Genomic DNA, 288358 nt, shown 5'->3' on the forward strand with positions numbered 1-288358 from the left:
CTCTGGATGCCAAAGCTTCACAATGTATAAAACAATGATTCCACACAGCACCATTATTAGTAACTTCTAGCAATTTTTTAATGACTCTGCTATGTTTTCCAGTTGTGTTTGCTGTTCGTCACTTGTAATTCCTCTGCAGTTTTTCCAGTTTCATTTATATTGACCAACAATGCACATTTCTAATTCTGTAAAAATGTCTAATCCACTTAGATCTGAGGTAACATGTAATCCACACAAAAAATCCTCCAGGAATCACCTTGCCACTCATATCTGACATAATCTAAGTGTTATGCAACTCCCAACATCAGTGCTCTAACCAAGCTGGCCTGCAAAATCTACACCAGAGTGCATCCGAGACATAAGCATGTTTCTAAATGTTCTGCAATAGCACAAATTCAAAGAAATGTTGTATCATCACTAGAAATAGTTTTGTTTGTTTGTTTGTTTTTTAATATATTTTATTGTTTTTTACAGAGAGGAAGGGAGAGAGAGCGAGCTAGAAACATCGATGAGAGAGAAACATCGATGAGAGAGAAACATCGACCAGCTGCCTCTTGCACACCCCCTACCGGGGATGTGCCCACAACCAACGTACATGCCCTTGACCTGAATCGAACCTGAGACCTTTCAGTCTGCAGACCAACGTTCTACCAATGAGCCAAACCGGTTTTGGCTAGAAATATATCAGCTGATTTCTCATAAAAAATTGTACATACCAAGGATTAAGATGGAGACTGGCAAGAAGGTAAGGAGGGAGAGAGTGTGAGAGTGTGAGGGAGCGATAGAGGAGTGTATGGACTTGTGTGGTGTGTGTGTGTGTGTGTGTGTGTATGAGCTAGGGACAGTTAGATCCTGCAGGTCTTCCAAGCGGCTGCCAAACTGGGCAGTCTTAGATGGCAAAACCCTGCTGCCACTGTAGACACTCTGAGGGCAGCCAGTGTGGGCACAGCGACCACACCATCTTGAAAAACAGAACTGCTTGAGACTAGGATCCTGGCCTCAGCACCATACAATCTGGTCTCAGACGCAAACCGAGACCCTACAGCCATTAGCTGCAGAAGAACAGACACCAAGAATTCAGTCATCCCTGGCGCAGATTTCTGAGTCACAGAGCCCACCCCCTCACCGCAGGCTCCCTGCGGCGCCATAGGAACCGCTAGACCGCCCTTCACACAGGGCTGCAACTCTGCTAGGGGAATTTGCGCTCAGGCCCTGGGAATCTGTTCCCCATAACGCAATCCGGCGACCAAACCCCATGCCCACACAGGGCGGCAGTGCCACCTGGCTTCGAATCTGGGCAAGTGCACATGGAAGTCTGATTTACGCAGCACAGGAGTGGACCTCCTGCCCACGCTGACTGGTACAGAACTTGCTTAAAGTGGTAGATCTATATGTTAAGGTAGTCATTCCTGATACTTTTTGATGGGAGAGACTTTAAGAGTGCCAGTTATGGTCAATTTAGTGAGGCTCCAATGAGGTTTTCTTTTTTTTTCTTTTTTTTTCAAAATATATTTTATTGATTTTGTACAGAGAGGAAGGGAGAGAGACAGAGAGTTAGAAACATCAATGAGAGAGAGTCATCGATCAGCTGCCTCTTGCACACCCCCTACTGGGGATATGCCCGCAACCAAGGTACATGCCCTTGACCAGAATCGAACCCGGGACCCTTCAGTCCCCAAGCCGACGCTCTATCCATTGAGCCAAACCGGTCTTGGCTCCAATGAGGTTTTCCATGATAAGGTCAACTGTCAGGTTGGAGCTGGTGATATATTTTTTAGTACTTTCTTCGAATGCATCCTTGATCTAGGAATAAGAACAGAGACAGGCATTAGAGTATTACAACACAGAACAATATTATTGTCAGCTCTGGGGACCTTTACAAAATCCAAGGTTGTGGGTGCCAAAGCAAAAAGCCTATAGTTCTCTTCATCACTCTGTTATATAGGCTTAAGCCTACTTCTGGAGGGCAAACCTCCTCAGCACAGATTAGTAAATAGAAAAATTATGTAAGCCTGGCTGGTATGGCTCAGTGGTTGAGCATCGACCTATGAACCAGGAAGTCGAGATTCAATTCCTGGCTGGGGCACATGCCAATTCCTGGTTGCAGGCTTGATGCCCAGTGGGGAATGTGCAGGAGGCAGCTGATCAATGATTCTCTCTCATCATTGATACTACTATCTCTCTTTCCCTCTCCCTTCCTCTAACTGAAATCAATGAAAACATATTTAAGCCGAAACCGGTTTGGCTCAGTGGATAGAGCGTCAGCCTGCAGACTAAAGGGTCCCAGGTTCAATTCCGGTCAAGGGCATGTACCTTAGCTGCGGGGCACAGCCCCAGTAGGGGGTGTGCAAGAGGCAGCTGGTGGATGTCTCTCTCTCATCGATGTTTCTAGCTTTCTATCCCTCTTCCTTCCTCTCTGTAAAAATCAATAAAATATATTTTTTAAAAAGGAAAAAAAAGAAAACATATTTAAAAAGAAAAATGTCAGTAAAACCTGCAAGTTGGCATCAGGAATTGCAAAGTTCACTGAAAAAGCTGAATACAGCAAGCCATGATGAAGTAGTACTCATTCACCACATAAAGTTGTCCTGCAGTATTCATGTGGGATTGGTTCTTGGTCCCCCAGAGCCACCAAAATCTATGGATGCTCAAGGCTCTTAAATAAAATGGCATGGTATTTACATATAACCCATATTTGCATTATAGGCCACAGCAGGAAATGGCATGGTATTTGCATATAACCCATATTTGCATTATAGGCCATCTGCATTATACATCACTTCATACACATAAATTGAGTGTAGTGTACTAATGTTTAAGATGTGTGCATATAACTCTACTTCAGAGCAATGATGCTGTGCAGCTAGCTTAGGCATCCTTTAGGAAATAATTCTAATTAAGGTGACCAAACGCATTAATACAATCAGGTGATATGGTTTCAGGCTAGTGATTTTCCACTAATGAATCTTTTTATCTACCTACAGTAATGTTTATTATATGGTAGATACTCAATAAATACATTTGAAAGGATGAGAGAATAAATAATACCTGTACTAAGTCATACAATGTGCGTTCTATTTTTATCAGTCAGTGAAAATTATGTTGCTGAACATACAATTTGGTAATATGTAAGACAAAGACTAATATGTTATTTAATATAGGATCATTAAACATGTCTATTTCAAAATAAACTATAATGTTACATAGTAGAAACAATGGTCTTAAAAAACATAAATATCAATTATATTTAGACTTAGCATATAAAGCTCAATACCTAATCTACCTGAAAATAAGAAACTCACATTAAAAAACTAACATCTCATGTATATTACTATAGGTTTGGGTTCTTTGTCTTCTAATCATTCTGTTCTTTTATATTTTACTGTTCTCATTTCAATCCAGTAATATAAGTTTATAATTGGCTATGCTTCAGAATGTAGTGCCCTGTTTCCCCGAAAATAAGACAGTGTCTTATATTAATTTTTGCTCCCAAAGATGCGCTAGGTCTTATTTTCAGGGGATGTCTTATTTTTCCATGAAGAATATGGTACACATTTATTGTTAAATGAAAATAAAGGAAATTTATTACCTGTATACGGTACGGTAGTACAGTAGTTGTCAACACAAACCAGACAAACTGTGAATCTTACAGTATCAAGAATTTACTCATTTATTCAATGACAATCATGTCATCATCTTCTGGAACATCATCATAACAATCCAATTCCTGAATTTCCTGGTGAATTTCTTGTGACTCCATTTCTTTGAGAATCAGTGGACCAAATCTCTTGTTTAGCCTAGAGGGACCTTATTTTCGGGGGATGCCTTATATTTCACTCAGAAGAAAAACTGTAAGTAGGCCTTATTTTCAGAGGATGTCTTATTTTCGGGGAAACACGGTATTAAAAAGTATTCTTAAAGGGCTTTCTCTCCTCAGACAACTTACTTACAGTAATAGCACAGGTAGTGTGTTAGAGTATAGACTTTGTAGATGTGGGGATGAAAGCATGGGAAAGTCCTTTTCTGGATTAGGATGTAAGGTATCAGCTAAATGGGAGGCAGGGGAAAATGTTGCAAGTTTCACAGAAGGTATGACATTTGTCTAGGAAAGGGATGCCATGAACTAGGAAATAATTTCATAATTTCAGTGAGTCTGCATGATTGACTTACATGTTTAATGTAATGATCATTATTGTTATGAGTTCTAATTAACTGCCACCAATTTTTACCTCTTATGCATATCTTCATGGTGCTATGAATATTATTCTCCAAAAATACAGCTTTGATTAGTTTCCTCATAATTCAAAAATGGTTCTGAGCTAGTGTAATTTCAGATAATATTCTTTAAATCTAAACTTCATCCTATCTTTCTAAATTTCTCTTTCATCACATATATCCATACAATTCTACATTTTAAGTTCTAAGACTATGGACGTTCTAGAAATACCTCATGCACTTTCACATTTTTGCTTTTGTTCAGATTAATGTTCCCTTTGCCTGGAATGCTTTTCTTCCTTAAGTTATTTGGAATCCTATTAATTGTTTAGGATTTAGCTCAAATGCTACAGCATTCATCTATTCAACCAACAGTTATACACTTACAATGTGTCAGGTACTGGGGATACAAAGCAAGAAAACAAATATGATTTATTCCTATAAGGGAATACCTGTGTCCAGCTGTTGCAATGAATGAAGGAAAGTTACATAACACTGACAAATCTTAAAAAGCATTAAGTAAAAGAAAGCTGTAAAAGGATATAAACATCACTGATTGCTAAACATATGCAAAACAATGCTGCATATGTAATTAAAAATTAAAACATAAATTTGCTTGGGAAAGTGGGTCATTTTGGACAAAAGGGACCAGAATGTGATTGTTGGAGCAAAGGACTTCCATTACTTACATAATTGATTTCTCCAGTTGAACGGCAAGTACACATATAGTATAGTTTTATTTCTACCTGTGTCAATCTAAAATATTCTATTTTTTTAAAAAGTATGCATAAGGCTTGATTCCCTCCGGAAGGCACTGCAAACCTTCCTCATAACCAATCACTGAAAATTATTTCCATCCTTGTTCTCCCCTTTATTTCCCACATTGTCATCTGGCACACATCAGTACACAGGCTGCTGAGTGGGAGCTTCCAGGTAGATGCTTTAATGGATTAGAAAGTAGCCCTCTCCCTAGGACCTTGGTTAGCAAACTGCGGCTCTTGAGCCACATGCGGCTCTCTGGCCCCTTGAGTGTGGCTCTTCCACAAAATACCACGGCCTGGGCAAGAATATTTTGAATAAGTGGCGTTAGAAGAAGTTTAAGTTTAAAAAATTTGGCTCTCAAAAGAAATTTCAATCGCTGTGCTGTTGATATTTGCATCTGTTGACTAATGAGTTTGCCAACCACGGAGATCCCGGACTGGTCCCTCCAATCCTGTGGGGAGCCAACAATGCCTTTGAGGAGCTTCAGCCTGACCCTTCTAGCCAACCCTGGAATGCCTCTCCCCAGATCCTGTATTGCTGCCCTCCCCCAGGCAGACATCAAGGCATCCTTGGAGCAAAACCTAGATGTGTCTCCCCCGCAACGAACTCTGGGATGTCTCCCATGGGCGGCCCCCGGCCCGTGCCCATCAGCGGTTGCCTCTCTTCCTCCTCGCCTCCGGCCCAGCTCCGCGAACCGCTCCTCTAGAACCTAGGACCCGCGATTCTGCTCGCCCCACAGTCCCTGGGCAACTCCATTGGCGCCTACCCTCCGCATCCGCAGATATCCCGCTTTGAGCCGGAAGAGGGCAGTCTCGGTTTCTGCGCAAGCGCGGAACCTGGGGCCGGTTCCGCTTTCTCGCCTTCCCGACACTCTCGCGGCAGTCTAGCGAGATTTCCTACTCTCGCGTGAGGTCTTTGACGGCTCGGGCGGGAACCACAGCCGGCTGCCCGGAGTCGGAGAGTAGGATGTTCGTTGTGCAGTCGGTGGATCGAGCTGCAGCCGAGCCCGCCTGCGCTGGGTCGCACCGGCCTGGGGACGGAGGAGAGGCCTCCCAGCCGCACCCGGAACCGGGCGAAGCTGGCGGTGGCACCGAGCCCCACCGACCGCAGCCCCGGAGCTAGGCACCGCCCAGCTTCTGCCTCCCTCCTCCTCCTCCCGCTCCAGCTACTGCAGCTGCGAGCGCATTCGGAAGTTTAAAGTATAGTTTAAGACAGAGAACAAAGTTAGATACAGCACTTTTCACTTCACATGACTTTGTCAGCATTTCTTCAAGTTACCACTTCTTTTACTAACAAGATTACACAAAGAGCCAAAACCGGTTTGGCTCAGTGGATAGAGCATCGGCCTGCGGACTGAAAGGTCCCATGTTCCATTCAGGTCAAGGGCATGTGCGGGCGCATCCCCAGTAGGGGGTGTGCTAGAGGCCGCTGATCGATGATTCTCTCATCGATGTTTCTAACTCTCTATCCCTCTCTCTTCCTCTCTGTAAAAAATCAATAAAATATATTTAAAAATATATATTAAAAAAAAGATTACACAAAGAGGTTTTTACAACATATTTGATTAGCAAATATTTATTTTACATGGCTCAGTCCAACACATAGATTTGAGGATGTCTGGCTGTCCAGTCCAATTAGCATATTATGCTTTTATTACGCTTTTATTATTATAGATTATTGTTATAGATTATAGTTTTTAAAACTACATAAAAAGAATCACATACAGCCGAAACCGGTTTGGCTCAGTCGGTGTACGGACTGAAAGGTCCCGGGTTCAATTCCGGTCAAGGGCATGTACGTTGGCTTCGGGCACATCTCCGGTGGGGGATGTGCAGAAGGCGGCTGGTCGATGTTTCTCTTTCATTGACATTTCTGGCTCTCTCTCTCTCCCTCTCTGTAAAAAATCAATAAAATATATTTTTTAAAAATCACATACAAAGTACATGAAAAGCCATACACTGAGAAACTCTCGCTGGGTCCCTAGTCACCGTCCAGTGCAGTTCTTTGTAGTTTCCTACCGATAGCCACGTTTAATGAGTTTCCTGCTTATCCTTCTAGTTCTTCTGTAAATGTAAGCAAATGCAAATACATGTGCTTATTTCCCTCTATTCCACCTTCACTGTTCTCTGCATTTATTCCTGTTATTTCTTCATTTTCCATCCCCACGCTACCTGCACTTCTACCCAGCTGAATACAGGTTCAGGGATTTCTACAGCTACCCACCCTCTTCCACAGGGATGATTTTTTTGTTTTACTTGATTGAAGAGAGGAAAAGAGGAAGAGAGAGATTGAAATATCAGTGATGAGAGAGAATCATTGATTGGTTGCCTCCTGCTCACCCCCTACCAGGGATTGAACCTGAAACCCATTTATGTGCCCTCACTGGGTATTGAACCATAACCTCCTAGTTCATGGTTCATAGGTTGACACTCAACCACTGAACCACACCAGCTGGGTGACAGGAGTGATAAATCTTTAGAATGACGGACTATTCAAGAAAGTGCTATACTTACTATTATAATCTATAATAATAATCCTACCTAATAAAAAAAAGTAATATGCAAATTAACCACCACTCTGCTCAAGTCACGCCCACCAGCCAATCAGAGTGAGTATGCAAATTAACCCCAACCAAGATGGTTGCAGCCATAGAGAACAGTTGAGAGGCTTGGGTTTCCCTGGCACGGAAGCCACACTTTCTGCCTGCCCTAGTTGGCCTAGGCCTCCACTCAAGGATACAAAGTTTCAATTATAGAATATACATAAAACCAAACAGAAATGGTGTCAGCCAGAGTGAGCAGGGGGCTTGGCTCCGCTCCAGGCTACAAAGTTTCCATTGTAAAAGGAAATAAATTACAGATACCAGGGCCTCCATTTGGGTCGCCAAGTGGGGTGGGGGCACGCAGTTGGCCTGCAAACCACCAAAGGCCCCTCACCCAGGCTGCCCCATGCCCCAAGCAGTGTTTCCCAAAGTGTAGTACAGGTACCCCCAGGGGTACGGGAAGAGTTTGGTGAGGGTATGCGTTGCACCCGAGTTTGGTGGGGATATGCACTGCACTGTGCTTAGCTGTGCCTAATTCTACGTTCTCATGAGTACGAGGGGTACTCAGCGTTACGAAAATTATAGAAGGGGTACACATATGTCAAAAGTTTGGGAAACACTGCCCCAAGGGAATACCCACCCTGATCCAGGACACCCTTCAGGGCAAACCAGCTGGCCCTCATCCATGCACCAGGCCTCTATCCTATCTATTAAAAGAGTAATATGCAGATTGACCATCACTCAAACACACAAGATAACTGCCCCCATGTGGTCAAAGATCCTGCCCCTATGTGGACAAAAGATGGCCAGCAGTGGAGGGCAGTTGGGAGGCACCAGGCCTGCAAGGGAGGGCAATTGAGAGGGACCAGGTCTGCAAGGGAGGGCAGTTGGAGGCGATCAACCCTGTAGGGGAGCAGTTAGACATCAACCAGGCTGGCATGGGAGTGGTTAGGGGGTGATCAGGCTGGCAGGCAGAAGCGGTTAAGGGCAATGAGGAAAGCAGGCAGGCGAGCAGTTAGGAGCCAGAAGTCCTGGATTGTGACAGGGATATCTGACAGCTTGGTGGGTGCGATTGGGTCTAAACAGGCAGTTTAACATCCCTTAAGGGGTCCCAGATTGGAGAGGGTGCAGGCGGGGCTGAGGGACAACCCCCCACCCTGTACACAAACTTTGTGCACCTGGCCTCTAGTCTATAATAATAAAAGCATAATATGCTAATTGGGCCTGACAGCCAGACATCCTTCTGGACGATGGTGCAGTGGCAGGGGCTGAGGCAAAGGCAGCTAGGGGCAATCAGGCAGGCATGTAGAGTTGTTAGGGGCGATCAGGAAGGCAGAGTGGTTAGGGCCAATTAGGCAAGCAGGTGAGTGGTTAGGGATGATCAGGCAGGCAGGCGAGTGGTTAGGGCAGTCAGGTAGACAGGCAGGTTAGTGGTTATGAGCCAGTGGTCCTGAATTGCAAAATGGATGTCCGACTTCCAGTTAAGGCCCGATCCCAGCAGTTGAACATCCCCCGAGGGGTCCTGGATTGTGATAGGGTGCCAGCTGGACTGAGGAGATCCCCTCCTCCCCTGCTCCCCCATGCAGAATTTTGTGCACTGGGCTTCTAGTTTTATTATAAAGGGTACAACTAGAAACAGTCAAATGGAAGAGATACATAAAGCAAGTATAGGAGTGCAGATCTGGGTGTGCCAGCACCTTGGTGTATTCACCATTTTGGAAGCCTTTGAGCCTGGTTGTTAGGGTTTTTTATGAGATTTCATTGAGTTGGCATGATTGATTAAGTCACTGGCTATTTGAACTCAGCTCTCTAGTCCCTCTCCGCTTTCTGGGAATCAGTGGATAGGCCTGCGAGTCCCTTCCTATAATCATCAAGCTGGTTTTTCTGGTGACCACCCTGTATCTTCAAGCTATATAGGATCTCCCAACCATGCCAAGACTCAGCTCTAGTGGAAAGGAACTCATGAATAATAGAATACACTGCTACTAGTTCAGGAGTTATGAACCAGAATTATTTTTAAAGAATCTTGGTCATCATAACATTTCATCTAATAACTAGTATTTGGATTTTTAATTTTTTTTTCCAAAAAAATGCTTTTTACACTTGTTTGTTTCTTTGAATTAGGATCTATATCGTGTCTATACATTTCATTTGGTTGATTTTTGTGCGTTTTTTTTAAATATATATCTTTTAATATATAACAGGCTCTCCCTTTAAGAGTAGATGACTAAGTTAAAGTTTGACTTTTTTTGGGGGGGAGAAAAAATTGTTCTTATGTGGTAGCTTATAAACACTACTACATATATTATATATCAGGAGGTGAAAGGCTTCAACAATATTTTGAAATGGTGTCCTAATATATATGAATTAAGAATCATAAAGCAATAATATGATTCCTGTAAGCTATATTCCTCTGTATCTTTATCACCTCCAACCTCTCTGTTTTTACAGATGGGGAAATAAGCCCCAGAGAGTTAACTATCTGCCAAAGGCCAAAGCAGCTAATTTAATGGAAGGTTGGGTTCTTTATCACCTTGAACTACTTTAAAAATGTGCCTCACTTGCATATGCCATAATCTGAAGGTATTTGTGCTCCAAAAAGAAGAGGCAGTCAGGATGGCATTTCGCCTGTCCAGCTAGCTTTTCTGACTGAAAAGGTAAGGCATTATACATTGTACATTGAATCTGATTGGGTATATTGATTTTACAGGTTTTGGTGGTTTATTTTTTTTAATACATGCAGGTTACATCACTTGGATAATTGGGCCTTGGATAAATGTGCCCTCACCTGGACTCCAATGGTGACGCCCTGGTTTATAGGTTGACACTCAACCTCTGAGTCACGGCAGCCAGGCTATCACAAATTATTTTAAAAGCTTTTACCTTGATCATTTTCTAACAATAGAAATGAGTTAGCTGATGGGAGAAGGGAAAGTTTTATAACTGAAGTAAAAGTTTCATGAAAACTATACCTTTGAAACTTTCGACACCCTTCGAGTAGTCCTGTGTTTTGCATTGCCAGTGTGAGAGCTAAGACTTGAGTTTGGAAGTCAGAGAGAGAGAGGCCTTAGGTAGGACTAAGCCTGAAGCCTGGCAAATCCAGGATGGGAAGAATGCAAAGAAATATTTATAGGCTACAGTAGCAGTCAGTTATTTAGTCCTAAATAATTTTTATTTGTGGCATTTGTTCACCCATTTATTTTTATGCTGGTATGCTTTGTTTCCAATTTAGTCCCTGCTTGTCTTCTAAATAACCGAGTTAATGTTGATTTGAAGAAAATAAATTATGTAACAAAATGTAGACAGTGAACACTAGAGGGAAGTTGCATTGCTCTACTGATTACATAACTGAGCAGATGCTGTAAAATCAGTGATGCGTAAAAGTCATCCACAGCCTGGTTGCACTTCGCTGAGACATCTCGGCGTTGCTTTATCTGTGTGATGTATAAACACAGAGCTTTCTTTTTCAGAGACTCTCACTGCACTGATGAGAATTTGCAAAAACAATGATGGTCAGCATATGACAAATTACCTTAAAAAATCTTTTTAAAAATATACTTTTTATTGATTTTAGAGAGGAGGGGGAGAGAGATAGAAACATTAATGATGAAAGAGAATCATTGATCAGCTACATCTCCTGCATGCCCCCTACTGGGGATGTGGCCTGCATGTGCCCTCACCTGGAATTCAATGGTGACTTCCTGGTTTATAGGTTGATCAGCTGCCTCCTACTGGGGATTGAGCCCACACGCCAGGCATGTGCTCTGACTGGGAATCGAATTGGCGACTTCCCAGTGCATGGGACAACGCTCAACCATCTGAGCCACATCAGTGAGGGCTCTAGTAATTTCTTCTGAAATGAAGCTTATTTACTACCAGTGAACTGATACAATGCCAATGCTTAAAACATTCATTTATTTAGCAATTGGATGAATTCTCTCCATGAATAAATACTACATTCCGCTGCAGGCTGAGTTTCATTAAAACAGCAACAAACATGTATTACAAATTTGAAAAGTCAAACCAGCCGAAAAGATTTGCATTACATAAACAAGATAACTAAATGGTGTGTGTGTGTGTGTGTGTGTGTGTGTGTGTGTGTTAAAGAATGTGCCAATAACATACAAGAGAGACAGGCCAGATGCCATATCAGATCCTCTCTCAGGTTCTCGGGTTCTCGCTTCTAAGATGACTAAGAAAAGACAGAACAACATGCCAAAACAAAGCCGTGGCCATGTGCAGCCCGTTCACTGCAGCAACTGTGCCTGATGTGCACCCAAGGATAAGTCCATTAAAAGTTTGTCATTCAGCCGAAACCAGTTTGGCTCAGTGGGTGGAGCTTTGGTCTGCGGACTGAGGGGTCCCGGGTTCGATTCCAGTCAAGGGCCCACACCTTGGTTGCACGCACATCCCCAGTACGAGGTGTGCAGGAGGCAGCTGATTGATGTTTCTCTCTCATCGATATTTCTAGCTCTCTATCCCTCTCCCTTCCTCTCTGTAAAAAATAAATAATATATATATATTTTTTAAAAGTTTGTCATTCGAAACATAGGAGAGACTGTAGCCGTTAGAAATATTTCCAAAGTGTCTTCCAAGCCTGTGTGCTTGCCAAGCTGTATGGGAAACCCCACTGCTGTGTGAATTGTGCCAGTCACAGCAAGGTGATCAGGAATCATTCTGGGAAAGCAGGAAGGACTGAACACCCAACCCTGATTTAGACCTCAGGGGCTGCCCCACGACCTCCACCAAAGCCCATGTCATGAGCTAAGTCCTTAAGGACTGAGAAAAGGTCTCCAGAAAAACAAGAAATAGAAATTGCCCTTAGAAAAACAACAACAAATGTGTCAATAGAACTTGAGGCAATCTGCCTGCAGTTGACCGTAAGGAAAGTGATTCAGCTTCCTCTTGCTTCATTCCAAGGGTGTGGCACATGGCCTTCAAATGTTCCCTGTGACTCAGATTCTTTGGAGAACACAGGTGTGTGTGACTAATCTTCAGGGTCCTAGCAGCATCGACATCCATCTCCACTGAGAGCCCATGGGGGTGGGGTTGTTTCATGTATTTGTTTTTTTCTTCAAATGTCAGGATTTTTGTATAGTTTTGAACTGAGGGCCAGGTAGTTTCATCCTAAGTTTGTCTTTCTTTCCTCAGGTAAACTGTAAATCTGCTCACATGGCATAAAGTGTTATTTTTTTTTTATGACATGTTTAAAACCATTCATTAAGCCTCCATTGTACACAAAGCTCCACGTAGGCAGTGGAGTTGGTGAGGGGAGCGGGAAGAGGAGACAAATAGCCTGGAGTTATACCTGGTTATTACCCATGGGCACTCTGGAGTTCGGATCATTTCAGATGCATCTGATATCCTTGTAGCATGGCCCATGCACGTTTTACCTGATTTACTGAGGTAGCTTGCAAAGACAGGTCATCCTGAGGGGAAGAGGAATGAGCTGGACCAGCACAAATACCCTGGTTGGAGTGAAGGCGGGATTCTGAACATGATGGCGTGGCTGTTCAGAATCCTAACCTTTGCCCTGGCTCCCACCCCTGAGAGCATACCCGCTGCTACAGGGCTTAAGTGACTACGTTTGGAAGCTACTTTCTAGGGCACATGAGGCTGAAACAACTCTCCTTTGAGACTCCTTAACGTGTCACAAAGAAGAAAGCCGTTCTTTGCTACCTTTGCACCTAAGCTCATGATCTGAAAATGCAGAGCCCAGAGAGGAATGGGAGAGACCCAGCGGCTCACTTGTCACCTGGAGTAGCAGTAGTTATAATGAATTTATAACTGAGAATGTGAGAAACACCCCTGGGAACTCCCAAGTGCTTCATAGTAATGCTTGGGAAGATGTGCTGAGGACTCGGGTTCTATGTTTGCTGGGGGACCAATCACTAAGGTTCACACATTAATGCTATTGTGACTTCATTTGTATCTGGGGGCTGGTGGGACCTGGAGAAATAGCCTATATAATAAAAAGATACTATGTAAATTGACCTTACCTTTGCCATGACCAAGCCACACCCACCAGCCAATCAGGGCGAGTATGCAAATCAACCCAACCAAAATTGTGGTTAATTTGCATATCAAGACAGTGTAGAAAGAAGCCAAGTGCTACAGAAGGGAGCAAAACTGCAGAGAAGCAAGCAACCTGGGCGGGGGAGAAGGGAGGGAAGCAGGCAGAGAGGGAGGAAAGCAGGAGGAGTGATGGAGACAGCAGGAAGCCCTATTGCAGGAATCTTCCTGCAATGGGCCTCTAGTGGGTTCTATAAAAATGAACCAAGAGTGTCCCTACTTTCCAAAGGGGCCCACGTTAGTGAGGAAAAGGCCATGTTCATATCAAAGAAAAGAAAATGCAACACATTCATTGTGAGCTGATGTGCTGCACTAGCTGCCTCATTGAATGACACATAAGAGAGTTAGGGTCCCATTCTGGAGGAATTGGGGCACCATTAAATATGGTTGTTTGTTAATCCTTACCTGAGGATATTTTTTCCCATTGATTTTTAGAGAGTGGAAGGGAGGGGAAGAGACAGAGAGAGAAACATCAATGTGAGAGAGACACATAAATTGGTTGCCTCCTGCACATGCCACAACCAGGGCCAGGGATTGAGCCTGTAACCGAGGTACATGCCCTTGACCTGGAATCAAACCTGGGACCCTTCAGTCCATAGAGCCGATGCTCTACCCACTAAGCCAAACTGACCAGGGCCCATTAAATGTTTGTAACTAAAGGAGAGTCATTTATCAGATCTCTGTCTTAGGAACATGTCTGACCAGTTGGTCTGGTAGAGGACCGAAGGGAAAGTTAAAATCAGGGAGACCAAGCAGGAGTTAAGTAGGGCCTACACTGGGTCGACAACAGCATGAGCAGCGAAGAGGGGATGGACTAGAGATACTTAAGAGGACTGTGTATCTTATTAAATATTGAAGTGATGGAGAGTGAAAGCTTTTAAAATAACTCCAAAATCTCTAGAGGCAGTATCATGCCCACTAGAAGTTACAGACTCTGGGGGTGGCCTGCCCAGATTGGAATCCTGGCTCTGTTATTCAGGGGCTAGCCTATCTTCTCCTTCTCAGTTTGTTCATCTGTAAAGTAGGGATGATGATCATATCTACGCTTTATACAGTTTTCCTGTGAATAGATATAACTTAGTACCAAAAAGTGCTTAGCACAGTGTCTTGTACTCAAGTTTGTTTGCTATCATTGTTCCACCAAGGGTAATTTGATGGACAGTGATAAAGATTAGGTGAGGATACAAAGACTTGGCAAATGCCATCGACTGAGAAAATAGTGAATTTACTTTTAGAAACACTGACTTTGGAATTTCTGATACACGGTAGTCCCACAGAGTTTGCTAAATAATAATAGAAATAAGCCCTAACTGGTTTGGCTCAGTGGATAGAGCATTGGCCTGCGGACTCAAGGGTCCCAGGTTCGATTCTGATCAAAGGCATGTACCTTGGTTGCAGGCACATTCCCGGTAGGGGGTGTACAGGAGGCAGCTGATTGATGTTTCTCTCTCATAGATGTTTCTAACTTTCTCTCTCTCTCCCTTCCTCTCTGTAAAAAATTAAAATATATATTTTTAAAAATAGAAAACGGGCAGGTTCTTTTTTAAAGCACTTCGATCACCTCCCAGGCACTGTCATATATCATTTAAACTTCATATAACCCCCAAAACCGGTTTGGCTCAGTGGATAGAGCATCAGACGGAGGACTGAAGGATCCCAGGTTTGGTTCCGGTCAGGGGCTTGTACACCTTGGTTGCGGGCACATCCCCAGTAGGGGGTGTGCAGAAGGCAGCTGATAGATGATTCTCTCTCATCGATGTTTCTAACTCTCTATCCCTCTCCCTTTCTCTCTGTAAACAATCAATAAAATATATTTTAAAAAAAATAAAATAAACTTCATATAACTCTGTCAGATAGGTAGTACTATTTCCATTCCACAGTTTCTTTAGCAAAATAGTGAACAGGTTTGTGGCTTAACAATACTGACAATGGCTTCACTCCTATCTAGAAGGTGAATGAAGTTCTGATTTACTCTGCTGGTGGAAAGTAAGAAAGTAGGCCAGCTGGAATTTGAACCCAGATAATGAAGTGTTTTGAAACCTCTGTCCCCTAATATTTCTTAATACCATATTTGTAAGATATGGTGCCCCATTTTATAGTGCTTGATATTTAATAATTAAAAAAATGATCACTTATTGAATGGCTACTATGTACCAAACATTATACATATTTTATCTTCAGTCTTCACAAAAACCCATCAGGGTATCATCATCAATATTTTACAGCAGTGGAAACCAAGGCTCAGAGTCATTCAAAGAACTTCTCCATAGTAGCATAATGACTAAGCAGCAGAGAATGATTTTAGTACGGGTCTGTTTATTTCCAAAGTTTATACACTTTCTACAGTAATCTAGCTTCCAAATTTAGCTGTATTACATTTAGTGTATTGTGTCATTGTGTTTTGTAAGTAATACCATGAGTTCCATGAATTCTACAATCAACTTACCACGTTAGTAACCAGAATAGCACTTGCCAAACATTAGTTTCATATGAATCATGAGACCTTGCCCCAAGTGTACTGAATGAAATTTCCAAGAGTGGGTCTCAGAAAGCAGCTTATCTTTAAAAGGACCTGCTGGGACATTAATCTGGTTCCCTAAGGACTATTTTTGAAGAACACTGTCAGGGATGGGACTAGTTCAGGTACTTTGGGCCTATGTACTCTCTGGTTGAAGTAACTGCATTTGTATTGTCAGTATATTTGTATTGCTTCTTGATGATTATTTCTGATCTATCATTAATGTAGCTGAGAGAAGCACTTAGCTAAGCACCTTGAAGTAGTGTGTCCTCTCCTCCTGTTTGCCCACATCCTGTTTCCCGCTCTGCAGCCCTTTGCATTGATAGAGCTCCTAGCAAGGCTACCTGGTAGGACAGGTGTTTAGTGGAAAGTCAGGTGTGATAGACATACAGGAGAGAGAGAGAGCATTGCAGGGCAGTGAAAACAAGATATCTGGCTTCAAATCCTGCTTTGTTTCTTGAAGCTTTGTTTGTTCATTCATCTGTGAAACCGGGTTGACAGCACCTGCTTCACAACGTTGGGAGATAATGTATATAGTTAGTCTATGAGTTGCGGTCATTGAAGACTATCATCAACCCATAATTCACCCTTCCATTCGGAGAGGAAGATCACAGAAGTATTTTGCTGCATGTAAAAGGAGGCATAGCATTTCTTAGGAATGTTCCGTTAGAGACTGGCAAGATTAAACATGTGTAAATATGTAATTCCGTATGAATAATAACACTTCCCTTATTTCAACCGATCCTAAACTCCAATTGGACGTTTCCATTCGGTACATATTTCACAACCATCTCACTCACCACCCATCCTGCAGACTAGCTCAACATGACTAACTTTTCCACTCAACGGGCTAGAAGACCAGCTTGACTGCACCCTCAGGAAAGAACCTGAGCTAGACAGACTCAGCTAAGACACTTCAGAATTCCTGATCCTCAGGAACTGTGAAACAGTGAACACTTTAAGACACTATGTTTTGGGGGAATTTATTATGCAACACTAGATACATAATGTTATGAGAAGAAAAAAAAATTTTCTTCCTTCAGCCAGTGACATTTTGTGTTTCCTGTCACATAACAGCCAAACCTAACTCTGTGACCCGCCCTTCTCCAGTTAATGTGTAGGATTAACAACACACACACACACACACACACACACACACCACAACAAAACAGTTTTCAAGGAGCTGTGTGTAGGTTCAAGAAACTGAGAACCAGAGGAGACCAGAGAGAGAATCTTACCCAATCGGCTCATTTCACAGGCAGAAAGAAGTGAAAGCAGATATTTAAGAGCTTCCTATGCCGGGATTTACTATGTTCCATAAAAACATGTAATTCTCAGGACATCCTGTGAGGTAGATACTAATTCATTTTATGATGAGTAAGCCGGGTCAACACTCCAATCACTTTTCTTTTCTTTTCTACTGTTACCGAATACTTTCCAAGCAGTCCCATTAGAAGCCTATGTCAATGTTTTAATACAGTCTTGCACGTAAGGGAAAAGACCTGTAGTAGCCAAATAATCACCACGGTAGAGACATTTGAGGAAAAGTGAGTGGATCAAATCACAGTTAAATAGTTACACAAAGAGAATAATGTTTGGTTGAAGGGCAAGTAGCCCTTGATGGCCTTATCTAGATGGTTGGTGACTAACTTCCCGTAAGCTCTTGCCTGGGACAGTCTTACATGTGCTTTAGATTAATTAACATGTATTGGTCATCACTCTCAGAGGCCCCCTGACCTCACCTAGTGCACAAATGAGGAAACTGAAGCTCTAGAAAGTACAAGAGACTTGCCCACGGCCCCTTGGGTAGGTGGTAGTGGCAGAGGTAGAATCAGCACTCAGGTCAATGTTTTCTGTAATCAGGCTGTTCCCTCCTCCTGTCCCCTCCCCAAAATGCTATTGGTCAATGAATGGGAATCAAAGGTGTGTAAGACATTCCTGTTTCTTTCTGTCTACGTAGCTCTCAGCATTTTATAATTTTCTGGAAGTAACCTTATGGAATCAGGGATATTTTTTTGTACTGTGTTTGGGTTTCTGAGGGTGTTTTTGTTTTGTTTTGTTTTGTTTTGTTTAATGTCAGGGGTTGGGAGGAAGGAAACAGCTGATACTTCCCTGAACACTTCTTTTCCCTTTCTGTAGGCAAGAATGAAGCAACCACCCGCCAGATTTCATCATTGCGGGAAATGCAAGCCGACACTTTGCAGGAAGCTTATCGCTCATTTCTGTTCCAGCTGGTGATAGTTTTCCTTGATACATGGCTTGAACAGCTCAGGCAAGTTGCCTTGGGAATAGTCACCTTCCCCTCAGGCCAGCTCCACGGACACCGTACCATCTGGTTCCATGCAAGTCAGCCCATAATAGAGCCTTTGATGGCAAGTCAGAAGTTAGTATAGACTTGCCAATATTTATTAAAAACAAGATAAGCGACACGCTGGCACATTTAGGAAGTAAAAGGTTCTCTTCTGTTTGGGATTTTTGCACAGTAACTTGGCACATTATAGCTCCGTATTTGTATTGAGGTAAACTATGGCCTTAGCATTATCTAAACTACTTCTCTTCAAAGAGTAATCTAAGGAATGGGACTATGTATGTGGACCCTTATGTAGCTTGTGGTGTGACCTATATTCTTCCCAGTCACCTTTGCCTGCAGCTCAGCGGTTAGTGGCACATATTAGGTATATAGTTGGTTGATAAAAATTAATGACAGAGAATTGTCTTTCAGTGTAGGGTTAAGTATCTGTTCTAGGCTGAGAAAGACAGATTTTATCTCCCTGATTTTCCATTAACTAGCTCTAGACCTTGGACAAATCAATAATTCTGTCTAAACATCATTTCACTTTTTGCCAAGTGAAAAGAATAGAACCTTCCACATACAGTAATTGTGAGACTTACCATGATACTCCACATAAAGCATTTATAGTGCCTGGTGCATGGCAATACCTTAATACATTATAATTATTATGTTCTTCTCTCTATTTCCACCTATATCTTTTTTTCCCCTTTATTCCTCTCCCCACTCTGCTTTTTCTCATCTTTTTATTTCTGTCCTATCTGTTCCCTTTTTCTTTTATGCTTCTTCCTTGCCCTGGCTTTCTGTTATCCTCCGCCATCATATGTCCAAGCATTTCTTCTTTTCCTGTGTGAGGCATCAATGAGCCACATGTATGGGTTTCACCCCTTGCAAAAAGGCCCAGTAAGTAGCAGCTGTACTCCAATCTGATGACCTAGCCTGTTCGTCACAAATGGGAAGCATGTGCTTCAAAAATGCCACCTTAGGAAGGGGCACTGAGACTCATTGTGAATACATAGGGACACTGAGCAGGGAAACGCCCAATGCGATAGATACCCCTCCCCCAACTTTCTAGCAACTGCGTGGACTTCTTTTATTTATTTAAAATATATATTTTATTGATATTTTACAGAAAGGAAGGGAGAGGGATAGAGAGTTAGAAACATCAATGAGAGAGAAACATAAACCAGCTGCCTCCTGCACACCCCCTATTGGAGATGTGCCCGGAACCAAGGTACATGCTCTTGACTGGAATCGAACCTAAGACCCTCCAGTCCACAGGCTGATGCTCTACCCATTAAGCCAACTGGTTAAGGCTATGTGGACTTTTAAAAGAGGTGGTGGCAAACTTGGCAGGAGATAGAGGCCCAGCCACGATGAAGGGTCCTGTATATGTCATGTAGGAAGTGCCCTGGGGGGTTTGGTGGTCTCAGGAACAGAACTCAGCTAGAACTTGCTGGAATGGCCTCCTAGTGACAAGCTGAGAAAGTGCCATGCCAGAAGGATGGGGCCATGTGGCAAGAGACGAAGTCAAAGGCCTCAAGGCACAGCCACAAGAAGCCTCCAAGGACTCTCTTTATATGGCTGTGAGGTAGAATGGCCTCCACAGGGCTGGAGAGAGTACCTGTAGTACAGATCTTATGGTGGTTAATGTCAATAAAACTGAAATCTTTTTTAAAAAATTAGAACTTTTTTTTCTTTCTTTTTTTTTAATCCTCACCCGAGGACATTTTTTCCCATTGATTTTTAGAGAGAGTGGAAGAGAGAGGGAAAGACAGAAATATCAATGTGAGAGAAACACATTGATTGGTTGCCTCCTGCACATGCCCTGACCGGACAGAGCCTGGGCCCGGGAGGAGCCTGCAACCGAGGTACAAGCCCTTGACTGGCATCAAACCCAGGATTCTTTTGGTTCACAGGCCAATGCTCTATCAATTGAGCCAAACTGGCTAGGGCTAGACTCTTTCTTTTTAAAAAAAAAAAATAAAAAATAATAATAATGTATTTTTATTGATTTCAAAGAGGAAGGGAGAGGGAGAGAGATAGAAACATTAATGGCGAGAGAGAAACATTGATGGGCAGCCTCCTCACCCCCCCTACCAAGGATCCAGTCTTGATTGGGAATTGAACTATAACCTTCTGGTTCATAGGTCAATGCTCAACCACTGAGCACACCTGCTGGGCATAACACTGAAATCTTTAAAACATTTTTTTTTGTTGTTTTTCAACTACAGAATTTTGGGAAATTTTTTGTTAAAAATTTGAGAAATGAAAAGAAAAAAGTAGCATCTGGCATGGCATTTTAACTCAGTGCCTATCTTTTATTTTAATAATGCCATCATCCCTACCAAAAGCTTTCCTGCTAATTCTGTAACCCTTGTTGATTGGCTATTTTGACTGACAGGGAGGATTAACTCTGGTAGGAGTTAGGAATGGAATTCCAGCTGTTTTACAATAGCAACATTCTTTCATTGCTTGTTTTCACAACTAACCCCCTATTGGGGAAAGTGCTGAGTCACACACTCAAATAAACAGAGTTCAATGTCTTGGAGATGACTTTCCCCGACCAGTAACCCTTTCCACTGCCCTCTAGCTAGGATTAAAAAACATTAAAGAAGTGACCTAGTGTCATATTTTTAGGTCACCAGGGAATGACTGGGCATCTTTTGTTTTCCTGGTAGCAAGCAGTTTTTCTGAGAGAATGAGAAAGAAGAAACCACTTGTCCTCTAAGCACTCATTATAATAGTGCAGATTTTCACTGCTCCGTTCATATGCTTTATCCAGTCTCCTTGGCCAGTAACTAGGTGGTCAATTAGTATTTCTTTGCTCTCCTAAACCAGAAAGAATCCTAGGGAGGTGATTAAACCAACAACCTTGGCCTCAGTAAGAGTTCCTGATCTGCTGTAGTTGCAATAACCTACAATAATGACACTAAATTGATCAATGTCTTTTTTTTTCTGGGGCTAAAGTTTAATGTAAATCAATCATTTGTCTGGATGTATCAGGTTATTAATTGCTACATTACTCAGCATATGGAAGTGATGTTAATAGCTTCTTGCATAGGGAAGAATGACCCATAGGACTTATAATTTATTACTTTATTATTATTTTTTCATTTTGTCATCTTAAACTAATTCCCTGAAATGGCCAGAGTCCAAAGTGGCTGTTTTTATTATTCCGCTGACTACACAGCTTCAAATTCTGGATTACAGGGAAACTGCGTTCATGGATATTTGGTTGTTCAATGCCTATCTCATGTGCCTAGTTCTGGGGGGTACACAGACAAACAACACAGACACAGACAGGCATTGGGAAATAAAACACGGTCTATTAAAAGTTAGTTAGCCCTGGCCAGTGTGGCTCAGTGGTTGGGCTGGTTTGATTCCTGGTCAGGGCACATGCCTGGGTTGTGGGCTCAATCTCAGGTAGGGAGAGTACAGGAGGCAGCTGCTGATGTCGTGCTCTGAAACTGACATTTCTCTCTCTCCCTCCCTCTCTAAAAATCAATAAAATAAAGTAAAAATAAATAATGAGAGCAGACAGACAGTACTTACCATGTCCCAGGTACTAGTATAAGTAGTACACTGGTCTGGAGGGCTCGGTAGGGACCAGGTGACCTGTGGGGGACAGATATAAATGCACTCTCTTAATCCCCACCACAATCCTATAAGGTAAGTATTTGTCTGAGCCAGCTTAGACTGGGGCGCTCATAAACAACTGACATTTATTTCTTACAGTTTTGGATGTTTGAAGTCCAAGATCAGGATGCAGCATGGTTGAGGGCCCGCTTCAGGGTTAGTCCATAGTAATTATTTTATGCATGAGGAACCTGAGGCCCAGAGAAATCACGTAGCTTATCAAAGGTCATACAAGTAGTACCTGGCAAAACCAGAATACTGATCAAACCCCTATGGTGTCATGGAACTGTGATGGGTAACAGGCATAAAAGAGGTGAACAGAACATGTCTGGTTCTTGCCCTCCTCAAGTTTATGGCCACTGTCAACCAAACACACAGAGTCCCACTTCAATATAGGGACTCCATTTTATTTCTTCACTCTTTACTCACCATGAAGCAAGTAACATAACCCTTCCCAGGCTCCCAGCCTTTCCTGCTTTCTCCCCCCACCCCCTTGTGTGTGTGTGTGTGTGTGTGTGTGTGTACATTGGTCCTCCAGCCAACCAGTGGAGAGTTGATCAGGGTAAATGTGAGGCAGGATAGTAAGAAGCTAGAAAAATTCCTTGGCAAGCAATATGGGGAAACAGACAGCTGAACACATGGCTGAAGAATTTACAGCCAGATACAGAAGGTCACGTCCCTAGAGATAACATCTAGGCCTCAGTTATATTTCAGCTCCAGGCCCAGAAAAGCAGCCAAACCAGGTGGACGGTGCCAGGACCGGCTGCAATGGTGCTGACCAATCAGGGGAGACCGCAACCCTAAAGGTCACCTCTGGAAAACGGATGAATATTCTGCTGAAACCCTCTGCTGAGACCTCCCCTAGAATTCCCACTACCCTGCAAAAGAGAGATAAAAGCCCTCAAGACAAAGGGCTCTAACCTTTCCCACCCCCCTCATCCTCTCCCACAAGTGTGTATCTCTCTTTTTTAAAATTTTCTTTATTAAGGTATTACATATGTGTCCTTATGCCCCTTCCCCAAGTGTGCATCTCTTACACTTTAAGGGACCCCTTTTACAACTAGAACAATGGGCAGTGGCAGCTGGTCCCTAGCGAACCCCTAAAACCTGCCCCCAACGTCCCTTTTCTGACTTCCCAGTGAGCTAAAGCAGCCCCTCCTCTGCTCATTTTCTTCGCTGTAACGTTTCTAGACAAAGCAGCCCCACCTCGCCACTCCTCTGTTGCTTCTTCTATCCTACACCCTTCCTTGTTTCACTCTCCCCAACTTCAATAAACTTCCTCTCAGCATCACCAGGTCTCGTGTTGTGAAATTTTCCCTCAGGAAGTCGAGAACCCACACGCTACCAGCAGCACTAGCACCCCTTGTCTGGGCCAGGTCCCCTTTCAGGTAAGAAATGGTGCCCATAAACGGGGTTTCCTGGTCTGGGGGCTGGGGTAGGGACAGGTGACCCGTGGGAGACAGGCATAGAGGTTTCTTTCAGCAATGTGGGCGAGAATAGGCCCCTTGCTAACCTGACCAGCTCGGGGAAGACTGCATGGCAGGCTCACAGACTCAGACCTAAGGGAAACCCAAAGGGTGGTCTGAAATTAAAACTTCTTAATACTAAAAGCAGCTTATGGTGGGTAGTCATGTCCTAGGCTGGTATCTTCCCTGGCAAAGGCCAATCTTTACCTTAACTGAGTCTGTCTACAGCCTTTTTGCATCTACACTAGCATATTTCTGGATTGTGAAAGTACTTTTCCTTTTCTCCAGACCCCTCAACGCGCAGGCACTACTCTTGCCGAGACCACAAATCCCCTCATGGCTACTGAGTTAATTATTGACTTAACTATCCCAAAGCCGCCTAGTGAAAGAAGTGTGTGCCTATCATTATACTTTTTATCCACTCCCAGAGGTCCCCCGGCTTTGCTTTCTTCCACCTCCCTAATCCATGGCCAACGGATTCCATGTCACCCACTTACATCTTCTCTTTTGGCTGTACTGTGTGCCACAGGTGCAAACCTGCCACTCTCCAGCATTACCTCCATCTGCTGATATCTTGCTTTCCAGCATTTGTCTGCAGCTTGACTCAAATAAACTCACAAAACTTCAGTGATTTGAACTTTGCTTAGGTTGACAACAGGAAATCTCCCTAAGGCTCCTGGCTCTCTGAGCTGCCTTTTAAAATGGACATGCCTCAAGGTTCTCAACTGCACTGCTCTCCTGTGACCCTTCCCGTCCCCCACCGCCCAAGGCCGCTCTGACATCCCTGACCTGCCATTCCAGTGCTTGAGGCGCCTTCCCGCCTCCTCAGTGCCCTGAAATTTTCCCTTTCTTGTAGCCTCCAGAATTCCAAGGCCTTTCCCTCCCTCCTGCCCCAGAGATGTAATGCTGATGCCCAGCGCCTTGAACCCTGCCCTGACCCCAGACCCACGCACGTGCCCTGAGCTGCCAGCTGGAGTCACTAGGGTCTGTGACTGGCCACTGGGAGGTCAGCCCCGGCTGGAGGAGACCCACACTTGGGAATGGCAGGAGGCAAAGGGTGGCTCAGGAGGGCCTGGCCCCGCACAGCACGGTCCCCCTGGCACACAGGAGGCCTGGGCCCGCAAAGCACGGTCCCCCTGGCACACAGGAGGGCCTGGCCCCGCACAGCACGGTCCCCCTGGCGCACAGGAGGGCCTGGCCCCGCACAGCACGGTCCCCCTGGCGCACAGGAGGGCCTGGCCCCGCACAGCACAGTCCCCCTGGCGCACAGGAGGGCCTGGCCCCGCACAGCACGATCCCCTGGCACACAGGAGGCCTGGGCCCGCAAAGCAAGGTCCCCCTGGCACACAGGAGGCCCGGGCCCCACACAGCACGGTCCCCTGGCACACAGGAGGGCTGGGCCCCGCACAGCACGGTCCCCTGGCACACAGGAGGGCTGGGCCCCGCACAGCACGGTCCCCCTGGCACACAGGAGGGCTGGGCCCCGCACAGCAGGGTCCCCTGGCACACAGGAGGGCTGGGCCCCGCACAGCAATCACCCTCGCACACAGGAGGCCTGGCCCCGCACAGCACGGTCCCCCTGGCGCACAGGAGGGCCTGGCCCCGCACAGCACAGTCCCCCTGGCGCACAGGAGGGCCTGGCCCCGCACAGCACGATCCCCTGGCACACAGGAGGCCTGGGCCCGCAAAGCAAGGTCCCCCTGGCACACAGGAGGCCCGGGCCCCACACAGCACGGTCCCCTGGCACACAGGAGGGCTGGGCCCCGCACAGCACGGTCCCCTGGCACACAGGAGGGCTGGGCCCCGCACAGCAGGGTCCCCTGGCACACAGGAGGGCTGGGCCCCGCACAGCAATCACCCTCGCACACAGGAGGCCTGGCCCCGCACAGCAATCACCCTCGCATACGGGCACCAGGGCCCAGGCGGGCGGGCAGCGCTCCCTGTCCTGCGGCCACCATGGTGCGTGGCTGCCTTGGCCTCAGGGTCTGCTGGGCGCCTTATGGGTGAGAGATGCGCCGAGAGCGCCCCTAAAAACAACACCCCGTCTCCCCAGAGGATGCGTCTTCCTTTGCAAAACAATCAGGGACGAGCCTGGGTTCCCTTCGGAGACCCGCGAAGCGGGTACGGACCGCACAGAACGAAGGAGGGAGGTGAGGTGGGCGCTCGGCCCGCGCCATGCGCCGGTCACGTGGGCGTGGGGGGGGGGGGGAGGCCCCGCATGGCGCCGGCCCGCGCGCCCCCGCCGCCCGGCCTCCCGGGCGCGCGCGCCGACGGGGCGGGCGCATGCGCAGGGGGGCGCGCCGCCTCTGCCCGCGGCGAGGGAGTCTATGGCGAGGCGGCCGCCGCGGCTGCTGAGGCGGAGGCTGGGGCTGAGGCGGCAGCGGCGATGGCGCCCTTTCCCGAGGAGGTGGACGTGTTCACCGCCCCGCACTGGCGGATGAAGCAGCTGGTGGGGCTGTACTGCGACAAGGTAACGGCGCGCGCGCGCGGGGCCGCGGCTCCGGCGGCGGGAGGAGCGGCCGGTCCCCGGCGGCCTGGCCTGCGCCGCGCCCGCCGCGCCCGCCGCCCCGGGCCGCCCGCCGCCCGCCGCCCGCGGAGCTGTCAGCGCCCGCCCGCCGCCCGCAGCCTCCGACGCGCCCGCGGGGATGGCGGGCGGCGGGGTCCTCCCGGCGGGGGGCGACTTCCCGCGGCCGCGCCCGCCTCCCGCGCCGCCGCCCGGAGGGAGCGGGGCCCGGACTCCGGGGACCCCGGCGCGGCCCGCAGCGGGGGGCTCCGCACCAGCCCGGGGGGCGGCCGCGTCCGCCGCCGTCCCGCCCGCCCCGGCGCCGCCGCCCCCGCCGTCCCCGCGGCGGGTTTGGGGGGCCCCCCGGCGCCCCTGTGCAAACCCCCGTCCATCCATCCATCTTCCGAACCCCGCGCTGGCTTCCTGGCCCCGGGGGGAGCGTCTCCCGCACACCCCGGCTCCTGGGAGCCGAGCTTCTCGCTGGTTTGGTTACATTTGGGAGGAACCCCGGGGCTCCCGGCTCAGCAGCTCCTCGTTTGTGGTTATTTTTATTTTTATTTTTATTTTTCGTGGCAACTTTCTATCGTCCCCAGGTCTTACGCCTGTAGGTTTTGGAATTCTTGGATAAAAAAAAAAGGGGGGGGGGCGCCTCGGAAAAAGTTGCTTTGCCCCGGGACCTCGTTGGACTCCTTTGGTGGGTGCAGCCCAGGCTGAGCGGGCGCTTTGGTGGGGGCGGTTCGGGGCCTTCGGCTGACGATCTGAAAACAATAGTAAGAGCCCTCTTTTTTTGTCAGTGTACATCGGGCAGAGTCCATGTGGATGCCCTGGAAACTTGGGGCAAGCGGTGTGTCTTGTAGAAAGGCATCAAATTGAAAACAAACAACATTTAAAGTATGGCTTCAGCCAAAACCGGTTTGGCTCAGCGGTAGAGCATCGGTCTAAGGACTGAAAGGTCCCAGGTTCGATTCCTGTCAAGGGCACCTACCTTGGTTGCTGGGCACATCCCTGGTACGGGGTGTGCAAGAGGCAGCTGGTCGATGTTTCTCTCTCATCGACGTTTCTAGCTCTCTATCTCTCTCCCTTCCTCTCTGTAAAAAATCAATAAAATATATTTAAAAAAAATTAAAGAAGTATGGCTTCAGCACAGAAACCAACGCTTGGGAGTTGTCAGACGTTCCATGGCATTCACAGAACCAACCGTGCAGAGGGGTCCTTCCTCACAGCCCGGCGAAATGGTTGGAGGACGCCAGGGTGCTCATTGCTAGGCCACACTCAAAACCAGCCGCCGAAAGGGCACCCACCACCATCCTTCCCTTCCCTTCATTTTGAAAATTTTTTTAAAAAAAAAGCAAAACAGCTCTAGCCGGTTTGGCTCAGTGGGCAGAGCGTCAGCCTGCGGTCTGGAGGGTCCCGGGTTTGATTGCGGTCAAGGGCACATGCCTGGGTTGTGGGCTCCATCCTCAGTTGGGGGGCGTGCAGGAGGCAGGCTATCATGATTCTCTCTCATCATGGATGTTTCCCTCTCTCCTCCCTTGTTCTCTAAAATCACTAAAAATATATTAAAAAAAAGAAAAAGACAAAACCAAAAAAAAAAAAAAAAAAAAAAAAGACAAAACCAAAAAGCCTGACTCAGACATAGGTTTAAACACCAAGGTATTCCAGGGCCGTGCTGTCAGCCTTGGCTGCTTGTGAGGGCCGCCCCAAAAGCTGTTGGACATCCTGATGCCTACACCGGTAAAATCAGGATCTGGGAGGGTGGGACCCAGGCACCAGATGCACAGTCATGTGCACGGCATGACTTCCGTGTAGGAGGAACCGCATCTCCTACCTTGGCCCCGTAAGATTATAACGTAACTGAGACATTCCCGGGGCCCAGTGACTTTGCAGTCTTTGTCCCCAGCGCGTTACTCACGCGGTTGTGGGGATGCTGCCACGGACAGACCTAGTGCCCTGCCAGTTAGTGAAAGTATAGCACGTGAAATTCTGCACAGGACATAGGACCTGATGATAATAAACGACTCTGTTGCTGGTTACTGAATTTATTATACTATACTTTTTATCAGTATTTTTTTTTTTTTTTTTTTGAGTGTACCTTTTCTGCTTATAAAACAAGTTTGCTGTACATCATGTCATGGCACATCTCTCGACTGCATTATTGTCTCTTGTGCTTGATTTAATCTTCTGTTTTGTACAGTAACAGGTTTGTAGCCTAGGAGCAATAGGCTATATACCTTGGTGTCTAGTTGGCTATATTAGATTGTATCTAGCTTGATGTTCCCACAACAATGAAGCCGCCGCTTAACGATGAAGTTCTCGGGATGTAGCCCAGCCATTTTGGGGCACGTGACTGTATAATTTTAAGCTCCTAGGTGAGTCCAATGTGCAGCCAAGGGTGAGAATTACTGCTTGTCTGGGAGAAGCATTAAGCATGGGTTAGCCGTTAGTTAAGCTGAGTAACCCCTGAGTTTTTGAGTTAGCTTAGTGTTTTTTAGCTTCTCTGACAGTATCTTTTAATTGCAGCAAAGATAAAAATGGGGAGGTGTTTTATTTTCTCAAAATCAAAAAGGAAAAGTTAGTGAGGACTGATGGATTCTGAAGTGTTCTCCATTTTAGATTTGGGGAGATGTAGTCCAGGGATCGCAGAAATGGTTATGAAAATTTTTGTGCCCGTGTACATTTCCCTAGGAGGTTTGTGGCCTTCATTGGATTTCTAAATGCTTTATACTCTACTAAAATAATCAGGAATCCCAAATTTATTTAATTATTCACTAGACTAACCAACCTTATTTAAAAACTAGAGGCCCGGTGCATGAAATTCATGCATGGGGTGGGGGTTGTCCCTCAGCCCAGCCTGCACCCTCTCCAATCTGGGACCCCTCGAGGGATGTCTCATAATCCCTCTCACAATCCAGGACTGTTGGCTCCCAACTGCTCGCCTGCCTGTCTGCCTGCCTGCCTGCCTGCCTGATTGCCCCTAACTGCTTCTGCCCGCCAGCCTAGCCTGTTCACTCCCTAACCACTCCCATGCCAGCCTGATTGATATCTCACTGCTCCCCTGCCAGCCTGTTTGCCCCCAACTTCCCTCCTCTGCTGGCCTGGCCACCCCTAACTGCCCCCCCCTACAGGGTTGATCACCTCCAATTGCCCTTCCTTGCAGGCCTGGTCCCTCTCAACTGCCCTCCCTTGCAGGCCTGGTGCCTCCCAACTGCTCTCCCCTGCTGGCCATTTTTTGGTGGCCATCTTATGTCCACATAGGGATAGGATCTTTGACCACATGGGGACAGCTATTGTGTGTTGTTGTGATGGTCAATCTGCATATTACTCTTTCATTAGATAGGATAGAGGCCTGGTACATGGGTGAGGGCCGGCTGGTTTGCCCTGAAGGGTGTCCCAGATCAGGGTGAGGGTTCATTGGGGTGTGGGGTGGCCTGTGGTGGTTTGCAGGCCACCCACTCCCCCCCACTCCCCAACACAAGTGGAGGCTCTGTATCTGGAATTTATTTACCTTCTACAATTGAAACTTTGTAGCCTGGAGTGGAGCCAAGCCCCCTGTTCACTCCAGCTGCTGCCATTTCTGTTTGGTTTTGTGTATCTTCTATAATTGAAACTTTGTAGCCTTGAGTGGAGGCCTAGGCCAGCCAGGATGTGGTGAAAGCTTGACTTCCGTTGCTGGAGAAACCCAAGCCTTTCAACTACTCTTTGTGGCTGCAGCCATCTTGGTTGGGTTAATATGCATACTTGCTCTGATTGACAGGCGGGTGGCTTGAGTGGAGTGATGGTTAATTTGCATATTACTCTTTTATAAGGTAGGATTTTAAAAAGTAAATCACTAGTTTTGTATGTCATTATCTGGTGATTGAGAACACTAGAACAAATTTGGAAAACACAGTGCCATTTCTAAAAACAATATTTGAGTCAAATAAGATTCTTTTAAATTAAATGTTTCTCTTGCAATAACTAAAAAGCATTTTTTTGTTGTTTTTGTTTTGTTAATTCTGACCCAAGGGTATTATTTCCATTGATTTATTTTATTTTATTTTATATATATTTATTTATTTATTTTTTATTGATTTTTTCTCAGAGAGGAAGAGAGAGGGATAGAGAGTTAGAAACATCAATGAGAGAGAATCATCGATCAGCTGCCTCTTGCATACCCCCTACTGAGGATGTGCCCCCAACCAAGGTACATGCCCTTGACCGGAATCGAACCCGGGACCTTTCAGTCCGCAGGCCAATGCTCTATCCACTGAGCCAAACTGGTGCCGGCTATTTCCATTGATTTTTAGAGAGAGTGGAAGGGAGAGGGAGTCACAAAGATTGGTTGTGACTCCTGCACAAGCCAGACCAGGGATCAAGCCTGTAACTGAGGTACAAGGGATGTGCTCTTTACCAGAATCAAACCTGCGACCCTTCATTCTTCAGGCCAATGCTCTATCTACTGAGCCAAACTGGCTACGGTGGAATAATTTTCAATTTGATATATCATAAGTGAAAATCATCACCAATTCCAAACTAATTATAGGTAGTTAATGAGATTTAGTCATCAAGAAGATTTGTAGTCCAATTTTCTGACCTGTGGATCATAGACCAAGGTGATTTGGGGATGGAAAGGGAGGCTACATAAGAATTCTACATCGGATTTTTTCTTGATGCTAATAGTTAATGGAACTCTCCTAGGATGTTTTTTGGGAACTATTGGGTCGGCAACTAAGTAATTGCGGATTTTAAAAAAATCAAAGACATTTTTTTCATGGAACTAAACAACTTTATTCTGTAATGTATTGCCCATTTTGATCAATGACCTTTTGCCATCTTTCAGGCAGCATCATAATCCCACGTTCAAAAAACTTCTGGTTTTTATTAGCAAAAAACTGAATCAGGTACGATTTGACATCATCATCATTATTGAAATTTTTACCATTCAAGGAGTTTTGTAAAGATCGAAACAAAAAGTAATCAGATGGTGCAAGGTCAGGACTATATGGTGGATGTGGCAAAACATCCCAACCAAGCTCCATTAATTTTTGCCGAGTGACCAAAGATGTGTGTGGCCTTGCATTGTCATGATGGAATACAACACCTTTTCGATTTGTCAATTTGGGCCGCTTTTCTTCAACTGCATTGTTTAATTTCGTTAGTTGTTCAATGTAGACATCAGAATTGATCGTTCGGTTGGGTGGTAAGAGTTCAAAGTAGACAATTCCTTTGTAATCCCACCAAACTGATAACAAAACCTTCTTTTGATGAATATCAGCTTTTGATGTTGTTTGAGTTGGTTCACCTGGCCTGCTCCATGACCTTTTCCGCTTGATATTGTTGTAAACAACCCATTTTTCATCGCCAGTTATCAGTCGTTTTAAAAATGGATAATTTTCATTACGTTTCTTTAGCAAATTGCAGCTGCTAATGCATTGCGTTAACTGTGATTCTTTCAGTTCGTGAGGAACCCATGTATCGAGTTTTTGAACATAGCCAAGTTGTTTTAAGTGATTTTCAATGCATGTATGTGATACATGAAGCTTCTCTGCAATCTCACGTGTTGTACTGTGACAGTCTGAATTGATTATTGCTTTGATTAGGGCGTCATCAACTTCAACTGGACGACCAGAGCGTTTTTCATCTTTGAGTGAAAAATCACCAGAACGAAATTTGGCAAACCAATTTTGACACTGCTGTTCTTTTAAGGCTTCGTCACCATAAACAGCACATAACTTTTTATGAGCTTGCGATGCGTTTTCCCTTTGCGGAAATAAAAAAGCAAAATATGACGAAAATGTTCCTTTTGATTTTCCATTTTTCAACGCACGCCAAACGAAAACTACAAAACAGATCAAAAAACTTTTTTTACTGGTTAACAGCTGAATAGCCAACTATCAAATAACAAAATGTGTTTTACATTTGTACTACGTCTGCAAACCTAAAAATTCAACTGAAGCCATATATGTGTGAAACCCGCAATTACTTAGCTGCCGACCCAATATTTTGGAAAAAAGTGTTTTTTTATAATGGCTGAATAGACTATTTGTTTTTACTCATTTGCAAACCCAAGTTTTGCCTTCACCATCTTTTGGTTTTATAGACCAGGGCTATCCAATCCAAACAGCCTACATTAAAACTTAACAAAATGAGAACTAGTTTTTATACTCAAACTAAAAAGATACAAAGCATGTTATTTCACTGTATTCTAAACGTTGACTCTGCCCAGTAATTATAAAGAAGCAGCTGGGACTTGTAGGCCTAGGTTAGCTAGACCAAGTTTACATAAGCACCTAGTAATAGATCCAAATGAAAACTCAAGTCAGGATCATGATTCCTAGTATAATTTTCTGTGTATGAAATCAGAGTAGTTTCTGGAAAAAATTTTGGTAGCAGTTTTTATGAAATCTTTTTGCCAATTTACTGACCTTCCCAGTTGGGATAATTTTAGTGAACATTGTCATCAACTGACATTCTTTTTCCAGTTTACTCCAGTTCTTCAGTCTTTTCTCTAATCCTCAGAGTTTAATAACATTAATTCTGCCAGTGAGCATTGATTTTCTTGTGTTGGTGATGTGAGATGAGGTCCCAATTCTTAAGGAATTTACACTCAGACCCTAATGGTAGGATGGAAATCCAAATGCACCATAGTGGAAGCCAAGAGGTGTATGGTCAGCTGTACATTAAAGTGTTGGGTCTGGTCTTCGAGTCTCTTCAGACTGGTTTCTGAGAACAGAGTAGGAGATGACTGTAGGTTGTGCATGGTACAGAGGTTCCCAGACTTACACATAAGCCAGTTATAAAAAAAAATCAAGTGGTGGAGGCTTTATGGAATGCCCAAATTTTTCAGTTATGAACATTAAAAATGTCATCTACTTTATCACTTTATAAAGAAAGGACATTTTGTGACCAAAGAAACTAGAGGAAGTAAGCTCAGAATAATTTGAACAGATTATTTTTTTTTAATTAAACGTATATAGCTTTATGAAGAATTCCTTTAGTTTTCCTTGTTTTTCTATTTCTTTGCATACCTGTAAAAACTGTTATTGACTGGCATTGAGAGGATTGGTTCATTTGAGAGAATGTTGAATTGAGAGCTAGGAGAGGAAGGAAAAGGGTATTCAGTGAGTTCTTACTACATGCTTATGTTATTTCCTTAAATCCTCACAAGAGCTCAGTGAGACAAGTATTACCCCTCATTTAAAGATGAAGAAATGGATTTAGTGGTTAAGTAACTTGCCCAACTCACTCAACTAGTAATTAGGGGAGCCTGAATTTTAATCTTAGGATTTTTTCCCCTTCTAAAGCATTACCTTACTGGTTCTGCTGTTTATTACTAGCGGTATGGTTTTATGCAAAACATTTTCCTAGTGAAACACAGTATTGTTTTGCTTTTCTATTTGTAGAGTTAGTTTGACCAGAAATAGCTGGGTTTCTTCATTATGTGTAAAACTCCCTTGACTAAAACAGCATTGTTTGGTAATAGTGTTTGGGTTTTGCTATGCTGTTTTCATAGATATTTTTGAACTTATTACCTAGATTTTAAGTGACACACAACTTTTCAAATCAATTTGAAGCCAGGCTCTTAAGATTTTAGGTTGTAGAGTGCCTGAAACAGAGTCAGCTCTCAATTTTTAAAATATGGGAGATATCATGTTACTGGTTATTACTATTTGTTGATTTAGGTTAGGTGTATTGTGTTCTACATAGGTTTCTTTGTTGAATTTGCTAGGCATCATAGTATACAAGTGTATAGGTTACTTAGGAACTTTTATAGCCTACGATAGAACATTGTTTTTCAGAGTGTATCCTATGACCCATTTGTAGGTCATTAAATCAATTTTGGGGTCAGAAACAGCATTACAAAAAAAAATGGAAAAGTAAATATTAGAGTACATCACAAGTTTGGGAATATTATTGTTTGCTGAAATTTTTTTGAAATGTTTGTGATGTGTGTGTGTCTTGATTGCAGTGTATTTCATACTAAGGATAAAAATTAAACATATTTTAAAAACACTACTTTAGAGCGGCATTTCTCAACTGTAGTATTACGACATTTTGGGACAGATGATTCTTTGTTGTGGGGGCTGTCCTGAAGGATGTTTAGCCCCGTCCCAGACTTTTACCCACGAGAGGTCAGTATCATTTCTGCAGGGGTGACAATTCACAAATGTCGCTGGACTTTGCCTGTTAGCTCCTGGGAGGCAAAGTCAACTCCCTAGGGAGAACTTTTGCTTTACAGCTGGCATTCTTTTTAACTATTGGATCTAAAAAGATAACTTTATGATTGGGACTAACATTGTATCTTGTGGAAAGAACATAGATTTTAGAGTAATAGAGATTTATCTGTTTTGATGTCTACTACCTGTCTGGTTTGGGTTATTTTCTCCGAGCCTCTTTCACTTATAAAATAAGAAATATAACTTTCTATGATTGTTGTAAGATAATATCTAAAAATACTTTGTATAATATTTAGCACAGCATAGGCCTCAATATGTCCCAGATATTATTAGCGTATGGGTTATTTTTTCTCAATCAAACATATATGTTGGAATAACTTTACAGAGGCAAACAAAATTTTAAAAAAACACCTCATAAACAGATTTTATAAAAGTTAAATAGTTTATGTTCTGGTTATTTTTTTAAGTGCTAAATTTATTGACTTTAGTACCAGTTTTTAAAACAGTTATTTTCAAGTGGAGAAAACTAACTTGGGTAGTTTCAATAATAGTTTTGAACTAACTATAGAAATAACAGAAAAACCCAAGTCTTTGTTCTTTAAATATATTATTATATTTATTAAATATATTATTAGATTTTACAAGAACCCTATATGGTAGTTAATATTATTAGCCTTATTTTGCAGATGAAGAAATCAAGGCGCAGAGCAATTTGATGGCTTTTGCTGACAGAGATGGATTCATACCTAAGCAATCTTGCTCCAGAGTCAGCACTTTTAACCACTGTGCTGGATTGACTCCACATATAACATAGAGTCCTTTTATATATGTGATTTGGTTTCGATCTGGATCCTGCACCTGGGCAGTTGGTCTTTAAATTTGAAAGCTTTTCTAATAGGTGAATGAGAATATATGCAGAATTCCTGCATGTCTTTTAAGATATTACTTTCCTTAACTCATATGAGGGCATTTTCCCCCCTTAATTGAGTTGAGAGGGGAATGCTGTGGGGAGTAGAGGAGCGAAAGAGAAACATTGACTTGTTGTTTCACTTATTTATGCTTTCTTTGGTTGATTCTTGTATGTGCCCTGACCTGGGATCGAACCCACAACCTTGGCATATTAGGATGACACTAACCAACAGAACTACCTGGCCAGGCCTAGGACATTTTTAACCTTTTTTTTAATTTTTTTTTTTTTTTTTTTTAAGAAAGATATTTTTATTGCTTTTAGAGAGGAAGAGAGAGGGAGAGATAGAAACTCAACAGTGAGAATCATTGATTGGCTGCCTTCTGCATGCCCCTCACTGGGGATCAAGCAGGCAACCCAAGAATTGAACTGTGACCTCCTGGTTCATAGGCTCAACCACCGAACCACACCAGTGGGGCATTTTTTACTATTTTTTTTTGCCATGCTTTTGTTTTTGTTTTTAAAAAATTTATAGCCATTTTTAATGCATTGTTTTGATTTATCTCTTATTTCTACTAATTTGTTTTAAATTAAAAAAAAATAAAGTGACACATGATAGTATTTGCTGAAATTAGACACTAGTGAATTTTGTTGTCATCTTATGCAACATTTCCTGGGATAAAAGTTTGTATTTGTTTTTGTGTGGCTCAGTAGGTAACATTTGAAAAAATTAAAAGAATATTTTAGGATGTGAAAATTATATGAAAATCAAATTAAGTCCATAAATAAAGTTCTTTTGGAATACAGCCACACTCATTTGTATGACTGTTTTTGTGTAACAACAGCTGAATTGCTTTGCAAAACTTTAAATATTTACTGCTTGGCTCTTCACACACACACAAAAAAAGTTGCCAACCCCCTTTTTAGATAATTTACTTACTTATTGTGGTTACTATTCATTGTCTTATTTCCCTTCACTTACATTATAGAATGTAATCCTTATTACGGCAGAGATGTCTTTTTGTGTTAACTGAGGTATCCCAAGTATCAGAAATAGTAGCTGGCTCACGGTAGCTGCTCATTAAATGTCTGAACAGAGTAAAAAAAAAAATGCATGAATTTATAAAGTTGAATGATTAACTTTCAAAATGATGATAGCTAACATTTACTGAGCACTAATTCATTTTAGTCTTACAGGGACCTTACGAAGTATACATGTCATTATTATTATTACCATTTAACACCAAAAAGACACGAAGACATGGAGGGAGAAAATTAACTTACGTACAGTTACACAGCTAAATAAATGATAGAACTGGGATCCGATCTTAGATCTGGTTTTCTATAAATGACTCTTAATACCTAATCCATACTTCCTTTTACAGAAGCTAAATTAATTCTCGTGTATAGGAGTATCTGTATTTAGCATATGTATAGACTAATAGAATTTGTGGTTTGGTGGGAATCTAGTCTAATCCCTTTTATTTAAAGAAACTGTAAGTTAATCAAGTAAGCTAACCAAGTATAATATAAGATAGCTATTTTGCTATGTATAAACTAAATAATGCATTTCAATATTTATTGGTGCATATTTATGTGTATTTATTATGCCTTTCTTTTTAAATTTTTCAGCTTTCTAAAACCAACTTTTCCAACAACAATGATTTCCGTGCTCTTCTGCAGTCTCTGTATGCTACTTTTAAGGAGTTCAAAATGCATGAGCAGATTGAAAATGAATACATTATTGGTTTGCTTCAACAACGCAGCCAGACCATTTATAATGTACATTCTGACAATAAACTCTCTGAGATGCTTAGCCTCTTTGAAAAGGGACTGAAGAATGTTAAGGTGAGTGGTAAAAATGGCTATTTTACTACCACAACTTGTGTCATCTTCTGCTATGTCATCGGTAAAACTTGTTAGTGAATGATGTTATGTTACAGAATAAAAATTTTGACACTTGTTAATAACTGTAAGGAAGACTTTACTCAGGATTATTGTAGTGGGTTTCAACTCTGAATATAAAAGGAACAAGTGGGCATTCATAGCTAAAAGCAGAGTTGGGGCAGGAAAATGTATAAAGTTTTAAGAGAATAATACACTAGTGGAAAAAAGAAGAGATTAGTGAGCACTCCAAAGGGATAAAATATGCCCACATTTTGAAAGTTCGTTATTTTATATATTTTCCACATTTTAAGATATAGAAGTGACAGATAAGTTACAGGGAAATATTATCTTAATTCATATGAGGAAGAACTTTCTAGCAATTGTCTGGACTTACAATGATTTACTGTAGTGAAAAATATAGTGAACTCTCCTTGCCTTTAGAAGTTGATACCTTGTCTTTGGAACTGTATATGGTCTTCTGTAGGATAATGTAACATGTATTTTGAATTGCTTAGTGGAAGATACACTAAATGACTTTATTCAACCGTTTCATCTCCTGGAACACATAATTACTAAAATTCTGTGGGACACCAAAAAATATAAAATAGGTATAAGTTTGATTCATTCATACTGGATGGCTCTTATTTGTGTTGGCTATTGCTATTTTTTATTTTATAATCTAAGGAAAAAGAGGTCAGTGGCCTCTGACTAGTCAAGTATTACATCCTTTAAAAATTCTTGGGGCATACCAGTTTAAAATTACTGTCTTAAAGGGATTCTGTAATGGCAAGAGTCCCGTAGGCTTCTATGGACTACTTGGAGATATATTAAGAAAACTGACACAGAAATTATATAAATATGTGTATTAGAAATTAATAGAAGTTTTGAACAAATACTTGCTATTTTTAGACCTTTTATGACATTAAAAATAAATTTGAGATCCCATTATTAAAGGAATTCAAGGTTCAAGATGGCTTTAAGACATCTTTTATACTAAGAAAGTACAGAGATCATTTTGCTATTTGTTTGTGCTTTTTTTTTTTTTTTTTTTTTTTTTTTTTTTTTTTTTAGGTTTTATGTTGCATTTTAAACTGACTTCTTAGGACCAGGAAATAATGAAGCAGAGTTTTTACAGAATACTTATTTTGTTTGTTTCTAGAATGAATATGAGCAGTTAAATTATGAGAAACAGCTGAAAGAGAGATTGGAGGCATTTACAAGAGATTTTCTTCCTCATATGAAAGAGGAAGAGGAGGTAAGCATAATTTTTCCTCCTTGTGATTTTGATTTACAAATTTTTTAAAAAGTTATTTTGGGCTTGTTCTACCTCTCAGAGCATGCGCATGGCTTTTCTCCCCCCTTTTCTTCTCCCAGGAGTGTTACCTTCGCCTTTCCCTCTCCTAAGCTCCTAGGACCCTTATTCTGCCTCTATAACTTGTTTCCTGAGCCTACGCACTCCTGCTGGCTCACTTCTGTTACTTCTGTGACTTTCCACGTAAACTTTTTTTTTTTTTTTAAACAAGTAAATAAATAAATAAATATGTAAATAAGTAAATAAATAAAATGTTATTTTGCCTTTGATTCTTCAAAATAATACCTAGGAAGATAAGCCTCCAGTTTATTTTCACAAATGAAGAAAAACCCTAGAGAAAAAGGCAATCTTTTTTTTTTTAAAACCCCAGAAAGATTGTTGCTTTTCATTGAATGAGTTATTTAATTCATTTTCTTATTATGAAGATGGCACTATATTGAATGTTCATTACTTTTTTTTGTCACCCTAATGCATTTTCAGAACCTTTAGACTAGGAGTGTCGAACTCAATCAGAGAAGGGGCCAAAATCTAAAATCCAGCCTAAATCGCGGGCCGAATGGTTTACTGAACAGTCATAAACTGACAATGTCATAAACTGACAGCGGAGTGCAGTGATGACAGCGCGGTGCGGGCCACATTGCAAGGCCTGGCGGGCTGGATTTGGCCCGCGGGCCTTGTGTTTGACACATGTGCTTTAGAGGGTGCTTTAAACTTTCCTGTATTTCCAGGCTAATAAAGAATTTTTAGTGTTCTTTTTTTAGTAGTGTATTTTAGTAATTAAAAGATGGTGTTAAACTTCAATCTTATGCCTGGTATACATGTATTAGGATATCACTGAACGGAAGAGCAAACTATTTTCTCATTCTCTTCTTTCTCTGAAGTGGGATGGGCACACTCTCCTCTGAGCACACCCTTGCCCCCTGTCCTTAGGCGTGCGCTTGGCTTCTTCTAGCCTAAGGTGGAAGGGGCCCGAGAGCCTGCACCCAGGGAAGCACTGGGCTTACCCTTGATCCTGTCTCCAGGGCCCTTCCTTTGCCTCTCTGTTTCAAGCTTTGATAAGCTTACTCTCATTTAAAAAAATGAAAACAAAACAATAAAAAACTAAAGTGGGATGAACATAAGGGTAAGGAATAGAGAAAATATTTGATAAAGAACTGCAGTAAATCAGTTATTATGGTAATTCCCAACTATAGCTTCAGGTGGGATGCCGGTATGATTATATTTAAAAGGTTCCCAAAGTTACCATCATAAGCAACCAGCATTTGAAACCACAGAGTTACTAGAGCAGTGCTTTGTAATCTATGATACACATCAAAATTATCTGTAGAACTATAAAAATAACACTCCATCTCTAAAGTTTCTAACTGTATAAGTGAGCAGTTGGTACTAAGCATCTATTTTGAAGAAGAAATCTATGTAATGTTGAATGGTTGAAAGTCTCAATAGAGCTTGGCCCCATTCTCCTAGGTTTAGAGCCCTGTTTGGGTGGGTAGAGGCCAGTTACTGTATTAGCAGAAGGCAGTTAACTGACCTAACTGTCTAACTCCAGAGAAGAGTGAAGAGTGTTGGATAAGCTCTGTACAAGAAGACCTCATTCTGATGCTTTGAAATTGTTTAGGGATTGACTTAGCTAGAGAATTCATAGAGAGAAAGATCTTTTTGCTAATATTCTTCTCTATAATTTTTGGATAAACTAACTTGGTGGTAACAACTAAAATTTTTATCTCTTTGAAATAGATACTCATAATACTATAGCCATTAATAATTTAAAAGTTGTAGAGTAAAATAAAATAAGCATCTTTCCTTATGACTGTTTTGTTTAATTTAGGTTTTTCAGCCCATGTTAATGGAATATTTTACCTATGAAGAGCTTAAGGATATTAAAAAGAAAGTGATTGCACAACATTGCTCTCAAAAGGATACCGCAGAACTTCTTAGAGGTCTTAGCTTATGGAATCAAGCTGAGGAGCGACAGAAGTTTTTCAAATATTCTGTGGATGAAAAGTCAGATAAAGGTGAGATTCATCTGTAGATGGCAAGTGATTTTTTAGTCTCAAGGCTATTTGCTTTTGTTGATATGAACCTTAGATTTTGTTTGAGGAATAACTTAAGACATTTAATTTAATTTCAAGTATAAATTTAATAAAGACATTAGTTTTTATCTTAGAACTTAGTGTTGTTTGATAATTTAGCATCTCATATAGTTGGACCACACAAATGTTGTATTTTTTTTTTTTTTTTAATATATTTTTATTGATTTTTTACAGTTAAGAAGGTAGAGAGACGGAGAGTTAGAAACATCGATGAGAGAGAAACATCGACCAGCTGCCTCCTACACACCCCCTACCAGGGATGTGCCCGCAACCAATGTACATGCCCTTGACCGGAATCGAACCTGGGACCTTTCAGTCCGCAGGCCGATGCTCTATCCACTGAGCAAAACTGGTTTTGGCAAATGTTGTATTTCTTAAAGGGATTGATATATACATAAACTAATAATAATTGGCCTATCAAAATTACTGAAAACTATATTATGACACTTTTGCAGTATCATCCAAAGATTTGTTTTGATTTCAGAGAGGAAGGAAGAGGGGGAGAGGCAGATAGAAATATCAAACCTCAGAGGGAAGTAAGGGGGTAAGGAGGAGAGATCAACCAAAGGACTTGTGTGCATGCAAATAAGCCTAACCAGTGGCCATGGACAACAGGGGTTTGGGGCATATGTGGGAAGGGGTTTGGGATGAGGACAATTACATGATACCATAATCAATAATAAAAATTATATAAAATATAAATGGACAACTCATAGTAGGAGAAACACACAGTGCTAATAAATATTTTAAAATGTAAAAAAAAAACATCAATGATGAGAGAGAATCATTGATTGGCTGCCTCGTGCCCCACACCAGGGATCGAGCCTGCAGCCTGGGCATGTGTCCTGACTGGGTTCGAGGCAACCTTTCAGTGCACAGGATAACACCCAACTCACTAAGCCACACCAGCCAGGGCAAAATATGCCTACTTGTTGCTTAGACTACTTCCTCCTTTTTATTTTTATTTGTCTTTGATAGTTTTGCCATTTAAAACATCGTTTTAAAAAATTGGCATCCTTAGGTTAGTAAAAATTCCTTTGATTATTCTAGATGGACAGTAGCAATGACATTTCTGTTAAAATAGCATAAAAAGTTTTTTGAAATGGTTCCTTTTCTGTTATTTTTATTTTACAAAGTAGGTGAGATGCATGTTGAAACAAAAATGTTTTTGTAGGTTAAGCTATAATTAAATCTATAAAGCTTGTGTGCTTCACTCTGAAATTCAACTTGGGCCTTAAACACCAAGCCAAGACCTGCTGTGTCTGGTTTAATTGTAGCATATAACATGGGATTTAAAAGCATCACACTTATTACATTTAATTTTCCCACTCCTTCAAAGCAAATTATAGCTGCATTCTTTTAAAAATATTTGTTACTTAAAAAGAGTTGGTATAAGTAATTTGTTCATAGCATTACAATATTTTTGTGAAGACAAATTATACGAAGTCCTCAAATTCTTCCTAGTACTTCAACAATGAATCTTTTATATTTTATATTCCTTATTGTATACCTCATTTGCTCTCCCCCCCCGAAAATTGCTACTGAATTAATATTATAGGAAATTAGACATCCAATGACTAATTTCTACAATAGTTGCTGACAAATGATTCTTGATAAATGTATGTCAGCATTAGAAATACTTTCTATATTGTCTCAACTGGCTCATAAATATAAACATAAGTAGATTAGGGTGTTATTTATAGGTTAAAAAATTCAGATTTCGCAGACTCTCATATGAAATGTGAAAAGAGGGGAAACTTGGAGGACACTCACAGGTGTCATAATGTATGAATGGGAAATGTTATGAGATTTGTGTGTGTCATTACCAATGCCTAGGAGATCTCATAATCTAGTCGACTCCACACTTGTTGACTTAAAGCGGTATAACCTGTTGGATTTCTTTTTCAAACGATGCTGCTTATGCTACAAAGTGAGTATTGTTTTTTCTGTGACGCGTTTGTAAGAGGAAGTCGATTCTGTGTTTGCTATTGTAGCTCCTACTGATGAAGTATGATTTGAGCCATGATAGTTTAACCCTACGGATTCTTAACAAGTTTAACATCCCTATGTTACCTCTAATCCATGTTACTTCCTTTTCACGTCTTGCAAGCAGGAAGGAGTGGACTTTAGGCACTTGATTTTATTTATAGAAATGTGATTGTAATTTCTTATTGCATTTGCTCTTATAGCATCTAATGGTAAAGTTTTCTTTTTTATTTCAGAAGCAGAGGTGTCGGAACGATCCACAGGGATAAACCAGCTTCCTCCTGAGGTAATGCTGTCAATTTTCAGTTATCTTAATCCTCAAGAATTATGTCGATGCAGTCAAGTAAGCACCAAATGGTCCCAGCTGGCGAAGACTGGATCGCTTTGGAAGCATCTTTACCCTGTTCATTGGGCCAGAGGTGAGTAAATGGGACTTTTAGTTTGTTTAAAAATATTCCAGTCTGGTGTTTGGGTTTTTGTGTTTTTTTTTTGTTTGTTTTTTTAAAGGAATACTCATAAACATTAATAAGTAAGGCCAGCGAGGTTAATATTCATCTAGAAATTATTGGGAAACTGAGAGGTTAAGAAAAAGTAGATGTCATAGATTGTATTCTTTGTATGCATTTTGGAGTGAGTTATGTGATGTGTGCCATTTCCTTTAAAATAATCAGGAGAAAATTGTTGGGGAGAGAATGCAAAATAATTGGCAAAATGTTGGTCATTGTTGAAGATAGGTGACGAATACTACCTATTGTGCTACTTTTTTTAATGCAATTTCTTCCAATTTTTAAATTATTTTTGGAATTTTCCATAATAAAAAGTTAGAAATCAAATTGATAGGATGTCAGACAGCTTTAAATAATTAGATTGTTTGTGTATTTAAGAAATACAGAATAAATTAAATAGAAAGATGAGATGTTATTATGGCTGCCTTTTGGTAGAAGTTCAAAATAACTGAATTTATTTTTGTCTCCAGCATATTTTTTTATTTTTTGTGTAATTAGTAATGCCTCATTTAGAAAATAAAAATTTATATTAATTCATGTGTTAAGTTACTTTTTTACATGTAAACAATTAAAAAAAATTTCTTTTCATGAGCATATAATGCAGTCAAGGGATAAATACAGCTACTATTGCATGTAATTTTTTTGTCACTGAATTAAAATAATTTCTAGATGAATATTAACCTTAAAATTCATATTAAATTATTCTTAGTTTCCTATAATTTGTCACTTTGACATGGAAATACATATTTCGCATATAATTAAATTATGAATATGACTAATAAATTTTATATTTAACATTTTTTGAGTAGTGGTTAGGCTTGTATGATCCAAATGATCTAGAATTACTATTTTTTAAGTGGAATAATTTTTTCTATTAGTTGTAGTATAATGAAAGTCAAGCAAGACAAATATGAGTGTTTTAAATGCTTTTTTTGTTTAGCTATGTTTTTAATTATGAGTAATTATTAGGAATTAATATATAATGTAGGTACTGTTTAATAAAAAGATGAAATTGATGATGCTATGTTAGATTTCTGTGAAGTTAAGTGGATATTAATGTTTGTTTTTTTTTCTGTTTCATTGTGCTTAAAAAGTTCCAATAAAAATAGTTTTTATGCATTTAGAGTATTTGTTTCCAGTAGTCCTCACTCAGAATTGATTTTATCCTCCTTGAGGTGCATTTTGGTATGTCTGTGGAGACATTTTTGCTTGTCCAGTCTGGGGGAATTTACATACTGGTCTTCAGTGGATGGAGGCCAGGGTTGCTGCTAAACACCATAAAATGTGTAGAACAGACCCCCACAATCAAGAATTCCCTAGCCCAGAATATCAGTAGTGTCAAACGTTGAGAAACCCTAAATTAGATATAATGTGGGGAGTTCAGTAAATTAATTATGCATGATCTCTCACTTCACAATCATGTAATTTAAATGCAGTATATTCTCCAGAATCTTTAAATTTATGACTTACTTTACCTTAATCTGATCCATTTACTTCTGTTCCTACCTTCTTCTGAATTGCTGACTAATCCACTACTCACAGAAAGTCTTGCTTCCTTTTGTTTATTAGCTGTCGTTATAATGAAGATATTGTCAGAGCCAGTGTGAAGCCTCTTTAGGGGAAAAAGTTATGTGGTTTTCGATGATTTCTAAAATCCAGTAAGATTATTGATAATTGTTTTTCATTGTTCTTTTTAGCATGTCTGAAATGAAATTCTTATTTAAGTGTAATTTTTTAAACCATAACTGAATATTTCTAACAATAGCTGGCCCATTGCCTAGGACTCATGTGTGTGCAGAGATTTTTATTATAAATAGGTTATTCTTTTGTAACGGTAGTCAGTCTAATCTTATTTTGTTCTTGTTTATTTGTTGAATAGGTGACTGGTATAGTGGCCCTGCAACTGAACTTGATACTGAACCTGATGAGGAATGGGTGAAAAGTAGGAAGGATGAAAGTCGTGCTTTTCAGGAATGGGACGAAGATGCCGATATAGATGAATCTGGTAAGCTCTGCTTGGAAATAAAATTATTACATGGTGCTTTAATAATTAATATTATATTAAATGAGTAAATACATGGTAATGTTTATATATTTTGTGTTTTCTAAAGAAACTTATTTTTAAGCCTACTACTTTTTAAAATTTGAAGGAATAATCAGCAAATTTTAAAAGTATTCTGTTTGAAGTAATTTTTTTAGTGTGTATAAATTGTGTTTTATATGTTTTTATATTTAAATACCTTAATCAGAAAATGTTGGTTATTCTTATTGAAATAATTTACATTTATGATAATGTTTTGAAGTTTACAATGTGTGTTTTTAAATGTGCTCATTTGATCATTCAGTAGTATTTATTGAGTCCTCTGTGGCCCAGAGGAAGGAGCATGAAGCTGTTGAATCTATTTTTACTTGACTTTATCGGGGTGACATTGGTTAACATAACTATATTATTAGTTCTACAATACATCATCTGTATATTGTATGTTTTCCACCTCAAGCCAAGTCTCCTTCCATCACCATTTATCCCACCTATATGAACCTGTTTTTGCATTTGCAAATAGTTATACTGCTTGCCTCACATGGTTGTAGAATTGTAAAGTAATCTGTAAAAATTCTTTACAATTCTAAGGGACTAGTGAATCATTTATTAAGCACTGGAAGAATTCATGGGTGAATAAGACTTTATTTTCTATCCTTAAAGTACTCACAGGTGAAAACTTAGAATTCATGATTCTTAATTCAATGTAAATAATGAAAACTGCATTTTAATAGAGATGCAGAAATATGCTATTTGGAAAAGGAGAAAAACTTAAAGTTTATCTTAGATATTATTCAGATAATAATTACTAAAAGATGATGAAGTAGTAAAAAAATAACAGATAAAAAACTGTTCTACTTGGTAAAACTGAATCCGTAGGAAATTTTTATTTGTAAGTTGTCAACTTAAAAAATAGAAAGCTGGTCTGGCAAAAGAACTAAATGTGGAAAGTAAGGACTATAAAGTTAAAGGTTATTCTTTTAGCAGCCAGTTTATTTTTATGAAATGAAGGTGCCACATGTTGGTATAGTTTTGAGCATTTACAAGGTACAACATAAGGAACAAGGGAGAAAGGTCTATTCCAGTTAGATTTGGTGATATGCTTACCCTGTTGCAGGTAGTTTCTTAGCATGGGGTTAATAGTGAACAAAATGGGGGTGGGGACTCTCTGGCCTTGTTTAGGATAACATTTGGAGAGGGTAGGCAGATAATAAATGCAGGCAAAAATATATACTATATTAGATAGTGTTGAATGCTGTGGAGAAAAATAAAAAAGGCAAGAGTGCCAGGAAGAGAGAGAAGAAGTTATGACTTTAGAGTGATTAATTAAGGTCCCCTGAGAAGTTTGAGCAAAGACCTCAAGCAGGTAAGATCTTCACACAGATGTCACCTTAGGGAAAACTTGATTGATCTGTCCTAGAAAATTAATTCATAATACCTATGTTTAGTTTTAAAGGCTTTATCAAAATGTTAGCTCTTCAACCTTTGAAGATAGCTAAAGTGAAGCCTGTTGTTTTCCTATGTATTGAAAGGGAAAAATTAAGGCTATCAGGTCAAGCCCTTTTTAAGATAATACGTCTGTTCAGTTACTTAGTGGATATAAGATTAAACTACCATTTATATTAGTACTTTTTCAGCTTAGCTGTCCTTACCAGTCTTGTATAAGAAGTAAGTTAATGTTCTTTGTAAGATGTTTAAATTTTTTTTTTTTTTTAAAGATTTCATAGTAAACAATACACATTTAGGGGAGGACAACAGAAAGAAGACTCATTTGTGAATAAAAGTATAGCAGAATAAACAGGTTTAATTAAAAGTCATTTTTATCTATACATTATGTCTGGCTAAAGAAAGAATTTAGGGTAATATCTGTAAACATGGAACCATTAGTTATAAATTCAGACTTATTCTTTCTACTTAATATTTATTTTGTCAGCTACATTTTTTTTTAATGATACTTCCTTAACTTATTCGGTACACACACACACACACACACACACACACACACACACGTATATGTATATATATAAATCAGTTTATATTATATTTAGAGACATTTAAGTTAGATCTTTGAGTAAGCATAATAACAGTAGGACCTGGAGAAAGGCGATAAAATTATTAGTTCATTCTTTTTATTGTAGTGTTTTTTTTCTTATATCAAATTGAAGTTTGCAGTTTTTTTGTTGTTTTGTTTGTTGTTACAGTAGTGCATCCTGTTGTAAACATCCAAGTTCTGCAGAAATTATTAAGCAAAAAGCAAAAGCCATGCTCATTTTTAACTTCTTAAAAACCCTAAGGTACTTTACTTTGCTTGATTTATTATAACCAGGCTAACTTAATTGTTTCAAATTTCTTCCAGCTCTATATCCCTTTTATTTGGGTAAAATAACTAATGTTACTTTTATTATGGTTCTTTTTTCTTTTGGTGTCCTATATTCTCTTAAAGAACTCCTAATATTCTTCAAGTATTCAAAGTTTTTTTTAAAAAAACTGTTTTCAGTGCGTGAAACTGGAGTTATTTTTTTTTCCTTTGCTGCCTACCTTGATATCAAAATTACCTTCAATTTTGAAATACCGTATATGAAAAAAAACTCACCTTCCCTTCATTCTCATTATAAACCTTTTATTTTTCTTCTTTCACCTCTTTTTAATTGAAGTCAGACCAGTTAAACATTTAAGTCCCGGGGAGCGAGACTTTGTCCATTTAAATTGCTTTGCATACATAAGGGAGTTTAAGGATAGCAAAGAGTATTTCATATTTAATGTTGGTGATTCCATGAGTAGCCTAATTATAATTAGTATATCAAGTTCTTAGACTTTTGAATTCATTTTACAGAAGAGTCTGCAGAGGAATCGATTGCTATCAGCATTGCACAAATGGAAAAACGTTTACTCCATGGCTTAATTCACAATGTTCTGCCATATGTTGGTACTTCTGTAAAAACTCTAGTATTAGCATACAGCTCTGCAGTTTCCAGCAAAATGGTATGTATAAATTAGCATTAGTTGGGTATTAACAAAAACTAGCAATGATCTATTTTTTAAAATATATTTTTATTGATTTTTACAGAGAGGAAAAGAGAGGGATAGAGAGTTAGAAACATCAATGAGAGAGAATCATCGATATGCTGCCTCCTGCACACCCCCTACTGGGGATATGCGCGCAACGAAGATATATGCCCTTGACTGGAATCGAACCTGGGACTTTTCAGTCCGCAGGCGGACGCTCTATACACTGAGCCAAACTGCTTTCCGGCAAAAACTAGTAATGATCTAAATTTGGTTTGCTTATTCCTGAATTTAATTAAGGAAAAAATACACTTTACCCATGAGAGTTCCTTCCCATGAGTAGGCATATACTGCTGATGTTTACATGATTTCATTTCAGTTCTCACATTAATCTTTACATATAGATATCATTGTCTACACATTCTACAAAAGGATTCAGAGACTAGGAGAGGTTAAACAGTTTATTTAGTTTTACAAATGTTAAGTGATGAAGTCCAATTTTATATGATTATAGTATGTGAGGCATGGTCAAGTGGCCAGTGAGATTAAATCTGTTTTATAAAAGTTGTATCTTGTGACATTCTACATCAGAATCTCCTTGGGTATTCCTTAAAAATGTAAATTTTCTGGGTCTAAACTCACAGCTACTAAAACAGATTTTCTGGGGTTTGAGCCAACATATATATTGGCAATGCAGATTTAAAAAAATATTTATGTATTAAATTGATTGGGGTGACACTGGTCACCATGAACAGGCAATGCAGATTTGAAGTGATTGTTCTATGCACAAATGTTTGAGAACCTTTGGATTATGTCACTTACTAAGTCACCGGCCTCTTGTCTAATGAAAAGTCTGGAGATCTTCATAGTGACTTTTTCCCCTCTAGGTGAGGCAGATTTTAGAGCTCTGTCCTAATCTGGAGCATCTCGATCTTACCCAAACTGACATTTCAGATGCTGCATTTGACAGGTTAGTTGTTTTTAAATATTTAAATATGATTTATGACTATGAATTTATTGAATTATTCTGTAGTTCCTTATTTGCATAATTGTAGTTTAATCATACTATTAATTTTATTGTCAACTCTGAGTGATGAATGGTTGTAATTTGATAGCACCTCCAGTTCTTCGCTTTTTTGTCAGGTCCCAGTTGATCCAAAACTCCAGTCTGCATCATCCTGTCATTTTTATAAACTTGAACTTTGTCTAGACCTCTGAGCTTTGCAGTGCTCTATTGTTTTTTTTTTTTTTTTTTTTTTTTAATATATGTCTTTATTGGTTTCAGAGAGGAAGGGAGAGGGATAGAGAGATAGAATCATCAATGATGGGAGAGAATCATTGATCGGCTGCATCCTGCACACCCCTCACTGGGGATCAAGCCTACAACTCAGGCATGTGCCCTTGGCCGGAATCGAACCTGGGACCCCTCAGTCTGCAGGGTGACGCTCTATCCATTGAGCCAAACTGGCTAGGGCTGTGCTCTATTGTTTTTAAGATGTTTTCTATTGTAGTTGGTTCCTAGTAACATTTGGCAAGGCTCCCTTGTACAATTCTTCATATTTATTCTGAAATTGTAACATTTCCTTCAAAGTACACTTTTCACAGATTTTAATTCTTTGGATGCTACCAGTTTCCTTTTCCCTCTACTTCACTCTCCTGTTTTGTTTTTTTTATTAAATTATCTTTGTACATATACCATTGCCCCCTCTCCCCTCCCATACGTGCCCTCCCTCCCCAGAGTTTTGTGCCCATTGATTGTACTTATATGCATGTATACAAGTCCTTCGGTTGATCTCTTATCTCCCCCAGATCTCCCTAATCTCCCCGCTGTAATTTGACAGTCTGCTTGTTGCTTTACTGTCTCTGTATCTATCTTTTGGTTCTTCAGTTTATAATGTTCTCTATCATCCATAAATAAGTGAGGTCATGTGGTGTTTCTCTTTCATTGACTGGCTTATTTCACTCAGCATGATGTTCTCCAATTCCATCCAGGTTGCTGCAAATGATCACTTTCCTGTTCTTTATCTTAGCATTTATATCAGCACCTCTCTTCCCATTCAGAGGAAAAGATATATTCTTCTCTGGCTAAAGCTAATGCTCTACCATTTCCTAGAGCTTGTTTCTTCTGGATCTTCCTGCTTAATCATTCGTTCCTCTCTCTCTCTCTTTCTCTCTCTCTCTCTCTCTCTCTCTCTCTCTCTCTCTCTCTCTCTCTCTCTCTCTCACCAGGCTTTCATTTACTGGTTACTTTTCAGTAAAATAAACTAGGTTTTTTTTCCTTTCCTTACCTTCTACTAGGTTAAGTACTCTTATTTCCCTTATTGTATTTTTTTTCTCTCTAGTATCTAAAATAGTGCCTAACAATATATATTCAGTAAATGTTTGATTATATTAAAGTTTTTCTTTTTTTTATACTCACATATAGTCAAATGCTTTTGAAGAATTTAACAATATCCACTAATAGTCTTGTAACTTCTTAATTATAGTTGGTCTTGGCTTGGATGCTGCCAGAGTCTTCGGCATCTTGATCTGTCTGGATGTGAAAAAATCACAGATGTGGCTCTAGAGAAAATTTCTAGAGCTCTTGGAATTCTGACATCTCATCGGAGTGGCCTTTTGTCTACAAGCAAAATCACTTCGACTACATGGAAAAATAAAGACATTAACATGCAGTCCACCAAACAGTATGCTTGTTTGCAAGATTTAACCAACAAGGCTATTGGAGAAGAAATAGATAATGAAAACCCCTGGACTGAGCCTGTTTCTTCTGAGAATTTCACTTCTCCTTACGTGTGGATGTTAGATGCTGAAGACCTGGCCGATATTGAGGATGCTGTTGAATGGAGACATAGAAATGTGGAAAGCCTTTGTGTCATGGAAACAGCATCCAACTTGAGTTGTTCCTCCTCCGGCTGTTACAGTAAAGATATTGTTGGACTAAGGACTAGTGTCTGTTGGCAGCAGCATTGTGCTTCTCCGGCCTTTGCATATTGTGGTCATTCATTCTGTTGTACAGGAACAGCTCTAAGGACTATGTCAGCACTCCCAGAGTCTTCCGCATTGTGTGGAAAGGCATCAAGGACTAGCTTGCTTAGGGAAAAGGACTTAATTTACTCTGGGAGTGAAAAATCTGATCAAGAGACTGGACGTGTACTTCTGTTTCTCAGTCTGTCCGGGTGTTACCAGATCACAGACCATGGTCTCAGGTAAATAATCAGTTGCTAAGTATTAGGAAATGGACATGTTCTCATTCTCAAATGGAATATAAATTTCGAATCTAAGTGTCATGCCTTTTCGCTGATTTATCAAAAAAGTTAATCACACACACAAAAAAAAGTTAATCAAGATTTGTCTTACTTTAAAGTGTTGGAACATTATAACTTTAGCATGAAGTTCCATTTCAGTCAGTTCAAATACTTTGTGATATACTGGAAGCACATAAATTTAAAGTTTTATAAATACTTAGCAAATGCCTACCACACATTTTCTGAGATGTTTTAAAGGATATAAACATGAATAAAATAAGAATTTTTATTTGTAATAGGGAAGAAAATATATCTACCATATTCAGTCTCCTTGTTATATAGGTCTGTTCTGATTTTCTTTTTTTAGCTCAGTTTGCTACTTTTTGTGTTTTTAGGGAATTTGTCTATTTTCTCCAGGTTATACAATTTGTTGGCATATAATTTTTTATGGTGCTATTTTATAACCTTTTCTATTTCTGTAAAATTGGTAGTAATGTCCCAGTTCTCATTTCTGACTGATAATTTGAGCCCTCTTTCTTTTTATCTTAGTCAGTCTTACAAAATGTCAATTTTATTGACCTTTTTAAAGAACCAATTTTTGGTCTCACTGACTTTTTAAAATTATTTTTGTACTAGAGGCCCCATGCACAAATTCATGTACAAGTGGGTCCCGTGGCCTATCCAGCCATCTGGGCTGATTTGGCCAGAAGGGGGAGGGACCTTGGGAGGTAGGCTGGCCGCAGGAGGTTGGCTGTGGGAGCTCACTGACAACCAGGGGGCAGCTCCTGCGTTGAGCATATGCTCCCTGCTGGTCAGTATGCATCATAGTGACCAGTCGTTTGGTTGCTTAGGCTTTTATATATATAGATTATCTATTTTAAAAAATTATTTTGCAGTAGGCTTTATTATTTCTTTCCTTTACTAGCTTATGTTTGCTCTTTTTCTAATTCATTAAGGTGTTCAGTTAGGCTCAAGATCTTCATGTTTAATATTGGTGTTTACAATCGTAAATTTGCTCTTGGTCCTCTTTTTGCTGCATCCCAGCAGCTTTGGTTTGTTGTGTTTTTGTTTTTATTCATCTCAGTTTTGTGTGTGTGTGTGTGTGTGTGTGTGTGTGGTTTATAATTGTTCTATCTTCTTGGATTAGTGAACCTTATATCAATATATAATACTAGGAGCCTGTTGCAGGAAGATTCCTGCAAGCGGCCACTGGGGCCGCCTGCCCCGCCCATGCTTTTCCTCTGGCAGCGCCTTGCTTTCCGCTTTTCCTCCCTCTTCCTTCTCTATTGTCTTCAGTCTTCATACCTCCCTCCCTCCACGTATGCAAATTAACCACCATCTTTGTTGGCTTAACTTGCATACTCGCTCTGATTGGCTGTGGGTGTAGCAAAGGTACGGTCAATTAGCATTTTTCTCTTTTATTACTGTTGATTTTTCTTTGTCTCTTGTAACGTTTTTTAAAAATTTAAGGTCTGTGTTGCTTCACAATAGGATAGCCTCCTGGCTCTCTCTTGGTTACTTTTTGTATGGATTGTGTTTTTTCATGCTTCTACATTTTAGCCTCTTTTTGTGTTTTTGCATTTAAAGTGAGGTCTCTTATAGATAGCATATAGATGCATCATATTTTTTTTAATCCAGTCTGCTAATCTCTGCATTTTAATAGGAGTGTTTGATTTACATTTAAAATTATGTATGTAATGTACCATTTGATTCCCTTTTTCCCCCCTTCTCTGTATTTTTTTAATAGTTATTTTCTTAGTTGTTACGTTGGAGATATATAGTTAACAGAATTTAAAACAGCCTACTTTGACAACCAACTTAATTTCAGTTATATACAAACACACAGTTCAGTGTATCCCTGCCTAAGGAATGAGGTTAGTTGTGTTTTATGGAAATTTTTAGTTTTTCTCATTATCAAATGGAAAAGTCTGTTGATAGAGGCCCAGTGTGCCATTGGGAATGGGATATTTGTTTATATAGATTAACATATTCTAATAGCCGGATTGCTTCTCTTGCAGGGTTTTGACTCTGGGAGGAGGGCTGCCTTATTTGGAGCACCTCAATCTCTCTGGTTGTCTTACTGTAACTGGTGCAGGCCTGCAGGATTTGGTTTCAGCATGTCCTTCTCTAAATGATGAATACTTTTACTACTGTGACAACATTAACGGTAATGCCTTTTATTAATGTGATAATTTTGAAGGAGTTGATTTAAAAATTTTTAATGATTTGGATCTTTCTTAGGATTTCTGTGTAGTTTTCTAGATTCTAATTACCAAACTGTTTTATTTTCAGATTTAGTCCTTTATATTTGATAAGAATATTAACAAATCACATGTTTTCCTTAATTAGCTTCTCTAAAAGTCATTTGTTTTACAGATATTTCAAATATCCATTCTGGCATATTTTTGAGTTTGTGGTAGTTTAGTCATATAAAGTTTTGGGTACTTCCTCTAGAATGATATAGCACTCATTAACAATTTGGATGTATTGATGTTCTAGTTACACTGATTTCTTAGGCATGATATATAGTTTCCTAGTGGGACAAGTTTATAAAATTAGCAGAAGAAAAAGGACATTGGTAAAGTGAATTCCTCAGGGATCCTGGGTTGGTTCCAAACAGATCATATGGAAGACTGAGGAAGTAGTGAGTGTGTCTGAGGTGCTTTAGACCTCGCTAAAATTCTCATAGTGTTTTGAAGATTGATTCCTAAACCTACTTTTAACAATCATCAGGTACAACTTCTGAATTTTTGTTTTGATTTTTAAGCCTAACTCTACTTGCAGTGGGCTTGTTCCATATGCTTTTGCAAAGTATAGTCAGTGCCCTTTTGAGCATTTGATGATTTTCACTCATAGAGACTGAAATTCCCAGAAGCATACAAAGCTGCTCTTTAATTATTAGTAGACATTTTAGCTTTCTGTATTTATAACTGGAAAAAATTTAGTGGGCTCAAATTCTCCTATGCACCTGCCTTTTTGCACCATCTACTGTTGTCTGAGCCTGATTCATCTTAAGATGATGGGAAAATCAACTGAGTTTCTCTCAGGCAGAAGGATGGACAGGAGCTAGGAAGGTTAGAGTAGTGGTCTCTTCTTTAATTACATACCAGTAGGCAGAGAAGTTAGCAAATCTGCTATTTTCCTTAAAATATATATGAAGAGACAGGAGATAGCAGCTCTCTTATTTCTGGGATCACATTGGTGATGCAGGAGATGACCTTTTATGTCTTGAAATAGCAACACTAAGTTGGAGCATTTCTTGGCTCTTTGTTGCCTTGGTGTATCATCAAGGAATGGTGAAAATTTTAGTTGCAACCTGCCAAGTGTACAAAAACGTAGTATGTATGATGGCTATAGTGAAGGACTTGCCTCTTGCATGGATGCAGTGAGTTTGAGAAGGGAGATATTTTTTAAATGTACAGTTATGTTATTGTAGGTACAGTATTGTACTTCCTAAGGTACATAGTATAGGACATACTGTGAAATATAATACAAACAATTATTTTTATAAGAAAAACATATGTATGTTGCACTGGAATTGTCCATAATGATTTCAGCATAGGTTATGCTTGTGGTAATGAATCTCACAACCTAATTTATTTGGGCATATAGAAGTTATGGGGTGGGGTAGATTGGTCTCAGTTCATTTTTATGATCTGCCTACTTGCTTTTTGTGTCTAATTTTATAAACTTTTTGAAATAATTTACATGATTGGTTAAATTATTTAAAGTCTTTTGCTCTTTGTTAGGATGTTAAAATTCCTTTAATCTCAACTGGTTTTGAATATATACATTTTAAAATGTTCAGAAGGAACTGCTACATTTCTTGGTTGAGTTTTAGATTTTTTTTTTTTAATAAGTGAGCGGTAATTTTCAATAAATGAAACTTAATGAAGGCATCTGACTTTGAAGGATGTAAAAGGAAATTAACAGTGCTTATATAATTTAATATTAAGTATCTTTTTACAGCTTCTTAAAAGGAGCATGATGTGGGGAAATTGAAACCTTTTAAAGATAATAGGGTGACTTGTCATGTTAACTTGTATTTCAGAATTCCAGCCAGCTATTCTGATGTAATCTTTTTCTTAAAAATTAGACAGGGACAACCCAGAAAGTGTTAGAATAAAGTTACATTGCATCTAGTATTGCAGGATGACAGATGGTCCAGTATCCAACTTGTACAGTAAATAGTGATTGTTTAGGGGGCCCCTTTTTATTATTATTTTTCAAAGTAGCTAATATGCTTATACATAATCTTAGAACAATAAGGAGCATACTTAGATTACAGATGTTTTAAATATTTGAGAGAAACATTTAATTATAATATATTTTGTCAAAAGAAAGTTTACATAAGTACCATTAAAAGAAGTAAATACTAATAAACAATATTCATTATCTAAATAATAAGTGATGAATAAAAGAGAATGATCTGTTTCATAAGCACAGGCAGAGATTTGCAGAAGGTAATTTAGTAATCAAATATTTAAACAATACATACTGGGAGACAGATACTGTACTAAACATTGCTATAAAATGCCTTTTTTATTCTTCTGAATGATTCTTCACATTTAAGTTTATTTGATTGATAAAGTTAAGATTTAAATATAAAAGAAGGCTTCTTAGCCATAATATATAAAAGATGTCATTTAAGAAGTGTTAAGGGGAATTGCATAGTTTTAGAACTCTGAACAATGATAGTAAATAAACTTTTTGTACTGATTTGCATTTCAATATATGTCTAATTTATGAATTAAGATAGATTAGATTATACTTTTGGAGGTGACAGTCTCAGATGATTTGCTCTCTTATGTTTCTAATTTAAGTTAAAGAGGAATTAAAGGTAAGTGAAGGTAAGTGCAGATATACAGTATAAGTAAGATGTTTAATATCAGGGAAAAACAAATCACTCAATAAAAAGTTTGGGTAAATAACTACAGCTAACATAACATATCTTAGTCATATTTTTTTTCAGTGCTGCTTCACTTTTTCTGTTGTCTATTTATTCTCTTTCTGAACAGTCCTTCTGTGATGCTTAAAAGTCTTACTGTTAACATTGCTTACTATTTCCAGGCTTTGGAAATTGTCACTCTCCCATTTTCCTACAATATGAGACTAACCCAAGTTAAAGATGGTGGTTGTCTTCAATTTTGCTTTGCCCTAGGCCAGTGGTCGGCAAACTCATTAGTCAACAGAGCCAAATATCAACAGTACAACGATTGAAATTTCTTGTGAGAATCAAATTTTTAAAACTTAAACTTCTTCTAACTCCACTTCTTCAAAATAGACTCGCCCAGGCTGTGGTATTTTGTGGAAGAGCCACACTCTAGGGGCCAAAGAGCTGCATGTGACTTGAGAGCCGTAGTTTGCCGACCACAGCCCTAGGCCATCAACAGCGTACAGTCTCTTCATGGATGGCATCGCTTTGATGGATTGTTAGGACCAGACACCTGCTCTGCCATTGACCTTATGGTGGGATTGCAATTACTTTTACAGTTATTGTTTACGTTCCCATACGCTTCCTTCCTTAACATTGAAAACACTGACATATTAATTCCCTCTATTTACTTAGAATCCCACTAGATATTCTAGTGAAAATATTTGAGGGAGGGGCACATTTTACACCAGTGTGAGAACTTTGTTTTGTGATGAATAAGGAGAAGTTGACAATAGGATTGGGTTACTGTCTAGCAAATATCTTCTCTCACTACTATTCCTACACCAGTCCCTTAGCCTTTAAGAGCAAAGAGTGACCCCGTGTGGAGACTGAGGCTGCTGAGCCCCTCTGTCTTTGGGGTGGATGGTAAAAGCCTGTGTGGTATTTGGAAAGGTAGGGATCTTTAGAATAGCTTCCTCAGACCAGTTAGCTCCTTTGAAGGCTCCCCTTTATTTTCTCCCTTGAAAACCTATAGCAGACCTCACTTTTCATTGCTTTCAGTCATTGTTTATGATGCTTTTTTTCTAGGTCACTGTTGAATTCACAATAAAGGCATTGTGGTGAAGTATTTTAGGAAGGATTTTAGTTTGGAGAATTATATGAAGTTTCCATGTCTCTTTCCTTTTATTTCTCCTTTTTTAGAAATTTAGAATAGAATTACATATTGAGAAAATGATAATCAGATACTCTTGCAAAACCCACCAGTTCAAGCTTTTCATCACAGGTACTAAGTGTCAGAGCAGGTTGTTGGATCTTTTTCTTTTTCTTTTTTTTTTTTTTAAATAAAATATGTTTTTATTGATTTCAGAGAGAGAGGGAAGGGAAAGAGAGAGATAGAAACATTGATGAGGGAGAAACTTTAATTGATTGTCTTCAGCCCCCTACCAGGGATCAAGCCTGCAATCCAGGCATATGCCCTAATCAATGATTGGGTTTGAAGAAAGGCACTGGGTGATTGGTAGGTAGGAGAATAATAACCAGAGGAGGGTGAGGATAGTGAGGCAAGACAAGAAGGGGTGGCATGGAGAGTTGGGTGGTGTTATAATGTAGAAGCTGAAAATGTATCAGCTTCTGGAAAACCAGGTGAAAGATTGACAGTGGGAGAAGGATTTCAAACTATAGGATTCCTTATCTGGGCATTTCTAATACTTGATAATATGTACTAAGAAATTTGATTTTGATTTTGGTTAAGATGACTAACCTTGTGTCTTATTTTAAGGAAAACTAATCCTAACAAAAATCCTACTTTGTAAATTTTAAATACTTGATACATTCAACTTCTCATTTTAAAAATAGAAGAGATTCTAATTTTGGTTAAATGAAAATGGGCATGTGGTAATTCAGTTTTATATTTGAAATAATTTTAGATTAAAAAATTTAGATTTAGAAAAATTTAAACCTATGAATATGGACTGATATAATGAGCATTTGTGTATCACTGACTTCAGCAATTATAAACCTGTGCCCAATATCTTTCATATACCGTCGCCCATTTTTATACTTGCACCAGGCACCACATCTATTCTAAAGTTAAACATAAGTGAAAGTAAATGAAATGACAAACTATTGCAGTTCCACATGTTTGTGAAGTTCATTATTTGCTTTTTTTTACTTAAAGATACATTATCATTTCAATAGTGAAATATATGAACATTATGCTTCATTGATTACATATCTTAAGAAATTTGCCCTTTTTATTTTGTATATGCCATTTCAGGGATACGAGGAAAAGTTAGATTCTGGGAAATAAGTGTGTGCTGCTTGTCCAGTTGCATGTAGTTATTTTCTTAGGTTGGTAATAGCATACTATGGCCTTTCACAATAGGTCACTATTTTAAAAAACAAAACAAAGCTAATTTAAAATATGTTTCTGGTTAAGCTAGATGTCAATCCAGAGCACTGAAATATTTCAATTATAACCCTTTGACAAAGTCTATAATAAAATCACACTTCATGTACTTTTCCTATGATCCTTACATATCACAATTGCAAATATTTTGGTTTTGATTGATTATTAAAGAACTATTAACTACTCTTTATTTGTTCATAGTGCAGATATACTGACAGGCTTCTTAACTAAGACATCCTTTTCCGAATTTTCCTGCCTTTATGAAACTGATTCATTCAAAGTAATTAACATTTGGATATGTTCTATGATACCTCTTTTTGACATTCCCTAATTCACAGCTATATTTCCTAATGGTCTTTTTATCTAGTGTTTGGGTAGCATAATGTGGCTGTGATAAAATGTCAGCTATTCCACAAGTGTTTTTACTGTTCTTTGTAATTGAATCCCATTTTTTATGTGTTAATGTGTTTATTTAGTTAACCACTCATTATGTACTTAATTCTGGAAGATAATTTCACTTAAACCAAGCATATGATTTATTTTGGCTGCAGATGTTAGATAAAAATATGACAAACATGTTAAACCTATATTTACACAGTTTTTAAAATTTTTGGATATAATGTTTATTATAATTGTTTAATATTAGATACTTTAGCTGATCTATTACAGATAAGGCTGTGTTTGCCTTTATTATATTTCCCAGAAGGATGTTCAGAGTATAAGAAAACTGTTAAGCTAGCCTGTCAGCCTTGTCTGTGGGTTATCTCTTTTTCTTCTTACATTTTTATTTTGTAAGAATATTGCCAAAATATTATTTCCCTTCTTTCCTTTAGCTTTTGGACCACGAAGGATGGATTCATTAGTTAAAGTCAAACTATTGGCAATGTTTGTGTCAGAATAAATTTTTGTAGACTCGTGAGATTTTACTTTTATATTATAAATGCATTTCTTGCTGGTAAAAAAAAAAAATGTGTTAAGCTCTTTTATAAAAGCTAGATTATTTTTATGTGGTCCTTAAGAAATTCCTCTTTTCACACTTCTCTGTTTTTATACAGGTCCTCATGCTGATACTGCCAGCGGATGCCAGAATTTGCAGTGTGGTTTTCGAGCCTGCTGCCGCTCTGGCGAATGACCCTTGACTTCTGACCTTTGTCTACTTAATTTAGCTGAGCAGGCTTCCTTTCATGCACTTTACTTGTAGCACATTTCTTGTGTTAACCATCCTTTTTGAGTGTGACTTGTTTTGGCCTTATCCTGACAGCCTCAGAAATCTTAAAATTTACCTGTGAATCGTACAGTGTTGTATCGCTTGCAGATCACATTTTTGTTTTAGAAAGGGATTCAGTCTTTTCATGAGGATGAGAACAGTTTTATCAGATTTCTTTTAAATCGAATGCTTTGAAAATAATGTCACTAATGCCTTGCCATTCAAAGTATTTTTTAGATTGTTTTGAGTTTTAAAGTCAGTGGGGCCTATTGGTTCTCCGTCTATATAAACACTGTACCAAGCTTTGCAGATCTTTCAAACATACACTTCTGAAGTTTTATTTTCAAAGAGAGCAAGCACACTTTGGAAACCAGCCTGCTTTCCATAATGTTTCCTTTATTTGAACAATTCTCAGAGGGCCAATTCAAACATACCCACATACAAGTTCTTTCAGATTAGAGAATAAATTGGCTTCTTGGCAGTTGCTCAGTGAGCTAGCAAAGCACCAATTTATTTGTATTTGCTTTCTTCAAAAAGCCCTAGTTCCCACCACTGTTCCTAAATTGTCAAATTTGGGAGGGATTTTTAAAAATTCTACAATCATTTGAAGAAATGTATAAATAAAATCTACTTTGAGGACTTTACTAAGTGTCTTTTGTGTTTTGATTTCATTATAAATCTCATTTCAGGTTTTCTTGGGGGCAAAATAGGACTAAATATTTTAGCTCCCATGAAATCCTGACCTTGATAAGCAGTTTTGGACAGATACCTAATTTTGTTGAGCTGAATTGGTGTTTTTATTTTTAATTAATCATGCAGTAGTCAAAATTTGAATTGCTATGTGAAAATGTAATGGGAGTGGAGATCTACAATTCAGAAAGGTGCATGCTGAGTCAATTTTATATAACTCTATATGAAATTCTATGCCAATAAATCTTCCAAACGCTGTGGAAGAGGAAGTAGTCTTGTAGTCCTGTTTGTATTGTTTGTTTTATTGGGGGATAGGAGATGTAGGAGAGAAACTTTAGGCTAAGAGAAAACTTTATCTTAGACAATGTTTTCTAAAGGTGAAAGAAGAATCACTTGATGGGCATATAAATAAGGAGAATTTACACATGCTTGTAAATTTCACTAACATTTGAATTAAATACCCCGAGGGAAGATCAGCTTTAAAGGATGGATATCAAAGACTTCGAAATTCCATTCCTGTTAACAATTGCAAAATAAATGATGGACCCACCACAAGTTACTTGCAAGGCAGCTTAGTGTAAGGTGACCATCTTTCTTTTTGAGTTTGTAGCTCTTAAACTTAAGCAGTTATGCTATACTGCTTAAGCCTTGCTTTGTCCTTTAGTCTGGCCTAAGCTGCTACTTCTTGATTCCCTTAGAGGACTTGAAAGGAAATCTGAGCTTATTGGACAGTTACAGGGTCAGAAGTTTTATTTTGTAAGGTTGACTGTTTCATAGTATATGTTTTTTTCTCTAAATGTTTAATAAAATTTATTTGAATAGTTGACTTCGGGGATTATTTCAAGAAAACAAACTACAAGAATTTTTCTTCAGTGAGTGCCATCCCAACCTGTCCTTAGTCTTATCTGTAGTTATGTGAACTGTGTGTAACATTACTCATCTATAACCATGCCCTGGGTTACCAAGGCAGCGCTAAAGTTTCTCTTCCTTATATGCAGGAGACAGTATACTGTTTTGTTTTTGTTTTTGCTTTTGTTTTTTTTTTGGGGGGGGGGTTTTTGAGGGGTTTATGATAAATACTTTAAAAAATCATGATTAAATGGTGTTTCAGGACTTGGCTCTAATTATTATCCTTTTAAATTAATTAATCTGAGCAGCTAATTTCCCCAGGGGTTCCAGGTAATTGCTTTGTCGTATGTTGCTTGATGTTAGCAAACCATTCAGTAGGACTGGGCAAGCTTGAACCAAACTGACTTCAAGTCGGCACTGGTCACGTGGGAACTTTTTCTACTGTCCACCTTCCCTCCAGTTGCATGGGGAGATAGCAGTGTGCATTTCAGTTTTATACATTGTTGCTGTTCCATAGTTAACTTAAGGGGATGGTTAATAATGATATACTATATACACTTGGTTTGAATTGATCTTGGGTTTTCTGAATGATTTCATGAACTATTGAAACTTCATTCTTAGAATATAATGTAAAGTACCTTGTGGTTTCTGACAGACATCAGGCTCAGTGCTGGGCAGTGCCCTAAGGACAGTTGAATCTTGAACATCTTGGGTTTCAACTGCACGGGTCCACTTTTACATGGATTTTTTTTTCTTTTTAATATATTTTATTGATTTTTTACAGAAAGGAAGGGGGAGAGATAGAGAAACATCGACCAGCTGCCTCCTGCACACCCCCCACCGGGGATGCGCCTGCAACCAAGGTACATGCCCTTGACCGGAATCGAACCCAGGACCTTTCAGTCCGCAGGCTGACGCTCTACCACTGAGCCAAACCGGTTTCGGCTACATGGATTGTTTTCAATAAATTCCTGGAAATTTTGATCCCCATTTGGGAGTCTATAAATGCCAGTTGTGCAATGATATACCCCATTTTATATAGGGAATTTGAACATTTGGACTTAGGTATCTGTGGAGTTGCCCTCAAACCAATCCCCCAGGAATACCGAGGGACAACTAAGTTTTTGGAAATCAAACGTTGCATGTGAATTTTTTTTTTGGGGGGGGAGAATTTTCTTTTGGTGGCCCAATCATTGTGTTGTTTGAGGGTCAGCTACTATCTACTTTTCTATGTACCGAATTATGTGTTACAGCAGCGTGATGAAGCAGGTAATGTAATTACCACCATCTTTTATGTGGGGAAAGTAAGTAACAAGTTAAATAACTTGTCCACAGATTTCCTGCCAGCAGTGGCAGAACTAGGATTTCTCTAGAGTTCATGCTCTTCACCACTATGCCATTCTGTCTATGTTGTTACACTGATAGTGACTGTTAAGGGTCAGTCCTTGAACTCTCCCTTGAAGAGGTCACAGTATCAGAGGCATGTAAACACATCACTGTAACATAATTTGACAGAGGAATATAGCTAAAGGTGAAAGATTTTCCTGAATAGGGTCCCTCTGTCTTTGTTTTGAAGTGAGATCCTATTCCAGGTACATCAGTTGTTCACAACTGGAGCCCATTTATATCGTAAAGAACATTCCGGCAACGTCTGGAAACGTTCTTGGTTATCACCATTTGGCAGAGGGGGAGGGTTGCACCTGGAATCTAGTGGGTCAAGGCAGGCATGGACGCTGCTCAACATTCCTACAGTGCACAGGACAGCTCCCCGCAAATAACATGGCCCAAACCGTCAACAGTGCTGCTGTTGAGAAGTCTGCTTTATGGGTTTCTATTGTGGGTACATTTCTGATACTCTTCAGTGGCTTAGTATAGTATCTGTATTGTCTGTCTTAGTCAATTTGGGCTGCTATAACAGAATGCCATAGACTGACGGACTTCAGTGACATTTCTCAGTTCTGGAGGCTGGGAAGTCCATGGTCAAGGTGCTGGCTTGGCTGACCTGGTTTCTGGTGAGGGCTCTCGTTATGGTTTGCAGACAGCCATCTTCAACTGTATCCACACACAGCCTTGAGAGTGGAGCAAGCTCTCCACTGTCTGACAAAGGCACTAATCCCTTCTTAAGGGCTCCACTCATGACCAGGTATCTCCCAAAGGCCTCATCTCCAAATACCATTCACAGGGGTACCGAAATACCACTTCAGAATAGGAACTGGGGGGTGGAGGAGACCAACTTAGTCAGTGACTGGAATTAAATGTCCAGCTTCACCCTGTGTGTCCAGCAAGGCATACTGCCTCCGTTTGAGATTGCTTGCTAGGTTTTCTTACTCACCTGTGAACACTCAGTACTACCAACAGGCAGTAAGAGAAGATGTATTGTCTATTAACGAGGATTTTTTAGCAATGAAAAACAATTAGGATAAAATCATACCCTTTTAAAAAACCACTGCAAGTCTTAATTTTTATAACTACCCTTTTGTTAAATATTTAAAAACATTCCCCTTTCTCCTGTAAAATACTATATCCAATGGGTGTACATGTGTTTATATATGTAAGTGCATGGGTATGCATATGTCTAGTTGCTCAGTATTTTTGTAGAGTATGGTCTTAGGACGTATTCAGTGTTAAAAAGAATATATTGCAATGTTGTTCCTCCTTCTGTGAGAAAAGTTGTGTTGTTTTACTGGGTCTTAAAAGTATGATTTATAGTCTGCTGGACAGGCAAAGAAGGGCAGGTAGGTGAGCAAACACAAAAGCATGATGGTATGAAGCTCACAGTGTGAGGGAGAACTGTGAGGGCCACTGAATTTTGAGTCAGAGTGGCAGAGACAAGGCCGACTAATGAATAACACTTTTTTGAGGTACAGTTTGAAATTTTTATTTCATTTGAAAATTATATCTTCTTCTGATGTAATTTATCAATATCACTTAAAAATATTCTCATGTCCTAATTACAATTTTACATGATATAAAAAGTATACAATAAAAAAATTACCTGTTACGTATAAGGGAGGCAACATAGATCCAAACAGACAAAACATTTTTGGGATATGGGTGGATATATACAGCTAAAGCAAATTCAACGTTAGGAACATCAATATTATGCACTCCCGTGCTATACACAGCTTCAATTAGAGGCTTCAGCTCAGAGTAGGGCATGTGGAGGGGAAATCCAGAGAACTGAAGGGAAAAAACAAGGTTTGTAGACATTAGTGAAGTTTAAAGATTTTATTTTTCTCTTAATATGCAATTCTTTTAAAAAAATATTTTATTGATTTTTTACAGAGAGGAAGGTAGAGGGATAGAGAGTTAGAAACATCGATGAGAGAGAGAGACATCCATCAGCCGCCTCATACACACCCCCTACCGAGGATGTGCCCGCAACCAAGGCACATTCCCTTGACCGTAATCGAACCCAGGACCTTTCAGACCGCAGGCCAACACTTTATCCACTGAGCCAAACCAGTTTTGGCTTAATAAGCAATTCTTAATATTTTTAATAAGAAGTCTTCCTCTGGATCGCAAAGTCATTTATTTAGTGCCGTCTTTCTGTTCAGCAACACAGAAAATGGAGCGGGGCTAAATGTCCTCTTTGCTGTTGCTAGCGCGTTGACTTGGTATATAAGACACCTGTCAGTCACCCTCTGCTGTTCCCTCCCTCTTCCTGCTTGCCCCTGGTTTGCCCAGGAACCCATGCAATTCCAGGGGCCCAGAGTAAGCTAATCGTTGCATTCCATCCTCTGGACACATGGTTTTATCAGTGAGTCTCAACATGAGTTTCAGGAAATGTGCTAGGAATACTGGCCGACAGAGGCACTCTGCTGTTTTGTCAGTATGTGTGCATGTTGTCAGTAGGTGTGAGCCCTGCCTGGAACTTTCCAACCACGAGCTACCCTGAGAAAAGCCAGCTTGAGGATGATGCCATCACAGGGCGGACTCAGCTCTTCTACTCAAATAAGCCAATAACTTATTTTTATTGCCCCAGGGTGCTTGACCTAAGTTTTCTGTTGCTTGAGAAAACTGGCCTTAGAAGTTAAAGAATATGCTTAAGTCGGTGATTAGAATTCAATGCCCAGCTTCACCCTGCGTGTCCAGCAAGGTGTGCTGCCTCTGTTTGAGACTGCTTGCTAGGTTTTCTTACTCAGCTGTGCACACTCAGCACTACTGAAGATATATTGTCTATTAATGAGGCAGTAAGAGAAGATATATTGTCTATTAATGAGGACTTTTCCTAGCAATGAAAAACAATTAGTATAAAATCATACCCTTTTAAGAAACCTGATTGAGAGTGGTTGGTTTCACCTTTATGCATAGTTGAGTCTAACATGAACTAGCCAGATGATTTCATTTTATTTTACTGGCAATGTATTTTGTAAGTTATTTTTTTATAGGGTCATCTTATAAAATGGTATTTTTATTTGAAAAGTATTCTGCTACTTAATGATAGGTTACTGAGACTTGAACTGCTAACGATATTTTTTTAGTCTGTGCTACTTCATATACTTTGTAGAGCAATGGAGGATTTTTTTCTTTTTCCTTTTCTAGTTTAAATTTAATACCATTCTGTACCAGCTCCAGATGCAAAGTAAAGTGGTCAGAAAACCACACTCCCCACAGGGACCCCCACTACCTTAAGCACCCACCTGGCCCCATGCTCATTTATCTTTATATTATTGCCTATATTCCCACACTGTAGTCCCTATCTCTGTGACTATTCGGCAAACACCAATTTGTACCGCTTAATCCCTTCACCTTTTCCACCCATCTCCCAACTCCCCTTTCCTCTGACAGCTGTCAGTCTTTTCTCTGTCTCTATGAGTCAGTTTCTATTTTGCGTTTTAGTTTATTCTGTTAATTAGATTCTACATATAAGTGAAATTTTATGATATTATTTTTATCTGCCTGGCTTATTTCACTTAGCATAATACCTTGTAGGTCCATGCTGTTACAAAAGGTAAGATTTCCTTTTTTTTTTTTTTTTTTTTTTTGTGGCCAAGTGTTATTCCATTGTATAAATGTCTCACAGCCTATTCTGCAGGTGTGGCTCAGTGGTTGAGCACTGACCTATGAACCAGGAGGTCACTGTTAATTCCAGGCCAGGGCACATGCCCCAGTAGTAGTCATGGTCCCAGTAGGGGGCATGCTGGAGGCAGCCATCAATGATTCTCATCATTAATGCTTGTATCTCTCCCTCTCCTTCTCCCTTCCTCCCTGAAATTAAAAAAAAAAAAAAAAAAAAAAAAAAAAAAAAAAAAAGTCCCACAGCTGTTTGTCCACTCATCTGATGGGCCGTTGTAGGAATTTTGATGACAAAAACCCATTAAGAAGCCATTTCCCATTTGAAATGGGGGAGTCAGTTGAGAGCCGTGTGCTTACCCTGTAGTCCCCCAGCTGCCTCAGCAGCTCCGCTCTGTGGTCCTCTTCTACTTCCTCCCCTCGGCTGCTCTCCAACAGGGGCAGGAAGTGGCGCAGCGTGGAGGTGCAGTACCTGTTCCACCGCGTCAGGTGCCGTGGCCTCCAGTCCATGACTTTTTCCTTTAGTATTTTTTCAATCCTGTTGATAAACATAACCTTTTTTTAAATTTTTTTGCTGATTTGACTTTTCCCTTGTAGACAAAAACCCGGTTTGCATGCAGTGGGGATTCAGGTGATTACAGAACCACATTTTTATAGGGGAGTTGTTCGCTGGGAGTAGTTGGCGCCTGATGGGGGCTAATCCCTGAGGATTCAGAAATGAATACCGGTGATCCTTGACCTTGGGGTCATACAGGGTTGGGATGTGAAGTAGACATTGGGACAATATTCTAAGGGCCATGACAGATGCTTGAACCGGAACACAACCGAGGGAGCACTGAATAGGGGGACAGCTAAACTCAGTACAGTCAGCAAGACTTGCCATACAGTGTTCTGTCACTTTGTTCATTGGTAACATAAGTGCAGACAAATGAGAGCCAGGCATAAGGGGTGGGGTTTATGCTGAGAGCTTCAAGTGGGCTGTAAATGCCCCAAATTGATTGCTTCCCAGTGCCTTCTAGTCATGAGGCTTATTTTCCTAAATTGCCTTAAAATTGCCTTTAAAATATCCATAATCATTGCAACTTGAGTTTTGATGCCCTTCTTATAGTTAGTGTAATGGGTACAGGGTCCAAAGCATGTGAAGCTTAAACACAGAATGAAAGAAATCAGCTACCATGTGTTGACCCCTTATTCACTAGATACTGTGCTAGTGCGTTTCATACATTTGTATGTAATCCTAGCAATAACTCTATGAGGCAGGGCAGTACTGTTACAGTTTTACCTGTGAGGGATCAGTGCGATCGGATAAAGGAGGACGATGGCAGGGGAGTTGGGATTTGAGTGGAAGCTCCCCAGTTCTCAAGCCCCTTGTGCACCCCTGACCAGACACACCGGCTGTAGAACCTCCCTGGCTTTCTACTGCTCAGAGCTCTGGGGTCCCTTTCTCTTTTGGCACAAAACACGACCTCTGTGCTGGGTTGCAAGGTGGTCTGAGCAAGAACTGCCTTGCACTTCCCATCAGTCCTGCAGAAACGTGACGGGAGGCTAATCCACAGCGCCCTGGGCCGATTAGAAGAGATAAGGAGCTTCTTGGCAGTTAGCTGTCCTACGTGGTGATCTCTAACAAGATGATCTAAATTTGAACTTGAGAGTGAACTGGTGTTTCCTACTAGTAATACCTGAAACCGGGCCACATTTAGTCTTGTGTGATTTGACATGCTGCTGCTCAGAGCTCGATACACAGAAAGGACAAACAGGGACAACTGGCAGAGCTCTAGCCCCCTGAACCCTTACCAGCATGTGGACCTCTCTGAGCCTCAGTTTCCACATTTCGAAATGGGGAGAGCGTGTTCTATGTTGCGGGATTATAAGGGTTATCGGGACTCCAATAGGTTCTCGCGGGCCACGTTTTAGGTTTATAAATTGGTTGCAGTTTAGTAAGCCACTAATTGGACAAAAGAGGCATGTAAGCTGGGAATTATGATCTGTCTGAACAAGACCCATCACGACATGATGTTGAACTCTAAGCTGAGGCTGAATTCTGGAGGCCTGCCTAGCGTCCCAGAGTTCACTTCTGTTTGCCCCACACCAGGCTGAGGCTAAAGCCTCCTTCTGAGCCAGGGGATTTAGAGATCACGTCTGTACTTGGGGGCCATAAGCAGGGATTACAATGTAATTGCCCAAATGATTTCTCATGGCTCCAGGCTGAGAATCATCTGGTTTGGGATTACATGCCCAGGGACAGTGCATGTGCATGTACGGTACCACGTGACCTGTCCTGGAGCTCGGCTGCGGCCGCCTTGTCTGTGCGCTGGTACACAAGCTCTTCTGGCTGTAAAAGAAGTTCAGAAATTCTAGAAATCTTGTATACCTAATTTGAATACTCCCCATCCTTTTCTAACTCCTTTTTTGTTTAAAAAATATATGAAATCTTAGACAATCAATCAGAGAATAACTGATGCCAATGTACGCGTGGCCCATCGTAAGTAAAGCATTACCAATAAATGATAGTTTGTCCTCAGTTTCCTTTCTCTCTCGTCACAGAAGTAACAATGACCTGAAATTTGTTTTCTAGCACTTTCATTGCATATACTTAAAGTACCTACTGTGTGTCAAGCACTTTTGCAGGTGAAGGGCATATAGCTGTGAATAAACATTTCTGCCCCCATGATATTTACATTATAGTAGAGATAGGCAAGTTAATAAAATGTGTGCATGATTTTACTACAGACATACGGATCCCTAAATGATATATTGTATTGTTTTGCATGTTTTCTAAACTAAGTGATCATTTTATACTGTGAGTATGCAACTTGCTTTTTCTCACTTAACATTATATTTAGAAATAATAGCAAACACACATTTTTAGAATGCTTGCTGAAATTAATATTGATTCATTTGTGTAACTATACACTACTCCACCGTGTACCATAATTTATCCTTATGCTGTTCCAATTCTTAGGCTATTGCAAACATTGCTTCTATAAAAAGTCTTGTGTATGTCACTTTGTACACATGGGAGAATTTCTCTAGGGCAGGGTTTATTAAGTCTTTTTTTTTAAGGTTTGATCACAGTTAAAAATACATTTTATATTTTACACCCAGGATACACATACATATCTAGCTATCAAACCAAAGTGGTAGTAAACAACTCTCATGCTTACTACTTGCAATCTATTACTAGGACCCGTCTATATTAATTATATGAGTGGATCATGCTATGAAATTAATTTAGTGCATTGACACCAGAATATTAAAAATTACACAGAATAACTTTTGTGATACTCCCTTATGTCACAGGACTCCTTACGTCACAATGTTTTTTTTTACATGTGTGTATACTGGTTCATTACATGATGATATATATCTTATTGTGAGTTGGGCTCAACTAAGTTTGTAAAACAAATATTATTTTAGAAAAAAATATCTAGGGGTCGAATTAAGGGTCAAAAAGTATCTGGCTACCCAGTACAATGACTTCAAATTCTTCACTTTCGTGGTCCACATGTAATTGTTATTAAAAAAATTTACCTGAACACTGGAAAGGCCAGGGTATGGAAGGCTTCTGGAAAAGAAAGATTTCCATAGCTTGGGCTTGGTGACATCAAAATTTATCCTCAGTGGGGAATCATATCGTTGAATATTAAACCAAATCTAAAAAAGACAATATCACCATTAACACACACACACACACACACACACAATGTGCATGTATGTACAGAGAGGCAGATACCTGCTTTATACAGTACCCTCCAAAATTAAATGGCCCTCACTTAAATGGTGTACAGCCAGAAACACCTGGTAGTTCCTAGAAATCCCTCTTAAAAAAAGAAAGAGACTCAATTTTCTCAGATGATAAATCAAAGCACTATGAGTTAGGCGTTGTGAACTCTGTTTTGGAAGAATAAACAGGACAGAGTGGGGATATGAACTTGGCTCCTCTGAATAGAATCCTATATTATTTCTTTAGCATTCTGCTTCTTTGCAGGACAGGTGACTAATTCAACCAAAATAAAGACAGTTTTGTAACTGTGCTTGATGTTACATTTCTTTTTTTTTTCTTTTTTTAATATATATTTTATTGATTTTTTACAGAGAGGAAGGGAGAGAGATAGAGAGTTGAAACATCAATGAGAGAGAGTCATCGATCAGCTGCCTCTTGCACACTCCCTACTGGGGATATGCCCACAACCAAGGTACATGCCCTTGACCGGAATCGAACCCGGGACCCTTCAGTCCCCAAGCCGACGCTCTATCCATTGAGCCAAACCGGTTTCGGCATTTCTTTAAATGGTATATATATAGCCCTGGCTGGGTGGTTCAGCTAGTTGTAGCAATATCCTGTACACTGAAAGGTTATGGGTTTAATCCCCTATTGGGGTGAATATGGGAGGCAACTGATCATTATCTCTGTCTCTCTCCCTCTCTCTCTCTTTCTCTCCCACCCTCTCTCTCTAAAATCAATAAACATATCCTCAGATGAGGATTTAAATAAAGGTATATGTGTATGTGTATATACATTTGGATACATAATTATTTAAGTAAGTAGGCCAGTTAAAAAAATAAAGCAACAGTCAACCAACTGTGTTTAAGAAGAGACGTTAATACTTACATTATCAGGACCTATTAAGCAGCCCACACTTTTTAGGGGACAGAATGTATCAAATTGCCCATAAAAGTGTCCGCTGCAGGGGTTCCAGATTAAGTAGTGGCTTTGCTCCCGAGTCAGCACATAGGCAGTTGGGCCCTGAAGGAAAACAGCCATTAGAAAAGTGCAACTAATGATGCAATTAAGGTCGAGAGTACTCCCTACAAATAACTTATTATATCTAAAATCCATGGCTAATGGTAAAAATTAGTTTTGAAGTTCTAGGTTTCATTGGATTTAAGAAATAAGATGAATGCCTATTTTTCCCCCCCCCAGAATTCTCACATCTGTAGCTAGTGTAATTTAGTGAATAGAGTATTAGTTGTGTTGCTCAACCAATATGGCTTCAGATTGGCTGAATAACTGTTATTAATGGAAATAAGCACTCACAGCATTTTCCTTTTAGTCAATAAGATTGCCTGTCAAGTATTTAGAAGACTGATCATTCTGAATACTACTTCTATTTCTCATACATTAAGTAACATTAGATACACATTTATAATTATACTAGAGGCCCGGTGTATGAAATTTGTGCACGGTGAGGCGGGTGGGGTGGTGGTCACTCAGCCCCGCCTGCACTCTCTTCCAATCCAGGACCCCTTGGGGGATGTCCAACTGCTGGTGTAGGCCCGATCCTGCAGTCAGACATCCCTCTCACAGTCTGGGACCACTGGCTCCTAACTGCTTGCCTACCTGCTTGATCACCCCTAAACGTTCTTCCTGACTGCCTGATCGCTCCTAACTACTCTGCCTGCCAGCCTGATTGCTCCTAACCACCTTTGCCTGCTGATCTGATTGCCCCTGACTGCCCTCCCCTGCCAGCCTGATTGCCCCCAACTGCCCCCCCCTCCCCCCCGCCAGCCTGATTGCCCCCAACTGCCCTCCCCTGCCGGCCTGATCTCCCCTAACTGCCTCTGCCTCAGCCACACCACCATGACTTTGTCCGGAAGGTCTCCTAGTCTAATTAGCATATTATTCTTTTATTAGTATAGATAAATAGAATAAGGTAATTTGAAAAGTAACAGTGACTATACCTGAGGAAGGTGTGGGATTGGGGGTTGGAGCCTGGAATACATCTATATTATTGAATTCATTTTTTTACAATGAGCACTTATTCATTTTTAGCTCATGCTCACAGTTTCCTTATACAGCTCAGGGTTGTGAAGTGACTTGCTGACAGTCACACAGCCAGGAGTGCAGAACCTCGAAGCCAGGCCCTGTGACTTCCCAGCCGGGGACCAGGCTATTTTATGTGGAGGATACTGATGGGGAATGATTAGGATTCAGACACGATGCTACCTGCCCAGCAGCAACCTGTGCTGTCCAATTCCGAGAGGACTCCCAAGACCTCAGAGCCTCTTTTTGAAACATGTTTTGGACGAACTGCTTCAGTCTCTGTGAATTGTCTAAACTCGTACCCAGAATGACCTCAATGTGCTCTGAGTGTAGGGATATTCGCAGTGGGCTGGGGAAACGAATTGCAATCCCTAAGTCTCCAGTCTAATAAAAACAATAGGAATATCAAAATATAGCTGCTCACGCTCTTTGCTCCTGTGGTCCCTGCCTTGCTCCGTTTGCCTGTGGTTAGCAGCAGGTGCCTGTAGAAGCAGCAAGAGTGGAAGGAGAGGTCTCTAGCCTGGCCACACTGAGCCCCTTCCCTCCTCAGTGTGGATAACACCAGGCCGCCTAGGGAGTCAGAATTCTCAGTAACAAGGGCAGGAGAGGCTCGTACTCAAAGGGCAGAGCTTGGTGGGGCTTTGCGTGGGAACGGATGCAGATTTGCCAAAAAACCTGAAGCCTTGTGCAGGGCCTGGTAGTTGGCACTGCTGCAAACCATTTTGTGTTATCACTGGTTCTCTCTGCCGATTAGGGAATCTCTGGGCCACTTTCCGTACAACTCAAAGGACAGTTATGAGAATCAGCCTGCTTTTGATCTGGAACACAGCAACTGTTAGACACGCCGCACCTGTCAGAGCCAGCCCCCGGTCTTACCTCGGGAATGGCATTGCCCATCACGAGCCAGGCCTTCTTCCCCAGGGACAGAAAATAGTTGCAGAGTAACACTGCATGTTCTTCTTCATCGCCTGCCAGGAGATCCAGGAATTGCTGGGAAAAAGAAAAAAAAAAAGAAAAGAAATTATATTGCCTTGACTGACTGCTTTATTCTGGATTGGCTATGCAGGGTTTTAAAACATTATTGTTAAAATTAGTGTCCTGCAGTATATGACCTATTTTTAAAAATCTGTTCTTAAATTTTGGTGTCATGTTTTAATTCTTCTTCTTCTTCTTCTTTTTTTTTTTTAAGCACTTTTCGTGGACAGGATGCTTTCTTAAGACATTAACGACATGAATTTTTAGAACCTATTAGCACTATGGGGCAAAGGAGACAGATCTCAATGTTTCCCATTTTGTTTTGAATTTATATGTGACAACTCAATGTGTACCAAACACTTTAAAAAAATATATTTTTATTGATTTCAGAAAGGAAGGGAGAGAGAGATAGAAACATCAATGATGAGAGAGAATCACTGATTGGCTGCCTCCTGCATGCCCCCCACTGGGGATTGAGCCGGTAATCCGGGCAAGTCCCCTTGACCGATGCTCTGTCCACTGAGCCAAACCAGCTAAGGCCCAAACTTTTTTTTTTAAAGTCTGTTTTTTAGAGCAGTTTTAGTTTCACAGCGAAGTCGGAAGGAAGATATAGAGATTGTCGGAAGGAAGATATAGAGATTCCCCATATGACCCCTGACCCCCTCATACACAGTCTCCCCATTAACATGCCCCCAGCGGAGAGGTACATTTGTTACAACAGATGCTCCTGCATCAACACCTGTAGTCACCCAGAGTCTGTCGTTTATTTTAGGATGCACGCTTGGTGTTGTACGGTCTGTGGGTTTGGACAAATGCATGATGATATGCATCCGCATTATAATGTCACACAGAGTGTTTTTGCTGTCCTATAAATCCTCTGTGCTCCACTAACTCATCCATGTCTCCCCACTGCCCCCCAGAGTGTTAAACAGATGGCATTAATCCCAGAGTAAGCCTCTGAGGGGAAGTGGAGACAGAGAGAGGTGGGGTAAGACCTAGGAGGCGGGAAAGCAGTCTGGCTCTGGGGCAGACAAAGTTTCTGCATATCTTCTTATCTTTGTCTCCAGGTTGTGGACGTTTTTCTCTCCAAAGTTGTCAGCATTATGTTGCCAAAATGCAGTGGGGAACAAAACATTTTAAGTGCAATTCCATTTCTTCGGCTTAGAGCTATCCTTCAAAGGGCATTCATTGTATACCGTATTTTCCGGCGTATAAGATGACTTTTGAAATGAAAAAAAGCCTGCTCAGATTGGCCAGAGTCAGGGAGGTGGCCTATTAAAAAAAGAACTGGTGTTGCCTTGGAAGTGGGGGGTAGTCTTATACAGCGAATATAGGCCTAAACCTATGTTTTAACTGTAAAATTAGGGGGTCGTCTTATAAGCCGGAAAATACGATAATATAATTTTATGCAAACACAATACAACCCGGAATGTAGAAATAGAACGAATACCAGCGGCACATGTTTGTTTGCCCTACAGCAGATCCGTGGGAAGTCAGTGGCACACGGACTGTAAGCTCAGGAGAGCAGAGGCCATGCTTCTTTCGCTTGTAGCCAGGGCCTACTACAGTGTCTGACACCTGGCAGGTGGCCTGGAAATACAAGCTGAACGAATAATGACATGGCATGCCTTCAGAAGCCCACGGGTGAAGGAACATACGATTCCATCTGTAACAGAGGCTGTAGCTGTTTTTTTAAAAAATTATTTTATTAATTTTTATACAGAGAGAAAGGAAGAGGGATAGAGAGTTAGAAACATCTATCAGCTGCCTCCTGCACACCCCCTACTGGGTATATGCCCGAATCCAAGGTACATGCCCTTGAGCAGAATCGAACCTGGGACACCCTCGAGTCCACAGGCCAATGCTCTATTCACTGAGCCAAACTGGTTAGGGCAGTCGTTGTTTTTAAAATGACTAAAACTGGGATGTTGATAAGGCAATACTCGGAGGATACATCAGAGTTAAGGCGTCTGAAGTGTTTTTTGTCTTTTTAATTTCTTTGTGCAAATAAAAAAAAAAAATTAAACTTTTGATCTTTGGGCAGATTAATCCAGAAAGAAAAAATGCTTCAGAATTCAGCCCATCCTGGAAACAGTTGACAGGAGGTTTGGATAGTGACTGATGAGTGCTGCCACTGGACGTCATGCCAGTCACGCGGCGAGGAGAACCACTTACATCAGACGTGCTCCACAGGTCACACACGCCCGCAAATGACACGGCGTCCGGCAGGAAGGGAATCAGCGACACGTACCGGGCCACCAGCTCCTGTTCAAACAAAGCTGGCTTTCAGAAAGTCATTTCTACCAAACAGAAGGCTGGATCCTGTGCCCCACTGCCTGCAAGGAAGTTCCATACATCACAAATGTCCGTGTGCACCAAATGCAACGGATGCTCATGCTCCCCCTTTCCAAACATCCCACGAAGAAGGTCGCTGCTATCATCCATGTGTTACTGAAAAAGAAACTGGCTCCTCTGTCTCTCTGAAATGTCTTTGTCGTCCCCCACTCGCCCTCCCCCCTCCCTCTTCCACCCCCACTTCCTCACTCTCTGCTAAAAAGAGACTTTCTGGGATCATCTTGTAGCATTTAGCAACCAAGGTCAGGGCACCTTTGTTATAACTCAGATTTATGTAATTTTTAAGAAGCTTGAGCATCTTTTCATATGGTCTCTCATGTTTTCACTTCTTTTTAAAAAATAGATATATGTTATTGATTTTTTACAGAGGGGAAGGGAGAGTGAGGAATAGAGAGCTAGAAACATCAATGAGAGAGAAACATCAACTAGCTGCCTCCTTCACACCCCCCTACCGGGAATGTGCCCGCATCCAAGGTACATGCCCTTGACCAGAATCAAACCTGGGATCTTTCAGTCCTCAGACAGACTCTCTATCCACTAAACCAAACCGGTTTCTGCTCATGTTTTCACTTCCACATATTTCCGTTGCTGTTTTGTTAATCCTCACCCGGGATATTTGTTCATTAATTTTTAGAGGAAGGAGAGAGAAAGAGAGAAACATTGATGTGAGAGAGACACATCAATTGGTTGCCTCCCACATGCACCCTGCCCAGGGCTGGGGATCAAGCTGCAACCGGTACGTGTCCTTGACTGGAATCGAACCCGGGACCCTTCAATCCACAGGCTGACACTCTATCCACTGAGCCAAACCAGCTAGGGCCACTTCTGCATATTTTAAATTGATTTGTATGTTTGTTTGTTTTCAACACATTGTAGCTACTATTCCTTTGTCTGTTATAACATGTTGCAAATATCCCCTTCTGATTTGTGTCTTGTCCTTTCAATTTTTTATGGTACCTTTTCATAAACTCAGGTTCTCAGTTTTAATGTGGTCAAATTTATCATTCTTTTTATAGTTTGTACTTTTCTGTCTTGTTGAAGGAAAACTTTCTACCTCTGCTCATATTTGAGTCCTCAATCTATGTGCAATTGAATGATGTGAAGCAGGAATCTGTTTCTATTTTTTTCATATGAGAAATCAGTGATTTTGGTACCATTGATATAACAGTCCATTTTCTCTTTATTCCTCTCCAATGCCAGTTTGATCACATATCAGGTGTGAGTGGGACATATTTGAGTGGATCTAGTCTGAAGTTTTTATTCTCTTTTATTTTTCTCTTTGTTCTAAATATGTCAATACCATTTTCCCTTAGTCACTCTGGTCTCATCAGCAGTCTGGATGTACGAGATAACAAATCTTTCTTATCTTTTTCCTCTTAAGACCATAAGTTTTTTTTTTGTCATTACATTCATTTAAATGAAGATGCAAATCTTCCCACTGAGTTCTTCCTCTGTAGGGTTGTCTTGGCTATTTTGACACTTTGTACTCCATAGAAATATAGAATCAGCTGGCCAAGTTCCATTAGAAACTGGAAATCTATTTTAACAGCCTTTGTCTTTTAACTGGAAGGTTAATCTCTTAGCTTTGATTGTGATTATTGGTAAATATTTAGACTATGTTTACTTCCTTATTCTGTGCTTTTTATTTCTTATAGTTTTTCTATATATTTTCTCTCCCCATTCTCCTCATGCTATTGCATTATTCTTTTTCCTACTGCTATTTTGAAAGTTATAGAATTCACTTTATTCTTTTAAGTGCTTAATATAGAAATTTCAACATGAAAATTTCACTTAAATTAAAAAATTAATAAATACATTTGTCCTCATCTTGGAAAATATAAGGGTGTTACTTTTGTGACAGCTTGGATGGTCTGGGAGAGTATTGTGCTAAGTGAAATAAACCAGTCAGAGAAAGACAAGTACCATATGATCCCACTTATATGTTGAATCTAATGAACAAAATACACTGACAAACAAAATAGAACCAGAAGCATGAATACATGAAACAGACTGACAGCTGTCAGAGGGGAGGGACGTTGGGGGCTGCATGAAAAAGCTCGAAGCATTAAGAAAACAAACAATAGACATTAAGAAATAAGCATTAAGAAAACAAACAGTAAGGTGATGGCTAGAAGGAAAGAGAGGTAGATGAGGGTGAAGGGGGGATAAATTGAAAGAAGAAAATATTTTTACCAATCCTGTCCTGACATATATGCATTATTTTCAGGATTTTTGTTCTATCCTGATTTTCACCCACATTGCTATTATGATTGCTATGAAAACAATGTTTGTTGTTTTTTTTTTAATGTTGTTGTTTTTTAAAATTCCTTTCTTTTTTCTTATCTAGCATTATGTGGTTCATCTAGAATTTCTAAGAACCTTTGTTCTCTTTGAAGTATATATTTTAAGGAATTCCCTAAGTGAGAGTTTTTGGATGTAAATTCTCCCAATGTATGTGTGAAAGATAGTTTCACTGGCTATAAATTATTAGTTTGATGGCTATTTTTTCAGTTTTTTGAAGATATTTGTGCATCTCAGAAGTCTAGTGGTCTAACCACTTACTTTTGTAGATTATGTTTTCTCTTGAGCTGCTTTTAAGATCTTCCTTGTCTTTGTAGTTCCCTCTGATATGACCAGATTTTCATCTCTTTTTATTTATCTTACTCAAGATTCACTGGGTTCCCTGAATTAGGTGGTTGTCTTTCATCATATTTTGACAATTTTCAGCTCTTTTTCTTTGAATATTGCTTTTGTTCTTTTATACATAATTTAGTCCTGCTCCCTCCACCATCTATGTCTCCTAACCTTTAGATTTTCCATTTAAAAATATCTCTGTGCTATATACTCTATAATTTCTTTGCATATGTATTCTTTTATATATATATATATATATATATATATATATATATATATATATATATTTATTGATTTTACACAGAGAGGAATTGAGAGGGACAGAGAGTTAGAAACGTCGATGAGAGAGAAACATCGACCAGCTGCCTCTTGCACACCCCCCACTGGGGATGTGCCTGCAACCAAGGTACATGCCCTTGACCGGAATCGAACCCGGGACCTTTCAGTCCGCAGGCCGACGCTCTAGCCGTTGAGCCAAACCGGTCCCGGCTGCATATGCATTCTAATTCACCAATTCTCTCTGTATTTAGTTATATGTTACTTTACTCTGTATTTAACTCCATTTAATGTTTTGTTTAACCTGTTTAATTTCTAATGTTAACTATACAGTCTTTTATTTCTACAAGTGTACTTTTAACATCTGATTGACAATTCTGATAGTCTATTATTCTTTACAAAAGTATTTTTTATTGATTTTTAGAGAAAGAGAAAGAGAGAGGGGGAGAGAGAGAGAGAGAAAAGAAATCTCAATGTGAGAATGTAGTATTGATTGGCCGCCTCCTTCATGTCCCCTACTGGGGATCAAGCCCACAACAGGGGCATGTGTCCCAACTGAGAATCAAACTGGCAACCTTTCAATGCACAGGATGTCAGCCAACAAATTGAGCCACACCTGCCAGGGCAATAGTCTATTGTTCTCTTGTTATGTACTCAATTCCCTAGACTTCTGAAACTTATAAAACATACCCATTTCATATTCTGAATTTGATCATTACAATCTCTTCAGTGCTTGTGACCCAATTCTACAGTCTGTTGTTTCTGTTAACTCTTCCCTTTTCATGGTGACTTATTTCTCCACTGAGGCTCTTTTTTATATGTTTATGTTGCTTGGAACTTTTTCTGTGGAAATTTATTTAGGCTGAGCTTAAAGGGTGATTTTCTAGAAGGATTTGTGTTGCTTCTGACAGAGATCTACACTAACAAGGAGTACTTCATTAGATTTTCAGTTGGAGTTTTTCTGGGTCTTACTGGTTGTGTAAATTCCAGCACTGAATGTGAATAAATACAGCTTTGTGATTAGGAATTCCTAAGGGGTCTGAGAGGCTCCTTGTTTTCTCTTCTGTCCAGAGTCAAGGCTGAGTCAGGCAGGCTTTCTCCTGCAGGGCAGGGGAGCTCCTAGTTCACACTGGTGTCACCAATCAGAGTTCTAATTGTAGTGGAGCCTCTCCTTCAGCCTTCGGCCTGTTCAGCACCCCCTCCCACCCCCTTCCCCTAGCTGCCTTGTGGCCAAGAAAACCCAGCTCTAGGCATGGAGAATTATTCAATGCCTTCAGGGCAAACACTATTTCAAGCCCTCGCCCTTGTGGAATCTTGCACACTTGCTGTTTCCTGTCTCTTCCAATTTCAGCTATGATTTAAAAAATGTCTTCAATGTGTAATTCATCACTCTTAAATGTTCTGTGCTGGGAGAAGTTTTCTTCCTGCTCTACTATGCCAGAGACAATAGAAGTCCCTTTATGGTTTTCAATAAAAGCCGATTAATAAAAAAAGTAAATGAAATGTGGAATACAAGGTGTTTTGTTTTTTTTAATGTACTTATATCTTCAAATAGATATCTCATTATCCTGTTCCTAAATGACTATATTACTAAATTACTAATGAATAACTTATTCGCAGAAATTATTCCCAACACCACCCCCTCCCTAAAGACAGTCAGGGGAGAGCCTGCTGACCTCACGGGCTATGTCCCTGGGAGCCAGGCTGAGTAGCCGTGTGCCGAGGAAGGCGTGTGTGTTTTCAATGGGCCACTGTGGACGTGCTTGGTGTTGATGGCACACGTGCTGTATGTACTCAAAGACTGGAAGGCATTTTTGCTTAATTGGAATTCAGGGATGCTTGTCACGTTAGGTATAACAACACTGACGTGGTACAGTGGGAAGTGCCAGATTCTGAAGTCAGGGCCTGGAAGTCAGGGCCTAGGAAGCTACCCAGAATACATGATGAGGGCATTTATGAAAGACACTGAAAATGTAGAGCCGTGGTCAGCAAACTGCGGCTGGAGAGCCACATGTGGCTCTTTGGCCCTTTGATTGTGGCTCTTCTGCAAAATACCATGGCCTGGGTGTGTCTATTTTGAAGAAGTGGCATTAGAAGAAGTTTAAGTTTAAAAAATTTGGATCTCCAAAGAAATTTAAATTGTTGTACTGTTGCTCTTTGGCTCTGTTGACTAATGAGTTTGCCAACCACTGGTGTAGAGCATCTCCCAAATATCCATTTCCCAGCACCAGTATCCTGTCAGGGATCCAGTAAACACTCAATACATGTTGAAAGAATGAGTCAAGGGTTATTATCCTCTCTGGAACCTTCAAACTTTTCTAAAGAACACAAGCCTCATGGTCCTAAAAATGTTTTAATCACTATTTAAGCACTAATGATCTGAAATTAGTTACTTTCTTAAAAATTGTTTTTTGAGAGAGGAAAGGAGAGGGAGAGAGAGAAGCATCGATGGGAGAGAGAAGCATTGATGGGCTGCCTCCCACACATACCCAGTCCTGGGATCACGCCCACAACCTGGTCATGTGCCCTAATTGGGAATCAAACCTGTGACCTTTCGGTGCACAGGACAATGCTCAACTAAGGAGCCATGCCAGCCAGGGCTATGGTTACTTTCTTAATTGCTATGAAATATGATAGCCAAGATGATAACATATTGAAACTTCAGCACACTTTTAGCCCCAGGCTTGATTGGTCATGACATACTTACTGCGGTGGCCTGTGGGTTGTTGGGATAAGCATTGAGAAGCTCCTGAGGAGGGTTTAAAGGCTTGAGATAACGAGTAACAAAAACCGTCTTCCCACTGATGTCGATCACTGTGGTAAGGCACTGCCGGTTTGGGAACTTGAAGGCACATTCAGCGTGAAACTTCTCTGTTGCTTGGAGCAATTTCTCATCTTCCTGAGAATCAAACTTCAAAGAGAAAGACTCCATGGAGTTTGTATATGATTAGTAGAACTTGCTAAGATCTCGCAGTCAGCCCAAACTAAATGTGAGCTCCAGGAATTACGATTCAGTGATCCCTTCCAACACCACCATGCCCCGGTTCCCTGACGCTTCATAATCTTCAAATTAGATGGATTCATTACATACTTTAAATATACTTAACAGGGTTGAAAGAAAGTAGTTCACCAACCAGCATCCCTATGGGATTAATAAAACAACCTCTAAAATGTAAATGATGAGGTACTAATTCTGATTGATGAGATCAAGAAATAGTTAGATGTGTATTTTAAAAAAAATATTTTTAAATATATTTTTTATTGATTTTTTTTTTACAGAGAGGAAGGGAGAGGGATAGAGAGATAGAAACATTGACCAGCTGCCTCCTGCACACCCCCTTCCAGCTGCCTCCTGCTCACCCACTACTGGTAGTGTGCCCGCAACCAATGTACATGCTCTTGACTGGAATCGAATCTGGGACCTTTCAGTCCACAGACCGACGCTCTATCCACTGAGCCAAACCGGTTTTGGCATTTGATGTGTATTTTGATGTCGGTGTTAGAGGCAAAAAAGGTTCACAAGTCTGAAATATCAAATGCAAAGCTTAAGCAACTTATATTAAATGGACAACAAATTTACAGAAGTGTATGGCTGTACTAAAGAGTTCAAATCCATAACCAATATAATAATAGTAATGTCCTCAGGAAAAGAAAGCAGAACTGGAAACATCACATGTAGTCATTTTAGTGGTTTTCTGATCCAAGATGGCTACCATTTCCCAGACTTCTGACAATAACTCAAAGCAGATGAAACAGAACAAATTTCAATTGCCTTTTCCCCTCAAGCCATTGCTAAAAAGAGCACAAAAAGCAGCTTTTTAAATGTTTTTATACAAAAAATTATTGCTTAGTCTAAAAATATATGCATTGTTGCTTACACTTCAAAGAATTTTGAGTCAAACTCAAATATAGTTTTAGTAAGGAAATTAATTTTTAAGTTCAATTTAGATTCTAGGCAGTGCATGAAGCTTTTCATTTTGTTTTTATGGTTTTCTTTTTTGAGGATGAAAATGCATCTACCTTTTCCTCTTATTCACTGCTATCCCCCTCATCTCTTTATATATTAATATATATATATATATATATATATATATATATATATATTTTAGCATTTAAAATCACTGTTACATGAGAAGCTTATTTACTCTGTCTCCTCTATAGTGTAAGTTTTCTGAAGTCAGGGATTTGGTTTTGATCTTGGTTTTTATCTCCGGTACTGAATGCTACCCAGCACATAGTAAATGCTTAACAAATATTACTCAGTGAATGAATGAGTGAATGGAAACTCCCACATTACTATTTATGACTTAAACTAGAATCGAGTATTCTGATTATTCTTGACTCTCGTATATTGGAGCTAGGCCATGGCTTCTGATTCTAGTTTGGTCTCTGTACCCTGAGAAATTGGGGTAGCGGTTATGGGGGTTCATAGGACAGAGGAATCTCCAAAGGCCCCCTATATATTCCCACAGGATATTCCCCGGCCATCGGAATCTTGACATCATCATCATCATCATCATCACCACCACCTACAACTCAGCACAGTGCCAAAGCATGGCGGCTATCTAATAGGTGCTATGGTGAATACATAAATAAATGGTAAAAGTGAGTTCCTAAGGCTTTGATATAGGTGTGTCATGGGCTCCTACGGTAGAACTGCCAGGCCAGAAAGAATTACAATTTTAGAAAGATGGAGAATTATAAAACAAGGGTGGTGTGGATAAAAACACCCAGTTTGCCTGGCCAGTGTTGCTCAATGGTTGAGCATCAACCTATGAACCAGGAGGTCGCAGTTTGATTCCTGGTCAGGGCACATGCCCGGGTTGTGGGTTTGATCCCCAGTGGAGGGCATGCAGGAAGCAACCAGTTGCTGATTCTCTCTCATCATTGATGCTTCTCTCCCTTCCTTCCCCTCTGAAATAATTAAAAACAAATTTTTAAAAAGCACCTAGTCAAATTCCATCCGTTTCGACTCATTCATTTATTCATTCATCCATCTGGTTATTTGAAACATGTTGCTGAGAGTCTGCGAGGTTACAAGCACTCTGGGTGAATGAGTTTGAAACCGTCCCCTCAAGGAGCTTCTAGTCCAGGGGAGAACACTGGTGAGCAATCAGGTACTTAGGGTACTTGAGCAGCACTTGCGTGGGGATAATGCCCTTGGGGAGCACTGAAGAAGAAGACATAGGCACTGCCCAGAAGGGACAATAGCAATCTTAAATTAAGACTAAGGGCTTCCAAGTTGAAAAAATATTTTCTGCCTGGATGTTCCGTGTTCTATTTTGGTTCTGTAACGAGTGCTTCCTGACGGTAGGGCCCATGTTTAAGCCATTCTTTGTTTGCTTCTGCATCAAGCATGTGCAAGGTAAACACTTAATAAGTATCAATGGCCATTAATACTTATTTAGGCCACTGGGATGCCATTTCATGGCGTGAAACAGTAATTTAAGGAGTGAGCCGGATGCTATGTTGGTAATCTAAGAAGTGCCCAGCCAAAGCTCCATGCTGGAAGAATTCGGGTCATTTGTCATGAAACTAATTAAGGTAGAGCTGCCAGCTTCACCATTTGATTCAACATGAAACTTGGAAGATCCTGAAGTGGCTCAATTCTTTAGCCTCGAGGTTAATATAAACATTTACAGGAAGCTGAAGGGGCTTTTCCCCCCCTTTGAATACCTACAGTTTGACAGCTCCACTGCTCAGAAATAGCTGTCACGGACACTCTGCCTCTGTAAGAAGCAGCTCTGGGGTTTTGTAGCCATGGAAACACTGGAAGGAGGAAGCGCTCAGCAGCAGGTGACATTAAGACCCATGACTTCCTAGATTCAGAGCTAAATAAGAATCCTGACAACATGAAACGGGCCACAAGACAAAGCTGGACATTCACCGTGGAGCTGCAGGCATCTGAAGGTCACAGCTAAAGACACACACACAGACACACACACACACACACACACACACACACACACACACACATACACGTCAGGACCCAGTAAACGCCATAAGGTAGGCAGGGGCCAAAGCAGCGAATGGAAGCGAAAGAGGAACTGTTGACGGATGAAGGGTAAACACAAAAGACGTGGTACCTTTTTAAGCATCTCACTCATCTCCCAGAGGCAAGAAAGAGAGAAGGAAAGAGACAAGAGAAAGACTTCATTAACAGAAACCATCTATTTTCAAAAACCTGTTTTTACCAAGACAATGTTGGAATAAGAGTTTCAGGATTTGCTACTGATCTTTTAGAAAATTCCCTAAGTAAATAACTTTAAAAAAAATCCCATGGAATGGCTCGGAATGGAATGATGGTGGAGGGGAGATTGATCCCCGAATCCTGGCAGTGGCAGGCAGTGGGGAAAAGATTCCAGGTGTGGGTCCTTAGTGTTTCAGGGAGAGCTGCTCTTTCCTGAATAAAGTACAGGACAGCCCTGTGGGACATCGAGGGTGCTGTCAGTGCCTTTAGGACCACGAGGGTGCTGTCAGCCGAGGGACCTTCCTTCTCCAGATGCATCAGGGCACCTGAGCTCCCGGGGGCTTCTCAGAGAAATGCTGCCTGCGGCCACAGAGGGGCAGTGAAATGCTACCAGAGTCAGGAGGACTGCCTGGTTATCTGCTTGGAGGAAGGAAGGCTGCAGGAGGTGGGAACTCCGTCTCAGAGCCCCGGAGGCCTGGAACATTCTCTGATAGGAGGCCAGTGCCTTTGAATGCGCCACGTGCCAGGGGGGTCTCTGATGTCTTTTTTCTAGCCACAGTCACAGATGGACAGCGGTTACAGGGTTTGGAGCTCACCTACGGGGTGGGGTGGGAGAGTGGGGTGGGGACAGGGAGGGGCGGGGAGACTAGCTGCCTATGTTCTCTCCTCATAGAATACACAGATGCTAGAATACACAGATACTGTGAAACCATCCTGACCGGGAGCATCCTGCGGTGTAAACGTGCCTTCTGGCATTCTCTGTAGGTGACCCATTCTGAATATGCTTCCTTTTCTAAACTCTTGAAATGCATGTGTATTCTCACATGCATCCTTGTTACAACTTTGGTGATACAGGTCAGCCTATAAGAGGAATTTGAATTTCGGTAGATTTGTTTTCCCAATCATCCTATATGTCTTCTGCAAATGCCTTACAAATGGGGAGTAACAAGAGTACATTCCCCTGTGAACCACATTGTGGTGCTGAAAAGGAGAGAGAACACATACTCGCGGAGGAAAACCTCCATCTGAGTCTGATGACAGTGGGTACAGAGTTGGCATAGTGATAAGCGCCAAGGAGCTTTTATCTGCTTTTCCAGGCTGATGGTTGTATCCCTGGTGCCCAGAAAGCACCTGCTACATAGAAGATTCTCTACAAATGGAGAGGAGATCAGGTTGCCAGTTGGACAGATGTTTTGTGGCCAGCTGTGCCCTCACTCCCTGGGTGAACCAGGATAAGAGGAGCTTTACTGCCTCACCTCCCACTGGAGACCCACCTCACAAGACAGCGGGACTATCAAAGGGGAAAGCCTAAGTCAAATGCCTGACTTAGTGCTCTGGACAGAGGAGGAACGCAGGCCCTGCTTGTGTGGTGCTTATTACTGTTCGTTCACAATGATAAGAGGTCACGGTCAATATCTTCTCCCCAATCCAATAAGGTGGCACGCCTCAAGGCCGCTACATGAACACAGTACCCGCTCCCCCTCTTCTCCACCCCCATCCCCCCCACTAGGAAGGGTGGGAAACAGCTGCTAACAAAAATACAAGTTCTGGAAGCTCTTTTTTTTTTTTAGAGATGTGCAAAATGAGAGTGCCTGTGCACATATCTATTGTATTTCTCTCCGGAGGCCCTGGAATGAATGGAGGTCAGCCCTGGAGGTCACCTGGCCTTAGAATCGTATGCATCAACTCAGTGCACAGCACAGCCAGGGATGCATGCGAGGTCATGCAGATGCATGTCGGCGTGCTTGCCAAAACACTTCCAGAGGAAGAGTCCTGTTTCGTCTCCCTCCCGCTGAGAAAATTCTGAGAGGGGAGCATGTTTATATTCATCTTGCTCTGCCTAAAAGCTGCCATCGTTGATGGACCTAATTGCTGGCCGGGTGGAAATGCAGACCCACACAGTGGACCTGGAGAAGGGAAACCTCTGCTTGTGCCCCGAGGTCCCAGTTCACCCCAGCATGGCCCAGCGAGCATCTCTCCTGTGCTGCCCACATCAGACATGACCTACATGTGGCCAGACTTACCTTTTCTCGCACCGACTCCCCAGGCACCAGCTGAGGCTCAATGGTGACGAACAGGGTGATGTAGGAGCCCTCACTGAGGCTGCGCACAGGCTCAAAGCCCCGCTCGGCCAGCACGCTCCGCTCCTTGCTGTAGCCCAGGAGGACAGGGGGGATGTCTATTTTAAACGTGCCGTCGATCTGTGAAGAAAATGGTTTGGTTAACATCCTGGTCATTTGTCTGATGAATTCAGCAAGGACTGCCCAGACTGGCATTCGGGGTCGCCCATCTTTCCAGCCAGCCTTTCTCTCCTTTTAATCCTCACCTGAGGATATTTCCCATGGATTTTTAGGGAGAGTGGAAGAGAGAGGGGAAGACAGAGAGAAACACTGATCTGTTGTACCACCAGGGCCCAGGTTGGGGAAGACCTGCAACCAAGGTATGTGCCCTTGACCAGAATCAAACCTCCGACCCATCCCTCCGCAGGCTGATGCTCTAGCAGCTGGCTTCCCTAAGCACTCACAGAAAGGGCTCCCTTTTTTAATAGCAAGCTAGTTAATACTTTGTTCCAGCCAGATAACTTTTCTGAACCTGTTATCAAGACTATGATGTGCCCTTTCTTACACTCAATCAATAAATATAAAAATATTTAATTTTTATTAGTGGCATAGTATTGCCAAATTTATTTACGAGTACATTTACTAGCCCTGGCTGGTGTGGCTCAGTGGTAGAGTTTAGGCCTGAATTTAGGTTCGATTCCCAGTCAAGGGCATGTACCTGGGTTGCAGGTTCATTCCCTAACCCTGGGAAGCAACCAATCGATGGATGTGTCTTTCTCACATGGATGTGTTTCTCTCTCTTAGTAGAAAACAATGTCCTTAGGTGAAGGTTAACCAAATAAATAAATAAATAAATATTAAAAAAAAGAAAAAGAAAAAAAGAAAGGGCTTCATTTTTCACCTTTTCTTGGTCCAGCTGAGTGTGGACTAGTTATGCATGTTGATACGAACACAAGGAGTCCTGGGCTCACATCCTGAATTATACTCTGCGTCTCAACACGCACATTTGTAAAAGGGTGAGGGTAGCAGTACCTCATCTGCAGGCACTGTTAATGATGTACAACACTGACAGGAACGCCTGGTGGGTGGTGCGCTGCTCAGGAGGTGCTGGTTAGGAGCCACCCCCCCTTTCCAGGTGCCCCAGCCTCCCATCTCCACCGTGTAAAACCGTAACGATTTCATGTGATCGCCTTCTATCATCTCCACTATTTCATCTGAACTATTCTATCATCTCCACCAGCCTCACACATGGTTTGTTTTCTTCATCTGCCACACGGGCACATTCTGTCCGACTTTATAGGTGTGTGCATGTTTACGATGTCCTTACCGATGATTGTTCTTGGCGAACAGAATCCGTCATCCGCTCCCCATGTCTCACCCTTCTCCGATAGACAGCGGGGTTCTGTGTACACAGCAGGTACCCAGCAAATGTGGGCTGAATGGATTACAAGCCACTTTCATGACATGATCTAACCACGCAGAGATTCAGAAGGGCAGGGCTTTTACCTCTTGCTGAGTCAAAGCGACAGTATATTTATTAGACTATCTAGCGCTACAAACCAGTTCAGGGCTGGAATGTGAAGACATACCGGTAGAATTCAAATTTTGGTTTCACTCTTCAGTGGCATTTGTGTCTCTGAGCAATAGGGAAGGGTCTTCTTAAATTAGAAGTGGACATGCCTTCCGGAGAGGAAGGGACATTACCTGGGTATAGCCAAGGAGATTCATCCATCCAGAAGGAGTTAGCATATGCTCTTCTGAGTGCTCTTCCCGGTGTGAAATTCAGCAGTGGCCAATCACATGGGCAATTTTGGTTGCAAAATGATGAGCTTAAAATTTTTTTTGTCATTTAAAATATATTTGAAGAAGGACATGTGAATTCTTTTGGCAAGCATGTCACGGCAGTGTCACCGATAGACTGTCCCTTTTTCTGGGGAGGTCTGCACTTCCAAATGACCTATGAGATGCAACCAGCCCGGGCCTCTCAGGGTTGAGGCTTGGTCTTGGCCCTGCTGGATTCTGTGGCCCAGGCAGTACTGCTCTGCTACCCAGTCGCCTGGGGAATTAAAGCCTCCTTCCTCAGCTGTGTGAGATTGGCCACTGTCTCGTGGCTCCATGCCTCTTGTTGCCATGGACTCAGGGCTGGGGCGTTACAGCCACTTCAGAGTCTTTAACTGTCCCAGACTGGAGGCAATAGGTCATGGAAGAGTTGTTAACATAAAGTACCGCTTTCGAAAAATTGCTAAACTCTGAAGAAGGATGTCTTAGTTGAGCGAATTGCTACTAAGAAATGGCAAGGACTCTAGAAACATTCATGAGATGCACTTGAGTCAGTGGGCCGTCCGGTGTGCTGACTGATTTCTTCTTCTTTTTTTTAATATATATATTTTATTGACTTTTTACAGAGAGGAAGAGAGGGATAGAGAGCTAGAAACATAGATCAGCTGCCTCTTGCACACCCCCTGCTGGGGATGTGCCCACAATCAATGTACATGCCCTTGACCGGAATCGAACCTGGGACCATTCAGTCCACAGACCAACGCTCTATCCACTGAGCCAAACTGGTTTCGGCCTGACTGATTTCTTCAAGTTAATTCCCGGCATCTGTCCATTCCACTTTGTCATTTTTACAAGTTTCCACCTTGTTCCACCTCCTCCAGACACTTTCTAGAGTGGTTTTTACGTTCCCCAGGGGGCATGGCACACAGGCTGTCTCAGAGAAAGTTTAACCAGAAAACGGGTAGAGCAGTTCCCCATTCCCATGGCATGCCAACGCCAGATGCTTACCCTCGCTTGGCAATATATTGTGCTAAATGGAATTTTCACACATCCCAGCCAGTGTCTCTCAATGCGTGTGTGGATTCCACTTCCTCTTTCCCGGTCATCCTAAAGGAGGGAAATGATCAGTTAGGAACTCCAGACGCTCACTGGGTGAATTCTGCAGCAGGATTTGGACCGAACGGACGTGGGCTTCGGTCAGACTGACCTAAGTCCCATTCTGGCTCAGATGCTTAATGGTTTTAAGACCCAAAGGAAGCCTGAACCTCACTTTCCTCACTAATAAGTTGGAGATTGAACAGTCTATGCCACAGCATTATTTTAGAGTTAAATAAGTAAAGATGTGTGAAGAGCACCTGGTACAATTCCTGGCACACAATGGACAATAGGAAAGCTGGCGCCCTTTCTCTCTTTCCCCAGGTCTAATGTCAAGCTTCAGACGTTCAAAACACAAGCAGGATGGACAATGGGCTCGGGTCTTCTGTGGTGGACGGAGGGTGTGAGGATGAGTGCGGACATCTTCCTGGAATGGTGAACTCACCTCTAAGACATCGAACAGCACTTCATCAAAAATGTTAATGAACACGTCATCTTTCACGGACTGCAGGCTGGTCATGCTGTAGTCCCCATTGGGCGCCCTGCAGGTGGGCACACGTGACCCGGGACAGGGGAACGGGAAGAATAGAAATGATGAGCACGCAAACGTCAACATTTAAAAAGTGCTCAAACATGAGCGCAGCTGTGAGGACGAGGAGCTGTGCTTTCAGTTAAAGGATTTGTCTGCATAGGGTGGACACCATCACATGTTGCCCGTACACAGCCACACAGAAAGGGCACCAAACCCTCTGTCTGTTGGCAATTACCATACTGTTGTCTGTATATGTTTTTTTTTGTTGTTGTTGTTTGTTTTTTGCTTAATTTCTTCACCTTTTTCACCCAGCTTCCCCCCAACCTCACCCCCTCTCCTCTAGCTGTCAGTCTGTTCTCTGTATCTATGAGTATGTTTCTCTTTTCTTTGTTTGTCCATTTTGTTTATTAGATTCCACATAGGAGTGCAATCAAATGGAATTTGTCTGTCTCTGACTGGCTTATTTCTCTTAGCACAATGCTCTCCAGGTCCATCCATGGTGTTGCAAAGGGTAAGATTTCCTTCTTTTTAAAATGCCTATGTATTTTTGGTACGAGAAAAGCATAATTTCAGAAAACGAGAGAGGCTCAAATTTACTTAAAGCTTCCAGAGTTGGGGAGACAAGAAGAAAGGAGAAGCAGTGCAGGGGTCGTGGGTGGAGGGGAGGGGAGGCTTGGGCGATACGTAGGCAGAGCCAGGAGAGTGGCGTCCTGCAGTGAACCTGAGTCTCACAAGTTGGACATTTTCCCTCTTTATTCTTTTTTAACATCCTCACCCAAGGATATCTGTTCCATTGATTTCTAGAGAGAGTGGAAGGGAGGGAGGAGGGAGGAGAAAGAGAGAGAGAGAGAGGTCGATTGGTTGCCTTCTGTAGGTACCCCTCCTAGGGCTGGGGAACCCACAACCTCGGTATGTGACCTTGACTAGTAATTAAATCCCTGACCCTTCTTTGCTTTACAGTCTGACTCTCTAACTACTGAGCAAACTGGCCAGGGTCCCACTTTATTCTTGACGGGAGTCAGTTGTGGCACATGAGGGAAACCAAGGGGCTTAGTACCAGGACTCCCGATTCTTGTTTCAGCTCATTAGCTGCACAAACTTTCACCTCAGCCATTTCCTTCTGAGCCTCTGTTTCCTTCCCATCTCTTCAAAACATCCTCTAGCTCTTTAAAGAGTACCACGTGCTTACCTAAACGGAAGTTCAAGTTCTTCATTCCAGCTGGGGTTTGGTCCTTCAGCGGTCGTGGTATGGCAAATGGTTCGTTGAAAAGAGACTTCTACAAAAGGACGTACTAAAACCTTAAAATCAAAAGCAAATTGTAAGAGTCCATGCAGCTAGTTGAATTTTTCGCTCTTGGTGGAGGTGGAATATGTTTGCTAAATAGTATACACCCCCCCCCCCCAAAAAAAAAAAAAAAAAAAAAGAGTAAACAGGCCAGGAAGTTTCCAGGCAATTCTTAAACACATAAGGGGTGAGATTCTAAGCAGAGACCCAGTACTGGGGCATCTCACCTGGCCGAGGGGGTAGTCGGCACTGTGCGTCGGGCTGTGTGTGGTTGGGGAAGCAGCGTGCCTTTCCCTGAAAGTCCTTGAAGACCTTGATGGCTGCTGGAATTTGCTAGAGGGGAAAATATTTGAAAAAAATAAATGATAGGGAAAGACTAGCTCTATACTGAACAGATGGTTATTCCAAAGATGTATGGCTGATAACAGACATTCTCTCTAAGCTTGCTGACCCTTTTGGAAGGCTCTGGTCATCCCCGTCACCCGGTGATCACTACAGACTCCCCAGCTTCTATCCCTAGACCCACCTGGATAGCTACGGACAGAGGACAGAGCCCGCTTCTCTCTCCTCTGCGAGGGGGTGCCTGAGGGAGAACTTGCCCTTTCCCCATAAATGAACCTCAACCCCGCTTAGGTAGCAGCATCTGAAACTTCCTCACCAGCCTTCTTTGTGTACATCTAATTCCTCTCCTACTGCATTTTCTTTGAACCTGCCTTCTCCAGGAACCTTGAGCTACAAATTCTAAGTAAACACTTCTCTGGACCTCCCAAGCCTCATTGGCAAAGAGGTGGGGTCAGGGGTTCCTAGTTTGAGTTAGGAACCATGGATCTTGTTGTCTTTCTCTTTTAAAAAGCTGCTATTCATATATATATATATATATATATATATATATATATATATATTTAATTGATTTCAGAGAGGAAGGGAGAGGGAGAGAGAGAGATACAAGCATCAAGGATGAGAGAGAATCATTGATTAGCCCCCTCTTGTGTATGCTCCACTGGGGATCAAGCCCGCAACTGGGCATGTGCCCTGACTGGTAATCAAAACATGACCTCCTGGTTAATAGGTTGATGTTCAACTGGGCCACACCAGCTGGGAAAGAGCTGATATTCTTAAAGAAATGAAACTCATCTCCAGAGAGCTCACCTAGGTACCTTTCCCTTCCTCTTCATTGAGAAGCTGATGCTTGGTGGGTGGTACCCTGGCTGGCTGAACCACTTCCATCACATGGCAAAGAAGGAAGCAAACCCAAAGAGGGAAGCAAGCAAGGGAAACGATGGGGCCTCAGAAGAACCATCCTAATCTTTACAGTCTACCCTTAGTTCAGCCGCACCTCTTGTCCCTGAGTTCCATGAGTCAGTATCATGGTCACTTCTTTAGCCTAAATTGACCAAGTTGGTTCTATTACTTGCAACTACTGACTTTGGCCCCCACAGAATAACACTATGTTAAAAGCAGGAGCACGCGTGCTATAGAGAAGTGATGGGCTTGGCCAGGGCCCCACACGGTCCATCCAGGGCTGCCCGAGGGCTCTCACCTTGCGGTGGGTCTCCTCACAGGAATGTCATAGGCCCGGATGATGTTCACAAGCAGCTTGATGTCTCCATCAGACAGGTTTTGGGCTGTCACTTTCTTCCGACCTTTTCTCCTTGGCCTCAGGGGTCGCTTTTGTTCTGCCAGCTTGAAAAGGCTTAGGCCCAAAATGCTAATGATTACAGAATAGAATTAGTACTCCAAGGAAAAGAAAGATCTGGAAAGTCACCAGACAACTCAAGCTCTGCCCCAAGGCCCCAGAAAACTGTCTTTCTAAATATTTTGGAAGTCATCAGGAAATTCTCCTTAGATGAGAGCGATCCTACTGTATGGATTATTAACATTTATCGTAGCTGTTGCTGATCAGAGGAAGAATGGGTATTCTGGCCCTCCCTGAGTTTCCTGACTTGTTTTCCTTCTTGCTTACCCTGCAGCCTCTCAAACCATCCCTTCTCTCCTACCCTCTGCCTTTGCCTGCCCCTGGTCCCCGCACAGGAGGACCTCCCCCCCGCCTTCCTCCTCAAGGCAGGGTCTCCCCTTTAGGCACATCAGCTAGAAAGGCCTCCTGCTCCTGAGCCCCCTGAGCCCTTTCTTGATGCCCCATCTTCCTGGCAGCTGACTTTACTGTCCTTCCAGGCACTTCCTGGGATACCTCACTCTCTGGCGTTAGATAAGACTGGGTATGAATCCGGGCTCCACTGGCTCTTTGACCTTGAGCAAATGACTTCACCATTTTAAGCCTCTGTTTTGTCGTCTGTAAAATGGGGTTCCACGCTAGCTCCCGAGTTGTTGAGAGGATTAGGTAAGGAGGTGCCTGCAGAGCACCAGGACTCTGAGGTGAAGTGCTAGGTGTGGGGTGATGACAGTAGGTATGGCGCCAGCGACTCTGCTGGAGGAGGAAGGGTGTCTGAAACCGATCACTGTCACTAATAGAGAAATGTGAAAAGGGAATCTGTAAGGCTGGTCAACCTTAATTGCTCTGAATGGTTGGAGCTAATCACTCACAGTTTAGTTGAGACAGTTAATTAAAGCAGCCTCCACCTGTGAATCATATGTAAATTCTTGCTGAGTGTCTATTCCTGGAATTTCCCGCCTAAAGGATATGGGTGTATCTCATAACCTTAATAAAAGGGATACCAAAGGCAGAGCGGTGGTAGTCCTCCCCCTAGAGGTGGACTCCTGCATGGCCCCCCTTTCCCCCAAATTAATTCTTTTCTAGTCTCTTCATTTTGTGTGCGGCCTTCTCCAGAACTCGAACCCTGAACCATGTGGGACGTGGTAGGGGCTCCCACAGAAGGGAGATGCCAGAGGGAGCTCGAGGATCTCACACCTCCCTCCCTCTCCCTGAGATGATGTCACACAAACACCTCCTGGAAGATGAAAGCAACGTGCTCACTGACTCATGGGAGAAAGGGCCTGGAACCAATCATTAAGTTGGGGCTCAGAGACTAAACAGAAGCCCAGCTGTGGCTCTGTATCTGGCAGCTGACATGGCTGAGGACACCAGATGGCACAGAACAAAGGCTGTGAGGAGCTGGCCTCTGGCTGCAACACCTGCTCTTCTGCTGCTCTCTCCCTCTGAGCGGGGCTGGAGCCCTCTGCCCCGGAGGCCCACGCCAGCTGGGGAGGGGCGACTCCCAAGGGCTCTGTAGCTGCTGTTCCATCCTTCCCAGGGTCTGTCCCACGGAACAGCCACCCTTCATCAGCGCCTTCGTGAGTCAGGCACAGTGCTAGGCACCTTACACAGAATATTTCTAATCCTCACAGGCACAACGTTTACCCCATTTTCCATATGAAGAATCCGGAGGCTCTGAGCGGTGAGAGGATTTGCCAAAGCTCCTCGCTAGGGACAGGGAGCTGGGGTTCCACCTGGGGTCACTCTGGCTCACAGCCACCTTCTTCCTTTTGAACATTTACATCTATTGTTTATTAACTCACGTAAAACAAGAACAAGCCCATCCATCCCAGGTTAACACGATGTATGACTCTGAAGGCTCGCTCTCCTCCCCAAAATAAAATGTGAGAAGAGGGAACATATTGAACATGTTCTCCCATCTCTCTGTGTGTGCGCGATTATGTACTTTTCATTATTCCAAATTTATTTTTACGGAGATGCGATTGGATGTGCGTTGTGTAAGTGTAAGGCCTACCATCTGTTGGGTTGACGGGTTCCTATATTTAAGTCTGATTCCCACCATGACATCAGCTGACATCTCTATCACGTCACATAATTGTCATGTCTTTTGTGTGTGTGGTGAGAACAATTAAGATCCAGTCTCTTAGCAACTTTGAGGTTTATAACACAGTACTGTCATCTATATTCACGTTGTTGGGCATTAGATGGCCAGGACCTGCTTAGCTACTAATTATACATTTGTACCCTGAAATAACATCTCCTACACCCAATTCTCTGACACCTCAACCCTTATTTTGATTCCACCTGTAAGTGAAATCATTTGGTATTTTTCTCTCCGTCTGGTTTAGTTCCCTTTGCACAGTGCCCTCTAGGCTAAGGTGACCAGACATCCCAATTTTTAACAAATTGTCCCGCGTCCCGCGGCGTTTTAATAAAGGCCCGATTTTTTTCAAAGAATCGGGACTTTTTTAAAACGCCGCGGGACGCGGGACAAATTGTTAAAAATCGGTACTGTCCCGCCAAAAGCGGGACGTCTGGTCACCTTACTCGAGGCCCACCCCTGTGGTCACAAATGACAGCCCATCTTCTTCAGCGCTTGCTCTCCCAGAACCGACCTAACCCACACCTGGGCCCTGAGAGGGATCCCTATGCCAGGGGCCCTAATGGGACCCCTCCCCGCCTCTGTGAATACCGCCTCCCTCCCCTAGAGGGCGCTTCCCAGGGTCTCCATGGCAGTCAGCAAGGGTGCATCTTGGTGGCTGGCACCACAACATACAGAAACATCTTAGTTTAAAGCCAAGAACAAATCAAAATGAAAAGAAGAAAGAACATACCCCGAGCCTTCAGAACTTAATGCAGAAAGTAAAGCAGATAAAAAAGAAAAAGAAATGGAAAAAGAGCATGAAAAAAAAATCATCATCTAATCTAAGTGTAATTTTCATGACTGAATAAAACATGCAATGACGAGGCTGTGGGCCTAGAGCACAGAGAATAATGGGTTTGCATGGATCCATATGGCCACAGCCTCTCTTCTGAGGCAAGGTCAATGTCAGGGGTGGCCATGGACAGCACAAGGTTTTGTCTCCTTCCCACCTTGGCGTTGGAGAGGAAACACACACACAAGAAATAACCCTTTTAGGAGGCCAAGAGATTCAGTCCCAGGAAGGGTCGCGGGGTTAATGGACTGCCCAAGATCACCAGTGGAGAAAGTTATCTTCTATCTTTTGTGCATCCACCCCAAGTTGAGACAATTTGAAATGATTTTTTTAAATGACAGTAAGACAATCAGACATCTACAGTCAATGTCCAGCTCCTGTGTAAACACCCATTTCCCACTGCCCTTGGCCTCACCAAACACAGCAGCTCTCTCCTCCAGCTGCAGTGCTGGGACCAGACCTCCCAGCCTCCCTGCCTCCTGGCTTCCCAGACCTCTGTGGCTGGTTCTCAGCTACCCCACTGCCCCGTGATGGGAGAGTCAGGGAAGCTGGCATTGGGAGGAGTGTGTGCAGGAGGGAAATGCTGCCAGATTTGGACTGCAATAGCAAAGGCTCGGCCTGGCTGGTGTGGCTCAATTGGTTGAGCATCATTCCATGCATCGAAAGGTCACCGGTTTGATTCCCGTTGGTTCCAGGTGGGTATGCTTAAGGGAGGCAACTCATCTAGGTTCTTCTCTCTCTCTCTCTCTCTCTCTCTCTCTCTCTCTCTCTCTCTCTCTCTCTCTCTCCTTCTCTCTCTCTCTCTCTCCTTCTCCCTCCCTTGATCTCTAAAAATCAATAAAAACATATTTAAAAATAAAGGCAAAGACTGGCGAAGCTGATGTGGCAGCAGTGGGAAGGGAGACAGGGTTCTGGGGCCTGTGATAGAGAGGATCTGTGTCACTAACAGAGACCCCTCACCTAATGCAATTGTAAGGCATTAATCAAGCTTTATCCGTTTCTAGCATTATTCTTGGCCCAAGTACACACTAAACAATGACAAGCATCTTAGATCTACATGAAATTTTTAATACAAAGCAATAAAAATAATTTTTAGGAGGAACAAAAGTTTGCTTTTACCTGATATTGGGAACTTCTTCTTCAACTACCAAATCCGTAAGAAGAAAATGGTGTTTTGCAACTAGGAAACGATTTAACACAGACTCCCTAACCTGGGGAAAGAAAGCAGTTTTATTTAAAATGTTCTCATTCGAAGACCTTCACAGGTCCTTCTGAGACTTCTCTGAGTCTTCACCCCAATGTCAGCCTCACCCGGCACCCTCACTTTCTCCGCAGCATAACTTCCCACTGCACACCGCCCGCTTTGCTCACAGTCAAGCTCCTAAGGCCTCTGCTCTGCTCCCCGCCTGATTCCCAGGACCTGGAGAAGTCTGGAACATGGGGGTGAAAGCGTGCTGAACGGAGGAACCAACAAAAACCAGACCCTGTCTGGGAGCACATGTAATTCTGATGTGATTCTTGAGGTCCTCCCCTGTTCAGACTGGTTTACTTCCTAATGCTCCTTTAAATGAAGGACCTCTTAAATGTTGTAAACTGTTGTTGTTGTTGTTTTATACATGAGCTATAAGGCAGAGCAATTGAATGGGAAAAATGTATTATAGTCACAGTAGCCTTTCTTATACATTAAACTTATTGAAGAAAGGAAAAGTGAGAGAGAGAGAGAGAGAGAAAGAGAGAGAGAGAGAGAGAACACAAAGACACTTCAAGTTTCTAGTGCCTAGGGCAGAAAGTATGTTATTCATTCATTCATTCATTCCTTCATTCAATTAGTTATTTATTTTAAATATATTTTTATTGATTTCTGAGAGGAAGGGAGAGGAAGAGAGAGAAAGAAACATCAGTGATGAGAGAGAATCATTGATTGGTTGCCTCCTGCATGCTCCCCACTGGGGATCAAGCCCATAACCTAGGCATGTGCCCTTGACTAGAATAGAATCTGAGATCCTTCAGTCTGCAGGCTGATTCTTTATCCACTGAGCTAAACCAGCTAGGGGGAAAGTATGTTATTTATAAACCTTCCATTTTATTGCAAAGATAGTATGATGCAAACATTCAAATACCGTCAAATACTGTTCTTTGTCATCCTGCCCCACTTAAGAGAATCACGGACAACAAGCTGAGATACATCCTAATGTTTTCATATGTTCACAACATGAAGAAAGCTATTAATCAGTTTCATATCTGTGACTACAAGACAATCAGCATTGAGGGGTTAAGCACCACATAGACATTGAAAAGAAGGGGATGTCCTCCCTCCCACCTCAGGGAGCTGGCCATTTCCCTGTAAGGCCGTCCACAGTGGATTCCTTACCTGCTGGAGGTACTTGGCTACTACAGCCCGGTGGCTATCTATGTGGTCCTTGGTCTCAATGACATTCCTGTCTCGTAACCGCTTCTCATAGTCCTAAAAATTAAAAAGAAATAATCTTATGATTTTATTGATTTTTCACAGAGAGGAAGGGAGAGGGATAGAAAGTTAGAAACATTGATGAGAGAGAAACATTGATCAGCAGCCTCCTGCACAATCCCTACTTGGGATGTGCCCGCAACCAAGGTACATACCCTTGACTGGAATCGAACTTGGGACCTTTCAGTCCATAGGCCGATGCTCTATCCATTGAGCCAAACCGGTTTCTGCTAATCTTATGATTTTAAAGGATTAGTCCTTTCTCATGCCCTCCTGAGATTAGAGAATTTATCACGTGTGGTTCAAGTTCCTAAATTACAGTTCTAATTGTTTCTTCTGCCTTCCTCTGAATGTTTGGCTCAGAATTAGCCTTTGATGTGGGAGCCAGAATTCGGAGACAGTGGGTTGATGCCTTGGAAGCAGAAGAGCACCCTGTGATTATAATCTGAAATGTTCCTGAGGGGAGAAATAGAGGCCACACAGGAACAGTGGCTGTGGTTCAAGGCACTAAGCTCCCCCAGCAACTTTGCCAAAGCCAAAGCCTCTGCTTAGTATTTTTTTGTTGTTGCTCTTAATCCTCACCTGAGGATATCTTTTCCTTTTTTTTTTTTTTTTTTTTTTTTTAAGAGATCGAGGATGGGGCACAGAGAGAAAAAGAAAGGAACATCAATATCAGAGACACATCGATTGGCTGCTGCGATTGAACTTGCCATCCAGGCCCCGGGAGTCAAACCCTTAGGGGTGAAGGCCAATGCTCTCATCATTTAGAAACACCAGCCAGGCCCCCCTGCTTACTATTTGCCTTTTTCTAATTTAAGCAAAGCATTACAAAGCAGCAGTTAGCATCAGCGTGCAGCCGACTTGGTCACCAACTTAGAGTGGGTACTGTCGGCTGAGGCCGCTGCATTTTCTTTTCCACTAATGAAATTCCACGTGGGCCCAGGAGCAGCCATGCCTCCTTCAGTCCTCTCCCGGTCACACTGCACACTCAGGGCCTCTGCCCCACGCTGTGGATCTCAAGCTGGTCCCAAGGTTTTTAGACTTGGGGCAAGGGGACACACCTCTCCTTTCGGGCTGAACTTGGTAGATGTGAACTTGAGTGAAGGGGCCCATGTGGCCAGGCAGAGAGAGTCCATCCACAATGGGAGGAAGTGAAGCCACCACAGCAAGGGGAGCCCAGGCAGGACGGGGAGGGGCCCTGGTGGCATTCAGACCCGGTATCCAGGCATCACCAAGGCACGGATGACCTCCTGCCGTTCACACAGCTTTACACATTTAGCCCCATTTGGGATTTCACCTTTCAGTAAACTCCCCATGAAGCCTGAGCTAGTTCAAGTTGTTTTTTCTTTTAATATATTTTTATTGATTTCAGAGAGGAATGGAGAGGGAGAGAGAGATAGAAACATCAATGATGAGAGAGAATCCTGGATTGGCTGTCCTGTGTGCCCCACACTGTGCCCTGACTAGGAATCAAACCATGACCTCCAGGTTCATGGGTCAATGCTTAACCACTGAGCCATCAAGTTGGGTTCAAGTTGGGTTTTTATCACAATCACAAGTCCAGACACTGCAGACAAGAACCAAGTGACTGAAAATATTCTCCCAGAACAGCTTTTGCATGAAAAGTCCTACTGGTATCAGTTTCTAATGGCTGTCCATTTACCTCATCAAATACAACTGCCCCTGTCTGGATTCATTGGCCTGCCCCATCTACACAGGCCAACGACCTGTGAGCCCTCAAAGGTCCCGCCCTCATGGCCTCAGATGGCTCCCGCTACCCACTCCCCCAAACCCCTATTCTGTGCATCCTGCCACCCTTGCCCAGGATGCTAGCCCTGCTCCCCACTTCCTTTGTGCCCCTCCCAGCCCAAGGCTGCTCTACTCCTACCCATCTGTTTCCCCATGGTGCTCACCACTGGGTATTGCACTTAACTGGTTGGATTAAAATGGTCTTGAGCCAAAACAGTTTGGCTCAGTGGATAGAGAGTCAGCCTGTGGACTGAAAGGTTCCAGGTTCAATTCTGATCAAGGGCATGTGTCTTGGTTGTGGGCACATCCAAGTAGGGGTGTGAATGAGTCAGCAGGTCAATGTTTCTCTCTCATCGATGTTTCTATCTCTCTGTCCCTCTCCCTTCCTCTCTGTAAAAAAAAAAAAAAAAAAATATATATATATATATATATATATATATATATATATATATATATATATATATTTATTTAAAATGGCCTTGAACTCCTAAGGCAAGATAATTTGCCACATTAACATGTAAGATATTCCTCAACCCTACAATTCTAATTTTTCTTTGTTATGTCACTCACTGTATTGAGATAAGAGTTATGATTGGGTTCAAGAAAAATAAATAATGGAAAGGCTATGTCAAGTGCTGCAGAAGAGAAACCAGTATTGCTGCTGAGAACATATCAACAGCAAGACTCATGGAGAAAGGTTTGCCAAGCAGCACAGCGATATCTTATTACCGCCATTTCTTACCTGGAATACCTTGTCCATGATTTCTCGGTCATATGCTGGGATTGGCTTGTAGTTTCGGAATTCTGGCACCTCTTGGCTCCGGAGACACAGGAGCCTGAATCGTTTGGCTCTATTCAGCTCCTCATCTGAAACGAAGTCAAACTCCAGCTGCAGCTGTTCCAGGCGGAAGAACTCAGGGACGTAGGATTTGCCGCTGGTGGCCACCTGCGAAGAAGAGAGAATGCAGAATTCCAGACACCGGGTGGGTTCCAGTGAGGAGAGCCAGCACGGAGTGTTTGTGATGGGAGCCTAACTGGTATAGACGGTGAGACCGGGTATGTCCCGCCTTTCACTGAAACACAAAGCACATCAACATGTGATGGTAATCAGGAAGATGCTATTAAATCACTTAGTAGCTATAAAAAGTACCACCAATACTTTGCCAAAGAAATAGAAATGATAAGGTGCATTTTTGGTATGTATGTTCCCTAATAGGTGTTATGAAAATATACAGACTGAACATGAGAGGTTTATAAATTATTGTATTACTAGGTACCAACTGCAAATAAGGTTACTCATATGCATAGTCTATTTAAAGTCATATATATGTGCTTTAAATATCTACATATTTTTAATTAAATGTATTGGGGTGCCATCGGTCAATAACATTATGTAGGTTTCAAGTGTACAATTCTATAATTCATTATTTGTACTATACTGCCTTATGTGCTCACCAACCACAGTCTTGGCATCACCATATATTTGGCCCCCTTTACTCTCCTCATATTTTAAATTTATTTTGAAACTTTTTTCCTAGTCTTATGCCCATCTGTAGATACAAGCACAGAGGCAGCTGATCACCTTTGCTTAGCCCCAGGGACAGGCCCTCCTGTCCCTGAACCTAGATCATTGGGGAGAGTGAGCCAGGGATGGGTCTGGGCGCCAACCTCCGGTATGTCTGTACAGTGGCTCAGAAAGCTGGCTTCCTGCCTAAACCGGTTTGGCTCAGTGGATAGAGGGTCGGTCTGTGGACTGAAGGGTCCAGGTTTGATTCCGGTCAAGGGCACATGTCCAACTTGTGGGCTCAATCCCCAGTGGGGGACATGTAGGAGGCAGCTGGTCGATGTTTCTCTCTCATCAATGTTTCTAGCTTGCTATCCCTCTCCCTTCCTCTCTGTAAAAAGTCGATAAAATATATTTTAAAAAAATAAAAGAAAGAAAGTTGGCTTCCACACCTCTGCAGGCTGAGCAGGTGTGGGCTGATGATGCCCAGCTGTCCCCGAGCCCCTCTGCTGGGCCTTTGCCAGCTGTGACCTCCTCTGGGCCAGGAGAGCCAGGCGAGGGGGTTGTGCTGGGCTTTGTGATGGGGAGGTGACCCTGCCGTGCAAATACTGGTTCTTGAAGAGACCAGTCAGGAACACGCCCCCGTGTTTGTGGTTCTGAAGGCAAATAGGTATAAAGGGAAAATGGAGGTGACACATGTCCTATATTGCTTCTGTTTGAAAGATCGTAATTGAGCCATGATTTGAAAAGTTTACATGGACTAGACTATCCTTTAGGTGATATGACCTGTGCTTTCAACACTTCTCATATCCACACTAAAAGTGCCACGCTGCAAGGAGAGTTTATAAAAACAGAAGTCACAAGCTTGCTTTCGGACTTAGAAATATCAGGAAAGAAATGAACATTTTCATCTTAGTTATAGTTACCCTACTTATCAACTATACTCATAAACATAATCATAGGATGTGTTGCTATCGTCACTTTCTGGATCATCTACTCGCTTATGATGTTTTTGTGAGAATTAAGATCTTGTGAGTAAAAACATTTATATCTGATACCAAGAAAATCATTTACTAATGACCCATTTTCTTTCTTTTCTTTTTTTTTTTTTTAATATATTTTATTGATTTTTTACAGAGAGGAAGGGAGAGAGATAGAGAGCCAGAAACGTCGATGAGAGAGAAACATCGACCAGCTGCCTCTTGCACACACCCTACCGGGGATGTGCCCACAACCAATGTACATACCCTTGCCCGGAATCGAACCTGGGACCCTTCAGTCCGCAGACCGACGCTCTACCACTGAGCCAAACCGGCTTCGGCATGACCCGTTTTCTTTATAAAGTCACTGAAGAATTCTGAATGTTATGACAGATACAAGCAGCTTATCCCATAAATACTAAAATGAAACCTAAATAATAATCAAATTAATCTTCACACAAGAATACAAACAAAACCACCATTTTAAAAAAATGGCTCGTCAGTCCATCAAGGTGAGATGGGAAGGGCACAAGCTCTGAAACCAGATGAACTTGGATCTGAGTCCTCACTAGCTGTGTGACCTTGAGCAAGGAACTAAGGGTGAAATCTAAACTTTCTTTTGGGTTTTACAGAGGTTTGAGGTCAGAGTATCGACAGCAGCTAATATTGGCCCATTGTGTGCCCAGTGAAGTATTGATACGCGGCAGCTCATTGATTCTTACAGCACAGCACCGTGAGGGCATCTCAAGGCTCAGACACAGGAGTGCAGCCAGGATTGCACAGCCACGTGGGTGCAGAGCTGGAGTTTATTTATCTTTTAATAAATTTTATTGATTTCAGAGAGGAAAAGAGAGGGAGAGAGAAACATCAATGATGAGAGAGAATCATGGGTTGACCGCTTCCTGCACACTCCCTCCTGGGGATTGAGCCCATGAGCTGGACATATGCCCTGACCTGGAATCGAACTGTGACCTCCTCCTTTATAGGTTGATGCTCAACCACTGAGCCACACCGGACTGGCCAGAGCTGGAATTTAAATCTGCCATTATCTCAGCATTCACTCTCTTAAGCACCACCGCAGAGAACATGCCACGAGAGCCCGTGTGTGAGAAGGGCTGAGCCCTGTCTATTCCTCTCACACCAAGTCCAGGCACAGTGTGGTGCATAGCTCTGCGGCCACTTTACCGAGATCAGCTGCATCAGAGGGGCATTGCTGGGGTCGTTTGGATCCAGCTTGGACTCTGCTGCCCAGGTGGCCAACTTTTTCATGTCCGTCAGTCCTGAGGTGCCGATAGATGAGATCGCATCTGCTCTTTTCAAAGCGCTGGGGAAAAAAGTTTATTCCATGAGGTGGACTTCACCACAGAGCAGTTTGCATCAGGACCACAAAATCCCAGGATGCACGGCATAGGACGTTGCTATGCTGCACCACAGGAAGTCTGATAATAAGAACAGACTTCTGCCACTTTTCTTTACTTGAAGATTATCATTAAATATGGTATAAAGCAGTAAATAAGTATGAATGGTGGGAGGAAATATTTACAAACACACATCCGATAAGGGGTTAGTATCCAAAACATATAAGAAACTCAAACAACTAAGTAGCAAAAAAAAAACAAAAAAAACCCCAAATAATAAAAAAATGGACAAAGAAACTAAATAGACATTTTCCCAAAGTAGATATTCAAATGGCTGGCAGGTACATGAAAAAGTACTCACCATCACTAATTATCAGGGAAACGCAAATCAAAACCACAGTGGTATATCACCTCACATCTATTAGGATGACTAATCAACAAGAGAAGAAACATTGATGGGAATGTAAACTGGTGCAGCCACCGTGGTAAACAGTATGGAAGGTCCTCAGGAAATTAAAAGTAGAACTATCATGTGATCCAGCAATCCCACTTCTGGATATATAGCTGAAGAAAATGAAATCACTACCCCTAAGAGGTACCTGCATCCCCCATTGTCATTATTTATAACAAGAGGCCTAGTGCATGAAATTAGTGCACAGGTAGGGAGGGTCCCTAGTGGCTGCTGGCTGTTGCCATCACCTCCCTTCTCCTGCTGACAGCTGCTAGCTATCAGCTACCAGCTAGGGCCTTCCTTTGTTCTGCACTGTCCCCTGGTGGTCAGTGCATGTCATAGTGAGTGATAGAACTCCCAGTCACTTGAACTCTTGAGGAGACACTTAGCATATTAGGTTTTTATATATATAGATAGCCAAAGTATGGAAACAATCTAAATGTCCAGTGACAGATAGATAGATAAACCAGGCACACGTTACCTCCTGAATCCTGTGTTCTGCTGCGACAGTGGAGGGATTAAAGGTGTCCCATTCTCCCCAGCGGCCCAGGCCACACTGTGGGACACTTTCCCCGAGGTCATCAGGATCAGCTGATTACTGCCGTCAGCTTCAAACGACAAGGGCACACCTAGGGAAACACCACATCAGACAGGGTGTTGTTTAGAACAAGGGAGTGAGCCCACGTGAGAAAGCAGGCAGTAGAGAGTGGAAGGAGTGGGCGGGGTAGCAGGGGTGAAACACATAATTCAACTTCTTCAAGGGACAGGTGACGACGCTCAGAATCGCCGAGTGGCTCTGTCTCTGACAACAGAGTGCAGACTTTGTAATGAATGATGCATCCAGAGCGGAGCCATCAGCATGCACTTTCTGGTTCTGACACTCAGCAGCTGTGTGACCACAGACAAATGACTTAACCTCTTTATGTATAAAACAAGATAAGAATGGCATCTCCTTCCAAGGGTTATTGGGAAGACATTCATTCACTCACTCACCCACTCAGAAGACACTTATTTGAGCTCCTACCTCAGGCTAGGTGCTACTTTACAACAGTAAAGAAACCAAACTGATAAGAATCCCTGATATCAGGCTGTTTATATTTGAATAGGAGAGATGGACAATAAGTTCAATGCAATGCACCGTATGTTTCAGTGAGTGAGTTTGGGCCTCGGAGTTCTTACAGATCTCAAGCTGTGACTTCACAATAAAAAGACACCTTGAGCCCTAGCCGGCTTGGCTCAGTGGATAGAATGTCAGATTGTGGACGAAGGGTCCCAGGTTTGATTCTGGTCAGGGCACATGCCTGGGTTGCAGGCTTGATCCCCAGTGTGGGGTGTGCAGGAGGCAGTCAATCAATGATTCTCTCTCATCATTGATGTTTCTGTCTCTCTCTCCCTCTCCCTTTCTGAAATCAATAAAATACATTTTTTTTAAAACCACCTTTAACAAATGGCAACAGAATCAGACCAATAAGCAGGTAAGTATTAGAATGATCAGATACAGTATATTAATAATATTTTAATATGTTTAAAAAATAAAGTAGTAAATGAATAAAAAAATGACTGAGTCTGAAAAAAAAGACAAAAATTATCAAACCTAGCCAGACTTATTAGAAAAAAACTAGATAGAATATCTAGAGGTAAAAAATACTACAATAATTGAAATAATAAATGCAATGAGTTGCATTGATTAGGCACTGCCAGTGTGAATTTATGACTCAGAAAACAGATATAAAGAAATTACATGAATGTACCAGTGAAAGAAAAAAGACATCAAGTGTAAGAAACACAATGGAAAGAGTGAAATGGCCCATCATTTATCTAACCAGAAGGCAGGAAAAGATGAGAGAGAATATTAATTAATAATCTCTATATTATAGGCATGTAAGTTATTTTAAACCTTACAGCTTTCAAAGAATACCACAATGTTCTTTTTTTTTTAATGCACAAAACTTTGTTCCCATTTAAAATTATTTTCTTAGGAGAGATTCCTAGAAGGAGAATTAAGGTATCAAAGGTATTCTAACTGCCCTTAATTCATTCTGCCAAACTGCTTTATACATGCAGAGCTCTGTGAATTTACTGGCTACCAGTAGCATATCAAAAATAACTTTGCAAAAAGTTTTATGTAATTATTTTTTCAATTTGAATTTCTGATAGCAATTTTAAAATTATTGGATTGATCAGGAAAAAAGAAAAAGAAAAAGAAAGATATGTTCACATCTGACAGTGGAACTGTGAGCCCCTGAGGACAGTCCGCAGTCCATACCACTTCCAACTCCCTCATGGTCCAGGGCCACATGCTGGTTACTGCTGAACTCCACTTCCTCGATGGGAGCCCTTCCAGTGACAATGGTGGTTTCAGGAATAGGCAGAAACACTTCTGCCAGCAAGGTGGTGCCACTGTGCCCCACCGTCTCATACACCTGAAACCAAGAAAGAGGAACAGCTGCATAAAAACATCAACAGGTCACCTGCTGCACGGGATGCTACTCACAAATGTTCTATCTTTTATGGGGTTGATATCCAAAATATATAAGAAATTCATACACCTTAACATCAAAACTCCCCCCCACCCCCTCCGTAAAACAATCCAATTAAAAAAAGCACCTGGGTAGACATTTTTTCCAAAGAGGACCTACAGATGGCCAACTGACATGAAAAGATGGTTGGTCCATGTCACTAACCATCAGAGAAATGCAAATGAAAGCCACAATGAGATACACCTCACACCTGTCAGAATGGCCATCATCAATAAATCAACACGTACATGACGATGGGCAGGTGGAGAAAAGGGAACCCTCGTGCACTGTGGCTGGGAATGTAAATCAGTGCAGCCTCTATGGAAACCAGTACGGCAATTCCTCAAAAAATTAACAATACAGCTGAGCCCAGCTGGCATACCTATGAGCGTCAACCTATGAACCAGGAGGTGATGGTTCGATTCCTGGTCAGGGTTTATGACCCAGTTGTGGGCTCCATCCTCAGCATGGGGTGTGCAGGAGGCAGCCAATCGCTGATTCTCTTTCATCATTGATGTTTCTCTCTCTTCCTCTCCCTTTCTCTCTGAAATCAATAAAAATACATCTAAAAAATACAGCTGAGATCAGGGTACACCCTAAGGCCAACATGAGTATTTGTCTCTGTAAGAGACAAAAGAACACTCAGAGCTACAGAGAAGGTCATGTGAAGACGGAAGCTGAGACTGGACTTAGGCCATCATAATCTGAGGACCTCCCAGAGCCACCAGAAGCTGGAAGGGGCCAGGAAAGACCTCCCTCCCCACCCAAACCCCCTCTCCCGGAGCTCCTGGAGGGAGCATGGCCTTGGGTGTCAGACTTCAGGGCTTCCAGGATTGAGAGAGTAAACATCAGCCATTCTAAGCCACCACATTTGCATTGCTTAGTATGGGAGCCCTAGGAAACTACAACAGACAGAAATAAACATACTGCTGATGGTGGGATTTAAATTAGGAGGGAGATTTATTTTTTTGGGGGGGCCCTAATACCTGTATCTCCTCTCCCAACCTCCCTCCTAACCACCTGTGACTACAGCATAACTGATTTCTCTGGTACATTATGCCAGGGTCCTGGTAGAGGGGGAGTCTGAGGCACTCCTCTGATGAATGAGGCAGAGGTTCTCCCTTCCTCCACCCTCCCTCCACGCCTCTGGTTTATCAAAGAACACCCTTGAACAGTGTGGCCAGCATTACTCTGTCCACATTTTGAGGAGGTTAGTTGGGGTAAGAGACCTCCTTCTGCCAAACCTTTCACAGAGACATGTCCAGGAGGCTGACCCTTGAGAACCTACCAGGAGGCTGGCATAGCCAATCGGTGACTTCCAACCGCCTTGCTCCTGCGATGACCAAGATATTCCTAAGACATGACTATCATTACAACGCATACCTGAAGTGTTAAACTCTCTGGCCAGTTGACTATTTGCAAACTGAAAATCTGTCCAAAGTGAACTCGGAAGTCTGCCCCGAGTGGTCGCCCTTCGGTCCTGGACACCTCCTTGTCATTGAAGATCACCTTCAAATACACCGAGCGCCTCTTGACGTCTTCCCTTCGTAAGACCTCCGCCCTGCAAAGGGAGACCGTTGGCAGGTGAGGCTGGCGTTCATTGGCTGAAGATAACTGGAGAGCGTGGCAGATGGACACTGAACAGGACAAGATACTCTGGAGGCGTCACTGCCAGTCATGTTAGCTCTCACTGAACCCAAAGGTCAATTTGCATATTAGCCTTTTATTATATAGAACATACACTGAGTGGACAGATTATTATGCGTTCAGAGATCATAATAATCATAGGTCTTACTGAGCATCTATAATAAAGATTGTGATAGGGAGGAGGAGGCCGGAAAGGCCATCGGGATTTAAGAACTGAGTCCAAGCATCCCTGTACAACAGTTTCCTTAATGTTTTCAAGCAAGCCTTACATTTCTGTCCCACAGCTTTAAGTGAACAGACACATCAATTCCTAAATGGAGAGAATTCAAACCATAAGGGGCAGTAGTGATTTATATTTGGTTGGGACATTTTATTCTAAAAATATACCGAGTGGCCAGATTATTATGACCTCTATAATTATTATTAACATAATAATCTGGCCACTCTGTGTGTGTGTGTGTGTGTGTATTAGAGGCCCAATGCATGAATTCATGCATGGGTGGGATCTGGCCAGCCTGGCTGAGGGACAGGACATGGGTGGTTGGCCAGCCTGCGTACTGGTGGAACTCCTGGTTGAGGGGACAATTTGCATATTAGCCTTTTATTATATAGAATATACACTGAGTGGCCAGATTATTATGTGTTCAGAGATCATAATAATCTGGCCACTCAGTGTATAACAGCATATTGTAGCAATTAGGCCACATTGGCTTCTCTGAGATTCTGTTTTGTTTTAGTTTGCTTTGTTTCTTAACACTCTCCAATAGTGAGTGGCGGCTCTCTGCATGCAGGGGATTGAGAAATGTCCCCTATTTTTAAAGGTCGTTTGAATCTCCAAAAAAGGTATCCTTGGGAAGTGTATTATTCTTAAAGCCAGGAAGTTAAAAAATATATCAAAACCAATAAGAGTGGCCATTAATTTTACTATGTGTATGTACAAAGATGCCCACCCAAAACTCCGATTGTTGGTTAAGTCAATGGCAACTCAAGCTTGTTAAGGAAAGGGTAAGCTTCAGATGCCTGACACAGGGAGGCTCTGGAGGTTCAGCAAAGGGCAAAGCTGGCCTCTGGAGTGGCTGAAATCAAGGGCTGAGGGTAGACCTGGGTGTCTGTGCCCAGGAGAGGGGTACTACGGTGGACAGAAAACATAGTGAAGTTATAGATAAAAGCTCATGCAGGCAGCAACTGTGAAGAGTGCCCTCTAGAAGCAGATTCATGTACTGGGCTCCTGGGAAGCCAGGAGGGATGCATTAACTAGGGAGGTGAACCACAGGGAGTCACTAAACTATGAACAAATATGGGCAATTTCATGTGATTAAATCACATATATGTCTGCAGAGTTAACGATTCTCCTGATTGCATGGTGTCAGTCAGGGGGTGTACAGGAGATGCACATTCCACAACGGGTGTATGCGTGTGCATGTTCACGGGTATGTTTGTGGGTCTCCTGTCAACCTCACCTGGGACACTGGTCGTTGGGTGTCACGTTCCCAGCCAGGCTCAGCTCTGGGACCAGCATGGGCTCGCCGGGCCTCCTCCTGCTCCGGGCTGCTCTCTCCCTCACCTCCTGCTCCAGAACTGCCTGCTGGATGGGCTCTGGGGGGATGGGTTTCACGGGACCCTCCCCAGGAGATGGCTCCTCTGCCTCCTCATCATGGTGTTCTTCGGCTGCTTGTTTCTTCTTCTTTTTCTTGGCCCTCTGTTGGGTGAGAGGCAACCTTAGGTCAGACGGAAATGTTGGGATTTCGTTGAGGAACACGGCCTTCAGAATCAGATAGACTTGGATGCATACCCAGCTCCTCCTCAGATAACTGTGTGCACTCAGGCAGGTTACAGAGCTACCTGGCCTCTCTGTGCCTCAGTTTTCTCTCCCACAAAATGGGGACAATCATGGGAAACTCTGTCAGGGCTTATGAAATGGGATAATTAATACCTGTAAAGCACTCATCACAGCACTTGGCCCCTAGAAAGAGCTTAAGAAAGTTAGCTATTTAAATGATTATTAACATAGAGTCTCAAGGACAAGGACACATCTTGAAATTAAAGGGAGGCTGTGGCCCAGCTGGCATGGCTCAGTGGTTGAGCGTGGACCTATCAACCGGGAGGTCATAGTTCTATTCCCAGTAGGGAAATCTGCTATAAGTTTCAGGCTCCCTCCCTGGTGTACGCTGTGCAGGACAGCTTGTCAATGATTCTCTCTTATCACTGGTGTTTCTATCTCTCTCTCCCTCTCTGAAATCAATAAAAAAAATTTATTTTTTTAAAAAATGTAAGGCTGTGAGCAGGACTGGCACTGCATGTCCCCTTCATCTATTACTTATTGCCCTTGAATTTAAGTTTGCAGCTCATGTGCACAAAGTTATGTAGTTTTCTGAGAGAGACCCCAAAGAATCAATGCCCTCCATTCAATGGGATGATGCATGTAACATGCCTGACACATACATGAGCCAGTACTGTTATGACTTGTTTGTTCACTCAGATAGCCACAGCGTGGTAACAGAGAGCTAACAGTGATAGCAAGAGTAACTTGCCCAAGAACACACAGTTGGGAAATCCTGGCTCTCTGGCTTCACCCAGCTCTGCAGCTTTTTAAAGAAGTGCATTCATTAGCCAGTTCATTCACTCATTCTTTTGTTGTTCCCTGGCAAGGGGGCAAGGAGAGAGACAGAGCAGAGCCAGCATGGAACCCCAGTCTGGCTTACCCAGTTTCCCTCCTTCTGTCTCTTGGGGTGCCCTCCAGACCCTTCCTCCCCCAGGTCAGCCCAGTTCAGGGCCGAGGCCCTGTGTGCGGACCTGGGCTTTCTTCCAGGCTTTCCACTGCTGATACTCGGTTCGGTATTCTTCCATCTTCTGCTCGTACTCTTCCGAGTGTTCTTCCAGCAATTCGCTAATTTCAGTCTGAATTTCTGCTTCGTATGCTTCTTCGTCTGCTTTCTGGTCCACTTTTTCCCTTTAAAACAATTGACAGTACCTTGGTTAGTTCTTGAAATGAAGTCATGGAGTAATAATAGCAGCAACCACCTGCATCAGGCTTAATCTGTGGCAGGAACTCTTCTAAAAGTTCTGCACATGCCAGCTCACATCCCTGCAATGCAGAGACTGATCATCCATGTTTTATATATGAGAAGACAGGTGCAGAGAGGGTAAGTAACTTGCCCAAGAACACCAGTTGGTGGTGGAAGAGCTGGAATATTTACTGCTAAACAACAATGTCATTCTGAGTTAAGTGACCCAGATGGCATACTGACATGGTGCCGGTAAAACTCTCCACCTGTAGCAGTAGGAGGTCACTATAGTTATCTTATTAACCCTTCAAGTCTCTGAGGACTCACTTGGTCATGTTGCTACCCAGTCCCTAAAACCACTTTGTAACTTGGGATTGACAATTTGAGTGTTTCTTGGAGGATTCTGCGGACATTCCATCAGGAGCTCGGCACAACGTAAGGCCGTGCTTCCCAAGGTATGTTCTGTAGAACACTAACTAGTTCTGTGAATGCCCAAGTCAACCTGAGGTTAAACAAATGGGATCAGTCCCTGGCTCATCTTTGCAGAGCCCTTTATATATTAACGGGCAGTGTGACTCTTTAGGAGAGGGATGGCCAACATGCCTACCCAGTGCGTCCCACCCAGCACTTGCTGTCACTCATCACCTGTACTTATCTCTTTAATGTGGTCAGGTCAGGGCAATGCTGTCTGGTCTCTTTAAGCTTCTATCCCTTTTAGATAAACTTAGTCAAGTGCCCAGAGCTGACAAATGTTTGCTATGTACATGTTTAGCCTGGTACTTTAGCAATTAGAATCCCCTAAGGCCATGGTCAGCAAACTGCAGCTCTCGAGCCACATGCGGCTCTTTGGCCCCTTGAGTATGGCTCTTCCACAAAAATACCACGGCCTGGGCGAGTCTCTTTTGAAGAAGTAGCATTAGAAGAAGTTTACGTTTAAAAAATTTGGCTCTCAAAAGAAATTTCAATCCTTGTGCTGTTGATATTTGGCTCTGTTAACTAATGAGTTTGCTGACCACTGCCCTAAGGCACAAACGTGTACAGATTTGTAGGATTCTACCTAAGAAATCCATTTGGAAGCACAGTGACACCTCAAATTTATAAACATTGAGGAAGTCTGGCTCAAAAATGTAGTTCTGTTTCTGATATATAAGGAAGCATTCACTTCCTCCTTGTTATTCGGAAACATGAGTGGGCTGGTGGGAATTGGGGAATGTGTGCAGGAAAAAAATTATGGGGTATTATAGGTGGCTAGAGGAACCACGAAGGGCACTCTAGAAGAAGTTAGGAAACTGGGCCTAAGTTTTATGAAAGTGACAACCTAGAGGTGACCTGAAGGGTAAATCACCTATAAATTTCAGTTTATCCTAAACTTAGGAAGGAAGCAAGGGAGAAGAAAACAATCTTATAAACATTCATGTTCTCCATTGAGGCTAGAAGGGTAGCCTAGGACGGAATTTAGAAGTAGAAACACCAAGTTTCTGGGAGAATCCACGGTTTCTGTGGGAGAAACTCTTTGAATTTGTTTTTCATGAACTAACATTCAACCAGCACACCCCCAGTGGCAGGTGCTCTGCTGGGGACCAGAGGTCCAGTGGCGACAAGGTCCCTGACCTCACAGAGAGTTTATATTGGGAGGATGTCTTCTCAGCCTCTGATAGTTACAACCCCCCAAAATCACCATCCACAGCTCTATTTGGCTAAAACGTGGCTGATTTCAAAGCCAAGCACTAGCAGATTGCCCACACTTGTCATTTCCGTGTTGGTATACGGACATAACACTCATTCAGAAGAAGGGGACTTCTTCTGCTGTGTTAACTGTGCTCTTGCTCATGGGTCAAAGCCTAGTGCATGAGGCCTCCTTAGCATAAGTGCTATCAAAGCACACCTTCCCCACACCATGCCCTGGTCAGCTCCAAGTGTGTTGGAGATGGATGTGAAAGATAAAGCTGTAAAGACTGCAGGAGACAACACACAGACCACATGGACTCTCCCATGACTCAGAGGTTTTCTTCAGCAGATATGAAAAGCACCAATCAAAAAGAAAAGTCTAGCCCTAACCAGTTTGGTTCAGTGGATAGAGCATCAGCCTGCGGACTGAAAGGTCCCAGGTTTGATTCCGGTCAAGGGCATGTACCTTGGTTGCGGGCACATCCCCAGTAGAGGGTATGCAGGAGGCAGCTGATTGATGTTTGGCTCTCATCGATGTTTCTAACTCTCTATCCCTTTCCTTTCCTCTCTGTGAAAAAACAATAAAAAATAATTAAAAAAAAGAAAAGTCTAAAATATTATTTTTTTTTAAAGTTAAGAACTATTCATCAAAAGCAGCAGGAAGAGAGTAAAAAGACAGGTTCAGATAGGAGAGGCCACCGTGGCAGGCACCCCCCACAGAGGTCTCTTGAGCAGAGTGTGTGCCGAACTCCTACGAATTATGAAAACGGCAAAAGGACAATCAATCTAGGTAAAAAACCAACAAAAGCCTTGAACAGACACCCCAGAGAAGAGGAAACCAAAGTGGCCAACTCATGTATAGAAAATAAAAATTAAAACATGCTTTCATTAGATTAGCACAGTGTTCTTGATCAGGCGAGATGGATGTGGGTGACCTGGACCTATGGGGACACTGGTCAGAGAACAAATCAGCTCAATCACTCTGCAAAAATGTCTGGATTCAGCATGTAAATGTAAATTCTTGTCAAAATGCCCCCCTTAAGAATCAACAATTTCACTTCCAGGTATACTTCTGGAAGGTGTAGACACATAAACTGTCTACAAAAGACATGTCTACAAAACTGTCCACAGAAGTGCTGTTTTTAACAATTGAAAAATGGGATCAACTCAATGTCCACCAACAATAAAATGGAGAAATCCTATGACATTCATATAATGAAGAGTTATAAAGCAAAGACATAAAATAGATGGATCTCACATAGTATTAAAGAAACCAGCGTGTGTTCACTAAAGAATACACACAAAATACTTTTATTTACGGAAAAGTAAAAAACTATATGTTCCCAGGGATTATGGCAAACCTATAAATAAAATAAAAAAAACACTGATCATAAAAGTCCAGAAAAGGGTTACTTTTGGGACGAGGGAGGTTGAGTTGGGGTTAGGAACTTGGGGGCTGCCAGGTTATGTTCTATTTCTGAACCTGGGGAATGGTTATGGTTATTCATTTGTAAGTATTTTTTGTGACATTTTTAAAACTGTACCTATGTTTTATACATTTTTCTCTATGATATAACCCAATAAAACAATTTTTAAAAAAACCTACTTTCTCAAAACAAGTTTCAAGGGCGTGTTTGTAAACCTCTGGAACTCCCTCAGGGACTTCATTTCTTTCCAGACTTTTATGATGGTCTTAAGCAACGTTCGATCTTTTTCTTGTTCAGCGTCACGGAGTTTTCTTGTTTCCCTACAAGATATAATACACACACACACACACACACACACACACACACACACATATAAATAAAGTTATCTAGCTGTGTGCAAATTAAAAAGAACTAATAATGCTATAGTGATTGCATATTTAAGAGCTATAATATAGAAAACCAAAACCATGAATGCAAATTTGAATACAATGGGATGTTGATATATTTTGAGAGGGTCTTTTCTTGTTAGGTGAATCTGACTTCAACTTAACTAAATTAACTTTTAAAATTATTATTAATATAATGTACCTTTAACAAATCACCACCATTGACACTATACAAATAAAGAGCCCAATATGTGCAGTTTTCATGGACTGAATTATTGTTAACATAAGGGGGGGGGTGTTGCTGTCCCAGTGAACAACAAATATATTCAAGTCTGTGTTAGCACAAATCACAGTTCTCCCTTTAGGAGACGAAGTAATGTTAGTGGTGCGAAGAGGTATCCTTGGAAAATGCTTCCATTTTCATTTCCATTATTTAAAGTGTTTGCCAATTATATAGTGCCTTACTTTAAGCTCTCTATGACTGATAGCCTAATCCAGAAGTACTCTATTATGCCATTAATTAATTAGACACGTTTTTTTCTTGAGCAAGTACCAGGTGCCATGTCAGGGAATTCAGAAGTGTCTGTGAGATAGGTGGTGTCCCTATCATCAGAACGTTTAGCTCAGGAGACAGGCACATAGATAAATGACTGTAACATCCAGTGTGAACTTGGCCTAAGAGAGCTTGACCCCCAGAAGGCAGGCCTGAGCCTGGAGTTGTCCTGGTGATAACTAAGCCTGGGTAGAAGGTAGAGAGAAGCACGGAGGGATGATTTTCTAATCATTCAACTGGTGGCCGTGGAAAAGGAAGATGACAGCCAGTTAGTTGTCGGATGGCCAGGAGTTCAGACTCTCTGCAGAAGGTGGAAAAGCAAGAATGCAGTGAACGAGAATAGAAGCATTCTTCTGGAGGAGCAGCAAGGCATTACAGTTAAGGACACGAATGTGGTAACCACTCCCCAGATGTAAACCTGCTTCTATCGTTTATAAGCTGGCATGTGTATTTTCTGTCCATGTGTCCCACACGTGTGTGCCTAGCACAAATGAGTAATGTGTCAGGTGTTCTGTAGGGTTTGTAAATGGTATCACACAGCAAGCATCCTCTTATGCCTAGATTTTCAAATTTAACATTATTTTATACATATTGATACATGCAGCGCTAATTCAGTCATTTTGATCGTGGTACAGATGCTTCATTTAGCTCTAGCAGATGTGTTCAGTGCTATGGGATCATTTCTAGTCTCTCATTTGTAAGTGATGCTCTGAAATTCTTGCAGGCGCCTGCAGGTGCACTTGTGCATGGCTCTTTGGAGGGCACACGTCTGAAGCAGAATTTCTGGGTCTTAGCCAGGCTGTTCCCTGCAGGGGTGGCTGCAGCAGTGTTTGTTTCCACCAGCAGAGTGTGCGAGTCACAACATCCTACATCTTCATTCCTTTGTTGGGTTTCCAATTTGGTGTTAATATGATGGCTATATCTCATTGCTTCTTTTGGCTTAATTTCACATGTATTCAGTGCATTCAGAAAAACTGAAAACAAATTGAGCTCTCAACAACTGCACATCAAACCGAGAAAGGGGAGCAGGGGGGAGTTACAATTATAGACTTTAACTCACCGAATTTCAGATTTATACTCATTGATGGCTTTTGGGGTTATATCAACAGAACTATGAGATTTTTCTGGATCAAGGCCCATCTGAACAGCATTTCTTAAAGCTTGGAGCTTAAAAAGACATGGATACATGTTTTGAGTTAGACACTGTCCTCCCAACTGCAGGTCATGTGCCCGGACCCACATATAAAATGACCCACCCACAAAATGACCCAAGGACCCATCATGTAAATGGATGTCCAAGCATCCTGCTGTTTCCAGGCTTTTGCCAAAATGAACTTCGACAAAGAGCTGTTTCCTGGGAATCAACCACAGTCCTCTGCTCTACCAGCTGAGCTATTGAAGGGATGGACTCCTATTCTTGGAAAAAACAAAAACAAAAACAAAAAAAAACAAAACATTGCATGTCTGTCCTTGTTCTGCAGCCCAGATACCTTGTTCTGCAGCCCAGATAATCAAACGGCTCATGAGATATGTTGCTTTTATATGTGTGTCTCAGACACAAGGTTTTTTTCCAAGGCTAAAAGTGGTTCCTTCTGTGTCTTGGACTTACAATGATATTTTTGTGATGTAAAGAGAACATAAAATAATAGACTTATTATAAAATAAGATATCATGGAGTTATCTATTTTTGGAGGTAGTACATTTGAACATCAGGGTAGAAGACTAAAATTGCCCATAGTCAAAATTATCCATGAAAAGTCCACAGGATGGGATTACATTGGAAACCATTCTAAAATGGATGGCCATTTCTTTGAACATCAGTTGAAACAAAGGACTTGTGTTCAGGTGCCACGTTATGGAGAATTATACATAAAATGAGAATGTTTCTAAGGACAGAGAGAATCTCTAGCCTTGAACAGCCTTAGCATCTGAGGTTCCATAAGCAAGACACAGCCAACTGTCTTTCATCTGATACCACCCCTGGTAGGTGAGATTGCTTGCACTGTTTCTACAAATCTTTCCCTTTAAGCCAAATGTGTGCCACTGAATTTGCACCCATTCAAGTACAGAGTCATGTTTTTCCTTTTGTTTCCAGGTACAACAACATATCATACATCCAAGAAAGTGGGGCCACATGGACATTTGCTGCCAGATATGTTTCTGTTGATTGGGCCTGTCAGAACCAACCCCACCAACAATGAGTGTGGAAGAGTGTACCTTATCAGTAAGAAATTGTGCCTTGTTTCTCTGGCTTCTTGCAAGGTACTGGTCGTATAATTGGGCCAGCTTGGCTGCCAAAACATGCTCTCGGCTAAAACAGGGATGATGGGTAAAGATTAACCCTGAAATATCAATGTCCAATTGGAAATTTTCAGGAAAGTCTCCAGATCCAATCATATGTTGAGTTCTCTGCACATATCTGACCGCCTGCCAAAGAGAGCAGAATGTGGGGGGAACACAGTTAAGGCACTTACTAGATAATGACCTAACAAGCAGTGGAAAGGCAGTCAGATGCAAAATACCTCCTACCCTGGTCAAGCCAGAATGATGCTCCATCCCCTTTCCTGGTGGTTTTAGGGGCCTGCTCTTTTCTGAATAGTCAAAAGGTAAAAATAAAAGACAAGAGTGAGAAAGGAAACCATTTTAATCTCGTCTCCAAGGTTTTTTAGATTTCCTCTCTCCCAAGTCAGTCCCAATCTTTGTCCTGCAGACTATCCTGTTTCTTAGGGTTTGTCTCTGATGACCTTGAAATTCTTTTGACTGGAGAAGCATAGATTCTGGTCCAAACTGATCATTACTGGGATCATGGATATACTCTCCACGTACAAAGTAACGGCAGAAGAGGGAGATGGAGCAGGTGAGGAATGGAAATTTCCACTGGGACGTCCATGGGTCGCTTTGTGCATAGTGAGCCCAATAAATCCTTCTGTGTTTATCCCATAATATCTTTAAGATATCTTTAAGATATGCCCCACAGATCACCACTGCTTTTGAGGTTGGAAGGTGCAAGGTGGAGACCTTTCTGATTCTGTGTCTTTGTTTATGTAGACACTGATTGTGATCAGGAAGTGGGCATTGAGACACATCTCAAGATCCTCTGTTTTTGCAGAATAAAGCTTTTGGAATCTACTTATGCTATCTGGAAAATGTGAAAGTTTATGTGACATAAATGTATTATTTATTAGTTATGAAGTTAAATGAAAGTTGTAGAAACTCTAGTGAGAACTGAAGTGTCTATCTTCCATAAACTGTGGGTAACTTTCAGTAATCTCTTCACGGCAACATCTAAAGAGGCGGGGCTGGGGGAAGCTTGGATTCCAGCTCTGGTTCTAACTCTAATTTGTTCTGGAGCCTTGGTGAGGTTGCTATACATCCCTGAGCCTATTTCTGTAGGAATGGGAGGCTGAGAAAAGATTAGCAGTTTGTAGATCACTAGGCAGCATATCAACCACTTCACATAAACCATCTCATTTCTCCCATAAAGATGAATGGATGTCTTTGATGTGCTAGGCCTGTCTCCAAGTAGCCTAGGGGGGAAAAGATAAGGCCTGGGATGTGCACAGGAAGGCTGGGAAGCCCAGTAGAGGGGACTCCTATGATTTTCCTCTCAGATTAAGAATAGGAAAAGTTGGTCTAGATTGTGTGTGTGTGTGTGTGTGTGTGTGTGTGTGTGTGTGTGTACATACATGTAATTTTGTACAGAAATATACTCATACAGGTCATACAGTATGATCTGCTTTTCAGTTACTATTAGTCATCAAAATAGTACTAGTATTCACACTTACAGCAAAGCATGTACATATGAGCCTTCATTTACCAGTAAATTTGTCCTGTCTTGGTGTTGCTGTCTGTTTTGCACTGGTAAGAATATATGAATTTATTTCTTTTTAGCCATTTAATCTCATACTTTTCCCTTTGCCAGATTAGTAGACTATTTCTGTATATTTAGGACTTAGGATTTTCTGCAAGAGTTCAATAGAGTGTATTCTACATTTATTTTAATAAAACAACACATTTTCTCCAAAAAATGGCATTCAAAAATAGCATTTTGAAAAAAGCATTAAAAATGTCTTTGATGAGAAGATTGGTGGATATTTTGTTTTTTAAAAAAAATCTTTGTAAACCAGGATGTGTTTACAAATAGGAAAGTATTGCCTATTTCTCAGTCCCTTCCAAAATAGGCTGAGTTACATCTCCCTTTGGGTTTACAGGGCAGAAAGCGCATCCTGCATGGGTCTTATTCCACCAATAGTTTGTATGTTATGAAAGTCCTAGTTCTGGTCATTAAGATCCTTACACTTTAGATGGCAACAGCGGAGATCCATCTCTTTCCTCTTTTTTTCCAGTAAAAGTTCTCAGTTATCACCTGCATTCCCGTTAGAAGATTTTTCTCTGTGTGTGGTCACGATGTGTCTTGTGAGCACCCAGACTACCTGGGTGACTTAGAACAATCCCACCTCACAAAGGCATGTACCACTGAACATCCTTCCGCAGACTTACAGGAACATTCCATCCTAATTGCTTGGCTCTGGCTGGGTCTTGCCTTGCCTTTCCTTTCCTTTTATATGGGGTATGAGATCACTCAGGTGTGGCTTTCAGGTTCCATCTTGTACTCTTCTTGGTGAATAAGTAACGTTGGCAGCACAGTTTCAATTATTTAAACTATTACCTGGGGCACCTGTGCTTTGTGTCTCTTTCTCCAAATCTGCATTAGCCCATGTTCAAGTGATTATTGGTGGCCTCTGCTGTAAGCTGAGCTCAGCAAAGTAAAAATAGCTCCCAGGACTCTTGGGAGTCATTGGGCAAGACCACTCCAAAGACCCCAACTCTCTTCCTATGGGGAATGAAGACACCTGGTTTGTTGTGTTTCTTTTTGTTTACTACCATTTCTCCAAAGAATTAATAACATTGATAGGCCATGTTATTTTAGCTTTGAAATTGATTTAATCCTTTAGTCTTTAATTGAAAACTGAAAACCAGAATTATCAGCGATGGTGCATATGGACCATCTGCTGACATTCTCAGCATGAGTAGAGATGCATGCCCATGCAGAAAATAATAAAGTTGCACAGGAAAAGAATAATCATTGGCGGGAATTAAAATCCAAGTGTCCACATTTGCCCTGGAAAAACAGTAGCAACTTAAGTAAGATGACAGGAAGGGAAGAAGAAAAATAAGAGCAACTGACCTGGATATGCAAATAAGACACCGTCTCAGCCATTCCACCTGGCAAACCTGCTTCCCGTTAAAGAAGGAAGTAGGTGAGCCCAGTGGACTCCCTTATAAACACGCCTGCTATCTGTTCTTTGTGTGTAAGATGTAAATTATTAAAAAAAATAAATAAATCAAAGTAGAACACTACAAATTCAGTACTCCAAGCGATTCAAGCAGCAAAGGTCTTTTAAGCAAAGGCACCCAGTAAAAATGAGAGGAAGGTTTGTTTACCTTTTTATACAGAGTTTCGAGCTCTGCGTGAATGTCTTGCTCCTGGGTCAAGGCTGGCGGCCGGGAAGGGGAAGGCCTGATGGGGTTGGGCAGGGCTAAGATTCTGCCGTCATCTCCGAACCACCTTCTGTCCTGGGGAGTAGGCAGAGGGAAGGGCATTTTCTTCTCATTGGACGGAAATGGTTTACAAATGAAACAACATTTGCGGGGAAATTCCAGGTCTGCACATACATCTCATGTACTTCCCCCCTCCCCCAATAGATCTTCTACAGTCTGTTTCTGTTAGAAATCTAGTCTTCACTACTGTCCCCTACAATTAATTTAAGATATAGTCTTCACCACTACCCCTTCCCCCCTGCAAAATTTAAAAATAAAAATAAAAAACCTTAAGAAAAAGCTGTAATAATTGCTATGGAAAATTCTGTATTCTATTCATTAAATATTTAAAGAAAACAAAAAAAGGAGAAAAGCAATAGAGACCATTCTATCTTGGACCTTTGAACATTTATTTCTATGAATAGGGAAATGGTTGCCAACATCTGATTTACAGAAGCTGGCATGCAGCTGGCAGAAGATGTGTTTTCAGCAGCCAGAGGGTGTTCCGTGTGAGATCATGAAACATGATGAGACAAGTTACAAAAAGCGAAATGGCTGCGGATGGCCACCCCCAAGGGGAAATGAGTGGGGTGGTGCAGTGACTGTCCTGTGGGGAGAGGGGTCCCCTGGGTCGCTAGGGGTGACGCTGGGAGGGGGTGTGCTTACGGGCTCCTGCACCAGCAGCCTGTTCTCCATGATGTTCTGCGTGGACCGCGGCACCTCGGGCCTGGTTCCAATGTACAGGCCTTCGTCCTCCAGGAACCTGGGCTGCATATTCTCAGGAAGCTTCTTAGACATGGGCACTAGACAGTCCACAGAGAAAGGTAGCCACGTCAGTGCCCACCTAACGTTTCCAACTGCGGTGTGGTGAGTTAAAGCAACCCCCAGAAGATTTCCTCTCTGGTCTTGGAAAAAGGCCCATTTCCAAATGAATTTCCCGAAGCAGAACAAAGGAGAAGATGAACGTGTTTACTGGCGATACCATGTCGTAGAGATGAAATAATTCAGTACCGAAGTGCAAAGAGCAGTAACGAGGGGTTAATCAGGCCGTCTGCTCCATTACCCTGGTCACTCCCCACTTCAAGGAACTCTCCTGGCCTGCTTCCAAACACACAGCTGCTCAAACCCTTGGTATCTCCAAAGTGATAACTGTCCACCCTTTTGTATGCTAATGAGAAGATTTCTCAATGGTCTAAGGATTAGTGTGGTGTCCAGGGAACCAATCATATGAGGAGACAGTTGGGTCTTTCATCATTCACTCCCTCCACTCCCACCTCTGGGAGAAAAGAGGGACAGAGGGACCAGAGGGACCAGAAATAGAATTAATCACCAATGGCAGTGATGTAATCAGTCAGTTTTGGAGAACTTCCTGGTTGGTGACACACACCTTTTGCCCTCTGGATCTTTTTACCTGTGAGATCTATGCTCTTTATCTCTCTCTATATAAAAGCCTAAGTGACCATCACAACCAAACAGACAACTGAACAGGCTGTGTGGGGCAACTAGGCCAGCAGGAGGTTAGTGAGGGGCGACCCAATGACTGAGCAGCAGGCTGCATGGGGCAATCAGGCCGGCAGGGGGGTTAGTGAGGGACAACCAAACAACCGAACAGCAGGCTGCATGAGGCAACCAGTCCTGCAGAGGGGGCAGCTGAGCATGATTAGGTAGGTGTTGGGGGCGGGGGGGCAACCAGCTGGATGGGGGACAGTTGGGGGTTACCAGGCCAGCAGCGGGGGAAGTTAGAAGCCCATGGTCAATCAGGCAGCAAGTGAGCAGTTAGAAGCCCATGGTCCCAGATTGTGAGAGGGATGTCCGACAGTTGGACATTCCCCAGGGGGTCTTGGATTGGAGAGGGTGCAGGCTGAGCTGAGGGACTCTCCCCCCTCTCCCGCCATGCACTGGGCCTCTAGTTATATAATAAACCAGTAAATAGCAGTACTTTCCTGAGTTCTAGGCGCTGTTGTATATACCCTGTTTCCCTGAAAATAAGACAGTGTCTTATATTAATTTTTGCTCCCGAAGATGCGCTAGGTCTTATTTTCAGGGGATGTCTTATTTTTCCATGAAGAATATGGTACACATTTATTGTTAAATGAAAATAAAGGAAATTTATTACCTGTATACGGTACGGTAGTACGGTAGTTGTCAACACAATCCAGATAAACTGAATCCTACAGTATCAAGAATTTACTCATTTATTCAATGACAATCATGTCATCATCTTCTGGAACATCATCATAACAATCCAATTCCTGAATTTTCTGGTGAATTTCTTGTGACTCCATTTCTTTCAGAATCAGTGGACCAAATCTCTCATGTTTAGCCTAGGGGGGCCTTATTTTCGGGGGATGCCTTATATTTCACTCAGAAGGAAATCTGTAAGTAGGTCTTATTTTCGGGGAAACACGGTAGTTATCAAACCTGGAGAGGGAGTCAGGGGAACCCCTGATGTGCTGCAAAGTTGGGTAAAAGTGTGTGTAGCTTGGGGACATGCTATTTGGCAATTGCTGTCTGAAGTAGCAGGTAGTCTTGTAGGACTGAGCCCTTCATGTGTGGGCTCTGCACTCACACTGGTAGTAGAGCAGGATTGAATTGTAGGACACCTAGCTGGCATGGGAGGACTGGTTGGTATAAGTAAAATCCTACACAGCTGGTCACAGGACTGTTTTAGAAGCACTGAGTGTGAGCAGAGGGGGAAACACAGTTGTTCTTTTTCACAGCCTGACTCTCAGAGCTCCCAGGGATGGTCCCTGATATGATGAAGGGGCTCCCATGGCATTCTGGGATTTCTTCTGTGATTCTAACCTTGATGGCTTGTTCAGTGGACATTTTCCCCTGCTCTATGTTTTTTTATGTGGGTGTGTGGAGATATTTCTTGATTATAAAATCAGATTAGAAACTGGGATCAGTGATGGAGATCTGGTGTCCTTAGACACCATCATCCTTTTGTCACTGGAAGGAAAAGGAAGATGAGCGGGAAGACAGAAAGAGCCGGTACCTGTCAGCCTACTGGGTATGAATAGGAGTTCTCTCTCCTTCTGCAGCTGAACGTGGACGCTTTCATAATAGGCAGGTCTCATCGCCATGAAGTCTTCAGCCCCATGATCTAAGCCCAACAGGAAATCCTCTGCATCTCTGCCATTGAGCAGCTCTTCCTCATCCTGCAGGGCATTAAGAAAATGACCACAAAAATCATGCTGAGAGGATCAGTGTATATAGAAAAAATAATCTATGATATTAAACTCACCAAACAACACTACATACAATAGTATTACCTACTTATTATTTATTTGTTTATTTAAACAAGAGCATAAAGCTACATGCCTTTCATATTTACCAAATGGATTTTCTTTGTTTTTCCTTTTCTTTTTTAAATTTTTTTATTTTATTGATTTTTCACAGAGAGGAAGGGAGAGGGATAGAAAGCTAGAAACATTGATGAGAGAGAATCATCGACCAGCTGCTTCCTGTACACCCCCTATCAGAGATGTGCCCGCAACCAAGGTACATGCCCTTGACCAGAATCGAACCTGGGACCTTTCAGTCCGCAGACTGACGCTCTATCCACTGAGCCAAACTGGTTTCGGCAATTTTCTTTGTTTTTCACTCTTCCTCATACTTGCAAAATGTCAAAATCAGGCCAGGCTGAGGTCAGAAGAGACGTGCTAAGGGAAGCTATGAAACCCCAACCACTCTAGCCCTTGGAAGGTTGAGACTTAAAGAACATGTGCTTGTAAGGTACGTAGCATCTTAAGCTTCTACCCGGCACCCACCCCAGGCAAATGCATAAGAGAGGATCCGCACACTCTGCTCAGACTGCCTGGAGTCCCGGCCGAGGGATCTTGTCTACTTTTCTGATCCTCGGTTTTCTCTGTTGTAAAATGGGTACATTAAGAGAGATGATTTCTTAGGATTTTGTGAGGATAGAATTGAATGACCTATTTAAAAATCTTAAGCACAGGACCTATAATTATAAATATTAGTGGAAGCATGTTAATTTTGCATAACTGAGGATTTTTCACATGCTTTTTCCTTTTTTCTCTTTCTTCCTCTTCTTTTCCTTTTCCTTTCTCCTTTTTAAAAATCAAGGCTTTTTAAAAAACAAAAACAAAACAACAACAACAACACCCAGCAATATCTTTTAAAATCCTGTGGAGACTTGCAGGTTGCTGAAGATACTGCAGCCGCCCAGCTACCTGCCTCCTATATTTCCTCCCCAAACAACAAGAAAGGAAAAGTAAACCTATGAGGTAAAGAAGCTCTCAGCATAACTTGAAGACAGAGAATGCCAAACACCTCAAAAAAGGATGATGTCTCTTGTTCTTGCCCTACTTCCGCTCACGATGAGCCAAGACCAAAGACTGGGGAAAACTGCAGCGAAGACAGAAAAAGGAAATGAGTGAAAGGGCCTCAAGATGATCTAAAACTCCTGCCAGAAAGACTAAGTCCAGCCCTAACCGGTGTGGCTCAGTGGCTAGAGCAGTGTTTTTCAACCTTTTTTGGGCAAAGGCACACTTGTTTCATGAAAAAAATCACGAGGCACACCACCATTAGAAAATGTTAAAAAATTTAACTCTGTGCCTATATTGACTATATATAAAGTAATTCTCTTGAATAGGAATCAAATAAACACAAAGAAAGTATTTTATAATTACTTTATTATGAAATATTAAGTAAACAAAATAGTGAAAAATTATAAAATTCTTGTCTTGTCTGCACCTACGGCACACCAGGCAACATCTCGCGGCACACTAGTGTGCCGTGGAACAGCGGTTGAAAAACGCTGGGCTAGAGCATCGGCCTATTGACTGAAGGGTCCCGGGTTCGATTATGGTCAAGGGCATGAACCTTGGTTGTGGGCACATCCCCAGTGGGGGGTGTGCAAGAGGCAGCTGATCGATGTTTCTCTCTCATAGATGTTTCTAACTCTCTATCCTTCTCCTTTCCTCTCTGTAAAAAATCAATAAAAAATATTTTTTTTTAAAAAAAGACTAAGTTCACTTTATGTATGAAAATATGAACAAAGGTCTGGGCAGGCAAGAGCATGGACTACAGCAGGAGAGGGCTTCACATACAGATGACTTCAAAGGGCATGTTTGCCCAGCCAGTGTAGCTCAGTGGTTGAGCATCCACCTATGAACCAGGAGGTCATGCCCGACTCTAGGGATCTTGAGCCCACAACCCAGGCACATGCTCTGATGGGGAACTGAACTGTGACCTCCTTGTTCATAGGTTGACACTCAACCACTGAGCCACACCAGCCGGGCAAGTCCTTTACACACTTTTACAGGCATGCTCACTTTTATCGCACCCATACCACTCACCATTATGGAATCTGAGTTGTAGCTTGGGTGTGGCACAGGGCGCACACAAAGCTGCTTGCCTGTAAGGTTGTGGGGGCAAGAAAAATCTGCAAGCCACATTGTTCTGCTTTTTTTTTTTCTTCTTTCTCCACAGAAAATGGACAGATTCAATTCAAGGCCCTCACTACCCAAAATGCGGGGGACATCAAAGGCTATAGAAGGTTACGTGAAGCTAGTACCCCCTTTCTTTCACACAAGACATGGATGAGCTGTTCTGTGTGGCAGTTTTACCTTCAGCCACTTTCTTCCTGGCTAGAGTATCATTGTCATCCACTTCCTTCTTCTCCTTTTCCTCCTCCTCCTCATTAATATCATCATCATTATCATCATCATCATCATCATTGTGGTCCTCATTGTCATTACCATCATCATCTCACCATCACAATATGAAATACCATTTTGCTTACTCCTTGAACAGGCGGCTCTTCTTCCTCTCCCTCCGCCTCCTCTTGATTGGCTCCCTCTCTAGGTTTTGCTTTTGGTTTTTCCTCCAGTTCCTCTGGGTCGGGATCAAAGGTGAAGGTGAAGAAGTTATAGGCTTCTTCGGCAGAAGGGAAGCCAGGCGGAGGCTGAGGAGGAGCAGAGAGCAACAGAAGGTCAGGTTCATAAGCTGGAGTGAGCTGTGTACTGTTCGCTAGCAGCAGGCTGCATGCTAATGGCATCAGGCATATTGCCTCTGTTGAAGGTCCGAGGCTACTGGTAATTAGCTGTAACAAGGGCAACAGGCAGCTGGTGGCCTCCTTTAATAAGTACCTTTAATGAGTTACCTTTTGTAAACGGGCTATTATTGACACCCCCACAATCACATAAATATATCATCAATAGCAGTAAAAGCTTTATAAAGGATGATTAAAATGCCAAAAAAAGTGGGTTCATTGTTTTATAGGCCAATGCTGAGATGATTTTATTTAATCATGAGCAATACAAGATTTGTTAGCCTTTTTTAAAAAGACTATTTATTTATTTATTTATTTATTTATTTTTGTGGGGGGAGGGAAGGGTTTTGGGTCTTCTTGAGTTAGTGTCCTATATTGAAAGCTGTTACAACATCAGAGCTGAATAGTCTTTCCTGCCCTTTAATACATTTCCCTGCCCCAAATCAGGCCAGCTTCTTAGAATTTAGAAAGTAGGAATTATGTTTCATACTTTTCCCCTTCATTCTCCACAGCAATAGGAGGCAGGTTATGTATACTGTCAACTCTCATTGGATAATTTTGAAAAATAGAAATTAACAAAACAAAACAAAACATGATTTAAAGTATGCGTGATTTTAAGACAAGCATGATTTACAGACAGGATTTCTCACCGGGGGTTTAGACTTGACTTTTCTGACACAGTCACGGAACTTGACTCTTGAATAACTTTGGGAGTCATTGTCTTGTGTAGTCCTTTTGGTCTCTCTCCCTGGCTGGATGAGTCGAAAATGACAGATACACCATTTAAATAAAAAACCTAAGAATGTTGTAAAACAAGCATTAACCCTCCCAAGGCATATCTTATGACCATTAATGCAGATCGCCATTCCTGAGGAATGAAAAGCTAACAAATGTCAAATATAGTTGAAGGTTAAGGTTGCTGAACATTGTCTTGCTCGGCTCTGTCTCTCTCAGGACCAAACAAATCTAAAACTTTATATTCCATAAACCTTAAAATGACAAGAGTTACTACTCCTCAAATCAATAGATATCCTTCAAAGAGATAATTTCCAAACAGTCTATGAAGAAAAGTATCAATAATGTCTGACTGTAAATAAGTATGCCATATACCCTTCAGGGCACAGGGCCTGGCCTTCTCATGAGCCTTGGGACCCTGCCCACTGGAAGCTGAGCCTTCTACCTATACTGTGCTAACACTCATTATGGGTGTTCTTTCTTCCCTCTGCTAGCCAGCCCACCAGGGGCTGTTCCCACCTTGTCTTCATCTCTCTTCAAACCCAGCCCTTCTAGAGCCCTGCTACTCCACCTAACAGCCATCACCGAGCTTAACCACCCTGCTATCTCCACAGTTTGTGAACATGTCTGAATCCCCAGGGCTTCTCAAGGGCAGGCTGTGGTCTTGAGCCCATTGGACATCTGGCAGGAAGGAGTCTCCCTAGATGCTGGCTGGACACTAGGGAGAGTGTGTCCAAGGATCAGATCTTGGGTAACCTGGGACACTGACCCAGGTGCCCAAATAGAAAAATTTTGGTCTTGTCTAGTGGAGCCCAAGTATTCAAATGTTCTGTGTTATTTCTACCTTGATGTCTAAGGGTTCTTGGAGATTTGCATTTAGCTTTGTTTTATCAGAAGTCACTGAGAATAAAGGGAAATGAAATGCAGATGAGAGTAAGCACAGGTCTGTGTTGGTGAATTTAGATATGGATTCTGGTTTCTGCTCTTCTCTCTGATTCTACAGCCTCTATCATGAGCTCATACTTAGAGAGGGATTACTCTGTGCCAGGACTGTTAGAAACACTGGAACATGTGTGAACACTTCGAATCCTCAATACAATGCCAAGAATTAGGTTCTGGGATATCCCCATTTTACAGAGGTGGAAAGTTACATGTCCAAGGTAATACAGCTGATAAGTGAGCTTGTCAGTATTTAGCACTGAGCAGCTGGGTTCTTTGTGTGCTGTACCCTTTTCTCCATAGGATGGAAATGGACCACTTTTTAGATATTTTTTCTAGGTTGAGGGATATATAAATAAATAAAGAGATACGTTCATGGGCAAGATGTTCCATTAAGAATTTGAGATCTGGTCTAAAGTCAAGGTAGTTGATGTTTGTCTGAACTCCATGGAATGGTTTTTAGGGGATGGAGAATATAATAGACATGTAAGTCAGGATCTAGTCACAAGGAGAAATAAATACCTCATACACCAAGGGAATATATTTGTACTTCTAGAACCTCCAGCTTTTTTTGGATATCATAGTCATGGCTCATGGACAAGTGAAAGTTGAGTATCAATCAGAAGGTATAGACAAGACCTGATAGAAGAGATCAGATTGCCGAAGCCGGTTTGGCTCAGTGGTAGAGCATCGGTCTGCGGACTGAAAGGTCCCAGGTTCGATTCCGGTCAAGGGCATGTACATTGGTTGTGGGCACGTCCCTGGTAGGGGGTGTGCAAGAGGCAGCTGGTCGTTGTTTCTCTCTCAACGACGTTTCTAGCTCTCTATCTCTCTCCCTTCCTCTCTGTAAAAAATCAATAAAATATATTAAAAAAAAAAAAAGAAAAAAAAGAAAAGATCAGAACCTCCTATCACTTAACACACTTGCCCAGATGTGGAGACACACACACCTACCAAAATAATTGAAGTGTTTGTCCCAAGCTTATGGGAATTTAGTTGTTTTTGTTTTTTTGAATTTTCTAGTATTTTTAAAAATGGTGGCTCTTACAAGGAAAAAAATAAATTAGAATGAATGAAAAAGAAATGTCTGCTCAACATAACACAGTAGCAAAGTGTCCAAAAGCCACCTCATGGGCCCACTGGATATTCCCACTAAAGAACTCTGGGCCACAGCACACGAGCAGGGTTGAAACTTTCCTGATGATCATGAAAGCTTTGGTTTGCTTGGGATGGATGAAGGTTAAACGTTTATAACCTTTCATCCCAGAAAAGGGAAAAGGGACATCTAAGAAATCAGCGGTTATGCTACAGAAATATTCCCAAAGCCTGTGCTTCCTTTTCTCCATGGTGAAAAACAACCAAAACATCATCATCACCAACAACAGTTAGATCAGACTTGCTAACACACTTCGTTGAATCATTTGCTCTGTTGTTTTTTTCCATTCCTTCTTCTACCCTCCTACAGCTTGTCCTCCATCCACATCCTTGCCAAGTCTTTCTATATTTACTGGCTTCCTCTCTGCCTCGTAGGCCTTTATTGTAAGTTTTCTTCCAACTGGTAAGACCCTCCTCATTCAGTCTTCTTTCCTCCAGCAAGCAAAGGCACCTCACAGCTTCAAAACTCAGTAGAAATGCTTCCTAATGTGTTCCTCCAGGCTTAGTGATTTCCCTACAGATCTCTCTAGAAGAGCACCCATCGAGATGCCTCACAAACCCCTCAGATTGGAACAAAATCCCCCCAGTGCATCTACACCCCCCCATCCTATCATCAACAGATTTCCATGGCTGTAGAGAACCACTGAGGCTCCTTAGTGTGATGTTCAAGGCCCCACCATTTGAGTCTGCTCTTATCTCTCTCTGTTTCCCAGCAAGACCCATGGATCCAGCAACTCTGACCCATGAGACGGAGTGGGGATGAGATAGGGCTGGGATCAGGTCCTGGCTCTTCCACCTACATGCTCCGTGACCTGGGGAGGGCTCTGCAGCCATTCTGAACCTCAGTTTCTTCATCTGTCAACTGTGAGTGAAAAAAATAACACCCACCTCCTAGGAGTGTTGGGTAATGACATGGGATAACGCGAGGACGAGACTTGGCACAATGCTTGGCACAGAGTAGCACTCTATAAGTAGTAGCTATTATAATTACTAATAAGCATTTAACACCTCCTCTGTGCAGAGCTCTGTTCTAGAACTTCTGCTGGAATGTTTACATTGTTTCACTGTCTTTGATCATAAAGCAGAGATTGTTATAGAAAACTGAAGAAGAACAAAGCAATACTTTGAGATGGAGTTGCATTTATTATGCATGGGTCCGAGGAAAATGTCTCTCAAGTTCTGGGTCCCAACATGCAGGAATTCTCCCTATTTATATGATTTTACCTTCTTTGTCTCCCAAATATGGAGTGTTTCCAGCCCCCTTTTGCAAGTTCTTAAAGAGCCCATATGTACTGGGGCCTTGAGACCTCAACTAGCGGCCTCGCCTGGCACCAGCACTGATGACCTTGTCTGGGGAAGGTTACATATACAGAAGCCAAATAGCAGAGTTAAAATTTCAAACAGCAGTTTTCATACAAGATAGATGCTTCAAGATGGCCCGTTTCTCACCTCTGCACCAAATTCAGTCTCCAGTTCTTTCTCACCGGGGCTTCGTAAGCGCCTGGGCCGCGGGGTGGGGATTTCCTGGAGCAATGCACTTTCTGCTTTGGACTAAAAAGTCAAACAGCAAATTACTGCTACATGGGTCAGTAACTCTATGAAAACCACAGCCACCCTCTCAATGAGTTCAATCAGTGAAAGATACACGCTTCGCCTCTATAAGTGATGAAAGCAAGCAAAGTCCTTAGAAAAACAACCATGAATGCTTCTCAAGGCTAATTTTTTGTCCGCGCCAATGTTAAATACTACATTAACATTCAACATGTGAAAAACATTTACCGCTCTTCAGATCCACACAGTTTTGAACAAACAAAGCAAGTTAGAGAGAGACAAGACCCACAGAGCTGCCCTGAGGACTGAACAAAGCATTCACGCGGTCCTCTTACCCTCGCAGCTTTCAATTTCTCCCTCATGCGCTCCCTCATGGAAAATTCTGCAAAGCCCGTTCTAGAAGCTGAAGGAAGTGGAGGTAAGCCTAAAAAAATATAAGAAATTTGCTTTAAAACAATACTCCCCCCACCCCAAAGGATAGATTAGATTACAATAACAAGGAGAATGCAGCTTTATTTTGCAGATTTAGAACTTTGCATAAACAAACAGGAAAGGCTGCTGACAGCCCTCCATTTGTCTGGGCTCCTTTGAGATCAACAGGAAAAGCCTAGGTCCTGCCAGGAGCTTCCCATTGGGTAACTAAGACTAAAATAAAAACCCTGGTTGGTTTGGCTCAGTGGATAGAGTGTCAGACTGGGGACTGAAGAATCCTGGGTTTGATTCCAGGCAAGGGCACATGCCCAGGTTGCGGGCTTGATCCCCAGTGGGGGGCATGCAGGAAGCAGGTGATCAATGATTCTCTCTCATCATTGATGCTTTTATCCCTCTCTCCCTTTGCTTTCTTTCTGAAATAAAAAAAGAAAGAAAACATAGATCAGCTGCCTCCTGCACACCCCTGCTGGGGATGAAGCCTGTGACCTAGACATGTTCCATGACCAGGAATCAACCGGGGACCTCCCAGTGCATAGGTCAATGGTCAACCACTGAACCACACTGGCTGATCAATTTTTAAAATTATGCAAAAACTTATGGATGAGATATTCAAGTCATTCCATCATAATATTCAGAAAATAAAAATATTTTAGATTACAGTGTAATATTTACTTAAACTTATCTCTTCAGCACCATGTGAGGTAGTGTCCCCAGCATAGATGAGCTGTTTGGCATGCTTGTATCTCCAATATGCATCCTGTGACTAGAATGCTCTTTCCCTTTTCCGGCTGCTGAGCTCAGATGTAACTCCCAACACCCAGCCCCTTTGGGTAGTTCTCCCTCCTGTCCCATCCTGTCCCTTTAACATCTGTTTCCTGGGTCAGTCTCTCTAGGGCTGGACGGCTTTAAAAAAAGTGTGCCTGACTGAAATGATGCTTCCTTTCATTTGCATCAAATTTCATCAGATTCCAAACTTCCTTTTCCGTCAATACCCAGAAGTTGGCTCTGAAACGATGCTTTAATCAGAGAAACTCACACGAATGAATGGGAAACAGATGCCAGGAATGAAGAAATTTACGTTCACAGGAACATGGGATAATCCCTCCCTGAAGAGGGGATGCGAGTTGGAATCCTGGGGGAATGAATGCGCTTTTGTTCTGTGCTCATTTGATTTGGAACAAGCGCCTGCTCAGTGGAGCGCTTTCCTTGTTCAGAATGTCCTGACTATGTACATGTTTGAACAGCAAATGAGGAGCCAAAACATTCACTACGTAGATCTGTGCTGCTGTAAATCCAGACATGTGCCGGGTGTAGTGGGGGTGGCCATGGAATCAGGGTGCTGGTATCTGAACCTCATCTGACCTTGACAACTGTTGGAGCCCATATAGGACTGCCACAGAGCAGGGACGGTTGCTTGCAGGTTCAAGATGAGGAGCTGGTGTGTTAGCTCCGAGGGCAGGCCAGATCCCAGAGAGGGAAGTCAGAGCTCTGCACCCAGGTAGGCAGACTTTGGGGGAAGGGCGCGGTGGTCGTGGAGGCGGGTGTGGTGAGTGAGCATACCCCAGCCAGAGCACAGCCTCCAGCCCAAGGCAGAAAGGCCAGCCTGAGAGTGAGCATTGCTGAGTGCCACCTGTATACCAGCATGTGCTACCCACAGTTGAAAGTCAGCCTCTGCCCTCAGCTCTCTCTAGTTCAATGGGCAGGGGAGCTGCATACCAACAAAAAGAGGCCTCAGATTCTCACATGGGCCACACAGGGGAGAGGGAAAACCTTCCAAAAGGGGGTGATATGTATCCTGATTTTTAAAAACAAACAAACATATTTTTGTTGATTTTTAAAAAGTTAGGAAGGGATTGGGATAGAGAGATAGAAACATCAATGAGAGAAAAACATTAATCAGCTCCTTCCTGAACACCCCCTACTGGGGATTGAGCCCACAATCTGGGCATGTGCCCTGATCTGGAATTGAACCAGTGACCTCTTGGTTCATGGGCGGATGCTCAGCCACTGAGCCATACCAGCTGTGGTGTATCATAATTTTTGAAAGGTAAGGAGCTAGGCTGACACACAAAAACCCCAAATAGAGAAGTCTAGCTTGGGAGAGTAAGACGTGTGATTTACCTGAGTGACACGCTTTAGGTAAAAGCTGGCTCACAACCTTGTGAAGACGCTGAGCTGGCTCTGTGCTTGTATGAAGGGTTCCCGGGGCCGTGGGAGCAGCTGTGGACAGGGCTGGTTGTAGCGCTGGAGCCTGCAGACCAGAGTCTGTGCTCAGGCCGCACCACCAGCTGCTGGTTGTCTCTGAACCATTGTTTCCTAATCTAGAGCAGTGCCGGCTGATACAACTGTTCTGGGAAGTGAGTAATGCATGGTAGAAACCTTAGCATGGTGCCTGCCATGTCCTAGCCTCGGAAAAGGGAATTATTTTTGTTTCTCTTATTAAGTTTCTTTTTCACCTGGAGGAGGCCACCAGGTATGCGCCAGACTTTCTGAGGGATGCTTTCGGCATCTCACCTGATTTCATTGTCGCAACAGCTGCACACAGTCAGGTGTTTGTTTTCCCCATTTTATAAAGGAAGCTCTTGTGGGGCAGGTGGATTTGGTTATTGCTCAAGGCCTCATGGCCAAGAGTCCTGAAATAAACCTTCGCATGTCTGCTTAAATGATTTTCAACAAGGATACCAAGACCACTCACTGGGGAAAGGACAGTCTCTTCAACACATGGTGCTGGGAAACTGGCCATCCACATGCAACAAAATAAAGTTGGTCCCTTACCTTACCCCAGTGGTCGGCAAACTCATTAGTTCACAGAGCCAAATATCAACAGTACAACGATTGGAATTTCTTTTGAGAGCCAAATTTTTAACACTTAAACTTCTTCTAATGCCACTTCTTCAACATAGACTCGCCCAGGCCGTAGTATTTTGTGGAAGAGCCACACTCAAGGAGCCAAAGAGCCACATGTGGCTCAGGAGCTGCAGTGTGCTGACCACTGCCTTACACCACATAGAAAAATTAACTCAAAATGGATTTCATACCTAATTTTAAGACTATAAAACTAGAAAACTCCTAGAAGAGAGCTTTGAGGAAATCTTCATGACACAGGGTTTGGTAGTGATTTCTTGAACAGGACACCAAAAGCAAAGGCAGCAAAAGCAAAAAGAGACACCAGGGACCACATCCAACATAAAAACCTCTGTGCATCCAAGGACACCATCAGTAGAGGGAAAAGGCAAACCACGAAATAGGAGAAAATAATGCAAATCATACATGTGCCCAGGGGTCACGATCCAGAATATATAAAGAACTTCTACAACGCAACAACAATAGCGACAAAACAAATAACCGGATTAGAAATTGGACACAGAATACACATCTCTTCAAACATCATATATGAGTGGTCCACAAGCATATGACAAAATGCTGAGCACCACTAATCGTTAGAGAACGGAACCCAGAAACACTTACTCCGTGGGCCACGTTGGGCGGGCATGCTCAGAAGGTGGGTGTCAGGGTCGGGATCCTCCTGTGCAGGCCCCTGATGGCTACCTCCATGGGGCTTTCCAGACACCATTTCCTCGGGGCCAGCAGTGCGCAGCTGCGGGCAGAGGGTGGGAGGTTGTGATTCTCAGGGCTCAGATCCTATCTCAGGATAAGGAGCATCACTTAAACAGAGACCAGACCCTAAAGTATTCAGATCTAGATCACCTGGGACCCTACTATCTATGCCACAGTGGTCACCCCCCAGGGAAGCCCGAGTTTCTCTGAGGTGTCTCAGGAAATGACTAAGTCACCCCCAAACAAGGTGAATATTTTCACTTCTTCTAGGTATAATGTACAGAGCTCTGCAGAGCCGTGTAGAGAAAGGGAAGAAGGAAAGTCACAACCAAACTATTTGAGCCCAACGCCAACTCTTGGAAACAGCTGTTCGTGTCCCTGGATAATCTTTGTCTTCAGGGGCAAAGAACAACCTCAGATTTCTTCCCCAAACTCTCCGAGGAGGGAGGTGAGCAGAGTGGCAGGGGCAGCCATGGTCGAGCGACATCCTGTAAGGTCAGACAACGGCTGCCTTGGAACTCAGATTTACCATGAAACGTGGGAGGGCTGTGGGACTTCCTAACGTCCCTCCCTCCTTTGTGAAGGAAAGGAGATTGAAATTCACTGGGATGCAGCTCTGTGTCAATCACTGTGCAGAGCACACATTCTGGCTTAAATGCATGGCCTGGGGATATCGGAGGCATCAGCTTAAAAATAAACCCCCAGGGATCCCAGGGTTAGGAAACATGAAGCTAGGTTTCTGCAACGCCCAAAGACTGCTGTGCCCTATGTGATCAGGTGATCAGGGCCCTGGTGCCTGTGACATTAATGAGATATTGCCCAGCAAGTGTGATGCCTGACACTGGATTCTATTCTCCATCTCACACCCCGCTAGCCTTGCTCACCACTTCGGGTAGCCCTTGATCTAAACACCCGTGTTTTTCCCATCTGCTCTGGGCCTTTGCTGCTCCCGTGGGCGCCCCTGCCCCTGGCTGCGGAGCCATCAGGCACCCTGCAGGAAGGGGTTAAAGCTTCCAGGGTCCAGAGGGACTGGCCACGTGGCTGGGCAGCACCTCCCATCCCCTGCCCTGCGCCCTCCCCTGGGCGGCTCCATCTCAGCTGTGGAAGCCGGAAGGCTGCTCCTGGGCCCAGCTCATCCCAGCTGGAGGGTGCTGGGGAGGAGGGAGCTGAGAGGAGGGTTTCTTCCAGCCTTGGGCTCTCTAGGATCCTCCCATCTCCCCACTTCCCCTGCCACTCTCCTGCAGGGCCACTTCACCTGGCTGCTGGCTCAAAATGGCGCTCCTGCTCCTCCCTCCCAGCTGGCATCTGAGTCTCCAAACAAATCCTCCCTCCACAGGGGAAGGACTCTTACCCAGGGAGGCTATTTACCTTGAGCAGCTGACCTTGCAGGAAAGCTCCCAGCTAAGCAGAGCCACTCCGGGGAGAAGAGCAGAGGAGAGAGGGAGGGACTGCCTGCAGCCTGGGAGACAGGAATCTGCCAGCTTCTTAGGCTGAAGCAGAGTTGGGGCTGGGAATTGGAGAAAGAAGGGGAGGTGGGGGGTATCCCTAAGATTTGCAATCCTGCACTGCCATCTATCGCCCGTCTTAGCTTATGACCTTTGATGACAACTCTAGACGGATTCTTTCCAGCATTTCTAGACTCCTCTCCCAGGGGACAGGAGAAACCTTACAGAAAACATGTTCCCACCCAACCGGGATTCATTGGGAAGGGCATCTGTCCCACCCTCCCCTCCCCTGTCTCTCCCGGAGGATGTGTGTTCCCTGTGGGGGCCGGTGGTTGCAGACAGACCAGTGTTTCTTGTCACTCCCTACCTGTTTCTTCCTTTTCTGTCTTTGAGTCTTTGAAGTCTTCTTCTTTCTTCCCACATCTGCATCCTCATCATTTTCAACGAACTCCTTTGTTAAAATGCAATGGAAGAGTTGTTATTAAAAGAAACAGGGATGAATCCAGTTTGGCTCAGTGGATAGAGCGTCGGCCTGGGGACTGAAGGGTCCCAGGTTCAATTCTGGCCAAGGGCATGTACCTTCGTTGCGGGCACATACCCAGTGGGAGGTGTGCAGGAGGCAGCTGATGGATACTTCTCTCTCATTGATGTTTCTGACTCTTTATCCCTCTCCCTTCCTCTCTGTAGAAAAAAAAAAATCAATAAAATATATTAAAAAAAAAAAAGAATCATGGGTGTGATTTTTGGATGTTACAATCACCATCTTGTCCTGGGGCCACTATGCACTGAATTTGAGTGTGAATGATGGAGGGAGTCAAAGTGGCCATCCTCATCCACTCTTCTCAAAGAAGGCATGTCCTTCCAAAGTTGTATGCATAGGGAAACACCGTAAATAAGATGATGGCGCTCCCATTGTCCTGAATGCTCCTTCATGCCTAGGACATTTATTGAGCACTTACTGTGTTCCAGGCCCTGGTGGCACAGGATACCCCCTGCCCTCAATAGTTGCAATAGAAATAGAGCAGCTAAGGAGCGAATCTGCCAGGACAGGTGCTCTGGCCCAGAGGCAAGACCCCAGCACAGGATGAGCTCACAACCATACTGAGGGTTTTGAGGGTTTGAGCTTCTTTGCCCCCTGTCTTACCATCAGGCAGAGGATAACAAAGATACAAGCTAAATCATCATGAAAGTTTTGACTTAAAGAAAAATTTAGCAGATCTTTTTGAAAAGTGAGATATCCGTTAACATTGCAAACTTTGTTTTCTTCTTCCACATTACATTTTCTAAAGGTTTACTCATAAATTGTGAGAGCCGAATGCTCTCAAACGTCAGGCTTTCAATCTTTCTAGTCCTAAAAATTTTCAAACTGGGGATCAAGCACCTGTGGGTGTAAAAGTAATTGCAAGGTAAAGTCAGGACTTCGCCCTGGTACACCAAATTTATTAGAATTTTTCTCTAAAATTGGGAATTTAAAAATGTTTATACAGAAACAAACCCTGAACTCAAAGCATGGATTTTTAATATAAAAGAGTTCTGCTGGAGGCTAATTCCAGCCTGTGCAGGTGGATGGAACCTTGAAGCTTCTATATTCAGCAGGGCCGAATACGTGTTATTGCCTAGTGGAATAGCCTAAGGCATTTCCCCAAAACTGAAGATCTGCCAAGTTACCAGACAGCTGAGGGCATTTTAATCTATATGTTATTGTCTCCTGCTGGCCAAACATCTGAAGAGTTGAAGGCAGTTCCCCCAATCTGACAATGCCTACTGTATGCTAAAACTTAGCTTTGATATGTATATCTACTTTGCTTTAGGGCTTCCTAAAGGACTTTCTTAATTTGTGTTAATAAAGAGCAAGGGATCCAGAGACTCAGAGAATTTGGTTACAGAAGCTAAGCCCTCCTCTGGCACCCCCATGAATTAAAAATTTATATTATATTTCTAGTCTCTATTAATTTACTCCGCAGTGCCTTCTCCAGATTCCTGAACCCTTCTATTCCTGAAGGAACACCATGAGGTTGCTGGGCTGGGTTCCAGTTACACATGAGTGCCCTTGGCTGTTAGGGGTAGAGAAGACAGAAACTTGAGTTATATTGTAGAAGAGGCCAGAGGGAATGGGTGTGGTGCAGGCTTTCCCTTGGTCCACACAATGGATCTCTCTTCTCTGACTCATCCTCTGGGTACAAGCCTCATTTGGACCTTGTTCTTTAGGTGCCCACCCGGTAGGTAGTGCTCTTAGCTTAAAAAAAACTCACCAACTTGGATTAGACACACAATGCTGGTATCATTGAGGTGTGCAAGCATAGTTCTTAAGACAGGTCTAAATTTTTTTGTTAATTGTCACCTGAAGGTATATTTTCCCTTTGCTCTTTTATACAGTGGAAGCAAGGGAGTAAAACAGAAAGAGAGAGAGAGAGAGAGAGAGAGAGAGAGAGAGAGAGAGAGAGAGAGAGAGATACACATTAATGTGAAAAAGACACATTGACTGGTTGCCTCCAGCACCCACACGTGGGGAGTGAACCTGCAACCCTTCAGTGTGCAGGCTGATGCTCTTACCTTGGAGCAGCACCAGCCAAGGCCAAACAAGCCTGAGTTCTTATTGGCTTATGATGGACTTTTGAGAAGTCTAGGTTCTTTTTGGCTTCTCAATCATGATTTGATCCTTCCTCAATGAAGAGTGGCCCAGTAGGACCTTAAGTTAGACAGAATGTAAACTCCATGAGGGCACAGACTTTTATTCACTGCTGCATCCCCAGGGACCAGAGGAACAGTAACTATTTGCTGCATGAGTGAATAAGTGAATATAGCATGATGTGGTTTTATTTGATGTTTTGATGTCGTTTTATCTGGTGATCCTTCAACCTTTTTGAATTGCTCTTGGAAACAGCATAGTCTCCATTTCTGCCTCTATGGTCTCCAGTGAGTGAGTCCTGGAGCCAAGAAAGAAGCAAGGTTTGGGAGGAATAATGCCTCCTCTGGTTGGAGGGCTCCAGTCTCCCAGGTGGAGGCAGCTTTCCTTCTATGTGCTAGCCAGTGTTAATGATATTTTGTACACAGTGAGCTAGAAGTTGCAGAACTCTACGAGATGGAGGATTTAATTAATGGTTATTATAAGGTTCTCCCTCCTCCCAACTGGTGGGCGGAGTTATGACATTACTGGCATCTGTCACAGAGACATCTCCAAGACATTGCGCCATCAATCAGCGCCTGCCAAAGTGTCCTGGAGCCCACCCCTTCCTGTTCTGCCCTGGGTCCAATCCTCTCCTGTTCCACCCCTTAAAAAGACTCCCAGACCAGCCACGTGCTGCTGATCCTCCATGTCTAGGTGTCAGCCCAGCTGGGTCCATCCCCCCTCCCAACTCCTTCAATTTTGATTTCTCTACCTCCGTAATGAGTCCCGTTCATTACTGGGGAATAAACTTTACTTTAAAACTTCTTAGTGGTCAGTTTCCCGCACCTCAAACCTTACAGTTATAATCTACGATTGCCATCATCTTCATTCTGAATGTCTTTAGCATTCTATGTGCTTCAGCTGAGCTGGATGCAGCTGCAGGTGGTACCTTAGACCTGCTGTGTCAGGATTCAGGGCAGGATGACAAGTAGAGGCACCCCCGAGTGCCCTCAGAGCTGCATTTCCTTCATCATCCCCCTCCCCATCATGCACCTGACATAGCCCCCCTCTGTGTGCTGTGGCCCAGCAATTCATGCTTCTTGCGGGCCCAGCTGCCTCGCTCCCAAACATGTGTGATCTGAGTGCACTGCCCACACAAGCACAGACTCGGGTATCTCAGCCACCGCTTACCTCTGTGATTATTTTCACTTTTTCTTCCTTGGGATCCATTCTGCTGTGATGGCTCCTGCCTGCCAGGCAAAGAACAAAGAGTCAGGCATCTGGACATCAGTGCCACAGTTTTCTTGCTATTGGTAAGCAGGAAACTGACCTCCGTGGTTAGAGCCGTGCTTGAACTGAGTAGGTGTCCTGTTCACAAGGAATAATTTCCTGCAGACCCAGCACTGGTGGGAATGAGCCCTTGGAAAATAGGAGGGATGCCAGACCCTTTGTCCCCATTAGCCTGGCAATGAGCCCAGAGTTACTGGGTAGCAGGTGGGAGTTCTGCTCTGGAAGTCAGAAGGCCCGGGTTGGAATCCAGCTCTGGGAGGCTACATCACAGCTTCTTCTCTCCCTTCAAACCTCCCCCTTCCCACTTAGCCTCTACCCTTGACCGTGGTAATCACAGAGAGAGGGTTTCCACCTCTCTTCCCCTCCTCACTGAATCCTGTCATCTCCTCTGCTTCCCCCTGCTACTGTGGCCTGTCCTTGCTGTCATCTGGGCCAGGGCCTCTGCCCTGCACTGCCCACCCCCCATCCAGGACCGTGATCAGGACAATTTCTCCCTTTCACCTGGACAGTAACTTCTTCCTGTTCTATCGGCTTATTGCTACCAGTGTACAAAGTGCTGAAACTGCCCCCCTTCCTTAAAAAGAAGCTCTCTGGACCTCATAGTATTTCTTTCTAGTCACCACTCAACTTTTCCACCCTCTACAGCACATGTGTCAAACACAAGGCCCGCGGGCCAAATCCAGCCCGCCAGGCCTTGCAATGTGGCCCGCACCGCGCTGTCATCACTGCACTCCGCTGTCAGTTTATGACATTGTCAGTTTATGACTGTTCAGTAAACCATTCGGCCCGCGATTTAGGCTGGATTTTAGATTTTGGCCCCTTCTCTGATTGAGTTCGACACCCCTACTCTACAGGAACACTCCTCAAGCCCCTTCTTTCCAACCAGTTCTTGGAGCTCAGTCTTCCTGAAACTGCTCCTGCAGGGTCTCCAAGGACCTTGTGCTGCCACATCTCACCATCTGGCCTCAGTCATCTTATATGACCCGACAGAGCCATGTAATAATGACAGTATCACTTTCTTTCTCTCGAAATATTTTCTTCATGTGGCCTCTGGGATATGTTTCTTCTTGGTACCTCCCTGCCCCAACCCCCCACCCCCCACCTGTGACTGCCTACTGCTTCTCAAACTCCTGGGCTGGTGTCTCCTCATCGTCCAATCATCCCATGTGGGTGCCTGGGTTCAGCCTTGCCTCTGCCTAGTACCCTGGTATCTCACCCTATGGTTTCCCTTTAAATACATCTATCTACTCAAGATTCTCCAAGTTTTCATCCTGGACCCTCACGTATCCCCAGAACTCTAGACTCAGAGTCCAAGTGCTAGGTGGATATTCACTCAACATGCTCCAGATGAAGCTCCCAGTCCTGACCTCCAACCTTCCTGCAGCCTTCCTTGTTAATAATCTTGTTATTATTGTAGCCTAGGACTACGGGACACAGTAGACTCTTTATAAATATTTTTCAAATGAATGACTAAATCACACATGGCCACATTCTGGAGCCCATCAACACTTCGCTGTCCTCTCCGGGCTGCTGTGAAGATTAGATGAGTACATGGGAGAAATATCAGGGCTGACAAATTGTAAGCCCTCCCTGACATATTAGCTGAGACTTGGTCATTTAAGCAGTTCTAGGTGTTCAAGGTTTCACTGACCCTACTGGGGAATGAACATGTAAAAGGGAAATAAAGCGCCTGAAATTTAACTGTCTCCCACCCAGACCTCCTCACAGGCTGCAACAAATAGAGTAAGGGGAGTGATGACAGCAGCTAGGAAAATAAAAGGGTGGGGAGGTAATGGAGAGAGCACAAAGGGGCAGATGATAAAAATAAAATTCGTAATAAACAACGCTGGCAATTATTAACCAGAAAAAAAGAAAGGACTGTGAAATATTTTGGTAACTAAGAAAAGGTTCTCAATAAATTAAAAAATGTTATCTGTGAAAAGGAAATAGAAAGTGAAAAATGTAGCGGGGTTGATCTTTCCTTCTCATTCTTTCCTGATCATTACCTTTGAATGAGTTTCAAAGGAAATCAGATGACAACATTTATTTTTTCTTTTCCTGCTAAGAAACGATAAATCAATACTGCCCAGCTTCAATACACAGCTTGTCAGCATACGCACCAAGTGCTTATTAATACATTTCTATTGGCGATAGCAAAACCAGAGCCATGATTTACTGCAGACTTATTTGGAGCTCTCTCTGGCTACATATTATCGTTATGCCCCACTACCACACTCCCGGCTTAGTATCTGTTCAGTTTACATGTCAGGAAACCGAGTTTTCCTCTGAGGGCCACCTCTGACAGGTTACTTGATTTGCCCAGGATTATAGGTATTAAGTGTCACATCCAGAACTTGACCTCAAGGCTACTCCAGAGGTCCCTCTTCCTGTCCTGGAACTCCCCCCTTCTTCCCCTCCCCCGCCCTCACCTGCCTCCCCTCTACTCTAGGTCTCTGTCTACCTTACCATTTACTATTTTTTATTTTTTTCTTATTTATTTTTAAATATGTTTTTATTAAAGAGAAGAAGGGAGAGGGATTGAGAGATGGAAACATCAATGAGAGGGAGAAAAAGAGGATCATTGATTGGCTGCCTCCTGCATGCTCCCTACTGGGGATCAAGCCCAAAATCTAGGCACTTGCCCTGACTGGAAATCAAACTTAAGTGGATGCTCAACACTAATCCACACTGGTTGGGCAATTCTTAGTTTTTCAATAATATCAGTCACTCTTCTGCCAGTCCAAGTTTCTGGAAGTATTTACAACTGGGAACTGGGGAGCACTGCCCCAGTGAGAAAGGGCTTTGGCTACGTTAGGTTAAAGACTTATTTAACTCCATGCAGAAAACGGAACACATTTTTGCAGGAAAGTATTGATACTTCATCTAGACCTGTGGTCGGCAAACTGTGGCTCCTGAGACACATGTGGCTCTTTGGCCCCTTGAGTGTGGCTCTTCCACAAAATACCACAGCCTGGGTGAGTCTATTTTGAAGAAGTGGCGCTAAAAGAAGTTTAAGTTTAAAAATTTTGGCTCTCAAAAAAAATTTCAATCGTTGTACTGTTGATATTGGGCTCTGTTGACTAACGAGTTTTCCGACCACTGATCTAGACAAATGGACCATCTCTGAGGGTCCTCAGGGAGTCAGTCATAAGAGGCCCCGTGACATATCCAACAAGCTGGGGGAGAAAGGGGTAAAGGTGTAAGGAAAGGGCAGAACTGTCTGCACCTCAACCTTGGCTGCTTAAAATCGGATCTGATATGTGCCTCCTGCTCCAGAACGGGGAACGAGTGGGCTCACGGGAAGAGGGAGGGCTCTAGAAACAACCTCATGGCCTGCGCTCACAGTCCAGCCCCACTCTCCAGCTGTGTTCCCTGGGAGCAATGCCCTCGCCTCTCGGAGATGCATTTCTCTGTGAACATGTGGCCACAATTCCTACCTCCATGGGAGGTTATTCCTACCAGGGGTCCTCAAACTTTTTAAAGTGGGGGCCAGATCACGGTCCCTCAGAGAGCTGGAGGGCCGGACTATATGAACTACTAATTCCTACTGTAACACCTCGGCTGCGCTCACTGCCCAAAAAACCTGGCGGGCCGGATCAGACTCCTCTGCGGGCCACATGTGGCCCGCGGGCCGTAGTTTGAAGACCCCTGGACGGTGAAGCATGTGCTGGAAGAGGCCTCGCCGACCCAGGCGGCTTCCTTTCTCTTTCCACGGGCGGCATGGCTGAAGCCTTCCCCGCCCTCCCTCACACACCCGAGCACTTCCTCTCTGAGGACAGTGCTGACCTTTCTTTCTTTTTTAAAAATACATTTTATTGATTTTTTTTACAGAGAGGAAGAGAGAGGGATAGAGAATTAGAAACATTGATGAGAGATAATCATCCATCAGCTGCCTCTTGCGGGGATGTGCCCGCAACCAAGGTACATGCCCTTGACAGGAATCGAACCTGGGACCTTTCAGTCCGTAGGCCGACGCTCTATCCACTGAGACAAACCGGTTTTGGCTTGCTGACCTTTCCTGTCCCATCCTGTCAGAGCTGGGCCTGGAGCAACCTCTGACAGGTTACTTGATTTACCTACGATTATTTTTAAAAAAATCGGGACTTTTTAAAATGCCACGGGATGCAGGACATTTTACATATCCCTCCTGGCACCAAGCTCATTGCACTATTCCACTGAGCTCCTGACCCGACTGGAGTCCCTTTGTGTGCTTTAAGCTTCAGCCCCTGCCTGGCGCACAGTTCATGCTCAATAAATGTCTGAATGGATGATTCTGCAAATGAGCTCCAGGCAACACACAGAGCCACTTCCTTCTGGTGCAGTTTATTTGCAGAAGTTATCCGCAAATGTAATATCGTACATGCACTTCCCATTAGACTTTATTAGCTTTGCACAGCGCTGCTTTGCAGTGGATGGAAGCAATCTGTCTACATCGCAACACACAGATTTTCTTGTGTGTGCGTGTGTGTGTGTGTGTGTGTGTGTGTGTGTGTGTTTGGGGGGGAAGAGAGAGGGAGGACCAGCAATCCTCAGCTCTCTGTCTGTGCGGGCCTTTCTCTGTCTAATGCCAAGAAAAGGGAAGCTTGAAATAATGACCGCTAAGCCTTTGAACCAATTTGAGCAAAAAGGCCCAGAAATGCAATGTGCAGCAGCCAATGTCTCCGGGGCCTGGAAAGCAGCGGGCTGGCCGGGGTGTCCCAGAAGGAGGCAGAGTTCCTCCGGGGCTGTGGGAGCTGGCCTGGCCTTTCTGCAAACAGGCTCCAGGAGCCTGCTCCAATCAAAGCAGCCGAGCACTGCTCTCCATTCCGGAAAGCAGAATGTGAACAACCCCTAACTTGGCTCTTCCTTAAATCTGCTCAGTCCCAGGGGGGAGGCTGAGTTCCACAGGGGACGGCGGGGAGTAGGGGAGACTGGGAGCAGGACCAGCTGCTGCAGCCCGCTCCCCAGGAACTGATTTACCTGAAGAGACTTCACAAGTACTTGGCAGGCTCCGCTGGCTCTCTGGGATGCAGGGAGGTGGAGGGGGCCCTCTCACTGTGGATCTGCTAAGGGTCCGAAGGGAGAGGCTGAGCGCAGGGGCGGTCCGGGGCGGCTCCCGGGGAAGCAGCAGCCAGTCTCCAGCAAAAACACCCACTTAGCAACCCGTTCCTAAGCGAGGTCACTCGGTGGCTTTCTTTTTTTTCTTTTAAAGGGGCAGGTTAATCCTCGCGGTGAAACACAAACACGCTGAACAGCAGGCACAAGCCATGGGACCAGGACAAAGAGAAGCCAGCCGGGGGAGGAGCCGGCAGAATTAGGTCAGGCTGCAGGGCCTCACGTCGGGGGTCACAGATGCTTCTGGTCAGAGACAGGCCATGCGCAGAGCAGCGGGTTAGGAACCTGAGAGGCCATCATTTCAGCGTGAGGGTGTCTCTTTGTAGCAAAGGTCCCTGAGGTGCCTGGGCCCCAGGGAATGTTGCTCTGGGGGGTTTCAGTTAAATGTGGAGAGTGAATGTACAAAATTAATCTCCCAGCATTCTCTGAATCCCCCTGGAACCACTGAACGAGGATATAAATGTGAAGGTTCAGAAAAGCAGAGAGAATGAGAGCAGAGGCAAAGCAGATGCAAGAGTATGGAGTGGACAGACCAAAGAAAGCCACATGCCAACTATATGTGTGTATGTTTGCGCACGTGCATGTGTGTGCATGTATCTATGTGTGTCTGTGTCTACATATCTCTCTCTGTGTTTTCGTATATCTGTGTGTTTCTGTGAGTCTCTCTGTGTTTATGTGTGTATCTGTGTCTATGCGTGTCTCTCTGTGTATCTGTATATATCTCCACATGTGTACATGTATATACATGTGCCTCTGTGTGTTTGCATGTGTTTGAGTGTATCTCTGTATGTGTAGCTATGCCTGTGTCTCTGTCTATGCATGCGTCTCTGGGTGTTTCTGTGTATCTGTGTATACATCTCTGCATGTGTGTTTATCTCTGTGTGTGTGTCTGTGTACATACATGTGCCTCTGTGTGTGGGACAGGTAGGCATAAGAATGAGGAAATGAGTTGGTCACTCTGCAGAACTCCAGAGGCTCAGGATTGGGCTCAGCCGTGTGATGAACTGAATGTGTCCCTCTAAGAAAGGTATGCAGGCACCCGAACACCAGTCCCTCAAAATGTGACCTCACTTAGAGATGGGACTTGACAGAGAGAGTCGATTTAAAACGAGGTCATTAGGCCTAATTCAGTATCACGTGTTCTTATGGCAAAGGGGAGTCAGTGCGCAGAGACAGACACACGCAGAGGGAGGACCGTGAGAAGACACGGGGTAGGGACAGCATCTGCAGGCCGAGGAGCACCTGAGCTGCCGGAAGCTTAGAGAGGCAGGGACCGAGGGTCCCTCACTGCCCTCAGATGGAACCACCCAGCCAATGCCCGTTTTCTAGCCTCCAGAGTCGTAAGACCATACAGCTCTGCTGCTTTAAGCCAGGCAGTGTGGGACTTGGTTACAGCAGCCTCAGGAAACCAACACAGTCAGATCCCAAGGAGAGCGCAGAGAAAAAGGGGCTAAAATGCCAGGAGAGGTGAGAGTCTGCTTACTGAGGGGCTTGACTTGCAGGACCCTGCCTTACTCCTGCAGCCGAGGAACGTACGCCTCCTCCACCCCCTCTTCTTCTGCCCGTAGGAGAGTCAGGGCTTCTAAAGGAGGTGGACCAGACCCTCTGGTCTCCAGGCCCCAGCAATGGCAGAAGGTGGGTGAGTTTCAGGGCTGAAAACTGAAGATTAAGTGGAGAGCTGGATAGGCTGCTGTCCTCACAGAACGAAGACAGCCCAAAATATCACGTCAGCTCCCTTGTCCCACCTCCACCAGCGTCCCATTAGAGCACATGGGAAGTTATTTTCTGGAGATGCTGAATGTTCGCAAAGAACAGATCCCAGACACTGACACCAATGGATCCTCCACTGAAAGAAACTAGCGCATCACACTTGTAAAAAGCATCCCAGAGGAAATGAGGGCATCTCGGGGGAAGAAACTCCACACTTGTTGGTATAGAAAGAAAGAACGCAAAAATGAAAAGGTAGAATTTATTTAACGGGTAATATAAGAAAAACTCTCAAAAGGGCAAGAATACATATTCAGATTGAAAGCTGGCACTAGGAGACAGCACACACATTTCTGTCTGTCTCAGTTTGTGCTCTGCATGTGGTGAGAAAAATATTCTCCAGGGAATTTATTTTTTAAATATATTTTATTGATTTTGTACAGAGAGGAAGGGAGAGAGATAGAGAGTTAGAAACATCGATGAGAGAGAGTCATTGATCAGCTGCCTCTTGCACACCCCCTACTGGGGATGTGCCCGCAACCAAGGTACATGCCCTTGACTGGAATCGAACCCGGGACCCTTCAGTCCCCAAGCCGACGCTCTATCCATTGAGCCAAACCGGTCCCGGCATCTCCAGGGAATTTGTAACTAGGGCTTGCACTATGCTGTCTAATTGTCTTATTTATGCTGTATCTTTTAGGAACACCCAATGTGACACATTTTAAAAAGTGGACTCAGGTTATTGTATCCCTATGGGGTGGCAGGCAAGAGTAGATACAAAACATCTCAGGAGAGATACACATGCAGTAGTCAGCTCAGTGAAGATAAATCTTGCTGAAGATGAGCTCACAATCCAAAATTCCACAGCACAAGAGGAAACAGTCAGATCTGCAGGCCACGGGAGGGCGCTGCTACACACCCAAGAACTTCTGATGACACAATGATCAGAGAGAGAATGTAACAAAAATGACGCCACAAAAGAACTTTAAAAAAAAAAAGGATTTGAAAATATGAGGAAGAGTGAGGTACCATCAGCAAGAACAGGCAAATGTGAGTCAGCTAGAGTTTTCAGAAATGAATAATACAGATATGAATTTTTTTTGAAGCAAAGCATACGTTAAATTTCTGATGGAAGAGCTAGAAAGAAGAATTAATAGTGTAAAGAAGAGATTTAAAGAATTAAAATGTGCACAGCAAAAGAAACCATCAGCAAAACGAAAAGGGAGCCTACTCTATGGAAGAGCATATTTGGCAATGGTACATCTGATAAAGGGTTAACATCCAAAATATGTAAGGAAATCGTACAACTTAACAAAAGCAAGACAAACAATCCAATTAAAAAATGAGCAAAGGACCTAAACAGACACTTCTCCAAAGTGGACATAAAAAGGGCCAAGAGACATATGAAAAAATGCTCAGTCACTGACCATCTGAGAGTTGCAAATGACAAAGGGGTATCACCTCACGCTTGTCAGAATGGTTGCCATCAACAAATCAACAAATGACAAGTGCTGGCGAGGATGTAGAGAAAAAGGAACCCTCATGCACTGGTGGGAATGCAGACTGGTGCAGCCATTATGGAAAACAGTGTGGAGTTTCCTCAAAAAATTAAATATGGAACTGCCAGTTGACCCAGTGTCCCCACTTCTAGGAATATATCATAAGAAAACCGAAACACCAATCAGAAAAGAATGTATGCACCCCTATGTTCATAGCAGCACAATTTACAATAGCTAAGATCTGGAAACAGCCCAAGTGCTCATCAGTAGATGAGTGGATACAAAAGCTGTGGTACATTTATAACACAGAATACCATGCTGCAGTAAAAAAAAAGACTCTCGCCGAAACAGGTTTGGCTCAGTGGTAGAGCGTCGGTCTGCGGACTGAGGGGTCCCGGGTTCGATTCCCATCGGGGGCATGTACATTGGTTGCGGGCACATCCCTGGTGGGGGTTGTGCAGGAGGCGGCTGGTCGATGTTTCTCTCTCATTGACGTTTCTAGCTCTCTGTCCCTCTCCCTTCCTTTCTGTGGAAAATCAATAACATATTAAAAAAAAAAAAGAAGATTCTCTTACCCTTTGAGACAGCCTGGAGGGTCCTGGAGAGTATCATGTTAAGTGAAATAAGTCAGTCAGAGAAAGACAAGTATTTCATGATCTACTCATATGTGGAATCTAAGTAAAAAATAAACTGATGAAAGAAGTGGGTCCAGAGACAAGGAAGCATGGAACAGAGTGTGGAATCTCAGGGGGAAAGCTGGGGAAGGTGAGTGGGTGGGAAGTAACCATCCAAGAACCTTGCATGCATATATGCATGGCCCATGGACACAGACAACGGAGCAGCCAGGGCCTGGAGCTGGGGCGGAAACGGGGATGGCCTGGAGGTGGTCAATGGGGGAAAAAGGGGAACATATGTAATACTTGCAACAATAAAGATAAAAAATAGAATTAAAATGTGGCACAGAGATGTGGAAAATGGGAAAAAGTGAATGAAATTCTTGGGGGAGAAATCAAGGAGATCTATGAGACTCAGGAAGAGAGAAGAGAGGAAGATAAATGCTGGATCTTAAAATTGAGGGATCTTGGTCAACTTCCTTAACTCCCCTATGTCTCAATGATCTCATCTATAAAATGAGATTAATAATAGTATTACTGCCCTGGTTTGATTCCTGGTCAAGAGCATATATCTGGGTTGCAGTTTCTATCCCTGGCCCCAGTTGGGGCATGTGTGGAAGGCAACCAATCAATGTGCCTCTCTCACACAGATGTTCTCTCTCTCTCTCTCTCTCTCTCTCTCTCTCTCTCTCTCTCTCTCTCTCTCTCTCTCCTACCCTTTTCCACTCTTTCTAAAAATAAAAACAAAAACAAAAAAAGGAAAAAAAATATCCCTGGGTGAAGAATAATAACAACAAAATAGTAACTACTACAGAGGATGATTCATTAAGCTAATGTTTATCAAGTCTTGGCAGACAGCAAATGCTATAGGTTTTACAAAAAAAAAAAAAAAAAAAAAAAAAAAAAAGTGAATGTTGTCTTACCTCAGACACCTTTAATAAAATACCATAGACGGGGTGGCTTACACAATGTAAATTGATTTTCTCATGGTTCTGCAGGGTGGAAAATCCAAGGTCAAGGTGCCAGCTGATTGAGTTTTTGGTTAGGGCTTTCTTCCTGTCCTGCTGTGTCCTGACATGGCCTTTGGTTGACGCATTCAGATGGAGAGAGAGATCACTCCTCCTATTGGACATCCTCCATTGAATTAGGACTCAACTCTTATGGCCCCGTTTAACCTTAATCACCGCATAAAATCCCTATTTCAAAATACAGTCACATTGAGGGTTAGGGCAGCCACCTGTGAGATTCAGGGGGCGGCGACACCTCAGTGTATAGCAGGTGTTTTTGGTAAGAGATCAGTCACTGGAAGTGATTAACTGTCCTAAGAGCTGGAATTTGTTCACCACTTGCGTGCTAATTAACCTTCTGATTATAACCTCCTTTATCTTTCAACATTTCACTAAACCAGCTCATAAGAATTATACATTGCTTCATACTCTTCTGAAGTTATTAAAAAGCATAATTAAAAAACATCATTTCTTGTGAAAATTCTTATGCAAGAAAAATAAATGAAATCTAGCAGATTTGTTTTAAATCAAAATGCAAAACTCTTATTCTTATAGTATGTCTGTCTAGCTGGCGAAAGGATTTTAAATGAAGAGCAAGTGTTGAATCACATACCGCAAGTTTTCCCCCTGCAGCTTTTGAGAGAATCAAATATGACTTTTCTTTTTTCATCTTTTAATGTGGTGAATTACATTAGGCTTTTGAGTCAAACTTTTCTAGCATTTCTGGAATATACTAAACTTGTTTGAAATATTAAAAAATAATTGTTGGATTTGGTTATTAATATTTAGACTTTTTTTTGCCTTTATGCTTGTAACAGAGTGCACTATTGCTTTTTCCTGTCTTGTATTGCTCTTATTTTATTTTAGTACTGCATAAAGGATATTTCCAATCTCAAAAAGCAGACTAATCTCTATCTCTCTCTATGTCTCTGTCCCTTTGTCTCTCTATCCTTCTGTTTCTCTCTCTCTCTCTCCCTCTCTTTCTCTCTCTCTCTCTCTCTCTCTCTCTCTCTCTCACACACACACACACACACACACACACACACACACATTATCTGTACTGTGAACTTATCTATAAAACTGTGGATCTGATGAGATTAAAAAATATATTTTATTTATTTTTTACAGAGAGAAAGGGAGAGGGATAGAGTGTCATAAAGATCGATGAGAGAGAAACATCAGATCAGCTGCCTCCTGCACACTCCCCACTGGGTATGCGCTCACAACCAAGGTACATGCCGTCAACTGGAATCGAACCTGGGACCCTTAAGTCCACTGGCCGACACTCTATCCACTGAGCCAAACTGTTCATGGCTCTGATGAGATTTTTTTATTATGATGAAATATATATATATAATATATATATATATAATAAATTTGTTATTTTAATAATTTTCAGATATAATTGATACATAACATTATATTAGTTTTAGGTGTACAACATAAAGATTTGATATTTAGTTATTAATATGTCTACATATTGCAAAATGATTACCGCAATAAGTTTAGTTACTAGTACTTCTGTCGCCTCACATAGTTACAAATTATTTATTTTGTGCTGAGAACATTCACAATGTTGTACAACCCAAACTACTACCTATTTCCATAACCTTTTCATCACTCCAGATAGAAACTCTGTAGCCATTAAATAGTAACTCTACGTTGTTCCCTCTGGTAACCCAGCTCAGCTCCTGGCAACCTCTAACCCACTTTCTTTCTTTATAAATGTGTTTATCCTAATTATTTCATGTAAGTGGACTCATACAATATTTTTTCTTTTGTATTTGACCTCATTCACTCAGCATGTTTTTGTGGTTTCTCCATTTTGTAGCCTGTGCTGGTACGTCATCCCCTTGAATGGATATATCACCTTTGTCTCCACTGACCTACTGAAGGACATCATACCTTGAGGGAGGCAGGCCACACAGAAAGGCCAAGTGGACACGCTCTGTTCAACAGTCCTTGCCTTTAAAAAAATATATGTTATTGCTTTTTTACAGAGAGGAAGGAAGAGGGCTAGGGAGTCAGAAACATTGGTGAGAGAGAATCATCGATCAGCTGCCTCCTGCACCCCACCCCCCTCCCACTGGGGATGTGCCTCCAACCAAGGTACATGCCCTTGGCCAGAATCAAACCTGGGACCATTCAGTCAATAGGCCGATGATCTATCCACTGAGCCAAACCATTTAGGGCCACAGTTCTTGTCTTTGAGTTATCCTAACCAAGGCTCCAGACAGGTGTGAAACAAACCTTTGGATGACTTCAGCTCCTAGACATGAAGTTACCTCTCAGAGTTCAAGTTTTCCCAGATATTGTAGAATAGAGATCAGCCAACCAGTTGTGCTCTGTTTAAATTCCTGACTCACATAACCCACGTGCATAATACAATGATTGCATAAGCCACTGTATTTGTTATGCAGCAATAATAACTGTAACAGTCACATTTTAAATAAATTAATACATATGTGAATGAATAAAATATAGTCATTATTTTTTTTTACACAAGACTCTGAGGCATATTAATTTTTACATGCATTGCTAAAAAAAAGTAGGCAAATGTAGGTAATGTCTTCAATGGCAATGTTCTGAAAGCATGATGTGTTTGAAGCCTTGATGGGAGATTAAGACACTAGAATAAACATGGGAAATGAGACTACCATGCTATATTCTCTTCAGAGGAAAGCTACAATAGTATGTTATTTAGGTCGGTAAATGTTAAAAATATGCTTTTCACACCTGATCACATGAGACACAATTGCAGCTTTAGATAAATGTGTTCTTCTTTACTCGGTTCTTGGACTATATATATATAGTCTTGGACTATATATATATATATATATATATATATATATATAGTCTTGGACTATATATATATATATATATATATATATATATATATAGTCTTGGACTATATATATATATATATATATATATATATATAGTCCACTAAATACACACACACACACACACACACACACACAGTGTTTCCCCAAAAATAAGACATCCTCCTAAAATAAGACCTACTTTCAGGTCTCCTTCTGACTGAAATATAAGGCATCCCCCTGAAAATAAGGCCCCCCCACCAGGCTAAACATGAGAGATTTGGTCCACTGATTCTGAAAGAAATGGAGTCACAAGAAATTCACTAGGAAATTCAGGAATTGGATTGTTATGATGATGTTCCAGAAGATGATGACATGGTTGTCATTGAATAAATGAGTAAATTCTTGATACTGTAGGATTCACAGTTTGTCTGGTTTGTGTTGACAACTACCATACTACCATACCATATACAGGTAATAAATTTCCTTTATTTTCATTTAACAATAAATGTGTACCGTATTCTTCTTCATGGAAAAATAAGACATCCCCTTTAAGACCTAACACATCTTTGGGAGCAAAAATTAATATAAGACACTGTTTTATTTTCGAGGAAATAGGGTATGTGTATATCTATATCTATATCTATATCTATCTATCTATCTATCTATCTATCTGATTCATTCTCCATAAAAACAAACAAACATATCACAAGGAAAAACATATCACTAAAATAAGGTTCTACTTGGAAGCTGAGGAATCACAAATTTTATGAAACCATACTCTTCAATACTTGGTTTATATTTCTTAGTTTACTGAATTACATACATCTTCCCCCGAAGTGGAACTCGAACTCCAACAAATTTGAATCTCTTGTTTCTATAGTAAATGGAGAGAAACACTTACTGACTCAGATAGATATATTGGCTGTGTAGCCTGTTTTTATATGATGCACATTAAGGCATTTAATTTTCTTGTCCAGAACTATGACTGTCAACCTCTTTTCATTCACAACAACTGTGCTCAATTGCTTCATTTCACAGCATTTTGCCTCCAGAGAGCTGCCTGAGCTATTGAGAATAAAATGCTATAAAATTCATTTTCTTTAGAGACTCATGTCATCATTAGGAATATCTGGAGACATTCTTATGCACAGGAAACTGCTGCTCTAGTTTGATGAGTGGATTCTCATATTTTTCTTACTGAAAAGGTCCTTCTTCTACAAGCTTTTCATTCTCGTCTCCCCAACTGCTTCCCTTACTAGTAAGTGCTGGTGTGACCTGCTTCACCAGCATAGAGTACAAATATCATCACAATGTGTTCATTTTCTAATTACTTTTTTGAAAACATGCTTGCTTTTATTAGCAGGACACTACTGGAGGGCTCATTTTCCCTTTGCATTGTTCATAAATCTTGAGGCTTACTCAGATCGCACGGTGGTCCTGCGTCCAAATGCCAATGGCGACAGACAGGTGTCCAGCTGGTTACTGCAGGAAATGGCGCCTTGATGGGCCCAGGAGTCTCCATGTTCACCCCAGATCCCACCTATTGGAGATTCTAAGGTTACACTCTTCAGTTCATTCCAGTGCTTCTCAACCAGTGTGCATTTTGCCCTCGGGAGACTTTGAGCAAAGACTGGTGGCTTTATTGGCTGTCACAACGTGGAAGGACATGCTACTGGCACCTAGTAGTTAAAGACGAAGGATGCTGCTAACTTTTTACAATGCACAGGACAGGGCCTCCCATACCTTACCCCCAATAAAAACCATTATTGGCACATACTACACCCTCAGTACATTTGTGTTAAAATGATTGAAAGAACAAACCAGCTCCAGGCTCCAGTCCCATCTTCAAGACCATTGAGAAGTTCCTCGTTTTGCATGGGTCTCTTTCCTCTTCTGGAACCTGGAGTGAGTTGGAAAGGTGATCTCTAAAGCCTCCGCAAGCAAGCTCACACTGGAATTTTGTTCTCTAGTAGAGTAGTTACTGTGGCTGGCCACTAGAGGTCAGCACTTTAAAAAGGAAGCTGGCCACCTTCCTTCTATTGGGCCATCCAAGAGAGCCTTGCAGCAAAAGCAAAACGACCATTTTCTCACTTGTTTTGAGAAGGAAGAAACGTTCCCAGGGAAACAGTTTCCTTTGGACTTATTAGAGCCTCTGTCTTGACATCCCCAAAGTCCTTTCGCTAAACACTTACTAGCAATCTTGGTGTGAGAAATGGAATGAACAGAAGACACAGCCCCAGTGAGTGAGGCATCTGGCAATGATGTTTGTGTGAGGAGACGAAGGAGAAACTGAAAAGGATGCCGCAGATGGGGTGGTGGGCTTGCTCCTGCGCAGTCCTGAGGATTGCAGAGGAGCGCTCCTCTCATAAACGTGGGAGTGGGAGGGGAAGACATTTAACAGAGGGTGTGAAACTAGGTAAGATCTTGCCTGTTAGAGTTGAAGTGGAATCCAGAGGATTTCAAAGTTTCATTCGAGTCAGAAGGGAAATGTAAGGCTCATTTAATTCAGGGAAGATAAGTGCGTAGATTTCACCTCATGGTCAGTTGTCTGGAGCTGCCCCTGAGCAGCGTGGGGAGGACATGCTGAGGCCCATTGGTAATGTCTGCAGTGAGCTCCAGCCACGTATATCCCACCACAAATCTAACGTGGAAACAGATGTGCATGACATGGGTGACTCGATCCAGAGCCACACAAGGCTGATTACTGGAATTGCTGGGATTAGACCTTAAGTTTTCTAACTTCCCATCCAGCTTTTCTTTTGTCTTTCTGATTCAGTTGAAATTGGACTCTTTGAAGCTGTTTTGGGAAGCTAAGAATGTATTGTCCTAATAATAACTTTCTTCCCAGATGAGACATTACACGCACAGGCTTTTTGAAGGTCATCTGAATTCACATTGTCTTTGTGGCGAATTCTAGGGGAGTAGAATTTAGCAAATAAGAACACAAGGCATCCCGTTAAATATTTGGGATATCCTTATACTAAACAAGAATTGTTTGTGCTATCTGAAACTCACATTTGGTTAATGTCCTGAATTTAATCTGAATTTTATGCCTAGGCCCTAGGGGGATGCAAGTGGGTAAGGACTTTGTTGCTATGCATATATTTTTTATTGTTAATCTGCACAGGAAGATATTTTTCCCATTGCTTTTCAGAAGGAGTGTAAGGAAAGGGAGGGAGGAATGGGGAAAGAGAAAAAGAATGTGAAAGAGAAATGCCAGTGTGAGAGAGACACATCGACTGGTTGCCTCCCATATGCACCTTGACAGAAGGTGGGAAGCAAACCTGCAACCCAATTAATGCCCTTGTCCAGGAATTAAACCTGAGACCCTAAGGACCTTTAACCACTGAACAACATGGGCCAGTTCATGGGTGTATATATTTTTTAAAATTATTTTTTATTGCTTTTGGAGAGGAAAGGAAAGGGAAAGAGAGAGAAATAACAATGATGAGAGAGAATCATTGATTGGCTGCCTCCTGCACACCCCCTACTGAGGATTGAGCCCACAACCCAAGCATGTGCCTTTGACCAGAATCGAACCTGGGACTTTTCAGTCTGCAAGCAGACACTCTATCCACTGAGCCAAAACCAGCAAGGACTGTGTGCATATTTTGATATATCAATGGGCATACTGGATCCTGACCATCACACCTACCAACCATCAAATTATTTTTGCCAATGGTCTGACCATCTGGAACACTTTGGTAGCTGGGCTTTAGTTTGAATTCTGATATGGTAAGATCAGGGTGTTTTCTGTAGAAAATCCTTGCAACTCCCTATCCTCATTCCAGAATAATTTCAGTAACAGTAGGGATCCACTGCAGTGCCCAGAATGTTATCTGAAGCTGAGAAGGGATAGATGACAGACACTGCTCCTCCCTATTTATTTCAGTCCAGGCAGTGTCTCATAGGCTGTCTTGTTACAGAGGACACTTTTGTGATGTAAGAGCATCTAGACAATGTCTCAGCATTTATGATTTTCCTCCTTTCAGGCCATTTCCTGGAATTCTGACCAGATTGGGCAAGTCTTAACTTGAATAAATTCTGCCACCTCCACAATGGCACTGGAGTGAAGCCCAGATTCAGTATTCTACATAAGCATCTTTGCCCTCCCACAAATGCATTAGTTCTGAATGACTTCATCCTGTGGCTAACCCATTGGTTTCAGAGTTCTGGACTAATGAAAACTCAGTAAAATGATGTCAGTTCAAGACTCATTTCCTTCCCTATTTAACACACACACACACACACACACACACACACACACACACTCTAGAGGCCTGGTGCACCAGTGGGGTCCCTCAACCTGGCCTGCAGGATTGGGCCAATACTGGCTCTCCAACATCCCCAAGGGGTCCCAGATAGCAAGAGGGCACAGGCAAGGCCAAGGGACTCCACTGGTGCACAATGAGGGCTGGGGAGAGAGGGACGCAGGAGGTTGGCTAGCTGGGAAAGGACCATGGGAGGGCTCCAGGCTGTGCCCAGCACATCTCACTCAGTCCTGATTGGCTGGACCCAGCAGCAAGCTAACCCATCAGTAGAGGCATCTGCCCTGGTGGTCAGTGCACATCATAGTGACTGGTCAACTAGTCAACTGTCTGCCCCCCTGGTGGTCAGTGCATGTCAGAGTGAGCAGTTGAGAGGCCTTAGTACAATATATCATTAACATATTACATTTTGATTGGTTGAACAGCTGACCAATGACAAGAAATTTAGCATATTAGGCTTTTATTATATATGGTATTTGGTTTTCTTCATACTTTAAAGAATCCTCTGGAAGAGATATCCAGGATAATATTTTTAAGGATGATGTCTTTTCTCACTTCAACCTATAATTTTAGGTTTTTTTCCCCCCTCACTTAGACTTTTTTTCTCTGCAAGCCTTTGAGAGCATAGTAATGTGCAATTTTCCCTGACTATCTAAGAGATTATATAAAATACGTTCACTCTAAAAAAAATGAAAACAAAGATCAAACGGTAGAAAATTTTAAAGTCCAATTACTAAATTATTTTTATCCAGCCATTTTTATGCACATATGCAAACACACTTTAAATATGGAATAATTCAGAAAGTGTTTTCCAATAATCAATTTTGTTCTGTTTCTATGCCATGAATATCTTCTGGTGCCAATGCATTTTCATTCTCATCACTTTTAATGACCATTGGGCAAATGTCTCACAGCTCATTTAACCAATATCCAATCATCAGGCACCCAGGCTACTTCCCAATTTTCCATCTTACAACTTTGCTGCAAGGCTCTTTCTGTAATTAAACCTTTGCACACATTATTAATTATTTCCTTGGAATACATTCTTAGAAATTGAAGACGTGATTTTCGGATCTTTGACAAAAAGCATTGGAAATATTTTTGTTCCAGGAAGAGAGAGTTGGGATGAGGACATTCCCAGGGAAGGGCACTGTACAACGAGGGGTTCTTAGAAGGGAATGGATATCCTGTGTGAAATAGTGACCAGCCATGTGGTTATGTCTGAGCGAAAAAATCAGATGGGAAAATGTTTTTCACCAACAGGTAGATTGTGGACACTGAGCAGACTCTGTCACCATGACCAGAACGTTGAGTTCTTCCATTCAACTCTCCTTTTGAGTGTGCCTTGATGCTGGATGCTGAGTGACACATTTCCAAGAGAAAAATACAGAGAGACAGACCTTGGTATGTGGCCTTTACTTTGACCTTTTTGTCATGCTTGATATCCCAGCACTGGGGCTGCTGACAGGTCCACAGGGATGTTTCTCTCTCTAGGGGGCAGAGAGGTGGAGGAGTCACTGCTTTTCCTGAGGATGAGCTAAGGCACCATGCTAAAAGGGCTCAGCATGGTGCCAATTACTAAGAAGGCACAGAGTGAATGGTCCCTGCTGGTATCACTAGGCACTGACTGATGGTCTCTCAGAAAACCAGAAGTAAAACATGACACCAGTGTAGTTGATAGCCTAGGATGGATTTCTAATTCCCCCTTCCAGACCTGTGACTATGTTGGCCAAGGAATGAATTTCATTTACTGGCCCTTTTTCTAAAAGTCTAAATGAAGAGATGGCTACCACAAACATGTCTAGATGAGGGTTGAAATGATGACTCCAAGTCCTTTCTCTCTGTTTCTTTGCTTCACTTGTCCATGGCTCCATTCTCAAATGATATCATGCTTTGGATGGTGTCTGATTGAGGTCACAGGCTCAAGTCCAGTCAAAAGAGTGAGATTTTCTTATATAGAAGTCCCAGCAAAGTCTCACTGGCTCTGATCGAGTTACCTGAACCAGTTATTTTGGTGAGTGGAATGCTATGTTCTGATAGATTGGGCCTGAGATTTACAAACTGCAGGCATCAATTCCACTTAGAAATTCAAAGACCCAGCATGTGAAGGAGGGCGGTCCCTCAGAAGGGAGTTGGGTATGAATACCAGAAGAAAGATATGAAATGAATGCTAGGGAGGAAAAACCCAGAGAATTTCAAGATGCCTTTTGTAGTGTAGGGATTGGAGGGCCACCAGTGGCTTTTAAGCTGTGGAATGACAAGACCAGATTAGTATTTAAGGAGAGAACCAGCTTAATGTGGGATATGGATCGAAGGGCTGTGGCTAAAGGATTTTTCTACTCCAGGAAAGTGATGATGAGCATGAGTGAAACCTCAGGACTAGGAATGGAAGGATGCAATGATTCAGAAATATATAGGTAGGGTCTAGAACCATACTAATTTTATGCTGAATGAATTCAGTGGGGAAAGAGAGGAAGACTTCCAGAATGTGCCTTAGGTTTTGGCTTGGGGGCCAATATGGATAGGGGCACCCTTTATGGAAAGTGGAGCTACAGAAGCTGAGAGAGAGGAAGGTATAAAACAACTAATAGCTGACACCTAAAAATGAATTTATGGCTAGGATAGCTTTCACAGAATGGCAGAGAAAAAGTATATTCGGCGCTTATGGATTTTTTCCCACCACAAACAACGTTATTCATCATGATAAATGATCTAGATATGTCCTTGGCATGTAAAAATACACGTTCTTGTACATACAAGTTTGTATTAGCCCCACTCCTTCCTTTTTTTTTTGTTTTTTTGTTTTGCTCTTTTATTCTCATTTGTTCTGACTACCTGTTCTATCTTTGGTCTATCTTTGTAAATGGCTTTAGATTATTCTAGAATGAGATGGTTTCTAGTAAATAAGTAATTCTTAATGCATTTTCATCCCAAGTCAGCCCTTACAAAGAGTTATTGGAATGAAGCTTGGAATATTTTAAACCAAAATTGTTCTTGTACTTCCTTTCCACAAATATCTATAAATGTGGATACATTACATTTGTCTTTTCTTAAGGAGTAAAAGACACCTGCATTTGCTTAAAAGTTTATCACTTCAACACTAAAATAACCTTTCATTATCCATGGTGGCTCTCTGATCCCCATCACCATCCTACTAGATATTTCAAAATAAAATTGATTTCTGGGCCTAGAACCAGCTAAAGAATTTTTAGTTTAAAAAGTTACTCAAAATAGGCTTTATTATGAAAGAAACATTTAAAAGATAAGCAAGTAAACAATGTCCAAAAAAATGAATGCATTAATGGATCATGCTGAAAATATTTAAATTACATAATAATCATGTGGGTCATGACAATCAACAATAACTTCTCCATTTCCAGTTTCTCCAGTAAATTCCATAGTGTTTAAAGGGCCCATGTGCCAAAACAGGTTTGGCTCAGTGGATAGAGCGTCAGCCTGCGAACTGAAAGCTTCCAGGTTCGATTCCGGTCAAGCGCATGTACCTTGGTTGCGGGCACATCCCCAGTAGGGGTGTGCAGGAGGCAGCTGATCAATGTTTCTAACTATCTATTCCTCTCTCTTCCTCTCTGTAAAAAAAAAATCAATAATATATATATTAAAAAATAAATAAATAAAGGGCCCATGCATTCATGTTCCGCAGATTAGTTTCTTCTGTTGACTGTTTTGTTTAACATTTTCTAGCCTGGAATTCCAGGTTCAGGTATTATCTAGAGACGGATGACTATCTCAGATCACCTTTGTTCAGTCTACTTTGTCTAAGGGTTTTGGACCTTGTCTTGACCCATGTCTTGACTCATAGAGAAGATCCAGGGAACAAAGGATAGGAGGCAGAAGATGATGAAAACAAGATAGATCTGGAAGATGGGACCATTGCTCTCACACAAAGCTGCCTGGTAATTGGAATTTCACCTTGGATAATGACAGCACCCAGCTTGGGAACACACAGGGGCTCCACATCTTCTCATGAATAAAGTCTCCCACCCACAGGTTGGCCATCTTGCAAATATGGCCCATGTATTCTCACTTTTATGATTTGTCCCATTATTACCTCTGTCTAAAGTGCCCTTTCCCTCAATTTGGCCACTGCAAGTCCCTTTAGGCTCAGGGAACAGAGATTTCCCTAACTCTCCTCTCTCACCTCTGAATTTGGAAGTAAACATTTCCCCCTGAGTCAATTCCTTCCGCAGCATTTTGTCTCTATCTCCAGTTTAGCACTTAGCATATTTTAGCATGTTTGTTTTTAGAATTTCAGATATTTTAGCATGTTTGTTTTTAGAATTTCAGATATTCACACACACACACACACACACACACACACACACACACGTGTATGCCATTTTCTTTCTTGGGAATGTGCCACACTCACCTTTATGTTCTTTCATCTTCAAAGAGCATACCATGGTGAGTCACACATAGGAAACATTAACATTTTTATTAAATGAATAATCAGAGACAGGAATGCATGGAAGGAGTATTAGAAAATACCAAAAGGGAGAGGAGAATAAGGGAGGGCTATTACTACTAGTTGAGCGAGTGGCAGATGACAGAATTATGGGTGAAATTAGCTGAGGGATTTCAGCTGAGGGATTTCAGCTCAGTGGAGAACAAGGGGTTGACACTAAGAGGGTGTGGACTAGGGAGGTGTGAGACTTGGAAGGGAAGCTGTTTGCTCAGATGTCTGGTCTCTCTCCCTGTTCTTCTTGTTCCCTCCTCCCATCAACTAACTCATAAATAAGTGGACATGTGCTTTGCTTTATCTGAATTCAGAACCTAGAAAATCCATGAGACACAATGTTATCACCACAGTATAAAGTAGCTTCCCTATTTGTGAAAGCTAAGAAGGCAAATATTTGTCTTGGGAAACTATCAAGCTAACAGATTTAGAAGAGTGACCTACTGGCTGGTCTCAGTAACTTGCTTTTCTTTTTTGCCAGTATCCCTCCCAGGACTCCTTTCTCTCCAGATTTTTCACCCCTCCCTGATTGCAAATACCAATGGTGTTTTGAGGATGGAATGGGAAGAATGTCACATTGAATTCCTTGTTTTCTTTGCATACCTCCCATCTACTTAAATACATACACCTTAGCATGCATAATGTTTCTCCATGTTTTCTGGTTCCCATTGAGCCAGTCTGTTTGCCTTGGTGCTTTTCACCCTGAATTGTGACAGTATATTCATCACACACTAGCCTGTATGAAGGTAGGGACTTTGTCTCAACTTATTATTACATCTGACCCAGCATCATAGTGTCTGGTTTATATAGGCTTAGTTAAAGAGTTGTTGAAGAAGGGGAGGAAGAAGAAGAAGAAATCTAAAAATTATGAACAATAAAATGGCAATAAATACATATCTATCAATAATTGAATCTAAAAATCAAAATGAACAAACAAGAATTCTAATGAACAAAATAAAGTGATGAATAAAATAGAATCAGACACATGGAAACATGGAATAGACTGATGAATCTCAGAGGGAAGGGGTGAGGGGGTGTGGGAAGAGATTAATCAAAGTTCTTTTATTCATACTAGTGGCCCAGTGCATGAATTCATGCACATTGAAAGAAAATTAATTAGAAGAAATATTTTAATATCACAATTCGCCTTTCTTTATAATAGACGTGTCAACCAAATTCACAATCAACGATGATAGATGGAAACACATGTGTGTGATTGGCACCAGCGAGAGGTTTATATGTATCTTGCATGCTTGAGTCAATTTAGCCTTTTATAGATATAGAACCAGCTTGCTTCATGAGACCTGCTTTCTGATGTAGCTAAACTTTTCCCAGCCCAGTGAAGCACCCCAACTTCTCTCTCAGGTAATTGTCAGCAACACAGCAGTAAATATCTATCAAAGCAGATTATTATTATAGACCATGCAGGGAGAACAAAGGGTAAAATATTAACCAGTAACTGCAGCAGTGTTTGACTATACTAGTATTCTGCGCAGTGAGAAAACCTGAAGTCATTTTCAAGGTCCAACATTTTTTACTTCTTTTCAGTTGGTTCAAGTTTATAAACTTTATAAATCTCCATTTTTCTGGCTAATGAAAAGAAAATAGGATTCCACCGAGTCTTCTATCTATCTACTCCAGGATTTCTGTGAGGATGAAATGAGATGAGGCAAGGGAAAATGCTTCACAGACATTTGGTTACAGGGAAAAGTGTTTCCACCTGGCTAACGTGTTTCTGGGCTGAAGAAACTGCAAGAGGCATTTGCCCCTGGGAGAAGAAGCTGGGCATTGCTACGTGATGTCATTACTTGGATGGAGGGAAGGACACTTAGCAAATTAGCCTTTAAATAGATAGATATGCATTACCTATGGACACAGACAATAGGGTAGTGAAGGTCTGGGATGGGGTGAGAACTGGGTGGAGGGAGATATTGGGAGGGAAAGAGGGTAACATCTGTAATACTCTCAACAATAAAGATAAAAATAAGAGTTGTTGAGCAAATATATAGGGTGGAGCAAAAGTAGATTTAGAGTTGTATCTGCTTTCGAATATAATACTTAATAAATACATAATAATACAAGAATAAACTTTGTGTTTCACATACAAGCACGAAGGAAGAAATAATAAAAAAGAAAATTATGACTTCACTTTAAATTGCTTGACATTCCTCAGCATCACTTACCTTTGGTTTCTAACTATAGCATTTGGAGAATTATCAAAGACTTTGTCTGGGATGTTATGATCCTTTTAAATAACAAGCCAAAATGTGGTTTTATAAAGATTTAATGAGACATTATCATTGCCGTCTGGTTTGATCACTCAGGGAATTTAATAAAAAAAAAATTGTTAACATTGTCTTGGATTTGTTTAAATATTTATGAACACTGCTTTCAAGAGAATTCATATCTCTGGGGTTATTGTTTTATATCATTCATCTTGGTGTGGTTTCAATAGTTTGGTGGATCATCTTGTTTTAATAATAAATGTCTTTAGAGCTGTCTGTAAATACTCAGGAATCGAAGCAGGAGTCTTTGGCTCGCATTGCTGTGTGTCCCACCTTCCAGGGCCCCTCGATGAAATCGAAGTGTCTCCCACAAGGATTCTGGAACATGCTGGTCAGCAGTCCTGGTCACAGCTCGTCGTCTTCTGATATGGAATCTAGATAATCTGTGTCAACGTACAGGAGAAATCCGGAAAACAAGCTGTCCGCCCAACCCGGGTCTGAGAAGAGGCCGTTCTGGTCATTGAAGAAGATCTCCAGCCAGACTTCATCCTCCGGCTGCAGATAGATGACCGTGGACCCTGAAGCCACATCATGGTTCCCTGTGTTGGCGTCGAAGGTCTTTATCCGGTACTGCCCGTTGTGCACCAGCCCGATGGCCAGATGCTTATTTGCCAATGTGATATCGTAAGAAAAGTAGTAGATCCCTGGGAAAGCACAGATGAACTTCCCCGTGGCAGGGTTGTAGTGCTCTCCCTCATTGAAGAGGACCTTGTTAAATACGATCGGCAGCCTCTCTTCTGGGTAGCTGGTGGTGATGCCAACGGAAAAGGCAGACTTGAGCACGATGCTTCCACATCTACACACTCCAGGCAGCCCTGGGTCCCCTTGCTCTCCTCTGTCTCCCTTTGGCCCAGCAGGCCCAGCCAGACCGACTTCTCCTTTCTCTCCCTCTGGTCCCATGGGTCCTTTCTTCCCCGTTTCTCCTTGGTCCCCTTTCTCACCAGCAAGGCCCAGCGGTCCAGTCTTACCTCTCAAACCTTTAAAAAGAGATTAAGCTTTAATGAATGGTTCCTGTAAATACAGGGTGACAAAAAGCATGCCCACACAGTTCCAGCATACCTTATGTTTGTTTTTTTAGACAACTTTCAACTGTGTACTACTAAACAATGAATTATTTTTTTTTAATATCACTAAATCATTACAATGGAAATAGAAAAATTTCATCAGAATTTCAAGTAAATTTTTCTATGTAAGAAATCATTTAATTCTGAATAACTAAGAAAATTTAACTACCATTCTGGTGATAGATCACCTGTCTCTAAATTAATTACATTACACATACTCATTACTAAGAAGGGATTTAAGGAGTATGATGTTGATATTATTTCCCAGAGTGAGGTCATGGGGGCAGACAGAACTAGAGGCAGTTCTGTCTCATGCCCCATCCTACTATTAGTATTAATAATAAAAGATTTAATCAGGAAGAAAAGGAAAAAAAAAGAAAAAGAAAAATAACCCCAAATAAAATAAATAAGTGAAAAAGAATTAATCAAATGAGGTTAGCTCTCATTTATTGAACATTTGCTATAAATCAGGAACAGCATTTTATTTACATGTATTATCTATCTTCTTCAAGGTTTGCAAGTTTTAGGAGCTAGGCATTATTATTATTACTTCCATCATAGATGAAGAAATCGAGCCATGGAAAAGTTCATTTGCTCAAGGAGATGGAGCTAGTGAATGATGGAGCTATGACCTGAACTCATGCCTGCCTGACTTAGGAGCCTGAGCATTTCCGTGGCTAAAGTATGAATTTAAAGGACTCCTGGCACACAGTGAGGACTCATTATGGTGCAATAACCCAACAACAGTGACTGCCACACTGAGAAGTAAGTCTTTTATGGAGGAGAAGACTGAACACAAGAGAGATAAAGCAAGGCCAGGACTGGAATCCAAGTTACAGTCTACTGATGCTTTCCCTTTGGGGCTGGAATTAAGAATTCTAAGTTCTGTTTAGCTCTACTGCTAAGGGCTATATCATTTTAGGCAAGTCCCTTAATTTTTCTGGGTCTCCTTACCTAGAGCAAAGATATAGCAGCTGTGAAAAGATTTAAACAAATTGAAAATCACCATAGAGAACTATTTTCTGTCTGCCCCATGTTTTTGGTCTACAAATCAACCATTGGCTAAATGCAGAGAAATAGTGATCATGGCTTGAAAATGATAACCAACATCTAATTAATTTTGAAATAATATGTGCAATAGCAATTACTTAATGGCATAAAAAAGGTCATTCAATTTTATGGCCAAATCTATTCCATAAAAGGTGCCTGTGTAATGATACATTCTCAAAAATATCCGAATTATTTGGATATTTGTAATGTACTGTAGTCAGGGAAAATATATTATTGATATATTGTGTCATTTATTCTCAGGAACTTCTATTAAGCTGAGCTCTTTTTATCTCAATAGTGCTTTATATCATGTATTTCAATATATTACATATGCATTGGTGTATGAGTTTGATCATTTTTCAGTTATTTGGCAAATTTAGCAATAAAGTGTTCTGGATAATGTAAACTTGAAAAGAATTAAAGCTTTACTCTCAAAACATCAAATATTTGGTTTCTATAATTTTGTAAAGATACTCTTTGACAATTTGTGGTGTTCAAAAGATGCTAATAATGAATGCACTTTGTGTGTGTGTGTGTGTGTGTGTGACTGAGACCAGCATTATTACTGATCATAGAAGTGCTTTCTAGCTGTTGATGACATTTGGCTCTTTCTTTTCTTTTCTTTCTTTTTAAATTCTTACCCTAGGATATTTTGATTTTATTAACTTTAGAGAGGAAGGGAGAGGGAGAGGGAGAAGGAGAGGGAGAGGGAGTGGGAGATGGACAGACAAAGAGAGAGAGAGAGAGAGAGAGAGAGAGAGAGAGAGAGAGAGAGAGGAGAGAAACATCCATTTGTTGTCCCCATTTGCACCCCATCCGTGGATCAAACCTGAAACCTGGGCATGTGGCCAGACCAGGAATCAAACCTGTGACCTCTCAGTATGGATGCTACTCCAACTGAGCCACACTGGCTAGGGTGACATTTGTTTTTAAATTAAAATTCCAGTGACTCCAGCCAGAACACAATCTGGTATTTGTTTCTTAAATAAGGCTATAACAGTTTGACCTCTCAATGATTACTTATTTTTGATAGACGTATAAATATTATTTTGTTAATAAATTAACTTTGGAATCAAAGACAACAACTTCTAAGTTGTTATTTTATGTTCAATATAAGCTCAACTTTTGTTGTCTTCATCAGTGACTTTTGGTGCATTAATTAAAAAACACACATTTTGGCATCAGTAACGATTTGACCATTAACTTTCATTATGTACTCAATCCTTCTTCCTCTTTTGACTTTGAGCAAGTCAATTCTTGTCTGAGTTCCAAATGCTCCATTTGTACTATGAAGAAATTAGATCCAAATCCACTCGAAATCTGGTGGGAAAAGCAATAAACAGTGACCAAGCAGAGCAGGGATAAAACCCTAGTTCAGCCAGGAATTAGGTGAATTTGACAAAGGAGCTTCATTTTTCTGACTTTGGTTTCCCAGACCTTGAAATGAAGATGTTGGACTAGATTGTTTGAGGTCTCATCCTATTGAGAATTCTTTGAGATCAAACCATAATACTAAGATACAACTTTACAATGAAAAGGTTGTCATAATTTCAATGTTTGGATTTTCAGTAGTTGTTTACTATTCTCAACAGCTGGGAGTTAGAGAATCACATTACAGATTTGCCCCTGGGCTAAGAACCAATGAATGAAGAATAGAGAGAAGGGATAGATCATTCTCCCTATTGAGGAAGATATATGACTGTATAGAGAAGAGAATTATGGAGAAATTATTATCTATGCTTAAGTATTAAAACTTGGAGAGAAAGGATTTCTTTCCAATTCTCCATTATATGGGCTTACAAATATTTTTTTCAGTGCCATTTCTTTCATCCATCCATCCATCCATCCATCCATCCATCCATCCATCTATCCACCTCCCCACACATCCATAGATTTATGCATGCATGCATCCAACTGAATCATCTAATGATGATTGACCATCATTACATGCCAGGCACTGTACTAGGGACTAAGTGAGACCTTGACATTAATGACACCTGCTCCACCTTCAAGGTAGCTGTTATTACATATTATATTGTGATCTGCAGTATAGGTCTTAGCTAAAACCATGAATATCCAAAGCCATATAATAAATCAGAATTATCTATTTCACAGGGCGTGTCTATGTTATTTAAAGATATTTATGTGGATGTAATGTTAATAATATGAGACAACAGTAATTGCTATTGACCAGTGAAGGAGACAGATATTTCAGCAGAAAAATGTATAATTCAGTATAATGAGCTCTGTGCTTGTAATTTAGGATGGGGAAATTGGACCAAAACTATGCTCTATTCTGCATGCACTTGGTTGGGGTAAATGTTGTGGGGATGATCACCAAGGGCACATGAATGAGAAGGCCTGCGTGGTGTCACTAAGTGGGAAGAGGGAAGAGAAGCTTCCAGCTGTGCTGTGTCCTGTTCAGCCACATTGAAAACATGTCCCCAAAGCCCCAGGGTTCTGTTCCTGCTGTTTGTCAGTGAGGTGTGCTCCTCTTCATTGATCACAAAAGTGTTCTTACGTTTCCTGTCTTAGCTGTCATATATCCTTATGTGTGGACACGTGGATACTGGATTTAAATAATCTCAGGTTGGGAAAGTCATTTTATTTTTAAATCTCCATTTCCCCCATTTGTAACATTATTGTTTTTGCTGATTACAATAATTGCTAATAGGGTTATGGTGGACAGTAAGTATTAAAAGTAAAATTTCTTATACATAGGTAGAGTAAATTCTTAGTAAATAGTTATGATGATGATGATGACAACAATGTCATACAGGTTGGGGTAAAAGTAGGTTTACAGTTGTGAGTATGCAAAACATAATTTATTCTTGTGTTATTATATTTTAATTATTGCATTATTTTCTATACAAACAACTGTAAATCTACTTTTGCTCCACCCGGTATTGTGATTGTGATTTTCCATATTAGACTTCCAAACCCAAATGCTTACTTATTGAGTCAAGGACAGCATCTTATACAGGTTTGTGTTCTCTGTGTCTGGAACTATGTTTTCAATGAGGAGCAATTTTGCATCACCCACCAAAGGAGCGTTGGGAATGTCTGGAGACATTTTTGGTTATCACAATTGTAGGGGTAACCCTAGTATGCACTGGGAACCTGCTGGAAGTCATACAATGCACAGGATAGTCATCCACAGTAAATAATTATTCAGCCCCAAATGTCATGAGGGTGGAGGTTATGAAACTCTGGTCTAGAACAATTCTAGGAGGCAATAGGTGTGCATAAAGCTTGTAGAGTGAATAATGCATGAGTGGCTGGATGAACAAATGGATTGATGAATATGGGGGTGTAGCTGGCTGCATGCATGGTTAAAATTAGAGCAATCACGAGCATTTGATTTAATCTGAATGCATATCCATAAACATCTTTAAATAACACTAGAACTAGCTTGTAAGACAGATCACTCATTTCTAGTTAATTATGTAGCTTTGGAAATTCAGGAACTTAGCTATGACTCATATTTGCAGATCACAATGTCACATGTAATAGCAGCTAACATTTCCTGTGTGCTTACCACCTGGCACTTACTCTATTACATGTTTTGCAGGTTGTTAATCTTAACAATCACCTTTACTACCCCCTATTTACAAATTAGAACACTGAGGCTTAAAGAGGCTATTTGCCCAAAGATACTAAACAGTAACGGGAGGAGCCAAGATTTCAGCCTAAGTCTTTCTGACTCCAATGGATTTTTGTGTAATCACTACATTACTGCTTCCAGGCATAGCAAACTAAAAATGTTGTTAATAACTATGATCTTTGTGTTACTAAGGACATTCACGATCATGACCCAGTGAGTTGTATCATGCTGTTATATGAAAAGGTTTGAAATATAAGATTGAGGCTCCCAATTAACGGTTCTTTATCTGATGTTGCACTTTCACCTAAAGATTCTTTACCAAATATTGGACAATATTTATGCATTTGGTAGCTACTGATTTGCCAAATATTTCCTGCATGACAAATTTGGAAATGAATAATTAGCCAATAATTTGCATATATATATTATATTGTTTCATATAACAGCACTAAATGAGATGCAGTGACTAGAGAGAGACATACTTCTTAGATCTACTGACATTTTGTGCCCATCTTTTGTCCCAACTTTTGCACTCAGAAATGTGTTTTCAAAGATCGATTCCAAACCACTTCCTCTCTTTTGGTAAACACGGCCTCTCTAGAATTTTAATCCATTTTACTCTGAAGGGCTGACAAATCTGGCAAGCTTCCTGGGACAACTTATTTGTGGGGGAAAAAGTGAAAATTACTGAAAGACTAGGGGATATTGTGTTGCTGTAAAGAGCTGTAAGAAACCTACTTTTTCTCACTTTTACAGGACAGGTGGCAGAGTGATGAATCAGGAAATGCAGGCTACATGTTACTATTGTCATTTCATCTTTGGAAAAAAATCTCTGGGACCTCTTTATGTTCAGGATATTAGTGCAGAGCAGGAAGCAGCAGGCTTTTTGCTCCTAATTCTGCCTCTGCTTCACCTCCCCTCCTGTCCATCTGTCTGTCCATCCATTGCACCCTATTGCATGCAGGCCTTGCCTGCTAGATGTACCAGCCCCTGGTCATAGGCACCTGATGTTTGGATCCAGCTCTGCTCTTCCTTCGCTAGTAATTCATTTGATTGTGGCATTATCAGCATTCTCACCTATAAAATGTGATGACTTCCCCCTGAAAGAGTCGTTATTACAATAAAACAAGAATGCACATAGAGTCAAGAGCAGCGTCTGAAGCATAGTCAACAGGCAATAAGTTGTTATGAACAATGAAGGTGAAGTAGAGGAGGGATTTAGAGAAAGCAACAAAGAAAGGGAGTAGTTTTCAGGGAGGGTAAGGAGGGGGGCTTTTCAGAGCCTCATCATTCATTACCTGCAGTCCCCTTTTCGCCTTTCTCTCCTTTCCTGCCGTCTCTCCCATCTCGTCCTGGGAGGCCGATCCGACCGTGGGGTCCAGGGGGGCCACTTGCTCCCGGAGGACCTGGAGGTCCAGGTAAGCCAGGTATGCTACAGATATATCTTGGGGAGTAGCTTTCTCCTTTGAACTGATTACCTCGAGGTTGCCCACTTACACAAATGGCAAAACTTGTAACATAGAGCAAGACAAACATCTTTGGCTCTGCAAGAAAAACACACAGACATAAAGGCACCCTCTCAGGTGGGGCTTTGGGTGTAATGGAACATGAGAATGGGCATTTGCAATACGTCACTTCAGTGCTCAACTTTCCATGATTATAAAAACACATTGTTCATCCTCACAATTTTATTAAAAACTATCCACTCATTATTAATAGAGAATTCTCAGTGTACCACACAGGGATGGTGGAGATGAAGGATTGATTTCAAAATTTCAAAATAGCGCTAGCCTGCTTGGCTCAGTAGATAGAGCCTTGACTCAAGGACTGAAAGGTCCCATGTTTGATTCTGGTCAAGGAATGTACCTTGGGTCAGGGAATATGTGGGAGGCAACCAAATGATGTGTCTCTCTTGCATTGATGTTTCTCTCAGTCTCTCCCCCTTTCTTCCACTCTCTGAAAATCAATGGAAAAATATCCTCTGGTGAGGATTAACATGAAAATAAAATAAACTACCCTCCAAAAGGGAAGGGAAAATTTGTTTTAAAAATTAAAAAAATATATAAAAAATAAAAATTTCAAAATAAATCCCTTTGTTGCATATTTCCTGCAGGGATCAATGATAAACTTTGCTAAATAATGATTTCACTTTATTAAAGTAATACATTATTTTGAAAATTAAAGATGCAAATGAATAATATTATGAACCTTATTTTCACCACCCAAAGATAATTATTTACATTTTGATATTGATATCCTTCCAGTCTTTTTTTTTAAGCCATAAAGAAAAGTATATCATATCATTCCTGCATTTCTTCAACTTTTTCCACTTAATTTATCACAAGCATCTTCCCATGTGAAAAATTATTTATAACATTAAACAAATTGTTGGATTTGTGTCCATTACCCTTTATGTACAGAATTCCCCATTATAGACATTTGTTTCCATGTTTTTGCCAATGTAAACACCATGCTAGGATCCTTACATAGAATCTTGCATGTATTCCTAGTTGCTTTCTCAGAATTTCTGGGCCTTGTAAAGCAGGAGAAAGAAAGTGTTCTTTTCACACCACATTTTGCACTAAATAAACACATGTAATGCCAATTAGTGTTAATTTGAGTACTCTGCATGTCCAGAGGAGGGGGGGGGTCTCAAACTTTAATTTAAAATCTGCAGGATATGATGCCGTGGTCTCCCATTTAAGCTGTCAGCACAATTAAAGAAACAACTGAAGAGCTAAGAATGAAATCAAAGTTTTCTTGCCTAGTGCCACACACTCAGAGTGGAGCAAGCCATAGTCTGCAGCTATGATCAGATAGAACTTGGTTTTGCCCTCCCTAAGCCTGGCAACTGAGAATGATGGATCATTTATTATCATGACATTTGGCATATGGGCTGAAGGGTGGGTGGTGTAGGCTGGGGACACCTGATTTCCTAGGCTACATGGCCTTTAGCATCAGCAGTGTCTTCGATGGGAGAATATATGCATGTCCTTCCTCATAAATGAATAGTTTTTAGAGAGTTGGACCTCTACTTTAATAAGAAATCTGTACAATGCTTGATATAGATGCCTAGTATATACTTGCACAAAGGAAAACATAATACAATGTGAGAAAAGCAATCAGATAAAGTTCCTTAGTTTCTTTGATCGTGGCATCGGAAAATTAACCAGGCACACTATACCATTTTTATGGTACCCATGGGGAAATTGCAACATCTTGGAATCAGACCCAGAAATTTGCCAGAGCATAGGAATGACAAACCGAGAAAAACAGTGTGCACATGTGGTTTGGAACAGATCTAATTCCTAGAAATATTATTAGTGAAAAACTGAAGCAACGTGTCCAAACATAGGCTCTGGATCCTTCACCAAATCTCCATGTTACCAGTGGGCCCTCCCTCCCAGACTCAAGGAGAATATCTTTGCCATGTTCTGTCTGCTTGAGTGGTCACATGGCACAAACTCAAAATCACTGATCCTGTGACTAAACTGGGATTAAGGCATTTTCTGAAGAGCCTAGCAGATCTGGTAAAAATACAGCCTTTTCAAATGCCCCTCAGATGAAGGAAATGAAAAGGGCCTTCAAACCATACCTCCTGCCACAATTAAAACAAGATGCAATAATTACATTGCTAGTTCTTCTTCCTTCTAAAAAACTGATCAGAGGAAGCTTTTGGAAGGGATTTTAAAAGATGCTCACACAAGATAATCATAAAAAGGCTTTCAATCAGACATGGATGGGATTCTGTAGCTCAGGCCAGGAGCTGCTTCTAAGAGGGACTTGACATCATCTGGGGAGAAGTTGCTCTGGGAAAGGGCATCTCAGAAACTCGGATGAAGAGGCTGAAAACACAAGTCAGGGGACAGTCAGTGAAGACGTGTGTGGTGAAGGTGTAGGTTATGATGGATAGAGAAAGAAATTTTAGATGTACTTGAAAGAAAGGGTATTACTATTTCCAATAGCTAGTCCACAAGGGGCTCAAAGGAGGATTGAATTGAAACAATGGAAACAAATGCATTCATAGAACAAATGGTTTGCTTTCACCAACAAGTCACTGGAATATTTTCTGGACAGTAGTCTAAATGCTGGAAACACCCATAGTTTAGATGTTTTGAAAGGCACTCAAAATGATAGTCCATCAACAGTCCTCAACAGAATTGAGGAACAATGGCTTGTGATGCCTGATAGGTGATGGTGGCCTGGTTGTGAGTGGCCAGCTGAGTTTTGGGACTCAGTGCATCAGGATGATAAAGGGGTGTGGCTTCACCCTGTAATGGTTCTTTATTTCACTTAAAGGTCAAAAGCCTCATGGAAGATGATCTACAAGGCCCTCCTTGGCTGGACACCAAGTTTCCTTCTTCCTTGAATTCACCTATTCTTCCCACTTTCTCAGCTCTAGTCACATTGAATATCTTGGTGTTCCTCAAAGACACTAGGAATGTTCTGCCTTAGGGTCTATACACTATCCTTTCTCTCTGTCCAGAACTCTGCTCAGGCATGACTCACTCTCTCATATCTTTCTTTCAGTTTTTTGTTGAAATACCTTTCAGTTTTTGCTGAAATACCACCCTTTCATAAAAGCCAACTCTTACCACCTTATTGAACATTGAAACGTGATGATACTTCCTGATCCTCCCTCATTCTGCTGATTTAGTTAATATTTTTATTTTATTATTTTATTATTTAAGGTATCACAAATAGTAGTACGTATGTCACCTTCCCCCCTTTCCCCATTGATCTCCCCTTGGCCTCCCTATTTTTTAGGAATATATCCATTTCTTCTAGGTTGACCAGTTTGTTGGAGTAGAGTTGCTCATAGCATTTTCTTTACGATTCTTTGTATTTCTGTGGGTCTGTTGTTATTTTACCTCTTTTGTTTATGATTTTGTTTATTTAAGTCCTCTCTCTTTTCTTCTTGGTGAGCCTGGCTAGAGGTTCATTAATCTTATTTATCCTTTCAAAAAACCAACTCTTGGTTTCATTGATTTTTTTTTTGTGTGTGTGTCTCTATGTCATTTATTTCTTCTCTGATCTTTATTATTTCCTTCCTTCTGCTCACACTGGGCTTTTCTTGTTGTTTTCATTCTAACTCTTCAAGTTGCAGAGTTAGATGGTTTTATTATCAGTTTTTCTTTTTCTTTTTCTCTTTTTGAGGTAAGCCTGTAATGATGTAAGCTTCCCTCTCAGGATTTTTTTCACTGTGTCCCAAAGATTTGGATTGTTGTATTTTCATTGTTGTTTGTTTCCAGATGTTTATTATTTCTTCTTTGATCTCTTTAGTAACACACTCACTGTTTAATAGTATGCTATTGGCCTCCAAGTGTTTGAATTTTTGTGATTGTTTTTATTGTAGTTGATTTCTAATTTTATGCCACTGTGATTGAGAAGATGCTTGATATGATTTCAATCCTCTTGAATTTGGAGAGACTTTGCCTGTGTCCCAATATGTGGTCTATCTTTGAAAATGTCCCATGTGCACTTGAGAATAATTTATATTCTGTAATTTTGGGGTAGAATGTTTTAAAGATGTTGATTAAGTCCATCTGATCTAGTGAGTCATTTAGGATTGATGTTTCTTTGCTAATTTTTTTCCTAGAGGATTTATCCAGTGATGGTAATGGGGTATTAAAGTCTCCTACTATGATTGTGTTGCTGTCAATCTCTCCCCTGATATTTTCCAGAAGTTTTTTTTTTTTTTTTAATGTATTTGGGTACTCTGCATTGGGTGCATAAATATTTACTGAATTATAGCCTCTTGTTGTATCAATCCCTTTAGAATTATGAAGTGGCCTTCCTTGTCTCTTGTTATAGTCTTCACTTTGAGGTATATTTTGTCAGATATAAATATTGGTACCCCAGATTTTTTTTTTCATTTCCATTTGCTTGATAGATATTTTTTCATCCCTTCACTTTCAGTCTGTGTGAGTCCCTTGTTCTGAGGTGGGTCTCCTGAAGACAGCATATATATGGGTCATGTTTTCTTATCCATTCAGTCACTCAATTTCTTTTGATTGGAGCATTTAATCCATTTACATTTAATGTTATTATTGACAGATACTTTTTTTGTAGCCATTTCTGCACTTTATGCCTGTGTCCTTTCCTCCCTTTCTATTATACTTCTTCTTTTTACAGCATTTCCTTTAGCATTTATTACACTGCTGGCTTGGTCACTACCAAGCCATCAGTGTAATAAATAAAGTGTAAAAGTGTAATAAAGGCTAAACTCCCTTAGCCTTTTTTTTTTTTTTTGTCTGCAAAGCTCCTGATTTTCCCTTCAATTTTGATTATAGTCTTGCTGGATAGAGTATTCTTGAATTCAGTCCTTTGCTTTGCATCACTTTGTCTACCTACTTCAATTCCCTTCTAGCTTGATGTGTTTCTGTTGAGAAATCATTAATAAATCTGATGAGGTATTCTTCATAGGTAACTCTCTGTCTCTCTCTTGCAGCCTTTAAGATTCTCTCTTTATTGTTAACATTTGCCATTGTAATTATGACGTGTCTTGGTGTGGGTCTTTTTGGGACTGATCTTGCTTTGGACTCTCTGTACTTGTGTAACTTTTTTATTCCCCATATCAAGGAAGTTTTCTGTCATTATTTCTTCAAATAGATTTTCTAACCCTTGCTGCTCTTCTTGTCTTTCTGGCAGCCCTTTATACGTATGTTACTTCATTTTGTGTTGTCCCAAAGCTCCCTTCAGGTTCTCCTCCTGCTTTTTATTTATTTTTCACCAGTTGCTGTTCAGTTTGGGCTTGTTTCTCAACCTTATCTTCTAACTCACTAATTTGGTCCTATGCTTCTACTAGTTTCCATGGCATTTTTGATTATAGCAATATCACTTTTGATTTCTTCCCAATTTTTGCATAGGTTGTTGATTTTTTCTTGTCCATATGGTGTATGAACTGTACAACTATTACTCTGAATTCTTTTTCTGTCATACTGCATGCCTCAGTTTCACTTATTTCCTTTCTTGGTGATTCTTTTTTTTCTTTCCTCTGGGGATTGTTTTGTTGTCTCTCCATTCTATCACCAGAAGGTTCAAATACCGAGTTATGGGGGCTTGGGCTATGTGCAGTGGTAGTTTTGCATCACTCAAGAGTCACTGAAGAGCTCAGACACCAAGATGTGCGGCTGCTGAGGGTTGGTGGAGTCATGCTTATCCAGGATCAGAGTCACCAGTACTCATTGTGGCCTTGTGCATGCATCTAGAATTAGGGACCCTACCTGCCCCATACTGAAAAAGAGACCCTGCTGAAATGTGCTGAAAAGCAGAGGTCCCTAGCACATGCCAGGTGTCAGAGATCTCCTGTTCCCCCACCAAGAATTGAGTATCAGAGCCTCTGTTGCTTAGTGTGTCCTCACTCTGAGAATCTGGGTCCCTGTGTGTGCATGCACCAAGAATTGGAGTCACTGGCTCTTAGTGTGTGTGCACTGGGAATCAGGGATCCCAGGAGCTTTAGACAAGAAACAGAGTCAATTCACTGGTGCTCAGTGCTGCCTCTCACATGGAGAATCAGGGTCCCTGGTCTGCTTGGGGGACCAGGTTGCACAGCTGTCCTATGTCGACAGGAGGTCCATTCCTATGCTGCAGAAAACAGACTTCCCTCTGCACTTGCCCAAGCTCAAATTCAGGTAGTGGTGCCATCCTGTGGGGGCAGGAGGCCTGCTTGCTTGGGGTGGGTCTAGCAGTTCCTATGGTGCTGCAGGGAGCCTGCAGGGAGGGAGATGGGCTTTGTGACTTATATAAATCTGTGGCCGGGATATCTGGATTCTTGGTGTCTGTGAGTCTGCAGTTGCTGTTGCAGGTCTTTGTCCCCAGTGGCTATAGAGTCCCAGTTTGTGTCTGAGACCATGTTGGGTGGTGTTAAGGCTAGGATCCTAGTCTCAAGAAGTTCTGTTTTTCAAGATAGCATGGTCTCTGTGCCCACGCTGGCCACCCCCAGAGTGTCCGTGTTGGCAGCGGGGTTTCACAGTCTATGACTGCCAGTTTAGCAGCCCCTTGGAAGACCTGCAGGATACAACTGTCCCTATCTGACACATACATACTTACACACACACACACACACACACACACACACACACACACACCACATGTCCACATATTCCTCTATTACTCCCTCACTCTCTCACATTCTCTCCCTCCCTCCCTTCTTGCCAGTCACCATATTTTCTCCTCTGCTGATTTCCCCCCTCCCCCCAATATGGTACTTATCACCTTCTAACTCTCTAGATTATTCTTATCTTTATTGTTCTTTTTTACATTATATATCTTTATCTGCTAGAATGTAAGCTCTGTGAGGGCAGAATCTTTGAGTCATTGATGTCTCCAACCATTTATTTTTTAGTTTTTTAAAAATATATATTTTATTGATTTTTTACAGAGAGGAAGAGAGAGGGATAGAGAGTTAGAAACATCGATGAGAGAGAATCATTGATCAGCTGCCTCTTGCACACCCCCTACTAGGGATGTGCCTGCAACCAAGGTACATGCCTTTGACCGGAATCAAACCTGGGACCTTTCAGTCTGCAGGCCGATGCTCTATCCACTGAGCCAAACCGGTTTTGGCTGTCTCCAACCATTTAGAACAGTGTTTGTCATAAATCTCAGCTTAGGCTGGGGGCAGAGGAGAATATATATATTGTGGAAGATGTAACTCTTGTAAAAAACAAACAAAATATAAAACAACTAGAAAAATGGAATATGACAATATTACAAGAGAAGGAGAGAGAGGATTTAGAGAAATAATCCTGAAGTCTATGTTGTTTTAATTTTTAATAGTCTAGAGCATTTAAAAATATTATATACAAATTTGTATAGGTAGAACATGAACATTCATAAATTTAAAAAAATAGAGTATGCAAGGAAAGGTAAATTTCTCTCTCTCAGCCTCCCAGACATACAGATTCCTCTCTAGAGGCAACCTCTGTTGCTAGTTTTGCTAGTTTCTTGGCTGTTCTTCTTCCCATGTTGGCATCCTGTATGCAACTTTCTACACTTCAATTTTTCACATGTGGGGATCATTTTGTTATCAGTATATATAGAGTTGCCTATTTCTTTTTCTTTTTTTCAGTGGCTGTAGACTATCCATCATATTGATGTAACACATTTACCCAGTCTTATATTGATAGATATTTGGGATATTTTCATTCTTGTACTATTATTAAAAACTAGAGGCCCAGTGCACAAAATTCGTGCACGGGGGAGGAGGAGGTACCTCAGCCCAGCCTGCACCCTCTCAAATCTGAGAGCCCTCAGGAGATGTCTGACTGATGGCTTAGGCCCATAGGGAGTGGGCCTAAGCTGGAAGTTGGACATCCTTAGTGCTGCCATGAGCCTGGCTTCTGGCTGAGTGGCACTCCCCTGTGGGATCTCACTGGGAGTAGCTCCTGTGTTGAGTGTCAGTGTGTGTCATAAAGACTGGTCATTCTTTCATTCAGTTGATTTGCATATGAGCCTTTTATTATATAGGATAGTGTAAAGAATATCTCTGTATATTTATATTTTTAATACATGGTCTATGGCAGTTAAAGGCTTTTCCCAGTTTGCCTTTTAATTTTGTTTATATATTTTAAAAAATACTTTTTTCATGAAAACACATTTTTGAGGTTCAATTTATTGTGTTTAAAAGACCTTCCTTATTTCAAGATAACAAAGAGAATCCTCCCCCCTTTCTTTCAGTTTTTTTATTGTTTCATTTGTTCACATTTAACATTTGACCCATCAGAATTTTTCTGACAGAATGTGTAAGAGGGTGATCCAGTTTTAGATTTCAACAACTTATATAGGGTGTCCCCTCAAAATGTATATACACTTTAACAGCTGAGAGCTCAGTTTTGAAAATGAAATGTATTTTAATGAACACTGCCTTTATAATTATTCAAAGTGTGTGTATACTTTTTTGGGGGACACTCTATTGAATAATTTATCTTTCACCCAATGCCCCACTGGTTTGCAATGAATTGGTTATTTTGGCTGGGAATGACCTATGGGTGTCATGGCTTTATAAAGATTACAATATTTTTAAAAGCTTTATTGAGATTTAATTTGCACAGCATAAAATTAACCAACTTAAAGTATACAGCTTACTGTATATCACAACCTAATTAAAAAAAAAACATTTTCAAGACTTCAAAACGAATCCTTATACACATTAGTAGTCACTTCTCATACAAAATGCTTTGAAGGATTGCACTGAATTATGAACATTTATAGAATATATGCTAACATGTATTTTTCCCCACCATTATGCTTCTTTAGAGTTAGAAAATCAAAGCTCTGGAGATATTGGTATTCTTGAACAGATCTGTCCTTGATGTGAATTGTAAATAACCGTCTATTCTATATTTCTGTAGGGATTACAAAGTAATAAGCTTTTAGATTTCAAACACATACTCAAAAAAATTACTTTATGGAACTGTAGATTTAAGAACCTTCATGTTGATGTGTGTTTTGAATCTGTAAGGCAGGAATGTAATATACAGTATTTTGTAAATACATTTTTAGTGATGAAATACTTTATTCTTGCTAAACTAGCCATGAAAAACACTTGGAGAAATACTGAATAATTCAGTGTAAAATTGAACTTATAAAAAATGTATGCACAGATTAAGATCCCTTTGTAAATAATATTTTCCCTTTATTTAAAAAAATAAAACAAATCCATGCAGGTACAGTCAACCCATATTTGACAAGGGAGCCAAGAATACTCCATGGGAAAAAATAGTCTCTTCAGTAAATAGTGGTGGGAAAGCAATATTTACACGCAGAAGAATTGTACCCCTAATTTATAACACTCAAAAATTAAGTAGAAATGGATTAAAAACTTAAAAGTAAGACACAAAACTGTAAAACCTATAGATGAAAACAGGAAAAAAAAATCCTTGACATTGATTTTGGTAACATTTTTTTTTTTTAATATGGCATGAAAAACACAGCCACCAAAGGAAAAATAAACAAGTGGGACTACAGCACACTAAAAGTTCCTGCACAGCAAAAGATACAATCAATGAAAGGGAACATATATAATGGGAGAAAATATTTGCAAACCATGTATCAGGTAGGGCATTAATATCCAAAATATATAAGGAACTCATATAACTCAGAAGCACAAAAACCCCACACCAAATAATATGATGGAAAATGGGCAAAAAATCTGAATAGACATTGTCCCAAAGAAGACATACAAACTGCCAATAAGCACATGAAAAGATGTTCAACATCACTAACTATCAGGGACATGCAGATAAAATCCACAGTGTGATAGCACCTCGCACCTATCAGAATGGGTATTATAAAAAAGAGATAAGGTGTGTTGGTGAGACTGCGGAGACACGGGAACCCTTCTGCACTAGTGCAGCCACTGTGGAAAACAGTATAACAACTCAAAAACAATTCACAACATTAAAAATAGAGCCACCACGTGACCCAGCCATCCCACTTCTGGTTATTTGTCCAAAGGAAATGAAAACAAAATATTGAAGAGACATCTGTACTTCCACATTCATAGCAGCGTTATTCACAATAGGCCAGATGTGGAAACAACCTAAGAGTCTATTGACAGATGAATGGATAAAGAAAACGTCGTGTGTACATACAGAGGAATACTAGTCAGTCATAAAAAGAAGGAAATCCTGTCATTTGTGACAAAATAAATGAGCCTTAAAGGCATTATACTATAAGTGAGATGAATCATACAGAAAGATAAATACTGTATGATATCACTTATATGTGGAATCTAAAAAGTTGAACTCATAAACACAGAAAGTAAAATGCTGGTTTTCAGGGGCTGGAGAATGGGAGGAAGGGGGAGATATTGGTCAAATGGTCAAATTTTCAGTTATGAGATGAATCTGTTTTGAGGATCTAATGTACAGCATGGTGTCCATAATTAATAATACTGTAGTATATACTTGAAAATTACTGAGACTAAATCTTAAATGTTGCCACTATATACAGAAAATGATAATTAGGGGGGTGGATGAAAATGTTAATCTGATTGTGGTAATCATTTCATAAGAACCAGGATTATAAATCCACAAGTGACTATGTATCAAATCTTCACATTGTACCTCTTACACTTACATAATGTTATATGTCAATTATATCTCAGTAAAACTAGAGAAAAAAACCTGTAGTTGTGAGAAATGTACAAGGTGCAGCTGCTATGCAAAACAGTATGACAATTCCTCCAAAAATTTCACACAGAATTACCATAACATCCAGAAATTCCACTTCTGGGAGTTTACCCAAAAGAAGTGAAAACAGGGACTCAAAAAGATATTTGAACATCCATGTTCATAGCAGCACTTTTCACAACAGCCAAAAACTAAAAGCAACCAAGGTATCTATCAATAAATGAATGGATAAACAAAATACGGTACATGCGTACAATGGGATATTACTACACAGTCAAAAGGAACAACATTTTTACACGAACCATAACATGGAAGAATCTTTTTTTAATTGAATATATTGGGGCGACACCAGTTAACAAAATTATATAGGTTTCAGGTGTACAGTTCTACAACACATCATCTGTACACTGTACTGTGTGTTAACCACCCCAAGACAAGTCTCTGCCCATCACCATTTATCCTCCTTGATACCGTCTTCCACTGGCCTCTACCTTTCTTCTCCCCTCCTCTCCCAGCAATCACCACACCGTCATCCCTGTCCATTAGCTCTTTTTCTTTTCTCTTTTTGGCTCAATCCATCCAACCACTCTCAGCTTCCTCCTGTCCTTTACCCCATGACAGCTGTCAGCCACTTTAACTATGAGTCTGTCTCTATTTTGCAGAAGAATCTTGAAGACCTTATGCTAAGACAAATGTATGTTTCTGCCTACATGATGTAACTAGAACAGTCAAAACTATAGAGACATGCCCTAACTCGTTTGGCTCAATGGACAGAGTGTCAGTCTGTGGTCTGAAAGGTCCCAGGTTAGATTCCGATCAAGGGCATGTATCTTGCTTGGTTGCAGGCAAGACATCATACATTCTGATCAAGGGCATGTATCTTGCTTGGTTGACATCCCCAGTGGGAGGTGTGCAGGAGGCAGCTGATCAATGTTTCTCTCTCATTGATGTTTTTAACTCTCTATCCCTCTCCATAAAAAAATCAATTAAAAAAACAACAACTATAGAGACAGACAGTGGAATAATGATTTACAAGTGCTGAGGAGAGGAGGAAGAGAGGAGTTAGTATTTAATGAGCAGAGTTTTAGTTGGAGAAGATGGAAAGTTCTGGAGAGGGATGGTGGTAAGATAGCTGTACAGTACTGTGATGTGCTTAATGCCACAGACATGTATGCTTAAAATTGTATTTTATGTTATGTCTACTTAACCATAATTAAAAATACTAAATAAAAAACATTGGAATGGAGAAAACATAGTGGTTTTCTTATTACTCTGCTAGGTATTTTAGAGACAACATATTCATAACTCCACACGACTTTTATTTTACAAACAAGAAAATTGAGACTGAGGGTTCAGGTCCACATAGCCATAAAAATGGCTCAGGCAGGATTTGAACCGAGCTCTTTTTGTTTCCAAACACTTGAGTTCTCCCCTATATCCTGTGAGGTGAACTGTAACATTACTTCATCACAAAGAGCTGGATTTGATTATTAAGTCAAGTTGAAAATGTGTTTTGCCTGGAAATCATTAGGAAGAGGATAGGTAACCAGGACAGCTAAAATGAGATGTATCCTTGGGCAGGGAGATTTCACAACAGTAGGCTTTTCGTTCTCTAGCTGCATGAGGAGTGGCCCTGTGAGTGAGACAGGATGGGACCCTTAGGTGTTTGTGACTTCTGCTTTGTTGTTCCTCATTTTTTAGTGTGAGGCTCCAGTTTTCCACCCCAGAACTGCCCCTTCCATTGGCCATGCTCACCTTCCCTTGTCCTGTCACTATGTCTCCTATAAGACCACACACACACCACATTATTATGGCTATTTTTATTGTTGTTAACCTTCCCCCAAGGCTATTTTTTCCATTCATTTTTAGAGAGGATGGAAAGGAGGAGGAGAGGCACAGAGAGAGAAACGTAGATGTGAGAGATACACACTGATTGGTTGCCTCTCACAAGCCCCTTGACCATGGCCAGGGAGGTATGCGTCCTTGAGTGGGAATCAAACCTGAGACCCTTCAGTCCTCAGGCCAATGCTCTAATCACTGAGTAGAACTGGATAGGGTTGTTAAAGCTATTTACTTGTTTTTTCTCCACCAACATATAAACTCTGAATCACCAACATTTAAGACAAAGACTGTTCTCCAATAGAGGTTCAACTAAGATTGAAAGAAGAAAAAATATTCATTCATTAACATTTATTTTTATCTATAGCTTTGGCTGTTTTATGTAAAGTGCTATGATGGCACAACAGTGATAAATATTGACATCTGTCAAACATATTGTAATGGTAAGTCCATATCGTTTTCCCAAAGACTATTTCTGTGGTAGGTTGGACAGGGAGCTGATGTCCAGAGAAGTCACGTAACTTCTTTATGGCAACCACACCAGTGCCAGACCAGAGATTTGAACCCAAGTCTTCAGTTTCGTGAATCCCTCTTAGAGAGCTGCATGTTTAATACACTCAAAAGCTACCAGAATGATACGGGAATGGGACCAACATTTGCCAACATTCTCAAAGAAAGAGTAAACAGCATACCTTGCTCTGGGATGGTGGGTTGCTCCAGGATTCTAAATCCACAAGAAATGGAGGATCTTTCATGAGAGCTCAGCGAGAAACTTGCTTTGGTACCAGACAGAAAAACAGATCCAAGTTCTCAGAGATTTCCAAATAGTTGTGCTAAAAATAATGTTCTCCTTTCCTCCCAAAGAGTCAGAGGCCCTGGAAGTCATTCATCAAGCGAGGCGCAGGCAGGGGTTGGTTAAAGCTAAGGTTTTGTTTGACATAAACCTGACGAGCCTGCTTTTGTTGATGGAGTTTACAGGCGCCTCCACTTCTTTGTGCTGTGGCCTCTTTTCCAGATTTGTTTACTTAATTTTTCCCCTCTTCATTTGTTTTCCACTGAGGGAATGTTTCAGGGGGAAAAAAATTACTCACTGGCTGGAAATTAGATGTTAACTTAGAAAAAAGAGTCGCTTTCTATTTGAGAATTTTCAAGGTAGAGCCTTCAGATTCTGGGCATGGGCTGGCATCTTGGCGAATAACAAGGAGATTTGTTCCTGTTCTGATCAACATGACAGAAAAATGGCCCCTGGTTCTACATGCTGCAAAATGCAACAGAGTCATGAATAGGGTACTGATGTTTTCTTTGTTTCCTGATAAATGGACAATTAATTGGGTGTTCTTAGCAGACTAATGTCTTTGTTCTTGTAGAGAACTGACAGTAACAACTCAATGGGCAGAATCTTTCTTCAGATCCTATGACCACTTGTCTTTGATGCAATCAATTTCATTGTTTCCTTCTGATAGGTACTTATATCTCCTTAGCAACTGCACTATGTAATCCGTGTTGTCATTTATGGAGATGAAGTGACTGAAAAATCTTGTTTTCATTTTACTTTCTCCATCATCATTCTCAAGCAACCAAGAACTCTAATAGTTAGGGAAGTGCACTCTGACCATGAATTTGACCAAGAAGCTCAGTGGACTTTGCATTTCCATAAGCTTCATTTTGCCTTTGCTATCCACCCTCCCATCCCGAGGAAATTGCCTTTTGAATTTGTTGGCCGTTCAAAATTTGAGTGCCATCATAGGGTGGTAAAAGCATAAACAAAGAAGTGAGGCTCAGGTTTTCACTAAATTAGTGTAAGATCTTTTCTATTTCTTAATTAAATAAAATTGATATTGTAACATCGTATAAGTTGAAGCTGTACAGAGTACCACTTTGAGAAAGTTTATATATTGTAATATGATTGCCATTGTAGTGTTTTTTTAAATTACATTTCACAACTAGAGTGCAATATTATTATCTATATTCATTATACTGTGCATTAGATCCCTATGGCTTAGTCACTACTCATTACAAGTTAGTACCCTTAATCACCATCTACTTTATACTTGTGTTCTCATCCCATGATAAGCTACAGAGTAGGGCCTTAATCTTTGTGTTTTTTTTCCCCCTCATCCTAAAAATAAAACTTGTTGCTTTTTATTATTTATACGTTTCCTCTCAATTCTTAATAGTCTCTAACAAAATGCTTGTGCCGGATGGGATAGAATTTAAGAAAATTGTTTCAGCCATTTCTATGCATATAGTCATAGAAGTCTCCTGGAAGATTTTTGTTGTTATTGAGAGAAGTCACACCAATGGCTTTTCATGCTTTACATCAAAGGAGGAACTTGGGAGTGGCTCCATGAAGGTTCTTCCTCTCAGGTAACCTTGGCTAGACAGGGGTTGAGATTATTTGCTTAAAGCATCTAAAACCTTTAGAACAAAAGGAACCAGGATTCAACTTTTTCTCTCCATGATGTAAATGTAGGGAAGTTAGTAATAGACAGTAGGATTGGCCTGTTTCAAAGCCCACTGCGAAGTAAAACACTACAGAGCACCGATGGAAATGACCAGGAGGTAAATGGGAATCTGGGTAAAGAGTCCTAAAGAAATCTGGAACGGCCAGCTTAGGTACATATATGAATGAGGCTGAAACTAACTGCTTTCAGTTGTTCTGTCATAGCTGCTATCCTTTACAGGATGGTTGAACATATGATGGTGAATTGAAAGTCATTGTATTAGCAGTGAGGTAAAAAGAGATTAATCCTGGGCTTATGGAGAGGATCCCCTAGCAATGGACAGGCATCTACTGGATTGTGCATGAGTAGTGTCACCATTTGGTGGCAGCTAAATCCACAGGAAGAGTAGGCAATGAAAGGTTTTGCTTTCCACTTTATACCTGAAAAGCCTCTTCTGACCCTAGAAGTATGTTCAACCAGAGAGAGCCAGAATTTAAAGATCTGGGGCACACAGCAGGCATCGCAGCCAGGAGAGAAACATGCAAAGAGCACCTGTTAAGTAAAAGTACTTTGGTCATGTTTTTTAAATTCTCCTACTTTTTGATCTGACTCTAGACATGCCTCAAGTGGAAGGAGAGATAGGATTAGGGTAAGATTGAAAAAGCATAGCATATTCTGAGCTAAAGAAGTACAAAGGAAACAGGCTGTCTATTGGATGTAAAATTGAAGTATTGACTTAAATTTATCTTTTTTAATATCTGAAAATAAGTCACAATTGACTAGTAAGATTGTTCATGTACCTGAAAATGACCAGAAAGTTAAGGAATTTGCCTGAGATGTCATGAAAGGGCAGGAAAGAAAGACCAAACAGAATTCGACTAAAAGAATTGATAGGAGAAAAATGAGTTTTTTTTTAATACCCTATTCAGGACAGATAGGACACCATTTGATAAAATCAGTGAACTCTGGAGAGTGTTCTAAGGAAAAATAAAGGGTGTTATGAGCAGGTTTTGTGGGGAGACTTAGTTGAGATTATGATTCAAGTTTGCCTAAAGAAATAACATCTGACCTGAAATAGGAAACAGGAGTAGGCATTAACCAGGAAGAGAGGTGGGAAAACACCTTCAGGCTGAGGAAATGCCATATACAAAGGCCCTTTGGTAGAATGATTTTGAAAGAAGGTCATTAATTGAAAGGAGCAAAAGATGTGCCAGCAAGTAAGATGTGCCTGAACCAGGCAGGCAAGACTCTTCTGTCCATGGAGATTCTGATTTTGATCCTGTGGGTACTAGTGACACCACTGTAATTAACTAACTTTTCAATTAATTAACAGGACAGGAGGAAAGGAAAGACCAAATAATATAGGCAGAAAGCTGTAATTTAATACTCCTCAGGTCTGTCCTTTGAAGATCCTGGGGGAAGAGACTGGACAAAGAAAGAATAGACACATGCCCAGAAAAGTCTAAATGACGTAAAGAGGGTGCTTGTTTGTCAGTCATACCTGGGAATAGGTCATTGGCCAGAATACACATAGCCACTGCAAGGGCTTGAAATCTGAGATACATAAGTTTCTAAACAAATGGAGTTCCCTTTCTTGGCCTTCTTGATCTATTGGGACTTTTATTGCAGGGGGTGTACTAATGGATTACAACTAGTCCGATGCTCTGCTGGACTCAGCTTCACCATGGAATGGAAATTCTGGACACTGCTTTGCTTTCAGCTCTGCTGGATCCCAGCTGCACCTTTTCCAGGCCTGGCTTAAGGAAAATGGGTCTTTATAAACTGAAGGACCTAACTACACAAATAAAAATCACTCATTCTCCCATGCAGTGTAAGAAAATTCTTTTTCTCAAGTTATTGTAAGAACTCTATTCCTACTAACAACAGAGAGATTCTACCTGTGTAATGTTTTAATAACAGAAGGACCCCCTGAAAAGCTGTGAGTGGGATGTTATGAGACATATTGTCATCTCCCCCTCAATCCTCATTCGTTTATAATAATGAAGACGATAGAAGTAGAGGTGATGCATGTTTCCACTTTCCTGGCTTTTAAAGGTGAGTTCAATAAGATATAAAGACTCAGTTTGGTTTCTGAACAGAATCTGCTTTCATTGTAGGGCAAGATATGAGTCCTCATGATAAAGTAGTTGGTGTATTTTTTAAAAAAAGAAAATTCACCCATTCATCAAATGAACAAATGTTATGTTTCCCTACTATGTGCCAGACCCTGGCCAGTTCCTGAGGATAAGGAGTTCAAAGAGGAAGACAGTCTCCCCAGGCACCTGGAGCTCCCATGCCAGGGGGGATTTCACATCCTTAGGGAAAGAAGAAACCTCAGAGGTCATCAGTCTGATTTTCCATTTTGTGGATGGAAAAACAGATTCCATTAAGAAATGATTTGCCCAAAGGCCACTTTTATACACAACACCATCATTAGATCTTGGGTCTCTTCTATTATTTCTAAGATTCCTCTACAGAGCAGAGCCTCTCACCAAGACCTGATTCCTAACTTCACATGGAGAAGACACTACACTATATTTTTAAAGAGAAAAATATCCATTATTGTGGATAACTGGGAATTAACACTATAGTATTATCCCAGATCATGATACTTGATCCTCATTTTTATGCCCAAAATATCACTTCTAGTATTGTAACTTATAAGAAAAATTTTAAAAATTATAAACATATTTGCTCTCTCTCAATGCCAAACACTTCTCAGGAAAATGTTGAGAGATCAAATGGATGCCTTGGCCCCATGAGCCCACCACCCAGCTTAACAGTCACCCATGGGAAATCCTGCTTCATGCACACACACACATTCACTTGTCCTCCCTTTGCCCCCAAATCCCATACATGGCATAATTTATTTCATAACTATTTTGGGAAAACCTAGACATTTTTATCATCTTGGGTAATATAACAGATTGACACCATGCATCTCCATCAGCCCTTGAGGCCTTTTAACAAAAAATGAGCATACTTTAGATCAGTAAAAAATATCTTAAAAGTACTTTAACACAAACGGCTATATTTTATACTAAATGTTGTAAATGCAATCTTATGTAGCTGTCAAGATTTTTCAGTGAAGTTTTCAGAGAGCAGGGGGACTTCTCAGATGGCTTGTAACAGAAATTCCAAGAAGACTTGGATTCTGGGAAAAAAGATTGCAGAGAGGTCTTCAATGTTGCGACACGTGAAGATGGGTAGGGCTGGGGCCAGGTGTTACAGTTGTTGGTTCTCACTGACAAAACCTGCCATACCATCAAGATTCTTTAGAAAACACTCTCGAGTGGGACTGTCTTTAAAATGTTAGGTAATCCTGGAGTCTTGGAATTGGAAAGCTAACAGCAACATTTTCCTGAAAAATGTTTGGCATTGAGAGATAGCTTTATTTTGCATGTGTGTGTGTGTGTGTGTGTGTGTGTGTGTGTGTGTGTTTTAAATTGAGATATAATTGACATATAACATTACATTAATTTCTGGTGTACAATCTCTTGGGTTGCATTTACACTGCCCACCACTGTATGACAACAAAATCCAGGGGAAAGTAAGCTCTACAATGGTCAGGCACCTTTAGTCTCTGGAACACAGACAGTGCCATGGAATGTCTGATTTGGAAGTAACTTCAAAGGTTGGTGAAGCCAGCCTCCACTGATGCTTGACCATAGACGTGTGTTTTGTGGAGAGAACCTCAAAGCTTGTTCCCAGCAGTGTTGCCAATTGTGCTGTCTCTGGGTTGGATGGATCCAAATTCCCTACACACCCTCAGCCAGGGGTTAAGCCCTGTTCATTAGTAATTTCACAGAACTAGTCTTGTGCTGAGAATGTTAAAATGTTCAATCCCCCTTGTCAAATTGGATATTAGTGAGGAGACACACTGCCTGGGTTGAAGTTATCTCTTTATCTCCCTGGGTAGATAGCTCAGAAGGATATGAGGGACAGCTTTGTGTTGGGACAAAATTATTACCACCCCCCCCAGTGTGGATGGGGATCAATGACACCAGAGGCCCTTAGTCACTAGGCTTTTCTTCTAAGGGGTCTTTGAAGAGTGGGGCTTTCTTATAAAGCTTTCCAAGAGTCCTTGCTCAAGGATCAAAGAGTCACATGATGAGGGAGGAGGTAGAATCCATTTATATCTCTTTCATCCCCAATATGTCAGCCCTGCTAGTCCTCCCCTCAAGGCTCTGCACTGGCCGGACCTACTGGGTGACCTTTGCCCTGGTCATTTGCTGTTCAAAAAGAACTTCCTTTGCTTCTTAGTCTGTCTAGAACCTCCCACTTCTCCAGGTCGAGCTGAACACCAGCTCTGTTAACTCAAGGTGGTTTATTCATCCACACAAGTTTATCCAGCATCCCCCTGTCCCAGGCACTGGCCATGCATTAGATAAGACCATTCCTCACACACACTTCATTTTCTAGGAGCACTCTGATTTTAAGTGTTATTGCTCTCTTTCAACCTTCATGATCTTTCTTCCTATTTATTCACTTGGTTAAATCCCAGACTCATTTTTAAAATCACCATTAATCTTCAACTATGTGCCCAGGCATTGGTCAACACCTTTGAGCAAATTCAATGAGGCCTCAGAGTCTGCAGTGGGCTGGAGAACTACACAACAGTCAGAATTTTCACTATTATTGGTTTTATTTTATACATGGAAAAAAATGGAGGCACAAGTAGTATCTTGTCTGAGACCACACAGTCTTAGACTCTTAACCACTACACGTTATGACCTCTTTTCAGTAACTATACACATTAAGGACAGCAAGTGCTACAGTGAAAAAGAAGAGAGTCTGGAGACAGACACTAAAAAAAGGGACCTAATTTATTTTGAGGGATTAGGGAAGGCCATTCAAAGGAAGGAACATTTAAGAGGATTCCTGAGGATGATTTAGCCAGGTGAAGACAGAAGAAGAGCCATGCAAAGTCCTGGGGAAGGAGAGGGCATTGGGAATTCTAGAAAATGAAAGGAAGTTGGGTTGGCATTTATATAACAAGGTGACCTACATAGCAGAGTGGTCAGAGAAATAGGCAAGGTGGGGTCATCTTAGGGTTTTGAAGAGTGTAGATTTTATCTTCAGAGCAATGGGAAGGGAACCATCACCTTTTTTATGATTAAAATGGTGTTCTGGCTGCTGTGCAGAGAGTGGATTAGAGAAGGCTGGGGAGGCTGATGAAGCCAAGCAGAAAAGAGATGATCATGGCTGGCCACTGTGGTATCAGGAGTTAAAGAGAGACATGGAGAGATTTTGAACATATTTTTCTTCAAGTTCTGATGGACCAGACATAGTTTCTAATGGAAAGCTGCTTCTGTACTCATCAACACCAGCCAGCTCCACAGCACCTTCTCTCTGTCCCCTCTCTTCCCCAACCCATTATCTCATGGGTGACGATCTCCATTTATTTCATCTGCTAACTTCCTGGACTGTGAGCTACCTGTTGTTCATTGTTTTGCTCTCTGCTGTACGCTATCACTAGAACAGTGCCTGCCCTTTGGTAGGTGCTTGATAGATGTTTTTTTTAAATTTTATTGAATTGGTCATCATGCCAGTCACTTTGCAAAGTATTATGTGCATCCTCTTGTGTACTGCACTCAACAACCTCATATGAGGTTGCATCTTCATTTCACAGATGAAGAAACAAAGGCATGAAGGGCCAGTTGCCTTTATCTCACTCATATAACTATACAGTGTGAAAGCCATGGCTTGAATCCAGTTCCAAAACACTTTCATCATCCCCAAAGAAAACCCTGTCCCCATTAATCAGTCACTCCCCATTCCTCACTCCTACTGCCAAACCTTGGCAACCAGCAACCTGCTTTCTGCTGGTGACAAAAGACCTCGGGTGTTCTGTCTGCATCTACCGCCAGCTTGCACATTGGAGGGCCTTGGTGTGGATTATCACTGAATTTAAAATCCTGGCACAATGCAGGCAGCCAGCAAGTAGGTGTTCAGGGAACTCCACCAAACTGAATCAGGCAGCAGAGACATACAATGGAATACTATTCCACCATACAAACAAACAGGATACTGATACAAATTACAGCACTCATGAACATCGAAAACATTATTCTGAATGAAGGAAGCCAGACACAAAAGGCCACATATTGAATGAATCCATTTGTGTGAAAGATCCGCTTCGGGTAAATTCATAGACAGAAAGCAGGTTGGTAGTTGCCAAGGCTTGGCGGTGGGAGTGAGGAATGGGAGTGACTGCTGAATGGGTATGGAGTTTTATTTTGGGGGTGATGAAAATGCTTTGGAGCTTGATGGAGGTGGTGGTTGGTCAAAATTGTTAATGTGCTAAATGCCACTGGAGTATTCACTTTAAGGTGGTGAGTTTTCTGTTATGTGAGCTGCTTCACCTCAATAAAAGATAAAACATTGGAATAAAATGCTCTAAATTCTTAGTAATGGCTGTGGTGAAAGAAAAGGAAACCTTTAAGTTTTTTTTAAATTTCTAAATAAATAAAGAAAGAAATAACTATTTTAAAAATTTATAAATATCAGAAACAAAAAATCCAGACCTATCATTACTTGGATTATTGCTAGAAATTTTTTTTTGTATAGAGAAAGCTAGCTAAAATAGAACAGGGTATAATCAGTGTGTGAGAAGGCCAAGTTGGCCAAATTTCAGCCTAATTCTCTTTCCATTAAAGCCTGTGACATTAAAACGAGGGACATCAAAGACATGGAACCAGATGTGTTGTGCTGTGGCCACACTTCCTATCTTAGAATGAAGGCCATGTCAATGTGACCTCTAACAAGCTGCAGATACCAGCTTTCCATAATTAGTCTCTCTTCCCTCAGATGGAGAAGGATTCGTCTGAGATACCAGGGCCCATCAGGGTGGAGGGCTGAGTCTTCCCAGTTGAGTCTGAATTGAATGTCCTGGAAAGAGCTGGTTCCTTGATGGAGTCATTGCCCAGGCTTATAGGAAAGTAGAGCTCAGGCACCAACATTTACTGAGAGGCCCTGGACCCTCCCTGGATTTCACCACTATGCACGTCAACATGGCTAACTCTCAGAATCACCTTTTTGGTGGGTATTTTGTAGCTGAGAAAATGGAGGCTCAGGTGAGGAACATGCCCAAGGTCAGAGGGACCAAGACAGAGCTGGGATTCCAACCTGATCTGCCTGGTGCCAGAGCCTGTGTTCACTGCAGTGCCTCCAACCCAAGAACAGACCCCAGCACTTGCTCAATGGATAAATGAATGTAGCAAAATAAAATCATTTTTAATGGCTTAGTAGTTGGATAAAGAGGCAAAGAATTCAAACTAGGTAGGAGACAGGCATGTTCACAGTCTATTTGTGCAAATACAAAGTGACATGATCTTTTAGGAGTCAAATATTATATATGTATGAAGAGTCTGAAAATTGCACTACCCTTTGTCTCAACACTTCCACTCTTATAATTTAATTTGAAGAAACTAAAAAAAAAATGTAGGCCAAGTCACATGTACAATGATGATGATGACAGCATAACCTACCATTTTTTGCCATTATAAATGATTTGTTAAGTCAATGGTAGATCAACAAAAGGACTACTTTGCAGCCATTACAATTTATATTCAGTAAGAACATTTAATGACAAAGGCAAATGTCTATAATATATTTTAAAAAGTAGGTTATCAAACAATGTCTCTAGTGTTGGAACATTCATTTTGGCATTATATATATATATATATATATATATATATATATATATAGAGAGAGAGAGAGAGAGAGAGAGAGAGAGAGAGAGAGAGAGAGAGAGAGAAACCTTAATACCAAGATATTAATGTGGCTCTTTCACTATATGAAGGTGATGGATCATTTATATTTCCTATTTTCATTTCTATTGTTTTTTCATTTTTCTGCCAAGGACAATAAGCATATTTCTTTTGGTTTTAAAAAGTCAATAATTGCTATATAAAAGCAAACAAAAAACTTCATTTTCCTTTTTTGTTTGTTTGTTTGTTTTGCTCTCTTTCTTTCTGTTTTTGGTCTTTAATGTATAGTTTTAGCTCCTCTTCCTGGTGCCAGATTTAAAATTTGGTTACTGTCCCAAATTTTCTCCTCCTCCACCTTCTCATTAAGGAATTTGAAAGCAAAGAGTCTTGGATTTTAGACATCTGGGAATAGCCAAGTCTTTGGATTTGTTTTGTGAAAGATGTATTTGTTCAACTGAGCAAGTGTGAAACAAATGCTTTCAGCATGTCTATTAATCTTAGTGGCCTGAGTGATGTCAGGGTATGCTTGCTCATGTTTTATGATGTTTGGTTCCATAAAAATATGTTTGGTTTCAAGACATTGGCCCCTGTTCTCTGTTGATGGGGAACGAATTTGGAGTATGGACGGCATCTTGGTTTTTCCCCAAACCTGGTTTGGTTTTGAATCATCAACTGGAACTCTGTGATGGTTATGACTAACACATTTTGTGAGTTCATAAAAACATTTATTTTAATCAAAATCCCCAATAGAACAGCACTAGAACCAGAATGTCCAACACCATATTTTGCCAAAAGACTCCCGCTGGAGGATGTTAGGAATAGATTTGGATGCCTGTTGCTGTTTATCACACTGAGGTCTCAGGTTCTAAAGGTAAAGGAGGGAAAACAAAGGAATTTTCTAGTAGAGGCAGGGAACTGAAGCCTGATTTATAATAATTGAGAGGCAGGTGGAATTCTTTCCAGGTTACAGCAAAGTTGAGGTTAATAATGTGCATAAGGGCATAAAGTTTGTTTGTTCTCCCAAGAATCATGTTAGAAACTTCTCCCTCTTCAATCAGCTTCAAAATTAGGAGATGGGGCAAAGCTAAGTTACAATGTTGAGGGGAAAATGTCCCAACACACAAATGTGGCATAGGATTTTGTAAGGAGAAAAATACAAAGAAAATGAAAACATTCTGCTTTAAAAAAAAGAACAGAGAGGAATATAATTGTTTTTTATGATCATAAAAATATTTGTTGCTCTCTACCTTTCTCTATTTCCTGAAATTTTAATAGCCATGCACTTGTTTTATAAAAAAGGACTTATTCATTCACCCAACACGTAGGTGCCAATCAGTAAGGCTAGAGATCAAAAGATAATGTAACCACTTATGTGCCCTGAAGAAGCTTTTAGCACTCTTGGGGAGAGAGACAAATAGTTAAGAAGCGAATGGTTGCCATGGGGGAAGACCATTTGAGGTCAGAGTATGAATAAAAAAATATAGTGGCCATTATATTTATCTGCAAACAGTGGCCATTATATTTATCTGCAGAGTCGAAATTTAAAAATAATTAAGCACACATGACGACAATAACAAGGTCCTGTGTGCCTGAAAGAATATCATCTCTTGGAGTCTAGGTTGTTCTGTTTTGTTTTGTTTCGTTTCGTTCGAGGATGGATCCTAAGACTGAAGATGATCCATTTTTAGGGACTGAGTGAGGGGCACAGGAATTAAGGCTTTGCAACTTGTCAGTTTTAGAAAGGTAACCAGTCTCTCTGAATCCTGTCTCCCTCTATGGCAGCTCTAACTTTACCGACACATTCCTTAAGTTCTGTATTACTTATGTGCTATTACCTCGCTGCTTCAGATCACGTGTTTTAGGTAATCTTCCTCTGTAATTTTAACTATAGTTGACAGGTACCCATTTCAGCAGGAAGTTAAGTGATAAGGAGCTCAACCAATTGGTTAGAAAAGAGAAGAGGGATCTGGACTAAGTCTCCTGGGTTTTCCAAAGAAATTGTGCATTCACTTGGACTTAGAGTTGTTTATTTTGGCCGTTGGGATGTCTTTTTGGAGTGTTTGTTCATTTTCAGTGTTCCATCTATGTTGTAAGTGGTTGAATTTGCTCACATGGGTTATCTTTGGGTTAAAGGCATGTTCTTCACTTCTCACATAAACATTTATTTAGTATCTACTATGTGCCCGGCCTGTTCAGAGCTGGAGGGGGAACCGTCAACAGCGGGCAAGATCCTACCTTCATGAAGAGATTGATAATAGACATGCAGACAAATACATAATTAAGGAAATCGGTGCTGAAATGCTGGGAAAGTGATGGTGATGGAGGGGTTGTATGCATAGGGCTGTATCCTCTTATTGAAAATGCCCAGCGCTGCTGCTGTTCAGTGTGATCCTTTTTTGGTTTGTCTGGGTAGGGTGGACATCTGGGCTTTGGAGGCAGAGCTACCTGGGTCCTATCACAGGCCTGGTGCCCCCAGCACTGCAGTGTGACCTCAAGAGAGTCACATCACTAATCTGAACCTCCATTTTCTCATCTTCTGTTTTGCAGGTAAGCATGCCCCTGCTAGATTTGTTGTGAAGATGAAATGAGTTCAGGTGGGTGAAGTATGAGGAACATTTTAGGTACTCAAAACTGAGGAGGGTTGGTACATGATTTTTTAAAATGCCATCACTGATTCCTATTGCTGGCTCTGTGTGGATTGCTGGGATTCTAAATATAATAGTCTCCTCCTCCTGTATTATCTCTGGAAAAGTAGCTCTGTAGGTATATGTGTCTTTTCAAGTTGTCTTTTAGCTTTATTTACTTCCCAGGCATCTGTGAATATGTTACCTGACATGGCAAAAGGGCTTTGCAGATGAGATGAAGGTGAAGATCTTGAGATAGGGAGACTGTCCTGGCTTATCCAGGAGGCACACTGATCTGATAAGAGGGAGACAGGAGGGTCAGAATGAAAGGGAGAAAGCGATGTGAGGTTGGAAGCAGAGGGAAAGAGTACCGGAGAGAGAAAATGCTATCTGATGGCTTTGCATGGAGGGATGGTCCATGAGAAAAGAAACACAGGCAGCCTCTACAAAATAACAAAGGCAAGGAAGCAGCTTCCCCAAGGGAACCCAGCCCTGTGCACCCATTTTAGGCTTTGGACCTCCAGAACTGTAGGCTTAGAACTGTGTTATGTTATTTGTGGTTATTTGTTAAAGCAGTGATAAGAAACGAATACAGGTGAAACCAGGAGACCCTGCCTGAACCCTAGGTGACAGAAAGAATGAGGGGGAATGGTTTTATGTGAATAACAATGATTTTTTATGGGGGAAGCAGGAGGGACATATGCAATTCTTTCAACAGGAAATATTAAAAAATTAAAAAAACCACCTCAATGATTTCTGGGTTTGCAGCCCAACTTTCCCACCTACTAATTATTGGTTTTGAGAAAATGACAATCTCTCTGTGCCTCAGTCTGTCTTCTATAAAATGGGATAAAAGTTAGTATACATTTAGGATAAACAGGCTGTCCCCCAGAAAGTATACATACTGTAACAGTTGATAGCTCAGCTTTGAAAATGAAATGTATTTCAATAAACACCGCCTTTATAATTATTCAAAGTGGATATATAAATATTTTTGGGACACCCTGTATATTAGGAAATCAGCATGTGTTAAGTGCTAAAGAAATGCACATTGTCATTCATAGAAATGAGTTCTTGCTAAGATGAATCACTGTCTCTCTGGAATAATGTAAAATGAGTGAATTGTTGCCATCAACGTGCTGGTAGAGATCTACCAGGTAGTGGCAGAGGGATATGGAAGGACTAGTTTAGTTAGTATGCATGTTCATTTCCACAGAGACTTTCCTCCCGTGGGGCCCAATAGCAGTTTCTCTCCCTTCCTGTTTACACGTGAGAAAAGAGATGTAAATTGGGTGACAGGCATGGATGCTTTTCACAACTCTGCTTTGTCTCTTGGTTATAATTCAAACTTGACCTTGAAGCTGTAGCAGGCAAATAGATGGCACCCTTTGAACTTTTTGCAGCTCTGTTTGTCCTCGGCAGACCACAAGCTAACTTGTTTCTGCTTTGCTAAAAGTTATTACTCTGGCCAATACCAGTTTGGTTCAGTGGATATAGCATCTGTCTGCGGACTGAAGGGTCCCAGATTCAATTCCGGTCAAGGGCATGTACCTTGGTTGTGGGCACATCCCCAGTAGGGGTGTGCAGGAGGCAGCTGGTTGATGTTTCTAGATCTCTATCCCTCTCTCTTCCTCTCTATAAAAAAATCAATAAATATATATAAAAAAAGTTATTCCTCTGATAAACTCTGAAAACCCAGGAAAAGGGATGTTCACATGAAATAATTGTGAATCTTCTAAGTCTATCTGGTTAGGGCAATTCTGTTCTCTAGTATAATTTTACATTTGAAAACCAGAAGGCTTGCCATTGTACGAATTTGGCCTAAGAAAATAGTTTTTAATTCAATAAAAATGTCTACATTCAAAGATGTTTTTTTAAAAAACGGAATAAACCAAAAAGTTAGACAATAGGGGAATTGTTAAATACATTACAGAACTGTCACTCAGTGGTTATAATTACTATAATAACGGAAATATTTTCAATATGCTTTTAAGAGAAAAAATGAGAGACAAAATTGTGTTTGGTATAAGCATAATGTTTATAATGATTATCACTCACATGTTAACAGCCCAGCAGAAAGTATACCAAAATACTGACATCCATTGTGTTAAGATGGTGGAATTATGAATCCTTTCCTCTTTATCTTCCAAATACTTTGTGATATACTATTGTGTTATATATATAGTTTAAAAAACATAAAAACATATATTATTGTGTTTATATATAGTTATATATATAGTTTAAAAAACATAAAGCAATAAGCCAAAGATTCCAAATAGTGTGGAAAAAGTCCAAGAAAATTATGAATGCACACAGTTACAACTTAATGAAACTGCCTAAGGAATTCTAATTTCCAAGATCCGTGCTGAGGCCAAAAAAAACAGGGTGGGAAGTTCTGGCCAAGAGCACTTAGCAGGGCTTGTGGAGACCTTTTTAGCACATACGCTTTCTTGGCTTCATGAAACAAAAGAGAGTTTTGCTTTCCAAAATAATTCAGTTCTGATTGTATCAGTAACCTCCCTTCCAGCACAGGGGCTATGGAGGAAAAACCCAGCAGAATATTTATTATCTATTGAGGACTCGCTCTGTGCCAAGCTCTGTGCTACATGCTATATTTACATTTATTGTCCTCTCAGGTCTGCTAGGCAGGGCCTATTGTGAGAATGTTACAGATGAGAGATGCTCAGAAAAGTGAACACAAGTCATTGGGGCAGAGGCAGCTTCAGACATTGGGCTGTCAGACTCCACTGCTCGTTACCTCAACCGGTACTCTAGCTCACCAGGCTGCCCCGAGACCCTCAGCCAATCTCCTTTTAAGAGATCCAACAATGTGTCACTATATGTGTAGCTCCCTACTGTGGCTGTGCATGGGGAATTTTTAAGTTTTGTTTTAAATAGGTAGTACACAATGGGTTTGAGAACTTCATATAATAAAAAGCATAATATTATCTAAATCTTTCTTCCACATCCATCCCTCATTCCCCAGTTGGTCTCCCCTGAGAAAAACACTGTATGTGGGGGATCCATTCTCAAGTTTTAATGACTTAGAATCAATCTCCAATTTCCCAGGAACCTGGATTCTATTTTTTTTTTTTTAATTCTCACCTGAAGAATATTTTTCCATTGATTTTTTAGAGAGAGTGGAAGAAAGAGGGAAAGACAGAGCGAAGTATCGATGTGAGCAAATTATCGATGCATGCAGTTTTTCAGGAATAGAAACATTTATTAAAATAAGTTTACCTTTTCTTGGTTTTGAAAAATCAAACAATTTTGGTTGAAAATGTTTGTAAGCAGAAGTGGAATTGAAAATCAATCTCAAAATTTCAGGTGTCCTTCGGCCTCAATTGGAGGCCTGGGAAGAGGCTGGCCTGGAGAGATGGGGTATCTCGGGTTGGGCTGCTATAACAGAATGCCATAGACTGGGAGGTGTAAACAACATACAGCTATTCCTCACAGTATGGAGGCTGGGAAGTCTAAGATCACAGTGGCAGACAATGGGGTTCTGAGTGAGAGCGCTCCTCCTGGCTCCCAGATGGCTACCTTCTTGTTATACGGTCCCATGGTGGAGAGATACAGCTCTGGTGTCTCTTCATATACAGCCACTAATTTCATCGTGGGGGCTCCACCCTCTTGACTCATCTAAACCTAATTACCTCCCAAAGGCCCCACCTTCAAATACTCTCCTATTGGAGTGTAGAGTTTCAACCCATGAATTTGGGGGAACATATTCTGTCCATAATGCTCGGCTTCTTGCCCACTCTGCCAATGTCCAGCTGAGTGCTCTTGGGTAAGTTACTCCAATTGTTGTGCCTGGAGTGATATTTAACAGCATCCTGCTCTTCTGCTCCAAGGAAAGACCCTCTGATATGTAGTGTCTTGATCATAATGTTGAGATGGAATTTATAAACATGCATCATAGTTTAGTTGTTCCAAATTGGAAAAAAGTACACTATTAATGCATGCTATTCATAGAAAAATTAGACTATATGGATGACAAAAGAAAATAAAAACCAGCTGTAATCAGACCACCCAGAAGTAACCCTATTATCATTTGGGATCTACATTGGAAAGATGCATATCCTCCCTCTTCCTTCTTTTTGCCATTGCTCTATTCTGTCTTCACTTTTTAAAAATCTTATTGACATTACTATGTATAAGATCGTATTTCCATGTAATAAAATACAATTCTGTGTTGTAATTTTTAAATTAAGTTATATAGATATATTGAAATTATCTTAACTAATTCCCTGTTGTAGGATGTTGGACTGTTTTTAATTTTTGTTTTTGCCAATAACATTGCAATGCACATCCCTCTGCTGAAATCTTGGTGCACCATTCTCCAGTTTGGAAGTTTGAAGCTGGCAGCTGTCATAGTCCACCCAAACCCTCTCTACCTCTTCCTTCTTCCAGAAAACCCGTATTGTTTGTGCTTGTACTTGTACCTAGATGGACTGTGTGCTCCTTAGAGGGAAGTATTTATCTTCATCTCCTCTCCAATATGTAGAGGGCCCTCTGTGTGTTTCTACTCTCAGCCTGTAACCCTGAACTTGCACCCATCTTTCTGGTTCTTCTTGGATATTTGACGTCTGATTTTTCTAACTCTGGTTCATTTCTCAGTCATTCACAGAGATTTATCCAGCACCTATGATGCGCAAAGCCCAGATATAGGCGCTGGGGAAACAGAGAACAAGTAAGATGGAAAGTAGTCCTGCCCTTAGGAGTGTAGAATGATTGACAGACATCAATCAAGGGAACAAAAGCAGTGATAATTTCCAATGAAGGTAAGAGCCTAGAAAACTGGAAGGAAGTTAGGGGATGACGAATTTTGGGGAGGAGATCAAAGGAGGTTAATCAAAGAAGATGTGGGTATGGAGGGACAAGAGGTCTCCCCAGAGACACTGCAGCGGGAACAATCCAGGCTGTTCCCAATGCAGCAAGAAGGAGATGAGTTGGCCAGGAGAGAGCAAGGGTGTTAGGATGAGACCTGAGGGGCTGGAGAGGGACTAGATCATACTGGATTTCAAGAACCTTGGGGAGGAGTTTAGATGTTATTTGAAGTTCAACAAGAAGCTCTTGAAGGAAGCAGGAGAGGAACATGACCTGGTTTTCATTTAAAAAAAAAATCACTCTGGCCAAAACTGGTTTGGCTCAGTGGATAGAGTGTCAGTCTGCAGACTGAAGGGTCCCAGGTTCGATTTTCGGTCAAGGGCATGTACATTGGTTGCGGGCACATCCCTGGTGTGGGGTGTGCAGGAGGCAGCTGGTCGATGTCTCTCTCTCTCATCATTGTTTCTAGCTCTCTATCTCTCTCCTCTCCCTTCCTCTCTGTAAAAAATCAGTAAAATTTATTTTTTTAAAAATCACTCTGCTCAAATGTTATCGTAAGCCAAAATTATCCAGATGATAGACCCTCATCGGGGAGAGCAATAGCTTCTCAATAGATACTGTCTAGGAAGAAGGACCATGGTTTTTGGAATTTCAGCTTCCTGAGCTTTTTAGGTTTCTCAATGCAGCACATGCTGTTATTAAATTGATACCCATTCCCGCTTTACCTTTGCTACCAGAATTCAGGTTTTGTCAGGTGGCGACATATGCCCACTTCCCAGCCTCCTTTGTGGGTGGCCTTGGGAGGCCTGTGACATAATTATAGCCAATCAGGTATAAGAAAACATTGTGTGAAGAATCCTGGAAAGGTTCCTACTTTCCCAGTGGAAGAACACAGGCACAACTGACTAACACAGAGGTGATATGTCAAAGCACAGAGCCATCTTGCTCTCCTTTGATGACAAGCATGAGTAGGAAAGATAGCATACTAAGGGTGAAAGAGTGGGAGGAGAGAAGCAGCCTGTGTCTCTATGGCTTTAATGAGCAGCTGAACCAATGCCAGCAGCCCCATGATTTTTTGTTGTGAAGAAATAAAGAAACCCTACTAATTCCAGCTGCTGTTACTCAGGCATTCTGTTGATTGCAGCCAAAGCATTCTCAACTGTTTATCACTGAGGCAAAGTGGGAACTGACTCCATTAGTAATTCACAGAATATTAGGCAAATCATAAAAATTCTGAAAATCCCAGTGTATATTTAAACTGAAATGATTATTGAACCCAGTGTGGGAAGCCTGTGAGCTGTGGATTAGGGCTCATGATCTCAATGCTGTGGGAACATGCTAGGCCAGTGGTCGGCAAACTCATTAGTCAACAGAGCCAAATATCAATGGTACTACGATTGAAATTTCTTGAGAGCTGATAACTGACTTCTGCATATGGGCCATGAAGTTTCAATCGCACTGCATGTGCGCATCCGCTCGTGGTATTTTGTGGAAGAGCCACACTCAAGGGGCCAAAGAGCCATATGTGGCTCGCAAGCCGCAGTTTGCCGACCACTATGCTAGTCAATGGTCACGTAATATAAGAAAGATTTCTGTAGTGCCCTGTACACATCCTTTACCTGAGAGGTGAGACCTGCCAAAGGTTTTGCTGCAAAGATGGTTGGGCTTGCTTTCTCTCTCAGATTGTTTGGATCCCATTAAAGATGGAACATCACCCTTGCCCCAGGCAGGCCTGCCCCGACTGTGCCATTTAAAGCCCCAAGTATATATCTAGATCAGAGAACACACTTTTAACTGATCCTGATCGCTGAGCTGATCATTCATTCCAATGCCTTTGAGTTAGAGCCGTCCCCTCTTCAATGGTGCAATTATTGAAGTGGGTCTCCCTGGGTAATCCCTCTAAAGTAGAACTTGCAACATGAACATCATAAATACCTACTATATCCTAGGCACTTCATGAAGCATTTTATAAACATTATCCTCATTTTTTTTTAGGACACAAAATTTAATTATTTTTTGGGGGGAGGGATGCCACACATCTACTTAATTAAGAGAAACATTTTTAAAGTCTTTTTTTTTTTCATGCCATGAATTCATAGGGAATGGGTTCCAGCAGCTCAGGATCCTTTTCCTTGGTTCTCACAAAGTGTGCTTCTCTGGGCAGAGCAGGCTGACACTTCAGTTGAACCCAAGTACCTTCCTCTCTAGCTTCCTTCTTTTTCTGATTATTTCTCTTCAGAAGTTTTAATAAGCTATCTTGGCTCTTATAGTGCTTAATATGCTCCATACGTATGTTAATTCTCTTCCCAAGAATCTTGCCCTTAACTTTCTTGTTCATAACAATGTCCATGGCATGCTGGGTGACATTGTAGATTCTTCCAGTTTTGCCATGCTAACATTTGTGGGTTATTCCTTTTTTGAACAGTGCCCATTACCTTGATGTCACAATATCACCTTTGTTTTACATTTGCATGTATGTGCCAAAGGACTCCATGTTTTCTAAAGGCCTAGAGAACATATAGCAGGTGCTTCTCCTCTTTCCCTTGGTGTTAGTCATTTTGGCAAATTACTGGAAGATGAAAGTTCTGGTCAAAAAACTTTAACCCTCATTAATCTTTGCTATGATTTGTAGACTAGAGATAATTTTTATGGGAAAAATCAAGACTCAAAAAGTAGTTATTTTCCCAAATACAACTAAGTAAGTGGACAAAAGGAGCTTGTACTCAGACCAGGCACCAAAGTCTGTGCTTGTTAGAGTCCTTGGACTTGTGCGTTGTGTGAAGCTCTCATCTCGGGGGCTGCTTGTTGCTTCCATGAAACACAGAAGCAGCAGCACACAGTCTTGGTTTTCACATCATTCAGAAAGCATTGGTAGAGGGTTGAATAGTGGCTCTCAAAAGACATGTCCACCAAAGACTGTGAGTGTGGTAAAGGGATTTTTGCAAATAGAATTAAGTTGAGGATCTTCAGATGAGATCGTCCAGGTTTAGGGTGGCCGTGAAATCCAATGTATATTTAGAAGAGAAGGGGAGACGATGACCTGAAGATGGAGGCAGAAATTGGAGGAATGTGTCCATAGGCCAGGGACTGGTGGTGGTCCCCCAGAGGCTAGGAGAGAGGCATAGAATGAATTCTTCCTCAGACGCTCCAGGAAGATCCAAATCAAGCCAAAACCTTGGTTTTGACTTCTGGTCTACAGAACTATGAGAGAATAGATTTTCATTGTTTTAAACACCAAGCATGTGGTCATTTGTTATGGCAGCCACATGACATGGATACCACATTACTCATGTAGGAGGATGAGACAGGATGAGAGCAACACTCAGTGTCTGAAATAGGACCACAGAGCTAAGTTGTTGCAGATTACAGTAAGGAAGAGATATGCTGGCAAGGCATTCTTCCTGAGCTGAGTGGTTTGCTAGTCTTGTATAGGGTTTGGGGGACTCTTGGAACTAGGTAAGTGATGTTTGTAGATGACTACTTACTTGTTTGAGAGTAGGGTAATCTTTGTGAAAATGTGTCTGCTTGTTATAAAAATTTCAAAGAATTTCAGAAAAGAGCAAAGGAAAAACAAAGCAAACTAAAACCTCCATCTCTCAGAAATTATTTTGCCAACATGGATGAACATTACCCCAGACTTCCCTTGAGGCACATATTTAGCCAGAAGCCTTGGTAGATATAATTTTACATAAATAGATTCAGATTATGCATGGTATTTTTATAAGAACTATTAAACTCTACTTGAGTTTACTAGAATTGCAATAAACAAGAATCAAACTGGAAGAGTTGTTAAACATCAGATAAATATTTGTTCAAAATGAGATATATTAGTTCTGAAAAGATGTTTTTGAGGTTAAAAGATAATTATGAAAAAATATTAAGAGTTTGGCAGCATTTCACTTTTTAAAAACTCTGTATGCTTTTGCTTAATATGATATGCATTTACTTTATGTCAAGAAAGAGGATTTTATCTACTTCCTTTTCCCTTCCATCCTCAGCCTCCCAATTTTTGCTTAGTTACATTATTATTTTTGGATTGCCTGGAACTGTAATATTTATACTCTGTTCTGTCAACTCATTTCCACTGTCACTTAGTCTTGATTCTATGTTTAAATGGATCCAATTCTGACTATTTTCCTTTATGGTGACATCCCTAGTGGTGAGTGTTTAATTTTGATTCATGTTTTGTTATGATGGATTTTATCATCAAACATTTTTCAAGAGGAGCTTTGTTACTATAGTCCTTGACTTTTCTGCATGTTTAAGCACGTTTGCCTCTTTCTTTCATAGTCACAGTATAATTTGGTTGCATAGAAAACTCTCAGGCTATCCTTTTTTCCCTTGGATCTTGATCCATATTAGTCTGTTGTTGTCTATTGCTGAGGGTTGCATTAAGAGAGAGGGATCTTAGGATTTGTGCTTTCTGAACAAAACAAGCTGGACAATTGCCACTGAATTTCAGTCTCTTCACAGTACATTTACTGATGTTGCCAATTTTGCTTATTTTTCCTGGCATCTGGTGTGTTCTTTCAATCTAGAGTTACCTAACTTCCTTGACTTCCAGAAACTTTTTTGAATTTTCTTAAGTTTCCTTTTGTTCCTCTGTTCAGGATACAAATTTGTGCATGTTAGCTTCCTTTACTTCAGTTCGTCTTGTCTTGTGTGTAATCTCTTTTAGCTCATCGCTCCTTTCTATTTTGTGTGATTTCTTAAGCATGGCTTGTGCTTTCAACAGTACTTACCTATTTTCTGTTGCTTCTGAGTTGACTTTCATCTCTATAATTGCTTTATTTTTTATCTTTTGTTTATTTCCTGAGCTCTGCCAGTTTACTCTTCAATAAGTTTTCTTCTTATTTCTTTTTTGGTCTCATATTTCTTCTTTGAACTTTTCTGCAAGGCCATGTTTTCGATTCATTTAAGATTGAAGAGACTAATCTCTTTGTACTCAGGAATGGATTATTTATGATCCATATTTTCTTTAATCTGCCAGTGGCACTTGTTTATCTTCCAATTTCCCCTCTCCGGCAATATGCTGGGGCCCTCACAGCCTGATTCCTTTTGTGGTATATTTCAACATGAGCAGGTGTATCCAGCTGCTTGACCAACAACTGTGCAGAGGAGGCAGAGAGGCTTGCTTAATTGAGCTCCAGAGTAGGTTGTGGTCTCTGCCATCCTATCAACCATGAAATGTCTCCCTCAGACTCTAGTTTCGAGGGGGTCAGCATGGCTCTAATCCATGAAGTTACAGGTTGTCCCTCCCGAGCCCTATATATCCCTTTTCCCTCCAGTTAAGCTCTCCCAACCAGAAACTATCCATGGACATAGACAATAGTATGGTGAAGGCCTGGGAGGTGTGGGTGCAAGGTGGAGGGGATCAATAGGGGGAAAAATGGACACATCTGTAATATTTTCAACAATAAAGATAAATTTTTTAAAAATGATAGAGAAGTGTTTTAAGCCATTGAGAGTCAGGATTTGCTTGTTACTCCTGTCTAGCCTAGCCTAGCTTCTTTGACTAGTACAAGGCAAGAAAAGCCACTTATTTCTGCCTCAAAGATGAGGAAGCCTGGACAATAAGGTGAACAGGCGAGGGCTGGCTGGAAGGTGTGTCTCAGAGCAGACCATGCATCACCTGTCCAGGAAACGGACTAACTTCAATGGCTTCCCTGAATGTTGGAGGAGCAAATCTTGTAGAATCTGCAAAGGTCAGGTGTCTTGTTGCAGAGGGTTTCAAATTTCTTGTGTTCACCAAGAAACAAAACAATGGAACTTAATCCCTTTCTGTCTCTCTCTGCTTCCTTTCATATTTCTTCCTTTGTATGGAACTCAGTGCTGTCAACAGCATTATTTACTACCTCTGAACAAATTCGGTGGAGTTCTGATGAGTTTTACTGATCGTCTCCCCTCAAAGAGCCATGGAGCTGCTGCCTTCAGGTCTTCTTGTGGTTTACAGCCTGGAAATCTTTTTTTTCTTTTTATTTGTTTGTTTGTTATGTCTCTTCTGTATAATTAGAAAAAAATGTGTGTACCATCCTAGACATTTTCTAGGAAGCAAATCTTGCATCTTTGAATTGCCATTTGACTGAGCTACAGCTGAAAATATCCTCACTCTAGTCTTCTTTCCCTAAAATCCAGCATGCATGTTAGCACCAGTGATGTTTCTTTCTCAGAACCTAACCCAGGCTCAAACCCCCGCCTTGCCAGTCTTCAATGGCAATGGCCTCGGAAAAAATTGCATAAACTTTTGGAGCTCATTTTCTCATCTGTGAAAATGTGATAATAGCAGGAGACATTTTAATCTCACAGAACTATTGGGACCAGCTGATGAGCTAATATATGGGAAAGCCTCCAGAGTGATGCCTGGTCCCATGTGAGAGCTCAGTACACATTATACACAAGCACCTTGTGAATCTGGCAAGTGACTTATCACTTCATTTATCCATGTTCTCAACACCCGTGTAGTTACTACAGTTATGAAAGCCCATTTCCTTATGGGGACAATGCTATAATATATGTAGAGTTGTTGTACAAATTCAGTGAGATAGCCCATGTCAAAACTTCCTTCCTTCCTCCCTATAAGGAGGTGAAAGTGAAATGAAGGCAACAGCTGTAACCAAGTGTCATCCATATTCTGAGATGACAGTAGCTAACATTTGAATTAGCTACTATATACTCAAGCACTGGGCTAAGTGTTGACATGGGCCATCTCATGGACTTCATTCAACAACTCTATATATAGTATAACATTATCCCCACAAGGAAACAGGCTTCAAGCTGTGAGAGACCTGGCCCAGGTCACAGAGCAGAGTTGGAAATGGCATTTCAGGCAGTGTAAATCAGAGGTATGTGAGCAATCCTAGGTAAAGCTCCTCTAGAGGTACCCACAGCGGCCAGGAGCAGACTGCTGCCTCAGGGTGGAGGGTTGAAAAGGCCATTTGTAAAGGGATGTCTGAGTTCAGCCCTGACATCTGAGTAGGGGTCCCACTCAGAGGAGTCCTGAACAGGAACACTGATTGGCACGGAACAGTACTGCAAGCATTGGTGAGGGGCAACATTGGAGGCGAAACCTGAGTCTGAGCAAGAGGCTTAGATGTCAAATAAAGGAGCTTGGACCAGTGACTGATGTTAAACATGTGTCTAATGTGATTGGTTGCAGATTTCTAAGCTAAGGCACCTTGGTAAAAAAAAAATGCCAGAACCATATTTTATGGTTCATGATCCATGAGCCTCCCCATGATCTCACCTGTCATCCCTGAACTATGAAAAGTAGATTACAATTCAATTTGGATCAACGCATATTTTGTGTGTTTTTTAAATATATAATATATATATTCAGGGTGTTACAAAAATTATACTCACTTTGAATAATTATTAATTCCCATGGGTTAAATCTGAAAAGAAAGAACATCAATTGAACTATCAAACATGTATACATAAACATTTTTGGGACACCCTATATTTTCTGTAAAAATTAAAATGATAGAGAAGTGTATTAAGTAAAATGTGTCTCTCTCTACTAATCTCCTTTGAATGCTAATCCTCAAAGATTCCCACTCACCATCTGTGTGCACACTCTTTCACACTTTTTTACTTTTCACAACATGTATAAAAATATATAGAAAAAAATTTCTTTAAAGAAAATGGAATCCAAACGTAAGTTTTTTCTGCAGCATACTTTTTTTTTTCTTTTCATTCAACAATATTTGGGAATCTGTCTTTGCCCAGAGTTTTCTGTAGTTGAGTGGATATGAGTTTTTTTTGTTTTTTTTTTGTTTTTTTTTTTGTATTCTCCTAATGGACATTTAAGCTATCTTTAGTTTTGTGTTGATTTAACTGCTATTTATTGAGAGTTTTTCCTTTCTTCTTTCCTTCTTTCCTTCTTCTTTCTTCTTTCTTTCCTTCCTCCCTCCCTTTCCTTCCCTCTCTCCTTCCCTCCCTTTCCTTCCCTCCCTCCCTCTCTCCCTTTCCTTCCCTCCCTTTCCTTCCCTCCTTCCCTCCCTCCTCCCTTCCTCTCTCCTTCCCTCCCTCCCTCCCTCCCTTCCTCTCTCCTTCCCTTTCTTCCCTTTCTCCATAGTAATCATTGCTGTTTATTGTTGAAGATAGAGAAAGGAAATAAGCCTACAGAGAAGCAAAGCAGACACCCAGGGCATTTCTTGCTCAATGTCCTGTCCTGTTATACCTGCCACTCTCCCTTGGGACACCAGGAGCCTCCTGACCTCAGTCCAACCCTGAGAAGGAAGGATGTAGGGAAGCATCCCTGAAGAGGCTGAGCTGGGGCCAGATGGACATGGTTGTTTCTCAGGGATACAGAGTGTGGAAAGTGGGGCTAATGCCCTTGGACAGGTTCTGCTCTGCTCTGCTCTGCTGGACAAAGGCCTGTGATGGAGATGATGGTACACTGGGCTTGTAGTGAGAAGGTTTGGTTGACATACAGGCTCTGCCATTCCATCTTGTCAGTGCTGTGAGGTGAGTGGAAGGTCCTTTTCACTCTGGGGCATGGTGAGGAGCAAATGAGATGATCTAAGCCCAAAGTAAGTGCCTGTATGTGTACACAGTATGGGCCACAATGAGATGAAAGTACAGTCTCATTCTCCTGGCAAAAAACTGGAGTCAACTTTCTGGCTGTGTGGAAGGGTGGAGAGTTCAGGGATTCTGATGGAAGAGCATTTACAGTCTGTATAGTGGCTATAGGCATATTTTTAATATATTTAGTTCCTTTAGTGCTGGCTAAAACTCCCTCTAATAAATCCATTTAAATCACTATCACTGAGTCTGATGTTAAATGACTATTCTAGAATACATGATTAGTTCCCGTGTAAAGTAAATCTAGGTTAAGAACCTGGGTACCCAGGAATGCTTTTTCTGTGCCTCCTTCCTTCTCTGTCTCCTGACCTCCCTCCCTGCCCACCTGTGTTTTTGAGGTCTTTGTTGCAACAAAGAACCTGAAATTTGGAGTCTTGTCAGACCTTCTTTTACCCATTTAATTCCTTTATGCATGTTTAATCCAGAAAAAACACGGTGATAAGAATATCTTCAAATACAGATGGTTTTGAAGTCCAATACAATAATTCATATTTATAGGACACTTAGTGTATGCCCAACACTTCATCTATATTAAGACATTTAATTCTATGTGGTAAGCACTATATTATTATCCCACTTTATACTTGAGAAAACTGAGACAGTGAGAGGTTAAGTAACTTCCCCAAAATTACACGGCTAGTAAAGAATGCACCTATAACTCTCATTACTCTTATTTCAATCCATTCTTTAAAATTTTTTTAAAAAAATGGATTTTAAAAAAAGAGGAGGGAAATTGAGGGGGAGAGAAAGATCAATGTGGGAAAGAAACATCAGCCACCTCTCATACTGGGGACCGAACCCACAACCTAGGCATGTACCCTGACCAGAAATCAAACTGGCAACCTTTTAGTGCACAGGGCAACACTCAACCAATAAAACCACAATGGCCATAGCTCAATTCATTCTTCACAGATGAGAATTCTGAATATACAAAGGATCACCTGAACTGATTATGTTAGTGACCCTCTTTGCCAATGCAAGGAAATACCGGACCCACAGGAAAGCCAGCTCAGAGAAATGCAGAATTAAGAGATATAGGAAGACAAGAGTCCAGATTGACTATATTCTTAGAGTTCCTGGATCCAACAGAACCTGAAGCCAGAAGATTTACTCCAACTTTAGTTCTATGTATTAATAGATCCCTTCCCCACACACCACCTCCCCCAACTTTTTTTTTTTTTTTGCTTTGAAGCATCTTGAGTTGGGTGTTCTGTCACTTTTCATGAAAATAATGAAAATGATGGATTCCTGAGTGCCTCTTAAAGAGGAGCAGGAACTGTGGCGTGTTATTCTTTTCTATTTTTATGAGAATGCTGGGTGCTAATTAGATGCCCCTAAGTATTTGTCAATTCATTAATCATGAATTCAGTGGAAGATGGGCTAGTTACTGGGAATTTTGAACTATTACTTAACCATCCTTGTACCTAGGACAAATATTTTCTTTCTTAAAAACAGGGAAGTTTGGAATAACTTTTCTTTGGGGTTATTTCCAACTTGCTTTATTTCCCAACTGAGACCAACTGTAATTCACATGGATTTGCACTAGAGAAAGTAATATTTTATTTTTAGTACTGTTTGCTGGAATTTTCTGCGAATTTTTTTCCCCACTTAAGCATGAGCTGAATTTTCTGAAACCCAAAGTGGACAATCTTCCTCCTTTAAAGCATCATGAACTCCTTCTTGCCAGCTATAGATCACTAGGCTTTAGGGAACACACAGACATGATCAGTTTTATATATCAACTTGATTTAAAAAAATATATATTTATTGATTTTTTACAGAGAGGAAGAGAGAAGGATAGAGAGTTAGAAACATCGGTAAGAGAGAATCATCGATCAGCTGCCTCTTGCACACCCCCTACTGGGGATGTGCCTGCAACCAAGGTACATGCCCTTGACTGGAATCGAACTCAAGACCTTTCAGTCTGCAGGCCGATGCTCTATCCACTGAGCCAAACCGGTTTTGGCTCAACTTAACTTTTATCTATCAATCCCCAGTTTTTCACCAAGCACTCATCTAGGTTTTGCCTAGAGTATATTTTTTAGCTGTGATTACAGTCTATAACCAGTTGAGTATAAGTAATGGAGGTTTTTCTAGATATTCGGAGTGGGCATGACTTTATCAGTTTAAAGGTCTTAGGTAGCCGAGGCGTCCCTAAAAAAGAAGAAAGCCCTCCTATGTACTTGGCTTTAGCTAAAGCCTAAGAATTCCAGCATATCCTTCCTGGAGGTCTCCCCTACAGATTTCAGACTCTCTAGAGCAGCAGTTGCCAACCGGTGGTCCATGAAATCTGAAAGGTTGGTGACCACTGCTCTAGAGAATCCTTACAATTGAACAGTCCAATTCCTTGCAGTACATCTCTTAATGTGTATTACCCCCCACTGGTTCTGTTTCATGGGTTGAATACTGACATGTACAACTGACAACTTCCTAACTTCTTGAATTGTAGACACAAAGGATATGTAGGGTTATGTGGGAGTGGAAATGAACCACAATCTTCATGGTTCCCCAGTCCACTGTGACAGTCCAGACTAAAATCCTTGGTCTGTTGGGTGAAGACTGACATCTTTAACAAAGTTCTCCATAACCTTCCCCCACTGACCACCCCAGCCCCCTCATCCTCCTCACATTTTCTCAGCCAGGATTATAGGTGCACCTGGGTCTCTCAAGATAGTGCCTGAAAACAGAGCTTTCTGGGTGCTCCAAATAAAACTGTTCACTCCCCACCTCCTAGTCTCCAAGGACCTATCATGATTCTTGTAGACACTGCCTGGCTCCTCCCTCCCACTTACAACCTCACCAGCACCCTTTCTCTGCCTTGAGACCACCAGGAGAGTCTCATCACACCCTTCATTTCAGTTCATGTCCTTCAAGCTCCAGGACATCACTTATCCCATGGACTCTCATCTCTGTGGCCCCTTTCCTGACTCCAGAAGTCCTTCCTTGGTGTCTCTTTAAACTCCAGGTCACTCATCAGCAAAGTCCTCCTTTCTGAATGTTCTTTCACTCTCTTGTTCTGACTGAAGCTGGGCTGTCCCCTGAGGACCTCTCTGTCCCTGCAGCCCACTCAATGGTGGTGGTCCTCACTCACTGGGGAATGTCCCTATGACTGCCAGGAAAAGCAGGTCCAGGGAAAACAGCACTAACAGACAGCTTTGTTCTTTGCCTCCCTCTTTTCTTTGCATTTTGGGTCTGGTTTTGAACACAACAGTCTGGTATGTGAGCTTTTTTGGCTGATGAAATAAAATGCCACAAATAGAAATGTTGCTAGACCAATTGATTACATTTTATTACTGTGTTGTGATGCGGTTTGTCTGTCTTCAAGCTGAGCCAGGGAATGTAAAATATAAGCTGTAAGGTGGATTGTTGTCAAACTTTCTGAGCACGCCCCTTTTATTCTGCATGAGAATTCTTTATCACATGAGTCTGCTATTGTTGGAACAATGATAGGCCTGGCAAGCCTACTGAGAGCTAAGTGGGGATGACGTAGCTCACCTAGCCTTGCTTCCTGACAGTCCACTTTCAAAACAGCAGTCAGAGTGGTCTTTCAGAAATAAAGTCAGAACCTGCCAGTCAATCTCTTACTCAAAACCCTGCAATAACCTCCAACATCCCTTTGGATAAAGCTCAGATCCCTTGCAAGTCTGGAAATACTCTAATGACCACCCTCTTCTGATGTCCTGTCTCTACCTCATGCATGCATCCCAGCCCCCAGGCATCCTCATGTCCCTGCAATTACTCAAGCACCACCAAACCTGCCTCCTCTCCTGCTTATAACAGCTTAATCTGGAATGCTCTTCTGCAAGATGCTGGCATGGCTCATTCTCTCTACCTTCAAAAGCCTGCTCAAATGTTGGCCTTCTATGGCCCTAGCCTTTTCTGACACACCTTTCTGAAGCACAACCTTCTCACTTACCCCACTTCCTTCCTCATGGTCTTCCTCACCTCTTGACCCCACATCTTTATGTTAGCTTTGATTATATGCCTCACAACTGGACTGCAGGGCCTAGCAGGAATTTGACTATTTTGATTACAGCTGTCTCTCAAGAGCCTAGAATAGTGCCAGGCCCTTTGTGGGTACTTAATACTGGATCCCTATGAGCATACTTGTCTTGTGGGTGACCAAAATTCCTAAATTCCAAAGAGAACAGAACTTACAAGAGGGGTGCGTGTGTGTGTGTGTGTGTGTGTGTGTGTGTGTGTGTGAGAGAGAGAGAGAGAGAGAGAGAGAGAGAGAGAGAGAGAGAGAAAAGCACTTGAGAAATCCCAAACAACAAACCCTTGTTCTTGCATAAGAACTCCCCACTTGGGAGTCACAAAGTACTGGCTGAACCTGGGCCTGGTCCATCGGTATTCATGGTCAAGGCAAAGGAGAGGCCTGAGTTTCCTCCAGAGGCCACTACCTGCTGTGGTTTGCCTGTCAGCTGCTCTCAAGTCTGAGCATAAAGCCTCCCCACACTGACCCTTATGATTTCAAACAAACAAAGGAAGACAGTCTAAATCTGAAACATTTGGAAGCTAAGATCCTGATTTAGCTCAGGAAAGCTAATGATTATTAAAATCTTCAAAGGAAGTCACAAACGATCCATGTTTTAGATTATCTCCCCAACATTTGTCATATCTGGAACCATTCTCACAACCCTGAAACCAAACTCTCCGAGTCCCGTGTTCTTCCTGCGCACACCTCTCTGTTGGCAAGGTATCAGGGCATTCTCCAGGCTTGTGGGTCACAGAAGGGGCTCTGGGTGGTCAGAGGGCTTCTCTGACAGTCTGCACCTGGGCCAAGTTATTTTCAAAACCAAGATGAATTTAGAGAGGTCATTAGAGGTCAGGTTTTAAATGAGAATCTTCTGGAAGGCTCATTTACCCAAAATATATGGTGAGTGTCATGGTGGCTAATTTTATATGCGATCTTGGAGATAAACATTGGCTACAAATTTCAATCTGTCAGGGGGAGGGGGAGAAGTGAATATAATTTTTCCTAATGTTTACTCTATGACAAGAATGGGCTGGGTGCTTGAGGGACATGTCTCATCAGCTCACTGTCCTTGTCTTATGTAATGATCCCAGTTCCAATCTCCTAGAGATAAACAGAGAGCATCATCACACTCCTCTCAATTTCTCCACCATCCCTAACTTATCCCCATTCCCACCCATCCTCACTTGCTTCCTGTCTGTTTCAAAGAACACAGGTGTGAGTCAGAACCCAGGCTCATTCAAGACCACTCACTCCCACTGATGGATGCTCTGACCAACTTCTTTTCCCTGTTAGATTGCTTGACAGATCGATGGCTAGTTGCTCTCAACCTGTACAAATGCTCAAGTCTTCATTTCTGAAATAGCCTTGACTTAGTTCCCCTGACCCACCTTTAACTATTATGAATCTCTGTTCTTTCCAAGAAAGTGGGCCTGGTAGATTAAAGCATCTTGCAGAACCAAGTCAGCTTTTCCCAAGGATGCTTCATAAGCCACTATCTGAAAGCATAGGTGTGTCTGACCATTCTGTGCTTGGAAATGGATAGTCATAACCATGTGCAACTTATACTCATTAGAAAAAATGCTATTGAACTTATTGGGGTAACATTGGTTAATAAAATTATATAGGTTTCAGGTGTACAATTCTATAATACTACATCATTATTGGTATATTATATTGTATGTTTACCAATCTAAGTTAAGTCTCCTTCCATAACATTAATCCCACCTTCACTCTCTTCTACCTCCACATCCCATTCCACCCTATTTCCTCTCTGGTAATCACCATACAGCTATCTATAAGTTTTTCCCCCCTTTGCTTATGCCTTCACCCTTTTCACTGTGACAGCTGTCAGTCTGTTCTCTGTCTCTATGAGCCTGTTTCTATTTTGTTTGCTAGTTTATTTTGTTCATTAGATTCTATATATAAGTGAAATAATGGTACTTGTCTTTATCTAACTAACTTACTTCACTTAGCATATTAGTCTCCAGGTCCAATCATGCTGCAGCAAGGGATCATATTTCCTTAGTTTTTATGGATGAGTAGTAGTCCATTGTGTAAATGTATTATATCATAGCATTTATTTATTTATTTATTTATTTATTTATTTATTTATTTTCTAATCCACTCAACTACTTGTGCTACTTCCAAATCTTGGCTATTGTAAATGACACTGCAATAAACATAGGTGTACATATATTCTTTGGAATTAGTGTTTAGGGTTTCTTCTGATATATTCCCAGAAGTGGAATTACTGGGTCATAAGGCAGTTCCATTTTAATTTATTGAGGTAACTCCATACTGCTTTTCATAGTGGCTGCAACAACCTGCATTCACACCAACAGTGCAAAAGGGTTCCCTTTTCTTTGAATCCTCGCCAGCCCTTGTTTGTTGACCTATTGATGATAGCCATTCTGCCAGGTGTGAGGTGAGATCTCATTGTGGCTTTAATTTGCATTTCTCTGATGATTAGTGATGTTGAGCATCTTTTTATATGACTATTGGCCGTCTGTTTGTCTTCTTTGGAGAAGTGTCTATTCGGGTCCTTTGCCCATTTTTTTTAATGGGATTGTCTTATGGATTTATTTATTTTTTTGGTGTTGAATTTTTTTTTATAAGTTTTGAATATCAACCCCTTATCAGATGTATCATTAGCGAATATTTTGTACTCCCATTCAGAGGGTTACCTTTTCAATTTCTTGATTTTTTTTTGTGCAAAAACTTTTTAGTTTGATGCAGTCCAATTTGTTTATTTTTCTTTTGTTTCCCTTGCCTAAGACAATATTTCAGAAAATATAGTGCTACTAGAAATGTCTGAGATTTTACTGCCTATGTTTATTCTAGGGTTTTAATGATTTCAAGTATTACATCTTACTCTTTAATTCATTTTGAATTTAGTCTTGTGTGCATGTAAGAAGATGGTCTAGTTTTATTTATTTATTTTTTGCACCCATCTGTCCAATTTTCCAAATACCACTTATTGACTAGACTATCTTTACCACATTGCATATTTTATCTTCTTTGTCAAATATGAATTGACCATAAAAAGGGCCAAATTTTAGATAAATTGGCTAAATTTTATTGGTTTCTATAGTGTTCCATGTAAAGCCAGCTAGAATTTGGAGATTGACCATTGAAGGTGAGAAGTGTGGGGAATGCATATGCACAAGTATCTGAATGGGAAAGTGGATAGATAAGGAACAGTTACTAGAGGGTATAAATTGTTTCTAGTCTCTGGCCAGAGATAGGTTTTAAGGCTTTGTGAAGAAATTTGTTCATGTCAGCAGCTAAAAGAAATTTTTCCAGAAAATCTTTTCAGGAAGACAGTTCCAGTCAAAACTTGAGTCTCCGAGAAGAACACAACAATTTTCGGGCCAGGTGACTCAATATGGGAGGTGGCTTTCTCTCTCTCTCTCTGCCTGAAATTTAGCAATACTCCTGATGCTTAAAGAAATCAACTTTGGGGGATCCAGGAGATTACATTGTTCATGTGAATGTTACCATTGCCAAGATGGACACTATTAAGGTCCATGATTTGCAAAGAGGACTGGGATTTGAATCATGCTTTACATAGTGACTGTTGCATAAAAATTCATGAACATATGTGGGCACAGCATAGAAACACATGGGGGATCGCAGTGATAGGAGAGAGTATTACATTGGTTTATTGATGCTTGGATGTCCTTATTAATGAGGCCAGAGGGCATAAATGTAATCTCTAGGAGGTCAGGAATTTTTGTGCATTTGGGTCACTTCGGATACAATAAAAAAATGTAAATTAAATGATCTTGAGATAAATCTGGCTGCATTCTGGTCAGGAAAAGGTAGTCAGCCTGTAGAGAGCTAAATATTTAGTAAGAACAGCTAGAATTTGGTAGAACCCAGGAAGAATTAGCTAAATTCAGATGAAGGGCATGAAAGAGAGAGTGAAGGAGGAGCTATGGAATCTTATCAAGAAAGTTTGGCTATAAAAATAAGGTGAGAGTTCAGATGGAAATCTGAGAAGGTTTTGGGATTCATTGTGTGGTATAACATGGTACAAACTGTACTATAATCAACGAGAAATACCAAAATTGGTTTCAGTATATTATGGATTATTTTGAATGGCATATCTAGTACATATCTCAGTTGTCTTCATATCAATTAGGTGAAATAGGAGGAGCAGGTATAGGCATTCTATTTTCCAGGTGAGACCAGAGAGAATAAGGTTCAATAGTTTGCTAAAGGTCACAAAATTCATACATAAACAACAACTCATGGCTTTTCATTGGATTCCATAGTTTTTCCCCACCTTACTATTGTATAGAAATGAGATTTTGGCTGATCTCTTCAAATCTGCAGACTTTTTGTTTTGCTTTGTTTCCTCTTTTAAATTTTGCAGTGGTGACTGAGGTGATAAAACTTTAAACATCCATCTTGGACTGGAAAGGTCAGAGGAACATGGGGAGATAATGAAAATGGAAAGAAACCCAATTTAAAACCTAGCTTCACCAGTTAAGAAGAGGATCATGTATTGAAACAGCTGAAATCTCTGTATTGGTTTCATTTCCCATCTCAACAATACAGAACAAATTGCACAAATTCTAGGAATTATATTCCTTCATAACAAACATTGAAGTCACTTTGTAAAATGTCACAAAATGGCTTCGTTGATCCTGTTTTGTAACAAGTCACAAGCAGATGGCACTTTGAAGCACATGATGCAGTTTAAAAAACAAAATCACTCAGACATTTTTGTCTGGCTTGCTAAGATAATGTGCTGAAGCCCCAAATGAAAGGTTCTTGGCATTCATGGATAGAGAAACTACACACCATTCAGAGGGTTTGCTTTAATTTCTTTTTTCAATCAAAGAGCTGATTCTTCAACTGTTGGCTCTAGCTGAGCTGAATTTTATGAAGATTTATGCACTTGCTGACTAGAAGGTGCAAGGCAAGAAAGAAAACTACTATTTCTTAGAATACCTATAAGGTGTCAAACTCTTTTTATAGAATTTAATTCTAAAGCAATTCTATGAGTAGCTCTATTACTCCTATTTTAAATATAAAGAAATTGAGGTCCAGAGACATCCCATACCTAATTAGATTTAGAGCTGGAATTCAGACTTCGATCTGGCATTCAGATCTATTTCTTTCCATTATCCTGTGGCTCTACAGGTAGAATGATATTCCTATCTACTCCTTAATACTTGATTTAAAAATATTTTTCTGCTCACAGTTAAGCATTAAAATAGATGCATCTAGCAAATGTCTATACAAAAGAGTCATGTATGTGTCAAATTCCAAATGTATTGCTTTCAGATTGGAATCTATGGCACATTTTGACAAGTACTGTGGGTTTACTTTCTCAAAACCCATTCCAATACAATTTTCCCTTGCTCTTTTCTATATTAAAGATTGAAAAACAGAATATACTAACTTCCAGATTCCTTTGCAACTAGCCATGGCTATGTGACACAGTTTGGCCAGTGAGATGCACATGGGAAGTCCCAGAACAGGACTTCCTCCCCGACCTCTAAAAAAAGACGAAGTTTGACAAGGAGAAGGATTTTGCCTGCCTGCCTGCCTAAAATATGAACTGAACCCCCAATGGTGGTGCAGCAGCTGTCTTGTCATAATAAGGACAAAGCCACAGCTAATGCTAGTGAAGCAGGAAGATAGAAAAGCCTAGTTTCATGGTGACATCTTTGGATCACCTATCTCTGGGCTTCTTGTTATGTGGGAGTAATAGACCCCTTACATGTGAAAGAAACTAGGTTTTCTGATACAAATGGAATCCTAACTGATACACACAATAGCCAGAAAATTTTTTAAAAATTGTATTTTATGCAATTTTCTTCCCAATCTATGGTTCTGAAACATTGAAAGTACAGTCATAAAATTAGATAATAGTCATTGGGATAGTGTTCAATTGACTGGGCACAAACTAGAACAGAGTTGGAGCCCCTTCCTGGTTGTGGGCAAAATGGCCAGCAGAGCTTGTGATCTGAGAGACTATAGTTCTTCCAGAAAGTTCAGACATCACTTCAGCCAGAATTGGGGAGGGAGTGTAGGATGGCTAAACTCAACATGTCACCACCATTTTGCCTGAATGTTGACTTGGCCCTTGGTTGGGAGAACTAGAAAAAAAATTGAGGAATTGTTTTGTCTATCTTTTTGCCTTGGGGAGGACCAGCCTAAAGTCATATTACACACATATATAATCAATCTGGTTTTAATATACCTCCAGAGAAGACATTTCTCAGCCTCTTCTCTCAGGAGGCCATTTCAACACTTAAAAATTGAAGTAGATTCTTTGTTTTTAACTTAAACAGAATGTCTATTGCATGTGAAAAAGAAAAAAGCCCATTATCTTTCTAAGGCAGAGTGGTAGAGTGGAACATTTATGAGTGGTAGAAGAGGGCAGTCCTGGGCTCAAATTGTAGTTCTAGCATTTCTAGCTGCAGAGCTCTCATTACTTAACTGCACCAAGTCTCAGTTGCTCATCTGTCAAATAAGCAGAGTAATAGGCATGGTGTGGTGTGAGAACTAAGGTGTGGTAAGGAGCTAATGTCTTAAAAATGCTGAGAATATTATTTGCCATAAAAGTAAGGGCAGAATTGTACTACCCTTACTCATCCTCTCCCCACTGGACATCACTCACCACCATTCTCTGGGTGAAATTTTTAGAGTCCCAAGGATAATCATTGAAGTGCTTCACAACTCTCTCTCCAATGGGTTAATTAATTCCAATGTTCCAAGCTCACCCTCTTTGCTTAGATTTTTCAGTCCATGGATCTCAATTCTGGACTTAGTTTTAAAAATGTATTCAATATTTGCAACTCGAAGAGATCACATTTTTAAAAATTATGCAAAAAAAAAAAAATCAACATTGAAAACATTGACCTGTACATTTTTTGTTTCAGTGCACACAGAATTCTCCTTTTGGGTTGTGGATCCATCATTGAGATTTACGCTATGGTAATAAAAGGAATATGGAGGAATAAGGCCATTATCTGGATTGTTACAGCCAAGAATATTCTGACCACAAATATGTGGTGGATTGAAAGACAAAGACTCCTGCGGTACAAGTTTATCTGCATTGAGTCCTTAACGTTGGAGAGATGTTGTCTCAGACCCAAGTGAAGTCTGCTGCACCATTTTAAAAAAGGAAATATTTCAGACCAGGGCTTGTTTTTTCAAGCCATGCTCATGAATCTTGGCTAATAGAGTGTTGGATCGGCTGACTTTGGCAGCTTTGCCTTTTGGCCCCACTAACATATGGACAATTTCAGACTTGAAGCCACACATGAAGTCATTGTGAGGCTGCACAGATCACCCTAAACATCTGCCGTGTGGTGGTCCTTGTCTTCTCCAACGGTGTCATCTCTAGTTGTGATGATTTGCGCTCTCAAAGAAGAACCATTAATTAATCTTCCTTTACTCAGAACCTACTGATTTATCTTTGATGCTGAAGAACATTTTGAAAACAACCCAGACAATGGAATAAAATAACTGCAGTGTACTTTGGATCAGAGATTTTTTTTTTTCTTTTACACATGGCATGCAATGCTAAGCCAAAGGAAGAAAATGACAGTTTCAGGGATAAATGGAGCCCCATAGATTCACTCCAGCTCTGTAATTTCGAGGTGATTCACTCAAGCTCTGTAATTTTGAGGTGATGAAACCTGATAAACCTAAAAAGTTTCAACGGCTAGTCTAGTGTCACATGGGTAGTTAGTTGCTTAACTATGACTTTTATGGTTTTCTTATGATTCAAATCTGTGCTAAATATCACTTCCTCAATGAGGTTGTCCCTGAGCACTTTAGCTGATGACATATTCCCTTCCCCACATCTGCCAGTCACTCTATCTCATTACCATAGTCTATATTCTTCTGGGCACTTAGCAGTCTCCAAAGTTATATTCTGATTTACAATTTGGTTATCTTCCCCTTTAGAGGTCTGATGGCAGAAACTTTGGCTCTTTTCACTGCTCTATCTAGAGTAATGTCTGGAACATAGTAGGTGCTCAATAAATATTTGTGGGTTGAATGCTGAGTTGTTTATGTCTGTAACATGTGCTTGAGAGGTAAGTATCATTTGGAGTCTTGCAATTAGAAAATGGTGAAGCCAGAACCCAAAGCCAGGCATATTTCACTTCAAATCCTGACATTTGACACCATAAGAAATTATTTCTAGTGTTTGATGGTTCCTATTGCCCTAAACCCTCCATGATCTCTTTCCAAGGCATCTACATTTCCCATTATGTGTTTTGGCATCCTCCTGTTGGCTGGTAATCTATCTCTGATGCAGTAGTCTTCAGAGAAATCAATCTGATTATATTTCATTCAGCACAGTAAAGACTGTGTTGCTGGTTTCTCTGTGTAAAGTTTATTGGGTACATGGCTCATATTATAGACCAGAGGCCCAGTGCATGAATTCGTGTATGGGTGGGGTCTGGCCGGCTCAGCCCCAATCAGGGAAGATCAGGGCTGGACCTGTGGGGAGGAGGAGATGGCAGGGGGTTGGCCCACCCTGATTGAGGCCTGATCAGGGCCTGATCAGGTCCAGGCCAAATGGGGGAAGGAGCTGTGGGTGGTTGGTTGGCAGGCCCTGACCCCAATTGGGGTTGAGGGTTGATTGAGGGTGGGATCAGCCATGGGGAGGGGCTGTGGGTGGTGGGCTGGCCATCCCCACCCCCAAATGGGATAAGGGGTGCCAAGGGGGGCTAGTGGCTGGGAGAGGGGCTATGGGTGGTTGGCCACAGGTCCTGCCCCTGATGAAGTGAGTGTCCGATCTTGTGTGGGGCCAGGCAGGGGGAGGGGCTGCAGGAGGTTGGCCATCCAGTCCCACCCCCATTAGGATGGGGGGTGTGATCAGGGGCGGGCCAGCTAGGGATTGGGGCTGGAGGCCTATTGTGGTGGGGCAGGCTGATTGGGAATGGGGCTGGCCCTGGGGTAAGGGAGGAGTGTTTGGCCATAGGCCTGCTCTTGATTAGGGTTGGAGAGTCCAATCAGGGGTAGGCAGGCAGCGGGGAGGGGCAAATATCTATGCAAAACAGTTCTTTTGCTGGCTACAGCGGGCATCATAGTGACTGGCCATTATGGTTGTTATGGCTGTCACAGTCACTGGCTTTTTATATATAGAGAGATATCTAAAAATAGTGATAAATTCCACACAGTTGTATTGATTTATAATAAAAAGCCTACAAAGGAAAGAAATCTACCCATCTAATGATCATTGAAGCCTGATGCTATCAAAGGGGTTAATGTCAAAAAGTTCAGAAGGTCAGAAGGCTTAGAAAGTGGCTTGTGCCAAAAGATGAAGTAAGCACTGGGTTATAAACAAGACACTAAAAAAAAAAAAAAAAAAAAAAAAAAAATTCTGACCACAGGATAATCCAAAAATTAGAATTGGGGAAAATGCCCAAGCTCTTGTTTTTAACAAAATTGTCACCTTTTTCAGGTGAAGGTCATATGGGATACAGAAATCCATTTTTTTCCTTGATTGCAAAACAGGCTGAGAAAACTGATAGTCAAACTTTGATGTACATCTGAACTCCGAGTCTGGAGAATTATTAACAAACTAGAGGCCTGGTGCATGAAATTGTGCACGGGTGGGGTGTGGGGAGGGAGGTGTCCCTCAGTCCAGCCTGCAACCTCTCCAATCTGGGATTCCTTGGGGAATGTCTGACTGACAGTTTAGGCCCAATCCCTGTGGGCCTAAACCATCAGTCGGACATTCCTCTCACAATTCGGGACTGCTGGTTCCCAACTGCTCTGCTGCCTGCCAGCCTGATCACCTCCTAAACATTCCCCTGCCAGCCTGATTGAGGCCTAACTGCTCTCCTGCTGGCCCGATTGCCCCCAATTTCCCTCCCCTGCTGGCCTGGAAAAAAATTTATTGGGTCCAAGGATAGTTTTTTTAAAAAAACAAACAAACATTTGTGTGTATTTTTTAAATTGATTTCAGAGAGAGGAAGAGATAGGTAGAAACATCAATGATGAGAGAGAATTATTGATTGGCTTCCTCCTGCATACCCCCAACTCGGGATAGAGCCCATAACACAAGCATGTGCCCATTACATTCTGGGTCAGGCATCAATGCTCAACCACTGAGTCACACTGGTGGGGCTGTAAAGCTAGGTCTTTTACTTTCAAATTTCACCCAGCCAGCTAGCCATCACCTGTGTGGCTGTGGGGAAGTTACTTAGTTATCCCTAACCTCAGTTTCTCATACATGAGAGATACAAAACCAATCCTTCACCTGCGTTAATTCTCAAGCTCAAGCTTCTCACAAATCCTGATGTCATTGCCTTTATTTCATAATAAAGAAACCAAGACATACACGGGTTAAATCATCAACCCTGACCATACAAAGGCCCATTTGGGACATATTCTCAGGTGCTCTGGGTGCAGAGACACCACTTTTAACCAATGAGTCACCAGTTCTGAAGACCCTGTGAGACACGGGGAGAAGAGGGCTGAGTCCATGGCCAGTGCTTTCACTTCCTAACATTTTAATAAGTTCCTTTCACATTCCAAATGTGCATCCCTCAATTTATGATCCATTGCACCACATAGCCAGTACCCAGACTTACATATTTATGACCATGAGAAGGAAAGTTCACTTGGCTGTGTAAACTAGAGACACATTTATACTGAGAGGGGAGTATTGTATCATGTTGGTTTTTATTGCTTTCAGCACATTGGATATATAGTATACACTGAGTGGCCAGATTATTTTGACCTCTGAAAGCATAATAATCTGGCCACTCAGTGTATATCCTATATAATAAAAGGCTAATATGCAAATTGTCCCTCAACCAGGAGTTTACCAGCAGACAGGCTGGCCAACTGCCCATGTCCCCTCCACCTGTCCAGGCTGGCCAGTCCCCACCCATGCAAATATTCATGCACTGGGAATATATATGCTCAATCTAATATATATATTAGATTGAGCATAATTAGATTGAGTATATATATATATATATATATATATATATATATATGAATTCCCAGTGCATACACACACACTCTGAGTAGTCAGATTACAGATTATTATGCATTCAGAGATCATAATAATCTGGCCACTCAGTGTATATTTGTTAAATAAAGGTTAGAGATCACCTTACATATGGACTGACCAGTCTTATAAGATACAAGATGTCAAAGTGGGAATCAAAGTTATTCAAAGAGAAAATGTCAACTAGAGTTAAAGGCAACATTCTCATTTTGGGACCTTTCTAGGATGTCAGGAGAATACAGACAGCCTGCAGCCCAAGGAGGCAAGGCCTTCTTATTAAAACGAGGCCATATTCGGAGAGGCATAGTGTGATGACGGGCAGAGTTTCCTGAACCTTAGGGCTCCTTAGAATGAAGGGCCCTGGAAAAGGACACTGGAGTTCAAGGGCAAGATTTAGGGTTTCCCAGAACAAAGGTTGATTAAAACAAAACCATACCCTTTAAATTGGCAATATCTCCACAACCACTTCCCAGTCCTTAACCAATGATTTGAAACACCCATGAAAGAAACATACTCGAGCACAATGCATTATTTATAAAAGTATGCAATTCATTCATATAATTACAATTAATAAAAACCCATTGTTTTCTTATCAGCCTAGATGTTTATAATCCTACATTGCAAGGATGCATTTTCACCCCCCATAGCCATGTGGAGTGATAAGAACACTTGTTTTAAGAAATAAACAGTAAATAAATCAGCACACTTAACCAAAAATAAATTGAGCCTGAGATTTATACTATTGTACAACAGGGAAATCTCCAAGGAACAATAGTAGCCTTAATGTGTTCCTTTCCTCTATTAAAATCCTACAGTCTATCAACTTGAAAGAAACACCTTAAACTTTAATTATGTAGGCGCAGACTTGTTGACACTTCTGTTTTTTCTTGGTGAGGCTATAGAGCCACTTCTGTTTGCTCCCACAAATGTCCCTGTCAGCCTTATTCTCTTGAATATTGATTTATAGACATTAAGGAGCATTATCGCCCAGGGCTGTTGTCAAAACTACCCCTTCCCAAGCAAAGCCGAAGCTGATGGCTTTCGCTTTCTCTCTTCTATTCAGCAGAAGCCTCCCCAGAGGAGATGTTTTATTGAGTAAGCCCCAGTCAGTAAACACCCCCAAATCTCAGAGAAGAACAGAAAAAGAGTAACAACAACCTGAGCCAAAAGACTCATCTCTGGAAGAAAAAAAGCCTGAAGAAGCTCACTTCAATCGAGACGGCGGGCTCTTTACTTACGTTGCTTGTAAGACCTTGCAACAGCTGGAATCTTTGAACAGCTGTGGAGCTTTCCCTTGAAATCCCCTTCCCTTTGGCAGCAAGGCGCGCTCATTACTCTTTGGGGCTTCAGACTGATAAGTAATTTCCTGATTTGTTTCAAAAGCATTCTCCCAAGCTTAGGGCAGTGGCAGGGAGAGAGGCAACAGCACACAAAACCCACAGTATACAATGAACTGATGCCGTGGCCTACACAGACCTCCTATGTGTTTGATGGAGCCCCAAAGAAGTGTTTTTGATCTCACAAACAAAAAATAAATATACCTCTCTGTTGGCCCACTCCCCAAATCATATTTGAAACACAGCACAAAGAGTCTGGACGATATTTGTTCTAAGTATAAAATTCAAGTTGAATGTTTTCTCATTTTTCTTGTTGTTGGGGGAGATCAAGGCACCTTTGGTCTTCAAGGCACGTTATGATTGCTTTATTACCAGCCACTGGACAGAATGTTTCTAGAGACCCTGATGTTTAGCTCTTCAGTTTGTAGTGGAAGGAAATGAATCCCAGGTTACAGTGCAGGTTCACACAGGAAATGAGAGGAAGAATGGGAACCAAATGGCCACACCAAAGTCCCCTCTCGGAAGGTGGGGGAAGACACAAAGGTGTGAGATCTGACTCTGGATCTTTAGGCTAGCTGGCACTAGATGAGGTCCTTAATATTTGAGTTCTCACAGCTTCAAAATGAGGGTTATAAAAGTTACTCCTGTTTGGTCATACAGTATGATCACTGGGAAATAGCTCTGTTGAGGATGAAACCAATTGTGTTATGTGAAGGAATTTTTTTCAACAGGTCCCAATTTACATGCTTCTCTTCTCCTTTGGACTTGCATATTTCATTTAATATTGTTGTTATTGTTGTTATTGTTGTTGTTGTTGCAAGAAGCCATCAGGTGATTTTTGGGGGGGAGAAGAATATTGGTCAGCGAATGGGATCAGATATGAATAAACTTTGACTTTGGAAAACCAGATCAAGATCAGATGAAAAGGTATGTTTTGACATTTTCCAAGGCAATAACACTGGGTCTGACACCAGAAAATCAAGGCTCACCACTGCTTCTGACACAAGCCAAGGAAAGGAATCCCATGTAAACATCCAAACCACAGTGTCCTTACTAGGGACATAATCCCAGTCCGCTGTGCTAGCTTATTTTGCTCGAATGAGATTCTAATAAGGTCTTCATTGAGATAGTGCTTATCAGCAATGGCAAGCTGTGACATTGTAATGTAGTACTTTCCAGCATCCAGCACAGAATTTCACACTTAAAATATTGTTGATGGGATGTGCCACGGGCATTTTCCATTTCATCTGTGATATTGGCTAACTTCCCTTAGTGCCAGAGCTCCTAAATTCTTGGCCTTTTCCTCCCCCTTTTATGGAGTACATTTTACCTTTCTTCCCTGTCATCCCATTTCTTGGCACTTCTCTCCAGTTACTGGTTTCCTTCCTTCTGTTTCTCATGCAACAGTAAGAATGAAAAAATGGAGAAAACATTTGCTAAGCTACATAGAAAAGCATCTGCAGAGTTTACCCTGGAAATAGCCACAACCAAGTGAATCAAAATCAGCCTCACTTTTGAGAATGTTCAAGCTCCAAATCCAGTTCATATTTAATTATTCCATTCACTTCCTTTGCCCTTTTAAAGAGTCATTCATTAAATGTCATTGCAGTTAAGATTTGAACTTTATTATCTACTAGAGGCCTGATGCACAAAATTCCTGCATGGGGGAGGGGGTGTCCCTCAGCCAGACTGCACCCTCTTCAATATGGGACCCCTCAGGGGATGTCTGACTGCTGGGGATTGGGCCTAAACTGGCTGTTGGACATTCCTCTCAATCCAAGATTGCTGGCTTCTAACCACTCACCTTCCTGCCTGCCTGATTGCCCCTAACCACTTCTGCCTGCCAAACTGATTGCCTCATAACTGCTCCCCTGCCAGCCTGATTGCCCCCAATTGTCCTCCCCTGCTGGCCCGATTGCTCCCAACTGCCCTCCCCTACTGGCCATCTTGTAGCAACTATTTTTTGTGATGATGTGGGGGTGACCATCTTGTGATGATGTGAGGGCATCATGCAAGGGTCACCTAGGCTTTTATTAGTATAGATAAGAGCAATTTTCTAATTTAGCCTTTTAATTAGAATATCTAATTAAAAAAGGTATATTTGTAGGAAAATATTAGGTAAATTCATGGCACAGGTGATATTCTGTAATGACAAGAAATGTGAAATGTACTTACCTAATATTTTCCTACAAATTTACCTCCCCCCTCCCTAAATATCTAAGAATAGTAATATTTGGAAAACTCAAATGTAGAAGAAGTACCAAGTAATGGCCTGACTTGTAGATAGAAACCTTGCCATGGGGGAGCATTTGATTTGTCTCCTAAGTGGAGTTAATTCTTTAGCACTTTTAATCAGGGCAATAAAATTTACATCAGTCTCAAAAGTATAACTCAAGAGACTCTGTTTTCCCAATGATAGCACTCCTTTGAAGACTATAAATTGTTTTCTTTCAACTTTTATTTTAAGATTTTGATTGAATACATTAAAATGCAGGCCTGACTTCAAAGCATAGTTTGTAAACAAAAAGGATTTTCTGGTTTACATTGCTAAATTAATTCTGATATTGATTCAAAAGAAGAAAGAGTTTCCACATCTCAAGAATTTTCATTGTTATTAGATGCAACTTCTATGTAAACATTTAAACCAAAATGAACCTCAAAACAACTAAATCTCAAGCTTTTCCAAGCTCCTTATTTCACTATCATCATGTTTTTTGCCTCCTTGTTCCATTTTTTCATGATCGTGCTGACTTAGAAACCACAGTTATTGAACATGCATTTCTTGTCTTAATCAACAATGAAGTGTCCACTTACTTGGTGGATTATCCAGGATAAATGTAATTACTGAAGCTGGCTTGTTTTAGTCAAACAAGACAGCTTGTTTGGAAGATTCTTGGAAGATCACAAATGAGATCTAAGTTAGATGCTATGTGAAAGGTAACTACGTTGCCAAAAAAGAAAGTAGAAAAGAAAGAAGAAAATAGAGAGAAGAAAGGAAGGGAGGAAAGGAAGGAAGGAACGGAGGAAGGAAAGAAGGAAGAAAAAAAGGGGGAAAGGAGAAAGAAAGACACTGTTAAAGAAAAACAAAGAAAGCAGGGGAAAGGCTAAGAGAAGGGACAGATTCTGTAACTGCAAATAAAACAGACATGGTCTGTACATTTTCCTTGCAGCTCTATGGTTTTGGATACTCATAAACTGACTTAACAAGACTTCAACTGCAGCTAAGATTTACACTTCGAAGTGCCATCTTTGGTCAAGGTGACCAGCTTTCCTGCTTTGCCGGGGTCTGAGGGCATTCCCCAGATGTGGAAACTTTCCGTTTTAAAACTGGGACTGTTCAGACAATCCAAGATAGTTTGCTTGTGACAAGGAGTTTTCCAGGGCAAGAGACTTATAGTGCTAACACTAGGAAAGTCCCAGGCAAATTGAGAAAAGTTGATCGTGTTATCTTTGGATGAAACAGTAAACCTGATCTGTTATGTTAGAGTATTGTGTAAGAAACCACCTAATTTTAGCACAGCTTCTGTGAGCTAGAATCTGTGCTAAGTGTTGTACACAATGTAGTAGACATTTTTTTCTGCCTACCTAGCACCCTGACATCTTTGGATAACTGTTTCCCTGACTTATGTGGTTCTAAATAGTCTTTCATGTGTAGTGCCCTTTATTTGTGCCACTTTTCTTTAGGTGAAAAAGTCAACCAGGCTTGGCCAAGCATAAGTAGCCATCGGATGCACCTGAAAACAGTGGGTATTTGAGAGGTGAGCATGTAGCTCAAGAGAGAGGCTTTGGGAAAGAAATGTCTGCTTTGATTCTAGTGAAGACTATCATGGTCATCATGGTTATTATATATGACACAGTCAACAGCCATAGGAAAAGGTGAGGCAGGAGGGAGGAAAGGAGCGAGAGAGAGAGAGAGAGAGAGAGAGAGAGAGAGAGAGAGAGAGAGAGAGAGAGAGAGAGAGAGAGATATCACTTGAATCCCTGGATCCTGCCAAGAGGAAGCTAACACCATTCATAGACTGACCAGTTACTTGAGCATTCTCCTTTTTCTTACACTATCTTGAGTTTGGTGTATGTCATGTGCAACAAAAGAGTTGTGACCAGTAGACATACATGGACTTAGTCTTCTATTCTGAATTCAGACTTGTGAAACAGAGATAGGTTGAGCCATATAAAATCACCAATATTCAACTTTTTGACTTTATATATGGCAATTTCACTTGGTTCTGTTTAAGCATTATTCCCATTTTACAGATGAGGAGAAAATTCACTGATGATAAGCAATAAGTGTACTAATACACATTACCATACAGCAGTCCTAGGAATCAAATCCACGTCTGTGTGAGTCTAAGGAACACAAATACATACATTTTCAGTTGCTTATGTTGCTTGAGAAAAATAAATCTCTTGAGAATTATCTTTTGATATCTGACAAATGCTTTGAAAAGACACTAGTCTGTGACTCACATTAGATGTGGTGCCAAACACCTGCCTGTTGATCTTCAAATTCCCATTTCACAAAAAAGAATCAGATGCATGAGTGTGTCAAGCAAGAAGGGCAGATTCTCTCTAATCTAGGACTCTGCCCTTGAATCTGGTGAGTGTTTACATTTTGAAAAGGATAAAGCTCCAGGTGAGCGGATGTTGGATTTCCAAATTTACTCCAGCTTTGGTTTTTACTGACAATCAAAAGATGTGATTTCTACCTCACAAGGGAAAGATTTATTATTCATTCTACTCTTAGTACAGAAAGAAGATTGTTCAATTGTTTCCCATAACTGAAACCTAACTCATTTATAATGCAGCTGTGTTGGCAAGATAAGCACTCAGGCTATTTTCTATTATCACCATCCCACGTGCTTGCCCACTGATGAAACAAAATGATGCTTGGACAGAAAACATTTCTTTTCAATGGTGGTTTCTATACATGCTCTAAACCCCTCAGAATATGATTTGGGAAGATTTGTGTGTTATTTTTCTAGTACATATTGTATGTGAGGTTATTGAAATTTAAGACTTAATTTTAGTGCATGCTAGAGAAACAATGTGTCCTCCTACTGCATGACTGCTCATCCATAGTCTTTGCCTTTGGCATTATCTGCTGAGCATCTCTCTTTCTGTGAATTTCCCTTCCCTACAATATGGTGGCAGGCTGTAGCCATCCGCTATTGCAGCTCTAATACTGCACCATAATAATAACTCTCAAATCTCAGTGGCTTGTAATACCAAACATTTATCTCTCTCCCCCCACCCCCTCTCCACACACACACACACACACACACACACACACACAAACTCACTCAGGAAAGGTTATGAAATGTGCCTAAGCTCATACTGCTGGTGAACGATGAAGCTATTATTCATTCAGAAGATATCACTGAGTTCCTACTGAGTGCCAAGCATTATAGAAAGGCTTATAAACCACCAAACCAAGTATTATTTAGGTATTAGCTAATGAATGTAAAAGGGAAAATAAATTTCATTATAGCTCTGAAGAGTCCATTGGAAAGAAAGAACATATCAAGCAGGAAATACTTGGCAAGATCTCATAAAGTCAATAATGCCATGTTTGCCATGGGTTGGAAAGACATGAACCAGAGGAATAGCCATGATTAAATCCTAACAAGATTAATTAAACAATGTAGATATAAAGGCATTCTCAGTGCATGTTGATGTTGCATCTCTAACTTTATTTGAGAGAGGGGACAAGGAGAGGGGAAACATTTGAAACCATTTGGGCAGGGGGGAGATCTTCTCAGTGCCAGGCAGTGGCACATGAGAATAATCTACATGGGGATCTTCTGCAAAAAGTACACCTCATGTCATACTTTAAAACTCTCTGGATATCATTTTATTTATGTCTAATGCAAGGATAGTGTGATTTTTTTTTGCTTTCACTCAGTTTGTGCCTAACACATTGCAGACCCTCAATGAATGGTACTTCTCTTGGCAGATTCTGTTAGTTTGATTTCCAATGTCCATTTTGCCCTTCTTTCTTACTAATGGAGGCTTTGTTTGTGTAGGGAGCCAATGTAACAAGGTGAATACCCACCTTCCCAGATTCCTTGTGTCCAGGAAAGACCATGTAACCTACCCAATCTGGGCAATATGTAAGTAGAGATCAAATAAAGAGGTTGCTGGGAAAACATCCTTCAGGGGAAAGACAGCTGGTGCCACCTGTTCATGTTTTGTTCTTTGTATTTTGCCATTCACCCAGAATGCAGTCATGACATTAATGTGGTGTAGACATATTGTAATCTTCATAATGAGAGCAGGAAGGTAGAAGGAACCTGGGTCTCTGATGGCATTGATAAGCATATCTTCAAATCAACTTTTCAGATGAAAATATATCAAGACACGTTGGTTTGACCAGCTCACTGAAGCTTGGTTTCTGTTTCATAAATCAACTGGCACATTCCCTAACTGACATAGTTCTATCCTGCATCTCCATCTTAGTCTCAATATGGAAGACTTTCAGATTTGTATATAAACTTCCCTGTTGCAAAAGATTTGGCTTCTTTCTGAACAAATTTTATAAAAATAGTTAATTATTTAGATGAGGCATTATTTGGCTATTACATAACAAAGTTCTGCTTGAAAGTAAACCCCAATTAAACATGTCTTTTTCTTTTTTTTTAATCAACTAACACACAATCATTACAACCAACAGAAACAGCTTCAACCTGGCAGTATGGATGTGCTGGGCTCTATCTTACCAACCATGGCAACATCAGAGGAAACAGAAAAATCAAAGCTTAAAATGAAAATGAAAAAATTCAATGGACGTGATGTAAGCAAAGAATTAGCAAAGCTTATTTTAAGGTCTTCACACTTTAATTCTATACATTTAGCAGTGATGTTGGGTAGGAAAAAAGTGCAGAATTTCAAGGCAGAGAATCCAGGTTCAAATCCCCACTGAGTCATTTACCAGATGCATAATTCTGGGTAAGTTTTTAAAATATGTCAGTTTTTTTTTTTACAGTAGAATCCTGATGATAATAACAGCAACAACATAATAATATTTACTTACAGAGTTGATATGAAAAGTAAGTAAGGTGACATATGTATAAGGGATCTGTAAATATTAAAATATTACACAAGCTTTCATTGCTATGGAGAGGTGAAAAGGTAAGTCAAGTGTAGAATCGAGTCAAGTTTGTCTATTGGACCATCTGGTCTAGATGCATGGTCTACTGGTGTGAAACAGAATGTTGAAGGTAGCAATAAAGGACTTTTGTAGAGCTAGCTTATTAGTCACTCTCAGAAAGATGAAAGTCTTCTTAATTCAAGGTTATGGAGACATAGCTCTGTATATCTGGAGGGGAAAAGGGGAATGAAATTTCTAGCCATGGACACCTCTTTCATCAGCTCTTTATAGACACACCTCTCGGGAAATAATTAATGCAAACATTTTGCTGGGTGGCTAGCATCTTCAAATCATTAACGCATTCAGCCCCTCACAACAACCCTAAGTAAGTACTATGAATATCCTCATTTTATAGATGAGAAAACTGAGGAATAAAGTTAAGTGACTTGCCCACAGACATCTCATAGGACTGGAATCGAGGTAGTCTGGCCCCAAGGCTGCATTCATGATGATGTGTTTTTACCCTTCGAAGGGGAGAAATAAATAAAGCAGAACATATGTGTGACAGCTGGGCTATGAATCTTGAGGACTCAGTTCCTTGACAAACTCAGAAGAGCTCATGTGTTTTCTTCATGGAAGAAAGGCTGCAGACCTACCCAGAGGTCCTTTTGGTGTTTCAGTGAATGAAAATGTAACCCTCTACTCACAAACAGCAATGTCTCTCCTTACTCTAATGGGAGATTTAGGGATTTGGGAGACATCTGGAATCTATTTATGGCATTTGGACTTTAAAATTCAATATTAAAGTTTTATAATGAAGGGAACAAAGAAGTCAGAGTAGATCATATTAGCGAAACCTGACTACATAGGGTGTGTGTCTGCAAATCGGGCTTTAATGGCTGGCTAAAATATTGCTCCAAACATCCTGGATCATGCCTCTCAGAAGGGAAAGACACTGCACTGGAGTCATTTAAAAATATATATTTTATTGATTTTCCACAGAGAGGAAGGGAGAGGGATAGGGAGCTAGAAACATTGATGAGAGAGAAACATTGACCAGCTGCCTCCTGCACACCACCTACCGGGGATGTGCCCGCAACCAATGTACATGTCCTTGACCAGAATCTAACCTGGGACCTTTCAGTCCGCAGACCGAAGCTCTATCCACTGAGCCAAACCGGTTTCAGCTGGAGTCATTTTGATACTCTGTATGTAAGACAATGGAAAGGACGGCATTTCAGGGCTTGCTTTTCCCCAGATAATGCTGTAAACAGCATAAGCGATTAACTTGCCTGTTCTGAGATTAAATATGATACAAAGATCTTATAGTGACAGCCCCAGTTTGCCATTTTGATCCTGGGGGGACACCATGGGATTCAGGGATGGATAACCTGGACTGGCTTTGCCATTTTGTGAGTTGTATAATTTTAGACAAGCTCCCCAATCCAGTTTCTGAACTGAGAGGATGTCTCCAGCAGAAGGAGGAAAGCCGTGAAACAAGTCTGAGGAATTTTTAATGGTTCCTTATGGCCAAAGTGGAAAGTGCTTGTGAGGACTGGTAGAGATGAAACCAAAGAGGGTAAGATCATAAAAGGTCTTTTTCTCCAAACCAGGGTGTTTGGACTCTTTCCTAAAAGTAATAGGGAACTTCCTAAGGGTTGTTTTCCTTTTAACTTTTTAAGTGCCAAACAGAATTACTTTTCCTTATTACTAACTTAATGGTTTATTGTAGAAAAAAATTGATAAAGAAGAATGGAAAGTGATCATACTTCAAGAGATTGTTAACTTACTTCTTGAGAATGTTGTTTTTTCTTGTAGTTGGATATTTTTTTGTAGTCAGACATTTTCATAAAAACTCTAGTCATATCAGATTATTTCCTCTCTTTCATAATTTTATTTTGTGTTCCGATTATAGAAATGTATATGTCAGTCCAAACAGACTTGTGCTTTTTGTCATTTTAATGGCAACATGGTATTTAGTGGCTGTATGGATGTGCCATCATTTCTTTAATAGTGTTTCCTCCTTGGGTGTTTCAATTGCTTCCACATGCTGGAATTATAAAGAACCCTGGGATGAACATTCTCCTCACCACATCTTAGCATGAATATTTCCTTTAAAATACATTTTGAGACATGGAGGATATTCTTTCTTTAAGGAATTTCATGTACATTGCCAAATTACTCCCCAAGTAGAGTTGTGTAAATTAACTGTCCTACCAGCTGATTTTGAAATTACTTATTTTATCCTAGAGCCTAAGCAGGAGATGGCAGTTAATTTCTGATAGATTACAACATTGTTTCAAGAAAGTGACAGAGATGGGGAGATTATGAGGAATGGGGATGTCAAATGTGGGCAATTGCCATCTTAGAAGAGGGGATGGTAGCATCTTCAAATATTCAAGAAACCACCATGTGGAAGAAGGGCCGACCTTGTTCTGTGTAGTCTTCAATGACATAGCTAGGATCAATGAGTATAAATTCCAGAAACAAGTCTGCCTTCAGATCAATTTAACACTAAAATATGCAAGTGATCAATCTTGGAACAATGTCTCTATTTGGGATCTGTGTCCTAAAGAGCGGGGAAAAACAACAACTCTACAATAAAACATATTATTTTCTTTGAAACCATGGTGCCCTCTGGGCTAGTTAATACTTGTGGTTTTTAGATATAAATCTAGCTAATGGGAATTGACTGGAGCCCTTACAGGCCGAGTTCAAGTGCACATTTTGAGTCTGATACATAAGTGCATGAATGACTTTTAGATGCAGTCAATACTTGTTATTTGCAGATTCTGCATTTGCAAATTCACCCATTTTCTGATCTTTATTTGAACTCCCCAAATCAATATCCATGGTACTTTATTAGTCATTTGAGGGTAAGCACATATCTGCAAAAAATCTGGGTGGCCACCATGCACAGTTATAGATGAGGTCAAACAAGGCAACGCTTTGACTTCTTTCAGCTCTCAGGGTACAAACAAGTATCCTTTTTACAGTCTGTGTAGTGCCATGTTTTAGTTGGTGATTTTGGTTGGTGATTTTGCTGTTTAAAGTGGCCCCCAACCATAGAAGTGGTATCTAGAGATCCTACAAGTGAGAAGGCTGTGGGACTGTGTGTTGTGCCTTATAGAGAAAAATAGGTGTATTAGATAAGTTTTGATCAGATATGAGTTCTTGTGCTGCTGGCCATGAGTTCAATGTTACTGAGTCAACAATACACATGAAATAAAGTGTCTTTAAATAGAAATACATGTGAAACAAGATTATATAATGACTGATTGTTGAAAGTGCTGTCACTTCAGAGGCTTGAAGGACCCTGATCCTGTATTTTCCTTAGGAACAATGGTTTAGTGTTTGCTTATTCATTCTTTGGAATGACTATAGATAGAACAGAACTACTGTGAATAGCAGGAATTGACTATATGTGCTTTTAAATGATGGATGGATTGCTTTTGCCCATGGAACCCAACTCTCAAATGCCTGGTCACCCACCTTGATCCCAAAGCACTGGCTATTCTAAGGATGACTGACCCTCCAAGTAGGGACCAGAACATTGCTTTTACCAGCCATATCCTTGATGGATTAGGCCAAACCCAAGCATGTCAGGGTTCCATTGGCTGCAGAGATGAAGCATGTCTAGCCACATTGCCCTGTCTTGTGATGAGTCAGTTAAATGTTGTATAGCCTCTAATAGTCAGGACCCGCATATTTTATATTTTATCCTTATTAACACAGAGCACAGTTTTGAGTGACATGAAAACCATTCTTGATGGTAAGGAGCAGGCACAAATAGGGAACCTTACTTGAGTCTGAACAATAACTATCATAGCCCTGCTGATGTGGCTCAGTGGTTGAGTGTAGACCCAGGAACCAGGAGGTCACAGGTTTGATTCCAGGTCAGTGCACATGTCCAGGGTTCAGGCTCAATCCTCAGTAGGGGGTGTGCAAGAGGTGCCCGATCAATGTTTCTCTCTGTCTTAGGGCTTCTCCCAGTCCGTCACATCCCCTGCATCACCTGCTTGGCTCTGGAAGCATTGATTTGATCTTGTTCTCCACTGTGTCAGCTCCTTCCTTTGAGTATGATCCTGTCATCTACGTAAGTTCACCTGATCCTCATGGTTTTATTACTATTCTGTTGCTAAATGAATTTACTCAACACCAAATGGCTAAATGAACGGAGATTTAATTCAGTTCTCCAGCCCCTTTTCCACACAGCCTCCTGGAAATCTTATGACTTGTAAACTGTTACCCCCACAAAGCAAGGCTTGGTCAGGACATTTCTCAGGCACTGATTTTTCAAGATTGCTCTGAGGAAAGCAAGAATCCAGGGGTGTGAGAAGGCCAGACATGAGCTGTAGCAAGAGCAGGGGCAGATTATATTTCTATAGGAAATATTTCCTTAAGTACAAACAGAATGTAATTGAGCTTTTCACATTTTGTCATTTCTGCTTAAGAGCTATCATTTAAATTTGTTCCCACAGCATGGGAACAATTTCTTATGGGGCAAGCACATTCATTTCTCCAGTGCTTTCCCCTCATCTACTGTTTCCTAAAATCTATATGCCTGTAGCAGGGGAGGTGGACTCCTTATCTGTGGGCTCAGTCTCTGCTGAAAGATTTCTTGGAATTCACTCAAAGGCCACTGGATTTACATATTGAAAATTAACCCAATATGCAGAGCATAAGCAGCCCAAAGATGCCTGCTTCATCCAAACAGGACCCAGCAGAGCCCAAGTAACACACGGGACCTCGAAGAGCTTGGCCTTGATGATGTACTGGAATTCCAGGGAGGAAAGTCTCCCAGTCCTTTTACTTCTGGCCCCTCCCTGACACTGTATCCAGCATCATCCTACTGAAACTCTGTTTCCAACAGCTCTCTCACTCAGAGTTTTTGATGACTTTCTTTTTTCTAGAAAAGAAAGTCAAAATGACCTCCCCTGTTTTCTGAGTTCTTTGCAGTTTGAACTCTTATCCAATCTTCACCTAACTTTTTATCTCATTGCTTTCCTTCCAGAACATTCTTCTCTGAGCAAGTGGGATGCTGGGTCTTCACTGAGGGCTCCATATGCTAGTCTTTTCCTTCTGTTCACTCAACTGGATATGGGTCCGCTCATTCCTTAGAGAGTTCTGTCCAAGTTTCTCTCCTTTGAAGTCTGAGACTTCTGGGCTACAAATCTCCCTGGATGGAGGGATTTCAATGTGGATTAAATGCACATACCAACAGCTGTGTAGGAGGAGCGGGTGATGATACTTCTTCACCAGATCCTCGGATATTGGAATGGACCTTGACTGAAGCTTTAGACTCGCATGAAACATCAGCTTCCAATTTACTAGGCTGGTAATAGATACAGGGCCCATAGAGTCCTTATATAATCTACTTCTCTTATTATGTTCCAAGATTCATTTATTCATTGACTCAAACACATTTGGACAAAGAGTAGTTTCAGCCTCATTCTCCGACAGATATCTCACCCTGCCCCTTGCCCTGCTGTTCTGTTCATTCATCATCCTCAGTTTTTCTTCATTTCTTGGTGAATGGAAATAATACCTACCTCAAGGGGTGATTGGAGGACTGAATGAGATCATGAGTGTCCACTCCCTAGGTACGACATAGGGCACATAGCAGACACAGCGGGCGCTCAGCAAATGCCTCACCTGTCCTATCTTCTGATGATGTTTGTAATCAATTAGAGCTGCCATAGGCAGGCATCTGTCACTGCAAACTCCCTGAACCATTTCAGTCAGAGACACAAAATGTCTTGGAGGTATTCTTGTCTTATCAGCATATCACATGGATTTTTTCAAACTGTATGACTATCTTTTGAAGAAAGTCTGAAAATAAGAGCCAAAAGAAAAATACTCAACTGATTCTCCTTTTTATGGGCATGTTGGCAATTTGTCTGTCCAAACTAAACAGTCTCTGTTTTGGTCTTACCCAAGTTTATTCTCAAAAAATTAAAAACTTGTCCTGGAATGAACTTACTGGCCAGTTTCTTTTAAGATAAAATTTTAAAAATATTTTTTCAAGAAGCAGCACAAAATGTCACTGGCTCTTTCATGCAGACATTTCAATAGCAATTTCTAAGCCTTTTGGTTGGGAGGGAAAGCAGTATTTCTCTCACTCCTTTATCTGGCTGCAAAGAATAACTAGTAATAATATCTACAGATAGAAACCCAAATGGAAATCATCTCTTTTGACACAGATTATGTAGCTATTTGGAACTGATTTTAATGTTTTTATTAGATTTCATTCTCCTCTAAACTAATATTCTAGAAATGAAAGCAGCCTTCTGGACCTGGATGTACCAGGAGTAAAATATGCTTGCAAATGGATACTAATCAGTTTTCAGGGGCAATCAAGGGATGTGGAAAACCAGTTTCAGGAAGATAAGAAGGGCAAATGAACTGGAGCTGGCCACATGACAGGACAGGCAGAGGTCAGCAAGGACCGTGTGTCCAGTGAAGGAGAAAGTAGACAGATGGCAGAGAGGGACAGTGTGGAGAGTGGCTGGTCTTGTCCAAACCCACTGCACCTGAACGTGCAGCTCAGAACAAAGCATTTTCAAATAGTGTCAGTGTGGGCAATCCCAACTTCTGGTTCTCCTCCATCACTTCCTTGGGCATCGGTGGCAATGATGCCAAAGACCTCATGCCCACCCCTTTAAAATATATTTTTTATTGATTTCATAGAGGAAGGGAGAAGAAGAGAGAGCTTGAAACATCAATAATGAGAGAGAATCATTGATCTGCTTCCTCCCGCATGTCCCCCACTGAGGTTAGAGTCTGCAACCCAGGCATATGCCCTGAGAGGGAGTCAAAACATGCCCTCCTAGTTCATATGCCAAAGCTCAACCACTGAACCATGCCAGCCAGGCCCATTCCTTTAAAAAATGCCTTGCACCTTGCTGAAGCCTTTGCAACACAAAGTAGGATCTGCAGCCTTTAGTACATTTTTACTTTTTCATTCATTTCATTCAGGCCTGGTGCTGGGACATGATCTTTCAGGGGACAGTTTTTGTCATTCAGCAGGTTTTGTTGTAAGCATGCAGCTCTTTTTAAAAATATATATTTTATTGATTTTTTTTTTACAGAGAGGAAGGGAGAAGGATAGTTAAAAATATTGATGGGAGAGAACATCAATCAGCTGCCTCCTGCACAGGTCCCACTGGGGATGTGCCCACAACCAAGGTACATGCCTTTGACCGGAATCAAACCTGGGACTTTTTAGTCCACAGGCCGATGTTCTATCCACTGAGCCAAACCAGGTAGGACAGCATGCAGCTCTTTGAGGATTTAATTTGTGCTTTATCTGGAGGCAGCATGGCAGGGTGAAAAGACTGTAGGTTTGGGATCATGCAGGTCCAGGTCTGAATCCTGGTTTTGCCAGGACTGACATTAAGCAAACCACTGAACCGCTATAAATCTCATCTCATCTGAACAGTTTCCTCCCCCATTTTATAGGATTTTGTGAGGATTAAGAGAGGTAATCAAATGCCATACTTAACACAGAGCAGAACATTTAACAAGTGGCAATTAAAATAAAATGAGAAATGAGATGCAAAACAGAGAGGATATTTGGTCAAGATACTGTCATGAATCTGACATAATCAAGATACATTTTTCTCACTATTTTCCAACATTTAAATTGCAAGTATACAAGCTATGGTGGGCTCACCTTTGGTTCAAATATGTTTATGTCTCCCACATTCTTTAAATATATTATTGTGCTTTTGCTAATCTCTGAAGCTACCTTCCTCGCTCTCCCCTTCCAGGTTCTACATTTGTTAAAGCATTCAGCCATGCCTGCTGTGGATTCATCCTCACCATCCATCCTTCCTTTCACAGCCTAATTTCTGTTTCACAAGTCTCCTAAAAGGTCCTCCTAGAGCAGCAGAGACTGGTGTGCCACAAGAATTCTTAAAATATGCAATACCTGGCCCTTTAGTCAAGGGCACTGACCTGTTTTCCCTTAGATTGTCCAATAAAAAACGACAATAGCCAACACAACAGTAGCCATCAAGTGTGAGTGAATAAAAAGTACGCCTCGTTCTTTTTGTCAGATGGGCAAAAAATGGGATATACTTTTGATGTGCCGCACAACTGTAGTAATTAGTTTATGTTCCATAAGATGAAAAAGGTTGAAAATTGCTGCTCGGGAGTCTAAAAAGCCATCGACATGCTCACACACTGCATGAGGCATATGGCCTTGTCAACTCTATAGCTTTTTACCTCATTAGCCACCACTTCCTCTAAAACAGCAATTCTCAACCACTGCATATTAGAATGATGTTGGGGGTGGGGTTCAAATTAATTTATGCCTGGATCCCACCATCAGAGAGCCTGATGTAATGGTCCAGGGTGAAACCTGGGTTTTGAGATTTTTCAAAGTCCCCTCATTGCTGATTTAAGAGCCGATAAGGTTGATAACTGCTGCTAAGACTTTCTTTCTCCTTGGTTTATATAATATTGCAAAGCTTTGTTTCTCCCACTTGCCAAACACATCTGAATCTCTTTTGGGGTCTTACTCAAATCCTGCTTAGAATGCAGTTTTATGTAGTAAAGGATGCAAGCGTTGCAATCAAGATAAGTTATAGTTGGAGTTGTTGCTATGGCATTGTTAAAGGAATTCTGCTATTCTTGGTTAATCAGAAAGCTAACTGAATGCAGGTTCAAGGTATGGCTGGCTGGCTGGCTGGGTACGAGGAAAGGAAGAAGGAAAGAAGGAAGGATCTGATGTTTTTTGATGCAAACAACTTAATAACCCTGTATGTCTAATGTTTTCTCTTCCATTGTGTTTCATCAGAAGTATTAGAAATATTAATCTTAGTGATGGTTGATTGAGCACCATATTATAACCTCACATGGATGTATCGTATGCATTTATTATAACTTCAATGAGATGGAAACTATTAGCCTCATTTAACAACACAGAAATGGAGATGGGGAGAGTTCGTTGTCCAAGGACTCAGCCTACAAAATTAATAGAGCTGCATTTTTAACTTAGATCAGATCCTTTCTGGATTAGAATTTTAAGTAATTGATGCCAAATGTTGGAGAACTGCTCCAGAAGCCCTGTTTGAGGGAGATATTAAAATACTCCAAATTAGTCTTGTAACTCCCTTCAGTGTTCCTCTTCCCCAGGGCAGGACCCTGCACTCTTTCTTCCTGTGCATTGGTTTTAATACTTCTCATTTCTGGTTACCTGAGCCACCTCTAGTTCAGCTTGACACGGGCCCTATTGATGTGTCCAGACTAAGATAACAGTGAGGCACTGATCAAGTGCACTCTGGAAGGATGGCTAGGTCAGTAGCAGAACACTATTTGTGATGGTGGCTATAATAGATTTCTATGTTCAAGAGAAGATGCTGGAAATAAAAGGCCAGGTTTTCATTGAAAAGGAGAGGCTGGAGATGGAGATGTGGGTTTCTCTGCAGGGCTCAGAGGGAAAGTGACAGGAAAGAGGGAAGAGCACAGTATAGGGCAAGATGAGGAAAATGAGTAACTTTAGGGAAAGTAGAAAAGGATTTTAAAAACCCTTTCCTTCCTTCCTTCCTTCCTTCCTTCCTTCCTTCCTTCCTTCCTTCCTTCCTTCCTTCCTTCCTTCCTTCCCTTTCTTTATGTTATCTGCTACCTTCCATCCCAAATCACCTGGCTGTCACTTGAACCTGCAGTTAGTAAGCTTTCTGATTAATCAAAATTTCAGATTTCCTTTAACACCATAGCAACAATACCAACTACTAATTGCCTTAATTATAAGGTTTGCATTATCTACTGCACAAAACAATGTACTAACTAGGATCTGAGTGAGTTTTAGTGCAGCTCTCGCTAGCCAGAGAGAGAGAGAGAGAGAGAGAGAGAGAGAGAGAGAGAGAGAGAGAGCAATGCAAAGCTGGGGGGAAATGCTGCTAGATGCAGGGGGTGGGAAACAGTTGCTTAAAGCAGGACCCAGGGTGGGGCAAAAGAAAAGGAATTCACAACCAAAGAACTTGAATGCATGCATATAAGCATAACCAATGGTCGCAAGACAGTGGATTGGGGAGGGGGCCAGGGGGAGGGAGAGTAAGAACAAGTGCCAGGGGGTATGGGAGGCGGTGGGGGGAAGGATACATATATACCACTATTTTTAATACCTTAAACAATAAAAAAAAATAATAATGGAAAAATATCCTAGGGTGAGGATTAAAAAATATATAATAAAAAATAATAAAAGATGTATGTTAGAGAAATTAAAAGAAAAAAAGAAAAGGAATTCATTTCTGGTCCTCCAGCCCTTCATCCTGAGCACATCAGAGAATACACGGGTCACTTTAAATCTGAAAGGCTCTGGGTCTGCTGCCAGGAGATGAAATTTCACGCTCAATCATAGTAACTAGATGGGGCGTTGTGGTTCACATATTTTGTTCCTTCTCCATCTCAAGGCTTTGATTTTTTTTTGTTTCCACTTCCCCTGCTTCATCTTGCACATTCCTTTGAACTTGCCTGAAACCCTGTGTAGGAGGGGCGTGCTGACATTCGTGAGGCTTCTGCTGTGTGTGGTGCCTCAGTTATCAGGGGCATCGACACTGCAGGGCATACAGGTTAAATACAAACAGAGTGAGGATTATGATGTGAAGGCTTGTGGTGGAGAAGAGGTCAAGAAGAGAAGTAGGAGAGAGGAAAATACTTTGGAGAAGGGGAAGTTGGAATGAAGGTGCAGGAAAGAGAAGCAGAGGAAGAGAGAAAGGAGAATGTGTGAAGAGAGGAGGTTACAGAAAGTGACACAGAGAGGTTGTGGAAAATGACAGAACTTCAGGGTACAAAGTGGGAAATGGCTGAATGAAGTGGGCAGGGAAGGAAGAGGACTAAGGTCAAAAACTGGAAAAGAAGAAAAAGGTAGGAGAGGCTGATCCTTTACAGAAGGGTTATGGGGTTATGGACACTTAACTGTGTCCCCCTCAATTCATATGTTGAAGCCCTAACCCTCATTGTAACTATATTTGGAAATAGGATCTTCAAGGAGGTAACTGAGTTTAAATGAGGTCATTCGGGTGGTGCCCTATCCGATAGAATTGGTGTCCTTATAGGAAGAACAAGAAACACCCTCTCTCTCTCTCTCTCTCTCTCTCTCTCTCTCTCTCTCTCTCTCATCTCATCTCGTCAAAATATAGCTACAAGGTTGCCATCTACAAACCAAGAAAGGCATTTTTACCAGGAACCAATTCTACAAGCAACTTGATCTTGGACTCACACTCTCAGAAAGTGAGAAAATAAACTTCCGTTGCTTAAACCATCCAGTCTGTTATTATTCTGTTATGGCCACCTGAGTGAGCCACTACAAGGGATATGAAGATTTAAAGTAACCCAGAGAACCCAGAAGATCATTTTTCCACATTTGCCATCTCAGGAGGGAAGGGAGGAGAGTGGGCAGTAATATACATCCCAAATTTCTTCCTCTAATCTAACAGATATGAAGGCACTGGCTCTCTTGGCAAGGAGCTTATATATCATGTACAGGTGTGTCACTAGTAACTGAAGGTGAGGCTTTGGATCTCATTTGTAATGTAGGAATACATACAGTACTTACAACCTTTATAGGGGCATTGGGAGAATTAAACGAGGGTTTGCCTACACACATATCTTCTGTGTAGGGAGGGTGCTTTGTAAGCTTTTGCTATTAATACTGTGTGTGCATGTGCATGCCATGTTTATTTAGGACATTTTTGGAATAGAAAGGTCTCTTGGGATTTCCCACACAGCAAGAAAATTTGGACTCTATGTCTGTCTCTAGATTGTACTGAGTTGAACCATATGTAATTGCCATTCTATAGGTGAAAAATACATAAGTATTTTAAAAATAGGGACATTTCACATAAAAATCCAGATACATGGATTTTATTTCAAAATCTTAAGGTATGACACTCTTGGGCCACATTTCCTTGGACACCACTCACTGGAGCACTCCACCCTATGCACTCAGGGTCTTAGCCACACCCTCATGCAAGGGCCCTGTTAGGTTCTATAGGATGAGGGTTATAGCCTGTATCTATGGTGATGTGTTGCTGATGATGTACCTGAGAAATGGCTATATATATTTAGAGGTATTTTCATTAAAACAGCAATGTAGATTTGAGTTAGCGAACAGCAAGCAAAATCCTCTCTTCTAACATCTGAGGCCCAGGATCATTAAAGTAAATCAGGGAAAGTCATTATGCATTTTGCCTGTCACACCTTTGAGGCATCACAGAAACACTTACATCTGGAATGAAATGGTTTCCCTGGATGTGTTTATATTCACATGCAAGTTCCTTCCCTGAGCATCTCTGTGTGTGCTTTTCTCTTGCTTGTGCTTTTCTTTTAAATCATCCACCAGATGTCAATTTGTCCAGTCTAGTGAGAAAAAAAAATTCCTCCAAAACAAAGAGGTCTATGGAAATATTAGTTGGCTGTCCAAAAACATCAGGTTCTTCACAATTGGCATTTGTATTTAACCTTTAGGCCTGCATGTTTTATCTTACATAGTATCTCATTTAATACTACCAATGGGGCCCTAGACAGTTTGGCTCAGTGGATAGAGCATCAGCCTGCAGACCAAAGGGTCCCAGGTTTGATTCCAGTCAAGGGCATGTACCTTGGTTGCAGGCTCCTCCAGGGCCTAGGCCCTGGTCAGGGCTCATGCAGGAGGCAACTAATCAAAGTGTTTCTCTCACATTGATGTTTCTCTCTGTCTTTCCCTCTATCTTCCATTCTCTACCTAAAAATCAATGGAAAATATCATCAGGTGAGGATTAATATTAAAAAAAAAAAATGCTACCAATGGGTCCACTGCACGAGGAACAAATCATTCCCATTTCAATGATGGACTAAGATGGATTCTCAGAGGCTTAGAGAATTCAAATAACTTTCCCACACTCAGACAGCCAGGAAGGATTAGGGTTGGAACTGGCATACAAATAGATCATAATTTCAGATTCTTCAGTCTTTTTAGTTAACTACAAAGAAAAGCAGCATCATAGCATGCGTGAAAATAAGCTTTGCTGCAAATAAGTTGTTGTTTTCTTTAAAAAAAAAATCTGAGTGTCTTAGTTGGGCTTTGTATGAGATGAGCTTATTGGTAATGAAAAGTTAGCTTTAAGGAAAAGAAAGTACTTAAATCAGAGAAAATAATAGTTCCCCGGTTGTCTGGGTGTCAGACAGTATCCAGATTAGCAGAGAGAGCAGCTATAGAAAATACCTGGTTTTCCATGGGTATCACTAATCGAACTCTACCTTCTTTTCTACGAACCAGAGGTTGGGTTCAGATTCTTTCTCAATAAGGGTGTCACTATTCATCCCAGGAAATTGACATGGAGTAAGCAGTAGTGGTGAAGTCATCTGGAATCCTGTGTCCAGGTCTGATGTCCACTTCAAGAAGGATGTGGCTATTCTTGGTGGACCACAGGGTACCCAGGGGAAATTCCTCCCTGCCAGTGTAGGGAGACCCCGGAGAGCTTTGGAAAGGTAGTATGACAGTCTTATAATATTTAAAACACCAGAAAAAAAGAGATGGACTTCATGCTACCTTTGAAAGAAGAACAAGGACCAATGGAAAGATATTAAAAATGGCCAAATTCTGATGGCAACTTCTGTTTTAACGGAAGGGGCTACCTTGATTAGTATGAGCTTTTTGGTGCTGTTGGCATTGAGGCTGGATGTGAGATCTGACATATAGATAGATCCTAAAAGCCTGTCTGAATAACATCCCATCTCAGCCTCAGGGACAACCAGGAATATGATCAACAATTTATGTGACATTTTAAGGGCCTGGCCTATAAATTGTCTTCAGGAAATGAAAATTTTTGTGAAATCTCCACAGTATATTGGAATCACATAAAGTTGCCATTTTGTAGGTAATAAAATGGTTGAAGGTCAGTAGTTTTATATAGTTCAATGTAATTCACACAAAGGCAAAGGAATAGACTTGATTCTTTAGACCTGAGTTACAGAGAGAAAAAAGATGCCCAAGAAACTGTGAAGATTTCACTGTGAGTAGGCATTGCATTGTTCTGGGTTGAATTATGTCCCCCCAACACCCAAATTCAAAGTTTCAGCATATGACTATATTTGAAGATAAGGCCTTTAAAGGGGTGGGCCTTTAAAGGGGTGGGCCCTATTCCAACTGGATTGGTGTCCTTATAAGAAGAAGACATTTTGACACACAAAGAGAAACCAGGGTATCTGCACAGAGGAAAGACCACGTGAGGGCACAGCAAGAAGGCAGCCATCTACACACTAAGAGGAATGGCCTTGGAAAGAACCAAATCAACCAGCACCTTGGTTTTGGACTTCTAGCCTCTGGCACTGTGAGAAAATTAATTTATGTTGTTTAAGCCACCCAACCTGTGGAATACATGGGTCTGTGGATGACTATCGGGGTGAAGGTGGACAAGGAGGGCTGTGAAGAGACAGATTTTCAAAGTCCCCTAAAGACCATGCCAAGGAATATGGTCTCAATTGTGAAGAAAAAGAGGAGATGTTAGTGATCCTCTGATATAAATTGATATAAATACCTATGATAAATAGAGTTGATGAATTTAAAGAATCCAATTTCTTAACTAAGATTCTATTGATGTCAAATTTTAGAGTGAAATGGGATATAAATTATTACTTTATAAAATTTATTTTTGTCGAAAAAGGTAAGATTCCTTCTTTTTTATGGCTGAGTAATATTCCACTGTGTAAATGTACCATAGCTTTTTGCAACAGCATGGATTATGCTAAGTGAGATAAGCCAGTCAGAGAAAGACAATATGATACAATCTCATTTATATGTGGAATCTAATGTACATAATAAACTAACAAACAAAATAGAAAGATACTCATGGATACAGAGAACAGACTGACAACTGTCAGAGGGGAGGAGGAAGGGGGGCTGGGTGAAAAAGGTGTTGGGATTGAACAAAGAAAGAAAGAAAAAAAAACCCTCAGAGACAGACAACAGTACAGTGATTACCAGAGGGAAATGGAGTAGAGGGAGGAAGAATAGGATGCTTTATTATCCCATCTTGTTCATCTGGCAGCTGGGAGAAAGACTAAATCCTATTTTAAAAAGGAGAGAGAGGTGATGGAAGGAGACTTGAGTTGGGGTGGTGAACACACAATGCAATATACAAATGATGTATTATAGAGTTGTACACCTAAAAACAGTATACTTTTATTAACCAATGTCACCCCAATAAATTCAATAACATTCTGTTTTCTAAAAAAAAAAAATAATAATGGTCTAAAAAAGAAACTGTAATAAAAATCACTTGACCAATTTAAGAGAATAAGCTGCTTCAGGAATGTTAGCAATTGGCAAGGATATCAAGAATGTCTTAGTGACAACTCTCATATGTTGGCAGAGTACACCTCTAGGAGGCATTTTAGGTGGGGTGGCTACATGAGCTCTGTTTTGCTGTTATTTGTAGAAAAGATCCTAAAAATGAAAATATTTAATACTATTCTATAATTAGTCTTTCATTAATTAGGACTGACTCCCTCCCCTTGATTTTGAGGTAGAGACAGACAAACAGATAAATTGAGGACAATGGGTGGCTTCCAACATGTTGCAAGTATCCCACATTGGGTGCCAGTTATGAGTGTCCCCCCCACATCCCGCATCGTTCAGGTTCAAGCTCTGGAGGAGGCTGCATGCAAATGAAAGAGACTAGAAAATATTAATTTGGAAATATTGGGGACCATGCTGGAGCCCAACTCAAGGGGAAGGACTCCACCCCACTCTGGCCTTGCCATCCCTTTTGTTAAGACTATGGCATATACCCATAGCCTTTAGGCAGGCAATTCCAATAATAGCCAATCAGTAAGGATTTACATAAAACTAAAAGGTGGAAGTTGCTTTAGCTACCATTGTCTCAACTAGACAGTGTTGCTTGGCTCTGACCTTTCAGAGCTTCAAGGTTGACCAGCCTTCCAGGTTCCTTGTCCACATCTTTCCACTGGTGAGGACAATGGGTGGCTTCCAACAATAAATGTGTGTTGGCATTTGAGCTCCTGTCAAGCTCTGTGGCCTAGAACATGTCACTTTATCACTCTCTCCTCTTTTAAATCTTCCTCCCTTATGCTTCCTAGATGAAGTATAAGATGGAGTAATAAACCATCCTATGGGATTATTATGATACAGTGCATAGGCACACTATATTCATAGTGGGGGGAAAAATCTCCACCAAAAGACTAATCAAGAGCAGACCTCTGGACTGCTAGGCAGAAAATGGCAGAAAGTAAGGAATCCTTCCAGAGTCCATGTGGCAGATGGAAAGTGTGGGTTATGGAGACTGGGACACTGTGAGTTTAAATACTAGTATATGCTCCGTCTCCTAACACTTGTCAGATCTTAGGTAAGCTACACACCACTCCTCATCTGAAAAGTAGTGATATGGAGCCAGTATACATAAAGTACTGGCACATGCTAGGTGCTGCTGATCATAAAACACTTCCTCTGGTGGCCAACTGAGCAACTTTGGAGGAGCCATTTCATCAGTTACTGGGGCCCACCTTTCACTGACAATTATTAAATACTTACTGGGTGTGTGAGAGGTAACTCTGTGTGTTCTTCATCTCCAACTGCTTCCAAGAATGTTGCCTGGTCCCTTGTGGGCATCTGTTTGAGGGTTGTGCAGACCAGGAAGCAGAAGTTTCTTGAAAACATATTCCCCCCCCCCTTTTTTTTCCCTGAAAGTTCAAGTCCACAAGTGCATAGGAGAGGGGGAATAAGAGACCTCTGATGGGACATTTCCCACCAGACCTGCAGTGTCTGGTGGTCAGAGATCAGTGAACTTGGGAGAAGTGGAAACACTCACTGTGTGGCTCAGACACATGGTGCCTGGCCTGGATGGTGATTCTCAGATCCCAAACAGGGGATCCTACAGATATCAGGGACAGGCAATGTATAAGAATGGTCACAGGTAGTATGAAGGAAGACCTCACTAGTATTGGTGGTGGTGGGGGTAAGAGCCTGATAATTTCTAAAACTAAATTTCCTGCAGACATGGACTCTTGGAATCTGATTCCAGTTAAGTTGAATGAAAGAAAATAAAGGAATGTGACACTTTTTGCAGACCTGTGTTATTAGATTGGCACTTGCTAAAGCTGTAAGTCATTCGAGAACCTAAAGATGAATTAATGTCTACTCTTTAGAACCTTGCCACCTATTTGGGAGCAGGACGAGGTCATATGACACCTAATAAATAACTCAGAGCCTGACAAGACCCTTCATGATGTGTAAGAATTCTCAGTCAAAAGAGGCAGACAGTTGAAAGATGCAAAAAGTAGTCAGCCAGCTTAATGGATAGGAATTTCTCCTGAAGGGATATATTAAAATACACTCTCTGAAGGGATATATTAAAATATACTCTCTCCATCATTCCATGCCAATATCACAATTTCTAATTGCCACAGCTGTAAACTCATAAAACTTCATAGACCCTAATGTTCTTTTGGAAATATGCCCATTTGATATGAAGGAGAAGTCCAGAAATTGGTGATGGAATAAGAAACTGTGGAGTTAATGATTTCCAAAAAGTTGCTCACAGGTGTGTCTTCATGGAGTCCGGGAGCTGAGAAGGCCCCTAGAGGTCAGTTAGCCCCTCCTGTCCCTTCCATTCCCCAGTCCTCTTATTTTCCAGGGTCAAATCAAATTTAGCAAGGCTCAAAATTGTTTGAAAGACCACGGTGATGGTCAGGGTCTTGGTGTAGCAGGTTTAGGAGACCGAGTCCAATGTTTACCTCTACCCCTTAGTTGCCGTGTGAATAAAGACCACTGTTATCTCTTGCCTGGACAAATATCATTTCCTAACTGGAGGTTTAGTCTCTGTCCCTTCTAAACACTGATTAATCATCTTAAATTATTTTTCTAATGAACTGCCAGGGAGTTACTTTCTTGTTTACAAACTCTCAATGATCACTAAATTAAAAAAAATGCAAATTTTGTGGCATTCAAGGCTTTCTTATGACATGATCCCAACCAACACCCCCCAGCCCCCTAACCTGCTGTCCCTCAACCAAGTCTTTTGAACTTATTCCATTTGCTCTCTTTGTTGCACTTGTTCTGCCAGGGAAGCTCTCCTGTTCCTCTCTACACTGGTCTCTTTCATGGTTTTCCTAATATTTCCTCACAGCCTGGAATGCTCCTATCACCAATCCTTATCCACCCATCAAGGCAAATTGCATGTTACCTCCTCTGAGGAGTCTTCCCTGAGCATCAGATGGACCTGAGTTTGAGGTCATGCTCTGCCACTTACTTCTTAAAAGACTTCAGGTTGTTACTGAATTTCTTTAGGGCCCAGTTTTCTCATCTGTGAAATGGGTAAGTTAAAACCCATCTTGTAGCCTTGTAAAGTACACATGGGTTAGTCATATTGTAAAGTACTTAGCACAGTTACTTGTACATGGCAAATAGCAAAGAATGTTACACATTACTCTGATTTTTCCAGGGACCCAAGGTCTCCTTTTCTTTGAATTTCCATTCACCTTGAGCCTCTCTTATATTCTTCCCTGTAAATCTGATTTTGCATGTTGGAACACATGTTTTATTTTCCCCATTGGAATAATAACTCCTTGAAGGTGGGACCGTGTTTTATTCTGGTGTCCTTTGCAATGTGCTCTATACAGCAGGCCTCTGAACCATAGGCAAAGGCTGACCTTTCAGGTGTGAAACTGCTAATGAGAATTTGCTTTCCTCTCACTATTTCTTCTTAAAGTTGGCAATATTTTTAAAAAGTTAATTTCCTCAGATATGAGAATCCTAGTTGTTGGGCTTTTGTTTTAGAGAAATATGGGAAGTCAGTTTATGTAGTGGCTTATGGAGATTAATAAATTTTAATTAAATCTTGGGAAACTTTACGCACTTGAAGGCCATGTGGTCTGAACTCAATCTCACCATTTTTCAGCACGCATTCCACATTCCATGCATTGTGTGCTACTCCTCAGGAAAAAATGGTTTCACATTCTAATGAGTTTGTGAAACATTAGATTCTAATGACCCACTCATAAAGAGACAGAGGACACATTAAAAATAAAAACTTGGGAAAACAGATAACTTCCTAGCATATATGATGTTTAAAAGTTTTGATTGTTAGAGCTCCATATGAAGTTACTGAGATAAATTTGAGCAAATTATTTAACCTTTCTGGGCTACAGTTTTTACAAATTATAAAGATGACAGTAGAATGTGGACACAATATGGCCACCACAAGATGGCCAGCAGGGGAGGGCAGTTGGGAGGGACAAAACCTGCAAGGGAGGGAAGTTGGAGGCAATCAAACCTGCAGGGGATGGCAGTTATGGGTGACCAGGCCAGCAGAGGAGGGAAGTTTGGGGCGACCAGGCCTGCAGGGAAGGGCAGTTAAGGGTGACTAGGCCTGTAGGGGAGAGAAGTTGGGGCAAACAGGCTGGCAGGGGAGCAGTTAGGCATCAATCAGGCTGGCAGTTAGGGGGTGATCAGGCTGGCAGGCAGAAGTGGTTATGGGCAATGAGGAAGGCAGGCAGGTAAGCAGTTAAGAGCCAGCAGTCCTGGATTGTGAGAGGGATGTCTGACTGCCTGTTTAGGCCTGATCCTACTATATGATTGCTCGTTTAGGCCCAATCCTACCGGGCAGTTGGACATCCTATGAAGAGTCTCAGATTGGAGAGGGTGCAGGCTGGGCTGAGGGACATGAATTTCATGCACTGGGCCTCTAGAAAATAAATAAAATGTGTGAGAAGGCCTGCAGTGAAGAATGCAGCATTTAATAGCTAATAAGAGCTCACATTCATTGAACTCTTATATGCCAGATATTCTGATAGCAGACCCTTTGCATGAATTTCTAATTTAATTCTCAAGATGCCCCTAAAAGAATAGGTAGCAGATGAAGAAACTGATGCTGGAATGGTTCTGAGCACGCAGGGCAGTTCAAGATGGAGCTGTGTTTGAAGTCGGATGTTTGTGACCCCAGACCTAAGTTTGTTCCACATGGTGCCCAGCTTTCCACATCACACCCTCCTGCCCCTCTCATGATATTTCAACTCTCCTCTAAGGTCTATTCAAAGGCACTCCATGAGAAGCTCTCTATGAGGCCAGCAGGCAGATTTCCAAAGCCCCTCTCTATGCTCTTCTCCACCGACTTCCTACAGGGTTGAGTGCCTTTCTTCTCTCTGTCAAGGGCCAAGTTCAGAGCCTTGTTGAAGTTTATGGCACAATGTGGACCCCCAGGTGAGGGTGTCTCTTTCCTAGTCTTTCCAGGGTATGATTTCTGAGCCTGGTCATGGTTCACAGGTCCTGGTTCACACATCTGGGATGTGTGGCAGTAGCAGGCAACCTGGGCTAAGGGGTTTAAGCTAAAATCCTCTCCAGTTCAGACCTCATGGCTCCCACACTCCCTGGCACCTCATTGGTTAACACTCTCCTCCCTCTGTCCTCTCTCCCAGCTTTTCCGGGGTGAACAGACATGATTAAGGTGCATGGGGCCTCTGGTCGCTGTCCTTCTGGGGACAACCCTGACCTATCCTTTCCAGGGTGCTGTCCAGGTTTCATCACCAAGCCCCCCAGCGGCTGCGCCTCCGATGAGTCAGCTGGCTTGGGTTTCATTAGCAACTCTAATGGCCTTTTGTTTTCATCCTCATTGGGGCTTCTGAAGGGCCCAGAGGAGGGGCCTGGCGGGTCTGGCTTCCAGAGAGGCCGCCAGCCTCCGGGGGAGCCCGATCCCTGGATGGAAAGTCGGCGCTGGGCTCCCCAGCAGTCACGTCATGCCACACTGTGCTTTGCCTGGCCGCACCCGTCCCCAGGGCGCACTCAGGCGCCACGTAACCGCTGGCCATCCCAGCTCTCCAGCTGCCTGTGATGATGAAGTCATGGGGTGGGGTCCCAGAGACCCCCTCCAAATAGGGTGGGGGCTTCCCCAACTGGCGCTGGGAATGGCCGAGAGGACGAGAAGGAGGAGATGCTGTTACTCCTGAATGTCCAACCCACTGCTGCCTCTCTTGGTGCCGTATGTAGGGCATGAAGAAGTCAGTCAAGGGAGATGAGAGAAGATACAGGAAGGAGAAGGACAAGGAACTGACAGGCCCGCATCCCTCAGTCCCTCCATTGCCAATGGCAGATGGGGAAAGGAACTCAGTTTCTCTTTACCACCTTGCTGATGGGACTGCCTTCTCCCTTTTCTGCAATAACGGCCTTCTGATCCTCTCTCTTTCCTTTTACTGAGTCTACCAGAGGCAGGGGGATGCACTGCCCCCCACCATATGCAGTCAGAATCTAGCACAGCAGGGAAAGAGCCCAGTTACAGAACAGCAGTCGATGCGGCAAAGGCAGGTAGAGTCCTTCCCAACCCGAGCCCAGGGCCACGTTCTCACATGGGCCGCACAGGGTGTCTGCGAGCGCTTCCAGATCGGCGGGGTTTGCAGACCTGGGTTGCTTAGATGTCCTAAGCCACTCACACACTTGGTCAGACCCACAGGGCTTTTAAGTTGCTGCTTGTGTGTTTCCGCTTGTGAGTCCATATGTGTGCGTGGAGGGATGAATGCGGGCTCTGCTCGCTCACAGCTTGCTGGAAGAATTTGCAGACATCCACAAATATCTAGTTTTTTTTTTTGTGTGTGTGTGTGTTTTTTTTTTCCACCTGGAAGTCTGCCTCGAAAAGATGGGAACTCTGATAACAGACTTTTTCAGAGAAATTGAAAGAACACATCACACATTTTCCTCTGAAAACCACAAGGAACTTCTCATATGGTCAACGCATGGGAAAACAGGACGTTTCAGCCCTTCTGCTCGCTACCTGCTTCTCAGGCACAATACAATCAAGGAGACCAAGCCACCCCATTCCGGTAATAGCACCGTCAGTCAACTTGATTGAATAAACTTGGAGTTGAACTTTTCTTCTCCCCCAAGACATACTAACTGCAACCCCCCTCTCAAGTGGTTACGAAGGAAAAAAAATCAAATGATTTATTTAACTTTTGAAAAATACATCCTGCAAAACAAGTTTCTGAGAAGCCATAGTAACCGTGTTTAAGAGGATTTGGGGAATGTTATTAAAGACTTCCATGGGAAAGATTTCTGAGTGAATTGCAAGATCACAGCGCCGGAAGTCGAGCTGCAGATAACCGAATGAGACAATGTAGATACTCTGACCTCGGCAGTATGTTAGCCCATCGCCACACTAGCAAATGCCAAGTGCGCCAGAATAGATATTTCGAAGAGCCACACACCCTTTCTAAAGTAAACGGCATTTTTCAGACAGTCAAAAGATACCTCCCAGAGGTTTGTGCATCCAGCAGAATAGAAAGGAGGAGAAAGCACCACCGCTGAGGTTTGCAGCCTCAGATTCATCTGTTGATACACTTCCCGCAAGCCCCTGGTTTCTTTACAAGTAGCTGTCTTAAGTTCCTCTGCAAATATTCTAGAGAAAGGCCACAGTGAAAACGGTAGCTTACCTTGTCTAGGCATTGCCGACATCACACGTTCCCCCCACACATGAGGCTCTCTGGCTTTGGTTGTCCCATGAAGTTAGAAACCATTAAAAACTGTACAGCAGGAATGCGTGTTTATCATCCAAAGCTGCTTCAAAACAACACAGAAGATCACTCGATGAAAAATGAAGCGCCCGTCTGAGCATGAGAACGCGCTTGAAGCTCGGAGCTCATGCTGTTGGAGGAGGTTTTGCAACTGTCTCCCTCGGTTTCAACAACCTCCTGCTCCTCCCAGGCACTTGCCGGCTCCTGTAATTTAAAGCAACTGCGATCCTTCCCATAATACTCACATTTCAAAGAGCCCAGTCTATACTCTCGTTAGGAGTGGATAGGAGTGGGGGACGTGCCTCCGCAAACCCAGACGGAGGCAAAGGAGCAGCCAGGGTTTCAGGTATCGAAACGCGTCTGTTTCCCTCTTTCACCCACGCATCTTCTCACCCTGATCCTTCCAGCGGCTGTTGCCTTTTCAAGGGATGCCCTGAGAACGAATGGCATCCTTTCCCTGGGAGCAAAAAGGACACAGGAGAGGTTATGACCCAACTCAGGGAATGGTGATGCTGGTGAAATTGTGTTTACAGCTCTGTGCTATCACAATGATTTCCTGCAATGCTCCCCTGTTTGAAAATTTAAAATTAGTATACATTATATTTTCTCAAAAGGGGAAAACACCTAAACTGATGTTTTTGGTCTTTTTTAACCTTCAGCCTGCTTACAAATCACCATCCCCAGAAACGTTACTTGTTTTGCAGAGTTCATCCACGCAGCTGAATACTTTTTCTGATATTTAGTTTGTAACTGGTGTTACCAGTTTTACTGAAATCACCCTTCCCTAACTGACATTAATCTCTCTCTCTCTCTCTTTCTCTCTCTCTCTCTCTCTCTCTCTCTCTCTCTCTCTCTCTCTCTCACACACACACACACAAACACACACTTGTGAATTAAAATTATAGCCAACTTAAAGTGTGATCAACTGAAATTAGTGATTTAAAATTTTTATAGTATATATTTTAATAATAATATCAAGCCGAAACCAGTTTGGCTCAGTGGATAGAGTGTCTTCTGCAGACTGAAGGGTCCCAGATTTGATTCCTGTCAACGGCATGTACATTGGTTGCGGGCACATCCCCAGTGGGTGGTGTGCAGGAGGCAGCTGGTTGATGTGTCTTTCTCATCGGTGTTTCTAGCTCTCTCTCTCCCTCTTCCTTCCTCTCTGTGAAAAATCAATAAAATATATTAAAAAAATTTCAACTACAATCTGCATTCAATATTATTCTGCATCAGTCTCAGATGCACAGCGCAGTGGCCAGTCACACACTCTTTAGTGTGGTCTCCAACATGCCAAGCAGCCACCTGGCCCCATACATAAGTCTTTGCCATATTATTGACTATCTTCACTATGCTGTAATTTACATCTCTGTGACTATTCTGTAATTACCAATTTGTAATTCTTAATTCCTTCATCTTTTCTACCCAGGCCCCCAACCTCCTTCCCCTCTGTCAAATGTTAATCTGTTCTACTTTTTTATTTTATTCTTTAGGTTTCATATGTAAAGTGAAATCATATGGTATTTGTCTTCCTATATTTTAAATTAGGGATTGCTCAGTACATGATAAAATAATAAGTGCTCAATAAACATTTACTGAATGAATAAAACAGAGCATAGGTTCAGATCAATCAACTGTTTTGACCATCTTGGTTTGCAGATCTTGGTTCCCACTAGGCAAGGTTAATATGTCAAAGCTTCTGCAGATAGCAAAGGTCAGATAATGTATGCCCTTGCTAGATTTAATGAATGGTTATAATATAATGAAATCCTCTAACTGACTCTAGGAAAGATTTATTAAATAAATGAAACCATTTGGTGGAGAAGTAAATGTTGACAAAGACATAATCTATTAAGTATTCTCACTGTGTACATTTATACAAATGAGTTATAGCATAAACAATCTCATTCATAAATTAAAAAGCTATACATTATTTTTCACTGTGATTTCTGAAGTCACCCAAAGTAACTATTATTCCATGGCCAAAGGATAACACTTCTGATTGAAAGAGTGCAAAGAGAAAGAATCTCACACTACAGGGAGTGGTCAGGTTTCAGACTTAATATGCTGTGAAAGCAGAGACAAAGGTGGAGCTGATTTTTGCTCTGGCTTCTCCTGGGGAGATGTCTGGAGACACAAACACACATACTCTCCTCGACAGGAATCCACCAAGCTGCAGTTGTATGACCTCCGATGTATTACTTCATTTCTATAAGTGTTGGTATCCTTAGTAGTGAAAGATTGAATGTAGATATGTTCAAAAAACCTATTTAGAAATATACATAATACTGCACTTACTCAACAAATATTAATTAAGCACCTCATTGTGCATCTGGTACTTCAAAAGACCTATTTATAAGTCACATGATGAACATTGTGATTGGTCATGGACATGGGATCCTGCTCTAACACTTACTCAACTCAATGGCATTGGCCTAATAGGAGGTGAGTGGTAAGGAAACTGAGACCAGAGGCTGGGAAGGTGAAACACATGTTTTGCAATGGTGAAACCATCAGTGAAACTGACAAATGTGACAACTTGGAAGGCCACCTGTGCCTCATAACTTTGTAGGTATAGGAGAGGAGGATGGGGAAGAAATAGTGGTGTGTTTGCTACTATCAACAGCACGTGGCAAGGTCTTTCAAGAATGAGACGAGCCTAGAAAAGGAATGTTTAAATTACAAACAAATAAAAGGGAACACAGAGACAGTATATACATTTGATGGCTTGCAGAAGCCTACTAAGTTTTGGCAGGACTTCCAATACAAAAATAACTATAAGCCTGCACTAAATATGTCTTTCAAGAAGGAAGTGGATGGTTGCACAACGGGTCAGCTCCTCAACACGCACCTCAGATGTGGACCAGGGAATCCTCTCAGGAGGAGGACCTGGTGGCCATAGAGATGATGGAAAGGGAGTTTCCCAGAAAGCAGAGCCAGTGCCCTATCCAGAACCTCCTCCTCCCACAGGGCAGTTATGCCTCTACTGTGCCTACCTGGCCACTCGAGGTATCCATGGTGGCTGTGTAGCTCTCGTTCTTTCTTTACATTTCTGAATGGGAATTTTTATTGTGGTTATCTTACCACTGTTGCACCATTTATATGGTGTGTGTGCATGTGTGCATGAGAGAGAGAGAGAGAGAGAGAGAGAAAGAGAGAGAGAGAGAGAGAGAGAGAGAGAGAAAGAGAGAGAGAGAGAGAGAGAGAGAGAGATTGAGAGAGAGAGAGAGAGAGAACTTGTCCTTTGTTTTATACTTTACTTTCCTTCTAGTTCATAGGTCTCTGGATCAAGAGATGCCAAATCAGACTTAAAGGAAAACTCCACATTGCCCAGAACTCCTGCACTTTGAGCTGCTTGGAGCCACTGCATGGACCTGACATTGTTTCCTTTGGGGAGAGATCAGTGTGCTCTGTGTTTTGGAAAGAGGGGAGGAGATAGATATTTGGTGGCCAGAAGGGTAAACTACAACAGGTCCTTTTTGTGTTTACTGATGTCTACATTGTCCCCAGCATTTCCCAGCTTCCCTAGCAGTTCAGTTGACCTTGTGACTGATTTCTGGCCAATGGGATGTAATCAGAAGCTATATAGGGTTAATTCTGGGCTGAGGGAGTGATGAACTGGTATATCCACTTCACCTTCTTTCTCTGTCCCCTGTTCACGTGGCAAGAGGCAAAAAGAGGTGCTGGAGCCCCATTGTAGAAGGAACCCCAAACTCTGAGGGACAAGAATCAGACAAGAATCAAACATTATTTACTAACATACAAACTTATATTGTGTCCCTCCACTGAGTGTGAGGGTGTATTTGTCACAGATAACTAAGTCAATTACTCCACTATAGATAGCTACCTGAAATGATTCTTGGAAGATTAAATTATATAGAAAGAATGCAGAATGAACCAAACACGATAAGTGCTCAAAAATGGTAGTTATTTTTATACTAATCATAAATTCCAACTTTCCTTTTTTGCTATAGTACTTCTATAAATTTAAGGTTTATAAATTGTGTGCTACCCGACTAAGTAAAATTGAAACCATGGAAAGATTAGTGACAAAAATAGCTGTCGAAAGCAAAATTTATTACCCATCTATAAAAAATAAATGCATTTGTTACAAAAATTGTCCAAAGGGTTACTATCAAATTTTACAAGTAACCTGCAAAGCAGGGGCTAAAGGAAGTTATAAACTTCAAAGTCCAAGTGAAGTACTTTCCTTAGCATTTAATGAGTGTAAACTCCACTTATCCAAATGTTTGTTGCACTGTGTGTACAGAAGAAGGCCATGGTCTTGACATTGACCGGTCCAAGCTGCTCAGTACAAATGTGGTAAACATCTCATTAATACTAGCTGAGCACTATTTTTTCTAAAAATTATCCTTTATTCAGACTCTGCGTTTTTCCTACTGGCTTTGAACTGCTCTAAACAGAGATACAGAAGGTTCTAGTTCATACATTTTGTTTCTATCTCAGGTATTTTGGGCACTTCCTACTAGAAATATGGCTTCCTTCATTCAACAAACTCTTTTAAAGGGTTCAGACCCTTTTTTCTTCTGCCAGTTTAAAGCAACAATGATAATAATTACAAACATTTATTGAGCATGAGCTATGTATTAGGCACGATTTTATGTGCTGTGTAAATATATTAACTATTTTATCTTTTCAACAATCCAATCAGGTAGACACTAACACTATCATCATTTTACAGATGGGGAATCTGAAGCACAGAGAGGTTAAGGGACTAGCACAAGGTCACACAGCCAGTAAGTAGCAAAGCTGGGATATACACGTAGTTTGTATGGTTCTAGTACGTGAACAGTTAAAAGGTGGTTAAAACATGTTCTCCATGCCAAATGAAGAGAACATGCTTACACCATATATTTTCCTTATCATCACTGCATTTGAGATGATTATAGATTACTTCTGAAACACACTCTAAACTTTTATGGACAGCAGATTGTTTTTCTTGGAAAATACGCACTTCCCCTTTCTGAGTGCAATGATTAAATTTGAACATTTTTCATTTTTAAGCTTTGTGTTCTTCTAGTTGACTTTATTTCTTCTCTTGTGTGCATGAAGCAGCCAAGTTTCAAATTGTATCCTGAAATCCAGGTGGCTTCATCTGGAATTTATAACACAGCCTTCTCTGAATTCTATCAAACATGTGACAACATCAAGAAAGAGGCCAAAGAAGAAATGACCCTAGTTGGGAAACTTTATCCTTTTACTGGGAGAGGTTATAAAATATATAAAAATATCAAATCACTAATTTGTATACCTGAAACTAATTTAATATTGTATGTCAACCATAGTTCAATTTTTAACAATGTTTGGAGATCAAATAAAATGCTCTTTATTGAGAATGGCAGGAAATAATCCAATCCACCTTCAAAGTGAAGCCACACATAAAGCACTAACCCTCCTTTAAATTCTCAGATGGTACAAGGATGCCTACTGTGTGCTCCTCATTGTTGGGCACCAAGGATACCAAGGGGCAGACAACATTTCTTTGAGTTTGCAGTTGCTGGCTCACCCCTCTTGGATTTTGGTCATGATGAGAATATCTGAAGGCCCTTTTTTACTTTCTTGGTAATTTAGGGAAACAAATAAACTTATTAAAAATAGTCAAAACTGGAACAGATATAACCTATTAGTAGATCTTCAGATCTTAGATTTGGAAGAAGACTTGTGAGTGTTCTTATTCTCTCTCTCACTCTATTCATAATCTATCTGCACAGCCTGGGCAGATGGCTACTCCACTCCTGCTTGTGGCTCCCAGGGAAAGAGGGAGCCACAACTTCACAAGACAGAAGAACTTTCTGAGAACAGCGAATATTCCTGCTCCATTTTTCACACAAAAGAGTCCTTATACTATAGTAGAAGGCAATGCTTAAACTTCTTTTTCCCCAATACTTCATCTTCCTTTTTCCAAGTTCAATATGTCTGGCTCTTTCAACTGTTCTTCATGCAACATGATTTCAATTAGATTGTCATTGTGGTTGGTTGCCCTCCAGTGAACTACTATTCAGTTAATGGCTGAATGACTCATAGGCACTGTGGTAAGGTTACCAAGAAGTCAACAGTTTGAGTTACAGTCTCAACTCTGCTATTGGCCTTACCAAATCATTTCCCAACTCTTGGTCTCTGTGTGTATGACCCACCTCTATGAGAGCATTGTGGGGTCCCTCACTTAGCTCTGGACTCTCTTCCCTCTGTAGGATTATACTTCATGAGTTATCATTCAACTCACAAAACCTACAGAACAGACCTTCCCTTTCCATTCTAATGCCTGTTGGATTTCACTTTCTAGAGATAGCACATTCCCATCAGGTTTAATATTTCTAAAGCAGAGCTATTTTCCCTCAACCCCACTTTCCCAGAGTTGCCTAATTCTGTCATTAATCCCACAGTCCTCTCAGATTCTTAGGACTTTAAACATATGTCATTGATTTTTCTCCCTCCTCTTCTACTTCCCTAAAACTTTTCACCATCAAATTCTGATTATCCTTTCTTTGTCTCATCTCTAAAATCTGGCATCCTGGGGCACTTATGTTATCACAATTTATTTATCCCAGCATCTCCCCAGACTGTTTTTGGAATTATATTATGAAATGTTCCAAGGAAAGACAATAAGTATCTAATAGTAAGTAATTTTGGATGATACTAGTTACATATGACAATTTTAATCTTAGTCTGCTCAAGCTGCCATACAAAATACCATAAACTGGTGGCTTAAGCAACAAACATGTATTGTCTCACAGTTTTGTAGGCTGGATATCTGAGACTGGGGTGCCAGTATTGCCATGTTCTGGTGAGAGTACTCTTCTTGGCTTTTAGATAACTACCTTCTCACTGTGTCCTCACTTGGTGAGAAAGAGAGAACTCTGGGTTTTCTCCTCTTCTTAAGGACCCTAATTCCATTATGAGGTCCCTAATCTTATGAATTCTTCTATACTTAATTATCTCCCAAAGGCTCCATCTTCGAATACCATCATACTGGGGGGTGGGAGAGGGCTTCAACATACAAATTCTGGGGTGACACAATTTAGTCCATAGCAATCTCCAAGAAGGGTATATCACTTAGCTTTTTCTTATGCTTAAAAGAAACAAAACTTAGTGGCTTAAAACAACAACCATATATTATTCTTCAAGAATATATGGGTTGAATGGGCAGTGCCATTGATCTTGGCTGTGCTGGGCCAGGCACTTCTTCAGGTCTTGGTAGTGGTTGATATGTATGTCTTGCAATCTGCTGACTGTTAGCTGATCTGGGATAGTCTTAGTTGAAATACCTGACTCTGCTCTATGTATCTCGTTCTCCACAAGGATAGTCTGGATGTGTCCTCAGGCAATTGTAAGAGTTCAAGAGTAGTGGAAATATTCAAGTGCTTATTTTCAAGTTTTTGTTTGCATCAAGTTTGCTTCTGGCCCTCTGACCAAAGCAAGTCAGATGCTCAATCAAGTCCAAGGTTAGTGTGAGATACAAGAGACATGGATACCAGAAAGCATGAGCAATCTTTACCATGGGTGCAATCAATCTTCCACTAAAGGGTAACATATTCTGTGTTTTCCAAAGAAATACTTGATTCAAACAATTTTTATTTTGAGGAAAAAACTATGGTACAAATATGACCTAAAACACATTCAGGAAGAGGCTATCTAAAGTAATGACACATGTGGGGAGAGGGAGAAGTTTTCTATCCCTCTGCTCACATCTCATCTTCCACCCACAGGAGAGAAAGAGATAATGCTATTGCCTTCCCTTTGTTTGTCTAGTTTCCCTCTAATGGAGAGTCATAATCTGCTTGGCCCAAGAGTGAAACTTACTGGCCACAGTTTCATTAATGAGTAGAGATACAGCCTTGACAGCTTGTGACTTTTCTGGCTAAGCCTCTTCTGATTTTAGGGTAGACCAAGGAATGGCTTATTTCCTCAGAGCTAGGCAAGGACAATTCTCTTGTCTACCCTTTCACTCTTGCGCTCCGGTGAGATACATGACTTCCAAATTTCTGTGTAGTAACAGGCAAGTAGATTTGGTGGTGGAAATGGGGTGTAGCAAAGGTAATTTTGTATTGAGGCATAAACCTGTGCCTTCACACTAAGAATCAGAAAAGCTCAGCACTTATTCTCCCCAAACAGGGGTTGGTATGAATGGGCACTTGCAAAGCTATTAAGCATCACTTTATCCTCCACTTTGCTACTAATTCTTTCATGCATGGTTCTCTTGACAGGGAAAATCCCTGCCTACAAGGACACTCACTGCTTTCAAGCCGCAGTCTATTATGTTACTCACAGGGTATTTATCACTCTCCCTTTTATGTCATTCTTTTTATGAGTGCCTCTTTTCATACTAAAGTTTAAGTTTCTCAAAGGCTGGGATTATGTCTAACCTTTGTTGTAACTTTTTATTATGCATAGTGCTTTATAGAATATCCTGTGGTTATGTATATACTAAAAAAGTTGCCAAATTAAACCACATAAGGATGAAACCACTTGAAAGTTTATGTTGTAAAAATGTGTTCAGAGTTATGAAGCAAATTAAGGTATGCATGCATGCATGCTTTCCTCCATTTTCAAACAGTCATGAAGGGCTAGTTAACAGATATAAAGCTTGGAACTTGATGTTATCATATTGTGAATCCTAACAAGAAAAATGGTAGACTATGTGAACATAAAATTATTATATTCTGATGGTAGTTTATTGCCACGATGAAGAAGGAAAATGAAAGTGAAGTCAAGAAAACATTTGTGCATGGATATGGTTTCAAGGATAGACAGAACCCTTGGCTCAACTTTTATTTTGCCTTCATGCATAAACTAGCGAATTGAAGTGTGATTTTTTTCTTTTTTTCCCTTTTTAAAAAAATATATTTTATTGATTTTATACAGAGAGAAAGGGAGAGAGATAGAGAGCTAGAAACATCGATGAGAGAGAGAGTCATCGATTAGCTGCCTCTTGCACACCCCCTACTGGGGATGTGCCTGCAACCAAGGTACATGCCCTTGACCGGAATCAAGCCCGGGTCCCTTCAGTGCCCAAGCCGATGCTCTATCCATTGAGCCAAACCAGTCTCGGCTGAAGTGTGATTTTTTTCAATTCACAAAAGGTAAAAATAAAATGCTAACAGATACATTTTCAAATTTATTTTAGAATTGGCCAGAACTTAAAATAATATATTTTCATTGAAAATAGTGGTTCTTTAAATTTTCAGTGTGGTATATCTTCCACTAAGATATTCATCCTTCATCTTCATTCTTTAAACCAAAATACTAGACTGGAAGAAAGCTAATAGTTTACTAGTATGATGCATATAGTTCTTCATACATTTTAATGTTATCAAAGTTTATAATAATTGTTACATAAATGTTATAGGGTCTCTTTGAGTTACTTCTATTCTTGATGCCTGACTTACAAACACAAATGCAATAAAAAAATGTTTTGGTTGAGAAATGGGAATTTACTGCAGGTTTTGTGAAGACCTGGAGGAGAAAAGTACATCACACATTCAAAAGTAAAACTTAATTCAAATGACAAGGCTGCTATAATGTATCCCCTTCTTTTATGTTTATATGTTAAAACCCTAGCCCCAATGAGATTATATTTTGAGAGAGGGCCTATAGGAGGTAATTAGGTTTAGATGAGGTCAAGAGGGTACCCCCATGATGGGATTAGTGCCCTCATGGAGACACCAGAGAGCTTGCTTCCTCTCTCTCTTTCCACCATGTGAGGACATGCAGAAGGTGATCATACAAAAGCCAGTAAGAGGGGGCATCGTTGTGAAACTACATTTTCCATAACCTTGATAATGGACTTCTTAGTCTCCAGAACTGTGAGAAATAAATTTCTGTTGTTCAAGCCACCCGGTCTAAAGTATTAGTAGTAGTAGTAGCCCAAGTCATAGTAGCCCAAGTGTAAATATTAGTCATAGTAGCTCAAGCCCATTAAAATAGGTATGCTATTGGTAATTACATTAAAACACTAGATATAAACCATGACTGTCCTAAGCATGCTGGAGTATATGTTAACTCTGCCCATTAACCTTTTCTCTTTGCACCTGAGTCCAGGTATCCACTCTACCTACCTTAAAAATGTCTCAAATGTTCATGTCATTAGGGACATAATAATTAAAAACAAAGTAAAGTAACACTACACCCCCCTTTCATGGCTAAAATGTATAACACTAATGGTGCGAGGAGTCAACAGATATGTAGAGCAACTAGAATGCTTATACAAGGCTGGTGGGAAAGAAAAACAGTACAAACACTTTCATGTAAAGTTAACAATATCTTTATTATCAAACTCAGTAATTCCATCATTTCTAGGTTATTTATCTTCCTCAAGGGAAATATATATATATTTTGGGTTTGTGTGTGTGTCCCTCAGCCCAGCCTGCACCCTCTCCAATCTGCGACCCTTCTGGGGTTGTTCGACTGCCGATTTAGGACAGTCAACATCCCTCTCACAATCCGGGATTGCTGGCAGCTAACAGCTGGCCTGCCTGCTAGCCTGATTACTCTGAAATGCCCTCCCCTACCAGCCAAGTCTCCCTCAACTGCACTCCCCTGCCAGCTGGTCACTCCTAACTGCCCTCCCCTGCTGGCCTGGTCCCCCCCAACTGCCCTCACCTGCCAATCTGGTTGCCCCCAACTTTCCTCCCCTGCTGGCCTGGTCACCCTTAACTGCCCTCTCCTTTTGGCCTGATTGCCCACAACTACCTTCCCTGCCAGCCATCTTATGGTGGCCATCTTTGACCACATGCGGTTAGCCATTTTGTGTGAGGACTTGAGAGTCAATTTGCATATTGCCTCTTTATTAGATAGGATATGAAGTTAATGTCAAAGTATAAATAGTAGCTTATTTAATGATATCCACTAAATAGAAATAAAATATCCATTTGTAATTGAATGAATAAACACAATTTGATATAATAGAATACTACTCAGCAAAATAATTGGAAACAATCCAAGTACCTATCAATAGGTGAATGAATAAGTTAATTATGGCAAATTTATACAATGGAATACCATACACACACACACACACACACACACACACACAGACACACATCGGATGAATCCCAAAGGAACTATGCTGAGTCGAAGAAACCAGATACAAAAGAAATATATAGTGTTTAATGCCATTTATATGAAATTCTAAGCAGGCAAACCAATCTATAGTGACAAAGCAGAGCAATAGTTGCTGGAACTGGCCTGGGGTGATCATGGGAACTGAAAGCAAAGGGGCTGTAGAGAAGAGCTCCATGAAAATTTGGTGGTGGTTACAATGGTAGACAGCTGTCACAATCATTGGACCATTCCTCTAAAATGTTTGCATTTTGTTATATGTAAATTATACCTAAATAAAGTTGATTTGAAAAGACAAAATACTAAAAATAATCACTGAAATTATTTTGAGAATGTTAACTCTTCCCTTCAGCTTCCATATCATTTTTAGAACATTGAATGCTACAGTAGTGAGGCAAAAATTATGACTATCTGTTAATGTTCAAACATGCTTGAGTTGTCTTCAGTTCATTGTACATAGATATTAATCTTATAAATGTTAGAGAGTCTTGAAATGTACTGTGATTTGGTACTTATTTTGAGTTATTATCTAAAAGCTGACCTTATTTTTATACATTTATTGCCATTTGTTTACTTACCTAGGCACAAGGCTCTAAAAATTGTAGAACTTCTGAATAATTTACCCTCTTTCATTAAGCCCCCATAGTCCTGAATTTAAATGCCATATAATAATAAAAGTCCCACTTGGAAATAACTATGCACCAACTTAAGTAAGGATGGGTCATGAAATTATCCCAGCTCTAAGCTGCCAACACAACTCAAGGGCTGGGGACTGGCATCTGGTGGCCAGCTGTGCAGACTTTTTACAAAAACAGACTTTCAAAGTCTTCCAGATGAAATAAAGTATGCAGGTGGCATCATTTAACTTGATGGCATGACTCACCTACTTCAGAAACTGGGTCCCCAAGAGTTTTCCATTTGAGCTGTTAAAATGTCAAGGGAGAAAGTGGCTGATGGTGGGCATGGAGGACCTGGTTCAGAGTTTTCAGGACTCTCATCCCATAGCTGGAATTGATCCACACCATTACTAAACCCAGCTGCCCTCCAGGCCTGTGATGGGACCATGTAGAAAGTTGTCAACAGCAGAGTTCCCCCAGGTCACTCTTCTTGGCTCATGCAGATGCCACCATCTGTCCTGGCTTTCAGTCAGTGACTTAGATCCAGCTCTCCACCCAGCCCTGTGGGTTGAGAGCAGAGGCTGGGGCCACCAGGGCTGGCCTGCTTCCCAAGACATGGTTTCCAGGTATTTTGTCCTTTCCTTTCAAAGGCTCCCCATTACTGCATTATCTCTAGGGCAGCATCTTTGAACAGAAGGATCATAGAGTTATTTTATCCATTAGGTTTCCCAAAAACGGAGGCTCAGAGCTAATATATGAGACCCCCAACAGCAGCTTCTGATATCATGTTAGAGGCCTGTCATTTAAATCCCAAACTTCCCCCCAAAGTTCATTATCTTACACACTGTATGCCTATGCCTACATCATCCCCAGGGTGTGGTTTGAAGAATTTCAGAGGAAAAGTTCTTGATCTAAAAATATCTCTTCAAAGATGCTATTTGGGGCCCTCTTTTTTGAATTGCATAATCATAATTTGCAAGGCACTCTGTAAGGATTTCCTGAGTCTCCTAAATTAGGTTAGACTATCTCACTATCACCCTGGTCATTAGCTCCCAGAGTGCTCTGTCTGAGAACTGTTGACATCCTACTCCAGTGAAGACAGATATTAGTCAGCCTTGTCCACCGAAGGACAAGTGTGTTACACACTAGCATGTCACTCACTAAATACTGAACTAATTAATTAGTAATTATATCAGTCTTTTGTGCTTCAGCGAAAATGAGCTTAATACTAGAGTTATTTTCTAATAATAGATGAAAACTAGCCTGAGTATAGGGGATTATTATTTGGAGGAAGGAGGAAGAGAGGAAGCAGGCTTGACATTTAAGCAGAAGTTCAGGTTCAAATACCAGCATTTCTGTGCCCTTGAGTTATCTTCACAGAACACTGAGGCTCTCTGAGTCTTGGTTTCTTCATTCTCAGAAGTGAAGTGTCCATTAATCTACATGAACCGTGGAAAAATTAAATGAGAGAATGCACGTGCAATCTAAAACAAGTTATATATGGCCTCTTGGGCCATTCGTTTTAAGAATGGACAGTGTGAATCACAATTCTAAACAACTAAAATGATACTTCTCAAGTTTTAATGTTATGCATGGGAATAATAGCGTGGTTGAAAGAATTCCAAGATGAACTCCCAGCCTCTCAAAGGTGTCCCGCCCTGTGATAATTGTGATTTATAATAAGAAATATATGTGTGATCTTTGCCCCCATTTCTAAACACAGAACTCTTAAAACCCTGAGAATTTTCTAAGGATGGGGGCTGGTTGTCTGGAGAAAGAGCCATGTGATCAGGCAGTTGAAATTTTCAGTGACCTCCTTACCCCCAGAAAGGGAAAGGGGCTGTATATTAAATGGATCTCTAATGGTCAGTTATTTAATTGATTATGCTTATGTAATGAAGCCCAAAATGATGGACTTCAGAGAGCTTCCAGGCTAATGAACATGAAGCTGCACACCTGGAGAAGGTATGGGAGCTCTGTACCCTTCCCACATAACTTGTCTTATGCATCACTTCTATCTGGATGTTTCTTAGTTATGTCCTTTATTTCATAAAAAAACAAAACAAAAACAAACAAACAAACAAACAAACAAAAAACCTGGTAATTTCAAGTAAAATATTTCTCTGGATTCTGTGAGCTTCTCTGACAAATTAGTGGAACCTGATGAAGAGAAGACCACGGGAATCTCTGATTTGTAGCCAGTCTATCAGAAGCCCAGGGAACAACCTGCACTAGCAATTGGTATCTGAAGAGGGTAGGAACAGTCTTGTGAGGCTGAGCCCTGAGCCTGTGGGATCTGTCGCTATCTCTAGGTAGATAGGGTCAGAATTAAGATAAATTTATGGCACATGTTGCCAGTGCTCACTGAGAAGTGGAAATTGGCTTGGTGGTTTTGGAAAAAACGCACTCATCCGACACCTGAATCCTTGGAGCCTATGAATGTGATGAGCTATCATTTCAGTGTTTGGATTTTATGAAATGGCACAAATGACCTCAGAGAAGGACATTATCTAGGTGGGCCTCATCTGATCACAGGAGACCTGAGAAGCAAAGAGCTTCTTCTGGCTGCTTGGTGCCACCATAGGATGTGTTGATTCCAAGGTTGTGTATAATGAGAGGGATTCCATTTGCTGTTGCTGCTTTGAATTTAGAGGATGTCATATGAGAAGGGATGCAAATTCAGGCAATCTTTAGGAACAGAGAGTGGACCCTAGCTCCTAGCCAGTGAAGAAGCTAGGATCTCAGTTTTACAGCAGCATGGAAATACATTTTGACAATTCTGAATGAGATTCTTCCTCAGGAACCACAGGTAAGAGTGGCCAGGCTAATACCTTAATTTGGGGCCTATAAGACTCTGAATATGAAATCCAGCTGACTTGCCACCTCACCCATCCCAACTTCTGATCTATAGAACTGTGAACTAATAAATGGGTGTTATTTCCAGTCCCTAAGTTTGGGGTGATTTGTTATGTAAAAATTCTGATTCAACAGGTCTGCCATGGGATTCTGCATTTCTCATAGGCTTCCAGGTGATGTGAGTGAGGGCTGCTGGCTAGAGATTAAATTTTGAGTAGCAAGAATCTAACAAAGACAGTATTCTAGTAAAGTTGGTCAAACTCTTTTTTTCCACCTATATTATGCCATCTAAGAAATAAATTGGTTTTTATTATTAGCCATAATCTTTTTCCTATGATCATTTCTGTAGGTTTCTTCTTCTTCTTTTTATTTTTTTAAATCTAGTTGGCTCTCCAGGACATAATGTGCTGGCATGGAGAAGATAGCAAGGCCTTTGAGTGGCTCTATCCAGGGTCAGATTCTGCCTCCTATTTTTATTGGTGGTATGACCTGGGAAAAATTGTCTAATGTCCAGGAGCTTCCTATCCCCACAGCAATGGGCCCACTACAGCCTTCCTCACAGGGATGATGGTCACTCTTATATTTCAGTATGGCTTGGCTAAGATACAGTGCTTGGATCAAACACCAGTCATGATGTTGCTGGAAAGGTGTTTTGTACATGTTTACATTTACAAAATGTAACATCTACATTTAGTTGACTGTACACAAAGGACACTAGCTTCTATAATTTTAGTCCTCTCATCCAATCAGTTGAAGGCCTTAAGTGCAAAATTTGAAGTTTCCTAGAGAAGAAGGAATTCTGCTTCAAGCTGTAATATTGAAATCCTGACAGATTTTTGAGCTTTCTGGTCTGCCCTATAGATTTTGGGTTTGGCAGTCTCCAATTCCTGTGAGCTAATTACTGTGCCCATGAGACAAGTCCTTTGAAACAAAACAAATATCTATATCTATATCTATATCTATATCTATATCTATATCTATCTATATCTATATCATCTATAGATCTATACAAGTCCATATATAGATCTATAGATCTAGATACATATAAGTATATAGAGAACAATATCTGTATATTTATAAATACTTATGCTAAAGGCCAGGTACATGAAATTCATGCATGGGTGCATCCCTCAGCCATGCCTGTGCCCTCTTGCAATCTGGAACCCCTTGGGGGATGTTGGGCCTAAGCTGGCAATCCTGGATGCTACATGCCCCAGTGATCATACTTTTTATACCGGTGAAAGGCATCTTGCTGTTGTATGGGCAGCTACATTTTTTTTTGCCCTGATTATAACAAGTAATACATAACATGATCCTTCTGAGGCAGTAGTGCCATTTTCCCCATCTTATGGGTGGAAAAACTGAAGCAGAGAGTAGTTAAGTAATTGGCATTGTCACGCAGTTATACAATAAATGTCAGAATTAGGGCTGACCACAAAATGTGCGAGCCAGAGTCCATAAGTGTCATTACTGCATCATCCTGTTTTTTTGTTTTTTTTTTCAGTGTTAGAATAGCCTTGCCAGGTTTTAATTTTTAAATTTAAGTGACTGTCTCCAATACATAAGGTAGGATCCCTAGATCTGGCCAGCAATCAGGGCCATCTGTGGGGTGACCAGCGGGTGGGGCAATTGGGGTGCATGCCTTGGCTGGTAGCCTGATGCCATCCACTGGCTGACCCTGCCCTCTGATTGCTGCCACTGGTCACTTCCCTCTTGATGGGCATCTGCCCTCTGGTGGTCAGTGTGCATCATAGCAACCAGTCGTTCCACTGTTTGGTCCAGTTTTATATTAGGGATTTATTATATAGGATAGTTATATGTACATATATGTATATACATGTGTGTATATACATGCATATACTAGCATATGCATATATATGTGTGTATATATATACACACACATACACACACACACACATATATATACATATATACACACACACACACACACACACATACATACACACAGTTGACCCTTGAACAATGCGTTTGAACTGTGTGGGTCTACTTATGTAGATTATTTTAATAAATACTGTAAATATATTTTTCTTCCTGTTCATTTTCTTAAAAACATATTTTCTGTAGCTTACTTTCAAGTAAGAATATAATAGATATAACATAAAATATGTATAAATTGAATATATTATTGTAAGGCTTCTGGTCAACAGTAGACTAACCCCAGCATTGTTCAAGAGTTTATGTAGATCAATATAGATATACTAGAGGCCTGATGCATGAAGATTCATGCAAGAATAGGCCTTCCTTCCCCTGGCTTCTGGCACCTCTTCACTTCAGCCCAGAGCTGCCTTTCTGCTTTTGCTTCGGCCAGAGCCACCTTCCACCTCTCACCTTGTTGAGTCAATTTGCATATTCCCTCCTTATGGGCTGTGGGCACCACCACCTTTGTTGCAGAGTTATGGTAAATTTGCATATTCCATCTTCATTCGATAGGACTAGTCGATATCTTTTGATTCTGCTTCTCTAGAGAACCCTGACTAATCCACAGGGATTAAGAAACATAATGGCACATTGGAGGCATGAGTAAATGTTTATTATTGTTTTTAATTTTTATCTGCTCATGTCAGTAAAACAGATGGAGGGATGTATGACATGAAGAGTTTATTTTGGATTCCCATATTTCTTCCCCTCATTTGGTCACATCTGTTGGTGATGTGCTTGATTCTTTTTCTATTCCAAGGGTGGTTGGTGGTGGAGATCATTTTCAATAATTACAGATGATGGAGATTATTATCAATGACATAAATAGTCAGATTGGGGATCAAGTTATAATCATTCTGTGAAGGGAATCTGAAAGCAATTGCTGGAGGCAGATGGGACAGGAAGGAAGCCCTTCTCCTGAAATTGTACCAGGACCATAATCATGATGGGGTTGGTGTTTCCCTTTGAAGTCATGTCTCTGATTATCCACATCTGCCTTCCAATGGGCTTATCAGCAGCTTTTGCAAACTGAAGAAACCAAGGGTTGGTTGACAGCTCTGGTTGTGGACAGAAAAGTCACCCATGTAGGAGAATAGAAGTGTACAAATTGAAAAATAACAGTAATCTTGCATATTTGTATAGTTTTTGCAGCATAAGAAGTGCTTTTATTTTCATGATCTTATCTAACTTCTACAAGTGGAGTACTTCTATCTTCGTGTAGATATGAGTCATGGAGGCACAAAGACTTGGGATTTCTCTGTGCAAGCTTTCACAGAAAGCCAAGTACAAAGGCTGTATCTGTCTGGTTCCTCTAGCTATTCCTCTGCAATAGCCATCTTGCTATGCTATTGGTGCATTTTAGCAGGTTGCAAAAATCACTGACATCTGGGGCTAGCAGAAACTCTTCTTTGATCTTCTCTCCTTTAGTGAGTGGAACAATCTAATAATTAGAGAGGGACTCTTAGAACATGAGGTCCTTCAATGTAGGAGCCATTGTAAGTTTTTTCAGGATAAGAAGGAGGAGGTGGAGTTGGCAGAGAGGATGAGGACAAACAAATGCATAATAAAGCTGAGGTTATTCATGCCCAAGAAATGAGGTTAATTATGATAGGAGCAGGATTATGAATTTTTAATGTAGGCCAGACAAGAATTTTCAGAAATTAATCTTTTCGGTGATGAGTGCATTTAATTTTATATATCTCAGAGAGACTTGAACTCTAAAGCTTTGGGGGCCATGAAAGTAAGATAAGTGAGTGAGCTGGCTGTGTATAGGATAGTGGAGAATCAAGGCTATTCTGGAGAACTGGCGAGTCTAGCCAAACAAGACATCTGACGGCCATGTTTTTGAGACCACTAGTTTTCTCTTCCGATCTCTGGGACCAAATAACTACATTCTCCCTAGTTATAAAGCAAGAGCTCATGTTTGCTTTCCCTGGGGAAACTGGAAGACCACCACCTGGAGCCAACCCTTCCCTTCCCTCTATGTGAGAAGAGGAGACAAGCTTATGACATTGAGTGCAGAATTTTGTCCAACACAAGAAGGTATATAAGGGAACTGAGGCCTAAGCAGAAAAAGCTCATCTCCATGGTTTCAAAGAGTGAAGAGGCTTAACTAGACCAAGGATCAACTCCTGATTCTTCTCCTTCCTCTTCACTCAATGCCCACAACCCTTCATCTCCAACTGTGTGTAACTTTTGACACAATTTCTGAAATTATTTTGTAGTTTAAACTTTTATTGGTGTCTGTGCCCACTCAGTTCTGGGAATAGTAGCAGAGGCAGTGTCCTGAGTAGTTTTCTGATGTTTCCCTTATCTTATATGGCTTGAATAGTGTTCCCAAAAAATGTTATCCCAAACTCCAGAATGTGACCTTTTTGGAAAATAGTGTCTTTGCAAATGTGCTTAAGTCAAGGATCTTGAGAGGAGGACATCATATTGGGCTATTCAGGTGAGCCCTAAATCCAATGACAAGTATTCTTACAAAAGACAAACAGAGGAGAGACTTATAAGAAGAGGAGGAGGAGACCATGTGATAATGGAAGCAGAAAATTGGAATATGTGGCCATGAGACAAGGAATCCCTGGAGCCATGAGAAGCTAGAATAGGCAAGGAACAGATTCTCCCCTAGAATCTTAAGAGGGAGCATGGTCCTCCTGACACTTTGATCTTGGACTTCTAGCCTGTGAGAGTATTAATGTCTGTTGTGTTAAGCCACCCACTTTGTGCACAGGCAGCAGCCTCAACCTCTGTGGATGCCAATTACAATGGCAATTGGAATTGGCTACTTGATACTTGTCATTGGATTTAGGGCTCACTTGAATCCTCTACTGAAAGATTGGTGAGATGAATTCCTTCCCAAACCATCTGCATTCAAAAAGTAATTCCACTGCTTACTACTGGTATAACCTGGGGCAAGTTACTTATTATCACTGGGCTTCAGTTTCCTCATCCTCAAAAGGAGAACAATAGTAGGACCTGCCTCCTAGAATGGATCCAGAGAGGCCCGGGTATGCTGCTGTGCCAAATATCTTCCAGATCTGAGTGGTTACAATGGCAGAGATGAATATCTTTCTGACAGTCTGTCTTCATGGTAGGTGGGCTAGGGGCTCCATTTGGCCTTGTCAAAAGTTTATTATAATACTTACCTTATTTCTACAGAGTAGAGTGTTTGTTTGTTTTTAAAGACCTCTGATTATTATCTGTGACCTTGAAAAACACAATTGGTCTCTCTGAACTTCAGTTTCTTTGTCATGAAGATAGAGATTATATTGTAGGATTGAGGCAAGAATAACATGAGGAACTGTTTTTTAACAGAGCAGTTGACGTCTCATCATTGCTCATACACTTGGCAGAAGAAAAAGAGGGTCTGGAGGGTCTGGCAATCAAATGCTCAATCCTAGAAGTCACATACATTACCTTTTTTTTTTTTTTTTTTTACAATAAATTGGTTCTAACCAGTCACATGACCTGCCCAAACACAGGTTCAGAGACGCCAGTAAGGTAGAGAGTTGGAAATATTTGGTGAGCATAATTAGTGACTAATTCATGGGGTTATTTCACGTATAAAATGACTCAATAATTGTGTATAATCCTTAGAACAATGCTTGATACAGAATAAGTACTCAATTGTATTTATCAAATAAGCTCTCTCCTTGCCAGAAGAAAGCCCTATGGAACACAACAGTCAGGGGGTGGGCTGGTGTGTTAAGAATGAACAGAAGTCAATTCAAGCACCACTTCTCCCGTGCCTGTGGTCCTGAGCCAAGGCAATGAGGCTCACAAGCTTGGGATCTTTGCCCTACCCTTCCCTTTCTGTGCCCTAATATCCTTTCCCAGTGCAATGAGAGAGTTAGGGAACTTATAACAGACCAGCTCTCCCTCAAAAGGGGAGCAGTTCAGAGTCCAGACAGTGAATAATGTATTTGAGCTCCTTTGAGAGGATATGGGATTTTGAAGGAATTTCAAAGGAAGCAGCAGGAAAAAAATCAGAGATCAGAGCTATCCCGAAACAGGCAGGGAGCCCACATGAATGGCTACTATTCACATCTGCACAGTTCTGCAGTGCAGCCCATGTCCAATTCCCAAGCAGGTGACGAACCTTAGCACTATAGGGTGGGCCTCCAGTGTAACCTGGCCTGGCTCACTCTTCAAGATGACCAATTCCCTTGGGCCAATTTTTATTTTTAATGAATATACTATTGGATTTCAAAAGAATTATTCACTGGATTTGAATATTTTAAGTTCTCAACACCCCCTCTCGCCCCTTCTCCCAAGAATAACTTCCCTTGATTTATCTGAAGTTACATCAATGTTTATTAAGGGACAATGGCTGTGCATGTAAGTGCTGATGAAGGGAGTGAGGTGCTGATCCAAAAGACAGAAAGATTAAAGTTTGTTCTTGGAGAAGAACTGCCAGAAGAAATCCCATTTTCATTAGTCAAGGGGCTGCTATGTTGACACACTGTTCTAGGAGCTGGAGATCTGGCAGCCTCTTTTCTCTCACTTCCCGGCAGTGGTGAGAGGGAGGCTGGGAGACACCCGCCTGCATGCAGAAGCCCATGAATTCACGTGGCATTCTGTTTACACTGCTGGAGAGAGCAGTCTGCTAAACTCCCATTTGGCTGGGAGCTTGGAATTCTTGGGAAGGCTCATCCTGATAGAACTCTGATAAACCAGGGACCCCTGTGAACTTTCAAATGAGCATGATTCTTTATTTGTCTTTTTACTCATTTGGCAAACAGTTATCAGCCACTCCTATCGTGACAGACCCTGTCCTCAGCTTTAGAAACAGCGACACACAAAATAAACAAGGTCCTGCTTGCCCAGAATGGATGTTCCGAAGGGCAGAGGCACACCAGAAAGGGAATGTGAGCAAAGACGGCTTAGATGGGCACTTAGATGGGCACCAAGGCTTAGATGGGCACTTTTACAGTTGCAGCAATAAGAATACAGTTAGAAAATGTATGCATACTTACATCTGTACATACACACAATGTATCCTGCTACACGTTTAACAAACAAATAAGACCTAGTTTCATAGCATTTTCTGAAGTTCTATGGTGTTCCCACTGCAGTAGATTGTATCTGTCAATGTGATGTCCCTAAATGTGGAGCTGGGAGCGGGTACAATAAATGCAGCTAACATAAAAAGACAGATAATAGTGAAATGTAGTTAAAAACAAACAAACAAACAAAAAAACAACAAGGATGTTATGCACTTTGTGTATCTGTTACCTTTATTTTTAATACAATTTATTTGATTTTAATTTCATATAATTTAATTTTAATAATGGTTGTGTTAACAATGGGCTTGCAGAATGCCTAGACATTTAACAATGAGATTTCATGAGCCAGTACAACTGTCTGTGGCATGCCACTCTCTCTCTCTCTCTCTCTCTCTCTCTCTCTCACACACACACACACACACACACACACACACACACACACACACACACATTTTGGGGATCAAGAGTTTGTACTGACTAAAACATCTAACTCGAGTCCTAGTGGTTGCTTTTTCCTTCCGCCATTTTCATATTTAAATTTCCCTTCTTCCTTATGGAGAAACCTGGATTCCAACAACATCCACAACACATTATTCATTTGCTCAGTCCCATTATATATCTAGAGTAGGTTTAAAATTACTTCATTGTACCACTAGAGAAAACAAACCTACTAAGAAGAATTCAGTAGTTCCTAGTCCTCAAATCAAGACTTAGGGTACACAGTGACACACTGTGTTATTCTAATTGGGATTAGTATGCGTGTCCAACTCCTTCAGTATTGTTTTTATATTCATTGCAAATACACTTGGGTTTATGTATTTTAGTTTGTTTTCTGTTTCAGGTGTTCTTTCCTCCCTCCTATCATTGTTGATTTGAGATTATTTTTTAAAATTATAGAACAGGAATGTGCTTCTAAAAATCATATCTATGCAAAAGGTGTACTTAGGGAAATGCCAGTCACTCCTGCACCCTCTCTCCCCTATTAGTCCTCCAACTTCAGTATTCTCTGCTTTATTCTTCCTTTATTTCTCTTTGTAAAGATAAGCAGATATAGGTTTGCTTTTCACTTCCTCTTCTTTTTAACACAAAAGAGATTTTGGGCACATTGCTTTCATCATTTAACATTACTGTCCGGAAACCACTTTACATCAAATCTTAGGGCTCCTCCTCATTCTATTATCCAGCTGTGTGTGTGTGTGTGTGTATATATATATATATATATATATATATATATATATATATATATATATATATTAGTTTATTCAACCAATATCCTGTACTTAAACACTTAAAAATTTTCCAATCTTTTAATTAAAAGTAGAGCAGTGTATAATCACAGTGAAAAGATATTTTTATAGTTGAAAGTGTAAGTTTGGGATAAATCCTTAGATGTGGGATCACTAAGTTGATGAATAAATGAGTTATACTTAGGTTATTTTGTTTCCAAACTCTCTAGGACTTTTGACATTTTGCACCCCTTCCAGCATTGAATAAGGGTACCTGTTTCCCCCACAGCCCATCATATTTTTATAATTAAAGTGAACATAAAAGTAAAGACACTGGATTTGAAATCTGGGAGGCTTGGATTTGAGGTAAACTTCTGATTTTTCCCACCTGTGTGAGATTAGGAAATCCGATCAATTTCTTTATCTAGAAAACAAAGATGGTGGTTGCAGGATTGAGGAGAGTGTTACTCAGCAAACAATGCCTCTGAGACTGAGAGGAAGAATACAAATGTTGCTTACTTACCCTGTGCATTTGCTGCTTTACTTTAATCTTGATTAATATGAGATTTAAATTCAAGAATTCTGGCAACTCAAGGTTCCAAGTAGACAGGAATCGCCTTGCCTGTGGTTTTACTAAATGTGGTCTATAGGGATGCTGGGTAAAATATAAGACACCTGCTTAAACTTGAATTTTAGAAGAACAACAAATTATTTTCTTAGTAAATCTCTCTCAAATATTGCATAGGGCATACTTATACTAAAACATGTCATTAAAATCTGAAATCCAACTTTGAAGTCTGTATTCGTATTTGTTAAATCAGGCAACCTTATGATGGGGATGAGAGAACAAAGATTTCTAAACAAAATGTCATGTTCTTGGTCCAACAAGGATGAAAATAAAAATTCAATGTCCATCAATGCATGGGGTAATCAATGTGGTATCTCCATACAATGAAATAGTATTCAACTTAAAAAATTATCATTTGGATACATGATGCATCATCGATGAATCTGAAGAATTTTTGCTAAGTGAAAGAAGCCAGACACGAAAGGATAAATATTGCATGATTCCACTAGCATGTGGTTTTTAGAATAATCAAATTCCAGAGACAGAAAGTACAATAATGGTTACCAGGGCCTGGGGATGTGGGGGATGGGAGTTATATTGTATGGGTGTGGAGTGGCAGAAAATGTTTTGGAGATGACTAGTGGTGATGGTTGCACAACAATGTGAATATACTTAATGTCACAGTTGAAAATGGTTAAAATAGTAAATCTTACATTATGTCTGTTTTACCTTAATTAAAAAAATAAAAATTCAGGAGTAAGTTACTTCTCTTCTCTGGTTCTCAGTTTTCTTATTCCCCAAATGGGCCTACACTGATGAGGAAGGATTGGAATTGAGTGACCTGGCCTGCTTCTAAGTTGGCCATGGTCTTGTTGGAAATATGAATTTCTCTACCAGCCCCACCCCTGCACTGGGGTGTCTAATTCAATAGGATTCAGAGCTGGATGGGGAACCTGTAACTTTAGTATGTTCTCAGGTGCATTCTGAGCATCAGGAGAGTTGCCTTCACCAGAAGAATCCAGACATTAACAAGGACTTTAGGAACTGAGAGGATTAATGGCTCTCACTGGATTTCTGTATTCATCCCAAGTTTCCTCCTTCTGCAAGTAATAACTTTAGAAGTTTTTTAAAAAGTTCAAAGCCATTCAAACTTAACCTAAATAGAAAGTCAAAAGGCTTAAATAAAACATGTCTAAATTGATTTCCTGCCCTGGAAAAGATTTTATTAGTCCTTTTTTTTTTTTTCCAACTTCCCTCTCCTATACTTGGCATATACAGGGTGAGGGGCAGAAGTAGGTTTATAGTTGTGCGCACACAAAGCACATAATTTATTATTGTATTATTATTAACTAATTATTGTATTATTTTTCATACAAAGAATTGTAAACCTGCTTTTGCCCACCTTGCATTCCCTCTCTAAGTTTTCAGCTCTAACTTTGAACTTAGTTCTTTAAGAAACTCTGCCACACATAATATTGATCGTTGTCTTATCTGTCCCCTTTATTGGAGAAAAAAATGGGATTTCTGACTAGGTGTTAATCTGTAGATTAAAGAGGATTTAAAATTGTCTTTAGACAAAAGGTCTAGAATATTCATTACTGGGAGGAAAAAAAAAAAAAGAACAAACTTACAGATTTTTAAAGTTACTTAAAAAAATTCCTGTCTGCATTTTGGAACTGCAAAGTTGTCTTGCTGGTTTGTGTTAAAACACTTAATAAAAATCACTACTGTATGGGCTGCCATGGTCCAAAATGGGTAATAAAAGCAAGCTGCCCATCCTATAGCACCTGCCATCCTTGTTTCATATAACTTAACATCGTCTGCCCTGCCTGGTCCATAAACAAGACTAATGAGCTCAGTTTGAGAGTAGAAAGTCCATTTCTAATTTTCTCATCTATCATAGAAAAATCAAGAAGACCATTTGTTAAGAGCTTAAATAACTCTGGAAAAGGAAGCCCATGATCTAGTTGTTTAAATGAGTCAGTGTATATGAGATACATTTTTTCTCAAGGGCAATGGAATGGGTCTGGGGAGTGTTTGTAGCAGTTAAGACTGTCAATGTTGTGGATGGATTTTTGCTTGAGTTCTGGATCTGCCTTTACCATTGTATGATTTTAATGAAACTTCCCAACCTTTTCGTAAAAGTTAGATAGCAATCCCTATACAGTAATTAGCTCTGCAGCTGATGCCAGAGATATGAAAGTAGATAATAATCTCTACAATGATAATAATAACAACAACTATTATTTTAACAGCTAATCTTTCTGTAGCTCCTACTCTGAGCCAGGGGCTTTTCCCCCTCTTCTGTTTTCTTCACTGTTGTGGCTCCAATCCTTAAACTAGGGCTTGGTATCTAGTAGGGGCTTAATAAAGTTCATTGAATAAATGTGTGCTTCAATGACCTTCAGAATGCGTGTCTGAAATCAATGCGTGCCCAAGTGCCCAATTATTGGCAAGCCCTATTCATTCCAGTGTCTACCGTGCTCTGATTATCTGGTATACATTGAATAGTTACTGTATGACATACATAGAGCTAAGTGTTTACCTATATTTCTTCATTCAATTCTCACGGTAATTCTGTCCAAGTGGTATCATTATTTTCCCATTTTGCAGATGTAAGCACCGAGGACCAGAGAGATTCTTACTTGTCTTGACACTGTTATTCATAAGAAGCACAGCAGGTCTGTCTGACCTCAGAGTTCATGTTTTCCATTACCTTGCAGCAATGCTATACCAAGTTTTTTATTTGAGATTTAAAAGATAAAACAGAATTCAACAAAGATAAACATGATTAAGCATTATGGGAGGAAATTCTCAGCTACTTAAAAAAAAAAAAAAAAAAAAAAAAAAAAAAAAAAAAAAAAAAAAAAAACACCTGCAAAATAAGATAAAAAAAAATAAAAAGCCCTAAAAGAGAGGATATACTGTGAGTGATTCCAGCAATTCAGTTGTTATTTATTAATGACACTTTCTTTTAACTGCATTTGTAAAGCACTTTCTGGGCAAGAGCTCCTTACTTTGCAGAATGGTTGAGTCAAGAACATCCAAAGAGCATTTTCTAGCTTCTGTACTCTGCTGGTTCTGTTTGCAATTACACAAAGGAGGGAAATTGTAACCAGACTCAATATTTTGGTGAAGTCCTCTAGATATTAAGATATTTTATTTATCTGAGCATCCAACAATCTACCCAAATATCTTCTATCTACACATCTTCGATACACCCATCCATATACCCACACACTCATCCATCTATCCACCCATCCATACTATAAACCAAGAAACCTAGGCCAAGAAAGATGGACATTAGTAAATTTGCAATAACCAGCAACTATTTTTATTATTAACTTGTTCAGTCAACATTGACTGAGTACTGCTGATTACTCTGCTGTGCCCTGAAGATGCAGACATTTGTCCAGATCTCGGAAGACAGACATGTTAAACCTTATAGATAGTAGAGTAAGTATAACAAGGAGAGGCACTTGCGCTTAGTAAAGGGTCTTCAAAGGACCTGAGGCCTTTGACCTCTCTGAGACAATAAACTAATTTATTTCCAACAAGCCTACCAGAAAAGTAATATTTAGCAAAAAGAACTTGGACTTTGGATCCCGGAATATCTAGTTTCATCCTTTTTAGCCCAAGTAATCTTTGGCCTTAGTTTATTCACCTTAGAAATAAAGACTATCATCACAGCAATAATAGAAATAGATTCTTCCTCATTGAGTTGCTCTCAAAATCCAGTGAGACAAAGAATGTAAACATGTCCTAGAAAATCATGGAAGACAACAGATGCTGAAAACATGCTACCTCCCTTCTGTTAGTATACTCATCACATACCAATTTGTTTCCAGAGACTTTGGTCATACTTGGTATTTGGAAGAGTAGAATGTGTGGCCCCAAATAATCACTTATGAATTCACCAGATTTAACTATGACTGATTTTAATTATTTCCAAAGATGAAAGTGTTCCCTTCTCCCTGCCAAGTTTCAAACTCTTCTGTTAACGAGCAGACTCAGTAGAAGTGGTGGAGTTGTAAGGAAGACAGCCACAGAAGCATTCTAAGTAAGTGTTGAGAGAGGGCAGGGTCATTTCTCAGCAGGACTGGTTAGCCTCCTAGATTGACTGATTTGAAAGAGAAAGCATTCATGTGGTGTGCTTATTAATAAATATATCATCTTGAGATGCTTCTAGACCTTGTAAACCTCACAAAGTCTTAGTTTTTCCATATATATAAAGAATTTAGCTTAACTAAGAATTTAGTCTAAATGTCCCAAAGAGATGTCTCAGAGGTAATTCTGGTGCTGGTCATAGGGGCTTGAGAGCAGGTAGATTCTGGAGACCCACACCCTTTCCCTAAGTTAGAAGTTCTACTTTCATCTCCTTTAGATATAAGACTTCTGAAAGGATATCTTTTCAAATAAGTTCTTCTGATTAATGTGTTTTAAAAGCCATCAGAAGAGATTATCTTCAAGTTGCTGTCCAGGTCTTGACCTGAGGAATTTTGCTATTAGTGTAAACAGATGCTAACTGACTGAAAGAAAGCAATTAATGTAATTATTTTAGTATGATTTTTAATTGTGGAAAGCAGTATATCTCAAACTCAGGTATCACTGGGCTAAAATAATGTATCAGCAGGACTGCATTCCATCTGGAGGCTCTAAAGGAGAATCTATTTTCTTGCCTTTTCTAGCTTTCATAGTCTGTGCACCTTCCTTGTCTATGGTCCCCTTTCTTCACATTCAAAATCAGTAGCAACTGTTGGAATCCTCACATTACATTCCTTTTGCTTCCCTACCTGTCTCTCTTCCATTTGTAAGGACACTTGCGATTTCATTGAGCTAACTCAGAAAATCCAAGCTTTCCATCCCAATGTCCCTAATTTATTAACATCTGCAAAGTCCCATTTACCATGTAATGTAACATTTTCACAGGTATTGGGGATTAGGTTGTAGACATCTTCAGGGGCCCGTGATTCTTTTAACCTCATTAAATGAAAACATCAATAAGTCACAAAAGGCAATGGAGATGGTAAAGATCCAGGTATAAGAGGAAATAGAGACAGTTGGGTTTGAAAGAAGTGGAGTGTTTGGACACTCACAGCCAGAAAGTGATTGAGAGATCCTGGTATGTAGAGCAAAGTAAGAGAGCTTTCAGAATGAGGTAGGAAAAGCCACACAAGAGGGCTATCCCTTGAACTAGATTGAGATGGATGAAGGGGAGGACAGAAAATACCTAAAAAACAAACTCTATCAGACAAGATGAAAAAGTGGTTGCAGATGTGAGGGAGAGAGAGTATCCTGGGAAAGATATAGTAACTACATTTGGCTCAATAACTCGGTTTTAATGGACTCTGAAAAGAAAAGCCACCTCTTGTCTCAGGAAAGTCTCCAGTGAGTAAATCATAACCAACATGCAAAAGGAGAGAAGAGTCTTGGTGAAGGAGGCCTCTGAGGTCATTTTAAAATTGAAAATTAATGGCAGAAATAGAAGTTGGATATTCAGAAGAAGAGAATTGGAAAATAAGATAATTTTGATGTAAAATTGCAGAACAGAGGCTCAGAAAACACGTATTTCTATTTGAACACATAAAAGAGGAATAAACTATCTACATTAGTGCTGTGTGCATTTCCTAAAGGCCAGGCCTTTATGCTAAGAAGCCTGGAGGGTTCTTCTGTGAGTATTCCAGATGCTATAGAATAAGTATGAACGTAAACCTTAGTTCCATCCCTCACCAGCTCTGTGACCTTAGTCAATTCATGAAATATCCAAATCTCTAGTCTATTAAATAGTGTCTAAAGCAAATGACTATTGTGAGGATTAATGAAGTTAATTCTTATTCTTTTTCATCCATCCCAAGTCCTCCCTTCCCCATGCCTCTACCAGCAGAGAACATGTATGAAGAGCTTATCACATTATTTGACATATAATACATGACAGTTTACACATAATCAAAGGATGATTTTCATTTTTTTACATTGCATGATTACTCTTTTTTTTTTTAATCTTTTCATCTCATGCTTGTTCTGGGAACAGTTTTCTTATTCCAGTGCCATGCAGTTTATGACAGTGCACAGTATGACTCCAGCTCCTTCCACCTAGTAAAACAGGATTATCTGGAGAAAATTCTTCAGAAGCTCCCTGTTGCCTTCAGGTGAGAAATCTAAACTTCTCAGACTATTTTTCAAGGTCCACCACTATTTGAGTACAGCTTTGCTTTTCTACTCATTACTCCCCCAGCAAATAAATATAGTCCAACAAATAAATCACTGTTGGGATCACCACTCACTCCAAACTCCATCCTTCCCCTAAGTCAGCAAGTTCTCACCTTCAGTCACATCTTGGCCTCTGCCTGGAATGTCTTCTCTCCTCTCAATATAATTCCATTTGTGATATAGGATAGCATAAGATGACAGGAAGAGGGAAGTATTGTCAATATAGCCAATCATTTCAGGAGAACGATATTTATGATGTGGGGGTATCTGCTGGTAGAGGCATGGGGAATGGAGGACTTGGGGTGGATGAAAAAGAATAAGAACAGGTTCAGGAAGCAGGAATTCATTATCCTAATGACATATGGGTGAAAAGATAAAAAAAAGTAGAATAACATTCCCAGGACTAGTAAATCTGGGGTAAATAGAACATTTACAAGTTAGATGGAAGATGAGTAGCTAATAAAATTCCCCATGTAGACAAGCCTTTTGGTGAAATCTGTGCACATCCTAATATTTTCTCTCTAAATTAATGTATGACAGAGACTGATGGTTTCTATTTGTATAGAGCTACTTCCAGGAAAAGCAGCGGCCACCTTTGGGTTTCCCTGGGCCATTGTGCACCCTACAGCTGCATTTACCAAGGAACCAGTAAGAGGATATACAGATCCATGATAAAACAGACAGACAAATCAAAAGAACCTCTTGTGTGGGTTCAAAATATCATATTTTTATCTAAATAGGGTCATCTTTAAAGTTGAGAAAAGGACAGCAGAAGATCATCCTGCATTAGGAATTCTTTTCATCTTCTTTGTTTTCTTTAATTTGTTCATATAAGCCTGGAGGCCACAAGCTTGTATTCCCTTGGCATTCTCAAAGACCTTCCCATATGTTACTTCTAGTTTAGAGCTGTTGGGGCTAGTAGCTTGGTGATTGACTTTGTTCCTGGGTTCACTTGTTGCAGAGGACTTATTTTCTGTTTTCAAAGGTATCTTAGGCACATTGAATAACAGTCTTTCCTCCTGCAGTGCACGTCTGCAAAATATTCTTGCTTTCAGCATTGCAGCCTGTTCCTGTGGTTCTCCAGGGCCTTAGGAGAAGCTGCCAGAATTCCCAACTCCCAATAGTCTTTGCTGGAGTATGTGCTGACCTTCCTTGTGCTGTGTGCATTAGCTGTGCCAATTTAGTTTTTCTGAGGAACATAGTCTAGGTCAATTTGAACTACTCAAAACAAGCTTTGCTAAGTTGGGTCTCTATTCCATATCAAACTTCAGAAAGAATACAGATGGCAAGGGGTGATCCCACTCCAGGGACAGACCTTCCATCCTCCCCACTAACTTCTAGTGTCATAAACAAATCTGGAGGTTTTGGCTCTGCAGTTGGAGCTAGACTGGTCTCCATGGGCAATTATCTCAAGATCAAGTGTTTTTAAACTTTAAGATTCAATTTCCTTTGACCTGAACTGGATTGTTTTATCTTGCAGGTATTACTATAGTAGGAAGACTATAGAAACCCCATCTACACTACATTTTCTGGATCTTATCATTTCTCTGCTTGGCATGTTCTCCAATGTTGTACTTAGTCATCCTTGTTTGCTCTTCAACAGTCACTCTAAGAACTGTGTCCTCCAGAATCCTCACTGTTACCTCCTCCCATCCCTGTCTGATTTCTATGTCCCTCTTCTGTGCTCAGATGGCACCTGGGTTCTACTACCTTCAGGGCATTGCTAAACTTGTGCTGTGAGTATGCATCATGTGCTACTTGGGTTGTTTTGGGTGTGTCCTGTGTCCTGTGTCAGGACACACTATGCATAATATCACATCCAAAGCTCAAGGTCAGTGTTGTCACTGTCTTTTCATCTTGCAGATAAAGGAATGGAAGGTTGCAGAGACTAATAAACTTGCTCAAGGCTACACACATTATTAGTAACTGGCACTTTAGATTAAAATCAAGGGTGCCCAACTCCACATGGGCCTCCCATGACTTCCCTGACCCCATACAGTCAAGGACTGTATGTCTATCCTTGGGTTCTGAGCATCCAGCACAGTTCTCAGCATATGATGAGAATTCTTCAACTTGCTGGCAGACTAACCACATGCTGAAGTAAGCTGTGCACAGGTCTGTCTGTCTTGTGAGGCTGCAAGTTGCCTAACAGTAAGGACCACAGCTATTTTATAGCTGTTGGTTATTGAACAGCGAAGACTCTAGCATGGAACCATAAAAACAAAAAGAATAGCAAACGTAACAGTGAGCACGTTTACCATAAGCCGGGCACTACTGGAAGCACTTCAGATCTATAACATGTTTAATCTGGACAACAACCCTATGAAGCAAGTTCTCTTATGATGTATATTTCACAGATGTGCACACTGAGGCATGGAGAGGTTAGGTAACTTGCTCAAATTTGTGCAGCTAAAACTTAAGTTGTGCATCTAGAATGCAGCAGTTCTGGTTGGTGATCTCAGAGAGTACGGAGAGTAAATGATTATCATTAAATTTAAATGAAATAATGGGTAGGTGGCTTTCTGGGCTTGTTTTGATAGCAATATAGCTTTTTCTTATCCCTGAGCA

The 288358-nt window shown here is 41.3% G+C and overlaps 3 protein-coding genes, 1 long non-coding RNA gene and 1 pseudogene across 12 annotated transcripts; 1 reads left to right on the forward strand and 4 right to left on the reverse strand.

Annotated features, from left to right (window-relative positions):
* The first annotated feature begins 25839 nt into the window (after window positions 1-25839).
* FBXL5 (F-box and leucine rich repeat protein 5) lies at window positions 25840-60277 on the forward strand. Its single transcript, XM_084896894.1, has 11 exons — window positions 25840-25974; window positions 36703-36918; window positions 38117-38212; window positions 40098-40284; window positions 42585-42767; window positions 44734-44859; window positions 47726-47874; window positions 48786-48868; window positions 50385-51104; window positions 53162-53310; window positions 59482-60277. Exons 1-11 carry the CDS (start codon window positions 25891-25893, stop codon window positions 59556-59558), a joined length of 2070 nt encoding a protein of 689 aa, XP_084753020.1. The 5' UTR covers window positions 25840-25890; the 3' UTR covers window positions 59559-60277.
* Window positions 30303-34550, reverse strand: LOC311631777. The gene is made up of 3 exons (XR_014796651.1): window positions 34213-34550; window positions 31982-34164; window positions 30303-30699 (listed from the first exon to the last, which is right to left on the reverse strand). It is a non-coding gene; the product is annotated as an uncharacterized lncRNA (long non-coding RNA).
* Window positions 60278-64012: 3735 nt separating the features above from the next.
* CC2D2A (coiled-coil and C2 domain containing 2A) lies at window positions 64013-145786 on the reverse strand. Of its 5 annotated transcripts, none has more exons than XM_084896765.1 (38): window positions 145688-145786; window positions 140630-140688; window positions 137198-137281; window positions 135296-135425; window positions 131731-131819; window positions 131294-131395; window positions 127666-127767; window positions 126755-126928; window positions 123995-124157; window positions 121663-121799; window positions 120901-121032; window positions 117673-117882; window positions 116516-116622; window positions 114696-114836; window positions 111210-111366; window positions 109877-110115; window positions 108153-108330; window positions 106517-106673; window positions 104732-104879; window positions 103627-103765; window positions 100700-100903; window positions 98113-98205; window positions 96861-96952; window positions 92674-92841; window positions 91361-91466; window positions 91038-91147; window positions 89762-89858; window positions 89230-89328; window positions 86407-86583; window positions 84279-84299; window positions 80900-81103; window positions 75103-75192; window positions 72829-72942; window positions 70801-70935; window positions 69720-69842; window positions 68462-68520; window positions 66549-66726; window positions 64013-64352 (listed from the first exon to the last, which is right to left on the reverse strand). In XM_084896765.1, exons 2-38 carry the CDS (start codon window positions 140666-140668, stop codon window positions 64164-64166), a joined length of 4887 nt encoding a protein of 1628 aa, XP_084752891.1. In that variant the 5' UTR covers window positions 140669-140688; window positions 145688-145786; the 3' UTR covers window positions 64013-64163. The 5 variants fall into 5 exon arrangements, 4 of the variants coding, with proteins under 4 accessions (XP_084752891.1, XP_084752892.1, XP_084752894.1 ...); XM_084896766.1 differs by having other exon boundaries at window positions 64014-64352; window positions 126767-126928; XR_014796122.1 differs by lacking the exon at window positions 84279-84299 and adding an exon at window positions 72377-72434 and having other exon boundaries at window positions 64025-64352; window positions 126767-126928.
* Window positions 145787-164484: 18698 nt separating this feature from the next.
* Window positions 164485-256770, reverse strand: C1QTNF7 (C1q and TNF related 7). Of its 4 annotated transcripts, none has more exons than XM_084902455.1 (3): window positions 256210-256770; window positions 171518-171763; window positions 164485-165478 (listed from the first exon to the last, which is right to left on the reverse strand). In XM_084902455.1, the coding sequence occupies exons 1-3, from the start codon at window positions 256229-256231 to the stop codon at window positions 164847-164849; spliced, it is 900 nt and encodes a 299-aa protein (XP_084758581.1). In that variant the 5' UTR covers window positions 256232-256770; the 3' UTR covers window positions 164485-164846. The 4 variants fall into 4 exon arrangements, with proteins under 4 accessions (XP_084758581.1, XP_084758583.1, XP_084758580.1 ...); XM_084902457.1 differs by having other exon boundaries at window positions 256536-256734; XM_084902454.1 differs by lacking the exon at window positions 256210-256770 and adding an exon at window positions 226602-226786.
* On the reverse strand, window positions 203883-204359 carry LOC311631861 (large ribosomal subunit protein eL21-like; annotated as a pseudogene). The gene has a single exon. The product of its transcript is annotated as a large ribosomal subunit protein eL21-like (transcript).
* Window positions 256771-288358: the final 31588 nt, after the last annotated feature.

Source organism: Pipistrellus hanaki (assembly GCF_964339955.1).
Source record: "Pipistrellus hanaki genome assembly, chromosome: 1".
Taxonomy (NCBI): Eukaryota; Metazoa; Chordata; class Mammalia; order Chiroptera; family Vespertilionidae; genus Pipistrellus; species Pipistrellus hanaki.

Excerpts from the sequence above, each read along its gene's own strand:
- CC2D2A (XM_084896765.1), bottom strand. The coding sequence starts at position 140,668 with ATGGATCCCAAGGAAGAAAAAGTGAAAATAATCACAGAG. Across the intron at positions 126,929-127,665 it reads AAGTCAAGTCTAAACCCCCG|CCTCCGCCTGGCTTCCCTTC; the intron begins GTGAGAAATCCT and ends GCTCCTCCTCAG. Across the intron at positions 92,842-96,860 it reads GAAGAAGTTCCCAATATCAG|CATTTTGGGCCTAAGCCTTT; the intron begins GTAAAAGCAAAC and ends TGTAATCATTAG.
- FBXL5 (XM_084896894.1), top strand. The coding sequence starts at position 25,891 with ATGGCGCCCTTTCCCGAGGAGGTGGACGTGTTCACCGCCCCGCACTGG. Across the intron at positions 47,875-48,785 it reads CTGCAGTTTCCAGCAAAATG|GTGAGGCAGATTTTAGAGCT; the intron begins GTATGTATAAAT and ends TTTCCCCTCTAG. Across the intron at positions 51,105-53,161 it reads ATCACAGACCATGGTCTCAG|GGTTTTGACTCTGGGAGGAG; the intron begins GTAAATAATCAG and ends CTTCTCTTGCAG.
- C1QTNF7 (XM_084902454.1), bottom strand. The coding sequence starts at position 226,749 with ATGCTTTTGAAACAAATCAGGAAATTACTTATCAGTCTGAAGCCCCAA. Across the intron at positions 171,764-226,601 it reads TGCAAGGTCTTACAAGCAAC|AGCCAAAGATGTTTGTCTTG; the intron begins GTAAGTAAAGAG and ends TTTTTCTTGCAG. Across the intron at positions 165,479-171,517 it reads AGGCGAAAAGGGGACTGCAG|GTTTGAGAGGTAAGACTGGA; the intron begins GTAATGAATGAT and ends CTCTTTTTAAAG.